Source organism: Chiloscyllium punctatum, chromosome 40 (assembly GCF_047496795.1).
Source record: "Chiloscyllium punctatum isolate Juve2018m chromosome 40, sChiPun1.3, whole genome shotgun sequence".
NCBI classification, from domain to species: Eukaryota; Metazoa; Chordata; class Chondrichthyes; order Orectolobiformes; family Hemiscylliidae; genus Chiloscyllium; species Chiloscyllium punctatum.
In genome coordinates, this window is record NC_092778.1 from 49129782 (window position 1) to 49364082 (window position 234301).

General features: G+C 40.6%; 2 protein-coding genes across 2 annotated transcripts; both read left to right on the forward strand.

Moving 5' to 3' along the window:
- Nucleotides 1–411: 411 nt before the first annotated feature.
- On the forward strand, nucleotides 412–124941 carry LOC140464585 (dynein axonemal assembly factor 5-like). The gene is made up of 13 exons (XM_072559837.1): nucleotides 412–951; nucleotides 13891–14075; nucleotides 24966–25090; nucleotides 26163–26281; nucleotides 65879–66111; nucleotides 72405–72617; nucleotides 78400–78543; nucleotides 92554–92722; nucleotides 106637–106784; nucleotides 113628–113778; nucleotides 117024–117180; nucleotides 117570–117761; nucleotides 123709–124941. The coding sequence occupies exons 1-13, from the start codon at nucleotides 417–419 to the stop codon at nucleotides 123846–123848; spliced, it is 2511 nt and encodes an 836-aa protein (XP_072415938.1). The 5' UTR covers nucleotides 412–416; the 3' UTR covers nucleotides 123849–124941.
- Nucleotides 124942–161284: 36343 nt separating this feature from the next.
- sun1b (Sad1 and UNC84 domain containing 1b) lies at nucleotides 161285–229183 on the forward strand. Its single transcript, XM_072559838.1, has 23 exons — nucleotides 161285–161525; nucleotides 173002–173092; nucleotides 194915–195115; nucleotides 197405–197607; nucleotides 201256–201285; nucleotides 201386–201580; nucleotides 204347–204466; nucleotides 204993–205076; nucleotides 205204–205320; nucleotides 205519–205617; nucleotides 205976–206069; nucleotides 206187–206245; nucleotides 206629–206768; nucleotides 206854–207114; nucleotides 211198–211284; nucleotides 215332–215375; nucleotides 215461–215599; nucleotides 215735–215986; nucleotides 216771–216855; nucleotides 222391–222506; nucleotides 227098–227265; nucleotides 227722–227814; nucleotides 228334–229183. The coding sequence occupies exons 1-23, from the start codon at nucleotides 161522–161524 to the stop codon at nucleotides 228448–228450; spliced, it is 2799 nt and encodes a 932-aa protein (XP_072415939.1). The 5' UTR covers nucleotides 161285–161521; the 3' UTR covers nucleotides 228451–229183.
- The last annotated feature ends 5118 nt before the right edge of the window (nucleotides 229184–234301 follow it).

Below are 234301 nucleotides of genomic sequence, written 5' to 3' on the forward strand. Positions count from 1 at the left end.
TTTGTTTCTCACACAAACAATCCAGGTATTTTTAAATATATAATTTCAGTTACGTCACACTGTTAACTTTTGCTATAAATTCTGTGTCTCATGATCTTATACTTCACAACCACCTGGTGAAGGAGCAGTGTTCCGAGAGCCAGTGCTTCCAACTAAACCTATTGGACTATAACCTGGTGTTGTGTGATTTTTCAGTCTGATTTTTGGGGGCTGCTATGGCGCACTGGTAACATTCCAGCCTCTTCCTCCTGATTCTGGTGTATCAGAAGATACCTGAAAAGCGTGATTTAAAATATTTATATACCCAAAGCAACAACAAGGAATGACAATAAAGTTGGTTTTGTTTAAAGTGCCATCAAGCGAATCCTTAGTAACGGTCGTAAAGTAGCGGCTGGTTGCCATTAGCAACGGAGAAGATGGCGGCGGTGGAAGAGGAGGCGGCGGCAGCAGCCGCGTGTCAGGCGTTGAGCCGCTACATCAACTGCCTGAGCAACGAGAGCAAGAGTTCCCGTCGGCGGGCCTTGGAGTGTATCCGCGCTGGGACGGTGGAGCAGAAGGAGCTGTCGAGTGGGGTCCAGCAGCGGCTGCTGACCTCCCTCCTGCAGCCTCTCCTCCGCTCCCTCTCCGATCCGGCCGAGCGCTGCCGGGAGCTGACCGCGCTCACCCTGAGCGACTTCATACGGGCCGTCCCCCGGCCCCAGGAGGCCCTGCCTCAGCTCATCCCCGCCTTGGTGCAGCGCCTGGGTCAGCAGGAGATCACCGAGCCGGCCGAGGAGCTGCGCCTGATCCTGCTGGAGTTGCTGGTGCTGACCGTCGAAGTGTGCGGACGGCAGCTGGCCCCTTACCTGGAGGACATGGTCAGGATCCTGCAGAGAACCATAGTGGACCCGTTTCCCGAAGTTAAGAAGAAGAGCTGCGAGTGCGCGGCCAAGTATGCGAAATGTACCCCCGGTAAGTGCAGAGTTTGCCCACTTTGACCAAGCTCAGGAAGAGGAACATGGTGAAGTGACCCTGCCGGCGTGGATGCTGGTGAAACTTGAGGAAAAGGCTGCACGTCACAAGACACACAACATTACTGAGAAGGGGAGGACAGCAGATGCTGGAGAGTCAGAGTCAACAAATGTGATTATGGAAAAGCGCAGCAGGTCAGGCAGCATCCGAGGAGCAGGAGAGTCAATGTTTTGAGCATTAGCTCTTCATCAGGAATTGTCGGCGGGAGGGGGTGGAGGAGGATGTCCATCCTGTTCTCCCACCTATCCGCTCCACCCTCTACTGATTTATCATGATCACCCCTGACCTTCATCTACCGATTACATTCCTGGCTAACTCCCCCCTCGCCCACCCACCTCCACCCACCCCCATTTATCTCTCAGAGTCCCCTTGGTCCCTCCCCAACATTCCTGACGAAGAGCTTCTGCTCGAAATGTCGACTTACCTGCTCCTCCGATGCTGCCTCATCAGCTGTCCTTTTCCAGCACCATAATTTTTTACTTTGATCTCCAGCACCTGCAGTCCTCTCTTTCTCCCTATTTTGGGCATCTTCATCAGGAGTGTAGGGAAGTGGGTTGAGAGATAAATAGAGGGGTGAAACTAGGTGGAAGGCAGCTGGGAAGGCGATAGGTGGGTTCAGGTGGGGTAATTGTGATAGATTGGTGGGGAAATTGGAGTGGATGGGTGCGAAGGAAAATGGACAGGTCAAGAGGGTGATGCTGAGTTGGAAGATTGGATCTGGGATGAGTTGGGGGGGGGGAGGGGAGGGGAGGGGAGATTTGGAAACTAGTGATGTTGATGCAGTGTGGTTGAAATATTACTGGAAACTACTTAATTCTATGATATATTCCCCATCACATCTGCAACATGTTGTATTTTTATGTTCACGTTCAATAGAATGAAATGTCCAAATGGTTCACAGGTGAACTATAAAGCAAAACATGACACTAAACCACATGAGATATTAGGACAGATGATTAAAAGTATAGAGAAGTCCCCCCCCCCCCCCCCCCCCCCGTACCCGCAGGGGATACATTCCCCGACCAACCGCTGATAGTCACGAGCACATTCATTTCAATAGGAAATTCACCTTCCCGGAAGTTTACTGGTCCCTGGTTCCAGAAGGTTCCCTGTAGTGAGTTCGGCCGATGGAAAACTGTGGGCAACTAAAGCCGTCAAAAATGATTCCGCAGATATTGTGGTCACCCTGTAGTTGAAAGAAATGAGTTTTAATTTCAGAGGACAGAATTCCTGATTCTTGAAGACATGGTTACCATTGGTGTGTTACAATCTCATAGAGGATAAAACTCCTTTAAGCCTCACTCTGGTCTCTGACTACTATTCATCACAACCTGCGCTTGTGTGGGCTTGCTGATTTCTTTCCTATCTCTGTTATGCTTCTTCTCTTCAAATTGTTAGCCAGTCCTTCCACTCTTCCCATTCCACTGGTGATTTCGTAACCAGTTCCAAAGAATTCTTACTAAGATTTGGAATGTTAGCTGTGTTTTTCTCTCGAAAGGTGCTGCCAGATCTACTGAGTTACTTTTGCATTTTCTTGTGTTTGTGATTGAATTTTGATATGCTAGCATTTCTTTTCTTTGCGGCCTGCTTCTAATACTCTAATAAACCCATCATACACTCTAATCTTCGATTCCTCATTACTCCTTCTCCCCAAACCCCCTCACCAGTTATTTCCTGCATGAAATCAACTTTCTGTTATATCTCTGATTTTGTCATATTGGTAAACTTAATTTCCTAACTTAGTTGGATAACCTCATTAATTGTTTCACTACTTGGAAACTCTCGCAACCTCTTTTCTATAAAAACTTCCAGTCATTTGCCCAAAACTTCTGATCTATCTTTCATGTCACTTATAGCATTAAAAAGACTCTGATTACAATATTTTTTCACTCTCGCACATTTGACATTGTGGACCACACTGTCCTCCTCTACTAAATTCTATTAATCGTTTTTAGAAGCCACTTTTATGTGGTGTCACTCCTTGTCTGAATACATCCGAGCATCTACAACAATGATGTCTTTCCTTTCCCAACACTTGCATTCCAGATCTACCAGATGCCCTTCTTCTCCTTTACCTGCAGCTTCTTGGTGATGTTGTCTCTAGACATGGGTCCAGCTTCCACATGGGTTTAGGAAGACACTGGGCTCTGACATAAATAACAGTTGCATCATCATCTCCCCTTAACCAGAACCACCTCCTCTCCTCAAATGTGCTTCCTTTTTTTTTGTAGAGCCTGGTGATTTTAAACTTAATAGGTGCCACATTCATTCATTCATTTGCGTCAACATTTCTCCTTGGTCTTCCTGCCTGTTCTATTTTCATGTCCTTACACAGGTACATGTGGAAATGACTTCCACATCAAAGGATGTGAATCCATATAGTAGTATTCGTTGATTGTGTGTGAATGTTGGTCCAGTAATTTAAGATCAGACTGAATGGAGAGATAGTGACACCGGTCTGCTATATGACCTTTTTAGGGTGCTAAGGCAGAACATACTGAAGAAAGCTGTTAGCACTAGTGGAGGAACAACGGGGTAGATATTATTGAAACTGTGGGAGGGAAACAATATGCAAAAACGCCATGGGAGTCATTTTCATTGTTGAAATAGCATGAGGAAAGTTGATCATGAGCCATCAGAAGTTAAATCCACAGAATGGAGACATATATTTAAATGTTAACATTTTGTTCCACTATGTCTGGAAGATATTGGCTTGATGGATCTATTACTGGATTAGTGGTGCTGGAAGAGCACAGCAGTTCAAGCAGCATCCAACGAGCAGCGGAATCGCTGCTCATTGGATGCTGCCTGAACTGCTGTGCTCTTCCAGCACCACGAATCCAGTATTTGGTTTTCAGCACCTGCAGTCATTGTTTTTACCTCGATGGATCTATTGCCTACTACCCCTCACTATCTTCAGATACAATGTATATATACTGTTTGGCATCATGGTTTTGCATGCTGTTATTACTTATTGATTGGACTTTTTAAGTGTGGGATCTAATATCTTTACATCTCTTTCAGTTTCATCCCAGTGATTTTAACATTGTTAGTTAGAATACTCATTTGCAATAAGTAAAAGCAGTTGGTGTAGAAAGGTGTTCACATCTATAAAATGCATTCATTTTTAAAACGCTGAATTATTATGGGAAGTGTACCTACATGATGACATTTGAGGATTGCTTACGTGAGGAACGTGGGGCAAAATATTAATGCAGATTAAGTGCCTTTAAACAGCTTCAAAAAATTCTCAATATAGCAACTGATCTCCCAGCAGCTTTGGCAGGGGATATAATGTTAAAAGATTAAATTGTACTATTTCTGTGGACATAAATGTAATGTTAAAGGCTCTACAAAAACAAAAGAAGCACATTTGAGGAGAGGAGGTGGTTGTGGTTAAGGGGAGATGATAATGCAACTGTTATTTATGTCAGTGTTTTTCCAGATACTTTCCAGAAGGGTGAAACAGTACTGTCTTTCTCCAGAAGCTGAACATTCTGGAAGTGGGTTGTGGGGACATGTATGCAGGAATGTGGATGACTCACACTTCATTTGGTCAGCCATTTGCTACTATTCTCCTGCTATTATCAAATTAAGCTCTCAATCAGTCTCTTCCATTGAGAAATGCTTTCATAGCCATCCCCAGGCAATAACAATTGTTTGCGTGATCATCCCCTGATGCTGAAGCATATCACACCTACGTTGTCCTGGGAATCACGGAGTCAGGAAATTGATTGCATAATGATTCCCCAAGATTATGGCATTTACATTTACATGATCTCTGAGGATAACCTCATCCTGCCAATATACCTGGGTAACGTGATTGTGGGGGGTGGGGGGTAGCAAGTGGCCAGGATACCTGTAATCATTACCACCTGACCTGTATAAAGGGAATGTGTTTCCTGTGTTCGGGCCTCTTTTGACTCGACTTTGTACGCCTGTGGGGATTGTCAAAATGGGTTACCTAGTTTGTACAGGCTTTAATAAACTTCAGCTATTTGCAGAAGTTGGTGTGTACAAATTGCATCTCGTGTGTGAAACCTCAGGAAAAGAACCTAACAGGGAAACAGTGAACATATCAGGTTGATGACCATTCAACAGAACTTTGAAAGTTTGCTAAACTGAATATTCAACTTTGAATCTCTCTCCAGGACTACTGTCATACCTGCTATCTATTTGCAACATTTATTTTTATTTGCAGTTTCTGGCATCCAATATATTTTGTTTTTTATTTTTAAAAATCATTCTCATAAGATTGCATTATAATGTGAAATAAATTATGCATCAAACATAGTTCATAAACATGTTGAGAGGCTTTCAAGATTTAATTCATTAGTGCAGACATAAATGCGTTCCCATTTACCTTTGGAAGTAGGCAGTTCACCCAGTCATTGATGTGAAAATTCGAGGGGGTAACTGTTGACAAAGCTGTTAACAACGAGTAGATAAGTCTTTCAGTTCCGCTTGGTGCCAGAACCAATACTATGCTTCCAAGATCTTGGTTTTCTGGCCTCTGAAAGAAGTGTGGCTTGGCACAATGTTGCTTGCCTGCCTGGAGAAACTTAGAAAGCAATTTTTTTTTGTAACTGGGACAAACTGCACACTTTTGCCAGATAAATTTAATTCTAAGCATTAAGCCCAAGACACACATTGTTTTAACCTCATAACTATTGTTGTAATTGTCGTTTCTAGCTTATGGACCTGTGCCAGTAAAATGGCAATGCAATGCAGCTTCTGTGTTGCCTGTTTCTGGATGCCTGCAATAGCATGGCAATGATAAAACATTCTGTCACATCCTTATGAGACTTCTGGCAACAAATTTTGAGAACTTTTAGAATACTTTGATTTAGTTGAACTGCGTCTGTGTCCAAGTTTGTTATTATTGACATTAAAATGTTATCAATATTTTCAAAGCCTATTTTAGAATAAGTGGATTTTAGGTTCACACACAAATGAGTTTTGTTCGTACATCATATTTTATGATGCTATTTGTCCTACGTAGATATTAAATAAATTAGTTTGCTGTTTGTCTTATGCATCCTGTAAGCTTCTCTATTATAGCACAAAAAATCTAATTTACAAATAAATCCTGATAAACTTGCAGTGTCCTTGGCATACATGCATAGGAGATAAGAGACATATGTAAGCATTTTAGTAAGATTTAGAACATAAAACAATACAGCACAGAACAGGCCCTTCGGCCCACGATGTTGTGCCGAACATTTGTCCTAGCTCAAACACCTATCCATGTACCTATCCAATTGCTGCTTAAAGGTCACCAATGATTCTGACTCTGCCATTCCCACAGGCAGCGCATTCCATGCACCCACCACTCTCTAAGTAAAGAACCTACCCCTGACCCCCCCCCCCCCCCCCCCCATACCTTCCACCCTTCTTCACCTTAAATTTATGTCCCCTTGTAACACTCTGTTGTACCTGGGGAAAAAGTTTCTGACTGTCTACTCTATCTATTCCCCTGATCATCTTATAAACCTCTATCAAGTCACCCCTCATCCATCGCCGTTCCAATGAGAAAAGGCCTAGCACTCTCAACCTATCCTCATACGACCTATTCTCCATTCCAGGCAACATCCTGGTAAATCTCCTCTGCACCCTCTCCAAAGCTTCCACATCTTTCCTAAAGTGAGGTGACCAGAACTGCACACAGTACTCCAAATGTGGCCTTACCAAGGTTCTGTACAGCTGCAACATCACCTCACGACTCTTGAATTCAATCCCTCTGCTAATGAACACTAATACACCATAGGCCTCCTTACAAGCTCTATCCACCTGAGTGGCAACTTTCAAAGAGCTATGAACATAGACGCCAAGATCCCTCTGCTCCTCCACCTTACTAAGAACCCTACCGTAAACCCTATATTCCGCATTCTTATTTGTCCTTCCAAAATGGACAACCTCACACTTGACAAGATTGAACTCCATCTGCCACTCCTCTGCATCATATCTAAGTCCCTTTGCAGCCGACAACAGCCCTCCTCACTATCAACAACTCCACCAATCTTCGTGTCGTCTGCAAATTTACTGAGCCACCCTTCGACTCCCTCTTCCAAGTCATTAATAAAAATTACAAACAGCAGAGGACCCAGAACTGATCCCTGCAGAACTCCACTTGTAACTGGGCTCCAGACTGAATATTTACCATCTACCACCACTCTCTAACTTCGACCGGTTAGCCAGTTCTCTATCCAACTGGCCAAATTTCCCACTATCCCATGCCTCCTGACTTTCCGCGTAAGCCTACCATGGGGATCCTTATCAAATGTCTTACTAAAATCCATGTACACTACATCCACTGCTCTACCATCATCCACATGCTTGGTCATCTCCTCAAAGAATTCAATAAGACTTGTAAGGCAAGACCTACCCCTCTCAAATCCGTGCTGGCTGTCCTGAATCAAGCAGTGTCTTTCCAGATACTCATAAATCCTATCCCTTGGGACCCTTTGCATTACTTTGCCTACCACCAAAGTAAGACTAACTGGCCTGTATTCCTGGGGTTATCCCTATTCCCTTTTTTGAACACGGGCACAACATTCACCATTCTCCAGTCCCCTGGTACCACCCCCATTGACAGTCAAGACGAAAAGATCATTGCCAATGGCTCTGCAATTTTCTCTCTTGCTTCCCACATAATCCTAGGATGTATCCCGTCAGGCCCGGGGGACTTGTCTATCCTCAAGTTTTTCAAAATGCCCAACACATCTTCCTTCCTAACAAGTATCTCCTCTAGCTTACCAGTCTGTTTCATACCCTCCTCTTCAACAATACGGTCCCTCTCATTTGTAAATACTGAAGAGAAATACTCATTCAAGACCTCTCCTATCTCTTCCGACTCAATACACAGTGTCCCGCTACTGTCCTTGATCGGACCTACACTCGTTCTCGTCATTCTCATGTTTCTCACATATGCATAAAATGCCTTGGGGTTATCCTTGATCCTACCCGCCAAAGATTTTTCATGCCCTCTCTTAGCTCTCCTAATCCCTTTCTTCAGCTCCCTCCTGTCTATCCTGTATCCCTCCAACGCTCTGTCTGAACCTTGTTTCCTCAACCTTATGTAAGCCTCCTTCTTCTTCTTTACTAGACATTCAACCTCCCTCGTCTACCAAGGTTCCTTCACACGACCATCTCTTTCCTGCCTGACAGGTACATACATAGAAAGAACACGTCGTATCTGTTCCTTGAAAAAGTTCCACATTTCAATGACATCCTTCCCTGACAGTCTATGCTCCCAACTTATGCTCCTCAGATCCTGTTTTGCAGCATCGTATTTACCCTTCCCCCAATTGTAAAACATACCCTGTTGCACACACCTATCTCTCTCCATAACCAAGGTGAAAGTCACAGAATTGTGGTCACCATCACCAAAATGCTCACCCACTAACAAGCCCATCACTTGTCCCGGTTCGTCACCGAGTACCAAATCCAATATGGCCTCCCCTCTGGTCGGACAATCTACATACTGAGTTACAAAAGTTTCCTGGACACACTGCACAAACACCGCCCTGTCCAATCTACTTGATCTAAAGAGCTTCCAATCAATATTTGGAAAGTTGAAATCACCCATGACTACTATCCTGTGGCTTCTGTACCTTTCCAAAATCTGTTTCCCAATCTGTTTCTCCACATCTCTGCTGCTATTGGGGGGCCGAGAGTAAACACCCAACAAGGTGACTGCTCCTTTCCTATTTCTGACTTCAGCCCATACTACCTCCAAAGGCAGATCCCCCTCGAACTGCCTCTCTGCAGCCATTATACCATTTCTAATTAGCAACGCCACACCCCCTCCTTTTTTTTTTACAACCCTTCCTAATCTTACTGAAACACCTGTAACCAGGAACCTCCAACAACCATTCCTGTCCCTCTTCTATCCATGTTTCCTTGATGGCCACAACAGCGTAGTCCCAAGTATTGATCCACGCCTTAAGTTCACCCACCTTATTTCTGATCCTCCTTGCGTTGAAGGATACGCACTTGAACCCATCTCTGTGTCCACAAGTATTCCCTGTCAGTGCTACCTTCTCCACAGCCTCCCTACATTCTTGGACATCCTGAAAAACAGCGAACCTACTTGCTGGACTACAAGTCCGGATCCCATCTCCCTGCCAAATTAGTTTAAAACCCCCTGAAGAGTGCTAGCAAACCTACCTCCCAGGATATTGGTGCCCTTCTGGTTCAGGTGCAACCCGTCCTGCTTGTACAGGTCCCACCTTCCCCAGAATGCAGTCCAATTGTCCAAATACCTGAAGCCCTCCCTCCTACACCATCCTTGCAGCCACGTGTTCAACTGCACTCTCTCCCTATTCCTTGCCTCACTGTCACGTGGCACCGGCAACAACCCAGAGATGACGACTCTGTCCGTCCGAGCTTTTAGCTTCCAGCCTAACTCCCTGAGCTCCTGAATGACCTCCCCACCCCTCTTCCTACCTATGTCGTTGGTGCCAATGTGCACCACGACTTCTGGCTGCACACCCTCCACCTTAAGGATTCTGAAGACACAGTCCGAGACGTCTCGGACCCTGGCACCCGGGAGGCCACAAACCAACTGAGAGTCTCGCCCATGTCCACAGAACCGCCTGTCTGTCCATGTAACTATAGAGTCTCCTATAACTAGCGCTCTCCACCTCTCCCCCTTTCCCTTCTGAGCCTCAGAGCCGGACCTCGTGCCAGAGACCCGGTCACTGCAGCTTATCCCTGCTAGGCCGTCCTCCCCAACAGTATCCAAAGCGGTATACTTATTGTTGAGGGGAACGACCATAGGGGATCCCTGCACTGCCTGCTCCCTCCCCTTCCCACCTGTAACTGTTACCCAGCAACCTCTGTTCTCTGGCGTAACTATGTCCCTGTAGCTTCTATCTATTACCCTCTCAGCCTCACGAATAATTTTCAGTTCATCCAACTCCAGCTCCAGTTCCCTAACGCGGTCCTTCTCCACTCAAATAACAATCACTTACCTTCCCGACTGGCTTTGCACTCCGGCTTCACTTCCGCCCAGCTCCGGCCGCGCTCTGCTGCAAAAAGCAAGCATTATTTGACAGCAATTTTTGCATAGCAACTAAATGATTATTTGCATAGCAATTAAAATGAGGGCCCGGGTGGATCTGAGTGACTGAGATCCTTGATTGGGGAGATTGGGTCTCCTCATTCTTGGAATTGCCTCTGAGATGGCTGGTCAGAGCCCACGTATTATGCACGTATAAATAAAGGGTGACTTGGTGACAGGACACTGGCCTCTGTGCAAGCATTTCAGTGGCAACGAGAGAAAATAGTAATTTCCTGAAGAAAATTGGACCACACCGGTCGTCTTTGAGTTGGCATTGCTGGCATCAGACCTTTATTTGGGAAGTTGGAGTTGTTTGATCCTGCTGCCCAAAGTCTGGGCCCTGTATGTGGAAAGAGTGTGTCATTCTTTCTGGGCAATTGATATTGGGGCAGATGAAAAGCAATGAGTTAACTCTTCTGACCTTTTGTGGACCCACAGCATTTTCAGTTTTGTTTTTGGAGCCTAACTTTCCTTGAGGCACCAGATACTAAAACTTCCAAGAGTTGACAGGTTTAGTGAAGGAATATTATGTCCCCAAGCGTCCCCTAATTCTGAGATGCTGCAGATTTTATTCAGTACTTTACGAACAAGGGGAAACCATATCAGGAGTTTCAACGCGGTTAAGATGACTGGCAGAGGCATGTGATTTTGGGTTAACCCTGAATGAGATGCTGAGAGACTGGTACGTGGGATTAATGACATAACCATGCAAAAACACCTACTGGCTGAAGCCCAACTGAACTTCGAGCATGAGAAAGTGGAGCATGTGAGCTTTAGAGTATCCCAGCCAGAAAGGGCACCCTCACCTGTCCAATTGAGCTGGGGGACTAGCGACTTACAGAGCTTCACACAGGGCATAATACTAATGGGGAGCAAGAGTATTTATCCCGAGTAAAGGTTTCTGCCAGAAGCTGGCTGGACTCGGGTCATCCAGGGGTTTTTAAAATGAAAATGTTGGCAAGAAGTTGTGTTTGGATGCCAGGATTGGATGCTGACATAATTGCCATTGGTTGGGCAGTTCCCAGAGTGCTAACAAGGACAAAAATTACTACCAGTAGTGATTGGAACAAAGGCGAGGTGGATCTCATTAACTGTGAGATCCTTGACTGAGGCTGTTAACCTGGCTGACAGATAAAACAGGGGTTTCAGAGACTCTCCTCATTCTCGGTACTGGCTCTGATCTGGCTAGTCAGACTCCATATACTGCACACATGTAAATAAGGGGTGACTTAGTGATGGGACACAGGCCTCTGTGCAGTTGTTCCAGCTTATAAAAGTGTTATGTGCATTTCTGATTGTGAAACTTAGTCATAGAGATGTACAGCATGGGAACAGATCCTTGGGTCCAACCCGTCCATGCCGACCAGATATCCCAACCCAATCTAGTCCCACGTGCCAGCACCCGGCCCATATCCCTCCAAACCCTTTCTATTCATATACCCATCCAAATGCCTCTTAAATGTTGCAATTGTACCAGCCTCCACACATCCTCTGGCGGCTCATTCCATACACGTACCACCCTCTGCATGAAAAGGTTGCCCCTTAGGTCTCTTTTATATCTTTCCCCTCTCACCCTAAACCTATGCCCTCTAGTTCTGGACTCCCTGACCCCAGGGAAAAGACTTTGCCCATTTTACCCTATCCATGCCCCCTCATAATTTTGTAAACCTCTGTCAGGTCACCCCTCAGCCTCCGCCGCTCCAGAGAAAACAGCCCCAGCCTGTTTAGCCTCTCCCTATAGCTCCAATCCTCCAACCCTGGTAACATCCTTGTAAATCTTTTCTGAACCCTTTCAAGTTTCACAACATCTTTCCGATAGGAAAGAGACCAGAATTGCAGGCAATATTCCAACAGTGGCCTAACTAATGTCCTGTACAGCCGCAGCATGACCTCCCAACTCCTGTACTCAAGACTCTGACCAATAAAGGAAAGCATACCAAACACCTTCTTCACTATCCTATCTACCTGCGACTCCACTTTCAAGGAGTTATGAACCTGCACTCCAAGGTCTCTTTGTTAAGCAACACTCCCTAGGACCTTACCATTAAGTGTATAAGTCCTGCTAAGATTTGCTTTCCCAAAATGCAGCACCTCGCATTTATCTGAATTCAACTCCATCTGCCACTTCTCAGCCCATTGGCCCATTTGGTCCAGATCCTGTTGTAATCTGAGGTAACCCTCTTCGCTGTCCACTGCACCTCCAATTTTGGTGTCTTCTGCAAACTTACTAACTGTACCTCTTATGCTCGCATCCAAATCATTTATGTAAATGACAGAAAGTAGAGGACCCAGCACCGATCCTTGTGGCACTCCACTGGTCGTAGGCCTCCAGTCTGAAAAACAACCCTCCGCCACCACCAACCTCTGTCATCTACCTTTGAGCCAGTTCTGTATCAAAATGGCTAGTTATCCCAATATTCCATGAGATCTAACTTTGCTCATCAGTCTCCCATGGGGAACCTTGTTGAATGCCTTACTGAAGTCCATATCGATCACATCTACTGCTCTGCCCTCATCAATCTTCTTTGTTAGTTCTTCAAAAAACTCAATCAAGTTTGTGAGACATGAGTTTCCATGCACAAAGCCATGTTGACTATCCCCAATCAGTCCTTGCCTTTCCAAATACATGTACATCCTGTCCCTCAGGATTCCCTCCAACAACTTGCCCACCACCGACGTCAGGCTCACCGGTCTATAGTTTCCTGGCTTGTCCTTACCACCCTCCTTAAACAGTGGCACCACGTTTGCCAACCTGCAGTCTTCCGGCACCTCACCTGTGGCTATCGATGATACAAATATCTCAGCAAGAGGCCCAGCAATCACTTCTGTAGCATCCCACAGAGTTCTCGGGTACACCTGATCAGGTCCTGGGGATTTAACCACCTTTATCCGTTTCAAGACATCCAGCACTTCCTCCTTTGTAATCTGGACAATTTGCAAGATGTCACCATCTATTTCCCTGCAGTCTATATCTTCTATATCCTTTTCCACAGTCAATACTGATGCAAAATGCTCATTTAGTACCTCCCCAGTTTTCTGCGGCTCCACACAAAGGCCGCATTGCTGATCTTTGAGGGACCCTATTCTCTCCCTAGTTACCCTTTTGTCCTTAATGTATTTGTAAAAACCCTTTGGATTCTCCTTAATTCTATTTGCCAAATCTATCATGTCCCCTTTTTCCCTCCTGATTTCCCTATTAAGTATACTCCTACTTCCTTTATACTGTTCTAAGGATTCCCTGCTAAGGATTCACCTGATCTATCCTGTCTAGACCTTACATGTGCTTCCTTCTTTTTCTTAACCAAACCCTCAATTTCTTTCGTCATCCAGCATTCCCTATACCTACCAGCCTTTCCTTTCACCCTGACAGGAATATAATCCATAAATTGCAAAAGGATTCTATCTTGAATCCACCAGTTTTTGTCTCAGTACTAATAGTATGGTTTGCCACAGATACTGCTGTTGTATTTTGAAAACTGCCAAGCTCATTATGAGATACTGCAAGTAAAAGTAAGTAGACCATTCATTGGAATTGGACCCATATGTTTGTGAAGAACTTCGCTTTTACTCTTGTAGTAGCTAAAGAAATAATGCTTTTTTTAAAAAAAGAAAATCCATTGCAAGTTAATCTCAGTAAAAATAAACAAGAGTGTTGACAAAATGAAAATTTAATTTCTGGTCAGACATTGAGAAGAATTCTTCCTCTCATCCATCATACTTAGAATGAAGGGAAAAGATGGTAAATAACAATTTTGGTATATAGTGATTTGTGAATAAAATTGGATTAAATTCTCTCAATTTTCACTACTTTTCAGAAACTTTTCATATGCAGTCCGAATCTCTAATAAAACCGCTGATGCAGACCATATCTCACCAGCATTCAAAGGTCCGTGTGGCAGTCATACAGGCAACAGGAACAGTCATTCAACATGGCAATGGAAAATCTGTCGATGATGTTCTCTCTCATTTGACACAACGACTTTTTGATGATGCACCACTGGTGAGGAGAAATTCTACCATATGCCATTTTCAGTATTTAAATGTACATTTAACTGTTATTATGTCAAAAAATAAAATGTCATCTTGCAGACTGTTTAGAAACATTGTTCTCTGCCTCAGAGTGATAGGATACATTTTCTGCTATACACAAAATCAACAGCTTAAGCAAAGTATGTTTCTAAGTTTTCTTTTTAGCTTTGCTTCCAGCCTCATGAAATTCAAGTCCTGTATTTGCTTTTGAGTTTTTAAAACTTATTTATTCGTGGAATGTAGTTGCTGCTAGCTGGGCGAGCATTCATCGCCCATCAAGAAGGTTGTGGTGATGAGTTGCCTTATCGAACAACTGCAGTCTCTGTTCTGTAGGTTCAGTCAGCTTTGTTAAGAAACATGTATCAGGATTTTGACTAGGTAATAGTTTAGCAAGTTGAATATATTTTTAGATCTGGATGGTGTGTGATTTTGGGGAGATGTTGCGGTTGATGGTGTTTGCACATATCTGGCGGCCCGAGTAGTTTTGAGAAGTCATGGATTTGGAAGATGTTTTCTCTGTGAATTGCTGTTGTGCTTGTTGTAGACGGTACACACTGTACTTAGTCTGTATTAGTGGTGGAAGGAATGACTGAGATGGTGGATCTGAATATGAGTGGGCTGCTTGGTCTTGGTCATGTTTAACTTCTTGAAAAATTAATTCAGTTAATGGAACCACAGTTATTCCTCAGTAATAGGTGAACATTGGATATGCACCTGATTGCATTATTGTTTTAACCATATCTCCTCCATTAAATTTCCTTGTCTCCAAGGATTCACCGTTTTCTTCGAAAAGTGCTGATTCATTCTATGATACATTTCCATAAATATTAACCAGCTTTTCAAATGGTTACTTTGAAAAGGTATGATTTTTTTCAAGTTGATTGTCAACTGGGCAATTTTGTGATGGAACAGCACAGATAGCTTAGTGCCCACATTATCATGTTGCAGAAAAAATACTGACTTGGGATGCAAACAGCCAATCTAAAGCTTTTGTTGTTCTTCCTATGCAATAAATGACACTGATATTACTTCTCGAATGTGTTGTGACCATCTGTTTTCTTTATTTTCTCATTTTTGGTTTGGAACTGTGGCTTGAAGTTTAGAATTGAACTTCGAATTTCAGCTTGTTTTTTAAAAAAAACTCATTGTATTGTATTGTATTGTATTGTATAAAACAAACAAGGGTAGAACTTAGACAATTAAAAGTAGTGCCTAGGATAAAACGTAGAGACCCAGGGGTTCCTTGAAGTTTGCATCATGTACAGATAGGGTCATTAAGAAGACATTCAGCACGCTTGCCTACCTTGTTCAGACCTCTCAGTACATCATGTTGAGGTTGTAAAGGACATTGGTGATGCCTCTTGTGATATCCAATTCTCGTCTCCCTGTTGTAGAAAGGATATTATTAAGATCGAGAGGGTTTGAAACACAAGAAAAGGTTAGATAGACTGGGACTTGTTTCACTGGAGTTAAGGAGATTGAGGGGTAACCTTACAGAAGTTTATAAAATCATGAAGGTGAATGGCAGGTGTCTTTTCCTGAGGGTGGGGGATTTCAAGACTGGGGAGCATATTTTTACAGTGCGATGAGAAAGATTTATAAAGGACGGGGGGCAATTTTTGATTTTTAGAGTGGCTCATATGTGGAATTAACTTCCAGAGAAAATGGTGGATGCAGATAAAGTTTAAAAGTCATTTGGATAAATACATGAGTAAGAAATACATGAGTAAGAGATACAGGTCAAGTGAAGGCAGGTGGGACTAGTTTAATTGGGAATTATGGTCTGTGTGGACTGGTTGGACTGAAGGATCTGTTTCTATGTGGTATGATTTAAGGTTGAGAGAAAAAAAACATGTTGACTGGGGGAACTGGCCTGGAAAGACAATGCATGATAATTTCTGCTCTAATAACATTGTAGATGATTTAGCACTGTGATATTGCCATGCTCAGAGACTGACAGCTGGTTGGATGTTGAATTGGTCAATCAAAGGAAGATGAGTGCAGAATGATGAAAGAGCGGATATAGATCGGTTAAGTTAATGAGCAAGGGTCTATCATATGGAGTACAATGTTCCCTGCCCAGTGAAGCAGTTGAGACTGCCTCGTTGAATGAATGTTTTTTCAGGCAAGGTAGATTTTGAACAGTGAAGGAATTAAGGGTTATAGTGAGCAGTGGGAAAGTGAAGCTCAGTCCACAAAAGGAACAGCGGTGATCTTATGGAATGGCGGAGCAAGCAGAAGGGGCCAAATGGCCTTCTCCTGCTCCTATCTTTTAAGTTCTTAGATAAAGCAAAGAGTAAAGTGTTTTTGCTTGAGTGTTGAGGAACGGGCAATTTTGTTTTGGAAGCTTCCTGACTGGAACTATTTTTGATTTTTGCTCTCTTTTAGTTATCAGTGCTGAGAAATGTTAGTACAAAATACGTAAAAGTCTTGAGTTCTGTGCAATTTGTTTGCATTAAGCAAATTTGAGTAAGGTATACAGTTTTACGTGCCTATAATACAAATCCATCATTTGAAGATTTCACCAAAGCCTGGTATTTGTCATTGAAATGAATTATCAAATTGGCAAAATGTATTTCTTTGACTAAATCTATCTTATCTCTGACTGTGTGACAGTTCTGATGTGCAGCTGCCAGTGTTGGACTGGGTTGGACAAAGTTAAAAATCACAAAACGCTAGGTTATAGTCCAACAGGTTTATTTGGAGTCTCTAGCTTTTGGAGCACTGCTCCTTCTTCAGGTAGCTTTGGCAGAAGGCTATAACCCTAATCTCATCCAAAGCTACCTGATGAAGGTGCAGCTCTGAAAACTAGTGCTTTAACCTGGTGTTGTGTGATTTATAACTGAGAGAGCTAGGGATTTAAATCAAAGAAAATTGGGCTTAGATATTAAACAACAAGGCAATCTACAATCTAATTTGTGTTCTTAGTAATAAATTAATTTTGAGTTATAATCTTGATGTTCAACATTACCCCTAATCAGACTTTACAAATAACAAATTAAGCAATTTTGAGGGTTATTGTTTCAATTTCAATGTGTTGCATATGTTCTGATTTAGCTTGTTCTGTTGTCCCTGTGTTGCACCAAATAACACTGGTTTAATTTTAAGTGCGACATCCAACTTTTATAAGCTAGCTAATTGTTGTAAAATGACTATTACAACAAATTACCAGCGTTGAAATAGATCATAAGATTAGATGTCACTTAGGCTCGGTTTTAAGTGCTCTTGCCTGAAAGTCAGAACGTTGTGGGTTTAAGCTGCAGTCCAGAGGAATTAGCATAGGAAGCTTGAGAGCAGTACTGAGCGGTTGTAATACTGGTCTGTGATAAATTAATGAACCTGCTCAGGTCACTGTGAAATATCTCATTGCACTTTTCAAAAAGAATGCAAAGGACTTTCCCAAATGTACTGGCCACTGTTTATTTCTTAGCTTTGCAACATTGCAAAAAATGATAATTTAGTCATCAGCTTATTCCAGCACACTGGCTGCCATATATTTGAGTCATCTCTGAATATTGATGACTTCTAAACATAGTTCACCTTATTAGCCCTGAAACATTCTGTTTCCAGAGTGATTACTCTGAATGCCAAAATGGCTTCCAGTGCACGTGCAGATGTTAACAGTAACGTTAGCCAATTGACTTCACGATCCGGCCACATGTGTCACTGATGTCATCAGTTCACCACTGTACACATTGAGCATGTGCCAGTCATGTGCTGAATGTGATGCAGTTGTTCTGAAGGTGCAGTCGTTTCGATGATTCAATTAATGAGAGAAAGCCAACACAGGAGAGTATTTGAAGTGGGTGAAGTATCTTCATAATCATATGGTGATTGACTTCAAGCCCTGAATAAAAAAATGCTATCTGCCTTGGGTCAAATCCAGATGAGGCAGCTGCATACGAATGTCATTTTCTTTGTTTGTGCACGCATACTCTTTGACAAACATAACACTGCAAATCATATAAATGCAATATGTTTTAACTCCTATTTAGCAAAGAACCTGCAAGTCGACTCTCAATAACAGTAAAAGATAAGATTTATTTATTTAACACAATGGATACTATAACAACAAAATACACAATAAACGAACAATTTACACAATAAATCTAATCAAGTATCTTGTACTTGAACTTAACTCTGGATGATTGTATACCATTACACTAGATCTTGGCCTTGATCCACATGGTGATGATCGTCTGGTTGTCTTCTCCCAGTGGTCCCAGGGATGTCTTTTAACGTTGCTTGGTTTCAGGTTACTGCCACAAGGATCATGTTGTGGCGATTCTTATGCATAGTAGTTGTACCAGTCCTTTTGGGTAGGTCTTGTGTTCTCCAATAAATTGATGAGGGCTCGATCATCCCGATTGATCGGACCCAACCAGGCATTGACATGTCGATGGGCAGTGTGGTCCTTTGGCTTCCATTCTGGGAGGTGTTAGCTGCATGTAAGTCAGGTAACCATCGCCAAATAAGGGTGTGAGGCGCCCCTGTGTCTGGCAAACAACTCAAGGTTCTGATTGTCTTGTGGATTGCATTCAGGTTGATTCTGTTCACTTCGAATTCAAGTGTATATCATATTGTCTGCAGCTGCTGGGTCAATTACGTACTGTTTGTCTGTAGCTACAGCCTGTTTGGATTCTGCAGGATGTTTATTAGCACAGTCACCTTGGTCAAGGTTTGTCTCAATTTCCCAGCATGCCTCATTTATTGTTCATTTTGAGTGGCCCACCTAGCCAGCCTTCTGTCTTATCATATCTAAACAAGGTAGACAAGATTGGGTGTTCATCTTAGTTAAAAGTTAAATACTTGATGTGGAAAAAAGCATTTTTTTTAACTTAACATCTGTCACTGGGAAAATGCTCGAGTCTTTTATTAAGGATCCTAACAAAGCATTTAGAAATGTACATTAGAATCAAGCAGAGGCTTGACCATGCCTTTTTTGAAGTGGAAATCCTGCATAACAAATTTAGTGCAGTTCTGTGTGAAAATAGCAAGCATGGTAGATAAAGGGGAACTAGTAGATGTAATATTTTGGGATTTCGAAATGGTGTTTGATGAAGTACCACACAACGCTACCTGATAAGATAAAAGTTTGTATTATTAGAGGAATGAATTAGCATGGATAAAGGATTGGCTATCTAATAGTTGGAATGGAAAGGGCATTTTCAGATTAAACTTGTAACTAGTGAAGCGCTACCGGGACTAATGATGGGACCACAATTAATCACAATATATATTGATGACTGGGATGAGAAAAGTGAATGTCCTATTGCTAAGTTCGTGGATGATACAGAAATGGGTGGGAAGACAAGTATTGAGGATGACACAAAGGGTCGACAGAGGGCGAGAGACAGGTTAAGCAACTGGGCATAGCTTGACAGATGGAATGTAATGTAGGAAAGTATGAAGTAATGCACTTCTTGGCAGGAAGAATAGAAGAGTCGAATATTCCTTTCATGAGGAAATACTGCAGAAAGGTGCAGAAGGATTTGGGGTCTTCGTCACAAAGTCAGCATCAAACTTCAATGATTAATTGGGAAGGCAAGTGGACCATTGGCATGTATTAAAAAGAGAGTGGAGTATGAAAATATGAAGGCCATGCTAAAACTATAGAAGATGCTGGTTAGACCACAATTGGAATATTGTGGACAGTTTTGGTCACTTTTCTCGAGACAAGATTGATTCTCAGTTTGGAGGGACTTCATGTGGAGAAGTTGAGTAACTGAGGCTTGTATTCATTGGAGTTCAGAAGAATGAGAGGTGACCTATTTGAAACATTGAGTGTTCTTCGGGAGTTTGAAATGGTCGATGTGGAGAGCTTGTTTCTCCTCGTCGGAGAGTTTAGGACCAGAGGGCATAATCTCAGTCAAGGGTCATTCATTTAAGATAAAGATGAAGAGGAATTTGTTATGAGGGTAGTGAACCTGTGGCATTCTTTATTGCAGAGGGCTGTTAAATGTTTCCATGTCTGAGATAAACAGCTTTTTCATCTGTAAAGCAATTATGATTCATGGAGAAAAAGGCAGGAAAGTGGAATTGAGGAATATCAGATCTGCCATGATCTCACTGAATGGAGGAGCCTACTCAATGGGCCAAATGGCCTACTTCTGTTCCTTCATCTTAGAGTATTCTGGAATCTGTCTGTTAAAGAACAGATAATGGCTCACAAAGTCAGCTGAAGTTAGTTTTTTTTTTATTTTAAAATGAAAAAGGGACATGAAGTGACATCCTACTACATATAGTGGGCTCAGGCACTCCTTATTTGTTCTTTAATCTCTATATTTTATTTTTCTATGTCCATATCTCCACTTATAAAGTCAGAGAAATTTACAGCTCAGAAATAGATTCTTCAGACCAACTCGTCCATACCGAACCAATAGTCTAAACTAATCTAGTTTCATTTGCCAGCATTTCGCCCATATCCCTCAACACCCTTCCTATTCATGCACCCATCCAGATACCTCTAAAGTGTAGTACTTGTACCTGCCTCCATCACTTCCTCTGCCAGCTTGTTCCATACGCACACCACTCTGTGTGTGAAGAAGTTGTCCTTAGGTCCCTTTTGTATTTTCCCCTCTCTGCATAAACCTCTGTCCTCTAGCTTTGGACTCCCCTACCCTGGGGAAAAGACTTTGCCTATTCACCCTATCCATGCCCCTCATGATTTCATGAACTTCTGTGAGGTTCCCTTTCAGTCTCTGATGCTCTAGGGAAAACAGCCTCAGCCTATTCAGCCTCTTCCTGTAGCTTAAACCCTCCAACCTTGGCACTATTCTTGTAAATCTTTTCTGAACCCTTTCAAGTTTCCCAATATCCTTGCTGTAGGATGGAGACCAGAACTGAACGCAATATTCTAAAAGTGGCATCATACAGCCACAACATGACTGCTCAACTCCTGTCCTTTATGCACACACAGATGAAGGTTTGTGTGCTAAATGCCTTCTTCACCACCCTGTCTATCTGCAACACCACTTTCAAGGAACTATGCACTTATATCCCTCAGTCTTTTTGTTCGGCAAAACTCCCCAAGGCCCTACCATTAAGTGCCCTCTCCTGATTTGCCCAACGAAATGCAAATAGTTCTCAAATTAAACTCCATCTGCCACTTCTCAGCCCATTCGCCCATCTGATCGAGATCCTGTCATACTCTGAGGTAACCTCCTTTGCTGTCCACTACACCTCCAATTTTGATGTCATCTGTAAACTTACTAACCATACCTCTGATGTTCACATCAAAATCATTTGTATAAATGACAAAAAGCAGTGGACCCAGCACCAATCCTTTTCTTCTCTTAATCAGCTTCTTCCTTTACCATCGTTGTTCTGTGATTGCAGTACATGGAACTTATTAAAATAGTTGGCCAAAAAGGCAGTGTGAGAAGCAAGTGGAAAAGGAAGCCCAAAAGTATAGGAATGAATGGCTGGATTTAGTAAAATGTCAATTTCACATTCCATTGCATCTCCGAGATGGGTCTGTGTATTTTTGAAGTGATCTTGGATACAAAGGTAAGAAATAGTTTGACCAAATTATGCAAATGTAATTCTATTCCTATTTAACATCATCATGTATCCTTTTGTATCTACTCCCATGACAAAGGCATACAGATTCTTACCTGACAAATGCATCTAAATAAACTTGTCGAACTGCAACTAAACCTCTGCATCAATTTATTGCAGCTTGTTTACCTGCAATAATTATTATCGCTACTTGACTTGTCTGTTCTGCTTGTCTGTTGCACTGCACTTAAACAAAGGGCTGAAATCAGGAAGCGTGTGCAGTTTTTCATGTTGGGTGTTTGTGTTAGTACTTATTTTTTCCTTGGTTTGCAATTGTGATAAAGTGATGTCTACTACTGAAAGTGTTGATCAATGTTAGAAGTAACTTTCATTGTGTAGCAAAAGAAACAGTTGTTGACTATCAACAATACCGTTTATCACAGCTTCAAGTTACAAGCCCATGACCAATATAAAACTAATGACAAATAAAAACCGAAGAATTGCTGTTGCTGTAAATCAGAAACAAAAACAGAAATTGCTTGAATAGTTCAGCAGGCCTGGCAGCCTCTGTGAAGAGAAATTTCAGGTCCGATGACCCTCCGAACTGAAAGTAGCTAGGAAGATGTCAGTTTTTATGCCGAAGATTGGATGGAGGGAGGGGGTAAGGAGTAAATAATTGGTGGGGATAGAGTCCAAACAGAGAGAAGGCAAGGGAGTGGATAATGATCTGGTTAGGAAGATGGAGACCGTTAATGCCTGACAGTGGGTTGTGTGTAATGGCAAACTGTGATCAAACAGCTTGGTATGTGGGGATGGGGACTGGGACATAGAAGACTACAAGCCCTAAAGTTCTTCAAACATATCAAGATATTGAGTCCTGAAGGCTGCAGGGTCCCCAGCGGAAAATTAGGTATTGTTCTTCCAGCTTACGCCAAGCTTCACTGGAGCACAGCACCAAATCTGAGACCGAGATGTTGGCCAGGGAACACTGTGGTGTGTTGAAGTGGTAAGCAATTTGTTTGCAGGCAGAATGTAGGTGTTTTGCAAAGCAGTCACCCAGACTACACTTCGTTTCCTTATGTAGAGGAGACTACATTGTGAGCAGCGAATGCAGTAGACTAGATTGTGTGAAGTACAGATAAAGCATTGCTTCACCTGGAAGGTATATTTGGGCCCCTGGATTCTGAGGAGGGAGGAGGTAAATGAGCAAGTGTTAGACCTTCGACGATTGCAGGGGAAGGTGCCATGGGGCTGTGGGGTGTGTTGGGAGTGAAGAAAGAGTGGACCAAGGGGCCCTGGAGGGAATGATCCCTGACAAAAGCAGACAAGGAAGTGGAGGATAATATTTGGTGGCGGCATCTCGCTGGAGGTAGCGGAAATAGCAGCAAATGATTTTCTGGATGTGGATGCTGGTGGGGAGATGGTGGCATGAGGAACCCTATTGCTGTTGCAGGAGAAAAGAGAGGGAATGAGTGCCGAAGTGCATAAGATGAGTCACACCCAGTTGAGGTGCTGAGGAATCCCCAGTTGAGGAAGAAGGTGGATGTTTCGGAGGCTCCCTTGTCAAACTTGGCATCATCAGAACATATGCGATAGAGACGGAGGAACTGGGAGAATGGAATAGACTATTTACAGGAAGCAGGGTGCGAGGATGTCTTGTCCAGGTAATTGTGGGAGTTGGTGGGTTTGTGGTGAACATTGGTGGCCAGTCTAACCCCAGGAATAGAAAGATGTCAAGGAAGGGAGGAGTCAGAGTTTGATTAGGTGTAACTGAGGGTAGGATGGAAATTGGAAGCGAAATTGATAAATCTTTCCAATTCTGGATACGAGAGGGAAGCAGCACCGATATATCAGAGAAAGACTAGTTGGGCTGGAATAGGATTGGAATAAGGAATGTTCCACCTACCCCGCAAAGATAGGGTACTAATGATCTTTGCAACCTTGACAAAGATGCCTAAGACATGATACAAATGATAGGAGATAATTTCTAAATTGAAATCTATTTGGATCTGTGGTCAACATCAGGTTGTCACTCACTGTTCGATTGCAACTCAGTAATAAATACTTTTGCTTTATACAGAGTTGGGAAAACAAATTCGGATTACAAGGTAAAATGTATCAGTGAAGCAGTGTTTTGTGTTTGGAATTGAAACTATTTTTATATGGTTAATATTTGACTTCGTTGTCAAGCCAGCCAATAAATTGCCTGTTAAGTTTGATTATGAGTAGGCCATTCAGCTCCTTGGGACCAGTTTCATTCAGTGACGTTATGGCTGATCTGTGTCTTACTCTATCGAACAGTGTTGATAGAATAGATTCAACAGGTCTGGCAGCATCTCTGGAGGTAAAAGCAGAATTAATGTTTCTGGTGCAGTAACCCTCCTTCAGAACTGTCTTCTCTAATTCTGCGTTAAATACCTGTGTTAATTAAACTGAACACCCAGAAAAGCTCACGTCATCTTGTAATCTGTTAAAATATGAGTGACAAAGAACTTGCAAATTTCACTATTTAAAGAAAATAACATCAATTATTTTTAATGCTAAAAGTGAGCATTAAACAACAACTATTCATAACTCTAAGTCCCCCTTTCTCTTAACTGCTCATTATCTGCCTCCAATTCTATAACAATATGCTGTTCCAAGAAGACACCTATTAAAATTCCATCAACTTAATTTCAAAACCACACAACCACTCTCATCTTCGGTCTTTCTTCTTCCAGCTGAAGATCTCCCAGGGTCATCGTCTGTCTTTTTACTGCAAATAGTTTTCATGTGAAAAGGTACATTTGAAAGAGATGTTTCCTAATTTCTTGGATCTCTGGCAATGGCAATTGCCCTCTCCGCAACTTTCAAAATTGCTACATTTTTTCATTCCAAAATCTGATTATCTCATTGGTTCAATGTTGGCAAAACAATAAATTCAAACTTGATTGGGTTTTAGTTTCCTGGGGCATAATTTAATCTGGTTAAAATCAAACTGCTGTCAAAATAGCAACCAAAACTAGGTATCCAATTCACAGCTAAATGTTACAGATTTTCAATTTTCCAGTACACTCTGGGACTGCCATCCAGCCAAAGACACAGGTGCTTGTAAGCTCTCAGTTCATAACAGCATTCACTCTCATCAAAGTATAGTACATACTTTCAACTTCAAAACAATAGGTTAGATGTTGGGTGTTATCTTGGTGGGCTAAGTGACTGTTCTGTTGGGCAAATTCCTCGGTAGGATGCAGGTCTTATTTTAGTTACATGAATATTTACAGGGAAATAAAATATATGTACTGATACAATTGTATGTTATGAAATTCTCATTAATATGTTGAATTGTTTTAGAAAATTTTGTTTCTTGTAACTCAATCAGGTACGTCAAGCTGTTACAGAGGTAGTGGGGAGATGGCTGCTGGAGCTCAGAGATCGGTACTCTTACTTCTACAAGCTCACCCCACTTCTGTTGAGTAGCTGCAGTGATGAGATTCCTTACATCAGGTAAAAACACAGAATAACTCTTTAAGCAGTTCAGACTTTTGTTCAAATATTCATGAAAATATCTGGAGGCAGATGATTTTATTGATGTATTTTTAACAGACCCTGTACTTTTTCATTTGATTTTTCAATATATTTTGAAATAGTAGCCAATAATTATTTCAAAGTAAGAGTTTCTTATGATAGTGCATTATTTCTCCCAATAAACTAAATAATACCTTAATCTTATCAAGTCTTGGCGTTAGAGATCTGAAATACATTTTGATCTGGACACTTTTAAAAGTGTTTTCTGGGCATTGAAGTAAGATTTTCGTCAAGTGATGTTCATGAAGAATACTTGATACTCCATCTATGTGATCTGTAGTCTGAAAACTTGAAGAATAAAATTGTAGCAGTTGTCAAAATAATTCGTAGATTATGATGCTACTGTATGATACTGTATGCAAAAGTCAAACCAAAATGTTGCTGCTGCTTGAGGGGTACAGTAAGAATGTTCTCACTGCTGAGAAATATTTGAAATAATTGCAATATGTTTGTTTTTCAAAAATTTTGAAAAAAGTTAATGAAATTCTGGGAAGTATTGAGAAATTGAGGATAATTTTGACATTCATCTTTTACAGCTTACTTCCTGTTAATTCTTTACCCTTACGTCTGATGATTTGAAACCTTAGTGGGGAGATAGATTTAGCCAGCGAAAAAAAAAGCACGAGATGACTAAGGAAAAACATTCAAAATCACTATGTATTTTTAGAGAAAGAAGAGAGTGGTGAGAAGTAAACTGTGTATGTAAACACTAGCAGCTTCTAGTGGTGGGAACAAGTAATAGTTGAGATGTCACAGTGTTTCCATTCATTCAGGAGGTCTTTCATTGGCATTTTTGCGTTGGCTCAGATCCAAAGCGTTACTGTTTTCCAGACCTTGATCAGATGGAATTTTCAACCCTAATTGACCTATGAAAGCTGAGTTGTACACTATGTCCTGCCACCTTGCTGAAAGTAAACTTTGTTAATGCACACATATCATTAATAAAAATGTGTTTTGATCTTGTTTATTTCACCTTGTGTTGGCAATGTAGGGAATTAGCCTCTGATTATTGGAAGAAAGTTGGACTCCAGTGGCAAAAGGAGAATGAAGACGATCTTAAAGATAAACTTGACTGGCAAACCCAACTCTCTGTTCGCTATCCTGCAGCTGGTAGGTGCATAATTTGTATTTTCATGTAACTCTTTATTGGTTGGAAAAGCTTTCTTGGTAGTTTGCATCTTGAAATGTTCCACAAAATATTGTGGATACAAAGCTTAGCAGTACTATATCAGTGAAAATGTTTACAAAATGAGGTTGTTGACCAAGGTGAGATTTTTGTCTTAAACATAGAATATATTCTGCATTATTACATGCATCGGACTATGTATCTGTCTGGAAAGTAGCAGCTTAACGTTACCTGATTTCACATTACAGATGTGCCAGCACAGTTCACAAGAGGAAAATAGTTGCATAGTGGTAATGTTGGTGGGCAACTAATCTAGAAGCCTGGACACATGTCCTGGGCACATGAATTTAAATCTCACCATGGCTATTAGGGAAATTGAAATTAAATTAATAAATCCAGAATAAAATCTGAGCTGTATTTTCAATTTTATGATTGCAAATGTCCATCTGGGAAGGAACTATGACATGTTTATCCAACATGGCCCACAGATGAATGTGTGTGACTGACCCATTGCAATGTGGTTGACTTTTCACAGCTGTTGGAAATGTTTGAGCAGACCACTCCGACATTTCAAACTGCAACAGGAGAAAAACACTTGCACTACACTGCAGTAGTTTAAGAAGTTGACTCACTACCAACTTTACAGGGGGAATTGTGTTGGGTGATTACTTATGGCCTTGCCCAAAATGATTTAAATAAACCATTGGTCTGTAGTTGTATGTCTAAGCAATATTAACGCTTAATTGTGAAGTGAAAATTCAAAATTTCTGTTCTACAATCATTTTATCTTTTTCTGTGTATGATTACAGCCCATTAGCTTTAAAGTATTATCCATATAAATGTTTTCACTTTGAATGTTGAAGTAATCAGATTATTAAAATTGAAAAATGTTGCTGTGTATATTCAACTATTGAGCAGTCCTCTACATAATAACCCATCTGTTATGATCAAAGGAGTTTGATATATATTTGAATTGAGAGGATGATTTACTTGAAAACAAGTCTGTTTGTGTCTACCATGTCCAGTCATCGCTGAGAGTATTTGGACTGACAGTTAGCAAAACGCTTTTAAAAATTATCTGTTGCAGTTTATAAATATAATGCCATTTCTCTTGCATCCTTGTTTGCTTTTTTATTGCTTTGTGACCTCTTTCTTTTCCTGACACTTTTTTTGTTCTGAGTTTTCAATGGCTTTCCTATGACTTGAAGTCGTAGAGTCAGAGCACAGAAACAGACCCTTTAGTCCAAACAGTCCATGCCGAACATAATCCCAAACTAAATTAGTCCCACCTGTCTGTCCCTGACCCATTCAAACCTTTCCTATCCAAAAGTGTTTTAAACATTGTTATTGGACCCACATCCACGACTTCCTCAGGAAGTTCATTCCACATGCGAATCACCCTCAGTGTAGAACATTTGCCTTATGTCTTTTTTAAATCGCTCTCCTCTCACCTTGAAATTGTGCCCCCTAGTCTTGAAACCACTCATCCTAAGAAAAAGACCATTCCCATTCTATATACCTCTCATTATTTTATGTAGTTCTATCAGATTGCCTCTCAACCTCCTGTGCTCCAGTGAAAGACTTCCAGCATATCCATCCTTTCTTTATAACTCAAACCTTCCATGTCCTGGTAAAACTCTTCTGAACCCTTTCCAGCTTGGTAATATCCTTCCTATAATTGGGCGACCAGAACTGGACACAGTATTGCAGATGAGGCCTCAGTAATGTCCTATCAAACCTCAATACAACTTTCCAACTCCTATACTCAAAGGACTGAGCAATGAAGCCAAGCAAACCAAACACCTATTTAACCATCCTGTCAATATGTGATGCAAACTTCAAAGAATTATGTACTTGCACCCCTAGCTCCCTTTGTTCTACAAGCTACCCAAGGCTCTACCATTAATTGTATAAGTCCTGTCTTGTTTGTTGTACCAAAATGCAATACCTGGCATTTATCCAGATTATCTTTTTTGCTAGTGTATTTTGTTTGGACGGCACGGTGGCCAGTGGTTAACACTGTTGCCTCACAGTGCCAGGGACCCGGATTTGATCCCTGCCTTGGGTGAATCTGTGTAGAGTTTGCACATTTTCCCTGTGCCTGCGTGGGTTTCCTCCGGGTGCTCCGGTTTCCTCCCACAGTCCAGAGATGTGCAGGTCAGGTGAATTGGCCATGCTAAATTGCCCATAGTGTTAGGTGCATTAGTCAGAGCTAAATATAGGGTGGGTTACGCTTTGGAGGGTCGGTGTGGACTTGTTGGGCTGAAGGGCCTGTTTCCACACTGTAGGGAATCTAATCTCATCTTGACCTCCATTGACCCATTCGATCAAGATTCCTCTGTAATCTTCGAATACCTCCGTCACTGTCTCCTGTGCCACCAATTTTGGTGTTGTCTGCAAACTTAGTAACCAAGCCTTCTATATTGTCATCCAAATGATTTACATAAATCACAAACAAAAGAAGACCCAGAAATGATCCCTGTGGAACACTTCTGGTCACAGGCCTCCAGTCCAAAAAGTAACCTGCCACCATTACTCTTTGTCTCCTACTATTAAGACAATTATGTATCCAATGAGCAAATTCACCCTGAATTCGATGTGACCTAACTTTAGTCTACCATGCAGAACCTTGTCAAAGGTTTTGCTAAAATCTAAATAAACATCATCGGCTGCTCTGCCATTTGGTGTAACATCCTCAGAAAACTCAATCATTTTTGTGCGACACTATTTTCCTTGCACAAAACCATGCTGACTAACCCTAATCAATTTTTGCCTCTAAAATGTCCATAATCCAATCTTTTATGATCACCTCCAACAATTTAACCACAACCAAAGTCAGACTCTCAGGTCTGTAGTTCCCTGGCTTATTCTTACAAACTTCCTTAAACAAAGGTACAACATTTGCCACCCTCCAGTCATCAGGCACCTCATCTGTAGTTATAGATGATTCAAATAATTCTGCAAAGGGTCTCGTAATTTCCACCCTTACTTCCCACAGCATTGTGATGCATTAGGTCACTTCTGTGAAGTGCAGCCTTGATATCGAGGTGGGAAGCAAAGAACTAATTGAGCAGGCCCATATTTAGACCAGAATCTCCAGGCAAGACAGGCACAAAATGTAATTTTGCTGTGCCTAAGCGCTTTGTTTGTAGATTTTTCTCAAATCATCATGGTGATTACTTAAAGTATAGTTCTGAAACACACTCTGATTCAACGACTGTTGTGCATATAATTCAGCTGAAATATTCGACGATTAAATTGCAAAATCTGTTTCAGCCCGCATGCTACTATCGAACATTGACACCCATGATAGCAGGAGCCCAAGATGTCAATGGATAAGACAAGGCAGAACTATTTGCAGCTGACTTCAGCTAGAAACAATGGATGATCTGTCTCTGCTTCCCCATCAGCACTGATGCCAGATTTCAGTCAATTTGTTTCCTGACCTGTGATATCAATGTATAGCTGAAGGCACTGTTTTCATCAAAAGCTGGAGGCTGTGATAGCAGTTGATTGTAGTGAGGCTACCTGTGCTCCTACACCAGTCAGATCTTGAGCCTGTTGGTTCCACTATGTCTAAAGCACTGGCATCCACGCAAAAAGTGGAATGTTGACCAGGCATGGGCTGTCCACAAAATGACAAAAAATCCAATCCATCCAGTTACCATCTCATTTCCATTTTCAGTAAAATGATACACTGTAAGTTCGATTTCCTGTAACTTTTCCTGCCACTGCATAGGCGATACAAGGTGACTTCCCTGAACTCTTTGATTGAAATGTGTCGATCTTCCCAACAGTTGCACAGCTTAGACATAACCTTGATTGCAAGTCATATCAAGATGATCTTATGCAACAATAACCTGCTAAATGATGCTCTGTTTGAATTTCCCTGAGGCAAATGTTCTAGACCTCATTGTAGCCTTGGTAGAAACATAGTTAATAAAGCTGAAATCCAGAGGGGAGGTGAAAGTGACTGTGCTTAATATACAAGCAACATTTAACTGAAAATGGTATCAGAGCTCGATCAAAATTGAAGCCAATGTAAATCAGGGGAATAACTAAACTACCCTGGCTGAGGGCAGAGTGAGGATAAAAGAAGATGGCTGTGATTGTGGAACTACATCACTATTGGAGTTCCTCAGGGCTATGTCTTGTACTCAACCATTTTCAAGTGCTTCATCAATTGTCTTTGCCCTGACATTAAATTCTAAATGGGAATACTTGCTGATGATTGCACAGTTTTCATTCACAAGTACTCTGATAATGAAGCAGCCCTTGCCTCCTTGCAAATTTTGTATAAAAATGTGAATCTGTGGTGATAAGTGACAAGATACATTAATGTTGCACAACCACCATGCAGTGACCATATGCAACTAGACAAAATGCATCCATTTCAGTTGAAATTCAAAAGCTTCACCATTGCTGTGCTGCACCCCCATTTATCCATTCTCCACTTTCGACATTTTGGATTGTCAGAGAAATTTAACTTGGCCAGCCAAATGTTCTGTGGCTGTGAAAAGAGAGCCAGTCCGACTGTAGTAACGACAGGGGAATCTCCCTGCTGTTGACCATTGAAAAGTCATCAACAAAGTTCTCCTCCCTGTGCCGGAGGAACTCCTTCCAGAATCAGTGTGGTATTTGGCCACTGATGGACACAACAGACATGATTTTCGCAATGTGACAGATGTAGAAGAAATATCGGAAAAAGAGACTACCACTATCGATGGTCTTCTTTGAATTTACAGAGGCCTTTGACACTGTCAAACCTTGTGGAGCGTCCTTCTCCACTTTGGTTGCACCATGAAGTTTGTCACCATTCTTCGCCTGCTCCATGATGACATGAAAGTTGTGTTCATGACAAATGGCTCCACCACCATTCCCATTCGGACCAGTGTCCAGCAGGATGGCACCATCGCCCCACCACTGTTGTCTATCTACCTCGCTGCAGTGCTTCACCTCACTATCCATACGGTCCTTGCTGGAGGGGAGCTAACTTACAGAACCAGTGGGAAATTATTCAACCTCCAGAACCTTCAAGCCAGAACCCAAGTCACCGCAACCAGTGTCATTGAGCTGCCATGCGCAGATGTTGCTTGCGTATGTGCAATCTCAGGGGGTGAACTCCAGGCGATCATTACAGAGGCATATAAGAGCATGGGTCTCACCCTGAACATCCACAAGACAAAGGTCCTCCAGCAACCTGGCCCAACATTGTGGACCAAACCCCCAATTATGAAGGTCATGGAGCAGCCTTAGAAAACTTTGACCACTTTGAATACTTCAGGACTGTCTTCAGCAGCTGTTGATGAAGAGATTCAGCACTACCTCCATGTGCTAGAATAGCCTTTGGCGGCCTGAACAGAAGGGTGTTTCAGGACAACAATACCAGGATCTGACACCGAGTTTATGGTGTATTGAGCTGTAATGATTCCAGGCCTGCAATTTGCCTGCCTATAACAGACACCTCAAAGAGCTAGACCAGTACCACCAATGCTGCCTATGCAAGTTCCTGCAAGTCTTCTGGGACTTGTACCAACACCAACTTCCTTGACCAAACCAACAGTGCCAGCATCGGGTCACTGACCACCCTTGATCGGCTGCGAAGGGCTGGGCACATTGTCCACATGACTGACATGACTCCTGAAGCAGATGGTCTGCCCCCAGCTTCGAAACAGGCGAGTCCCATATGGACAGAGGAAGTGCTTCAGTGATACTCTCAGGGCCTCACTGGTGAAATGCGCCATTCCCACAGACCCCTGAAAATCATTGGCTCAAGACTGTCCAAAATGGAGGTGGAGCATCCTGTAAGGTGTTGAGCACCTTGAGATTTGTGGAAGCCATGTAAACACGGTATAATGAGCTCGCTGCCACACCAGAAGCTGCATTGATCTATACAGTCGCCTATGGACTCAGCCTGAGAATGAAAGAGAGTTATTGTTGTCTGCGAGAGACCGCCAGTAACTTTTCAGATTCAGACTAGATTCCCTACAGTGTGGAAACAGGCCCTTCGGCCCAACAAGTTATCACTGACCCTCCGAAGAGAAACCCATCCTCCTCTGTACTTAGTCCGACTAATACACCGAACACTATGGGCAATTTAGTATGGCCAGTTCACCTGACCTGCACATCTTTGGACTGAGAGAGGAAATCTGAGCACCCAGAGGAAACCCATGCAGACACTGGGAGAATGTGTGGAGTTTGCACAGACAGTTGCCTGAGGTGGGAATTGAATCCGTGTCTCAGGCGCTGTGAGGAAGCAGTGCTAATCACTGAGCTACCATGCTGCCCTAAAATTCACATGGCACAACAGATGATGCAAGTCAGGTAACTAGTAATGATGATGGTGGCTATGACAGGCTGTTGACTGACTGTTTCTCTTCATTCCTCAAGGATTGTCCATCACCTAATAGGCACATGTTGGGACTGTGATGGAACCTCTGCGCTTTCAAGGACAGTTGTAAGCTCAGTCATTAAAGGCAACAGTCTTCAAGATGTATTGCAGCAACTCTTCAAGGCTTTTTTTGATAGGCTTTCTAACCTCCACAACCTAATCAAACAAGTCGAGTGGATACAAGGGAACAACGCTTCCTGCAAGGTCCCTCAAGTCTAGCACCATTCTGACATCCAAGTATAGTATGTCACCACTTCTTTACTGTTGCACGGTCAAGAGCCTGGAACTGCGTTTCTCACAACATTGCATGTATACCTATTAGTGATGGACTGCAGCTGTTGAAGAAGGTGGATTTATATTCTATGTTTTGGCTAATTTTTGTGTTTTAAGATGATGCCAGAAAGTAGCGACACCATAACACTTTTCACTAGTTTGTAACAAAATGCACATGACAATAAATGACTCAAATAATAAATCACCAGTGCCTTCTTGACGGCATGATGTGGAGGTGCTGGTGTTGGACTGAAGTGGACAAAGTTAAAAATCACACAACACCAGGTTATCGTGCAAAAGGTTTGTTTGGAAGTACAAGGTTTTTGAGCTCTGCTCCTTCAGGTAGCTAGTGGGGCAGAATCAACGACACAGAATTTGTACTAAAACTTGGTGTTGTGATTTTTTTTAACTTGAGGGCAATTAAGGTGAGCAATAGGGTGTTGGCTTTGTCAGTGACTTCAACATCCCACAATTTTGAGAAAGAGCATTAAATTTATTTAAACTTAATAACTTTCTTTCACTTGTAGAGAAAATGGATATCGAGTTTTTGGAATGCTTGACTCAGGCCACATTCTGGCGTCAGCTTGATAATGTTAGAAACTTCGGTTTTTGTGGTGACAAGGTATATCTGGTGAGCAAGCACTGGGTTCACTGATATCCTTTTGGGAAAGAAACTGCCATCTTTATTCAGTCTGGTCGAAATGTTACTCCAGACTCTCAACAATGTGGTTAACACTTCACTGCCCTCTGGGCAATTAGGGATGGGTAATAAATGCTGGTCTGGTCAGTGATATGCACATTCTGTGACTGAATGAAAAACACTGGAACAGCTAAGCACTAGGCGACAGGTCTGAAGAGTTTTGCTCAAATTTAGTTTGATGGCTGTGAGAGATTTTGTTGGAGAATTCCTAGTTTTAAACTTGTTGTGAATCTTGGATTCTAAATCATTGAGTTTTCTTTTATTTAACCCCCTTCAACAAGCTGTCAAAGCACAGGAGGAGGGTGGGGAAGGTGGTAAAGTACTCCCAAGCCAAAATGGTTTTGAGCAGATGAGTGGCTGGGTTTGATGGAGTGGGGTAGAGAGACGTTCTTGTGCAGCAGAAATATCATTTGATGTGGATCATTACTGGCTGAGCCTGCGTTTCCTGTCCATCCTTAATTGCATGTGCCAGTTAGGCCAAGTGGCCTTTTTCTGTGCTGCACATGAAGATAAAGTGTATAGTTCCAACTTCTCGACTAATCTACTTCATTTCTGCACTATTGTGCTGTGGAGATCAACACCAACAAACATGAGTATCTTGATTTTGCGGAACGAATTCTTGTAGATCAATCTGCTGGAGCACCAGGGAACTGAAAGTGTGCGATTGAGGGAGTGAAAATTTTAAAATGAAAGGAGGACAAACAACTTTCTTCAAGAAATGTTTATCTTGCATCACTTTTCAGTCGTCCACTCTGGATAAGGAAATATGCTTGCCTTCATCAAGTATAAGAAATTGTTGTCTTTTTCTTTTCTGGAATTTGAAATCAAAACTCTCAAAGCTAACCATGCAAAAAAAATGCTTAGGCCTCATGGTCATTGAGACTAAACAGGTGCAAGCTAATTACTCTCAAATCAGAGACCAAGATTTATACCATTCCAGGTCAAACCTCTTTGTTTTGAAATGGAAGATGAGCCGGGCAGCTTGTTCATTCATCAAGGGTAATAAATAGAAATTGGCATCTTGAGTATTTAATTCCCTGACTGAAGAATTTATAGGCGATTGTTAGAAATGTTAGCCTTTTGGGAAAGCTTGACATTTAGAAATTGCAGCTTTTTATGAACAAGAGGCAGCATTACACTGTTTGTTTTCTTATTCAGTTCATTTGGTTACTTGCCTAAAATCACTTTTTATACCAATTGTTGAAGAGAACAGGAAGCGAATTGATTAATTGTTGATCAGCAAAGCTCTGGGAGTTCTGTACCCCTCTGTGGGCAAGGAGCAAGGATAAGTGACCCAGTGTCATCCTAGAAGGTTGGGATTGTATAATGTTCCATAGTTGTCTTCATGGATGTTCCATATTCACACAGCTGTTGTGGAAAATCATTGGGCTGACTGCTAATCTCCAACAACTTAACAATTGAACTACATTTATCTGAGATATATAGCTTAAGACTGTCTTGTTTAGCAGTTTGCAGCATTTGAGGGATAACTGGCTGTATAGAAATCATGTTGTTATAATTATTGATAGTCTTTGTTTTGGAAGGTTAATAGTACAATGATAACCAGTTCATATATTCGCTAATATCTCCGTGGTGGGATTTCTGCACTTGAGACAAAAGAATGGACAAAGAAAAAATTTTGACTGAGAGGAATTATCCCACAGGTTATGTGTATATGTAATGCAAGTGATATTCAATAAACACTTTTGCTGGTAGGAGAATTGATAGCTGGTAAGAATTTATGATTGTTGTCAAGATATAGAAGAATTTAATTTTACACCGTTAATTGTTGTGATCTGGAATGGACTAGGTCTGAAAAGGTGGTCTAAGCAGATTCAAAACTACTTTTCAAAACTGAGTTGGATATGTAATGCTAGAGAGTGGGGTGAGCTGAGCACCTCTTCAAGGCCTGGCACTGACGCATAGACCAAATAACCTCTCTATGCTTCAACCGTTATGATTTAGTGCTTCTCACTACTTAAAAGTGAAAACTGCCATGCTATGGGGGAGAAAGTAGGACTGGGGCATACTTAATGGTCTTGTTAAAAAGCTAGCACAATGGGCTAAGTGGTCTTCAGTGCAATATAAATCCATGGTCGTAATGGCCAAATATTTGCATTCCACCCAGTTGAAATAGCATGTGTAAATATTTGGTATGTACATTGAAAAAAAATTAATGGTTCAACACTTCAGAAATTGAGGCTGCAGAGTTATCTTTCCTGCATGAATACTGGAGCATGGTGGTCATGTTACTGGACCATTCACCTTGCAGTGAATTCAAATTGTACATGCAAGAATTTTACTTCAATGCGTTGCAAAAGATCTGAGAACCAAAAGCTGGTAAAGTTGCTCTCCTTACCCAGTTTAACCACTAACTGTCTGATTTATCAAACACTTGGTTCAAGAAGAAAATTCACCATCACCATGAAAAGTCAACCAGATTTGCAAAATAAATGCCAACCTGTTAAATATCATCCATATCCTGAAAATAACTTATTTTAAAAAGCAGCTGTAACGTTCATAAGGTTTTTATAACCATTCTTTTACAAATAGGATCAAAAAAACACACCTGTTTCTCTGTGCAAAACCTGTTTTAACAGGGAGTAGCTACTTGTACATCTGCTTTACCTTGAAATGATTTTGGAGATCGCAAATTTAGCGGTGGAATTCTATAAATGACCTGACTGTTCTCTGTAATCCTGAAAGTTGGCAAATGTGCCTTTGACTACAATGTTGAAGATTTATTTGGTGCAGCTATGTCAGGATGTTCTGTGCAGTATGTTGGCTGGTTTACACACAATACCTGTCACTCCATCTCAAAAATAATTTGGTGAAATGCTTTTTTCTTAATGACATCCGTTTTCAGAAGTGATTTGCAAAACTGGAAGAACCCATTTTATGCTGGCTGCGTGATAGTACCTTTGGATGCTGTGAATACACTATTACATTTCAGAAATCAATTGTCACTCAAATTATGAGAAGAAACTCATTGTTGTGCCCATGTTTCAAGAGTTTTTAAACAGTTAATGAGTTGAATGTAGCCCAGTGTAAGAGACAAATAAAAATGGTGTGCAAGTTCGTCTGTTGCACCTGTGATGTGTGTGTCTGCTCTAATCATGAGATCTCCAAGCATTGGAGTAGTGCGGTGAGTAGAGTCATCAAGCCATGGTGAAGCAAGACAGTGACCTAAACAGGCGATGAGTAGCATGACAGGGATCACAATGATGTCAGTAGTTTAGGCCAATTAGCATTATGGGTACTGACACCTGTTCCAGTTGTGTCTCAGTCACACCATAGCCACAAACTTGATGTGATATTGGGTTTTAAGAGATAGTTAGATCCAGAAATGGTTTCAGTTACAATCAGCAAATATGAGTATACTTTTCGGTTCTAAAAGCAGCAACCAAGGGGGAAGATTCATGAAATCTTGACTTTTTAAAGCTTAATTGTGTATCTAAATAGTAGAAAAAAGATTGAAGAAAGCCTATTCAGCTGATCTGGAGCTATAAAATCCTTGACTTGTTCTAGCCATCAACACATGAGAAACATGTTCACAGCTGGGAAGAGCTAGAAAAAGCAGTTAATAGCACTCGACTAAGTAAATTCAATGAGAGGATTCTACTGTTGGTACTCCATCTCCCCCATGATGACACTTAAATTCCCAAATATTTGATAAGGTAAGGAGAGAAAAATGGTTCGATAACTTCCGGCATTTTTGAACTGTGAGAATTGTCTTTTGGTTTTACAGTATGTAGGACACTTTGTGGCCTTGATTTCACAGCCTCCATGTTTTATATTGTTGTTGGACAAGTCCCAACACCCCATAACCAGTGTATCTTTCCCAAATCTGAAATCTGAATAGGCCTTTGTTGAAGTGCCCAAGATAAACAGAAAGCTCTTCTGTAATTCTTCGCTACTGGGATTACTCTGGGCCTTTGCAGATTTCCTAGGTTGACAACTGATAGAACATTGTAATATCACATGCAACTTTTAATTTAAATCAAATAAATTTGTTGAACAAAAGATAAACCAACAAATAACGTTAATAGCTTTAAAGTTAAATGCTTGATTTTTCTTTAAAGGAAATAAAGTTAACATCACATTTGTTCTTTCGAAATTCGATAGGTAGGCCAGATCTAAAAGTTGAAATTCTAAATTGGAGAAAGGCCAATTTTGATGGTATTAGGCAAGAACTTTCAAAAGCTGATTGGCGGCTGATGTTCGCAGGTAAAGGGACGGCTGGAAAATGAGAAGCCTTCAGAAATGAGATAAGAATCTAGAGAAAGTATGTTCCTGTCAGGGTGAAAGGGAAGGCTGGTAGGTATAGGGAATGCTGGATGACTAAAGAAATTGAGGGTTTGGTTAAGAAAAAGAAGGAAGCATATGTTAGGTACAGACAGGATAGATTGAATGAATCCTTAGAGCAGTATAAAGAAATTAGTATACTTAAGAAGGAAATCAGGAGGGCAAAAGGGGGACATGAGATAGCTTTGGCAAATAGAATTAAGGAGAATCCAAAGGGTTTTTACGAATTATATTAAGGACAAAAGGGTAACTAGGGAGAGAATAGGGCCCCTCAAAGATCAGCAAAGTGGCCTTTGTGTGGAGCCACAGAAAATGGGGGATATACTAAATGAATATTTTGCATCAGTATTTACTGTGGAAAAAGATATGGAAGATATAGACTGTAGGGAAATAGATGGTGACATCTTGCAAATTGTCCAGATTACAGAGGAGGAAGTGCTGGATGTCTTGAAACGGATAAAGGTGGATAAATCCCCAGGACCTGATCAGGTGTACCCGAGAACTCTGTGGGAAGCTAGAGAAGTGATTGCTGGGCCTCTTGCTGAGATATTTGTATCATCGATAGTCACAGATGAGGTGCTGGAAGACTAGAGGTTAGCAAACGTGGTGCCACTGTTTAAGAAGGGCAGTAAAGACAACCCAGGGAACTATAGACCAGTGAGCCTGACGTCGGTGGTGGGCAAGTTGTTGGAGGGAATCCTGAGGGACAGGATATACATGTATTTGGAAAGGCAGGGACTGATTCTGGATAGTCAACATGGCTTTGTGCATGGAAACTCATGTCTCACAAACTTGATTGAGTTTTTTGAAGAAGTAACAAAGAAGATTGATGAGGGCAGAGCAGTAGATGTGATCAATATGGACTTCAGTAAGGCGTTCGACAAGGTTCCCCATGGGAGACTGATTAACAAGGTTAGATCTCACGGAATACAAGGAGACCTAGCCATTTGGATACAGAACTAGCTCAGAGGTCGAAGACAGAGGGTGGTGGTGGAGGGTTGTTTTTCAGACTAGAGGCCTGTGACCAGTGGAGTGCCACAAGGATCGGTGCTGGGCCCTCTACTTTCAGTCATTTACATAAATGATTTGGATGCCAGCATAAGAGGTACAGTTAGTAAGTTTGCAGATGACACCAAAATTGGAGGTGTAGTGGACAGCGAAGAGGGTTACCTCCGATTACAACAGGATCTGGACCAGATGGGCCAATGGGCTGAGACGTGGCAGATGGAGTTGAATTCAGATAAATGTGAGGTGCTGCATTTTGGGAAAGCAAATCTTAGCAGGACTTTTACACTTAATGGTAAGGTCCTAAGGAGTGTTGCTGAACAAATAGACCTTGAAGTGCAGGTTCATAGCTCCTTGAAAGTGGAGTCGCAGGTAGATAGGATAGTGAAGAAGGTGTTTTGTATGCTTTCCTTTATTGGTCAGAGTCTTGAGTACAGGAGTTGGGAGGTCATGTTGCAGCTGTATAGGACATTGGTTAGGCCACAGTTGGAATATTGCATGCAATTCTGGTCTCCTTCCTATCGGAAAGACGTTGTGAAACTTGAAAGGGTTCAGAAAAGAATTACAAGGATTTTGCCAGGGTTGGAGGATCTGAGCTACTGGGAGAGGCTGAACAGGTGGGGGCTGTTTTCCCTGGAGCGTCAGAGGCTGAGGAGTGACCTTATGGAGGTTTACAAAATTATGAGGGGCATGGATAGGATAAATAGGCAAAGTCTTTTCCCTGGTGTCGGGGAGTCCAGAACTAGAGGGCATAGGTTTGCGGTGAGCGGGGAAAGATATAAAAGAGACCAAAGGGGCAACCTTTTCATGCAGATGGTGGTACGTATGTGGAATGAGCTGCCAGAGGATGTGGTGGAGGTTGGTACAATTGCAACATTTATGAGGCATTTGGATGGGTATATAAATAGGAAGGGTTTGGAGGGATATGGGCCGGGTGCTGGCAGGTGGGACTAGATTGTGTTGGGATATCTGGTCGGCATGGACGGGTTGGACCGAAGGGTCTGTTTCCATGCTGTACATCTATATGACTCTATGACTTCACATGAAGTGTTTCATCCATATATTTCTTTATGCCCATTGCCAAAGCTGAACCAACTTGCTTTAACTTAATTTCCTGATTTTATCTCAAATGCAAAATGGTTAACAATTAAGTGTTTTAGAAGCTTCCTGAAATCTTATTTTGTACTATCCAGTTTTATTACATGAGCAAATTTGGTCCTGTTCTGATTGGTCCCTATATTAAAACTGTGGATCGAGCAATGATCTTTGGAGTATTCCATAATAATAGCATGCCATCCTGAGAATGATCCATTTATTGTTATTGACTGTTAACCCTTTTGAAATCCATACCAGTGCAATCCCATGCACTCTAATTTTTTTGACTAACCACTGATGTGATACTTTTGTAAAAACACTTCTGAAATCCAATTTCATAACATCCACTGGGAGTTCTTTATCTGTGCTACAAATAACATTCTGAAAACTGTTTGCCAAATGTTCCCATCCTTTTTCATATTCTTGAAAATAAATTCTAACATTTTCTCCACCACTGATGTGATATACTAGGAAGTCTATAGTTATCCAATCTCCCTTTCCCTTTTTAAAGAGTGAGGTTACATTTGTAACATTTTGAAATCTGTAGCATTTTGAGAGGGAGCCACAACGCATCCATTATCTCTTTAGCCACCTTGAGGGGATTTATCACGTGCTGTCTCATTACAAATATAAATTTATTTCACTTCCTCGATTTCACAAGTCTTTTGGTCGCCTTATATTTTTGGACGCATTCTGTATCTTTTTCTGTGAAGACATATTCAAATTTAATTATTTAATTTCTGCATCACTTCCAAGTTCTCTACCTTTAAGTTCTCCTGCCCCCACCTGACAGGATCCACATTTGTCCCAGCCAGTCTTTCGCATCCATGTGCAAGCTTTTCGAATCCACCATTGTTGCTTGTTAGTGAGCTTTGGCATTTTTTTCTTCTCTTAATCAGTTTCTTGATTGATTCTAGATTGGCTCTTATCCTATGATATACTTTTTTTTTCTGGTACCCTTATAAACCACTTTCTTTTGATCTACTGCAGGCTTTAAATTTATTTTGTAAACCATGGTGAATTCATCTTTGCTTTTGGGTGTTTAACCTTAATCTGCAATTAATTCTTCTCTATAGTATTTGTTTAAAGACAAGTGAATACCTGTCTGCTGTCAAACAAAGGAGCAGTGGTCCAAAAGCTTGTGATTTCAAATAAACCTATTGGACTATAACCTGGTGTGGTGTTATTTTTGACCTTGTAAATTGAAGTTGTCTCTATGTCTGTATTATCCATATAATATGCATCTTTAATTTCCTTTTTTTTAATGCTATGTCCAACCTTACAACGAGAATTTGGTGGTTACACCAATGTTTGCTGCACCTGTTTCTTAACACCACCCAAACTGATTTCACATCTTGATCCTTCAAGCTAAGATCCTCTGTCACTATTGTACCCCAGATCATTTTCTTTTTCTTTTCCTCCTTATTACCAAACATCATTGGATATTCAGTTTCCAGTCTTGGTCACCTGTAGCTGTACTTCTGTAATGAGACATTAATGATCCTCATTCATCTCCATTCATGTCTTCAAATCATCAACCTTTTCGCAAATGCTCTGTGCATTCAGATAGAGCGCCTCTAATTCTGCCATTTTAACATTGTTGTCCAAGCTGATCCCATTTGATGCTCAAAATGGTGAAAAGCTGCATTGTGATTTGCATCTAATCAATTCAATGACGGAATAAATTGAAAGTGGATAAGGCAAGTAAAAGAAGAAAATGCTGTAGTTGAGACCCCATAATAATGGGGACATCCTGCCTTTCATACTCTGCAAACTTAGAATTGGACTGTATAGTTGCTTGAAAACCCATGGTAAGAAATTCATGATCCTGAATAGACATTGTCCTCAAATTGAAGGACAGCTAATAATGACAGAAGCAGCAACATAATTTGAGTGAATAATGATTTCACTACTCAATATCCCACATTATGTTTGACTGTGTAAAGGAGCCTGGAGATGAGCTATTAAAGACGTGGATAGCCACTGGAATGTGAGGAATTTTGTGGGACAGTGGTTCTATCCCTACTTCTGGCGATGGAGGCCTGGGTTCAAGTTCCACCTGCTCTTGGAGCAGGTTGCTTAGGAAGCATTTAGTTGCTGGAATGTTCATAAAGAAAACTGAAATAAGTCGTACCTCTTTTGATCTCAGCAAGTGCCAGATTTACAGGAAAATCTTACTAAATAAAAATTTTACTTGTTTTCAATGGAATGTTCCTTTCACAGTAAAATACTTATCAATTTTTGGCCACACAGTTGAATGACCCTGAATTGTTGCATTCAACTAACTCTCAAAATTTCTGTGACTATTACTGACAAAAAATACATGCTGCAGTTCATCAAACCTTGGTTCCTATCTAAAATTCTGCATACTTCAGAATTTTCAGTGACTTGGCCAATGTTTTACTTTTTGTAGTTGGTTAGTGATAACGTGTGTTTTGGGCTGGTATTTTCCCTGGAGATTTAGAAGCATATTCTGTTTTCTACAAACTGGTGTATTTCAAGAAAGCCAAGGGATTTTGCAGAAGATTCAGTTTGGGTTTGCAGTATCGTAAAGAATATCTTAAATTGAAAAATGTTTAAATTCTATCTGTATCAGATAGCTTTACAGCTAAAAATCTCAAATCTTTTAATCATTTCCCCACTCTGCAATTTTGAATGTGTCATTTATAATTTTTTCACTTGAAGGAATGCATTCTTTGTGTTAGCAAATGAGTCAGCTGACCACTTTGCAAAATTCTGGAGATTGACAATATTCCCGTATGAATGATCTCAAAAGTGAATGTTCTACTTTACCTTTTTTACCTGTATTAGTACAAGGAGGTTTTTTTTAACCACTGTAGAGAAGCCCAGTGATAACTTTGTTTAAATTTCAATGTGTATTTGCTGCCTTTCATAAAATCCTCCCCTTTTTCCAGAACAAAAGATTGCTTGCTCAATTCATAAATTACACCAAAAAGTGTAGATTTAATCAGAAATGAACGTAAAACATTTTAACATGGCCCATTCTTTATAACTGATTATTAGAAAGCTTCAATGACATCCTTGGAGTTGTAATTAAAGTAGTAATGGGAAGAATTGTTTTGCTTTTTATGCGTGGTATGTTATTTTTGTCTGCTAAAATTCTGTTTTGAGATGCTGTGTTGCATTTATAAAAGTATATTTCCATTTTACACCAGAACACACTTTATAGATTTTCTTATAACTCGCATCTTTTCCACCAAATGAGAGGGTGAATACTAATCTTTCCAGTCCTGTACTGAGTAAGCGCACAACTTTTTCTTTTTTTTTTTGCTTCCTGTTAGAGAAATAGATCTTTCAAGACCCATGCGTATGAAGTCACTTGCTGCATTTCTTTTCCTTTCTGCAGTCACAGTGGGCACCCATTTCTGATTTTGTTCATCCAGTTTATAATGCAGTGATAGTCCATCTCGTTTCTTGTTCTGAAGTACCATGAGCCAGGACTTTATCACATTTTTTTTGGTTCTTTTATTCTTCCACTTTGCCCTACCCTCCAACCAGAAGAAAATCTCGAAATTGTGTTCAGCTAGTGCAATGTCATTAGATGGCTACTCTACAAACAAGTTGGTAATTTTTGAAGAGATTTTGTTAGAACAGGCCTTTAAAGGTAATTGTTTGAACTTTTATGATCTGAAGATATTCCTGTGGAAGAAGGAGATGAGACTCAAAGCGGTTTGAAATTTCTTGGATCTGCAGCTGACAATACACACTACCAGTGTTGAAATTAACAAGTTCACTCATGATTTCTGTATCAATGATCAGTAGAGAAACTCGAAAGAGCAAGATAATTCTGGATTATGAACTCTTTTGTGAACTCTATACCTTAATGTGAGAGCAATTTAGTTTTTTTTAGTTCTGACACTAAAGACTTCAAGTTTTTAAATGTTAGGTGATATGTTTTGTGGCTAATTAGCTTCGTTTTGTTTTTGATTGGTCTAAGGAGGAAATTTCCTGCTTTTTTTTCTTTACCCTGCAATTACCCTACTGTAATTTTTAAAATTAGTTCCCTTCATAGGTTATATAAATATTGGTAGTTGGAAAATATTGAGAATTCATTGTAGGCTTGCAGCACAATTAAGTGGACAATTGATGGATCAACTTTCTTGTACAATCATTTGTTGGACTTATTGATCTCTGAAGAATTTGACCAGGCATCAAAAAGATTTCCACCCAGCTCCAACAGATTGTGTCTTTGAAGGAAGAGTGTCCAGATAGAAGATTGATTTTTTTTTTCAGATAGATGTCATGTCTTTTCAAAAGCTTCTTTTCAGAGCTCATGTTGCATGAACTATTTATTAAATGTTAAACCCTGCCAAGCGTGCGTTTATTACTTGTTGTTTAATTGCCCGAAGAAGATGGTGATGGGTTGCCTCCTTGAACCACTGCAGTCTTTGTAGTGCTTGTGTTTTTGCAATGATGGAAATGGGTTTATAGCACAGGTGGCCGCCGATGTGCAGCTGCATGCTGATGAGCTACAAATGGTAGGATTAATAGATTTAATAGATTCTTATTCTGTGCTAGTTTAATCGATTCCTACTGGAAATATTAAAAATTCTGTTGGCAACAACACCAATGAAAGTATGCCATTCCTTTTAAATCTGAACTCCTCCAAATGCAAACTTGACGGTTGTAATAATATATGCTGAAAATGTTAAATTCTAATGCATATACTTCTTAAACAAAGCCAGTGGGTATCCGATAGCAGTTTTGCTTATAGTCTATCATTTTAGTGTCTCATCTAGCCATGGGGAATATACCATATTTTGCAGTGGACATTAGTCAAAAACAAAATTTTTTTTTTGACTGTAAGTAGTAACGTTCCTATTCTTTGCTTATTTGACAGTTTAGCTTCAGCTGTTAGCCCTCAACAAAAAGTTAATTTGGTCTCTAAGCACTTGGATCTTAGAAATGTATATGTTTATGAGGAGGAAAATATTGCAGCCAAACATTTTTATGAACGTTACAGGTTGCTGTGAATTAACGAGATGGTAGCAGCTGGATGAGAAACTTTAGGCACCGAGTCAAAAATGTAGGCAAGTTGGCAATGAAAATCTGTTGCTAAATTGAGACGCAAGTGAGCTTCAGAAGCAGTTTGTTTCATATGAAATCTGCTTTTCAATTTTTTTTGTGCTGTCTTCTGATAAAGGAAATGAACGATCTTTGTGGAAGTCTCAAATTGACATTTACTTAATGGATCAAACCAGGAAAACGCAGGACGAAGTGCAGTTGTGAAACTTTCAAGGAATATTCTTCGCAGACCCCTCCAACAGCAAATAAGTCATCACTATTTCACTGTGGCTGAAATAGTTGCAGAGCATCTCTATGCAATTGTCTTGCACCCCCACTTCTATGCTGTACTGAGGACTCCTGACACCGTTATGGGAAACCTCATGCAACCTTCACACCTTTCTGTGACCTTGGGTTCAATCAAAACTCAGGAGTAATGAATTAAATTACAAAAAAAAAGTCCCGACTGCTGCTTGTATCTTCTTTGCAGTGGCCATGTTTCAAAATCTACAAAGAGATGGTGCTATCTCCAACAGTATAGACACCCACAGCAGCTCCTGAGATTATAGTCACCCCCTTTTCACACACACACTCGCACAATTTTTGGCTTGAAGTTAAGAAGTCATCTTGTGGTAAATAGGCTAACCCGGCTTTTTTTTTTGGTTAAACATTTGCCGGTGAGGTAGTAAGGCTGCTAATTACACCTTTGAAACGTATTGGCTTTTTAAAGCTAGTGCATGATCACTTGGTTCTCTTACAGTGGATATTCTGTAAAAAATGTGCGAACCTGCTTTGAATGGCATGAGATACTGAATAATCATTCTGTAATACAGAAACCTGCGTATTGCTAAGAAAAACATGTTTTGTCAAGATTTTTTCACCTTGTGCTCATAAGGACAATTCAAAGAATGCTACTTTCATACTAATTTACCAAATCTATACTGTATGAGAAGAGAATGCTGAGTAGTTGGCAAGTGGGCTCTTACGGAGGTGTTAACATGGGTAACCCACCTGTTTTAATGTTTGACAGTTAACTGACCAGTTTTGTCTTAAGTTTTAAACAAGGCAGGTTGGCTCTGGTCAGTGCATTGTCCTGAGAAATTATCCATGAATGGCTGTCGTCTATTTTCTTGAGTTCAGCAGATGCAATGGGTGTCGATGTTCTTTGCAAACAGTAAAAACAGCCTGTGTAATAACAGATGTAGCTTCCTGTACACACAGCTCTAACACGAGATGTGCTTCTGCATTTTAACGTCATTTACTGGCTAATCCCAAGTGTGTGAGAATTGTATAACCAATTTAGAATTTTGAGTTGGGCGCATAGTGTGGTACATTTGAGAATATTGGAAGCTGTACATGTTAATCAACAGGCCCATGTTCTTTGCAGGCAAAAATAAATGTACAAGCACTGCACCTGTTTCAACGTAACAAACTAAATGATAAACATTTGATGGTCCATTTCTTTGGGTAATACCTTGATCAATAAGTCAACCTGTCCAATTTAACTTTTTGGCAAAGCTGACATTTCTCTTGTGAAACAGCATAAACTGATAAAACTTCCGTGGCAATGTCTCTACCAGCCAAATTCCGCATGCCAACCAGTCAGCTCCTCTCAAAGAATAAAAATCTTGCTTTATCCTTAAATTAGTATCCTTGTGAATTGTCCTGATGAATGCAAGGAAAGCTTGGGTTACATGTGCCTTTTCCACCAAAGCACAAGAAGAATAACTATGTGACGGGGCAGTGCGATGGCTCAGCGCTTGGATCTGCTGCCTCACAGCACCAGGGAACCAGGTTTGATTCCAGCCTCCGGCAACTGTTTGGAGTTTGCACATTCTTCCCACGTCTGCGTGGGTTTCCTCTGGGTGCACCGGTTTCCTCCCACAACCCAAAGATGTGCAGGTCAGATGAATTGGCCATGCTAAATTGCCCATAGCGTTATGTGCATTAGTCAGAGGTAAATGTAGGGTCAGGGAATGGGTCTGGGTGGGTTACTCTTTGGAGTTTGGTGTGGACTTGTTGGGCCGAAGGGCTTATTTCCATACTGTAGGGAATCTAATCTAATTTAAATAACAAGTGCCATTTTGTGTTGGCTTGTTATTATGTTGCTCTTCAGGTGTAAGCAGAATTTAATCTGTATTATAGAACAAAAAGGTTTGTTTTGTGTTGTCATAGGCAGTTTGATCCCTTTAAAGAAATAATAGACACGCGTTTGAAGATTAGCAGGCCTCTCATCAGTCTGGTTGAATCGAGCCATGAGTGTTCCTTCCATGACCACATTCTGGAGTTGGACTTGAACTGTAGAGGTTCTGATTGAGTAGCTGGGGTGCCATCTACAGAGCGACAAGATGTGCACACAAAAAAAAGTATCTATGCAAGTGCTCGTGACTTCCAGAATTGAAAGCTGATGGGGTACCATTTGCTATTTTTTTTTCAGCTTTTCAAAGCGAAGGACGGCTTTGCGGAGAATGAAGTTAGTTCAGGAATCAAGTGTGAACATCAGATGTTCCCTTATGACCTCTTTGAGCAAAATTATTGAATTAGGATCAGATTTATGCTGTAGATCCCTGATGAGTAAGAACTAGTTTAAAAATTGACCTCTGTTATTTCACTTGGGAAGTTTTTACCAACTGGACAATGGAATCTTTCATCTTAACATGTTGGGCCAGATTTGTACTTATGTCCCAGAGGTGAATATATTGTTTTTTATTATTGTCAGCAGTCACTTGGGTTGAGTATGATTGTCCTCCATGTGGTGTTCACGTGGCTGAAGAGGCCAATCCGGGATCCACAGATTCTTTTGCAGTATGGGTATTGGTGGATGGGCCACCTTGATGTTCTATACCTTCTTGTACGAGAGTTGCTTCTATTCAGTGTTATGGCGGAGATTGTTTTTGTGGCATTTGGTTCCATGTGGGATAATGTTCTCAAGTGATTCTGATTTGTAGCCATGTCCTCCTAGTGTTTGATGTTGGTATGGAATTTGTTTTGGTTGATCCAAATGTTATCACTGAAGTGTTTCTTTTGGTGACCAGGGGCATGCTGATTTTCCTTCAGCAAGAAGTACGTCATCTGTTTTGGGAGGCATGAGTTGCACAGTCGGATGACATGGCCACTCCATCGCAGTTGTTGTTGAATTATGCTGGTGGTGCTGCTAGGTAAAAACAATGACTGCAGATGCTGGAAACCAGATTCTGGATTAGTGGTGCTGGAAGAGCACAGCAGTTCAGGCAGCATCCAAGTAGCTTCGAAATCGACGTTTCGGGCAAAAGCCCTTCATCAGGCGGTGCTGCCAGCTATGTTGGCCTTGTCCAAGATGCTGGTGTTCGTCGCTTGTCTTCCCAGGTGATTGGCAGGATTTTTCACAGGGATCTCTGGTAATGTTGTTCCAGTGCATTAAGGTGTCTGCTGAATGTAGTGCACGTTTCAGCACCACATAGCAATTTGGGAAGGACAATGGCTTTGTAGACCAGAAGTTTAGTCCAGGCCTGCAGGTTATTGTCTTCAAATACCCTTCTTCTGAATCAGGCACAGGCTCCACTGACACAGGTCAGACGGTGTTGTATTTCTGCATTGACATTGGCCTTGATCGTTGTTGATCCTTATTGTCGGAGGGGAGTAAGGACTGTTGGGTGGTAGTTCATGGAGTACTCCAGTCTTTTTAATTTTAAGAGTAAGGTCTAGGAACTTCTATCCCCTTGAGAAAGCCATCCAACATGGAGCGTTGTTGTCTGCATATTGATGATCCAACATGGAGCCACTGGAGACCTTTCCCTTGAACCTTTTAAGGTTAAACAGCCTGCCATCCATACAGTAAGTGATGTGAATCTTCATGGGCAGGTTTTTGCCAGCAAGATTGTGGATGGCGGCAATGAAAATGGTGAACAGATTTGGTGTGATGATGCAGCCCTGAGTGACCCCACCCCATCTTCACTCCAGTCAGCAGTTGCAAAGCACTGGCGTAGATATGTCATGATGAAACAGCCTCAGCATCCTGATGAACTTACCAGAGCAGCCACTTCGTGACAGGATCCACCAGAGAATCTGATGGTGAACTGTGTCAAAGGCCTTAGTTACATCTATAAAGGCCATGAAAAGCAGTTGTTGCTGTTCCTGGCATTTTTTCTTGTAATTGACATGCTGTGAAGGTCTTATTTATTGTTTCTCTGAATGGTCAGAAGCCACACTGCAATTCAGGGAATATTTCCTCAGATAAGAGCACAAGTTTATTGGTAAGGACATGGGCAAGTACTTGGTTGGTGCTTGACAAAGGGAGATGCCTCTCTAATTCCCACAGTTGGCCTTGTCACCTTTTCTGAATGTGGTCTCAATCAGTGCACCCCTGAGCTCCGAGATGAGTTCTTCTTTGAGCTACATCTTCAAGCATGTATGTCTTCATGGAGCTGTGGGACACCATCCTTTAGGATCTCTGCAGGAATTCCATCAGAACTAGCTACTTTGTTGCTTCTTCAGCTCCTTATGGCATCTTGTACTTCACTCGCATGGGGAGGTTCTCCAACGTCATCTTGCATGGATCTCTGGGAGATTTGTTTGATCTCCAATTTAACATTGGTATTAAGGACGAGGAGTTCTTGGAAATGCTTTCTCCAGTGAGTGTCTATTACCTCATCCATAAGTAATTTTTGTTTCTTTCGAGCGCAGGAAGTTTAAGACCATACTGGTTGGGATCTATACTGCCTTGGTGGCACTGAAGCAGCCTCTTGTGTTACTGGCATCTGCCAACTGCAGAGTTTCAAGGGCCTCCTCAGTCCATCATTTATTTTTGTGCTCCTTTATCCTGTTCTGGGCATCAACCTTAACTTTGGCAGAGGCCTTCCTTTTGGCCTTGCAGTTGATGTCATTTTGCTAGTTCTGAGTCATTCTCATTGAACCAGTCCTGATGGTTTCATTGCGGGTACTGAGAATTGTTGATTTCAGCAGACTCCAGTGTCCTCCTTTGTTCTCCAGGTATTCTAGAGGTAGGTTTTTAGCAGCTGAGGCCAGTAGATGTTACGTAACTACTGTGTCATTACCCAGGCTTTTGATGTTGAATCTTGGCTGGGTCTGCTTCTTCTGAACCCTCCTCTTCCTGTGTAGTCTGATGGACATGGTGTATCAGAAAAGGTGGTGATCAGTCCTGTAGGCATCTGAGCCAATCAAAGCCCTGTTGACATTCTCAGCCTGATGGTCCCCCCCTCCCCCGAGCAGATCCTAAACAGGGTGCAGCTGCCAAAATGCTCTGTCTGCTTCTTCAAGGAGCAAGATGACTGAATTTGATACCCAGCATCTAATGTGTCAGTTTGAGATTAGGATCTTTCAGATATGTCATGATCCTGTCTCCTTGGCCGCCAGCTGGTTGCTGTAGGAATTTGTTGGGGATGTAAGTACATCTGGTGCTTCTTGAGAGGATTTCTGTGCATGACATCTTAATATGGAGAGGCTGGTGCACAGACAGCCACACACAGATCTTGACAGATGGGGGCCGAAGCCCAGTGGCATGGAGACCAAGATGACTGGCGGCCCTTCTCTGTTGCAGCCTTTGATCACCTTCGCAGACGTTATGATGCTCCAATTAAAGTTCAGCTATCATTCTCCATCTGCTCCGCCTTTGAAGTTCTCCTATATCACGCTTGATCTGGAACTTCTCCCTTGACCTTACCATCATGGGTGACCCTGTCAGGAGCTGTGTTCCTGACTGCTTAGCTCATGGATTCCGAGGTAAGCACAAGCCTCTCCACCACCACATAGTAGTGATCCTCGAAGAGGATGTTCTTTAATTAACCACTGACCCATATCTCGAAATTTGTGTATTTTCAAAGTGCATGAGTGACTAAATCAAACTTTCAAGCTGTAATGAACTTGTCCATTGCTAATCATGGGTGTTTTAAAGTTGTTTTAAAGTGACTTGGGTGTATTTTTCTGAGCGAGTATCAGAAACAAACTCATGCTGTGGCCTCTTTTTTTTCGAATCATTTGTTCTGGGTTCAGGCCATTCAATAACCTTGATAAATAATTTAGGCTGGCACATCTGTACAGTATTGAGAGCCTGTTGTCAGTGCATTATCTGAGGTTCTCTTTTTCAGAGACTATCTCATTTGTTTTGGATAACTGGTAGATCGCAAGGTAAAATTCCACAAATAGTGCTGGAATTCACTTAGTGTCTTGGTCACCAATTGTTTTCCACAAAAGAACTACCCCATAGATTATGGAGCACATTGGAACGAGGTCTTTAATGATTTTAATTCTTTTGTTGCATTTTAAAGGAATAAAATTAATTTGGGACATTGCAAGCTTTTCGATGAACAAAGACATTAAGAAGTACTGAGCATATATTGCATTCACATGGTAACACTTTGTGATATTAAGAAATGAAATTATTCACACACATTTGAAATTTTTGTTCCAGAATTATCTCACCTCGCCTCCTATGATAACGTTTGAAGTATCTCCCAAGTTTCAGCCACGCAGCTTTACCAGTCAGTACTTTTGTGGCATCCAAGATATCCAAACCTTTCAATGTTTTGTACCAAATCCTAATCTGACCGTTTAAAAATGTCTTGTGTTACAAATTTCACATGCCTTACATATTAGAAATATCATAGGTGTTTTATCGAAATGGTCCTGGAACATAGCTTGTTGTTATCTCTTGTTCCACGTATGTTGAATATTAGAAGTTTGAGTGAGCAAGCTAGGTATCATCAAATAATTATTCATTAGCTAAGAGTGCAATTATTACCTTCCTCTAATGAGGATTCTACTGAAAAAAAAGAATTTGGGAAAAAGAATTTTGTGCTAATTAAGTTCCCTTTGAGATTACCTCTCTTGTGCAAAAATATGTTTTTCCATAGTCATTTTGTCTGTGCTAATGCCTCTTGGCTAATTTATAATCTGATTTCTAAGTTTAGAGAAATGGAAACCCCAAAAAAAGTCAGTGAATGTGCAGAAGAATTTGCTGTTACAACTGATGAAGACAAACTTGAAGAAGAGCAAAAAGGTTAAATCATGTTGAATTTTGTTGGCAAACAACTCAACCCACTGGGTTGACAACCTGTCATCAATGATTGGCATGTCTTTACCTCATCTACAAGTGTTTCTGAACCTTGATACCACTTTATTTTGCCTCACCTATAGGGCAAGTATTATACTCATACCCTATTTGGATTAATCAGATCAGAGGCAATATAAACCTCTATTGAACATAGATTTGTATTTCTGTTCGTACACCAGTTTGGAAATCCATTATTGTCAATTTCCTCATCCCAGTTGCTGCACTCGTCTTGTTTTATTGTCTGGCATTCATCCTTTCTGTTGTTTGCTCAAAAGTAAGCTTATACATATCATGCTTTAAATATTTAATTATTGACTGATATTTGTGTGCAAATCACAAATGGCTACCTAACTGGTAAGAGCCATGTAGCCCTTTGCAGATTTGATTATTTACCTTGAATTATGATTGTGCCTGAACATATTTTCCAGGATAACCAAGGCAGTGGACTGAGGATTGACTGGTACAAATAATTAAAAGAAAACTTGCATCCAGTTCACAGAGGATATTGTTCTCCCCCGTACGATAGAAAGTTTCTTTTCCTGCCATGCGTGGGGTAATAGCTTTACACTCTACACTGTTAACAATAGTTGGCAGTTGTAGTCTTTTAAGCTGTTGATTAAAGCTGTATGCAATTTTTTAGCCATTTAACTTCGAGTTAATTTTTTTCTTCATTCATACCTCTTCCAATCTAATCGATCATTCAATCCAATTAATCACTTCAATACCAGGCTAATGTATATTAGCGATGTATCGACATTACTATGTTTGCTGTAAAACCTTGCATGTTAGGCTGTGTATGAAGTGTTAACAGCAATAGTATAACATTGCTGTTGGCTTTATTTTTAATTAACTGAACAGATGTGCCTGTCTATGCTGTCACTGATAGCTCCCACCTACAAGATAGTCATTTTCTCACACACACATGAATAACAACTTAAAAGTTTTCAGAGTGGGCAACAAAGTTGAGAGATGGGGCGTATAGAGAGAACCATTCCACGTGCTGAAGAATTAAAATGTCTGTTTTTATATATTCTCAACTTCCAATAATAGCAAAAAATGTGCTTCGCTTTAAATGATGGAACTTTTTATTTGGCAGAGGTAGTTAATGATACTAGAAGCAGGCTTGCACCGACTAGCTTGTCAATTTCTGGTTCAGTGGTTCTGATTGAACTGACTTATTCATGTGCTGCAGATGTTAGCAATCTGCCTACATGTTTCTCAAGGATACATTTGTGCAGTTAGTTCACTTAAGTTGAGTTATTCCTACTTTGTACTCCAGGTTACAAAGACCACTTAATTTGTGATCTTGGGAATCAGGTGCCAAGAAACCTGGAGGTCTGTGTTGTTTATGTGTACTTTAACAAGGTTTTAAATCTTTGAGGTGAACAGTTCAATTCTTTTTTTTAAAAGAAAATGTAGAGGAAAAACTGTGCTGCCTGTTGGTAAGGCTCCAGTGACACAGAGAAAGGTGGAACAATCCAGCAAGTCAATCGTTGTGGAGTGCAGTATAGAGGGAAGGACCAATGGACACTAGGTTGAGGGAACTTGTACAGTTATTCTAAAATTCAAATAATGACAAGTTTAGTTTGCAGTTTGTTTAAGGTATCTGAAGGAGAAATCCTTGCTAAAATTAAATAGCATTGAGTGAATGGACAGCAATTCGTTGAAAGAAACTGGTTGCAGCAGTACCAACCGGAGTTTGAGCAAGGAACATGAAGAAATTCAAGTTTGAAGTTCAATCCTTGTCTGATATCTTTAATTAAATCCTCCCAATGTTTTGTTTTGTCTAGTGTGGTATTTTCTATGGTTTCCTTGTTTAATAAACATTTTAATTTTGGCTGTGTTTATGGGTGATGCTAAACTGAGTGGAGCTTTGCAATCTGAGAGTGCAAAAGGTGAGAGCTGCACGTGACTGAGGCAAATACAACTGTTTGTTGTGCCACAATTCTTGCCAAACAGGAAACAAATCAGACCACAACAATTTCTTACATTAAATGTTCAACTAGTTACAAGATCCAGAAAAAAAGCAACAATTATGTCTGTAAATTTCTTTGCAAATGAGCACCTCTGCTTGCTGTTAATTAGTCTGGTCTCCATTCAGGTGTAGCATGATGTTAGCTGACGATCAATCATCCTCCTTTTCCTTGAAATCAGGACCCTCCTACCAAAGAAATTTACAGTCTGTTTATAATTGTCCCTGTGTTTTCCAGATCTTCCAACTAGTTTAAGCTTTAATGTTATGCTGGTGTGATGTCATGGGCAACTGTGCATTCTCAGATCACAGCAGCTGTGTTGGGAATAACTTTTTGTTAAAAGTACACCCGTAGCCTCTTGTCAATGTGCTCATTAACTGACCTGCGTGGTTAAAAGTAAAACAAAGCCAGGATCTGATGAGCCATGTTTCATTCTGCAATGTCCCGTCTTGTATTAACATCAGTGGAATCATTACAATAGCCAACCTGGAATGTAAATTCAGTATTACATCAAATGCCTTTGGAAGGTTCAATTGAATACCAGAGCACTCTTAAATTGTACTTGCTGAACGTTTTCAGAGCATAGATTGTCACGCAGACATACACACCATCATTCTGTGCCAAATATTAGTGAGGAAAGGACCTCTGCACATGGCATTATAGTAATTCTATCTGAGCAAGAAAGAAGCAGCATAAAAGTCCTGGCTTGAATATGAACTGCACTCCGCTACCAATTGTGTAATATAGCTGATGAATACAGATGATTGCACTCCTATTGATATAATCTTCCATACTGCTTCAAGTTTTTGATTTTTGCAGTAGAAGTACATCGCCAACATAATGAAAAGATTTTTGTTGTAAACCTCTACTCATTAGTTTGAAAACAAGTATTGAAAATATTGTTATTTATGCTACACTTCCCAGACTCTTTAAATTGATCCATTAATGAAATTAACAAACCAGTAGCTAAAGATTTCTCATGCATGGAGTAACATATTTTGGTGCAACAAAGATGGATTTTTTTTGGCAATGGTTTGCATCAGTTTCCCAGAAAAATAATTTGAGGCATGGAACTTCTGAGGAAAATGATCATTTAATTTCCAGAAGAGTGCTTTGCAATGTGCAAATAGCTTTCAAAGTAAATAAGTTAAGGGTGTGTGTATGTAATGTTCATAACCCAGATGTTTTTCAAATTCTTTGGAAAGTTGCAAAGTATTGGCTGAGCCCGCAGACATTTGACTGAATTAATTTATTTTCTCAACTTTGAAGTGGTGACCAGATCCACTCATTTTCTGTAGGCCATTTAAATCAATTTCAAAGTTCTCTGTATGGTTGCAACATGTGTTGAAGTATGTTATGAATATTGAGTTATTAGAGTATCAAAATTTGGCTAGTTTGAGGGAGTGCATGAGAACCACACTGATTGAGCAATTAAAGAATTAGGCATCCATCCAGAGAACCAGTCTGATGGGAAGTTACAATGTAGTTGTTCATATTTGAGGCTTGGGGATCATTTGAGATGCATTGTAAACTGAGAATTTGTTTCACAGCTGTGTGTGGTAACTTAAGCTCTTGTTTGTATGAGCATATTTGAAGATTAATTAACTCTGAGTGCTTAAAGACTTTTCAAACTTTAAGAATGTGTAAGCAATCTTGGCAAAGCAGATTTGCTGTAAATTAATAAAGATGAATGCTGTTACATATAATTAAATGCAATTGTGAAAAAAAGAACACTTCCAAGTTCTAAAAATTATTGTGTTTTTGATGAGAGTGCAGTGATCGTGCTGATGATTTCTGGCGCATTTTATATTTTTCTCTGGATTTTCTCTGACACTGGGGCGGTGGAAGAAAAAAACCATTGACTGCATGATAGTAAAAAATGATAAACAAATCTGCATATTGTCATTTGAAGTTCAAACAAAAGTCTGCTTTATTTCTATTTAAATTCATGAAAAAAGAATCTGCATCTAGATAATGCTATACACAGACTTTTATTGTCCCAAACACTTCACAGCCAGTTAATTAATTTTAAAGAACAGTCATTAAGAAAGACAGCAATTAATGTGAATACGGAAATGTCCCATGCATACAAATAACCAGATTACCTGTTCAGTGACATCAGTTAAATTGTTGCCCCATGTGATGAACATCTCAGTCTGTGCTTTATGCTTTACTGTAGCTTCCTGTCACAAATGGGTTAAGTGAAGGACATCATTCTAATTTCAGAGCATAACCAGAAATCAGAACATGAGTAAACCATTTGGCCCCTCGAGTCTGTTCAGCCATTCACTAAGATCATATGACTATAATTCTATTTTCCTGCCTGTCCCCTTTAATTAGTTAACTCCCATTAATTCCCTTGTCAATCAAAAATCTGACTAAGTTAGCTTTGGATATATTCAATAAATTAGCTTCCTCTGCTTGCTGCGGAAGAGAGTTCCGGATACTATTGGCTGTCAGAAAAGAAATTGCCGCTGATAAAAATCTAAAATGGGACAGCCCTCAGTTTTATTTTCCTCCACAAAGGAAAAGCATTTTCTGGGTTCCTACCCTGTCAAGACCCTTCAGGATCTTTCACATTTCAATTAGGTCCACCTCATTCATTCAAAGTTAGAAGTATATTGGCTCAACTTGCTCAACCTTTCCACATGAGATATCCCCAAGAATCTGCTTGATGCATCTGCAGAATCCTCCACAGTTGAGCTCCAAAAGGCTTTTTGAGATCATTTAGCAAGCAGAAAGACACTCTGCAAGGATGAAGACCCAGCCATGCTGCTCAAGCATAACATGTTACCTCTTGCTGCACCTTTATGGTTTCTTTTTCTCTGCTGAAAAATGGGTTGCATCCTGCAGGAGGTACAAATGTACACAAATCACTCAATATATCAAAGCAAAGACAACAGAAGAGACTGCGACAACTTAGCATTATGGGGAAGGCCTTGACAAGGGTCATACTTAAAGGACCCCATATACTTGCAGACCAAGTTTACCCAGAAGCACAGTATAGGTTCTGTCATACTTTTGTTGGCAGATCTGTTGTGGATATGATGTTTTCCATCTGTCAGCTACAGAGAAGTATGGAGAACAGACCAGGCATCTTTGCTTCTGTAGATCTCACCAAAACGCTCAATGTTATCACTAGAGCAGGCAGGGCTTTAGAAGATCTTGACTGCTGAAGCTGCTTGGTTTCATCCATTCCTTCCACGACAGCATGCAATGCACAGTATAGTTTTCAGGACTTCCAACAGTTTGAGGCATGGAATGGAAAGGATAGACCGAGCCCCCACAAAAGGAAAATATTTGACATTATTTCCATACTCTTGACCTTCCTGTAGATGTGAAAGGAGACTTCTTTTACAATCAGTCATATGGTATGCTTTGTAATCTATTAAAACTGCGTTTTTAACTTTGCATCTCATCAGAGAGCTCATCTCGGCTGCTGATGCTGCACTCATCACCCAAACAGGAATCCAACTGCCAAGAGGCAATGTGTCTCCCATGCCTTTTAATTAGGTCTTCTTGATTATGAGCAACAAGGAGAAGAGGTTTGTAATGCAATAAGGTTTTGTGATTCTGCCCCAAATACATTCAGGAACACCCTCCTGGAAGTGGTTAGCTAATTCTGCCACCTCTGATCCAAGGTGACAGTCTGTCCCTTGACACAGAACTTGGTGCAAGCTTAGCAAAAAACAACCTTTAGTTGACTAACAACATACATGAATTACATTATGCTGACCTTTGGGACCAAGCTGACAGTTAATTTGGCCTTTGTACTCCATGTGTATGGTTGTCAAACATGGCTGAATTACAACTATTAAGAAATGAGGCTCCACAATTTCTATCTTTGCTGTCAGTGGTGAATTATGGGCAGATGCCGGCCAGACCAAATTATATGCAATAGGGTTTTGAAAAGCAAATAATTGAAGTTGTTAGCATTCAGAAGACACATGGCTATGTTGGTTTGGGGCTGACTGAGAATGGAAGATGGTCACATACTGAAGGCTATTTGTGGTGTTGCAACTGGAGTCAGAAGATCACTTGTAGTTCAAGATTACTAGCAAACATGACTCAAAGGCTGAAGCATTGACTATTACATTTGGAAGTCACTGTCTAAAGGAAGAGGAATATGGTGATACTTTCTGTCGGCTGGCATGCACGGTTGTGATAGTTTGTACCTATGTTAACTTGTTAATCCTGCAAATAAAAAGACAAAATGGCAGCTCCATGTGCAGCACTTGTGCCAGAACCTTCTCCTCAAGGACTTTGATCATGAGCCATCAGCAAAGGCGTGCCATAGAAAGACTATTGATTCTTGCCCATTCTCCTTTGTAGATGGGAGGATGCAAACAATGGTTAAAGGGTAGACGTGGCCATTTTTGAAGGAGTGCCATGACACCTTTGTAAATGGCTGTAATATGTGTTGCTGGAAAAGCGCAGCAGGTCAGGCAGCATCAAATGAGCAGGAGAAGGGCATGAGCCCTTCTTCAGGAATGAGGAAAGTGTGCCAAGCGGGCTAAGATAAAAGGTAGGTAGGAGGGACTTGGGGGTGGGGCGTTGGAAATGTGATAGGTGGAAGGAGGTTAAGGTGAGGGTGATAGCTGTTTCTGAAAATCAAACCGTCCTGTTGAGTTCAGGATGAAACGTGTTTTTTCTTTCGAAGGAAGTGAATGGACAAAATTCTCTATGTTGTATGTCCTGAGCAAGTTGTATGTGAAAAAGTCCAAGAGATAATTGAGTGAAGTTAATGACTTGACCACATCTGTGAGTACATCAGAGAGTCAGACTTTCGGACACCATTGGCCAAGTCTTTCTTTTAGAAAGACAACCTCTGCAAAAAAAAAATATTTTTTTCCCTTAAAAGCTTGTGCCTCTGTGTGTAGCAATGTGTGTTTCAAGGATCTGTAGAGGAAGACATATTTATTATTCTATATTATTGAATGATATCTTTATTGAATAAGTATTTTGTTTTGATCATAAACCAATAATTGTGTTTATTAGTGAAAATGTTGTGGCCATTTTGAAAATTTGGCTAAGTATTTTTATTTCACAATATTGATCCATGGCATAGAGGGACCATAAAGAGGTGAGCAGAATTAGGCCATTCAGGTCATTGAGTCTGCTCCACCATTCAATCATGGTTGGTGTGTTTCTCAACCCCATTCTCCTGCCTTCTCCCTGTAATCCCATATCTCCTTACTAATCAAAATCTATCTTGTTGTGTCTTAAGTGCCCTCAATAACTTGGCATCCACAACCCTTTACAGCAATGAATTTCACAGATTGACACTTAAGAGCTGCAGAAGTTCCACCTCACTTCAGTTCTAAAGGGTCGACCCTTCACTCTGAAGCTGTGCCCTTGGGTCCTAGTCTCTCCTACTACGGAAATATTCTCTCCACGTCCACTCTATCTATGCATCTCAGTATTCTATAAGTTTTAATAAAATCCACTTATCTTATAAACTCCCATGACTACAAACCCAGAGTCCTCAACTGCTCCTTATATGATAAGCCCTTCATCCTCAGGATCATTTTTGTGAACCTCCTCTGGAACTCTTCCATACTGGCACATCCTATCTTGGCCCAAAACTACCCACAATATTGCAAATGCGGTCTGACCAGAGCCTTGTCCTCAGCATTGCTCTTGTATTTTCGCCATCTCAAAATGAATGTTAACATTACTTCCTAACAGCTAAATTCACCTGCATGTCAACCTTAAGAGAATCCTGAGTTAGAACTTCGGACTTACGTTGTGTTTTATAATTCTAAAACCTGTCCACCATTAGAAAATAGTCCACATCTCTAATTTTCATACAAAATACAGTAGCTCACATTTGTCTACATTATATTCTATTTGACATTTCTTTGCCCACTCTCTTTGTCTGTACAAGTTTGTAGCCTCTCTGCTCCCTTAGCACTGCCTGGCCCCCACCATTTTGTGTTGTCAACTTCCAAGTGACAGCATGCTGCTCCATCCTCTGTTGTAACACATGTCATTGCCATGTTGGAATATTGTAGCAATTTCTCCGGGACAATTTTAGTTAATAAGCAGATTCAAACATTGGATTCCAGCTTTGTGTAAGATCTTTAGAATCAACTGTGACATGATCCCCTGAGAGCAGGCAAAAATGGCAGCTGTTATATTTTCACATCTTTGTTTTAAATTGATAGTGTTTATAGTCCTTTTAACGAATTGCTCTAGAAGTTGTTTAAATCTTCTAAATCTAAGTTTATTCAACTTTTTGACAATTGTTTTCTTTTGAGGCACAATTAGGATGAAGGTTTTTGTGAAGAATGTTGTAATTACCCTTGATATTTAATGTACATTTGGATTTGGATGTGGTGTGCTAGTTTAACTGTGGGTTTCGAGTGTGGATATAATGTTCGATAAATAACAAGGAATATAGGTGTGTGACCTAGTAGTTTTACATTATTCTCCAAATGAAAGAATTTTTTTTTACCTTGAGGCACCTGTTGGCTTTTAATAATTCTTCATTGACCACTGTGGCCTGCTTTTAAGTTAATGAACCTGGCACTCTAGCCTTCCCATTCTTTGATCAGGGTGACAGCTGTAGAAGGTCAGAGGAAAAGTGAAGTCAGCTCTAGTCCTTAGTTGTAGCCAGGCAATGGAATGATTTTTCTCTAGCACAGCAGTTATCGCCTTGAGATACAGGTGCAGACAATTAATAGGTGCAGTCTTTGACAACAGGTAGCTGCGAGGCAAATGGCTAAACAAGTGGACTGAAGTGAAGAAAATGTTTAAAAGAATGGTCAGAATCTAAAAATCCTGCCTTAGGACAAAAGAGGTGTGCCTCTCCATATTTTTCTTTCAAGCACTGGTTATTACCCAACCTTTTACCATCTATTGGCGTGTAATTATACAGTACAATTGTTTTTGTTAGAATTCTTCTCAACCGCCAACCACCTCTCTTCTCTTCTTTCCCCCCCCCCCCCCCCAATTTCATTCTTTCCCATACTCATTCTTGTTGTCAGCATTTATTACGTCTCCCCAGTCTTAGACACCTTCCAACATTTTGTATCAATTTGCAATCAAAAAATGATATCCTTAACTTTTTGGCTCTAATCAGCTGCCAGGCAGCATACTACAGAAACTGAGGTTTAGTTTCTCACAAGACAATCTCTTCTGCCCAACTCTTTCTCTCTCTCTCCCCAGACCATCCTGTTACCTCACTGGTGAAATTTATCACTTTTACCTCTTTGTACATGCAGATTTTTGTCCTGGCTGGACTGAGGAGTTTTAAAATAATCTTTTAGATTGTTTCTGAATTGCAGCATTCCATCAATAAATCTTGAATCCTGAATTATCTGTGCACTTAACAGGAACTAAGTTTCAACAGCAGCTTGGATTAATGGTACAATGTAAATACAATAAAACAACCTAAAATACTTCAGGGGAGCATTATACAATAAACTACAATGCAAGTCACTGAAAGAGGTGTTTGGATAGGTGACAAAAAGCTTGTTCAAATCATTGGTTTTGAAGGAGGAAAGAAATAGAGAATTTTAGGAAATTCCAGAGCTTTGGGTCTCCACAATTGAAGGCAATGCCATCAACAGTGGAATGATTAAGATTCCAGAATTGGAGAACCTCTATGTTAGGAGGGTTGTGGGGCAGGTGGTGGTTAAATACAGGGGTGAAGAAGTGGAAGAATTTAACAACAAGGAGGAAAATTTTTAAATTAAGATGTTGCTTGATTTGGAGTTAGTGTAGATCAAATGAGCACAGAAATGATGAACGAACTTGGCACGTCGTAGGAAACTGTCAGCCATGTTTTTGATGAGCTTATGGGATGGTAGAACATAGGAACCATACAAAGTGCATGGAAACAGTTAAGTAGAGAGGTAACAAAGATATGATGAAGGCTATCAGTAGCAGAGAAGGACAAGACGGAGATGAGGTTTGATGATATTGCAGAGCAGTATTTAGACAGTCTGGGTGTGGATGTGAGGCTGGAAGCTCAGCTTGTCGTCATATGTTCACTTCTTCACCTAGAAGCTGTTATTTCCTACAAACGAAATAAAATGTGCATTTATATAGTGTCTTTCACAACTCAGGACATCTGAAAACACTTTACAATGCTTTGAATATTTTTTGGAGTGTAATCACTGATGTAATGTCGGGAAAACTTAATATGGTCAGATCTGTTTTTGTAATGTGAATAAAGTGACAAAGATTGGCTGGGGCACCAAGTATAAATCCCCTGCCTTCGTGCCAAATAGCTATGGGATATTTTAAGTCCTGTGAAAGGGTTTTTATCATTTTAATGTGAACTGCGAAAGCTTTGGGCGTTGCTATGCTTCCTGACCACTTGACTGGAATGTTGGCCTTGATTTTGACTCCGTCCTGTGAAATGGAGTTCAGCTTACTACTTTGTGATTCTGAGGCAAGACTGCCACCAGTGAGCTGCAGCTGACAAATTCTTGGACTCAAATGGTTATACTGCTGAATTGAAGTAGGCTGCTGTAGACCATTTCACATTATCTGTGGGGTGCTAAATGGTCATCCTCAGAACTTTGCTCAATGATTTGCAGACTGTTAGTAATTAGCAATTATAATTGCAACTTGGAAAATCATTGACATCACCACTTGCAAACTGATTGTGATTTCTGAATGATTTTGCTGTCTTACGTGAGCAATTGATTGGAATTGCTGGGATAGCTAAGGAGAACTTGTGGGCGGCATGGTGGCACAGTGGTTAGCACTGTTGCCTCACAGCGCCAGAGACCCGGGTTCAATTCCCGCCTCAGGTGACTGACTGTGTGGAGTTTGCACATTCTCCTCGTGTCTGCGTGGGTTTCCTCCGGGTGCTCCGGTTTCCTCCCCCAATCCAAAAAATGTGCAGGTTAGGCGAATTGGCCATGCTAAATTGCCCGTAGTGTTAGGTGAAGGGGTACATGTAGGGAATGGGTCTGGGTGGGTTATGCTTCGGTGGGTCGGTGTGGACTTGTTGGGCCGAAGGGCCTGTTTCCACACTGTAAGTAATCTAATCTAAACTTTTTGACTTGTGCAAGGAAGATTATAGGCAATCTTCATTTAACATGTCCTGTTGTTTAACTTTCTAAAGTCATTGTTATTTTGGCCTGAAAACTTGTTCAGCATTGTAAAATTTATTTAAATGTCATTTATGGTATCTGATATGATTGGTGACACTTTGGCACAAGCTGTCTGACTTGAGGCTGCTATCAATGCCTGGCCTCGTGACTTGCGACCATGCCACACTGCTGGTCAACCTGCCAGTAATCACCAACCATGCTGCAGTTGGCACCAGTAGCATGATGCCAGGATTCCATGATCCCACCCCAAAGACTGTCACTGCTGCCTGAATCCACCTGGACAGACCAGAGTACACCATTCCCCTAACCTAGCCTTATGATAGTGGCCAGAACTGCTGGGTCGCAGCATCCAAAGCCAATGAATAAAGAAGGGGAGCTACTGTACTCCATTCTGAATGAGAGTGGCCATCCCACTTCAACCATCCGTGAGACTAGACAAAATCCAGTGGTCCATTTGACAATGCTATCTATCCTACTGGCTGTGAAACATGACCTGCCACAGGAGTTAGGCATTTGAGCGTCCATGCCAGAAAGAGAGGAAGAAAATGGCACCAAGCCCATCCACAGCAAAGCCTTACCACCAGCCAAAAGGAATAGCCCCTCTGAATGGGGCCCAAGCACACTGCAAAAGTGGTGGCATCCAACAGGGAGAGATGCCACAATTCCCCAAAATGACGACACCAGGCAATGTCTGTGCCATGACCAGTAATGAACAATGACCTCAGTAGGCAGCCTGGAACCTGTTGAGCAAAGGCCTTCCAGTGCAGATCTCAGGAAGCAATGCCTTATGCTCCACTCTCAGGATATATTAAGGGAGATATTATACACAGAAGGTTATATTTGCATACAATATTTTAATATTTGTTTCAACTTAGTTTATTTACTAGTGTAGGAATTTTACCATTTAAAGTATAATATTTGAACATGCAGGGCACAAGTAAAAAATTGTAATGCTTTTGTTTCAGCTAAGGCAGGTTGTACAGAACCTAACTCCAGTTTTAATCATTGCACTTAATGTTAAGATTTTCAAGAACACTGCCACAACTTTGAGTGAAGATTTGATGGGATCTTAAATCTAGTGTATTCAGGTGAGCAATTAGGAGACACCTAATTAAAGGGTAATGGAAGTGTGGAATATACTCGAAGGAAAAATCAGTAGATGCTACCTTGATTATAAATTGGGTATTTTTGCAAAGTAAGAGGATAAATGATTTTGGAGGCAATTCAGGTAGCTGGGGTTGAAATATGGATCAGTCATGATTTCATCAAATGGTGGAAGAGGCTCAAGGATCTGAATGAACTTTTCACTCAAGTTTTCAAAAGTATTTCTGTTCTGATTTTATTTGCTGCAGGAACTGCTGCCTCCTGGTGTTTAACAACTGGGATACTTTGAAACTTTTCATCGTGAAGAAAATATTAAATTGCATTTCAATGATTGTTGCATATGGTATAAAAGGACTAGAACTTTCTGGCTCACTGAAAATCATACCACAGTTTTACTTGTAATTGGTCAACCTTTGTACCAGCCTTTATGTCTTTTGTGTGTCACGTCTCCATTGAATTTTTTTGTTAACTTATTTGTTCGGGTAAAAGGGACAGTATTACAGATGGCCTTGTAATGAATTGCCCCTAAACAACAGGAGGTCAGTAAACAGTAATGGTGTGGTTGGAACTTAGTGAATTGAGTTTTGATGTGAATTTGTCTGTGTATTAAAGCCATGAATGGTGCTAGGAAAGCTTTCATTGTGTTGATGTAACTTATAATTATAGAGCCGCAAAACATTAAACAGAAGATCCTGCCCTGTCTGAGTGCTGTAGTCTGTTATTTGTCATTGAAGGATATGAAGTTAAAACCCATTATTGGGTTTGTGGGTGCATGTGCTCCACAATTCTAAACCTCAAAAAATTGCAGGGTTGGTATGCATCTGAGATTAATCAAATATATTTAATCCAGGTGTGTGCTCTGAAGCTTTTGATTGTAAATTCATTTATTGCAATAAAGGAACTACTATTCGGCAGATCTTTTATTGCAATGATCGGGTCTGTATCTCTGCCGGAAGGTTCAGGTTCAAGTTTCACTTTGAGATACGATGACCGCTGAGGTGTGTCATCACATGCCCAAACAGTTAGATTTCAAAATTAATTTGCCTTTATATGCGGTAACTTTAGCATCTACCACAGCCCCCATACCGACCCTTTCCCACAATGTTCTCAACAGCCGAGTAGAACTAATGCAATGTAGGAAACGTGGCAACCAAATGACATACAGCAATACCTTTTCAAACAGCAATGAAATAATTTGCTTTAGTAATGTTGGTTGATAGACCAGTGTTGGCTCGGGCATGTGGAAATAATGCGTCTCTTTAAATAGTGTCTTTTTCATAAACTTGAGGCAGTCAGGGCTTCTGTTCAATAGCTTACGTTGAAGACTGCACAGTACTACTTCAAAACTGTAGGATACTGTGGACTGTATCACTGTTGTATTTGTTAATTTCTGCAGCTTCCTAATGAAAACCTCAGGTCTGCCAATTATATTGCATTGATTTCTTGCCTTAGTTAGAAAGGGGAACTATTATTGTCATTTTCGGACACACACGCATCCATGCTTTATGTATAAAAGTTGACCATTATTTGACCCCTGCAGTTTGTATCCTAATGGTGTCACTTAGACTGGACTTTTGTTCTTTTTTTTTAGCGGAACGACCTTGTCTTGGATGCCGAGAACTGGTGTTTCGGAACTTGTCCAAAATTTTGCCGGCCGTTAGTCGCGACATGACTGATTGGGTTCCTGCAACACGCGTTAAAGCATCACAGCTCCTGATTGTGTTGCTGCTCCATGCTGAAGATCACCTCACACAGCACATGGAGCTGCTTCTCAGTACCATGTATCGATCATGTTCTGATGAAGAGATGCTTGTGGTTCAGAACGTATGTAGCTGTTGTCTTTTGCTTTCCTATATGAACAATATTTCACTAATATTTATATCACAGATTTAACATGAATAGCCACATGATTAACATGATTAGATGGGGTAGGAGGAAAAACAGTTTTACATCAATGGTTAGGTCTCCTGATGCACTGCTTAAGAGGATTATGGATATACATTCAATTAAAGGCTTTTAATGGAAAATTGGACAAATATTTTGAAGAAAATAAAGCATGTACATCGTAAAAGAAAGAGGAGGATATTGGGATGAAATGAGTTATTGTTTTGAAACAGTCAGTACAAGTTTAATGTGGTTAAGCTGCCTGTGGGCATATTATTCTATACAATTAATCAGCATAAAGGTAAAGTTGTCATAGTCCCATTGGACCATAGGATTGCTTTCTCTCTTTAGAGAGAGACAGTTGGTGGTGACTTTAACCTGAGGATCATGACACCTCAGTTGAGGGGTGAGGTTGAGAAAGCAGGACCTTCATGGTGACTTGAAGCTGGTGTGGAAGTTGGACCATGCTGTTGGTAACACTCAGCATCACAAATCAGCAATCCAGTCAATTGAACTAATCAACAAAAGTACCTTGAAAATATCTTACATACAATGTCTCAGAGGAAAGTGTTTTTAACAAAATTTGGCATTGAATCAAGTTTTGAAGTGTATCATAATTTAAGCGGTGGAAAAGTTTAGGAATGGAATTCCACAGCTCAGAGCCAAGAGCATAACTGCCAATGGTAGAACAAAGAAAATCAGGGGTACAGTTCTCAAACCTTGTTTTCAATGTATGATATCAGTTGAGGCATTAACATGACAATTTAATTGCAGTTTATGTTTGACTGTTCCTTTTATTTTGAAAACTGTTGTCTTTTATTAGCATTTGCAACTTAATGTTTTCTGCCTTCTTAAAGGGTAATTTTTAGTACTGCAGAGTTTGTTTTCTCTAGGATGACAAACAAACACGATACACAGTAACTGTCAAGCTTTAATTTGACACTACATTTTAAAATGCTTCTACTGGGCTTTTTAAAAGTAATCAATGTTGGTAATAAATGCTAGTCTAACCCAGTAGCCATAAGTGATACCAGATGTAAACATTTTGTTTTCCAAGAGCAGTTTCCCAATCACAAAATAATAGAGTCGTAGAGATGTACAGCACTGAAACAGACCCTTCGATCCAACACATCCATGCCAACCAGATATCCCAACCCAATCTAGTCCCATCTGCCAGCACCCGGTCCATATCCCTCTAAGCCCTTCCTGTTCATATACCCGTCCAACTGCCTTTTAAATGTTGCAATTGTTCCAGCATCCACCATTTCCACTGGCAGCTCATTCCATACACACACCACCCTTTGCGTGAAAAGTTGCTCCTTAGGCCTCTTTTTTTATATCTTTCCCCTCTCACCCTATACCTATGCCCTCTAGTTCTGGACTTCCCCACCCCAGGGAAAAGACTTTGTCTATTTATCCTATCCATGCCCCTCATAATTTTGTAAACCTCTACAAGGTCACCCCACAGCCTCTTGCGCTCCGGGAAAACAGCCCCAGCCTGTTCAGCCTCTGCCTATAACTGAAATCCCAAAGACGATGTCGCATCAAATGCGTGGTTCATTTCCTACTTGTTACTGATAGAGCGACAGAGGAGGATAATTCTTCAAATTTAACCAGGAAAGGTTTTTGTATAGAAATGCTTCTGACATAAAGAGGGAATCGTTGTAACCTCATTCATGACAGGCCTTTAGTTTGATGTCTTTTTTTTTACACACACAGACCGTTTTGCATTGCCATGTTTGCAATCTGTTACCTGCTGAACTAATCTGCATTATATTGTTCGTTCTTCTCTGTTATTGTAAATTTGGTTCTTCCGGTAGTTTTCAAGGGGATGAACCCACCTAAATTCATGGTTAAGCATTTTTGCAAGGACTTAAAGCATGTTATTGAAAAGTTTTTTTTTGCTAAATACTTCATTTTAAGGGGCATTTATTCTCACATTGCTACGGTTTCAAAGTAGATGCATTAACAGAGGTAGGGCTGTTGAAAACTTATATGAATATTGTTACAAAGAAGTGGGAAGGAACTATGTTCACACATTCAAAATAATGTCACTTGAAGGAGTAGCATCTCTTTTCTGTGCTGGCCATTTTGAATAACAGAACAGATGTTGAATAGATAGTTAGATTGATTAAAGGTTTTGTTCTGTTTTAATTTTTAAAGCAGTAAAATATTGTTTGTTTTTTTGGAACATAAGTAACTGTGGCTTTCATCTCCTTAAGGATAACTTTTTTATGTTTCTGAAAATTGTGCAATTCACTGTGAATCACAAATGTAATAACATCTGTACACACACTGGAAAAGATGTTTTGATTTGAAGGAGTGATGACCATATTAGAAATAAATTTTTATTTATTTCTTGGGTGAAATTGATTTTTTTGGCCTGCTCAAAGCAAAATAGAGGAAATTCTACACTACTGTCAGCAGCCTCGACAATTAACAATAGTTGATTAACTATGTAGATGTGTTTTTGGACTGCAGTCTACTATTCCCAACATCTTGCATTATATACTGTTATCAATTTGTAATCTAATTTTTTTGAAATATTAAAGATAAATAGGATATTTTTAAATTCATTGATGAGATGTGGGTATGCTGGCTGAGCCACCATTTATTGTTCATCACTAGTTGTCTTTCAGAACGTGGTAAGGCTGCCTTCTATAACTCCTGAAGTCTATTTTGAGTAGATAGCCCCACAGTGCTGATGGGGAAAGAGTTCCAGGATTTTGGTCCAGCAACCGTGAAAGAAGGACTACATATTTCCAAGTCAAGATAGTGAAGTATTTGGAGAGGAACTTGCAAGTGGTGGTGTTCCCATGTATGTGCTGCCCTCATCCTTCTAGATGGTAGTTTTGTAATGATACTGTCACTTAAGAGGTTATTATCCTTTTTTATTTTTTAAAGAGAGGTTGTAAGGCAGAGGTGACAAACTGGCCACTGACTTAATAAACAACTTATGAGGCCTTAGGTTTTTTTAAAGTTGGAACAATGGAAGCAGCCTGAATGCGTGTGACCAGCTCTCTCAGATCCAGATTTTTGGATTTTTTTTTCAGTAACAATAGTAGCTATTGGGGTCTCAAAAGAGTTGGAAGCTTTAGCGAATGATTCCTAGCTGCTACTTGCTCTGAAATTTCTCTTGATTTTTCTTCCTCCTGGATTTGAGAAATGCACGTAATAATCTGTGTCAGAATTTGCCTTCTTGCCAAGGGGTGTCTTCTTGGAATGTTACGATGTAGGAACAGTTAATTTGTAATAGGTACCGTTGCTATTTTCAGTTAGGTTTTTTTTTCCCCAAAAATTCAGTTATTCTAAATTCCTCTTTTGTTTGTATTATAACTATAGTGTTTAAATTACCTGTGTTTTGCTTAACGTCAAGTAGTTTGACCAGTCGCAGTGCATCTGGCACACGACACTTCACAGCTAACTTTAAATTAAGAAAATAAGCTACTTTCTTAAAATATTTGTAGGGGGTCTGGTCTGGTCCATAACAGTGTTCATAAGTTTTGAATTGCTGCAGTGCATATTGTAAATGGTATACACTGCTGCTCCTGAGAGTATGTAACCCCATGGAATATTGATTAGTGCAGGATTGAGCAATGGTAATGACGCTGAATGTCAAGGGGTAGTAATTGAATTCTATCTTGTTGGAGATGGCCATGAACTAGCAGTTGTATGGTGTAATTGTTATTTGTCACTTGATAGCACAAGTTGGATATTGTCCAGGTCTTGCTGCATTAGAACAAAGACATCATCAGTATTTGAGGAGTTGTGAATAAAGTCATCGTCATACAGCATGGAAGCAGACCCTTCAGTCCAACGGATCAATACCAACCAGATCTCCCAATCCTACCTAGTCCCATTTGCCAGCATTTGGCCCATATCCCTCTCAACCCTTCCTATTCAAGTACCCATCCAGGTGTCTTTTATATATTGTAATTGTACCTACCTCCATCACTTCGTCTGGCATCTCGTACCATATATGCTCAATCCTTTATGTGATGGTCCTTTAGAAATCTTTTCCCTCTCTCTCCTTAAACCTATGCTGTCTAGTTTTGATCCCTACCCTTGACTATTCACCACCCTGTCCATACCCCTCATGATTTTATAAACCTTTGTAAGGTCATCCCTAAGCCTGTGACACTCCAGGAATAAAGCCCCAGTCTATTCAGCCTCTCCGTAGAATTCAAACTCCCCAATCCTGGCAACATTCTTGTAAATCTTTTCTGCAACCTCTTAAGTTTAATGACATCCTTCCTATAGAAGGCCGACCAGAATTGTATGTGATATTCCAAAAGTGGCTGCTATCGAAGGAACAAAAGAGAAATATAGTAGAGGAACAGACCCTTTGGCCTTCCAAGCCTGTGCCGATCATCATGCTCTTACTAAACTAAAAAAAAAATCAAATCTTCTGCCCTTATTTGGCCCATATCCCTCATTTTCCTCCCAAATCACGTAACCGTCCCGATGCCTCTTAAATGTCGCCAACCTATCTGCTTCCAAAGCATTTTCTGGTAGTGCGTTCCAGGCTTCTTCCACTGTCTACATGAAAAACTTCTCTTGCCCATCTCCCTTAAACTTTCTTCTTCTCACCTTGAACCTGTGCCCCCTTGAAATTGAAATTTCAAACCTGGGAAAAGGCCTCTGACTATCTACACTACCTTTGTCTCTCATAATTTTGTAGACCTCTATCAGATCCCCCCTCAGTCACAGTCTTTCCAGTGAAAACAATCCTAATCTTTTTAACCTTTGCTCATAGCCAATGCCCTGAAGACCAGGCAACATCCTGGTGAACCTTCTCAGCACTCTTTCCAAAGCTTCCACATCCTTCTGATAGTGTAGTGACCAATATTGCATACAGTACTTCAGGTGCAACCGGACAAGAGTTTCATACCACTGCAACATGGTTTGCCAACTCTCGGACTCCATACCCCAGCCGATGAAGGCAAGCATGCCATTTGCCTTCTTAATCACCTTGGCGAACTGTGGACCTGCATTACCAGATCCATCTGGAAGTTAATGTTCCTCAGGATCCTGCCATTTACAGTGTAATGCATACCTAAATTTGATCCTCCAAAACGCATCATCTCACATTTGTCTAAATTAACCTTCATTTCTGTGCCCAAGTTGCCAATCTATCCATATCCTGTTGTATTCTTTCGCAATCGCCAGCACTACCAGCAACTCCACCAATCTTTGTGTCATCTGCAAACTTAATAATCAGACCACCTTGATTTTCCTCCAAATACTTTATATATACTACAAACAACAGAGGACCTAATGTGGAACACCACTAGTTACTGGTCTCCATTGTGAAAAGCACCCTGCCACCACTACCCTCTGTCTTCTGTGACCAAGCCAATTATGTATTCATCTAGCTAGCCCACCCCAAATCCCATGTGGTTTTAGTTTTTGTACCCATCTGCCAGATGGGACTTTATCAAATGCCTTACTAAAGTCCATATAAACTACATCCACACACAGCCAGCCCTTCTCTCATCGATTATCTTTGTCACCTCTTCAAAAAATTCAATCAGGTTGGTGAGAAATGACCTCGCCCCTACAAAGCCATGCTGTCTGTCACTAATTAGCCCAGTTTTTTCCAAAAGTACATATATCTTGTCCCTCAGTATCTTCTCCAAGAGCTTCCCCACTACAGACATCAGGCTCACCTTCCTGTAATTTCCTGGATTATCCCTGCTTTCTTTCTTTAAACAAAGGTTCAACACTGGCGAATTTCCAGTCCTGTGGAACCTTGGCTGAGTTAAAGGGGATGCGAAGATATGCCCCAGCTATTATTTCCCTTATATCTTGCAGTAATATCTTGTACAGCTGCAACATAACATCCCAACTCATATACTCAGTGCACTGACCAATGAAGGCAAGCATGCCAAATGCTGCCTTCACCACCCTGTCTACCTGTGACTTCACTTTCAAGGAATAATGTACCTGTGCCCCTCAGTCTTTTTGTTTAGTAACACTTCTCAGGACCGTAACATTAACTGTATAAATCCTGCCCTGATTTGCCTTACCAAAATGCAACACTTCACATTTATCTAAATTAAACTCCATCTGCCACTCACTGGCCATAGGTGTTTGTAAATAATTTTATGACATTTGCAGTTTGTTTTAAGAAAATTTAATACTTTTCAAGAATGTACTTTAAATACATCAGGTGGTTGGATAAAGGTTTCCAGTTCCAAGCTTTTGACTTCTTGATACTTCTGTCATTTCAGTCTGTAAAGGCAGCAGAACTGATTGGAACATTTGTGGATCCCGAGGTCTTTTTGAAATTGATTCTGACAGCACTCAAGAAATCAGCCTGTACTGCTCACCTGATGGTTCTTAGTGCAGTCATTAAAGGTACCTCAAAACAAATGCTGCACCCACATCTGCTGAGAATTGGAGAGACCCTGGCACTTCCTGACATATGCCAAGTGTCCCAAAAGGTAAAGTTTGTTATCTAAAATCTTGCATTGTATTTTTCTTTAGTTTCATTTCTTTTCCAACAGAAGCAAAACCTTGTAGATATTGCAGATCAGAAATGAAAGTGAAAGATACTTTAAATGCCCAGGAGATCAGGGAGCATTTGTTGTGAGAAAAACAGAGCTGACATTTTGGTTCAGTAATCTTGTATCAGAACTGAAAAACTGAAATGTTGTGGTCTTGAAACAAGTATAGAGGGCAAGGGTGAAATATAAAGTCAGCACGTTACTGATTCTGCTGTTTACAGCTCCCCCAGACCTTTTAATTTCTTTTCTAGTCCCATTACCATATGACCATGGAAATGTAACAGCACAAAAAATAGCATTCAGCCCGTCATATGTATACTAACGAATAAACTCGGAACACATCTTTAGCACTTTGCCTGTAGCCTTGCAAGTTAGAATGCTTTAGGTGCAGATCCAAGTTCCTTTTAAAGGAGCTGAGGGTTTCTTGTATTTCACCTTATTGCAGAGCTTTGCTATTTATTCTTCCTTCCTCTGACAGCAACCCTCCCACCCCCACCACCCTACCACCACCACAACTCTCCACCTTCCTGTCTCAATTCTTGTGTATATGTTACACATCTAACTTTTGAATTTTCTCTATCCAAGGGTCTCAATATGTAATGTGATTTCTATCCATGGATCATTTCTGACCCCGAGTATTTGGAATATTTTCTGTTTTTCCTCTTTTTATCTTTTATAACTTAACATTTTTCATATAAGCAAAAGAGAAACTGAGTAAACATGGAAGTGAGACCTTTTGTTGTTCTGTTGTCTGTCATATGATGGAAGCATGTATGATGTGTTTTTGACTTTGACTGGGTGAAGGCAATTATTTTTTGGTTAGGAAACCTGACCAACTTGTATGAGATAACAATGCAATTTTGTCTTGATCACCTTAAACATTACAATAAAGAAGCAGAGTACCGAAACAGGAAATTCTAGAAATACTCAGCTGTAATGGCAGCATTTGTGGAGAGAAAGATAGTTAAGGCTTTGAATCCTTGACATTTGATCAGAACAAAAGAAGGGGGATTGGTGAATAGAAAAGCAGTACAATATTGAAACTGTAATTTAGTTGTTGCATGTTTCTCTGTTTATTTATTGATGCTAGCAGTACCAGATGTGGATTGGATTAGATTAGATTAGATTCCTGACCGTGTGGAAACAGGCCCTTCGGCCCAATTAGTCCACGCCGACCCTCTGAAGAGTAACACGCCCAGACCCATTTCTCTCTGACTAATGCACCTAAAACTATGGGCAATTCAGCATTGCCAATTCACCTGACCTGAATCTCTTGTGGGAGGAAACCGGAGCACCCGGAGGAAACCCACGCAGACACAGGGAGAATGTGTAAACTCCACACAGACAGTCACCCGAGACTGGAATCGAACCTGGGACTCTGGTGCTGTGAGGCAGCACTGCTAACCACTGAATGATGATATATACATGTTAGTGCGATGCACTTATCTGTTGGTTATTAGAAGGTGGAAAGGTAAAGATGAAATAATATTCCAAACAGTAGGCAGTTAGAGTCGTAGAATCTCACTGCATGCAAACAAACCCTTCGGTCCAACTCATCTGCGTCAGCCAAACATCCCAATCTGATTTCGTCCCATTTGCCAGTTTTTGGCCCATATCCCACTAAACCCTTCCAATTTATAGACCCATCCAGATGCCTTTTAAATGTTATAATTGTACCATCTCCACCGTTTCTTCTGGCAGCTTATTCTGTACATGCACCACCCTCTGCGTGAAAATGTTGTACCTTAGATCCCATTTAAATCTTTTCTCACCTTAAATCTATGCCCTCTCTAGTTTTTGACTACCTTGCCTGAGGAAAAAGACATTGGGTATTCACCTAATCTGTGCCCTCATGATTTTATAAATCACGATAAGGTCACCTCTCAGCATCTGACGCTCCAGGGAAAACAGCCCCAGTTTATTCAGTCGATGTAGAGAAGACCAAATCAGGAGCAAAGGGTACAGTAGCTGACATGTGGAAGTACATGGACCTAACAAGTGAACCGCAGATGGAAGGCCTTTACGGAACACTGATCGGGATGGGAAGGGAAATATATCCCTGGTGGTGGGGTCTGTTTGTAGGTGACCGAAATGGCAGAGGATAATGGAATATTTGCGGAGGTTGATGGGGTGGAAGGTGAGGTTCTGTCCTTGTTGTGGTTGGAGGGGTGGGGTTTGAGGGCAGAGATGCAGGAGGTGGAGGAGATGCACTGGAGGGCATCATTGACCACATGGGAGGGGAAACCTGTGCCCGCATCTTCCCCTTTTACCTCCGTCCAAAGCTTCAAAGGAGCCTTCCACATCTGTCAGAGATTTACCTGCACTTTGACACACATCCCTACTATATCTGTTGCTCCCGATGTGGTCTCCTCTACATTGGGGAGACAGGACGCCTTCTTGCGAAACGCTTCAGAGAACATCGCCGGGACATTTGCACAAAACAACCCCACTGCGCAGAAGCCGAACATTTAAACTACACCTCCCACTCCACCAAGGATATGCAGGTCCTGGGCCTCTTCGACCACCACACCCTAACCACCTGATGCCTGAAGGAAGAATGTCTCATCTTCCGCGTTGGGACCCTCCAACCGAATGGAATCAATGTTTCTTCTTTTCCCCTCCTCCAACCTTGTACCAGATCCAACCCTCCAACTCGATGCTGCCCTCTTGACTTGTCCTACCTGTCCATCTTCCTTCCCACTGACCCCCTCCAAATTCCCTCTCCAACTTTTCACCTGCACCCCCTTCTTCATCTACCTATCGCATTCTCAGATACCTCTTTCTCCACCCCCCCCCCCCCCCTCCCTTGGCCAACCCCTCATTCCTAATGAGGGGCTTGTGCTCGAAAAGTCGATTTTCTTAATCCTCAGATGCTGCCTGACTGGCTGTGCTATTCCAGTACTGCACTCTTCAATTCTTGTGCTTTTGTCAATGCTGCAGTAACTATTTTTGTATCTGAAACTTTACATTGATTTTAAAATCTGTAGTGTGAATGTGAAATAGTGTCACCCTGGTAATTCAGCTAAAGCTATCTGCCTAAGATTGTTTGAAAAATTTGTCACAAATGAAAATAATAATGAATCAGACTATTAAAATGCTTAAAGCATGCTGATCTGTAGCTTTTGTAATTCCTGCTTGACCAGCAATTAGTAATAGCAGCCAATTTGAGCAAAAGAATTAAAACAGGAATGTTTTCATGATTTGTCATCTACACATTTAATGACTTGTTTTTCATTAAGCTTGAGAGTCTGGACAACCTAATAGTATTTGAACCTTCAAACATTGAGGGATTTACCTTATTGTATATGTCAGAAACCCGCTTTCCTGTGCTTGAAGTAATCTTTAGAATGGATTGTATTATAATTCATGTAAACTGCTTTGGACTATTAACTAAGTACAGTTTGGTTAACAAGCCGCCGTTTTTCCATTTATTCTCTCAAATGTTGATGTGACATGAATATATTTATTTGGCATCCATAAGCCAAGCAAAGAAATGGATAAACTGGGAAGCTGTTAGTGTTTCTGGAAAACCTATTTGGAAGAAGTTGTCGTCGCAGAGTAACCAGAGACTACTTGTCAGTGAGAAGGTTGTTATGCTTCCGAGAAAGGAAAAAATGAAAGATTTTTATCCAAGGACTACTCCTCACTGAGTAAAATCATTCCTGAAGTACGTTTATAAGTTATACGTCAACTATTTGACTTAATAGTTTCACAGCGGTACAGATTTACTGAAGCAGCCCCAAGCTGTGACGTTGAAAGTAGTAATGCTGTTACTGGTAATGATGCCATTCGGATGTCTCTATTGCTATAATAACTTGTATTACTGATGATTAAAATACATTAAGCGCATTGTTACTTTGCTGAATTCCCATTTTTTGTTTGCTCTTGCAGTTTTTAGTTTGAAATTAGTTTGGATTCCTGCCCTCCTTGCCCCTGCCTTGCCTTTTCTGGATCTACTGTCTTGTAGAGAGATCAGTTTAATAGGTGCTCATCGACTGCATTACTTAGTTCAAGCGGCTGATCCACTTGTTGATTATTAAGGGATAGGTTGACATTTGTGTTGGAGAGCTGCACAAGGCCACTTTACAGTGTTTTAGATTTCGGAAATTCCATTTGAAAAACATGGCATAACTTCCCCTCATGAAAATGAAAGATGTTTTATATCAGAACAAACTTTGTTTCTTATTTGGGTGTAAATCAATCCATTTAATGAATAAAGATCATCTTGTACACTCATATCTTTCGGTTGAGATGTATGTCCCCTTCCTTTCAATAGGGCAATGTAATAGTACCGTACTGAGACGTGGTCAGGTTCCCAGTTTTGACCTCCCATGCAGTCTGGACTACTTTTGGTCTAGGGATACTGATCAAAGTCATTTGGCAAGTGTACACTATTTCTCTTCAACTTAGTATTGACTAGTATCCTTGGTAGACTGTTGTCAACATATGCTCCTTCCACTTGTTAATATTGTGCCTTTGTCAGGATTCACTTGGCACCACTCGCAAGTAGTAACTGGATGCCACCATTAAAGAAAAGATTGTTGCCACTGATTCATTATGTTTACTACTGTGGTTTCTAAAAAATTTTTTCTAGTTCTAGTTTTTTCTTTTTTTCTCTCATTGATAGACCTTCAAATATTTTGCACTTCAGTCACAATTTGATTGCATTTAGAAATACTTGAAGTTGCTAATTTTATGGTTACTGAGTGGAAGTGTAATAGCTGCCTAAGATAAAACATGAATTGCTGCTAAATGTTGATATTTGTTCCACTGCTTCTTTGAGAAGCAAAGGGAATTTTTTCTGTTCTTCCATTAGGTTGTATAGAATTGACCCGGAAACAAATTTCTTTTCCTGATTAGAGCCAGGTGTTAATAGTAGTGGCGAAAGAGAATATATGATGATTAACCCAACAGCAAATTGGGATTCTTTGTTGTGGAAGGAAACTCACTCTTTTCAAAAATTGTTCAGCGTCTTCTCTGGAGGTATTTGCCCTTGTGTTCTCAGCCAAAATTTGCACCTGGCAGTCTAGCTGAATGAAATCTGATCCATGTCTTTGAAATCTGTTGCATTAATGACAACCTGCGAGAAAATGGTATGAGAAAATAGATTTGTGTCTTTTGTCTAAACAAGTTGAGGAGAAAATTTTGTGCTTGTACAAAAGGAGCAGCACTTTAGCACACGTTAAGGTCAATTTTGATCTCATTTTAAATTAGCAGCCAATCTTTGGCAGTTTTCTAACACCAGCAATCAAACAAATGGAGACAAAGAAATCAAAAGTACACAACAAAATAATATGGAGGCAAAAATTACGTTAAATCAGTCCTTGCTAGCCATGATTGAAACTGTACACTAACCAGCAATCTTTTACCAGCAAACTTATTTAACTTTTATCTTGTGCCTGCTTCTGCTTCCAGAAACAAGTTGATCTGGATGAAGTAGCTGATGATTTGTAGGAACTGTGTACGTTCCCAATATTAAACCTCAAGTGCACTTTTTTTCACTTCTATTCCACCAGAGGAGTTGCACCTTATTGAATGGATAAAAACATAATTTGTAAAACATTCAAATATAGCTTTGAAATAAAATTTGCAATATATTTCTATTCAAGACAAATAATCTACTTTTGGGTTCTAGTCATACGTACAAGAATGAAATTAAATGTGCATTTATAGTGCAAAAATGTTAGTTGATTTTTTTTTCTTCTTTATGAAACTGTAGGTTGAGTATTTGGAACAGCTGCTTCTTTGTGTGCAGATCTTAATTACGGTATGTGGAAAGCAATGCAGTGAAATAAATTTGCATCTGCTTAAAGTGCTGGTGACCATCACATCCTTAACGTCTGACCAAGAACTGGAAAACAAGGTATTACCAAGTGCAAACTTACCCAGATCAGCTAGTTGAATAGCCTATCTGTAAATTAGGTTTTGAAATGGTTAGCACTTTCAAACAAAAATTAACTGCTGAGTGCATTCGCTGTCTTTTTAGCTTTAGCTTTAGCTTTAACTTTAAACACGTTATTTTATAACTGAAGTTTCACATTGCAATGTGTTTGATTTTTGTAAGTTGAAATGATTTTAAATGGAAGATACATTGAAGATGTATACATTGAATTAAGCTGAAAATGTGTTGCTGGAAAAGCGCAGCAGGTCAGGCAGCATCCAAGGAACAGGAGAATCGACGTTTCGGGCATCAGCCCTTCTTCAGGAATGAGGAAAGTGTGTCCAGCAGGCTAAGATAAAAGGGAAGAGGGACTTGGGGGAGGGGCATTGGGAATGCGATAGATGGAGGGAGGTCAAGGTGAGGGTGATAGGCCGGAGTGGGGTGGGGGCGGAGAGGTCAGGAAGAAGATTGCAGGTTAGGAAGGCGGTGCTGAGTTTGAGGGATTTGACTGAGACAAGGTGGGGGGAGGGAAAATGAGGAAACTGGAGAAATCTGAGTTCATCCCTTGTGGTTTGAGGGTTCCCAGGCGGTTCCTCCAACCGTCGTGTTGCCATGGTCTGGAGATGGAGGAGTCCAAGGACCTGCATATGTCCTTGGTGGAGTGGGAGGGGGAGTTGAAGTGTTGAGCTACGGGGTGGTTGGTCCGGGTGTCCCAGAGGTGTTCTCTGAAACGTTCCGCAAGTAGGCGGCCTGTCTCCCCGATATAGAGGAGGCCACGTCGGGTGCAGCGGATGCAATATTTGATGTGTGTGGAGGTGCAGGTGAATTTGTGGCGGATATGGAAGTGTCCCTTGGGGCCTTGGAGGGAAGTAAGGGGGGAGGTGTGGGCGCAAGTTTTGCATTTCTTGCGGTTGCAGGGAAAGGTGCCAGGAGTGGAGGTTGGGTTGGTGGGGGGTGTGGACCTGACGAGGGAGTCACGGAGGGAGTGACCTTTTCGGAACGCTGATAGGGGAGGGGAGGGAAATATGTCCCTGGTGGTGGGGCCCGTTTGGAGGTGGCGGAAATGACGGCGGATGATACGCTGGACATGGAGGTTGGTGGGGTGGTAGGTGAGGACCAGTGGGATTCTGTCCTGGTGGCGGTTGGAGGGGTGGGGCTCAAGGGCAGAGGAGTGGGAAGTTCAAAATCCACAAACCTGACTGCCCCGGCCGACCCATTGTCTCAGCCTGCTCCTGCCCCACCGAACTCGTCTCTGCGTACCCCGACGGTCCTGTCCCCCTTAGTCCAAGAACTCCCCACCCATGTTCGGGACACCACCCACGCCCTCCACCTCCTCCATGATTTTCACTTCCCCGGTCCCCAACGCCTTATCTTCACCATGGACATCCAGTCCCTGTACACCTCCATCCCCCATCACGAGGGACTTAAAGCCCTCCGCTTCTTCCTGTCCCATCGTACCAACCAGTACCCTTCCACCGACACTCTCCTTTGACTGACTGAACTGGTCCTCACTCTGAACAACTTCTCTTTCCAATCCTCCCACTTCCTCCAAACCAAACGAGTAGTCATGGGCACCCGCATGGGCCCCAGCTATGCCTGCCTCTTCGTAGGATATGTGGAACAGTCCATCTTCCGCAGCTACACTGGTCCCACCCCCCACCTTTTCCTCCACTTCATCGATGACTGTATCGGCGCTGCCTCGTGCTCCCAACAGGAGGTTGAACAGTTCATCCACTTTACCAACACTTTCCACCCCGACCTCAAATTCACCTGGACCGTCTCAGACTCCTCCCTCCCCTTCCTAGACCTTTCCATTTCCATCTCGGGTGACCGAATCGACACGGACATTTACTATAAACCGACCGACTCCCACAGCTAACTAGACTACACCTCCTCCCACCCTGCCCCCTGTAAAAACGCCATCCCATATTCCCAGTTCCTTCATCTCCGCCGCATCTGCTCCCGGGAGGACCAGTTCCAAAACTTTAAACACGTTATTTTATAACTGAAGTTTCACATTGCAATGTGTTTGATTTTTGTAAGTTGAAATGATTTTAAATGGAAGATACATTGAAGATGTATACATTGAATTAAGCTGAAAATGTGTTGCTGGAAAAGCGCAGCAGGTCAGGCAGCATCCTGTTCCTTGGATGCTGCCTGACCTGCTGCGCTTTTCCAGCAACACATTTTCAGCTTAATTCAATGTATACATCTTCAATGTATCTTCCATTTAAAATCATTTCAACTTACAAAAATCAAACACATTGCAATGTGAAACTTCAGTTATAAAATAACGTGTTTAAAGTTTTGGAACTGGTCCTCCCGGGAGCAGATGCGGCGGAGATGAAGGAACTGGGAATATGGGATGGCGTTTTTACAGGGGGCAGGGTGGGAGGAGGTGTAGTCTAGTTAGCTGTGGGAGTCGGTCGGTTTATAGTAAATGTCCGTGTCGATTCGGTCACCCGAGATGGAAATGGAAAGGTCTAGGAAGGGGAGGGAGGAGTCTGAGACGGTCCAGGTGAATTTGAGGTCGGGGTGGAAAGTGTTGGTAAAGTGGATGAACTGTTCAACCTCCTGTTGGGAGCACGAGGCAGCGCCGATACAGTCATCGATGAAGTGGAGGAAAAGGTGGGGGGTGGGACCAGTGTAGCTGCGGAAGATGGACTGTTCCACATATCCTACGAAGAGGCAGGCATAGCTGGGGCCCATGCGGGTGCCCATGACTACTCGTTTGGTTTGGAGGAAGTGGGAGGATTGGAAAGAGAAGTTGTTCAGAGTGAGGACCAGTTCAGTCAGTCAAAGGAGAGTGTCGGTGGAAGGGTACTGGTTGGTACGATGGGACAGGAAGAAGCGGAGGGCTTTAAGTCCCTCGTGATGGGGGATGGAGGTGTACAGGGACTGGATGTCCATGGTGAAGATAAGGCGTTGGGGACCGGGGAAGTGAAAATCATGGAGGAGGTGGAGGGCGTGGGTGGTGTCCCGAACATGGGTGGGGAGTTCTTGGACTAAGGGGGACAGGACCGTCGGGGTACGCAGAGACGAGTTCGGTGGGGCAGGAGCAGGCTGAGACAATGGGTCGGCCGGGGCAGTCAGGTTTGTGGATTTTGAACTTCCCACTCCTCTGCCCTTGAGCCCCACCCCTCCAACCGCCACCAGGACAGAATCCCACTGGTCCTCACCTACCACCCCACCAACCTCCATGTCCAGCGTATCATCCGCCGTCATTTCCGCCACCTCCAAACGGGCCCCACCACCAGGGACATATTTCCCTCCCCTCCCCTATCAGCGTTCCGAAAAGGTCACTCCCTCCGTGACTCCCTCGTCAGGTCCACACCCCCCACCAACCCAACCTCCACTCCTGGCACCTTTCCCTGCAACCGCAAGAAATGCAAAACTTGCGCCCACACCTCCCCCCTTACTTCCCTCCAAGGCCCCAAGGGACACTTCCATATCCGCCACAAATTCACCTGCACCTCCACACACATCAAATATTGCATCCGCTGCACCCGACGTGGCCTCCTCTATATCGGGGAGACAGGCCGCCTACTTGCGGAACGTTTCAGAGAACACCTCTGGGACACCCGGACCAACCACCCCGTAGCTCAACACTTCAACTCCCCCTCCCACTCCACCAAGGACATATGCAGGTCCTTGGACTCCTCCATCTCCAGACCATGGCAACACGACGGTTGGAGGAACCGCCTGGGAACCCTCAAACCACAAGGGATGAACTCAGATTTCTCCAGTTTCCTCATTTTCCCTCCCCCCACCTTGTCTCAGTCAAATCCCTCAAACTCAGCACCGCCTTCCTAACCTGCAATCTTCTTCCTGACCTCTCCGCCCCCACCCCACTCCGGCCTATCACCCTCACCTTGACCTCCCTCCATCTATCGCATTCCCAATGCCCCTCCCCCAAGTCCCTCTTCCCTTTTATCTTAGCCTGCTGGACACACTTTCCTCATTCCTGAAGAAGGGCTGATGCCCGAAACGTCGATTCTCCTGTTCCTTGGATGCTGCCTGACCTGCTGCGCTTTTCCAGCAACACATTTTCAGCTCTGATCTCCAGTATCTGCAGTCCTCACTTTCTCCTCTACATTGAATAAAGTTCAAGTATTAGGTATAAAACTAAGGTACACTGAATGTTAGCTGTTTCCCAGTAGATTGTGTTCTTGTCTCTTGGTCAGATGTTACGACATCAAGTTCTATTTCTGGACTTGAACCCAAAAATCAGAGGATATTCCAATGCAGAAGTGAAGCTGCACTGTTGAAGGTGCTGCAGTTAGTTGAGAGATTGAATCAAGGTTCCCTTTACCCCCTCAAGTGGATGTAACATATTACATGGCACAATTTCTGAGTAGATTAAGGGAGCTATCCCTGATGTTATCGCCAATATAAATGTCTCAGACAACACCACACAACGATTATCTGGTCATTGTCACATTGTTGTGTATGGGAGTTTGCTGTGCAGAAGTTGACTGTTCGGATTCCTAAATTAAAAACTGTGACTAGACTCAAAATGTTTAATTGACTGTAAAGAACTTTGAGAACGTATTGGTCCTAAAAGGTAAAATCTTTTTAATGTTTTTCAAATGACAAATTCAATGTTGGTCACTCATCCAGAATCAGGTTTGTCTCTGTGCATTTTCTCTTTCACTTGCATCATTATATGTGCTTTAATTCTAACATTGAATTACTTATCTGGCTTGGTTTCTAACTCTATGATTGATTGCCTTGTCATGTCAGCAAAGGTGCAGTCAAGTTGCTGTTGATTGTATTGGGATATTAAAACCCTAGTTTGCTTTTGTCGTCCAGCACTTTGCCATAGTTTTGCTTGAATTTGAACTTCAACTTTAATAGCTAGTTTAACAACACTCGGTCTACACTGAGGGATAAAAGGCCACTTTTGACTCAAGTGCAAAATTTCCAAGAGGTTTCCAGTATGGCCAGTTGGATACATGTGTTAATATGTTGATGGATTTTCAGAATGCCTTTGGCAATATTCAATTAAGTAGTTATGAGCAGGTTATCTCACGGAATGGTCATGGAGATCACATATTTCAATGTACAACTTTTGGTTGAGGACACTGCAAATGAAACTGACAATTTGGCTAATGACAAATTTAAAAGGATTCGTATTTTCTTATTAATGATATCGAGAGAGGATCAGACACTTTGCAGTGAAGTGTGAAGTAGTGTGGAGTCACATGGGAATTAGGTTAACTTCAGTAAGCTTACTGCAAGTTTGGCTCTTTTTGTTGTGAATAGATTTATGAAGTCGCACCAAGCACAGAAGACAAGGTGAAAAACATTAGTTGGTTGGATTAGTAAAGGTTAGAATAGAGATTTCAAGGTAACAAGATTTTGGAATGCTTTGAACGTGATCCCCTGAAAAGCATTGGTCAGGTTTTCTTAACTTATTTGTCTTTGAGAGGTGAGCAGTGAAGATTCTTATGCCGATCTTCAATTGAGGTCAAGTTGGACTGTTTACGTTGGAAAGGAAAATCCTTTTGAGGTGATCTCATTTTGAAGTTTTCAAGATTAGGAGGAGTTGGAAAAATAATTGATCCAAATTCTTTATATTAACAAATAGTTAGCACTCTAAGAAAAGAGATGGAACTTTATATTAAAGAGTAATGAAGCACCTGAATAAGCAAGAAAGTACTTGCACTGTGCAACGCTTTTCACCAGCTCACGATATCCCAAAATACTATTAAAGGTACTTTTGTTGTCATCAGTGTAATGTCGGAGTAAATTCATATGACAATGATATTGAAATGTTTCAAAGTTTAAAAGACTGTTTGAAGACATTTTTGAGAGAGATTTAGGGGACAAGTGAGATAGGTCTTGTCTCTGGCAATTCAGTGGCTGAATTGGGTGGAAGGCATTTCCTGCTTAGAGAAATCTAAAATTTTGTACACTATAAAATTATGTTATGCCTTTTAAATGACGTCAATCTAAGGCAAAATTGTTCTCAGTAACATAGAACATTACAGCGTTGCCTTCAGCCCTTGACGTTGCGCCAGCCTGTGGAACCAATCTGAAGCCTATCTATCGTACACTATTCCATTTTCATCCATATGTTTATCCAATGGCCATTTAAATGCCCTTAAAGTTGGCAAGTCTATTACTGTTGCAGGCAGGCCGTACCTGAGTAAAGAAACTACCTCTGACATCTGTCCTTTATCTCTCACCCCTCAGTTTAAAGCTATGTCCCCTTGTGCTAGCCATCACCATCTGAAGAAAAAAGCTCTCAGCGCCCACCCTATCTAACCCTCTGATTAACTTATTTGTCTCAATTAAGTCACTTCTCAATCGTTTTCTCTCGAATGAAAACAGCCTCAAGTCGCTCAGCCTTTCCTCGTAAGACCTTCCCTCCAACTAGGCAATGTCCTAGTAAATCACCTGTGAACCTTTTCCAAAGCTTCCTCTAATGGGGTGACCAGAACTGTACACAATACTCCGAGTGCGGCCACACCAGAGTTTTGTATAGCTGCAATGTGACCTTGTGGCTCTGAAACTCAGTCCCTCGACCAATAAAAGCTAACACACTGTATGCCTTCTTAACAACCCTATCAACCTGGGTGGCAACTTTCAGGGATTTATGCTCATGGACACAAAGATCTCTCTGCTCATCTATACTGCTAAGAATCTTACCATTAGCCTAGTACTCTCTCTATTCCTGTTGCCCCTTCCAAAATGAATCACTTCACACTTTTCCACATTCAACTCCATTTACCACCTCTCAGCCCAGTTCTGCAGCTTATCTATGTGCCTCTTAACTTGCAACATTCTTCGGCACTGTCCACAATTCCACCTACCTTAGTATCATCCGCAAATTTACTAACCCATCCTTCTATGCCCTCACCCAGGTCATTTATATAAATAACAAACAACAGCGGACCCAAAACAGATCCTTGTGGTTCCCACAACAAACTGAACTCCAGCGTGAACATTTCCCATCAACCATCACCCTCTCTCTTGTTACAACTGGCCAATTTCTGATTCAAACCGCTAAATCACCCTCAATCCTATGCCTCCATATTTTGTGCAATAGCCTACCATGGGCAACCTTATCAAACGCTGTACTGAAATCCATATACACCACATCAACTGCTTCACCCTCATCCGCCTGTTTGGTTACCTTCTCAAAGAACTTAATAAGGTTTGTGCGGCACGACCTAAGCAGTGATCACAAAACAGTGTTGACTGTCCCTAATCAACTTATTCCTTTCTATTCTTATCTATTTTCACCAGAATTCCTGACACCACCTCCTTGTCTCGTCTAGTAGCCTGTATCTCAGTATTCTCCTTGACAACATTGTTTTTTTTCTAATGTAAATATCAATGAAAAATATTCATTTAGCGCTTTTCCTATCCCCTCGAGCTCCATGCACAACTTCCCACTACTGTCCTTGATTAGCCCTAATCTTACTCTAGTTATTCTTTTATTCCTGATATTCGCATAGAAAGATGTAGGGTTTTCCTTTATCCTACCTGCCAACGACTTCTCATATCCCCTCCTGGCTTCTCTTAGTTCTCTCTTTAGGTTTTTCCTGGCTATCTTGTAACTCTTAACTGCCCTACCTGAGCCTTCACATCTCATCCTAACATAAGCCGCCACCTTCTTCTTGACAAGCGATTCAGCCTCCCTAGTAAACCATGGCTCCCTCAATCGACCACTTCCTCCGTGCCTGACAGATATGTACTTATCAAGGACATGCAGTAGTTGTTCCTTGAATAAGCTCCACATTTCAATTGTGCCCATGCCATGCAATTTCTTTCCCCATCTAGTACATCCTAAATTTTGCTTAATCACATCATAACTGCCTTTGCCCCAATTATTACTCTTGTCCTGCACTAAATTAAACATAACTGAATAATGGTCACTCTCACCAAAGTGCTCATCTACCTCCAAATCTTACACCTGGCCTGGTTCATTACACAGTGCAAAACCAATGTGGCCTGTCTCCTTGTTGGCCTGTCTACATGCTGTGTCAGGAAACGCCCCCCCCCGCACAAATTTCACAAAAGCTGACCCATCTAAAGTACTTGAACTTTAGTATTTCCAGTCAGTATTTGAAAAGTTAAGATCCCCATCACAACTGCCCTCGTACTCTCACACCTATCCACAATCATCTTTGCAATCCTTTCCTCTACATCTCTGGAACTATTTGGAGCCCTATAGAAAACTCCCAACAGGGTGACCTCTCCTTTCCTGTTTCTAACCTCAGCCCATACTACCTCAGTAGAAGAGTCCTCAAGTGTCCTTTCTGTCACTGTCATACTGTCCTTGACTAACAATGCCACACCTCCCCCTCTTTTATCATCTTCTCTGTTGTAACTAAAACATCTAAATCCTGGAACTTGCAACAATCATTCCTTTCCCTGCTCTATCCATGTCTTTGAAATGGCCACAACATCAAATCCCATATACCAACCTATGCTGCAATTTCACTCACCTTTTATTCTGGATGTTCCTGGTGTTGAAGTGGACACACTTCAAACCACCTTCCTGCTTACTGGTGCACTCTTGTGACCTTGAAACTATATTTCTGACCTCACCACTCAACCTCTTGGACATTGGAGCTACAAATCAGGTTCCCATCCCCCTGCTGAATTAGTTTAAACCCTCCTGAAGAGCATCAGCAAATTTCATCCCCAGGATATTTGTACCCCTCTGATTCAGGTGTACACCATCTTGTTTGTAGATGTCCCACCTACCCAAAATATAAAGAGAACAATGTCGCTGTTAAGACTTCTCATACAAGAGTAATGCAAAATCAGTGCTAGACACCTAGATCAAATCATCTCAATTGAATGGTTTTGACAAATTAGTACTGGTGGAAATCCTCAAATTAATTCAGAGGGTGGATTATGTGCATTTATGGTTAAGTAAAGTTCCTAAGTTTTCATAAATTTCAACTATTCTGAGGATTGAAATAGAGCAGTGGTAGCTTCTAGAGTTGCAGCTCTTGGTGATTTGGGACTTCAGTGATTATCTTTTGACAGCATGTGCAAAATGTTGTAATAATTAATATTTAGGCACCTTTTACTATTTACGAATGTTTTCTGAATTTCTTTGATTGTGAATGTTACGTTTGATTTCTTGTCCAATGAGTATATTTCAGTAAAAAGATTTATTCACTAATCCCGAGCAATAGTTGTAGCTCCTGATTCTCAATATTAATTTTTTTTAAAAAGTGAAGCAACAGTGCTCAGTTTCTATTTCGCTTTGGGCAAGGGGAGGGGTTGAGAAGAAAGTTATTTTTGACTTGTTCCGTTTCCTGACATGATTGAAGAATGGATGGAATAAATCAGTTTTTCATATTGAATTGAAATGATTTTGTGCACGAGGGGGGCTGACCTCTTTTTGGTCTAGTTGTTTAAAGGAGACACGAGCAGGGACAGAAAAAAAAACGTACAAGGACACTAAGGTTCTTGCCTACTCTTTTCTTGGGTGCTACTGTACCCCATTCATCAAAATACAGTTGACTAGCTTCATTGCCATAGCCAACCATTGATTAGGTGTACAAGATCAACTGTGGCAGTTATGTAGAATTGGACATTTGAACCTTTAACTTGCCACGTTGGTTGTTCTCTAATTATTTAATTTGCGTGGAGAGAATCTTGAAAAATATATTTGGAATAATTTTCATCTCCTTTATCATGAACTAGAGGTCATTTGTCCCACCTGGGTTATATATTAATCTGACTTTTCTCAAATCATTGAAAAAATATGCCCTTATTTTTAAGTGTCACACCAAAGTGTTTATTTATGCAGGAGCTTTAGATTGACTGCTATTCAGGAGGTCAGCGCTGATCTGCCTTAATTGTTAAGATTCAGTATTACCTTTGTAGTCCTCAATGTACCAAACATTCTCAGAAGCAAATTTCTGTGTGTGCCCTTGAGTTAGTGCAAAATCATTTGAACTCTGGAACCTGACTGAATCCAACCCAGATAAGTGGTACAAAAGGCAGTTGGTATCAATGTGAAATGAGTTTGAAGCAATCAAATTTCTAACGAGCAATTGTTCAATGTCACTTCCCATGTTTCTTCCTTCCCACCTTCCTGATTCTGTGTGATTTTAATGCCTCTTTTAATTAGGAAAGCTTACATTTATACAGCATATTCTTAACGTCAGAACTTTCTAAAGTACTTTACAGCCAGATGATACTTTGTAAAGTCTAGTCACTGTTAAAATGGCAGGAAACAAAGCCAATTTGCACAATAATCTCCCACAAATGGCTGAATTAACATCTGTCACAGTACTGGAGTCATCTAAAAGACGTCACCTTTGACAGTGCAGTGGTTGCGTAATACTGGCCTAAATTTTGTGTTCAGGTCCCTGGAGTGGGACTTAAACCTGCATCCTTCTGTCTCACAAACCAGAATCAGTCGGTTCCATAGGCAAGTACTCAGGAGATGTGGCTGTGGTAGTGAGTCTGCTTCAGGACGTGGCTGAAGAGCTTCAGGGCAGAGCAGATGACCTGAGGGTTGCAGTGAGAGAGAAACTCACTGAGATCCTAGTAGAGGGAGGAGGAGAACTTCTTCAAGTATAGGCATCCTTGGAAGAGGCTTCACAGTAGGGTTAAAATCAACGAGGAGAAATTGAAGACTGCAGATGCTGGAGATCAGAGTCAAGAGTTTGGTGCTGAAAGAGCACAGCAGGTCAGGCAACATCCGAGGAACAGGCAAATCAATGTTTTGGGCATATGCCCTTTCTACTAATTCTCCTCATCTCTTTCCCCTAATGTGAGAACAGGATGAAAAGTGCATCCTGGGACAATGTGCTGGTTTGTAATCTCTTACTTGATGGAATATAAGCAATGTGCCTACATCACAGAATGGTTTAATCTTCTGAGAAATCAGAGGCAATTTGAAGTTTTGAAACACTTGAGCATTTGAGGTTTTCGGAAGCACAATTACCACATTCTCACCTAGTCTTTGAATCCAACCCGTAAGGATGAGGTGGAAGCCTGTTTTTTGTACCTGCTGTAAAGAGCTTGGAAGTGAAATAATTTTGGGCAGTCTCCATCCATTTCCTAATGGGAACACAGCCACAGCACAAAATTATGTGTAATTAGGCACAAATTGGCAATCTGTCTCTGAAAAGTTGTGAGGCTGGATGGTGTGGAAAGTAGAAGCATTACATTGGTGTAATAGTTGGTGATCATTATGAGACTTCAAAGTGAAGGCACATGTCAAAAAAAAACTGAGTTTTATGTTTCATGTCACAACATGGTGTCTGAAACAGGAATGTTTCATGTCGACAGAAGAAACGTATTTTGAATGTCAACACTGCACTTAATGAACATAAATTCCTCTTTGCGCAGGTTATAATTTTAAAATCAAGCTTTTTAAAGTACATGTACATACAGTAAAATGTTTCTCGACTGTTCTTAAGCATGTTGTAATTCATTAGCTGACTTTAACCTTGATGCTTTTTCTGCAGCTGGAGCAGACGGCTGTTGAGATAGGCGTAAACAATGCATCCAGCACAAGCATTAATCAATGTGTCTGATAAAATGCACTGCACAGAGGGTCCATTCAACTCATCATGGCTGTACTGGCTCTTTGCAAGAGTCATCCAACTAGTCTAACTTGTCTGTACTTTTCCTGTACTGCAGTTTTTCTTTTAGATGCATTCATCTAATTCCCTTTTTGAAATTTATTAATCTGCTACTACCACCCTTTTGAAGCAGTCCATTCCATATATAAGCCAAATGTATATGTAAAATTCACTTTTTTCTCGCAATGGACTGAGACCATAAGATCCTAAGAAATAGGAACATGAGTAGGCTATTTGACCCCTCAAACCTGCTACACATGTGAAAGGATCATGTCTGATCTAACAATCCTCATGTCCATTTTCCTGCCCTTTTCCCATAACTCTTTATTCCATACTGATAGGGCTTCTTCTATCTCAGCCTTAAATATACAGAATAACTCTGCCCCACAGCTCTCTATGAAAAGAAGTTTCAAAGACCCTCTGAGAGAAGGAATTGCTCCTCACACCACTTAGCATCCCTTTATTCTGAGGTGATGACATCTGGCCCTAGACTGTACCACAAGGGGACACATCTCTGCATTTGCTCTGTTAAGCCCCTGAAAACTTTCATATGTTTTGATGCGATCCTCTCTCATTCTTCTAAATGAGTAGAGTCCCAATATGTTTAGCCTTTGCTGATAAGACAGTCTCCATTCCAGGGCATCCTCGTGAACCTTTTCCAAACAGTCTCCAATGAAATAATATCTTTCCTTAAATAAAGAGGTCAAAACTGCTCATAATATTCCAGATGTGACCTCACCAACACCATGTGCAATTGCAACAAGACTTTCCTACTCCAACCTCCTTGAAATAGGAGCCTGCATTCCATTAGCTTTCCTGATTACCTACTGCACTTATGTACTAGCTTTGTGTTTTGTGCTTCAGTACACCCAAGTCCCTTGCAGTCTGTTGCAGTTTTTCTTCATTTAAGTAATACTCTGTGCTTTTGTTCTCCCTTCCAAAATGAACAATATCACATTTTGCCATATTATATCCTATTTGCCCACTTACTTAACCTATTAGTATCTCTCTGTAATCTGTTTGTATCCCTCTCACAACTTGCCTTTCCATTTCCTTTTGTGTCATCTGCAAATTTGGCTACAGAACATTTGTTTCCTTCCTCCAAGTCACTAATACATATTTTAAACAATCCCTGTGGATTGTTACAGATCATGGACCTGAAGAAGTTCCCATTATCCCCACTCTCTGTTTCTGGCTCATTAACCAGTTCACTGTTCGTGGCAGCGTGCTACCTCCAACACCATCTTATGACTTTTGTAAGATAGCTTATCGAGCGCCTTCTTAAGTCCAAGTACAACATACTTTCTGGTTTCCCCTGAATCTCTTCTGGTTGAGCTCTCAGACATAATTTCCCTTTCATGAAGTCATGCTGACTCTGCTTGATTAGATTATGATTTTCCAAATGTTTCACTGTTACCTGTCCTAATAATTGATTCCACTATTTTTCCAATAATAGATGTGAGACTCATCAGCCTAAAGTTAACAGCTTTTTGCTTCTCCATTTTGAGGGGGTCTATTACAGACAATTTTCCAAATATCCACTGATACTTCTATAGAGTCCAAGGATATCTTGAAAATTACAACCAACGCCTTCACTATGACTGTAGCTACATCTTTTAGGATTCAATTATGTAAGCCTTCAGGCCAGGGGACTTATCTGCCTTTGGCCCTATTAGTTTGTCTATTTTACTTCTCTAGTGATAGTACTTAATTCCTCCCCCGTATTCTTTAGGATTAATGGGATGTTCAAAATATCATCCACCAAAAAAACTGATGCAAGCTATCTGTTTAACTCCTCTGTCATCGCCTTGTTTCCCATAATTGTCTTCCCAGATCCTTTTCTCAGGGGCATATGGTCACTTTGACCCCTCTCTTCCTTTTCATATATTTAAAGAAACCCTTAATGCCAGTTTTCATATTTCTCACTAGTTTGCTGTGGTAGGTTTTTTTTCCCTCTTTTTCTTTTTAGTTGGCCTTTGCTGGATTCTGAATTTATCCCAATCTTCAAGGCTGTCACTGAGTTTTGCATCTGTGAATGCTTTTGCTTTCAGTTTAAGACTGTCCTTAACTTCTATCATGTTTTTGTCTAGGTAAACTGTAGCCCGTGCAGACATAAGTTTGTTTCATTTCTTCATTTTACTCTCTGAAATAATGCATGATTGATTCTTTATTGAAATCCCCTTTTATGCTGATCTGTTGACTCTGCAACTGTCGCAAGGAGGAGGTTTGGCATCATTTCTTCAAATACTGATACTTGACACACCCAGTTTGTTTACTGGCAATAGATATCAGATGTTGTAGGCAAATTGGCTCTGCAGTGAGAAGTCTCCTGTAAAGACTCTACTCTGTTTTTGTGAATTATTTATGCCATTTCAGTGAGCTGTTAACATACTGCAAAATGAAGCCTGTGGACTGGTTGCAGGTAGAAAAGACCTTGGCTTCCTTGGCTGCAGCACAGAACTTCGATAATTTTTTGCATCTGTACAGACAACACATAAGTCAACTGATTGGATGGGTGGCTGACACACAACACCAGTGGAGCAACTACTCTGTGCAGCACTTGCAGTTTGAAACTATTATAACTCAATCAGGTAAGAAATATAAATTGTTCAGTCTTTTACATTTTACATCACTGATATATTACAGAGAGAGATCTTTTATTACATGTGCTGCGTGTGAAGTTTTCTGTGTATTTGAGAAGGCAGAGTATATTTTAGATTGTCAAGCTGTATCCTTATATAAAAATTGTATATGCTTCAATCAGATCATTTCTTGCTCTCCTAAGCTGTATAAAATATGGGCTGAATCTATTTGACCTTTCCTCATCAGATATTTTTCTCATTTCAGGAATTAGTATACTGATCAGAGTACTATATAAGTAAAATGATAATTTTCTTTATTACCTACAACCTAATAGGTAATAAAGTTTTCTTTTCCAAACTATTTGTCAGACCTCTTATGGGGAGTGGGATTTAGATGGGAAAATCTCAATGTTTTAGTCTCTCAACTACAATCTTTTCCTACTTGAAATAAATTAACATCACATCTGTGATAACCTCTTTAAGGCCCAAAGGGAATCACTAATAAATCTCTCTGTGGAGCTCTGTATGTGTTGATTTCCTCGGTAACTGACAATGGCATGCCTAGCTGGAGCTCATCAATTGAGCCCTTTTAGGAAGCAGACTTAGGGCGGTTGTGGCACAGAGATAGAGTCCCTACCCCTAGACCAAAAGGCCTAGGTACAAATCCTACCTGTTGTGTAATTCCCCACATGTCTGAACACATTGAATATAAAAAATAAGTTCAATTTTTTAAAAACTATAAAGCAGATGCAAGGATGGGTCTGCAGAACTGTCTGTTCTGGGCTGGGACTAGTCTATATATGCCACAAATAGAGCCTTTATTTTAGTGTTCAACACTAAGGGATGTTCTTTTCCAGTTGGGCTTTGTCAGTGATTACAGCATCCAACAAAGACTGTTTGGTTTTCAGTTGTCTTTAGTATCTCTGCCCCTGCCTAGATTACTATAATGCCAAAAAAAACCAAGCTTTTGTATGATCACCTGAATATTCTCCTGTTTCCAGTAACCACCAGCAATGTTCCTTTCATATGGTTTGTGATAAGATTTCCCTTTTACTCGTTTCATTTTCCAGAGCCAAAGCAGTTATTTTCAAACAAATCCCGTATCTTGACATTCAGTTTGACTTTATTTTTCGGATCTTTTTATGAGCCAAAAATCGCAACTATTTCATGCCTCTTCAATTCAATCCTAATTGAACAATTGAGTTAATTTTAATTTAATTGAAAAGTTGATTCCATAGGAACAAGTTAGCCTAATTGCACGTAAAACTATTAATAGCAGAAATAAGCAACTTGATCCCACTGAGGCTGCTCTGCCATTCAGTAAGATCATGACTGATCTCTGTTTTGAATTCCACATTCCCACTGACCCTCGATAGCCTTCGCTTCATGTTAGTCAAGGGAATCATTATATCTTCGTCTTAAATAAATTTTCAATGACCTCATTTCCACTGCCTTCTAAAGCAGAATGGTTCAATGCTACATGGTCATGTGAGAGAATTTTGCCTCATTTGTGTTCTAAGGGGCAACCTCTGTATTTTTAAGTAGTGAACCAACCAACACCACCCTCCTCCACACACCCCCCCCCCCCCCCCCTCACTCGACCACAAGAGGAAGCATTCTCCATATTCATCTTGTCCAATCAGGATTTTAGTCTCTTAAATCACACCACTTGCTCTTCTGAAATCCAGCAGAAACAAGCCCAATTTGTCCAATCCTTTGTCATCAGACAACTTGCTTGTTCCAGGTATCAATCTAGTAACCTTCTTCTGCCCCTGCCTAGATTACTATAATGCCAAAAAAACAAAATTTTGTATGATCACCTGATTCCATTGCTTTGATTGCATTTATAAATCCTTCCTTAAATAAAGATACCAAAACGTCAGTGAATATCTGAGATATGATCTTACCAGTGCTGTAGAGTCACACTGCATGGAAACAGACTCTTCTATCCAACAAGTCTATGCTGACCATGTTCCCAAACTAAAGTACTCCCATCTGTCTGCATTGAACCCATATCCCCCCATTCTATTTTTACAAACTCTCTATTCCTCATAACATCCTGGTAAATCTTTTCGTCGCCCTCTTTAATTTAGTAATGTCCTTCCTATATTAGGGTGACCAGAACTGGACAGAATACTCCAAAAGAGGCCTCACCAATATTATGTTTGATGTAGTGTCATTTTCCACAATGAAATGTAATGGTCCTCTGAAGTGACTCCACATTCACTCACAATGAGATGCTGCTGTTCCTTTAGGATGTTTGTTTCTCCACTGCATCAGTCTCATATATTTTCCGTACTCCCTCTTGTGACCTAGCCAACCATGGGAGTAGTCTTTGAGCAGTGTAGTAAAAACTCCAATGTTCAGGAATGCACATTTTGTCCCATCTGTTCAGCGGCAGGATATCAGGCCTGAGACAGTCACACAGTCTGCCCTGCACTGACAAATCATGGAAGTCATGTCAAGGGTTTATAAGAGCCAACATCTTCCCCATTCCTGGGGTCTACATACTCAAGCCAGGGATTCTCAGTATGTGACGCAAGCAAAGTCCTCCTGAGAGGTGTGTCTTGCAGGGCTCATAGGGAGGTGTTTGTATTTGTCCATTTCATGACACTGGCAGATCCCTCACAGAGAAAGTGTCGCCCTTGCAATGATAGTGTCACACTAAAGGGAGAGAGAGAGAGAGAGAGCAGATGGGGCTAATACCATCAGACAAAATGTGACAGACCTGAGGAGCTGCCTCCAGGTTGGGAGCTCTCTGTCTAATATCCTCTTTCATGGAGAGTTGGCCTAGAATATTATAGCACTTCAGGTTTATGGAAGTACCCACTGTCTTACAGCTATAACTGAAGCATAATGTCTTTCCTTTTAATTTCAATTCCTCTCATAATGAAGGATAGCATTCTATTAAACACCCTAATTACTTGCTGTATGTGTACACTATATTTTTTCCTGACATGCTAGAAGCACAGGTGATCCCTCTGTTTGTTCAATTTCTGCTGTGCTTCTCCATTTATTTAATAATGTCCCATGTTTCATTCTTCCTACCAAATCGAGCAATTTATATTTTTCTACCATGTACTCCTTGTGCCAGATTTTGCCTACTTGCTCAATTGAACTATTTACATAACCATCTGCAACCTCTAATACCTTTTCACAATGCAATTTCTACCTAACTTTGTCATCTGCAAAATTATTTACCATACCTTAGCTCCCCAAATCACAGTTAGTAATGAATCGCATAAATTGGAGGCCCCAGTACAGAATCATCCCATCCTGCCAATCTGAAAAAGACCCATTTTACTCTGTTTTCTGCCCGCCAGCTAATCATCTGTCCATGCTGATCTGGTGTGCTTTACTCCACGAAGTTTTGATTTACTCAATGACCTTTTGAAGTGTTATCTCATAAATGCTTTTTGGCAATCCAAGGAGAGTGCAGGTAGAGGTTCCCCTTTATCCAACTGCACTTATTACTCCTTCAAAGAACATCAATAAATTGGATAAACATGATTTCCCTTCCAAAATTGCATACCAACTCTTCCCAATTACGTTGAGTTTTTCCTAAATGCCCTGCTCTTGCCTCTTCAATCAACAATTCTAATCTTTGCCCATGACCAAGCTAAATGGGCCTGGGATTCCTGATTAGTGCATTTCTTCATTGAATAGAGGGTGCTACTTGCTCATTTCTAGTCTTTTGGAACCTTTCCAAAATTTTGGAAAGTGAACACCAAAGCTTGTTATATTAGCCTCATTTTTAAGATCCAAGGATGAGGTCCATCAGCACCTGGTTGGAGAAAGTGAGGACTGCAGTTGCTGGAGGTCAGAGTCGACAGTGTAGTGCTGAAAAAGCAGAGCAGGTCAGGCAGCGTTGGGGGAGCAGAAGAATTGACGTTTTGGGTATAAGCCTGATGAAGGGTTTATGCCCAAAACATCGATTCTCCTGCTCCTCAAATACTGCGTGACCTGTTGTGCTTTTCCAGCTCCACGTTCTTGACATCAGGACCTGGTGCTTATCAGCCTGCAGATCCATCACTTTGCTCATTACCACTTCCCTGGTGATTATAATTTTATAGAGTTCCTCTCTTCCTTCCACCCCTCTCTTGACAGCTATTGCTGAAATGGGAACTTTATATGGGAACTCTAATAAAATCAGAAACTAAATATTTGTTCATTTTGCTTTCCATTCCTTTTTATCTGTTAACTCTCCATTCTCATTCTTGACCCAACAAGCACTAACTTTAATCTCCGCCTTTTCGCATACAGTTAGTTCTGACATAACGCGACAGTCCCATTTTCGTTTGATCTCACGTTATAGGAAAATTACACAATAGCTGCTCCATTTAAATAATGTGGCTGGAATCACATTGTAGCCAATCTAGGTCAGGAAAGGTCATGTTCTACAAATAGCAGTCTAAATTCTTCAGTCACTTTAAAGAAGATTTGTGTTGAAGAAACATGCATCACTGCAGAACCAACTGTACCTATTCTACTCATTTGCTTATGTCTAGCTTGTTTCCTGTCATACTCCTAGTTCCTTTCTCATGTTTGTTTTATCATTGGGCAAACAAAGAATGACAATCATCTGACCTTATACTCACCTGTGCACAGGTATAAGCTTTCTTCTCAAGTTCGATGTTTTCTTCACTCAAGAACCATGGATAGTGAGTCATTCCTTTAGAATTTTTCTTTATGGTAGGAATATGCTTACTGTGAGGACCATGAAATATATGCTTAAATGATTGCTGTTGCTTCTTTGTTGGTCTATGCTGTAGTCCAGTATCCCTGTGCACTTCAGTGAGCTGAGCTTTCATGCCCACATTGGTGTGATTTGTTCAGTTTAAAATGCTAGTCTTCACCTCCTCCTCTTCTCAACTGGATAGAAAATCTAATCATAATTTGGTTGCTGCTTCCTATGGCTGTTTTTACTTAATCCTGTCACATTACACAATGCCACGTCTAGTATAACCTGCTGTCTGACTATTTCCAGAATGTGCTGCTCAAAGAAACTATTCTGAAAGCATTCTACGAACTACAAACACCCAATCTATCTAATTGTATGCTTAGTCTGACACTGTGGACCTGTAGACTACTTGCACAAATGATCTCCTTTCCCTGCTATTCGTCATCTCCATCCAAACCAACTCTATGCCTTAATCTCCTAAACCAAGGTCATCTACTACTACTGGAGGAATGCCACCCTTAAATTAACAGTGTTACTCTTCCACCTTTACCTCACTGCCTATTCTTCTTGAATGTCATTTCCCTCGATATTCAGAACCAAATCCTTGTCATCTAGCTGCATCTTCATATTCTTATCAGGTAAACTATCAATTTGTATACTTTGTTACAAATGCTACACTCACTCAAGGCTTTTCGTTTTGTCTTTTTGTTAATTTTGGAACATCTACTTGTGATTGTTGGTGCATTCTTAGATTTAATTCTTTGTCACTTCCTGCCACTTCTCTGACCTTAATTTCCAATATCACTAACTTGCTCTCCTGCCGTGACTTTACCCTTGGTTTGCCACATCTAATTAAGATTGATCCCTTGCCCTCCTTTAATTCCAAGCTGTCTTGCTTCCCAGTTATACAATTTGATAAAACATTAGTCCTAGCACAGTTCAGATAGAGGCAATCTCCAATAGTGCAGACCCGAGTAGGCACCACAACCTTCTAGATTCATTAACTCCTCAGATCAGTAACTTTCCCCTCTTCCCATTCATCCCTTTTTATTTCCTCCACTTGAAAGTGAATCAATGCTTGAGTTAGGACACTCCTCTTCCCTACAGAGTTTGCTTTCATCCACATGGGCATGTACCTCATACTCGTTCGATAATTGCAAGGGCTGAGACTCCTGCACTGTAATATTCTACAACCTCTTAGATCACTTAGTTGTGAGCATTCCCTCCTGTCCCTTGTTACAGATAGAATCCAACTGCCCTATCATAAGGGATCTGACCCATTATGGAACAAAATGTTGTCAGTACCTTTTTGCCCTCCCTGATCCATCGCAATGTCTTCAACTTAGCCTTCAAACCAATATCTCAGAGTTGGAGCTCTATTTGTAGTTGTAGAAATATGTCACTAATGTGTTTGTGCTGGATCACTTTTGGATCCAGGAGTTCCCATTGTCTGTCTGATCAATTAAAAGCATTTTGTTAATTAGTTACTTAATATTGACATATGAGAGAGACTGGATAGGTTAGGACTGTATTCACTGGAGTTTAGAAGAATGAAGTGGGGGTGGGGGGGGAAATCTCAGAAACCTAAAACAATATAACCAGACTAGACAGGGTAAATGCAGTCAGGACGTTCCTGATGACCAGCGAGTCCAGAACCGGGGTCACAATTTAAAAATGTGCCATTTAAAACTGAGGTGAGGAGAAGTGGTTTTACCAAGAGAGTGGTAAGCCTTTGGAATTCTCTGTCATAGAAAGCGGTTGAGGCCAAAACATTGTTTTCAAGGAGAAGTTAGATATGGTTTTTAGGTATGAAGGGATCAAAAGGTAGGAAGAGAAAGCAGGAGCAGGGTACTGAATTGGATGATCAGTCATGATCATATTCAGGAGCAGAGCCGGCTTGAAGGGCCAAATGGCCTAGTCCTCCAATATTTTATGTTCTTATTTAATTGCTGTTATTTATCAAGTCTATAAAAGAGGTGATGACTTAGTGGTTTCAATGCTAGACTATGAAATCAGAGACTCAGGTAATGTTCTGAGGACAAGGATGAGATAGCAAGTGGTGATATTGAATTCATTTTTAAAAGCTCTGGAAATGAGTCAAATTAAATGTGAAACCTTTGTCGATTGTGGGAAAAATCTATCCAGTTCACTCATGTCCTTTTGGGAAGCAAATCTGCCATCCTGGCCTTGTCTGGCCTACGTGTGAATCCTGACCCACAGCAATGGGGGTTTCTCTTAACTGCCTTCTGGCCATGACTCTCACATCTGTGAGTGATTAAAACAAATACAGTAGTGCTTCGACATACAAACGACCCCGTTCACGAACAAATCGGTTTACGAACAGGATCGTACGTAAAATTTTGCTTCAATGTACGTACGAAATTCAAGGTACGACACGAAAAGCTCGTGATTTCATTGTTCTGCTTTGCTACGCGCTTGTTGAACGCAAAAGCTCTCTGGCCCCACGTGATCTCATTCAGTTCGTCTTTGGTGTGTGCGCTGTGAACAGCGTTCGTTGCGACGTCCAAGCCTTCTTACAGTATCCGAACAATGGGAAACATTGATTCGGTTCGCGAACCAGGTCCCGGAACGGATTAAGTTCGTAAGTCGAGGCACTACTGTACTTACAATTGCAGTGTATATATGCTATTTAATTAAATAGGTAACTAGTTTAGGTACAAACACCTAATTTGCTGGAAAATCTCAGCAGTTTTGGCAGCACCTGTGGAGACAAAGCAAACTTCTCATTTTATGTCAAGTGACCATTCTTCTGAACTAATTTACGTACCTATTTTCAAATTTTTTTTATTTCTAGAAGCAGTCTCACTTGGGTTACCTCAGTGTACTTAGGCAGCGCTTACCAGACGCCTGTTATGTCACTTGTTTTTGCACTCTGATTTTCAAAATTAGTTTGTGCTGGCTCCTAGCAGCTAAGGTGGTGTCCTCCACAACGATTAGGAAAGGAAATACAGGACACTGTCTGTGAATGCTTCCCCCCCCCCACCTTTAAATTCATCGAATTCCCATAGTTAGTGATCTCTTGAGGCTTCCAGTCTGTCAGCTGCACTCGTTGCTGTTTGCATTCTCTCAACCCGACATTTATACTCCAGGTGATTTCAGTGAGTCAGCTCTGCTTTCCTGTTGTTCAAGAAATTAGTTTTAGCTAGCTCTCCAATTAACTAACTGCACTAAACTGCTCTAAGCCTGAAAGAGAGTTTAGATTTTAAATTAAACAAAAACAGAAAATCTTAAATGCTGAAGGCTATAAACAACTAACACTGTTCTGTACTGTAATTAGGCATTTAAAATGGGAAATCATTGTTCTCATGGACTAAAGGTATGGCTTAATGAAGTATGTTTTAACCAGTAACAAGACTGGAATTATTATTGCAGTGCAGTGAAATGCATTGTAGTGCAATTTCTGTGTTAAGAATATTGCGAAGAAGCTTGCCTTAGCATCCCAGTATTAAGTAAAATGTTGCAGATTTTCTTGGGAATAACTTTACCCAGTAGCTACCAAAGAAATGTGTGGAGAAGGAAATGAAACAGGGCTAAGTATCCCATGTAAATTCTAACCACTAGAAAAGTAAACTTTGCAATTATGATATTTGCATGGATTGCAAGGGAGACAAAGTGTTTAATATTCATCTAATTCATGTACAAACTTATTTTTCGTTAAAAAGTCAAGCTAGCAGCACTTTATTTGCTCCTTTAGTTTAGAGACACTGCTGAGAGCCTGAAATGTTTTTCTATTCTTTTACATCTTGGATCAGTACCTATCTGTCCCATGGCAAGTATATAACAGAATTGATGCAGCACAATGATCCTTGTTGCAGTAATGTCCACAGGAAAATCTTAATTCCTGCATCCCAGAAGCTGTATCTTATATACAATCCTTACCAAACTCTGTACCCTAGATAACACTTGTACCAATTGCAGTAACCTGGTTACTGATTTTGACGTAAACTTGTGCTACTGTTAGAATTCTCCCCTCTGTGATGAAGATATGAAGGTGCCCATCACCACTTTACTGATCACAGGAAACACAAACACATGTCTCCCCAAATATAAATGGTGCCTGTGTGTATTTACGAAAGGTCTTTTTTTCTACACTATAAATGCAACTTGATTTTCTGTAGAATGAACTACCAGGGAAGGTGGTGGATGCAGGTACAGTTACATTGTTTAATAAACATTTGGATAGGTTCATGAATAGGAAAGGTTTGAGGGTTATGGGCCAAGTGCAGGCAGGTGGGACTGGTTTAGTTTGGGAACATGGTCAGCATCGACTGGTTGGACTGAAGGGTCTGTTTCTGTGCTGCTGCTTGAAAACCTGTTAACTCACAGATGTGTGTGCTCTTGGGACCTTTTTCTACAGTTTGATCAGCCGCCTTTTGGAAGAGCTGCATCTTTCAACTTCCATTTCATTTAGCACCTTCACAGTTGACATAGACAGAAGGTTTTCATTCCATCGGTCTTAGCCAACTTTGAGCACTGGGTTTTCAGATCTTATCCAGCATGTTAGTGAGTTCCTTTGTGGACTTCTGAAGCAGAGCACTATGAACTGCTGCCTCTTAGTTTTAATAGTTTTGGATTTTGCAGTCAGCAGTGAAGGAATAGTGCGCACCATTCCCTCACTGACAGCTGCCCACAAATATTTTGCAAGCTGTAGAGCACAGACTTAATTTAATCCAGTGTCTGATCCAATATGATGCTGTCCACTGGACATCTGGTAGCATCTGTGAGAAAGGCACAAAACAGCGAGGGCCTTGAGATTCAAGTTTCCTCTTTCAGATATGAAGAATCTCAGCTGAGACATATAAACCATGAATAATAAATTAGATTCTAATCATGGACAGAAAGCAAAATAAAGGTTGTAAAAAATATGTGTTTGAGAAAGATTCATAAGATACGGGCAGGAAAAATAGGGAAGAATTGAATATTTTTACAAATTTCGAACACGAGCTAACTTGGAAAGAAACCAGACTCTGCACTTCTTCTAAAATAAAGTTTTCTGGTTCAGAGAGGTTGTTTGAAGTACGTATCACATCGTCAAAAGCTTATTTACTTGTGAATGCATCAGCTCAAAACTCTTCTGATGTGTTTATTGGGCATGTCCTTCAACTTCATAGGCTCAATATTGAAACCTACACAACATATCAGAGAAGTTTGCAATAACTCGAGCGGTAGGGGGAAGGGTAACTCGGACAACTGCTCCCAAATTTCTGTATTTAATTGCACTATTGCATTTACCTGAAGTTGCAAACCAATTTACTCCACTGACGAGACTAAATGCTGTTTAAGCAAAATGAGGGCTGAAGTGCTGGTGATGTGACCAGTAATTCATAATTTGTTTGTGGCCTGTTGGAAATGCAGTCAAAATGATTTCACAGTTTACAGTAGATATTTCTTATAACCAAGCTTCTGAGACAATGTGTAAATGAAATAAAATAAAACTGTGTTCTCAAATCTAAAATTAGAGCAGATATTTGTGATTCATCTGAAAGGATAAAGGACGTCTGGAGTTCCATATCCTCCTCCAAACCTAGCTCGTATCATATTTGGAATATTTTGCCATCATTATATTAAATTGGTAAATAACAGCAAATGGGGCCAGTTAATCTACTCCCTTGATAGAGGAACGAAGTAACGTTTTATTTTCTTTTGTATTTGAGCAGATGATGATAGCAAGTTTCTTTCTTTTCCTTCATAAAAAATGTAAACGTCAGATTTGAGTTTTATGGTGGTCTTTTGTTTCTTTGTGGTATATTCTACCGTATCTGTTTCTCAGTTTCCATAAGTAACAACATCCGTCTCTCACCTCTCCCAACCATCTCCTTCACCTCTTTCTAGTTTGCACCTTCTATTTGACCATACCCCACCTTTCTCAACTTGTAATTTTGCTACCCCACACTCTGAACCTTGGAATTATTTTGTATTTTGTTAACCTAAAATACATGTTCTTTTAGTTTTATGAAAACTAAAAGAACTGCAGATGCTGTAAATCAGAGACAAAAATAGGAAAAACTCGCAGGTCTGGCCGCATCTGTGAAAAGAAATGAGACTTAACATTTTGGGTCAAATGACTCTTCCTCAGGAATGATGGAAGCTAGGAAAATATTGGTTTATATGCAGAACATAGGGTAGAGGGAGGGGATAAGGTGTAAATGATAGGTGAGGATAGGTTCAGAGCCTCCAAATTGTCTACCTTCGTCCTCAACTGAGGATTCCCCAGCATCATTGTGGATGGCCCTCAGCTAGGTCTAATCCATCTCTTGCACTTCAGCTCTCACCCTCTCTGTTTCTTCCTGCAAAAGTGATAGGGTCTCCCCCCACCCCTTGTCCTCATCTACCATCCCACCAGCATCCACATCCCAGGATCATTGGCCACCATTTCTACCACCTCAAGCGAGGTGCCACCACCAGACATATATTACCCTCCACTCCCTTGTTAGACTTCTGCAGGGACTGTTCCCTCTGGATACCCTGGGCCACTCTTCTTTCACCCCCAATAGCTCTGACAGCCTCTCAGCACGTTCTGCTGCAACTGCAGAAGTTGTAATACCTGTCCGTTTACTTCCTTCCTCCTCAATATCCAAGGGCCCAGACACACCTTCCAGGTGAAGCAGCGTTTTCCCTGCACTTCATGTAATTTAGTCAACTGTATTTGCTGCTTACAATGTGGTCTCTTCTGCATGGGGGAAATAAAGTTCAGACTGGGTGATTGCTTTGCAGAACACCTGTGTTCTGATCACAAAAAAAGGGTATGAGCTTTCAGTTGCTTGCCGCTTTAATATGCTGCCCTGTTCCTTGGCCAACATTTCTGTCTCATGCTTGCTGCAGTGCTTCAGTGTAAGTTGGAAAAACAGCATTTTCCACCTGGGGACCCTGCAAACTTCCAGATTCAACATCGAGTCGATAAATTTAGAGCCTGAGCTCTCCCATGTCCTCACCTGACAACCTGGTCTGCTATTACAGACCACCCATTGTTAGCCATTAACAGTCCCCATTAATAGATATTCACCCTCTTAAGCCAGATTGTTATCTACTCCTTTGTCAGACTGCTCTTCTCTCTCTTTGGGTGCTATCGTCACCTATCGTTTCCTCCTTAACCCCTCCCCCCATCCTATCTTTTCCTAGCTACCATCAGTTCTGACGAAGCGTAATTTAACCAAAACGTTAACTCTGATTTTTCTTCACTGGGAGTGCTGCCAGACATGCTGAGCTTTCCGGAAATTTCTATTTTTTTTTCCTTTTTAGATTTCTTTTCTTCAGCCTTTCCATGATGATAGAAACTCTCTCTTCAATTCACTTAATACAAGGTGGCAAGTTCAACAAGCATTTCCCACCTGGTAAGGTTGTGATGTGATTTCTACTGTCCAATGTACATCGTGTATGTCTACTGTTGATTGAAAAATGTAAGTCGAAGTCTCCTGTTCTGTATGCTACTGTTGAAAGGATATTGTGGAGTTTTGAGCTCAGACCTATGTGTTTGAAATTATTATTTTTTGCTGTCTCAAAGCAAAAGGAATATGTAAATTTCCATTGGGAGCTACTGATGATCAATTTGTGAAGATTCTTAACAAGTAAGTTGAACAGTGTGTTATTGACAGTTGTCCCAGGTGCAGACTTGTAGCTCATGTCACCTATGTCCTGGAATTAGTATTTGCAAAAACTTACCTTTGGGTATTTTGTTACTTGTGATGCAAGATAATAGACAGCAGTAACACTTGACCTGAGATTGTGGTGTCATAATACTGGTTCTTTTTACTAGGTTACTATGCCCTTGATTTTTTTTTTCAGAGAAGTTCTAATGACCCAAAGTTTCAAGGATTTGAAAGTTTTGTTTATCCTAACAGATAATACCTCCGGCCTAAGACTTTCATGTCTTTAAAAAAATGTATAATCAAAGGGGAGCGGCCAGCTAGCTGTGTAGTTAGCTTTCATTTAGATTAGAGTTTTGTTTAATTTAGTTCAGAACTTCAGGGGGTTCAGTGGCAGTTGTGTGTGGAAAAGCTACAGGATCTTCTCTCTCACCTTCTGCCCCTCTGACTTCAAAAACTGTAAGCTGTTAATTCATTTTTACTCTTTGTGCTAAGGGATGTGTGTACTGGAATTGTTGCAAGTATTTTCGGAACAGCGTCATTAAGTTGGTATTGGATAGCATAAATTATCCAGTATTCGGTTTTCTGTTCTTTGTGTTTCATTCCATAATTTTGTAAATAAATTTTCTATGTTTAAAACTTGGCAGTTGAACCAGCTAATTTACTCCGGGAATATCCACTATATACGTACCTAAAACAAATAACAAAGTTACAGTCTGGCCTACCTGCTTAAAAATGTTTTGAGGGGTCTGCCTAGTCTTTAATAGCGGCAATGTGCAGTTGATGAATATTTAATATTGTTAATCTGGATTTATTACTCGACAAGCTCCACCACCATCAAAAAAACATTCAAAGATAGTTTATACTTTGATTCATTTCAAATCATCTTATCAAGTAGCCAGGCCATGCAGATAATGTTGCACTTGTTTCATTGCAGAATCAAATCCGATGCCCTAGCTTTGTAATGATACACTATGTAAAGCATGTTCCAGACAAGTTCTGTGCATGATCTATGCATTGCCACAGGGCTGGAGCTGAGTAGGGGTTTAAATGAAACTGCTTACCTCTAGCCGAATTCATATTCAGTTTCTTTGTAGGCATTTGTTAACCTGCTAAGATGTAGTTGGAAGTTTTTATTTCAAAATAACGAAATTGCCAATTGGCACTGTTTATATTGTAGGTTTATAGTTTGGTCAGAACAATCCAGAATTCACAGTCATTGTGTAAGGTGAGAAACTGATAGGATCTCTGAAAACTGACAGCTTTATCACAGATGTGAGTTTACTCTATTGAGCTTAGCAATGCTCCGAAATGGAACCGGATACTTTCAAAACCACTCAGAATGAAATCTGTGATTATTTGTTCCACAGAAGGTACTTAGTACAGTTGAGCAAATAATGAATTAAGTAAAACGAACATTCTTTTTGTAATGATTTCCATAATTTAAGTTCTCAAGTAGCTTCAAGATACATAAAACTAACTAACATAAAATTGACTTCAGTGTTGTAGACATTTACTTCAAAGTAGCCATTATGCACAAAAAAGTGGTTATCTAGTTTTTCAGTAGACTCAAAATATCTCTGAAAATGCTATTTGTATGGAATCAATTACTGAGATTGTCTGCATTGTGTTTTGTAGGTCCTGTGCTAGGGGAATCATTACACGAAGTTTTTCCAGTTTTGAAAACTTGCCTTCAGCCCAGCAGAGATCCTGAGATGCGTTTAAAAATCTTCACAATGCTATCAAAATTATTGCTCAATGCCAATGAAACCCTGAATTCTCAAGGGTAGGTGTATTGTAAAAACATTTTTAAATTCAAATTTGAAATTTCTGAGTAAGAATTAAGTCAATTAGGAACTTTTGTTGGAGAAGGAAAAATTTAAGTCTGGTTAGTCATTATTAGATTCATCTCTCGAAAATCATTGGATATCGTTCAATGTCATGTCTTCTTTATTGATTAGTTGAAAAAGCAATGAAAATCTTAAGGTGAGTAAACAGCATTCTCATTTTAAGATTTCGAGTAACCTGAAGACCCTTGTTCCTCTGAAGCCAGACACACCACCTCATTCAGACGTATGCACCTCGTCAGAGATTTTGATCATCTCGGGAATTCCAACAAGCTAATTTCTTTCAAGATGATGATATGCCATTAAACAAATGGTTGCATTTCTTGAAAAGAGATAAAAATTGCACAATACCAGGTTATAGTCCAACAATTTATTTGGAAATACTAGCTTTGAGCGCTGCTCCTTATTCGGGTAACTCTCACCTCTCATCTTTAATGCATTGTCTGAACTGAGATGTCACCTTTCATTATAAATCCTGAAGTTATCTTGAGCATGTGATTTGAAAGAAGTTCTGGGATTTACATATTAATGAAACCTGCAACCCATTCTAAAAGATGAAAGACTTAACAGCAATCTAGATTTGTTCAATACTGTATATCATTTTAATTGCATGACACTCTGACCTTTTGTTATAAATTCTGTGTCTTATGATCCTGTCCCACTCGTTACCTGATGAAGGAGCAGAGCCCTGAAAGCTCGTACTTCGAAATAAACCTGTTGGGCTATAACCTGGTGTTCTCTGATTTTTATCTTTGTCTACCCCAGTCCAACATCATGCACCTCCACATCATGGCTTCTTGAAAAGAAACAACCTTCTACACCAAGAATTGTCATTTGAAAGAGCAGTTTTGCAAGCTTTCAATTTACGGTGTGTGACAGTGTGAAGCTAATTCATGAAATGAAAGCAATGAGACACTATTCCACTTTGAAAAGTTTGCTTCTTCCTTGTTGATTTTTATGTATAATTGTTTCATTGTGCCTGTCAGCTTTGGTTGACATGAAAGATAGCAGGTTTCTGATGCTTTCTTTGCAATGACTGTATCAAAATCATTATTGGAGACCAACTATACCGTGGGACAGAATAGACTTGGTCACTGCAGGATGTTTTCAACTTTTCTGTGGAATTTTACAGACTTATGATTCAGATGACAGGTGCACAATTTCTCTGTCATGGCTAAGGGCCACACTGTCTCATTCTTTGTCTCAAATGAATGCTAATGGTGCTGGATATTCCTTAGCCGCGCAGACTGCCAGACTCCAAGTGTTCATCATATGATTTCTGAGTGGCCCACCCACTTGTCCTGTTTTCTCTCTCATTTTGTTTTCTTTTTTCTTGTTTTACATGATTGGCCTTAAATAAAAAGCATTTTTGTTTTTCTTCCTTGTGCAAATCCTGTTGGAAAAATGTTTAAAGCCAAACAAATATTGTGCTTTGATGTGGACATTTTACCTATCAACGGTTTCTCTGAACAATGCAAACACACAGACAAAATTGGAAATGGGTCATTGAATGTAGACCACCTTGTAGAATTGTATTAGTTAGGGTAGCACTATTAACCGGATTAAATTCAACGTTTCCTTCTCTGGATAATCCAACATCAATCACACATGATGTATTTAATTATGTTGTAAGAAATTACTTTTAATTACATGCTATTTTGGATGGAACTTGAGTGAGTTGTAGTTTTGCCAGCAGCTGTGGTCACTTACACAATTGTAATAAGGGAGCGCCATCTTCTGGACAGTGCTGGCCATAACACAGGTAGAAATCATTTTTGTCTTGCTTGCCTTGTCAACCAAGGCTGCTAAAGTTTTAACAGGCATGTTCTGATTATACAGTCCACTAATGGAAAACTCAAGTTGGGCATCCTGAGTGCATCTTTTGATGCAAATGTGTACAACATTGATGAGGTATAGCAAAATACACATTAACATGTTGCATGATATTGCTGACATCTTAATTTCTTCACATTTATAATGTCTGCCTTGTTTCACTAAATAGGCATGGTATGTACAGAGGGAAAAAAAGTGGGAGAATTGAGCTAGGAAACAAGAGATTAAAAAGTACCTTTGGTATCTTATGACCCACTGATCACTTCCACTCTCCTAACCTCTCCGATCTGGTCCATAACATTAATTGATAAGCCCTTCAGTCAATTTATTTTATGTTTTGCAATGATTAGCCATGTTTTGTTGCTTTATATTACCTCACAGGATAGCTGTTACTTTAGCATTGACATTTATATCTAAGCATGGTTTGCATATATTGTACAGGTTCATGTGCTTTAAAATCAGAATCCATCATTTTTTCTAACCTCTTGTTACTATTACTAATTATTGTTATGAATGCTCCTTAACAGAAGGAAATTCTTTTTGTGCAGTATTTAATAATCTTATTTTTAAGTGCGCTTCTGTTCAAATTTGAAGTATTTTGTCTGAAAGTTCGGAAGTTTTCTATTGAACTTCGTTGCATCAACTGCAGCTGTGCCTTCTCGCTTGCCTATGGCTAGAAGTGTGTTCTGCCTTCTTTAAAATGGGCTAGAAGTGTGTTCTACCTTCTTTAAGATGAGCTTGCTTTATACTAAATCTGTACACCTTTCCCATAGAGGAGGCTACAGCTGTTATCTGCCATCCAGGCAGAGTTGGGAAATACCCAAACAAAGGAATCATTCAGGGCAGCCAATAAATCCAGCCCTTTGGACCACAGTCCTCCAAGTAAACATCAAAGACTCAGTCTTCAATGGTACATTGAAATAACAAGAAATTGGGAACAGTTAAGGTAAAGCAACCTAAGTCAACAAGCATGTTTTCAATGACCCAAACCTGGTTTTCTGCACCACGCCTATCTTGTTGAAGGAAGCAGAGCAGCAGATGATTGACAGCTCCTTAATATTAAGGGAACTGTTGTATATGATTTCCTTTATGCTGGAGGTTTATATGATTTTAGTTTACCTGAATGGGAATCCTCCATGGAAACAGCATATCTTGTGACCCTCCCCACAACCTATTTTCCTGAAGAAAATGCCAGCTATCAAAAGAAGAACTATTCTCCTATTGTACATAAAATTGCTTATTATTATATACACAGCAGGATTTATCTTGATGAGTCAGGTGCAGAAATTTGATGTCAGTCAAAACTCGCTTACTTCTGCCCTTTAATTCTTCAGCTCAGGAAATCCTCAGGTGCCCACAGCATTTACAAATGATGCATTGATTATGGGTCAGTTTGCTTCTTATCCGGTTGTCCACTTGGCTTGTCAAATTTCTTGAATGTATTTTCACCTCCCAGGTCTGTTACCGTCTTTCCCAGAACCCCATGTTTGAATCGCTGCCATTGGATTTCCTCCTCTCCCCTGTTGCGGTACTAGACCAACTCTGATCAAAGTAACTGTTTGCCTATGCAACTGTGTGATTCAAGTAAACTTTCCCCTCCTTGTCCTTCTTGAACTCTCTCTACAGCCTTTGACATAATTGACAAAGCCATTCTCTTTCACCATATCTTCTAACTGGATGAAATTGCTCTCATCTGGTTCCGTTTATATTTCAGATTGTACATAAAGAATCATATACACCGTTTCTCTTCCTGCTCTTGCAACCTGACCCCTGATGCCTCCATCCAATTTCTCATCTATATACTGCCCCTTTGCAGCAAAATCTGAAAGCAGAGTTAGTTTCCGATTACTTGGTGGCAACAGCCAGTATTGTGATATCACAATATCACAACCTTTCTTGACTGTTTCATTGTTATGAAATTCTCAGATTGGTTATCTTGACTTCAATGCTGAATAAGCAGACGTTTCCACCAGTTAAATATTGGAAAGACTGAAACCTTTTTTTTGTCCCTATCCAAACTCTGTTCCCTAACCCCAAATCTGTCCCTCTCCCAAATTGCAGTGAGAGATTCAGCAAATCTGTTTACAGTTTGTGTCTTAGTGACTTTGAAATGAATTACAGATCACATTCACACCATAATTATGACCACTAATTTTCACCATCTCAACTACCAAAGAATTCATTCTTGTGTTTGTTGACACTAGAATTTACCATTCCAATGGTTGGCATCTTACATTCTGTTCCCCTATAAACTTAAAGCCACCCTGACCTCTGTTGTCCATGCCATAACTTGCACCAAGTCCAGTTGCAATTACGTTTGCAGAGCATGCATTATCTACCAACAATGTGCAAATTTGTTTGTGCAGTCGGAACTAGTTTTAGATGCCAGAGTTATCAGCATGATAACAGCTCTCTGACTCCTGAATAGGAGAGCAGCTTGTGTGTTCACAGAGAGAGTAGAATCGAGATCGCAGACAATACTGGACGATCTTTGTCAGCAGTGGTTAGTTGCTGTGCGCTGTTGCCTCAAACTTGAGCTGCAATTGGTGTGCCATCCACTCTGTGTCTTCCTCAAAGAATTGAGAGAATCTGGAAATAAGGAGTTCGGACAACTGATGCCATGGGAATCCAAGTGGCTACTGCGTTGAGTTTTGACAACTGGTGCTATTGAACTGATTCTTCAGCACTTCTCCTCTTTCCATAATGTCCATGTTTGTTTATCTTTAACTGCCTGTTTGTGTGTGCAGGAGATTAAGAAGGATGTTAGAGTTTCAACTGATACAATAATATGTTGATAGTTCCTGTTTTATTTCCTGCAGTTAGAACTGGTTTATTTGTAATAAATAGTATTTCTTGTTCAGTACAGAAACCTGGTGATTGTTTTCTCTTAACCTGAAACTTTCAAAGAGGTAAGTTGGAGACATCAAGCACTTAGACCATATCTTTAACATTTTTGAGAAGCCTGGGAGTGTTCAGACTCTAGTATCAGGGCATTTAACAAAATGATGTCAACAACATTTGATAATTTTTGCCTGTAATTATTCCTATAACTATATAATGTGCCCATAAATCGTCTATTGGGTGAGAGGAAAGACATGCAATTGTTGCAAGTAATGTTCAAAATGTAATCACAGCTAGCATACTCTGGTCTGCAGATGCATAGTTCTGTGGACCTTTGAATGTGTTTATAAATAGCTTGCGAGACAGTAGATTGCAATTGAGGACGGCCCTGAGTTGAGTACATAACCTTTGCTCACACTGCTAACTCAATTATTATAGTTGCATAGCACTTCCCTGAGGTTTTTCCCTGACTTTTTGATATTCTGCAGCTACAAAGCTGAAAAAATTAATGAAGAACTTACATTTCAACTGAGGAGACTTCAGGCCAGTCGGAATTCGATAACCTCTTCTGAAAACTCTGCTAATTTTGACAGCTATGATAAATTTACAGTAGCTAAGATAATCTGCAACATTATTTTAACAAGTCAGTTCATCCCATTTCCCCTTTCCAATAGATAATTTTTTTTTAAATAAAAGGATCCTGATCAACATCTTCAACTAAAATGAAGCAGTTTGAAGGCCGCAGTCCATCTGTACTACTTGTTGTTAAACTTTGCCCATTAGTTTTAGAAATGTCACAGATTTTTAAAAAGATCAAAGCATGACCTTTGCTCACCTTCTACAGCAGAGATAATTAGGAAATGTGGAAGTAAAGCAATTATGCTTTGGTTTTTAATTATTGGCTAAAATTTACTGTTTCACATAGGTGCCCAGGCTACCACTTGATGCCCATTCTTAATTGTCCTTGAACTAAATTGCTTTCTTGGCCATTTCAGAGGCCCACTGAGTTCTCACATTGCTGTGGGTCTGGAGTCACTTGGAAGCTGGACCACACAAGGATGGCACATTTCCTTCCCTAAACGACATTAGTGAATCAGGTGGCTGTTTTAAACAATTGATGATAGTTGGATGGCCACAATCACTGCAGTGGTGTGATTTTTACTCCATGTCTTCAGACTACTCATCTGCATAACTAGCCCAAAGTGGCATTGCTGCAATGCTATCATCTCCTGTTATCCTCATCACAGAAATTAAACATAGCATATCTACTTTCAAATTGGCAAGCTCTTTTCCTTTGTCTAGATTCAGAAATAAACAGTAGGTGCTTCACAAGACATTAAATTACAATTGGTTCAAAACAGAGTACCTGTATTCAGGAGTGGTCAAATATTGGGAGGGAAAGCGAAGGAGAAAAAATAAACCTTTGCCCTGAAATTCCGAGTGCTGCAAGGTTTGCCTTAGTGTTGACAATTGTATGAAATTTTCTGTGTAAAGGTGGAAGAAATAATTCTTGATAATGATGGCTTAAAAAGGCAATTTGCAGTTAATGGGTAATTGTGATTAGAACTTGTGAACACCAAGTAATATTCTCCACAAGGCTATACATGTCAGCCATTCTAGTGATTATTCTCTACAGTCACCTTTTGTTCAGTTGATTCTTTTGTGAACTTGAAGCATTTTATTAATACTACAATGGTAATCTTTCAGAGTTGTGGGCAACCTCTTCTCCCCCACACCCCTCCACCCCAGCCTGCTGTTTTTGTTAATGCAAGCTGCTCGCAGCATGTGGTGTGTTTTAGAAAAAAAATAAATTACAAAGAAAAATACAGAACTCACAATTGCAAGCCATAATTTGATTAATATTCCATCTTTAGCAGGTCAATTTGTTTGGTAAGATTAATCTGTTTCTTAATGAGCAAAGCCAGTCAGCTGAGCAAAACAAAAACATTGTTCACATCCTACCAGACCTTGACTACAGAATTATTTGTTCGGAAATTCAGTGACTTCCCACCCACAGCATTTTAAAATTAAAAAATTCCACATGTACAAGTTAATAATCCTGCCTCTGTTTTCCAATGCTAACTGCAGTGTCTTCTGTTTTGCTTCAGGCATTTCAGTAGCTACCTGGAGATGCTTGTAAGAGATATTTTGGTGCCTAATCTGCTATGGCATGCTGGGAGGACAGCAGCTGCAATCCGCACGACTGCTGTATCCTGTCTGTGGGCTCTGCTGCATAGCAAGATGATTACGTTGGAACAGGTATGTCCCAGAAGGGTCAAAGATTCAAAGACGAGCCATCTCCAATCCAGACTACTGTTAACTAATCTTGTCAGGAAAATAGTAGACAGGCCACCTATTCATTTCAGAATGTTCATATTGCATTAATTTCAAATATGTTAACATTTTTGGATCAGATAATGATTCCAGTGGAGCTTGTATGTCAAATCTTCCTACACATTCCTTCATTCTTTAATGACTGTCTCATTAAGTATTACCAGTGTGTGCTTGTTGTCATTTTATTTTTATATTGCTGTTTTCTGTTTCTCTTGCTCTCTTCCCTTCTGCTCTTCTGGAACAACTTGTCATTTTTCAGTTTTTGATGCCTGTATTTTTCTATTTGTTCCCTCCAGACACCATCTTACGAGGAATAATTTAGCAATTCAATATGTCAAAAATAAATCGGCTGCTCCAAACATTTGACACTTGCATCTAAAATAGTAAATAAAAGAATCTCTCTCCTTTTTCCTATTAACTTTTGCAGCTGAAGAACTATGAATACAAATATTAATATAGGCCAGCTTTTAAGGCATTACTTGAAAATTTAAAGCATATTCTCTCATATACTAGTGAAGGGAAGACAGTGTAGTTCTTTTGTGTATGGCATTTATTTTCTCATTCGCATTTGTGAATTCAGATACTGTTTCCTTAAAAGGAAGATCTCTTGTAACTGATTTCTTCTGACTGGAGGACATTTTGGCAACAACCTTTCCGTTACTCTCCATCTGCTCCAATCTCCTTTTAGTTTCAATCCCTTCCGATTAAAACTTGTGCATACATTGCACACTGTGCAAAATTAGGTGTGTGGTAAATTCCTTTTCTGAGTCATTCTAAGAGCACCCTGGCCGCCTGTAAAATGGACATGAATTGCCACTCTCCCTCAAGAACGCAGCTCAAGTAAACTCTCCATGAGGGATAGGGATCATCTGAAAAAGGTTGTAAATAAATGTGACTGTACAAAAAAAAGTCTTAATTTTCCTGTCTTTGCTTTGCCTTAAGGGTCCCCATAGATGTTCCATTCACGAAGCAGCCAAGGGGCATGCCACAGTACCAGATCTCATTTCCAGTACTGGATTTAGTTTTCATTCCTGCATGTAATCTGTGCCTACTGAAGGCAGGTTTAGATTCATCCCATCAGGAAAGTCCTGGACTTTGTTGGGTAATATAAAATGAGAATTCCCAGGGTAAGAATCAGGCAAATAGGCTTTCTGAACTTGAATACAGTGATATCTGAAAAATCTGATTGTGAGGCAAAAATCTGTATAAATTCCTAATCAAACATTTCGACCATAAATGTCCATCTGAAACAGCATCTTCCTGCTGCCAGTGTTCCTAGCTTGAAGTTTAAGCAGCTGGGGCTTTCTAATATGCATGTAAATAATGGTTTTTGAATATGGATCAAACCATTTGGCATAAGAAGAAAATTCCCATTGCAAAGTTGCATTTTAAAATGGGCCAACATCAGACCGTACAACCACTTCACAAGAATTTGGTCAAATTCCTGGCATAAGTTCAGACTTCATTTTTATTACCTGAAGCCATATGATTCCTGTTTCAACTCCTGATGCAAATGTGCACCACATATACTTCACAGATGAATTTCTACTTCACATGTATCCTGGAAGAGTTTTTGCTTTTATTCAAGTATGTAACTGTATCAGCTGAAGAAGGAGCTTCTAGTGTTTCTGCTAATTTCTTTCGTGTCACCAAGTAATTTCCTTATCAGTCCTACAAAGTCAAAAATGAAGCAGAAAATCTTATGTGTGATGAGCACAGATGGTATATACCAACCTTAATAGTGGTTGTGCAAGAGTACAGAGTAGCAATTAATTGTTCTTCAGTTCATCAACTAGTTTAACAACACAATTATCATGTGTAAAATAACTGTAGCATTGCAGGCAAATGCAAATTATAGCTTTCTTTCACTTGAATATGTGTGAAGTGTTTCCCAGGCAGAACAAACCCTTGGTTAGTATGTTAAAGTATTTGGGGATTATGTGTAGTTAACACAGTATAAAATATCGATGGATGAGAAAAGCCATTCAACCTGTCAGAGTGCAGTATAACCAGTTTAAAGATCATTGATTTCCTCATTATGTGTTGCTCTTTAGCTTCCACTATATTACTGAGAAAACCTTTCTTTTACATATTGATCACAGTGTGTTAGGTATCTGAAATAACTCCAAAAGTTGACATTGGCACCTTTGAACCTATGTCAGTACCACTGCTGAATTTAATCATTCACGATCTTGAGTACTTTACTCCCCATTGTCTTCCTATTTCAGTCTCACTCTGAGATTAGATGCATTGTAATTGATGTACTTCCTTTTTACCTATTTCTGCAAAATATTCAAAGTCACAAAATGATAGAATATATCAGAACACTATTTGGCCCCTGTGTCTGTGCCTTTAGTCCCACTTCTCTGCTGTTTTTAATTGTCCATCACTTGTTTTTCCTTCTTGATCATAACTTTCTAAAAGAATGTCAGTTAAATATTAGTCAAAGAATATTAATTAAATGTTAATTTTACTTTCACATCTGAGTTGTATGTCAAAACAAATTGTGGGATGATTTTACTTTCCTCATTTCACATCTGGTTGTATTGCTTATGAGTGTAAATCTGTTTCCACTGGACACTGACACACTTAATGTAAGCAGAGTTATTAAGCTGAAACTATCAAGACTGCTTATGATTTGGTACAACCTTCATGAAATCGCCTCTGAGCCTTCTCTGCTCTCCTTTATACATTTCTCTTCAAATTTGAATATTTCAACTTAATGTTAAACTCATTAGTGATTCTTCTGTAGTTTTTAACTCAGTGCAGCACCTGGATAACCTCATATACAATCGAGGAGAAGGGATCAGTGAGACGGGATTTCAGAATCTGCTTTTCCCCTGAAGGGCATTTAGAGCTGTGCACAGTTTGAGAGTTTTAAATGAAAAAGCTGAACCCTGTTTCCAATTCCATGTTACATATTTCTGATCAAGTAAGGTAGCAATGACTAACTTATGATTGTATTTTGCTCTTTGAAAAGTTAAAATTTTAGAACTAGACAACTTTAATTGTGCTTTGCAAGAGGTTACTTTTATAGATAACTCTGCCATGCTACAATATTGAATTCATGTGGGCCTGCTGTATAATACCTTCAGTATTGTAACTTTGTTTCTGTTTAGTTTTGATGATTGTGTGAAAAGTCAGACATGTTTTCTGTAATTATTTGTTAGGGTCTTGCAGTATATGAAGACTTGATGCCAAAAGTGATTGCTTTATTGGATGAAGATTCAAAAATGACTCGGTTACTGGCCTGTCAAATTATCAGTGCTGTTTTAAACGTTTGCGGGAATCAGTTGGATCATGACAAGCTTAATAAATTGTATCCAGGTAATATATGTACCAGGATAGTTGTTTTCTTTTGAAATGCTGTAGACGTATCACTGTGAAGTGCTTTCTTCCTTAACTTTCATTAATGCTTGCATTTTCAGATATTTTGTTAATCCTTTTCAACAGGTTTGATGTTTGCAATCTCTTTGACAATGAGCATTACAAATGGCAAAAGAAAAGTTAATTGGAAATTTTGTAGATATGAGTGCTTCCTGAATCCTACTGAATTCAAAAAACCGTTTGTTTGGGCCTAAGGTTTAGTTGCTCTTCGAATCACATTCCAGGTTATTACTGCTGGAGGTTTTAGAGATGTTCAGTTTGTTTGGTCTTTAATCATTAATGCAGATTGTGTGCATCACTAATGAGCATTTTCTGTCTTTTTAAATAAGAACTTCTAAAACGTCTGGACGATGGTTTGGATGAAGTGCGTATAGCAGCTGCCAAAGCTTTAAGTGTTTGGTTCCAGTGCGCTGGGGATAATTATGATCAGTTACTATTCAAGAGCCACCTTGAGTTCATTTATCATGGACTTTTGGTTCACCTAGATGATCCAGAGAGTAATATCCAAAAACAGCTTCTTGGTAAGAGTGCAGTACATTTCCTTGATTTTCTAATATCCTTTTTCTTTAAACTGGAGCATCAGTTGCTATTCGATCCATCAATTGTCATAGACTCATACGGCATGGAAACAGTCCCTTCAGTCCAACTAGTCCATGCCCACCATGTTCCCAAACTGAACTAGTGCCACTTGCCTGTATTTTCCCATATCTCTCTAGACCTTTCTTATTCATGATCTTATCTAAATGTCTTTTAAATGTAACTGTATCTACATCCACCACTTCCTCTGGCAATTCATTCCACACACGAACCACTCTCTGTAAAAAGAAAAAAGTTGCCCTTCATATCCTAAATAAATCTTTCTCTTCTCTCATTAAAAATATGCTCCTAGTTTTGAATTCTGCCACCTTAGGGAAAAGACGCTAACTATTCACCTCTCTATGTCCCTCCAGATTTAATAAACCTCTGTAAGGTCACCCCTCAACCTCCTACACTCCAGTGAAACAAGTCCCCAGCCTATCCTTGTGACTCAAACTCACCAATCCCAGCAACATCTTGGTTCATCTTTTCTGAACCATCTACAATTTAATAATATCCTTCCTATAGTGGGCAGCCAGAACCACAGACTGTACTCTGGAAGAAGCCTCACCAAAGTCCTTTACAATCTCAGCATGACACCCCAAATCATATACTCAAAGATCTGAGCAATGGAGGCAAACATGTTTAATGTCTTCTTAACCACACTGTCTACCTGTGACACAAACTTCAAACTGTAAAGAACTATGTACTTGAACCCCGAGGTGTCTCTGTTCTACAACACCACCCAGGGCCTACCTTTAATTGTTTCAGTCCTGCCTTTGTTTGTTTTACCAAAATGCAACATGTTACATTTATCAAAATTAAGCTCCATTTGCCACTCATCTGCCCATTGGCCAACTGATAACATCCCTTTGTTATCTTAGATTACCTTTTTTCAAGTTCTAATGCCTATAATGTTTGCATTAAGATACACCAGCATTGTGTTAAGTTTCATTTGTGTGGATATTTTCCTGGTTTTAAGTGTATCCAATGATTAACACTTAAAAGTTAGTAAAGAATATTATAAGCCAAGTTGACCAGCCCAGTTTTAGAAAACCCAGCTTTTGTGGCTAGTCATACATGTTTACAACATAAGTTGAGCTGTTCTAAAGAACCTGATTTGAATCTCTCTGCTCTTTGGTGCTCATTGCTTGAGTGCTGAAATTAGATTTCTCCAAGTAAATAGTATCAAATAATGTTGAAGCAGAAAAGCTTGAGCTTATAAGTAAAATTTGTGTTGCATTTGAGAATGGACATGTCAAGTACTGAACTGTCACCCTCGTCATTTCATGCCTATTTTATCTGCTTCTTCATCATACTGTGAGTGACTTCCTGCCCCCAGGAAGTAATTGGATTTGGCTCTCTTGACAGCAGTTTAATCCCTTGTCAAGCTGTAAAGGTTCAGTAGGTATTTGGTAACAGAGTTTCTTTTCATATAGAGAGTGCTTGTCTGGTTTCACATTTTCTCTTGTTCAGTATTGAAACCCCCATATGGAGTTTATTTCAAGACATTTTGTTAGTACCATTGGTTGGAGCAAAATAAGTACCAATGAAAGCCCAAAACAAAGGGGAGGGAAAAGAAACTTCGGTAATGCACAGTACCAAAGACAAGACGATGAATCTTTGACAATTAACTTCATTGTGGGAGCTGTGTGAGTTATCCTTTTTGAGAAAGCATCGAGTGAACCCCAGGTATTTCCTCATTTTGAGGTAGTGATGATCTATATGTGCTAATAGCATGGTGACTGTTTAATATCAGGAGTAATATTGTCCTGTGGAGCAGGCTGACCCTTTCCCCATGTCCCAAGGGAAAACGATGTTACCCAAAACTATGTCCTGCAGAATGGCTTGTCTACCTTGACCCATGTCCTGGGCTATGGGCTAGCCCAGATTTGTTTTTCTGCCCTTGATTGATTGATTGATTTCCACTGGTCTGGCAATAAAGAGTGCTGCTGTGCCCTAGAATGAGGAAAGAAATTCAATGACAGTTGCAGTTCCAGCAGCCTTTGGAAGATGCTAATCATTAGATGAAGTAAGCAATTTCTACATTGGTGACTCGCCTAATCAATAATCTGCCAAATTTAATATTGGACATGAGAACAGTCAGCTTGGTGAAGGTGGTGGAAAAACCATCATTGACTTGAGAAACAGAACGTAGCTCTTCCAGAAACTTGCATTCTGCTCCATGCTAGAATATTTGAAATTCTGGTGGCAGTCCTGATGCTGTGCAAGGGCATTCATCCCAACATGGTTGACACTTATGTAAAAAATCCATTCATTATAGATTTGTTCAATGTGCTCATTGAGTGCATTTGCATAAATAAAATAACATGAATTATTTTATAGTGCTTGATGGTGTTTTTCTTCATGGAGAACTAGTTCACAGTTAAGGAACTTTAAAATGAAAACTGGTGGATCTATTGAAGAATCCTTTCATAAATTCTTTGCTTTCACAATTGATATTTACACTTTGCTGAAATGTCTCCACATGAGTACTTGTTCCAATAAAAATATAAAAGTTTTGAATGAAGGGTTTTTAAAAAATATTTTTCATGCAGCATGATTAGCTGTAAGTTGGGTTTGCCAGGTTTCACTTAAGCAAACTGTAAAACGTAGCTTTGGCCAAAGTGGCAGTAAATGAACAGCAACAGTATTGACTGCAGTTTTTGGTGGTAAGCTGGGTTTCCTTTCTTCCTTTTTTTTTATATTTAGCATTTACATAACTCAATACAATGTGAATATACACATTTTACTGTGTATGTGTGTGTCCCCAAAAATGTGTGTAATGTCTTCTGATATCTACATGGCATTGTGTTACTCGTGGGTGGCATGATAAGAAGGCTGAGGCTACCTAGCAGACAAATACATCTATCACTTCATCTGAACTTCTGCTTCATTTGTTCATTATAAACCTGCCATTTAAAACTAAGATGTTTGACGTAACGCTTTGCTCAAGAAATTGTGTTTGAGTTACTCGTCTCTGACATTGTCGGGTAAGCTTTGAAACATTTTGAGTAACAAGTTCAGTTTTAATTTGACTAAAACTACAGAAGACATTGATTTATTTTTTTCCTTCCGTCCCCTGACTGTGTGCCAGCTCTTCAGTTCTCTTGTTTTGAGTTTTTGCCAGCAATGAGTAGCAGTACTGTCAGGGAAATGGATCGTCTCTTTCTTCTTGATGGTTTGCTGCAGACAACTCTGGGCATGTTCATGCAAGGTTTCCATTGAATTTGAATGTGACTGGGTCAATGTTTCAGGAGCACGGCAGTCAAAGTGTTATCCTGTATTACACTTGTGAAAGCAGATACACGCTAACACCAGTCTTTATTATGGTTAGCTGCTTGGAACAAATCAAAACTTCTGTAGCATTGCCAAGTGACCCAGCATGAAAAGCATCTAAGATCGTAAAGATTTATGGACTTTTGGATCTATTTTCAAGGAACGTTGTGGTTTATAGAAAACATGCTTTCAGATAAAATAAACTTATTAATGCATTTTAACTGATACGTGTGTTTTCTGTACTACCAGTTTGAGACCGAGCAATATGAGTGTCAGCAGTGCAATATTGACCACAGTTTTTGCCTTTCCTATTTGCTGCCTTCAATCTCAACATCCCTTTTCAAACTGGAAACAAATGGTTAGCCCTCAATAGGTTCTGATTCTCATACCAGTTTGATAATTGATTGGTAACAAAACATTTTGTTTTGCTTTTAGTATTGACCTAGTTTCTAATCGACCCATTCGAAGATGTTATTACACACCCTCTGGAGCAGGTGGGTCTTGAACCTACACCTTCCGGTCTCGGGGACTCTGCCACAAGAGGGCTTCAAACATGTTGGTTGGAAAGAGAATTGCTTCCACATGCTCATGGATTAATGATTTATTAGCTACAATCACACACAAGTCACAACATTTCTAACATTTTTGTAGCAAGAAATCATCATCCAAATATTCATCTTGTGTTTTCTATCAATTAGTTAAGACCTAATATGGACAGCTCCTGTGCAAAATGCTATAGATTATTGGATCAGAATGATCAAAGAGAGCTTTTGGAATAAAAAAGGGGAGTAATGATCAGATTTAAAGGAGCTTACTCAGCTACAACTTCTGTGGTCTGATGAGAAAGAGGTGCAGCAAAATGATATTTTATATTCTGGTTAGAGATAGGCTACGAGGCTGTCGTAGATTAGAGCATATTGGAACGCTGAGCTCTTTGTATGTTTACTTAAAGTTGCAGAGAATTTGAATTGTGCATGTGATCTTGAAAGCATCTCCAGCACCATCTAGTGGAAAGCTTGATAATACAAACACAGTTAGAAATTGGCTATTCATAGACTTGGAATGTGAATGTCACTCACAAGATCAGCGTCCATGCTGACCAGATATCCCAACCCAGTCTAGTCCTGGGCCTATAGGAAGCACAATCCTCCAGGGCCTTCCCTTTTTTTAAGGATAATTTCCCATCACTAATTGCAGTTAGATTCCTGATACACTCTTGGTTAACAATATCCATGTAAGATATAAGTCACCTGGTATTTATTTGCCAGATCTGAAATGAAAGCAGGAAGAACTGGAAAAGCTCAGTTGGTCTGGCAGCATCTACAGAGAGGGAAAAGTAAGGGGTCACCCATTTAACACAGATGAGGAATTTATTTTCCAAATAGTGAATCTATGGAATTCTTTACCAACTGAAGGCTGAGAGATTTTTTAATCAGTAAAGGACCAAGGGTTATGGGGAAAGACAAAAAAAATGTGGAGTTGAGGATTATCAGATCAGCAGTGATCTCATCGAATGACAAAGTAGACTTGACTGGCTGAATGGCCTACTTCTGCTATTGTAGACTTTCCCAGAGAAGAGTCTCAGCCATGACTTAGTCATTAACACCCACCTCTGACTCACAAGATTCTGGGTTCAAATCCCATTCCAGGGTGTGAAACATGAAAGCTGACTTGCTCGTGCAGTACTTAAGGGGCTGCTGCAGTGTTTGATGTGCTGTTGTTTGAAATGAGATGTTAAACCAAGGTCCCAACTGCCCATTTATATGAGATACCTTCAGCAGCAATGCCTAGTTTGGAAAGTTGACCTTTATTCCAGTTAATTATTCAAGATTCAAATTGGATATTTTTCTGTCATATATTTTGCGTAGCTGATTTTTTTGGAAATAATCTCTAACTGTAAAACTTTCTTTTAAATAAAAGACTCATCATTGTAATGCCAACTCTACAAAATAGGGTTTCATTATCTCCTGATGTTCATCCAAATGTTAGTTCAGCACAGATATAATGTCATAAATGAAAATTGTTTAGCTATGGCTGATTTGAATCTTGTTGGTTTATAACTAATTACATTGTCTGTTTAAACGTTGTTTACATACTAATTTACCAATGGTCTTCTCCTAGTCAGTATTGGTTTAACTTGGTTAAAATGCACAAATTGAATACAGCTTTAGCTGAAGAGTGGTTCTAATCTCAAAAGACTTCCAATGTAATCTACTGAGAAATGATCGTGCCTAATACGACCTACTAAACAGTTCACAGTAGGCATTCTTCTGAAGAGGAGCAGGGTATTTTCTCTTGCGTTCCATTCAATATTTATCCATGAACTAAAATTACTGAAACAGCTTATCTGGTCATTGTTACATTGCTGTTTGTAGGAGCTTGCTATGTACAAATTGGCAGCTGTATTCCTGATGCATCAAAAGGGTCTACATTTCAAAAGTAATTCAATGGCTATAAAGCAAATTTGAATGTCTTGTGGGAATCATGAGATATGTGATATAAATGCAAGTGTCATTTTGTAAAGGCTATCTTAATGACTTCTGGATTGACTTCGACAAGACGTTTATATATTTTCATGTTAAAAATGATGTTCTCCTGATTTCTTCTCCACAGATGTCCTAAAAGTAGGAAGTTTTCTTTCTCCATCATTACTGATACAAGAGATCGAAGCAGTGAAGCACAAACATCGCAGCCCTTATTACTGTGAACAGCTGCTACAACATATTCAGGCAGTCAGTAGAGACGCCAGCTAAGCCTGGAACCTGACTCTTCAATTGGAGATGTAATACAGATGCCATGTTGAATCATAGTGGAAAAAATATTCACATGATATTTATAGGATATGGATGAAAGGGGAAAAAACTTAATGTTGAACATGATATTTAATGGTGGATATTTTAGTATCAAAAACTGATGATAGAATGGCATTGACAACTATCAGAAGTTAGCTGAGAAATATTGGGTTGTAATCTTTCATCTTGCTAAAGCTCTCAGACTTTTCAGAAAGAAGGTTCAGGGATATCTGCAGAACATCTGTCAAATTGCTGGTGGCTAATAAAAATGCAGTCCTAATCTCTGAGCAATTTGAAATCACGTAATAGTTTTCAAACTTTGTTTTCCGTTTGTTTAAAAGAACATGTGAAGCACAGGAATATACTGTTGGTACTGTTTTGGAGCCAAGAATGTTGCATTCTAAAATACACAGCAACCCAGTTGGCATTTTATGAAGATACGAGAGCTGTTTCGACCATGTTTCCAAATGCATCTTTTCTCCCTTGTTAATTGGGCTGCTGTATAATTCTTACCCTTGACTATTTTATTTATAATACCTGGCAATTTCTCTCATTTCCCTGTTTGTAAACATGTTGCCTTTTTTGGAGGGATGAGGGTTTGCTTAAATGCAGAGTAAATGTATTCATTTTTGTTCAGTATTTTTGTTTTTTGGAGATTATTGTTATTGATTTTGTTTATTGGAGATTGTTTGAATGCTGCTCCATTTTTAGTGTCTACATTTTTGAAACAATTGTAGTTTCCTTGGCATATTTTCTGGGATTTGATTTTTAATTTCTGATTATTTTATTCTGCAATGAAGATCAATCAGCAAATATGGTATTTGCTGTTCCTGAATTATAGTTTTCCTCATTTTGTGATCTTTGTCATACATGGCTTTTGGCTTGAATGTATTTATGTTTACTGCTATATCATAACAGTTTGCAGTGTTAATATTAAGTGAGATTTACATTTTTACATTGAATTTTATAATTTACATTAACAGATATTTCAGTATCTTTAGAATACACAAAAAATTGATTGAAGGTTTCAACTAAGGGTTGAGTTTTTTGAGTACCTTTTCAATAAAACTAAAATAACTTTTGTATTTTGTGCAATACATTTTCTATTGTTGAATTAATAGTTGGTTGGGTGAAATTCTGTTGTGGAATGACAGCACATGGAGCAAAAATGAGCATCAAAGAAATTATTCACCTCGTATAAAATTTGTTACACCAAATTGTAGTTCTAAGCTGCTCACATGCATATGAGCTTGAGCACCTTTTTATATTTGGATTTGCTCTGGAAAAAAACCTCTTGGCACAAAAGCTGAGGTTGTTAACAGAAAGAATTCTGTTAGTAATGTGCACCTGCATTCAAAGTGTGGATAATGCCAAGTAAGGGAATTTGGGCAGTAAGTATTCCTCACTCATTTGGTGTGAGTTTCCTTACTCATTTGACATAACCCACACAAATCAGAACGAAATGCAATAATTTGAGAAAATCGAAAGAAAGCTCCATTCTTGAAAATTTCCAGCTGGAACCCAAGGACCCTGTTTACAACTACACCATTCACTGAACTGTTATTTCCTTCTTTTCCTGTCCTACCATTAGTATTGGGTACTTCTGCATTCTGTCAGGGTACCCAAGTCAGTTCTTGCAACCAGTATTAAACGACAGTTTGTAAAGTGAAAATATTTCCTTCAATTAATACATGATTTTAAAAAAAAGTTCTCTGACACTTGTGTTAAAAATCTTGTTCACAAATTTTACTTTGAAGGTAGGAGTGCTGTTTGTTGATGGTCTCTGGTGATTTTGGTGCTTTCCCTACCATGACTCCCTTTCCTTCACCTATGATTTGATGTTTCCTTCAAATTCTACAAATGGTTGCAGAAAAGAGTGGAAATTGCAATATCTCATATATTCTGAAGCCTCAGGCATGTGGCTGTGCCAGGAATCAATCAGAAATCACCTGATGAAGGAGCGTCGCTCCGAAAGCTAGTGTGCTTCCAATTAAGCCTGTTGGACTATAACCTGGTGTTGTGTGATTTTTAACTTTGTACACCCCAATCCAACACCGGCATCTCGAAATCATGTCTATCAACGTAGCGGATAATAATTCTGTTCTCTGTTAACTAAATGGGCTAAATAGCCATTTCTTCTTTTGACCTGCATATTGCTTTTCAAATGTTTTATACTCCGAGTCGAGAACAATCTGTGCAAGTTACACAGATGGAGTTAGTTTTGTGCTGTATTGAGAAATGGTGAAAATAATCTGTGAAAATCTGAACGGGAAGCAGAATTGAAAGAAAACAAAATTATTTCACAACCATTTCAAAGCAATACTCGGTCACGTGTCTCTGTCCCTACCCCTCTTTCTGCTGCTGGAACCCACTTGTGTTGCACATAAAAAATACAGTAGAAGTGATCATCCAACTCATTCCCTGTTCCCACTTTCTCTTCATAACTTTTGATCACTTTAGCCCAAGAATTATATCCAACCCCTCTTGAAAACATTCAATGTTTTAGCCTCAATCACTTTCTGTAGCAGAGAATTTCACAGATCTATTCCTCTCTGGGTAAAGGCATTTCTCTTCAGCTGAGTCATAAATAGCCTCCCCCTTGTCTTTTAACTGTGACCATTGAAGAGGTTTTTGTACAAAAGGTTTTGACACCCCTTAAATTGACTATTTCAGTCTCTTGGCAGAAATCCCATCCTCCTCCTGCAATAAATTTTAGCTCATCCAAAACTCTTGTTAGTGTTCTGTCCATGCTGGGTGCCTTAATACTTCACTGTTAGTTCTTCATCATGCTGTTATCCCTCTCCACCTTGGTTTCTCCTCTCGCCCAAGAAGGTACCATGTAACTGGATATTCCCTTTACCAAATGCCCATGGTACACATCTTAAAGGCTGAGGAGTGACCTTATAGAGATTTATAAAATCATGAAGGGCATGGATAGGGTAAATAGACAAAGTCTTTTCCCTGCCGTGGGAGAGTCCAGAACTAGAGGGCATGGGTTTAGGGTGAGAGGGGAAAGATATAAAAGAGATCTACGGGGCAACTTTTTCACATAGAGTGTGGTATAATTATGGAATGAGCCGCCAGAGGAAATGGTGGAGGCTAGTACAAGTGCAACATTTAAAAGTCATCTGGATGGGTATAAGGTTAAAAATCATCAGGAAGGAGTAGCGCTCCAAAAGCTAGTGCTTCCAATTAAATAAGTTGGACTATAACCTGGTGTTGTGTGATTTTTCATTTTGTACACCCCAGTCCAACACTGGCATCTCCAAATTGGATTGGTATATGAATGGAGGAAGGGTTTAGACGGATATTGGCCAGGTGCTGGCAGGTGGGACGAGATTGGGTTGGGATGTCTGGTCGAATTGGACCAAAGGGTCTGTTTTCGTGCTGAACATCTCTGACTATGACATTGCTTAAAAATCAACATTTTATCAAGGATGGTGAGACTTAAGTCTGAAATTAAGTACATTCAAGGCTGAGACAAACAGATTTTAATCAGAGAGGTAGTAGGGGTTATGGACAGTGGAGTTAAAGATTATCAGATGAGCAATGATGTCATTGCTGAGTAGATTTGTCAACATTGAATACCTAACAATCTTGTTAGTCTGCGTCATTAATTCCAGCAGTCACCCAAACTATTCACTTGTAATACTGATGTTTATCACTGGGTGTCACTAAAGAGTTGAATTTCTGCAAAGTACTAATATAGTGCATTTATCTGATTTACATTAAAGGTTCTTTTCATTTGACCTCGATCTTCAGCCCTGCTCCCCACCAACATAGATTGACAGTTAGGTTCTTTGATTTGTGTAGAGTGTTATTTGCTGTTCCTGTAGCTTTTCCTCTTATCAAGCTTCTGATATCAGTTTTAGATGAAAAGGAATAAGGGAAGACAAGCATTTGTTTATTATTTCAAACAACAACTGGACATTTAACAGCTGTTTCCAGCCAATAGAGTACGTTTTCAAGTGTAGGAAGTGGTGTACTTCAGGAAAAGCAGCAGTCAACTTGCACACAACAGATACTGTCAACAGAACTGATTACGTCAATTTGATTGAGTGATAAATATTGGTCCAACAGCCAAAGCTTCATAGAGTCCTACAGCACGGAGAGAGGCCAAACTGATCCATGCTGTTGAAAAAGACCACCACACAACATCTATTTCTCTCTATTTGTCCCATTTCCTTCTAAATCTGTCCTATCCATATATTTGTCCAAATGCCTTTTAAATGTCATTAACGTACCCACTTCAACTACTTCCACTGGCTGGTCATTCCATATGCATATCACCTTCTGATTTAAAAAAAAGTTGTCCCTCTGATTCTCTTTTATTCTTTCCCCTCCATCTTTAAACTGATGCCCCCTCGTCCTCAATTCCCCAAAACTGGGAAAAAGACAGTCCATTCACTGCTGCCTCACAGCGCCGGAGACCCGGGTTCAATTCCTGCCTCAGGCGACTGACTGTGTGGAGTTTGCACGTTCTCCCCGTGTCTGCGTGGGTTTCCTCCGGGTGCTACGGTTTCCTCCCACAGTCCAAAGATGTGCAGGTCAGGTGAATTGGCCATGCTAAATTGCCCGTAGTGTTAGGTAAGGGGTAGATGTAGATGTAGGGGTATGGGTGGGTTACGCTTCGGCGGGGCGGTGTTTCCGAAGGGCCTGTTTCCGCACTGTAAGTAATCTAATCTAATCTAATCTAAATCTAATCTAATCACCCTACCAATGCCTCTCATGATCTTAAACACCTCTATAAGGTCCCCCCTCAGTTTCCTATGCTCTAAAGGAAAAGAAGTCCTAGCTTATCCAACATCCCCTTTGAGTCCTGGCAACACCCTTGTAAATTTCTTCTGCACTCTTTCCAGTTTAATAACCTCCTTCCAATAGCAAGGTGACCAAAACTGAACAGAATTCTCCAAGAGTGGCCTCACCAATGTCCTGTACAATTGCAAAATAACTTCCCAACTTTTATCTTCAATGCCCTGACTGATGAAGGCCAGTGTGCCAAAAGCATCCTTCACTGCCCTGTCTACCTGTGACTCCACGTTCAGAGAACTGTGCACCTGAACTCTAAGGTGTTTCTCTGTTCCATTATAGTCTTTAAGGCTCTACCATTCACCATGAAACTTCTACCTTGATTTGACTTGACAATTTCAGTTTAACATATTTTTCAATGACCATCACCTCCACCAGCACAGCACTGCACTGTCATTTTGAAGCCTTTGTTATTTTGTTTGAGTAATGGAGTGAGATTTAAACAAAGGATTAAGGAGTAGGCTATTCGGCTCATTGAGCACGTTCCACCTATTCAGTGATTCCTATTCCAATTTCCTGTCTCAACTCGAACCCAGGTGATTTGCACTATGAGGCAGCAATACTAACCAATGAGCCATTGTGCCATTCCTGTTCCAGAAAGGAAGTGTCACCATCTTCCTTCTGGTACTTCATACTCACAGGCCACCATTCTGAGAACCGTGAGACATGTCTGCATAGACTAAAGCTCTCATTACAACTGAGGCATGCATCGTGTCTACTCAACTGTTCTTACCTAACTCATTCTCACAAATTAGAAAACCTTCCTGCTCTCTGTGTTCACTACTCACTCAGAGAGCATTTTATGATTTTTCCATCTCATGCATCCTCACTAACTAGGAGGAAGTGCGGGCTGGAGATCAGAGTCGAGAGTGGGGTGCTGGAAAAGCACAGCAGGTCAGGCAGCATCCGGGGAGTAGGAGAATCAATGTTTTGGGCAAGAGACTATCAGGATGGTTGGCTCTTGCCCGAAATGTCAATTCTTCTGCTCTTCAGATGCTGACTGACCTGCTATGCATCCCCACTAACTGCTGTTTGATCCATTGGTCATACTCAGTCCTTCTGTTTGTCTCATTGCAGGAAGAATTGCCACCTACACATTTGTACCTGACCTGCAGAACTGAGTGGCCAAGCCTAGACTGGAATTAGACAAGCCCCCTGATTGATTGTGGTGGTACTCCATGACGGCCCATCACCCCCCCTTGACCTCTGGAGGTCAAATGAAGGGCTGGAGAAGCAAGGGACAAGCAGCTGCCTCCAGGTTACTGCTCTGACTTCCATGTTGGTCATTGGTGCTGTCTAGTTCCTTTGTGAAACAAGGGAGAATTGGCAGTTTCACAGAAGTAAGATCAAATTAGCCAATAGCTAGCCAATAATAAGATGTAAATGTACAGAAAGAAAATATTTGCCACTCATGATGAGATTCTGAATTCAGTCTTTAAACCATAGGGTAACAGTAGACTTTGTTTTTCTTGATATGGACAATCAGATTTTTCCAGTTTTGCTGTACTTTCCCAATGTTCTCACTATTGCTATCACAGCTCTTTGCAGTGGAAAAGTATACCCAAAGTCAGTGAACACATGAGCTGTTTTGAGTGAGGTCCAATTAAATTGGCACGGTGAGCACTTTTGTGTATTGACTCCAATCTTCTGTGGGAATGGGCACTGATTTAGGTCTGGTCACAGTTGGCTGAATCTGGTTGAATCATTGGTTGAATTTAGAGCTATCTAAACTGGCTCCAGCTCAATTAAAAGGTTAATACAGGCAGAACTGTCCAGCATCTCTCACCCACAGCTGACATAATTACTCTAAGTTGGCACTCAGTCCCACCACGCAGGGCTAAGGCCAGAAATCCCTGGTCCCCTTGCTGCTTGATGTGATGATGTGTTGTCATATACGGATTTCATTGTAACAAAGTAAAAGGGTTTATTCATTATTAAGGGAATACTGAATAACCAAGGAATAGTTTGTAAATCACACACGGTTCTTACTCTCCACAACTTCTCAGACATGGGTTGACACCAAGTCTGCACTGATGACTGGCTTCAGTTCCTCTCATTTCCTTTAATATCTTCTGTGAGCTCTGCAACTGTTTGCTAACAGAGAACTATTTTTAAAATCCCTGTCTAGTGCTCGTATCCAGGAATTTGCCAACCATATTCGATTATGAATGTCCAGGAGGCGTTCAATAAAATCCTTGAAGTTATTGAAATAAAATGCAAAGAACTGTCCTGATGAGCAAATAGGAGATGGAGGTGGAGATTACAGATTGTGGGCACACAGTTCAATTGATGGAATGAGGCTAGTGATATCCTGCAGTGTTGGGAATCTCAGCTATTCACTATTTGTTAACAATTTGGATTTTCAGATCTAAAGCCACATAACCTAATTTGCCAATCACAGAAGATGGGTAGCATTGTAAGTATAACTTTCACAAGTTATATTGAGAGATAACCCAAACCCAACTGAGTGGGAAAAGCTGGCAAAAAGGAAATTACATGTTGGTCAATTTGAGGTTGACCACTTTAGACCTGAAAAGGACAAAACAAACTCTCTACCTAAATGATGAAACACTAACAATGGTGAAGATTCAAAGAAATTGAGGGAATCGGAGACAGAGACAGTTAACATTCTTTGTGCTTGTATAGAAAATAGTCAAAAGCCATGCCTTTACATAATTTGAACATACATAGTCCTGGACAGACAGCATCTTGATACTGTGAGAAATTCTGAGCATCGCACCTGAGGAGTATATATTGTCCTTGAAAATATAACAGTGGAAATTTAACAAAATGGAACCTGGGCCCAATGGATTAAATTACAGTGAGTGATTACACAAACAAAAGTCAAAGGGGTGATTTTAATGAAGTTTTCAAGATGTTCAGGAGGACAGAGAAAAACTATTTCTACTGGTTAGGGAATCTAGGATGAGGGAATACAGTCAAAACATTAGGACTAAATGTTCCAGGGGTGACATTAGGTACTAGTTCTTCACATCAAGATTGGTAGAAGCTTGGAATTGTCTAACAGAAATCTCATGTAATTTTGAATTAATTGTTGTTTTAAACTGAACTTTTGCTAACTACCATTCAAATAGCCTCTTCTCTCAATCTGCTATTGGCTATTTTTCATCTTTCATATTCCTTGACATTGTCCTTTGCCAAACTGCACATTTCATGAAACTTTTTAATGTTTGCAGGATGTGGAGAGTTCCTCAAAATCTTTATTTGTGACATATTAGTACAATCTTTACTTTTGCTCTCATCTTTGTCTCTGCAATTTCAACAGTGGTTCCCTCAACTCCAGTGCTATAAAATGCTTGAAATAAATCGAAACTGCAATTTAAAATTAGTTCATTACTGTGGTTTTCATCTTCTGAATATGTAACACATCTTTTACTGATACGAGCCATAAGGAGCTGTCTGAATTTGGCAAAACAATGCCAAATTGCTGAATTATTCCTAATTTGAAGGATATTAACAAAAGGTAATTTCTCTTTACTGGCTGGATCAGGGACAGCTTTAACAGCATTGAATTTAACAGCAGGGGACTTCTCTACTGCAAAGCTTTTTTCAAGTGTTTATTGTGCAGAGCGGTTGCTAATTATTAAACAAAAGTTTTGACCTTACTCTATCTGATTGGATTTCTCTATAATTCATTCTAAGATTGAAGAGGATTCACATGAATGAAAAATTACAAGATCTTCATATTAAATAAATAAACTTTTATAAAATAAACTTGGCACATGCTTCATCATGTATTCCCCTGATCGAGTAGCCTTGGAACCAGACCTTTGTTGAACCCAGAGAATTTTGCAGACCTTACGAAATCAAAATGAAGTTAATTAGTTAAAATCGCAATCTGGGATGTCATAGGCTACAACATGGTCATGGGCATAGATTGCGCAGACGCAGTCTTGTGGCTCAGTGGTCGTATCTGGCCCAGAACTTCCAGCTTTAATTATTACCTGCACCAGAGTGTGTCACCCATGATGTATGTCAGCACATATCTATATTCTAAGAACAATGTTGTAAGGAGCTATCCTTTTGGGATGATCTGTGTTTACTCATATACATGAGCAATTTACATCTGGAGCAAGAACGACTTGGAAATGGGAGGATAGAGAAATCTGCCAAGATTTAAAGTTGGATCCTGGGAGTACTCTGAAGAAGCAGAGAGTGTATTTGCCAAAAACAAAAAGACCTATGGGAACCAAAGGGTGTTGTACACTTTAGGAATCACTGAGTCAGAAAGAGATGGGCCCATGTTTGGCCTGGACTATCCACAGTTGTTAGATGCTTAAAAGGAGTTGGAGGGTGACCCAGCCAGATATAGTTGGAACAACCCCAAAATATCTGGAATACTGCTGCAAGCTTAGAACACAAATATTAGCAAAGGAGCAAGATGGTGTATTGAAATAACAAGCAACTGAAAGGTGGGGGTCATTCTTACTTACAAAGTGGAGGTATTCCACAAAGTGACCGCCACAAACAGACCATGTTGGAAGCAGCGAATGGAGTAGACTAGATTCAAAGAAGTACAAGCAAATCACTACTTCACCTTTGAGATTACATGGAACAGTCTTCAGAAGGGGTGGGTATGGTGGATGAGGGCAGTGAGAAAGTGTTAGAAGTGACAGAGAAGTGGACCAAGCTATTTCAAAAAGAACGTTCCCTGCAAAATTCTGATGTGGGAGTGGAGGACGCAAAGGGCAAGTATTGCACCTTCTGTGATTGCTCAGTAAGGTGCCATGAAGGAGTGAGGAAGTGTGAGGAGTGATCGAGGAGTTACATGGAGGGAACTGTCTCTGCAAATGCTGACACAGGAGGGGAGAATGTGGGTTGTGATGGCATCCTGCTGGAGGAATGATGGAAGAAGACTCTTTGAAATTGAAACTCGTAAGCGGCATGTGAGAATAAGTAGAATATAGAACATTCCTGTACAGTAAAGGCCCTACGGCCCTCGATGTTGTGCTGACTTGTGATATTAATTTGCTGCCCCTCTAACCTACACTATTCCATTCTTATTCATATGAAGAACTTGATTGTTGTTCTGAGCGGAAGGGAAAGATGTGAGGACCAAAGTGTGGGAGGTGGGTTAGACACCACCCTCGGCTCTGTTAGCCATGGCGATGGGGCAGGGTTTTCAATTGAAGAAAAAGGAGAACATGTCAGAGACAACTCTGTGGAACGCTGGGACAGAAGTGACAGAAATGGAGAAACTCAGGGAATAGAATGGAGTACCTGCAGGAAGCGGGGTATGAGGTATCAGTGGGCTTGTGATGGATACTGGTGGCCAATCTATTCTCAGAAATGGAAGCAATGAAGTCAAGGAAGGGAAAGGAAGTGTCAGAGGTGGATCAGGTCTTTACATTAAAATTAACAAGTAAAAAAATACAATCACATTACTCCAGAACATGGTGTGCTGATCAGCTGGTGCTCGGAGAATTCAAATTGTTTCATGGATATGGCAGAGAGAGATTGCCACTCTTGTTTGTACATGTAACTCATACCAATTGTGTATAATGCTTCAGTGAGAGAAAGATGGAAATTGAAAGTAAAAGTCAATCATTCTTCCAATTCCACATGAAAGCAGGAAGAAAACATTGATGGCATCATTGATGTGTCAGAAAAAGAGTTGTGGTTATGGCCCAACTAGGACTGGAACAAGAAATGTTCCACAGACCCCACAAAGAGACAGGCATAGCTGGAACCTGTGTGGGTGCCTATGGCCACACCTTTGCCCTGGAGAAAGTGAAATGAGTTCAACGAGAAGTTGTGCCAAGTGAGAACTGGCTCAGCCAGGCAAAGGAGGCTGGTGGTGAACAGAGACGACTCAGGCCTCCTTTCAAGGAAGAAATGGAGAACCTTCAGACCATGTTGATGATGAAATAACTCTACAGAGGCTGATATATATCACCAAGTAACCCTTTATTTACACATGAACAGTCCTTGCCTCATTCAGAGTCAGCTACCATAGTGCCAGCCTCTTTGACATCCTTTGTATAACCCCCCTTTGTATATATCAGCCGGTGCTCCCGGTTGGCATGCTTCTAATCTGGTCCAATTAAGGAACTCATCATCTGTCATATCTAGCTGGCTGACCTTGTTTCAATCACGAGAAATGGGACATCGTTCAGTAGAGAGATTGCGTGTCACACTGAAGGAGAGGCTGGGGTCAGGAAACTGGAAAGAATAGAGCTGGTGAAAAGCATCACCCATATAAATGGGAAGAAACTGAATATTGGAAGGAAAATAGAGTCAAGATAGAAAGAAGTAAGTCCAGTGGACTAGGAGGGAAGGTTTTAGAGGAGATGAGGTCAATGCCAGTTCTGGAAATTTCAACCTGATGTTCAGTGGTGGCCTTATGATCCAAAGGGAGGTAGGACAAGGTTTTTAGAATAGATTTCCCACAGTTTAGAAACAGGCCATTTGGCCCAACAAGTCCACACTGACCCTCAAAAGAGTAACCCACCCAGACCCATTTCCCCCTGACTAATGCACCTAACACTATGGACAATTTAGCATGGCCAATCCACCTCACCTGCACACCTTTGGAGTGTGGGAGGAAACCAGAGCACCCAGAAGAAACCCACACAGACATGGGGCGATTGTGCAAACTCAACACAGACAGTTGCCCCAGGCAGGAATCGATCCCGGGTCCCTGGCGCTGTGAAGCAGCAGTGCTAACCACTGAACCACCATGCTACCCCTCTGGTGCCAAAGAGTATTCAATCATCCTCTGCCAGGTAGAGACCAGAACACCAGATGACAACTGTACTGTCCTTAACAATAGGTTTGATAATAAGATTGGGATGAGGGAATTGATTGCAGCAAGTTCAGAGGGAGGTAGCTTAGAGTGGATGAGGGAACAGACAACTCGAGTGGTTTATGTCATGTCAACATTTCTTGATGAAGAGATCAAATGCAGGTAGGAGGCCAGAGACAGGAGTCCAGGTTGGGGAAAAGTACTGGAGATGGGTGAAAGGGTCTGTGTAATGGAAAGAATTATGTGTGAAAAAAAAGGTGATGTAAGAAGAGTTTGACATCATGCACCCAAAATTCATTGAGGTGGAGCCATAAAGGGATAAAGCTGACTCCTTTGCTGAGCATAGATTGGTCAGAGAGGGGAAAATCAGGGCTACAGTTAAATACACAATAAAAAGTGGGGTTGGGAGAAGGGATAGAATCAGACGGAAATGAAGAGGAGAAGGAATCTAGAGGGACATCAGTACCTGACAGTTTTTGAAGCTTTTTCCTTGAAACAAAGAGAAAATGTTTCTCTTCTCAGAAGCATTGAATAAGACAAAGTGTGAAATGAAACTGAGGATCGCTAATAAGTGACCTCATCAAGGTTTATAAAGTCATGAGGGGGAGAGATAGGGATAATGGTAGGTGTCTTTTCCCTAGGGTGGGGAATGTCAAGACTAGGGGCCATATTTTTAAGGTGAGAGGAGACACATGAGGGGCAAACTTTTTATATGGGGGGTGGTTCAGGTGTGAGATGAATTTCCTGAGGAAGTGGTGGATGTGGGCACAGTTACAATGTTTAAAAGACACTTAGATAAGTACATGAATAGGAAAAGTTTGGAGGGATATAAGCCAGGAGCAGGCAGGTGGGACTATTTCGTTTGGTATTATGGTCAGCATGGACTGGTTGAACCGAAGGATCTGTTTTCATGCTGTCTGACTCTGGCCGAACTGGTCCTCACCCTTAACAATTTCTCCTTTGAATCCTCCCACTTCCTCTAGACCAAAGGCGTAGCCATGGGCACACGTATGGGCCCCAGCTATGCCTATCTCTTTGTTTGCTACGTAGAGCAGTTGATCTTCCATAATTACACCGGCACCACTCCCCACCTCTTCCTCTGCTACATTGATGACTGCATTGGCGCCACCTTGTGCTCCCGCGAGGAGGTTGAGCAATTCATCAACTTCACCAACACATTCCACCCTGACCTGAAATTTACCTGGACCATCTCTGACACCTCCCTCCCCTTCCTGGACCTCTCCACCTCCATTAGTGACGACCGACTTGACACTGACATTTTTTACAAATCCACTGACTCCCACAGCTACCTGGATTACACCTCTTCCCACCCTACCTCTTGCAAAAATGCCATCCCTTATTCCCAATTCCTCCGCCTCCGCCGGATCTGCTCCCAGGAGGACCAGTTCCACCACAGAACACACCAGATGGCCTCCTTCTTTAGAGACCGCAATTTCCCTTCCCACCTGGTTAAAGATGCCCTCCAACACATCTCGTCCACATCCCGCACCTCCGCCCTCAGACCCCACCCCTCCAACTGTAACAAGGACAGAACGCCCCTGGTGCTCACCTTCCAACCTACCAACCTTCGCATAAACCAAATCATCCACCGACATTTCCGCCACCTCCAAAAAGACCCCACCACCAGGGATATATTTCCCTCCCCACCCCTTTCCGCCTTCCGCAAAGACCGTTCCCTCCGCGACTACCTGGTCAGGTCCACACCCCCAAACAACCCACCCTCCAATCCTGGCACTTTCCCCTGCCACCGCAGGAACTGTAAACCATGCACCCACACCTCCTCCCTCACCTCTATCCAAGGCCCTAAAGGAGCTTTCCACATCCATCAAAGTTTTACTTGCACATCCACTAATATCATTTATTGTATCCGTTGCTCCTGATGCGGTCTCCTCTACATTGGGGAGACTGGGTGCATCCTAGCAGAGTGCTTTAGGGAACATCTCCGGGACACCCGCACCAATCAATCACACCGCCCAGTGGCCCAACATTTCAACTCCCCCTCCCACTCTGCCGAGGACATGGAGGTCCTGGGCCTCCTTCACCGCCGCTCCCTCACCACCAGACGCCTGGAGGAAGAACGCCTCATCTTCCGCCTCGGAACACTTCAACCCCAGGGCATCAATGTGGACTTCAACAGTTTCCTCATTTCCCTTTCCCCCACCTCACCCTAGTTCTCAACTTCCAGCTCAGTAACTGTCCCCATAACTTGTCCGGACTTATCCTACCTGCCTATCTTCTTTTCCACCTATCCACTCCACCCTCTCCTCCTTGACCTATCACCTTCATCCCCTCCCCTACTCACCCATTGTACTCTCTGCTACTTTCTCCCCACCCCCACCCTCCTCTAGCTTTTCTCTCTCACGCTTCAGGCTCACTGCCTTTATTCCTGATGAAGGGCTTTTGCCCGAAACGTCGATTTCGAAGCTACTTGGATGCTGCCTGAACTGCTGTGCTCTTCCAGCACTACTAATCCAGAATCTGGTTTCCAGCATCTGCAGTCATTGTTTTAACGTCTCTGACTTAATGACCAGCACAGCTTTGAGACAGCAGGTGGCGGTGTTGGCAGAGTGTGCATGTGCTGGCACATGGCACTGAAGTTACTCCTCAGAATGTGGCGGGAACAGTTGTGTGAGGCGCATTGTACCTCACTGAGCTATTTTCTCCCATTCACATCGACCAATGAAACTCACTTTACATCTCAAACTTTCCCTTCCCACCATTAGCATTCAATTTGTCTTTAGTTCTAGACCCCCTCTAATTATTCCACCTATTTCACCTTCACCTTTGTTAAAAACACAAAAGACATATTTTATCAACCATCTTCAGTTCCAAAGAAAAGTCTTTTGACTTATCATTAACTCTATCTTTCCCTGTATATGCTGCCAGACCTGCTGAATTTCTCCAACGTTTCTGTTTGTATTTCAAACTTTCAACATCCATAGTATTTTATTTTTATTGCTCAGCTCAGAACTTTGTATAGCAGAACATTCCCAAGAGAAACACTGTAAGAATATCCCTAAGGTATCATGAAGAGGTAAAATATTACAGCTGACGAATCAGAGTCCCTGACTTGTGACTGATCCAAAAGGAGAATGTTAATTCAGGGAGGCATCAAACACAGTGAGTCTTCATTGGGAACAGGATGAAGCTTATGTGTTAGAGAGAGCACACAAATCTCTAATTTATCAAAGTGACCCTTCAAGCAACACTTCCCTGCATTTGGCTGTGACTGTAGTTCGCTCTTTGGACTTAACCATTGCAAAACTAGGCAGAAGTGGGTACTGCAGATGCTGGAAATCAGAGTCTAGATTAGAGTGGTGCTGGAAAAGCACAGCAGGTCAGGCAGCATCCGAGGAGCAGGAAAATCGACATTTCGGGCAAAAGCCCTTCATCAGGAATGAATCATTTCTGATGAAGGGCTTTTGCCCGAAACATCAATTTTCCTGCTCCTCGGATGCTGCCTGACCTGCTGTGCTTTTCCAGCACCACTCTAATAGAGATCCCCATTGGAAAACCAGTCAAACTGCAGTGGAACTAAGACATCCTCAATCCTGATGATCTGCTTAAGAAGGAGACATGAGTATCCAAAAGTTGGAAAGTGATCTACATTAATCAGAAGTATGTGCAATTTATGAAGTAGCTGTAGTTTAATTTTATCACATATGATTTCCACTGTATATCTAATGAAAGAAAGAGTCCATAATTAGTCCATTTGTAAAAAGTGCTGGAAGATAGTCCAAATCATGTCTGAAGGACATTGTAACACTTTATTCAATTTTTGGAAAATCTCTCTTTCCTGCCAGTTGCAGGTTCCAGTACAAATGTCCTTGAAGAAATCTGCCATCCTTACCTGGTCTGGTCTACCTGTGACTCCAGAGTCACAGCAATGGGGTTGACTCTTAACTGCCCTCTGAGGCAACTAGGGATGAGTAATAAATGTGGCTTGGCGTGAAACACCCATAACCCGTGAATGAATTTAAGATAATATTATTTGACTGATTGATTTGACTTGAAATGTTACTTTTCTGTATAATTTGAACACTGCTGTCTATTGTTCCATGGCATGTCACAGGAATAATGTTACACATGGAAAAGGCAGGAAAGCATTCAGAAATTCAAAGAATGAGAACTGCCAGCTATATGTAATTATCTTGCTTTGATCTGTCTGCAGTCACACCCCTGACAAGCTGCTTCTTTGTCTCAGGATGAGATATCTGAGAACAGCCCAGGATGAGTCAACCTTTAATGGAGTTGCAGGGTTTGTTTTGGCAATTTCTTCTGATGGTACAGGAACTCAGTGTGTACACTTGTCTAGCTAAACCCAACCCACTAGCAGCAACCCAATTAACACTGCATGGTCTGGGTTTGGTCACACTGTAAGCCTTCACTATATCTCTGTGGTATGTGATCCTTTCACCGAATGGCTGAAGCTCAATTTCCCTCGACTAAAAGTAGCCTTTCTTCTAACTTTGGAAGCGAAGAGAGAAAGCTACAGCTTTTAAATTTCAGGTTATTAGTTATTGTGATTTTCTATTTATTATTCATTTGTGGGATGAAGACATCACTGGCTGGGCCATCATTTATTGCCCATCACTAGTTACCCTTGAGAAGGTGGTGGTGGGATGCCTTCTCGTACCGCTACAGTCCACACGCTAAAGGTTGACCCAGAATGCTATTGGGGAGGGAATTCCAGGATTTTAACCCAGTGACAGTGAAGGAATGGAGATATATTTCCCAGTCAGGATGGTGAGTGGCTTGGAGGGGTGCTTGCAGATAGTGGCGTTCCAAGTATCCGTTTTAATATTCACTTGCAGTTCATGAATTTGGCCAGCCTTTAATTTCCCAACTCTATCTGTCCTTGAGATGGTGGTCGTGAGCTGCTTTCTTGAGCCACAGATAAAAATCACACCAACACCAGTTTATAGTCCAACAGGTTTACTTGGAAGCACTAGCTTTTGCAGCACTTCTCCTTCATCAGAAAGATCATGTTTCCAAATAAACCTGTTGGACTATAACCTGGTGTTGTGTGATTTTTAAACTTGTCCACCCCAGTCCAACACCCGGCTCCTCCATAACATGGCTTTTTGAGCGACTGCTGTCCACATGCTGTAGGTTGACCCACAATGCCCTTAGGGAGAGAATTCTTGGACAGGAAAATCTGCTGATGTTGTTTTTCTGAATGGAAGTGGTCACGAGTTTGGAAGGTGCTTTCTGAAGATCTTTGCTGAGTTTCTGCAGTGCATCTTTTAGACAGTACACACTGCTGCTGCTGAGTGTAAAGGGAGTGGATGCTTGTGGATATGATGCCAATCAAGTGGGCTTCTTTGTCGTGGATGGTGTCAACCTTTTTGAGTTTTATTGGAGCCGTACCCATCCAGGCAAGTGGGGAGTGTTCCATCACACGCCTGACTTGTGCCTTGTAGATGGTGGACAGGCTTTGCTGAGTTGCTCACTGCAATATCTCTAGCCTCTGGCCTGGTCTTGTAGTCACTGTCTTGATGTAGTAAGTTCTGATGAATTTCTGGTCAATGGTAACCTCCAGGATGCTAAGAGTGGGTTGGGGGGGTGGTGGTGGGGCGTGTGGGGGGAGAGAGATTCACTGATGTTGAATGTCAAGGGGTAGTGTTTAAATTGTCTCTTATTTGAGATGGTCATTGCTTAGCATTTGTCTGACATGAATGTCACTTGTCAGTCAAAGCCTGGATATTGTCCACATCTTTTTAACAGGAACTGTTTTAGTATCTAAGGAGTCGCAAATGCTGTTGAATATTGTGCAATCATCAGCGAACATCCCCACGTCTGTCCTTATGATGGAGGGAAGGTCATTGATGAAGTTGTTAAAGATGGTTCAGTCTAGGACAGTATCCTGAGGAACTCCTGAAGTGATATCCTGAAGCTGAGATGAGTGATCTCCAACAGCCACAACCATCTTCCTGTGTTCCAGGATGACTCCAACCAGTGAAGAGTTTGTCTCCAATATCAATTTATTCCAGTTTTGCTCAGACTCCTTGATGCTGCACTTGGTTGAACGCAGCCTTGATGCAGCACTGTCACCTCCCCTCTGGAATTCAGCTCTTTCGTCCATGTTTGAAATGAGGCTGTAATGAGGTGAAGAGCTGAATGGTCCTGGAGGAACCCAAGCAGGTTGTTGCTGAGCAGCTGCTGTTTGATAGCACTGTCGATGACCCTTTCCATCACTTTACTGATGATCAAGAGTAAACTGATGGAGCGGTAATTGGCTTTGGATTTGTCCTGCTTTTTGTGTACAGGACATACATGTGTAATTTTCCACATTGTTGGGTAGAAGCCAATGTTGTAACTGCATGGGAAGAACTTGGCTCAGGGAGCAGCACATTTCAGAACACAAGTCCTCAGTACTATTGACAGAATGGTGTCAGTTCCAAAGTCTTTGCAGTATCCAGTGCATCCAAACATTACTTGATATCATGAGGATTGAATCCAATTGGCTGAAGACTAGTATCTGTAATGCTGGGAAACACTGGAGGAGGCCGAGATGGGATTGTCTACTTAGTATTCTGGCTGAAGATTGTCCATTTCTGCTTTATCTACTGTAGTGTTTACTGTAGTGTTGTCTCTTTTTGCTGCCAATGTAATTGTATAATCAAAAGCACTATACCTTTTTCCTATGTTCTTTAGCTATGTAGATAATTATACTTTTCTTTCTTTCCAATTTATCTACTTATGTCTTTGCCACCAATATCTAACCCAGGCTGACATGCCCAGTGCAGGACTGAGGGAACACATCCGTCAGATTAAATGTCAAAGTGAACGTAAATGATTCCCTGTCACAATTTCAAAGAGCACAGGGGCATTCTCCCTGGTACCTGGCTGCCATTTGTCTCAACCAATATCACAAAATCAGATTATCTGGTCATCAAATGGCTCTGTTCAGACTGCATTTGTAATACTATGAGCAGTTTTTGGCCTCACATCGAAGGAAGGATGTGCTGGCATTGGAGACAGTCCAGAAGAAGTTTACAAGAATGCTCCTGGAGATGAAGGGCTTGTCATATGAGGCACGGTTGAGGACTCTGGGTCTGTGGAATTTAGAAGGATAAGGAGGGATCTCAATGAAACTGGATAGAGTGATTATGGAGAAAATGTTTCCACTTGTAGGAGAGACTAGGATAAGGGAAGATGACGGCCTCGTGGTATTATTGCTGGACTGTTAAGCCAGAGACCCAAGTAAGGTTCTGGGGATATGGGTTCAAATCCTGTCACAGCAGATGGTGGAATTTGAATTAAATTCTTAAAAAATGAGGAATTAACAATCTAATGATGACTATGAATCCGTTATCAATATCTGGTTCATTAATATCCTTTAAGGAAACTGTTATCCTCACCTGGTTTGGTCAACACATGCCTCCAGACAAAAACAAGGTGGTTGACTCTTACCTGCCCTCTGGGAAATTAGAAAGAGTAATAAATGCTACCCTAGTCAGTGATACCCTTACGCCATGAACAATTTTTTCAAAAACTGTGTCCCGAGGGTATAGCCTCTGAATGAAGGAACTGAGATGAGGAGGAATTTCTTCAGCCAGAGGGTGGTGGACCCATGAAATTCATTGCTGCTGAAAGCTGTGAAGGCCAAGTCATTGAGTGTAATTAAGACAGAGGTAGATAGGTTCTTGATTAGTAGGGGGGTGAAAGGTTACAGTGAGAATGCAGGGCAATGGAGTTGAGAAAGAAATTAATCAGGATCAAGTGGCAGAGCAGACTATTGATGGGCCGAATATTCTAGTTCTGCTCCTGTATCTTATGGTCTTTTAGGACAATTAGCTTAATGCCTATTATTGGGAAAATGTTACAGTCTATTATAAAGGATGTAACAGCAGAGCATTTAGAAATACATAATATGATTAAGCAGGTAATCATGGCTCTAATATCTTGAAGTCTTATTATTTGCAATAATTGATTGCTGCATTTCCTATGTTATGATTTGAAGTATTTTGTGGGCTGAAAAGCACTTTAGTGCAGCCTGAGGTTTGTCAAAGGAGATGTACATCAGCAAGGAGATGAAGACTTAACTGATATCAAGCTAAGGTTCCACCTAGACCTTCCAGTTCCTGACCTCATTGTAGTCTTTGTCCAAAGAAGGACAGAAGAGTTACACCTCAGAGCTGAGCTGATTACCCTTGACATCAAGGCAGCAAATGACTAAATGTGGCATCAGGGAGCAAAACTGAAGTATTTGAAGATTACAGGGAAAACTCTCCACTGTTTGGGGTCATAACTATTGTGGTTGTTGAAGGTCAGTCATCTCAGTCCCAGAACCTCTCTGCAGGAGTTCCTCAGGGTAGTTCAACTGCTTTGTCAAAAATCTTTCCTCTGTCATAAGCTAAAATTTGACTTTTTTTGTCGATTGGACAGTTTTGGTTCCATTTGCCACTCTTCAGGAACTGAAGCAGTCCATGTGCAATTATACTAAATCCTGGGCAAGTTTCAGGCTTGAGTTGAAAATTGGTAAGTAACATTGCCCTACATTGATGTGGTATTAATGACCTTCCACAACAATTGTGGGCGAGGATGTGGACGAGATCCAAAATGTCTATTTGGCATCAGTAGTCACTCAGGAGAAGGATATGGAAGATAGTGAGATTTATATGGAGCATGCTGGGGCATTTTGAGATCATGGAAAAAGTGATCTTGGATCTCTTGAAGAGCATTAAGGTGGGTAAGTCCCCAGGTACTGATGGTATTTACCCCACGTTATTGAAAGAGGCAAGAGACGACATTGCTGGGGCCTTGATCAAGAACTTTGTATCTTTGCTAGCCACTGGAGAGGTCCCAGAGCACTGGCAAGTAGCTAAAGTTGTTCCTCTATTCAAGAAGGGAAATAGGGATAATCCAGGAAACTATAGACTGGTGAGTCTCACATCAGTGGTTGGGAAGCTATTGGAGAGAATTCTTAGGGATAGGACATTTGGAAAAGTATAGCCTAATTAGGGGTGATTAAGATGCATGGCATCAGCAGTGACTTGGTCGTTCGGATTCAGAATTGGCTTGCCCATAGAAAGCAGACGGTATTGGTGGAAGGGTGTTTTTCAGACTGAGGTCCATGACTAGTGGGGTTCTGCAGGGTTCCGTACTGGGACCTCTGCTACTTGTGATTTATTTAAGTGACTTGGATGAAAATGTAGATGGGTGGGTAGTAAGTTTGCAGATGGTACAAAGATCAGTCGTGCTGTAGATAGTGTAGAAGGTTGTCAAAGGATACAGCAGGATATGGAGCAGTTGCAGATATCGGCAGAAAAATGGCAGCTGAAGTTTTATCTGATTATGCATCAGGCGCTTCACTTTGGGAGATTAAATGTTAAGAAAAAGTACACAGTTAATGTGTACATTGATGTATCATGGGATCTTGGGGTTCAAGTCCATAGCTCCCTGAAAGTGGCCACACAAGTAGATAGGGTGGTAAAGAAGGTGTATGGCATGCTTGCCTCTATTCCCTACAGTGTGGAAACAGGCCCTTCGGCCTAACAAGTCCACACCGACTCTCCGAAGCGAAACCCACCCCCCCATACTTACCCCTGACTATACACTTAACACTATGGACAATTTAGCGTGGCCAATTCACCTGACCTGCGGACTATGGGAGGAAACCAGAGCACCCAGAGGAAACCCACGCAGACATGGAGAGAATGTGCAAACTCCACACAGACAGTTGCCTGAGGCAGGATTTGAACCCTGGTCCCTGGCACTGTGAGGCAGCAGTGCTAACCACTGCACCACCATGCCGCCCACAGTATTGGTTGGGGATTTAAGTACAAGAGTCGAGATTTCATGTTGCAACTTTGTAAGACTTTGGTTAGGCCACACTTAGAGTGCTGCTTTCAATTCCATTTGCCAAGAAGAATGCGGAGGCTTTGCAGAGGGTGCAGAAGAGGTTTACTGGGATATTGCCTGCATTACAGGGTATGAGCTACAAGGAGAGGCTAGAACAACTCAGGTTGTTTTCTCTTGAGCGGCGGAGGCTGAAGGGAGACTTGATAGAAGTCTACAAAGTTATGAGGTGCATAGCTAAGGCTGATGGTCAGAATCTTTTTCCCAAGAGTTGAAATATCTGATCCTAGGGACATGTATTTAAGGTGAGAAGGGGCAATTTCAAACAAGAAACGCAGGGCAAGGTTTTTACACAGCAAGTGTTAGGAGTCTGGAATGTACTGTCAGGAGTGTGGTGGAGGCAGATATGAAAAGGAGATTTAAGGGACTTTTAGAAAAGCACATGAATATGCAAGGAATGGAGGGATGTGGACCATGGGCAGGCAGAAGGGATTAGTTTAATTTGGCATCATGTTTGGCACAACATCATGGGCTGAAGACCACATTCCTGTGCTGTATTGTTCTATGTTCTTAATGTCTAAACACTTCCCTTTAATATTCACTGGCATTATTATCTGCCAGCACCAGAGTCCTGACAGTCACCAGTGAACAAACACTTAACTGAATGAGTCACATAAATACTGTAGTTCCAAGACCATTTCACGGCCTGAGAAAATTGCAATGAGTAACTCATTTCCTGTCTCTTTAAAGCCTGCCCACTATCTACAAGCTAAAACCAGGACTGTGAACAAATACTTGGCTAGGTAAGTGCAGCTCAAACAATATTCAAGAAGCTCAACACCATCCACAACAAATCAGCTTGATTGATCAATACCACATCCTTCACTGGTGCATAACAGTTGCAGTGTGTACCATCTATAACATCCATTGGAGAAACTCACTTCTTTGACAGCATCTTCTAACTTGCAACCCTTCTCATATAGCAAAATAAAGGCAGCCAGAACATGGGAACATCATCAATGTCAGTCCAAGCTTCATATACATCGTTGGTCCAATACTGTTACTGGGTCAAAATCCTGAAAAAGCCTCCATCATTATCATTGTGGGTGTATGCATGTCACAGGGACTGCAGCAGTTCCAGAAGGTAGTTGAAGGGAATTAGGAATGGGTAATAATGCTGGGTTTGCTACACCACATGAATAAATATGAAATACATACATACAAGTAGTTTCTTTCTATGACTAGGGAGCATAAGTTTAGGGTGAGAGGGGAAAGATATAAAATAGACCTAAGGGGCAGCTTTTTCACACAGAGGGTGGTACGAGTATGGAATGAGCTGCCAGAGGAAGTGGTGGAGGCTGGTACAGGGTTTGGAGGGATATGGGTCAGATGCTGGCAGGTGGGACTAGATTGGGTTGGGATATCTGGTCGGTATGGACATGTTGGACCGAACGGCCTGTTTCCGTGCTGTACATATCTATGACTCTATTGTGTTATCAGTCCTTTCCTAAAACTGGTGCTTTCATTGGTGGCATGTGATTCCACAGGAGGACAGTATTTCACACAAGTCCTGCATGATGTATAGCAGTGGCAGATACAACAAACTGATTTTGCTGTTATCAGTAGTGCTACCTTCCAGATGAATTGTTGAATTAAGTGTCCATGTGCTTTCTATGTAAGATCCCAATTTTCTGATCAAAGAAGAGCAAGCAAGTATCCTTCCTTTTCATTTTGGAACCTAAACATTTGGTGTGGGACATGCTATTTGACTGTGGAGGACATCATTGTTAAGCTCAATTTTTCCATTGGTTAATGTCCACACACACAGTCATTTGTTGGAAGTGATCAGCAGCAAGAGCTTTAGATGTTTCTCATTGAGTAGCTTTCTCGCCATGGAATCAGTAGATTGAGGTATCAAGTCTCACTCCAGAGGCTGGATTAGTGGTGCTGGAAGAGCACAGCAGTTCAGGCAGCATCCAAGTAGCTTCGAAATCGACGTTTCGGGCAAAAGCCCTTCATCAGGAATAAAGGCAGTGAGCCTGAAGCGTGGAGAGATAAGCTAGAGGAGGGTGGGGTGGGGAGAAAGTAGCATAGAGTACATGGGTGAGTGGGGGAGGAGATGAAGGTGATAGGTCAAGGAGGAGAGGGTGGAGTGGATAGGTGGAAAAGAAGGTAGGCAGGTAGGACAAGTCCGGACAAGTTATGGGGACAGTTACTGAGCTGGAAGTTTAGAACTAGGGTGAGGTGGGGGAAGGGGAAATGAGGAAACTGTTGAAGTCCACATTGATGCCCTGGGGTTGAAGTGTTCCGAGGCGGAAGATGAGGCGTTCTTCCTCCAGGCGTCTGGTGGTGAGGGAGCGGCGGTGAAGGAGGCCCAGGACCTCCATGTCCTCGGCAGAGTGGGAGGGGGAGTTGAAATGTTGGGCCACGGGGCGGTGTAGTTGATTGGTGCGGGTGTCCCGGAGATGTTCCCTAAAGCGCTCTGCTAGGAGGCGCCCAGTCTCCCCAATGTAGAGGAGACCGCATCAGGAGCAACGGATGCAATAAATGATATTAGTGGATGTGCAAGTAAAACTTTGATGGATGTGGGTTTCCAGCATCTGCAGTCATTGTTTTTAATCCAGAATCTGGTTTCCAGCATCTGCAGTCATTGTTTTTACCTTCTCACTCCAGAGGCCTGAGTGCAAACCTTCCAGGCTCAGACTCCACGACAGTACTCAGGGAGTGCTGCACTGTCAGAGGTGCTAACTGGGGCACTGTGTTTTGTGTTATGTCTCACAGTTAGTACACTGTATGGGACATTCTTATGATATCATCACTGTAACACAGCAATAAGACCTGAGGGTATATAGATCACACATTCCATTTTACATTGGACCACATGACATTCTAATGAGAGCGTGGTGTTCTGAGTAAAGTAATAGCTTGTGGTTAGTCCAGACACTTAGATCTCTGCTAGGTATAAAATATAGAATAGTCAAAAAGTGTAGGATAAGCACAGCACGTAAGGCAGCATCCCAGGAGCAGGAGAATCGACGTTTTGGTCATAAACCCCTTCATCTGTTTCCATCCCTCTCTCTTTCCACTCTCTCTCTCCATCCCTCCAACCCCGTTACTATCCCTCTCTCTCTCTCTGTCTCCTTGTTACTAACCCTCCCAGTTTTCCATCATTCCCTCTCTCTATCCCTGTTCCTATCTGAAGGTCTAATACTTGAAGCATCGATTCTCCTGTTCCTCTGTACTTTTCCAGCGCCACGCGTTTCGACTCTGACTCGCCAGCATCTGCAGTCGTCACTTTATCCGTAAAACACATAATAGCTAGCTGTAATAAATGTCTGTTGGATCCTTCAACACCGTCATAGTTTCTAATATTAGGAGAGATAAGCATTTGTTGGAGGCAAAATCACATCTCTGCCCACACCCAGGTGGATGAAGATTCCATGGTCCCATTTCATGTGTGTCCTGACCAATATTTATCCTTCACAAGTCCCAAGTATGATTGTATGAGCTTTCTATGTGCAGGCTGCCTGTCATTGTTTCCGACATTACAACTGCTTTATTTCAGAATAAAACTGGACGTGCTGGCGTTTAAGGCCCCTCCTTTGGATACATTCTCAGACCGTGCACTGATGCATCCGGCTTGTGTGGAATAAATACTCAAACCGTACGGGCAAAATAACCTCTCGCACATCGACTCGAATTCAATTGCTTGACCATTCTATTTTAGGCTTGAGAATCTCAGGACTGCCGGCCACAAAACAAAATCCCTTACGAAATATTGTAGTTTTTTTTCACACAAGGGAAACACTCTAACCGCAGCCAATGACTTCAAGGTTCAAAAATAAACCATTTTGAAACAGCAACCACTGAATTAGTTTCTGCTAGTTGCTAGGCAACCCAATACTTCGTCAACAACATTCAAGCTGTGCTCGCTGACATGATGCAGTTGACAGTGATTTAAGATTTGGGGGTCTCTTTGCCTGTTGCCTCTAATTGGTAACATTTTATTGGGCTGTTTGTGGGGGCGGGGTTGCTGTCACTCAGCAGTCAGCGTTTCCACAATTTTCAATTGAACTTTGTTCTGCATGAGAAAGGTAAATATATTTGCAGACCATTGTGTAGTGTAAATCAGCTCCCCAAATATTATGGCAAACTTTCTCACTTCACCTGAAGAATTATGCTTTATTTTAAAGAAAATGTACTGCACAAAAATGGAACACCAAACATTAGTCCAAAAGGGATGAACGTTGTTAAATTCTCTATTTAGCTCTCCATTTAACTTGCCCACCCCAGAACAACGCCGGCACTACCACATTAACGTTTTATATAATTATAACCGTTATAACTGTCAGTGAAGATAGTAGCACGTTTTATGACTTTTTTTGTCTAATCTTTTCTGTTGACAGTCTTGTGAATAGATTTTAAAATATTATATGCTTCCGCCCTTCACTTTTGTTATTAGATTCCCTATAGTGTGGAAATAGGCCCTTCGGCCCAACAAGTCCACACCGACCCATTCCCCTCTGACTAATGTACCTAACACTACGGGCAATTTAGCATGGCCAATTCACCCAATATGATTGTGGGAGGAAACTGGAGCAAACCCACTCAGACACGGGGAGAATGTGCACACTCCACACAGACAGTAGCCCGAAGCGGGAATTGAACTCGGAACCTAGCCTCCGTGCTGCCCTATTTAATCCCCAAGATTTTGGTGAGAGCAGTATTTATTGATGATATTGGTCCGCTGCAGTGTATGTGGCAATTCATGTAAGATTGCGAATTTCAGCCCAATAATAAGGATACAAGAATATATATGATCGGGGGGTGATTGGGATATCTACATAACGTTGCCATAATATTGCCGTTCTTGTTAATGAAGCTGGCGATGGGCTGATTGATTGGGAGGGATTTGCTGCAATGCATCCTATCGTCAGCTGAACTCAGATCATTTATTGGGGCGCTGATTAAACTTCGCTCCCTTGTAGGCCCACGCGATGGCCGAGCGAATTTATCGCTGGGCCATTTATCCACAGACCCAGGTTCAAATCCTGCATGGGCATGAACCCATGGTCGATTGTTGGAAAGTTCACCTACTCTGACCTCCAGGTTTATCACACCCTGCCTTTTACACGTGGTGTCGCAGGGCGCTTCAGTTCATGTTAATAGGATTGCTCCAGATTCTGATATTTACACATGTTGCTCTAAATGTCTACAGAATCTGTCACCCACTGGTGTTCGCAGATTTTTTCGCAGGGCAGTTGCAGAAACTTCATGGCCCCCGATCCTTAAGGTTTGCAGAGGCTGCGGATGCTGCAATTTCTAGTGTTTACAATTGATACCGAGAGGAAGCTGCGGAAACCACTTGCTTTCCTTTGGGTGGTTTGCGGATGTTTTCACAGGGGGCCGCGTGACCTCCCTGCGTCAATTTCCGTATACGGCCTGCCTCCCAGATTATTCCAACACTTTCCTCTTGTTTATGGTTCGTCATCGACAAAAATCAATGTTCACAAGGAAGATATTTTCTGATCAACCTGTTCAGAGACGTCTGGAACATGAACTCATCGTATGTGTCTCAGAGATAGGACACTGCCATTGCACAACACAATAACCTGCTCCCGGTTATTCTACAGCTGCTGGATTCTCGGTGATGAACAGCTGTAGGGTTTCCGGGCAGCGATGATTGACAGCTGCAGGGTTCCCGGGCAGCGATGATTGATAGCTGCAGGGTTCCCGGGCAGCAATGATTGACAGCTGCAGGGTTCCCGGGCAGCAATGATTGACAGCTGCAGGGTTCCTGGGCAGCAATGATTGACAGCTGCAGCGTTCCTGGGCAGCAATGATTGACAGCTGCAGCGTTCCTGGGCTGCGATGATTGATAGCTGCAGGGTTCCCGGGCAGCGATGATTGACAGCTGCAGGGTTCCTGGGCTGCGATGATTGACAGCTGTAGGGTTCCCAGGCAGCGAAAATTGACAGCTGCAGGGTTCCCGGGCCGCAATGATTGACAGCTGCAGGGTCCCCGGGCCGCGGTGATTGACAGCTGCAGGGTCCCCGGGCCGCGGTGATTGACAGCTACAGGGTGCCCGGGCCGCAATGATTGACAGCTGCAGTGTCACCGGGCCGCAATGATTGACAGTTTCAGGGTCCCTGGGCCGCGGTGATTGACAGCTGCAGGGGTCCCCGGGCCGCGATGACTGACAGCCGCAGGGCCCGCCCTCGGCACGTGCTGTCCGCGCGACCACGTGAACAACGTGAGGGCTCGAGCGGGAAGTTTTCAAACGGGGTGGCCGAGGCGGCGGGACGAGGGCGCTGAAGGAGGGAAGAAGGACAGTTGTTATCTCTCTGCGGGTAGGCGCTGTGAGCGGCTTCACACCAATCCTCCTTTTCCCCCATCGTCCCGGATCGGGTCTCAGGGGGCCGACACGATGCGGTTAGGCTGTCAACAAATGACGGATTCTCAGTGATTGTGAAGGAGGAGGAGGAGGAAGGGGTAGTGTCAGTGACTCCGGCCTTGGGGCCTCTGCTTGTCCGCCCTTCTTCCTCTCACTCCGAGTTCCCGAGGAGGGAAAGCAGAACTACGTCTCCCCCCCCCCCCCCCCCCCCCCCCCAGCTCTGGGTATTGGCATTCGGCTCCTGTTAACCGTCGTTGTTACAGTGTGTTTAATTTCTCATTTGCTCTTCCCCTCTCAGAATTTAGGCCGTTGCCTTGTTTTTAATACGTTATTTTCCATCACGAATTTGCTTCCAAGTGTTCGTTTTGAGCTGTTCACTTTTTAACTCTTTCTTTTGCAACCCTGATCAGTGGAAAATTGCAGGCAGGCAATTGCACCTGTGGCCTAGTGAGGATGAAAAGTAGTTTTTTTTCAGTTACGTTTCTACAGAGTGTCCTTCATAATCTCTGGACTTCCTAAGAATTTCGCAACTAGGCAAATGGCTTTGAAGTTGATGTATTGTTGTAGTTTAAAATTTGGCTTTAAAGAGTTCTTCTTAAATTTTCCCAGCCCAATCTTGTAATTCAGTTGAAAATTGCTACCTGCGTCATGTTTCTTTTCATGATCTTGCTATACTTAGTACTTAGCATACAGACTAGACTGTGACAGTGCAAAGTTTTCTCTGTCATTGCATTTCTATTATACCTGTATTTGCTAAAATGATTAGTGAGTAGCTGCACTTTATTTTGGAAAATGAGTCTGAATGGAAATGTGAAATGTTTCTGAATTGGGCTGCAAAGATCAGTATAACATTGGTGGTGTTTGATCAAACTTAGAATTTTGAAGGAATACCTTGGCACAATTATTTTTGAACATTTATTTAAGATTCATTTTGAAAGTACAGGAGACCACCATGATTATAAAAGCTAAGCATAAAATGCTGGGGAAATGAAATAAACGCAGTAAGTGCTGGACAAATCTCAGCAGATGTGGCAGCATCTGGAGAGAAATGGAGTTAACATATCAAGGTCAATATTACTTTTCTTTGGAGCTCATCTTTGGGAACCAGCACTGATAAATTGGAAAATGGAAGATTTTGAAAACAGAGCGATTACACATTTGTTTTACATTTGCGATTATCATTTGGAATAACTTGGGTAAAGCCACTTAAACTGAGAAGTGTACCTAGTGCTCTCTAGCGTAGTCCTCTAATCTAAATGTGTTCTCTCTCTGGAAGCTGGTGGCATTTAGGATTACGAATGTATGTTTTGTTTTTGCTTTAAATGAAATTAAATGATTATGCAATGCACAAGTCAAACAAATGCTTTAATGTGAAGTGAAGTGGGTATCATAATATCATTAGGTATATATGTATATAATAAGGGTTAAATCCCTATACTTGAGAACATGACAATACACCCCGTTTCTAATTCTAATGGTTTAGAATGCTTTAACCATGATTCCAGGCCAGAGTTTTCTTCCAGCCTGGTTTGCAAGCCCCAGCTTGCTCTGCCAGCTGTTCATATATGTCAAGAAATAATTTTGGAGGTTCTATGACTCTAAGCTGGCAACCTTTCTTTTAATAAAGATACTGAGTGGATAGTGGTATATTTTCTGCTGGGATGTTTGGATTAGCAAATATTGCAGCATAGGTGTGTAAAGAAATTTGGATTGTAGTTCAGAGACTCCAGAAGCAATAACCAAAACCTTGGCCAAAAAGGTTGGTTTTGAGCTCAAAAGAGGAGTCAAAGATTTAAGGAGGACATTTCAAAGCATGGAATTTGTTTGGACACTCGTTTCCACTTAGCTATAGCTGAAATCCTTATCCTCTATCTTCTAGACTTGATTATTCTAATACTCCCTTACCTGGTCTCTTTCTTGCACCCTCAATAAAAATTGTAAGTTTGAAGCTGACACCAAAATTAGAGATGTAGTGGACAGTGAAGGAGGTTACCTCAGTACAGTTGGACCTTGATCAGATGGGCCAACGCCCTGAGGAGTGGCAGATGGAATTTAATTTAGTTAAATGTGAGGTGCTGCATTTTGGAAAAGCAAATCAGAGCAGGACTTCAACATTTAATGGGTTCATAGCTCTTTGAAAGTAGAGTCATACGTAGATAGGATAGTGAAGAAGGCCTTGGTATGCTTTCCTTTATTGGTCAGAGTATTGGGTACAGAAGTTGGGACGTCATGTTGTGGCTGTACAGGGCATTGGTTAGACCACTGTTGGAATACTGCGTGCAGTTCTGGTCTCCTTCCTACCGGAAGAATGTTGTGAAATTTGAAAGGGTTCAGAAGAGATTTTCAAGGATGTTGCAGGGTTGGAGGATTTGAGCTATAGGGAGAGGTTGAATAGGCTGGGGCTGTTTTCCCTGGAGTGTCGGAGGCTGAGGGGTGACCTTATAGAGGTTTGCAAAATAATGAGGGGTATCGATAGGGTAAACAGACAAGTCTTTTCCCTGGGGTGGGTGGGGGAGTCCAGAATTAGAGGGCCTAGGTATGGATGAGAGGGGAAAGATATAAAAGGGACCTAAGGGGTAACTTTTTTTATGCAGAGGGTGGTACATGTCAGAGGAAGTAGTGAAGGCTGGTACAATTGCAACATTTAAAAGGCATCTGATCGGGTATATGAATAGGAGGGGTAGAGAGGGATATAGGTCAAGTGCTGGCAAATGGGACTAGGTTAGGTTAGGGTATCTGATCAGCATGGACAAGTTGGACTGAAGGGTCTGTTTCCGTGCTGTACATCTGACGCTTGCCCCTATTATAACTTGTCATAAATCCCATCACCCACTGGTCCCAATCCATTGACTCCCAATCCTGGCAGTTGTTAGTCTTAAAGTTTTCATTCTTGTTTTCAGATTTCTCATCCCTTTTTGTCTATGTAACCTCTAGCCCTGAAACCCTTCAAGATCTGTTGCATGCTTTTAGTTCTGGTCTTTTGTACGCTTCTGATTGCAACCCAGTCCTTGATAACCTTCCCGTCTCATGTCTAGTCTCCGACTATGCAATCCTCTTATGTTTTTCCCAAGTTAAAAATCGTGCAACACCAGGCTACAGTCCAACAGGTTTATTAAGAAGTGCTAGCTTTTGGAGCGCTCCTTCAGCAACCTGATGAAGGTGCAGCACTACGAAAGCTAGTACTTCCAAATAAAACTGTTGGACTAAACCTGGTGTTGTGATTTTTAACTTTGCCCACTCTATTCCAAAACCGGCACCTCATCTTATATTTTCCAACAGTCTTGAAGATGTAATGTAAATTGATTTAGTTACCAAGTTTTTAGTGATCTTTTCTGATGAATTATTGTGGGGCTTGGTATCAAATTTCATTTATGCTTGTAAAGTGCTGCAGAATGTCTTAAGTGTAATAAGGCACCCTAAATATCTGGAAAGTGAAGTGGTTAAATCTGTGGGTGGTGCTTTTCCTGTACATCTCAGAGTTGGTCACTTTTGGGTGTGTCTGCACTGAATCATGCCTTTGCTGTTGTGACAGCTTTAGGAGTGAGTTCTGCACCCCCACCCCCATGCCCCGTAAGTCTGAAATTTTGAGAGCAGGCTGGGTTATTCATTGCGCAAACCATTTTGAGAAAAAAAACCTCTTGAACTGTTCTGATCCTTCTGATTTTAGTTTGACATGGGGTCTTGATGTGTCAACTTGAAACTGTCCAGATATGTATTTAGTATATTAGTTTGGATGATTTCTGAACTGATGTATTCTAGTAACAGTTTGAAAAATAATTTAAGTTGCTTGACTTGCCTATTTGGTGGAAACAGACAATCGTTGAGCAAACGTAGTTTAGCTGGAGAGTCAGATGATAACTGGAAATTGCAGATATGTATTGAAGCTGTTGACGTGTAACAGAACCAATTGGCTTATTTGCAACTGGCCTCTGAATATCAACAACTCTTGTGCTAAATGTCATTTTAATTATTTTATTCATGCTTTTAAAATTTTTCAAATATTATTTCTGGGATAAACCGGGAAAAAAAACGATACTCTTCATATCCAAAGCACTTTTTAGTGGGTGTAGCCATTCTCACAACTTAACAATGTGGGAGCTAGCTACTCTTATGATTCATCCTGGTGCAACTGGGGAGAAAAATATTTCAAGTGCTCCAAGGTTGTGGGAGGCATACTGTCCCTCCTAGGATATAATCATTAAATTGGGAGCAGTACAACTTTTAGTAGCTGAAGGACTTATGAGATGCACTCGCTCCTCTATGAATTTGAGAACTGTGTTCTTCTCAATGCAGATTGTGAATATTTTTAGTAGTTGAATTGTTGAGGATTTCTATGATTTTAAGTTATGAAACTTTTTGTTGGTTGGTGAATTTGCTACCTTTTTCTTCCCTTACATGTAGAAGCCACAGTTAGGGATATGCGACTCTTGTTTAGTTGAATTAATTTTTTAGCTGCTTGACTAGTTTACTTGCAAATTTCACAAATCAAGGAAATTTTTTTTTTGCTAGGTCCTGAATGTTGATACTATTTTTGGTCTGTGTGTTGTGCTTAGCAGTTGTCAACTTTTTTGTAACATGCAGTATGCCTTTGCTAAATTGGAGTTCAGGATTTTTCCAGTTTTTGAACTTTCCTTTTGTTTCTAGTTTTGCAGAAGGGAACAGAAGTTGGAACATGTGGCTGAAATGTTTTCCATGTATTTAGCAAAAAGGAGGACTAATTCAAATAACGTTAACTGTTACCGCTAGTGAATGAGAGTATTTATTAACTAGATGTTTGTTTGAAAGCAAGAAACAATATATGAGCTGTCTTAGTGACAGCTGTTACAACTGGAAGTTTTTGGTTGTGTGGCAGGTCATGTGTACTTTTGGCTGCTGCACACTGGGTCTAGTTTTACAACACTAGAATGAAAGCTAGTATGCTGCCAAACAGTGAATCTGGGCTATAATAAGAATTTCATTTTAGTGTGTGCACACTGTTTGGAATAAAATAAAAAATATCGACTAACTTTGTCAGTCATAAATTTATGACATATGCAGTTGTTGACATTTTATTTCCAGTTTCCTGAAGGTTGCGCAGTACTAGCGAATTCAGTTGAAACAAAGTTCGTATTGGCAGAAAACTTTTAAAACTATTTTGTAGGATGTGGCATAATGATTTGGCTGTTGGCGTTTGTACATTGTCTAAGTGGCAAACTTGAGGTTGGGTGGAGAATGCAATGGAAATTATATTGATAATCTGGCTGAAAGAAATACATCTTGACACTTGTAAATGTTCACCTTGATGACAGATGAAAGGTTAAAATTACGAAAATCCAATTTGTCTCCTAATGACACAGGTGTATTGAGAACAATGCCAAAGCAGTTCTGTAAGAAGTCACAGGACTTGAAATGTGATGTTGACCTCTCTCCAGGGATGTTGCCAGACCTGACCAGCTTTAGCAATTTCTATTTGTTTTCTGTTCTGTAAGTGTCTGCATGGGAAAGTAGGGGTGATAACGCCCATGTTCTATGAACAAATCAAAAATTTGGAAATCAATCGTCTGAAGATGAATACAAAGCAACGAACCACTGCCCCCTCAAACTGGATTTGTTACTGGCCTCGTGCATTGATGAAACTTCAACTCTGACCATCACAGCCAGACATACTAACTTGCCAATTGTTTTCATTTTAAAAAAAATCATTCACAGGATGATGGCATTGCTGGCTAACTCAGAATGTATTGCCCATCCAAGAGAGCAGTTCAGATTCAAGCAAATTGCTGTGGGTCTGGAATCACGTGGTCCAGACCAGGGAAGAATGGCAGGTTCATTCCCTCCAAGACAGTAGTGAACCAGACAGGCTTTCCCAACAATAGGCAATGGTTCATGAGGGCAGGGCGCCTGGAAGGACCCTGGTTATTTACCCTATCTCGACTGTTCAGAACAAAAAACTGGTAAGTTTCTGACAGCAGCGAAGAAAATTAAGCTATGTGAACCTGTTATCGGGAAAACAAGTCGTAATGCTTTGAACCACTTGACGATCGTTTTGTCACTGCTGAGTATATAGTCACCTCAATCAAAATCATGGGTTTTTCTGCAGTTCTCGAAGTCACTTAATTTTGCATACATATCCACTTTCAATCCTAAGTGCCTCTGTTGCCATTAGAAGCGGGTGCGCCAAAGTGAAAATATATGGTGCTTCATTTTTTTGAGCATTGTGACATTGAATTGGCAGATATCCTGATGTTGCGCTCTGTTAGTTTGTGATGCTAGTACCTGGTGAACCACTGTGACCAGCTATTGACTTGCCTAGAGAGTGTATCAAAATTGGCATTGGTTCTACGTGATGATAGCAACAGCTTTGCATGCAGTTGAGGTTCCAAACAGCATGCTTTTTTTCCCAAAACAGCAGCAGAACTTGCTGATTTCCCACTGACTCATACTGGCTGAGTAGTCCTTTGAGCATTTTCTTGAAGTGTTGGCTCTGTTATGGGCAGTATACAAAACTGACCACTGTATGTGGTCATTTTCAACTGCTTGACAATGCTTTTTTTAAAAAAATGCTTTATTCATACATTATTGGAACTTTACAAGACAGTTTACAGAAAGGACAATAAAACTGTCACTTGAATATTTGCATCCTTTAATTTCTTGATTGAAATACAAAAATTGGACCATACGCTTACTATGAAGAACAATTGGTTAGAACTGATGCATATTACAAGGGGTTCTGTAAGCAAACTGAACCATGGTATGTCATGGCAGAAGTTCTCAAAGGTCCCACTCATTATCAATGTTGGTTGGTGCCAGAGTCTGGAGACACCAGATCCATTGCAGCTGAGTATGCCTTGATTTTCACTCAACCAGTAATGAGTTCCTTTCCATGAGAGATGGCTAGATAACAGGGGCCTTAGTTGGCTTTCTTTTAATGTGGGCATTAAGGTTGATTGTAGTGCTTGTACTACAGATTGAGTGAAATCAGCTAAGTTTGGTCATTGAGCTGTGACTGATTTGGCTTGGTTTGGCTCAGCTTGCTTATGGATAAATTGACCCAAACTCCTAAAAGATGGGGAGCCTTGTCATTCTTTGGTGAGAGTCACTCAAGACAGCAAAGCATAAAGCAAGAATGGAAAGTAGCATTAATGTACAATTGAAAAATGCAAAAAAATTTATAGAATATATTTCATTCAAAGCCTTTTTTTGTAATCTGTAGAGATGAATTGAATGATCTTGAATTTTTTCTTAAAACCTGATCTTTACATTTATTTTGAAGTCAGTGATTTAACCTACTAATAAGCAGTCTTTAATGTCGTTACTGCACACACATTATACTTAGAAAATTGAATCTCTTCATTTTGAGATGAGTCTTTATTACTTTTGCTTTTAAATCTGAAAGTTAGGTAGTTGGAGTGTTGTTTTGTTTGTGCCTACATTACTACTGCAGTTTAGTGTTATAAAAATCTGACCTGTGGCAGCGTCAGTTCTTTGTGGGGAAAACAAGGGAAAAGCTATAAACCAAATAAATTTAACCTGCGAGTTAGAATCTAAGTTGAACATCACTGGAAATTTAGAAAATGTTTGATTTTATGCAGAGATCTGCTCAGTTCATGCTTTCCTGGTGGTAGAAGTTTGGTATGTTTAACATTTTCCACTGTCTTTAAACTTCTAAAACTATGCTTTTGATCATGCTATTTCAGTTCTTCTAACTCTGTGGCTTATTGTCCTTAGATTTTTATTCCTGCCTCAACTCCATAAAGCATTTTTGGGATACTTCCAATGTTGAAGATACTATATAAATGCAAGCTAATGTCGGTTTGATTTGGTATTTGCAACTTTTGTACATAGACAAATCCTAAGGGTTATTGATAGCTTCACACTTTTTATTGAACAGTATATATTTTGAAGTTGTAAATGTTGTTGTGACAATGAATATAATGGTACATTTGTTGTATGTTCGTGACAATGCCGCAACCATTTCAAAGTTTAAGGAAAAACAAACTTCATCTTACAAGGCAAAGGAGGAAAGTAGGCCAATCAGTCCATTAAGCCTGTTACGCCATTCAATGAAATTATGGCTCAGCAGATAATCCTCAACTTTCTTTTCCGTATTGATTTAAAAATCTGACTTCCTTGACCCTGAATATTCTTAAAAACCCCAGCCTTGACACGTCCCTGCACCGAGTCATCCACTGTTAGAATAAACTTCACATGTCTGAAATGGGTGAAGCTTTACTCTGAAAATATGCCCTCTGGTCCTACACTCTCCCACAAGGAAGCAACCTCTCATCTAGCTGGTCACTCCTCCAAGATATGTATCAATGAGGTCTCTTTTCATTGTTCTACATTTCAACGAGTACAGGTCTAATGTCTAACTCCTCAAGACAATCCCTTCATACTCTGAATCAGTCTCGTGAGTTATTTGTGGTCTGTCTAATGTCTTCAGGGGATTTAGTAAGATGTCCCAATTTTAATATTCTGTTTCACTTGCTGTCTGATTGGAACCTATGTTTCTTTAAGTACATTGTATATTGTAAACAGACTTTTACTAAGTTAAAAACCACACAACACCAGGTTATAGCCCTACAGGTGTATTTGTAAGGACTAGCTGTTGGAGTGCCACTCCCCCTTCAGGTGGTTGTGGAGTAGGACCATAAGACAAATTACAGCAACAGGTTAATGTCATGCAAGTTAAATGAAAAAATCTCCATTGTTAAGTCTTTCGTCTTTTAGAATGGGTTACAGGTTTCAGTTCATTAATATGTAAGTCCCAGAATTCCTGAATTCCTGAATTTATCTTGTGAATGTGACTTAAAAGGAGTTCTGGGATTTATATATTAATGAACCGAAACCTTTAACCCATTCTAAAAGATGAAAGAGTCAACAATCTAGATTTGTTCAATATATCATTTTGCTTGCATGACAGTGTAATGCTTTGCTATAATTTGTCTCTTATGGTCCTACTCCACAACCACCCAAAGAAGGAGTGACGCTCTGAAAGCTAATGCTTTCAAATAAACCTGTTGGACTATAACCAGGTGTTGTGATTTTTCAGCTTTCTCCACCCCAGTCCAACATTGGCTCCTCCACATCACGGCTACAATATACCAACTTGTGGAATGTCTTGTAGTTACCTGATCCTAACTGCCCCCAAAGTGTCATAACAGGTTGGAGCGAGTTGATTAAAACAAAACATGCAAATTCAGCTATTCAACAAAGTGATATTAATGTAGGAAGTCATTCTGACTAACTTCAGTTAAAATTAAATTACCCCTTGTCCAGCTCTACAGTTCTCGAGCTTTTGAGCTCAGCGCAAATGCATAATCCATAAATGTAATTGGTATGTTTGGCAGAGGGGTATTAATTCTCTCAGCTTTGACTAGTGTATAACAGTTTAAATGGTTAACATTCTCAATGCAGCACGCACGAGACTCCTGCTCCTGCTTTTCCTTCTCTCCCTTTCTTTCCTTTTGATTGAGATCAGTTTACTGCAATAGGTTGGAATCTGGAAGCGTGAGCTGCCTTCATGGTTGGCTGAATTGAAGCTGCAGTGGCCAATAGTTTCAAAGGTTATTCTTGACTGGCAGCATTACTTGTTAGTAGGTGGACCGGATTCGTAATCCTTCATGCTTTGTGGAAACGGGAGGCCATTTTGGAATACTGTTGTTGACTGAGAAATACGTCGGCAAGTTGTAAACTTTGCCTGCCATCAGCCAGCATTAATCGTTTTAAATTGGGGAATGCAGGAGTGTGTTAAATGAAAGGCACTAGTGTGTCTAAAGATGTAAAGTAGAAGAGGGAATGTAGACTGCCTTGATGGATTTACATTAGGGAGATTATACTGACTAATTTCACGAAAGCTGCATGGGCAAGTCATTTTGAAAACTGACCTATCGTTTACGTTGTGTTTAGATAATTTTATACCCAGAAGTCAATAAATTACTAATACGGCTTGTAATTTGCTTGTGCTGTAGGCCTAAACTGTGTGTGCGTAGCGTTTGTCGTAAACAAATTTACTTGCTATACTTTTCTGTTAATGTTTAGCTACAGTATAGTATTTGTTACACATGGTTAGGTTTTTCACTGCCTGTGATTGTACTGTGTTCAGCCTGTTTAACCTGCTTTTATTAAACATAACGATTGACTTCACTAGATGAATTGAATGAAAATGGAGTTAAAACATACGGTTAATTTTGTGTATCTGGCTACAGAAACATTGAAATATTGTTCAACCTATGTAAAACAGGAACTGGAATCTTCAGACAATTCATGGAGCTTGAGAATGTGGTGAACGATGCTGCCTTGGATTACAGCAGTAAAGACCATTTTAAACTTGTGTAATTGCCCGTTTAGTTAGGGTAATTAGATGAATTTTTAAGATGTTTTTGGACTACATGTTAATATCACTTAAGGATAACAGTGCACTTTTTTTTATTGACTTCAACACATTGTTTCTGAAATGAGGCACAATAATGGCTTGTTTATCTCTGTTACAAATCTAAGTTTGTTTTTGCCATTTGCTTCAGCACTAAACATGAGAAGCATTCGAATGAGCTAACATGTCAATTGTTGCAGTCTGTAAATAAGTACCAACAGTTTCAGCTTTCCTGTTCAGTGATTGTAAATAGTGTTGGGATTTGATCATGTGCTGAGACTTTGGTTAAAAATCACACACCAGGTTATAGTCCAACAGGTTTAATTGGAAGCTATAACCTGGTGTTGTGTGATTTTTAACTTTGTACACCCCAGTCCAACACTGGCATCTCCAAATCATGAGACGTTGGTGATAGTGATGGCAGAGAATAGATTTTAGACTGCCATTGAGACAAATTTTGAGGTACTGAAGAGTATTGGTATTATCCATTTGAACATGTTGAAAACATTGACTACTGGAGGTGCTGATGGTCATTTTATTGGTAGGATGAATGTTGTAAATAACTTTAAGTCTTTAAAGGCAATGCAGCTGAACTCTGAAAATTGCCAAACATAAACATCATTCTTTTGAAGTTTGCATTGCATAGATCAGGTCATTAAGAAGGCATTTAACAAGCTTACCTTCATCGTTCAAACCTTTTGAGAATAGGAGTTTGGCTGTTATATTGAGGTTGTGGAGGATGTTAGTGAGGCACCTCTGGAGTACCCAGTTTTGGTCTCACTGCTACAGGAAAGATATTATCCAGCTGGAGAGGGTTCAGAATAGATTTATCAGAATGTTGCCAAAAATGGAGGCTGAGTTACAAGGAGAGGTTTTAGGCTGAGGTGTTTTTTGCTGGAGTGTAGGGGGTTGGGTTTAGAAGTTTATAAAATCATGAGGGCTATAGATAAGGTGAATGGCATGTGACCTTTCCCCAAGGTAGGGGCTTTCAAGACAATGTGACATTTTTAAGGTGAGATGAGAGAAAAAGACGAGGGGTAACTTCTTTTTAGCACAGGTGGGTTAGTGTGTTGAATGAACTTCCAACAGAACTGTTAGACATGTACAGTTACAATGTTTCAAAGACATTTGGATAAGCTGATGAATTAGAAATGTGTGGGGGGATATGGGCCAAGTGCAGGCAGCTGGGATTAATTTAGTTTGGAATTATGGTTGGCATGGACTAGTTGGACAGAGCGGTCCGTTTCTATGCTGTATGACATTCTACAATAATTGTATATCCATGCTGTGCCCAATGAAAGTGGATGAATTTTTGGATTTAATCGATTGCAACTGGGTGTCTGTTTTGATCGTCTACTGAGCTATTAAAAGCACAGGTGGCATATTTAGTACTGACGGTCACTCTCTGAGAAAGAGGTGAGATACCTTGAAAAGTTTCCATACTACAGAAGAGATGATGCTGAATGTCTTAAAACATAAATCCTGATCAGGTGAACCCTAGAACTTTGTGGGAAACTCGGGCAGGGATTGGGCTCCTTGCTGAGGTGTTTGTATCATTGATAGCTGCGGGTTAGGTGCCAGAAGACTGGAGGTTGGCTGACATAGTGCCATGATTTAAGATGGTTAGGAAAAGTCAGGGAACTACACACCAGTGAACTTGACATCAGTGGTGGGCAAGTTGATCAAGGGAATTCTGAGGAACAGGATTTACATGTATTTGGAGAAGCAAGGACTGATGACAGTCATAGCATCATAGAGGTGTACAGGATGGGAACAGACCCTTCAGTCCAACTCTTCCATGCCAACCAGATATCCAAAATAAATCTAGTCCCATTTGGGGCCATAGCCGTCTAAACCCTTCCTACCACCTTGATGCCTTTTTAAATGTTGTAATTGTACCAGCTTTCTCCACTTCCTCTGGCAGCTCATTCCATGTACACAGTATCCTCTGAAAAAGTTACCCCTTAGGTTCCTTTTAAGTCTTCCCCCTCTCACCTTAAACCTATGCCCTTAAGTTTTGGACTCGCCCACCCCAGGGAAAAAGACCTTGTCTATTTACCCTATCCATGTCCATCATGAATCTCACCCCTCAGCCTCAGACGCCCCAACTATGGTGTACCTCTATATTACTCAATCCTTCAAACCCTGGCAATATTCTAGTAAATCTTTTTTGATCTCTTTCCAAGTTGAACAAATCCTTCCTAGAGCAGCAAGACTAGAATTGTGCACAGTATTCCAAACGGATAGTCAGCATGTTTTGTGTGGGGGAAATAGTGTCTCACTAACTTGAATTTTTTTTAAGATGTGATGAAGAGGATTGAAAGCAGAATGGTGGGCGCTATCTACATGGACTTCAGTAAGGCATTTCACAAGGTTCTGCATGGTAGACTGGTTAAAGGTTAATTACATGGAATGCAGGGTCAGCCAGCCACTTGGATACAAAATTGGCTCCAGGGTAGGCAGAGTGTGGAAGTGGAATGTTGCTTGTCGGTCTGGAGACTGTGACCAATGGTGTGCCATGAGGATAGGTGCTGGGTCCACTGCTTTGTCGTTCATATAAATGATTTTGGATGTGAATGTAGGAGGTCTAATTGCTGTAGTGGACAGCCAAGAAAGTTAGCTCAGTAAAACAGTGGGGTGAGGAACAGCACCTGGAGTTTAATCGAAATGAATTTGAGGTGCTATGTTTTGGTAGGGGAACTCAGGATAGGACTTAATGGCAATGTCCTGGGGGTGCGTTAGCATGCAAAGAGACCTTGGAGTGCAACTTCTTTGTTCCTTGGACGTGGAGTCACAGACAAGGTAATGAAGAAGGTGCTCGGTCTGCTTACCTTTATTGGTCAGCGCGTTGATTATCGGAGTTGGGACATTGGTGAGGCCAGTTTTGGAATGCTGCATGCAATTCTGGTCTCCCTGCTATAGGAAGGATAATGTGAAACTTGATAAGATTTATGAGGATGTTACCAGGATTGGAGGGATTGAGCTATAGGGAGAGGCTGAATAGGCTGGAGAATTGGAGAGCGAGGGGTCACCTTGAGGTTTATAAACTTGAGGGGCATGGATAGGGTAAAGAGACGACAAGGTCTTTTCCCCAGGTATGGGGGAATTCAAAACTAGAGGGTATAGGTTTAAGGTGAGAGAAGAAAGATTTGAGGGGCCTAAGGGGCGACTTTTTAACAAAGGATAGTATGTGTATGGAATGAGCTGCCAGAGGAAGTGGTGGAGGCTTGTACAATTGCAACATTTCAAAGACATCTGGATGGGTACATGAATAGGAAGGGTTTGGCCAGCTATGGGCTAAGTGCTAGCAAATGGGGCTAGATTAATTGAGGTTATTTGGGCAGCTTGAATGAGTTGAACCAAAGATTCTGTTTCCATGCTGTACCTCTGTCTGTCTCTGGTCCCTGTTAAAAATGACTCCCTCCGAAGCTCATACTTCATCAAAAAACCATCGGCAGAGGCTGGGACTCTGATTCTGTCTACATACCATTTGTACGATCTGATACTTCATGTTTTACATTGTTCTCGGATTGCCAGACTTTGCAAGTTGTTCTGGAATCAAATCTCTCATATCAGAAATAGGCAACAATTAAACAGATTTTTATTTTCCTTCAAGCTTTTGCTCTGAAAAATATTTTACTGTAGGCTATTTCATAGTCGAGCATCACAGATGAGTGATGACACAAGTATGTCAATTGGAAAGTCAACACAAAGATGCATGAAGTCAGGATGCATATGCCAGTCAACCATAGGCAGGTATTTTGGGGCTGGACACAGATTGGAGGACATGTGATGAAACCACTTGGACTTCATTTCAAGGACTGATGACGCAAAGATGCTGAAAATGGCCCATTTTAAAAACAATTCCTTCCTTCTACTTGTGTAAAACAAATGTGCCTGTTATTAAAAGAAAATAACTGAAAACTGCTGACAAATTGCACAGTTGACAATAAGGTATGGCACTTTTTGGCCACATGACAATTCCTCATCCCATTTGAATTGCTGTACAAGGGCCTTCTCCAACTTGGAAGCAAATTAAAGTAGGAATACAGAATATCGGCAATAACGTTATGGTTGCATGTCGTAATTAATGCCTTTTAATATCCTATTACTTGTAATGATCAATTCTTTACTGTCAATTATTTCAGTTGGACTGGATAATTTGAGTCTGCACCTAAATAGGATTTCTGTGCTCCACTGGTAAATCTGAAATAGGGAGGTAGGAGAAACAAGCACATAGTTCAGGATTCTGAATGTGTTGCTTAGAATTCCTTCATCTCTGAAGGAAAAGGAAAGACTTAATTTTCTGGCCATTTGACACACAGGGAGCATGACATTAAATAAACCAAACACTTCCTCCTAGTTGATTAAACTAAACCTGTCATGTTTATGTACATTTCAGGGAACAGCTTTCAGCACTGATGGTCTGTGCCTGATGTACTTTAAACTGAAGTTTCAACTAATGTTGAAATTTAGCTTGTTGAAGAGGTTTTTGATTTTTTTTTTAGCACTTGGAAAAACTTAATTCTAATTAATCCTTGTTGAGTGGCACATATTGCTTTTCTTGTGGTGAAAGTTGCTTGAAGATGCAAGTTTTGTCTTAGTATTAAGCACAATTTAACATATGAAGTGTTAAACCTGTTCAGCTGTGGACTGGCTGTGATGTTTTCTGTTCAGCCTAATGCATGTAGCTCAAATGATAGTTGGTATTTTTTTTGAATCTGACATTGAAGTAGAAGCAGTAACTGACAGTTGGGTTTTGTTAAAGTAATGGGGAATTGTAATAAATATATAATTTGAGCGTAAGCAATCCTGCCCATTGAAATCACGTGATGCCCTGGAGGCTCGCGTTACAGCAATGTTTTGTTTGGGTGTGTCTGATTTAAAAGCACCTCAGACGGTCGCTTTCTGCCGAAGTTTGTTCTGCAAAATGGATTTGAGTCTTTTGATTTGATGAGAATGATGCATGTAACGTGAAATAGTGCCTTTTAAAATTGCATCCAGGATGGAAAGCAAAATGGTGTATATTATTTGGAGAATTATTTTCTATCAGATGCAGTTGCATTTTATAAAAACTGATAGTTTGACACTGTTGGGGATAGATAGCATGTTGTAAGTTAGACCTAGGACTTAGCTGAAAATGTGTTGCTGGAAAAGCGCAGCAGGTCAGGCAGCATCCAAGAAGCAGGAGAATCGACGTTTCGGGCATAAGCCCTTCAGGAATTCTTCAATTCCTGAAGAAGGGCTAATGCCCGAAATGTTGATTCTCCTGTTCCTTGGATGCTGCCTGACCTGCACTTTTCCAGCAACACATTTTCAGCTCTGATCTCCAGCATCTGCAGTCCTCACTTTCTCCTTGCAGACCTAGGACTTAGTCCTCCAGTTCAGAGGCATGAGAAGATTTTTACTCTTTTGTAATGCATGACTTCAGGAAATGCAGCATCCAAGCCCAAAAGCACGCAAGAGCACAGGCAGAAGGTGGTATTCTATAACAATACAGTTTTTCCACACTCTTTTTGAGTCCAAGGCCATTCCTTTGCATGCTTACCCCAAACACTGAACAGTTCTAATCAGAAATGTAGTTTTGACTTAAGATCACCGCAGTGCAGAAAGAGGCCATTGGGCCTGTCAAGTCAGTACCAACCCTTGAAGATTATCCCACCCAAATGCAGCCCCTTGCCCTATCCCTGTTTTGTGTCCTCAATACATTGAAGTTTTTCCTTATTTCCCTACCAGATTAAACGATTGGGCCTCTTGAGTACTGATGGTATCTTCCCTACATTGACCAAATACAGTCAAAGAGATGTGCAGCACAGAAACAGATACTTCGGTCCAACTCATCCATGCAGACTAGATATCCTAACCTAATCTAGTCCCATTTGCCAGCACCTGGCCCATATCCCTTTAACCCTTCCTATTCATATACTCATCCAGATATCTTTCAAATGTTGTAGTTGTATCAGCCTCCCACTTCCTCTGGCAGCTCATTCCATACATGCACCACCCTCGATGAAAAGGTTGCCCCTTAGATCTCTTAAGTCTTTCCCCAAATCTATGCCCTCTAGTTCAGGGCTCTCCTGGCCCAGGGAAAATACCTTATTTACCCTATCTATGCTCCTCCTGTTATAAACCTCTACAAGGTCCCCCCTCAGCCTCTGACACTCCAGGGAAAACAGCCTCAGCCCATTGAACCTCTCCCAATAACTCAAATCCTCCAACCCTGGTGACACTCTTGTGATTCTTTGCTGAACTCTTTCAAGTTTCGCAACATCCTTCCAATAGGAAGAAGCACGGAATTGTTCAAAGAATGGCCTAACCATTGTCCTGTACAGCTACAACATGACCTCCCAACTCCTGTACCCAATACTCTGACCAACAAAGGAAAGCATACCAAGCACTTTCACTATCCTATCTACCTGTGACTCTATATTTTCAAGGAACTATGAACCTGCACTCCAAGGTCTCTCTCTTCAGCAACACTCCCCAGGACATTTAACATTAACTGTATAATTCCTGCTTTGATTTGCTTTTCCAAAGTGCAGCACCTCGCGTTTAACTAACTTAAAATCCGTCTGTCACTCCTCATCCCATTGACCCATCTGATCAAGGTTCCAATTTACTCTGAGGTAACTTTCTTCACTGTCCCGTACACCACCAATTTTGGTGTCGTCTGCGAACTTAGTAACTATACATCCAGTGTTCACATTCCAAATACTTGTGTAAATGACTATAAGTAGTGGACCCAGCACCGATCTTTGTGGCACGCCACTGGTCACAGGCCTCTAGTCTGAAAAGTGACCCTCCATAATCACCCTCTGTCTTCTCCCTTCAAGCCAGTTCTGTTTCTGAGTGGCTGGTTCTCCCTGTATTCCATGAGATCTAACCGTGCTGCCCAGTTTCCCATGAGGAACCTTGTCGAGCGCCTTACTGAAGTCCATGTAGATCCTGTCTACTGCTCTGCCCTCGTCAATCCTCTTTGTTACTACTTAAAAAACTCAATCAAGTTCATCAGACATGATTTCCGACGCACAGCCATGTTGATTATCCCTAATCAGTCCTTGCTTTTCTAAATACATGTAAATCCTGTCCCTCAGGATTCCCTCCAACAACTTGCCCACCACAGATGTCAGGCTTACTAGTCTATAGTTCCCTGGCTTGTCCTTATCACTGTTCTTAAACAATGGCACCACGTTAGCCAACCTCCAGTCTTCCGACACCCCTCCTGTGACTATCGATGATACAAAGAGGCCCAGCAATCACTCCCCAAGCTTCCCATTGGGTTCTAGGGTACACCTGATCAGGTCCTGGGGATTTATCCACCTTTTACCCGTTTCAAGAAATCCAGCACTTCCTCCTCTGTAATCTGGACATTTTGCAAGCTATCACCATCTATTTCCCTACAGTCTATATTTTCCATGTCCTCCACCCAGTCTGTCTGCAAAGTTAAAATCCCCTATCATAACCACAATTATTCTTACAGATAACTGAAATCTCCTTACAAATTTGTTTCTCAATTTCCCTCTGACTATTAGGGGATCTATAACACAATCCCAATAAGATGATCATCCATTTCTTATTTCTTAGTTTCTCAGTTGGGCAAGTTGTTGGAGGGTATCCTGAGGGACAGGATGTACATGTATTTGGAAGGGCAAGGAGTGATGAGGGATAGTCAGCATGGCTTTGTGCATTGGAAATCATGTCTCTCAAACTTGATTGAGTTTTTTGAAGAAGTAACAAAGAGGATTGAGGGCACAGTGGTGGATGTGATCTATATGGACTTCCCCGTGGGAGACTGGTTAGCAAGGTTGTATTTCATGGAATACAGGGAGAACTAGCCATTTGGATACAGAACTGGCTTAGAGGTAGAAGACAGAGGGTGGTGGTGGAGGGTTGTTTTTCACACTGGAGGCCTGTGACCAGTGGAGTGCTGCAAGGATTGGTGCTGTGTCCCCTACTTTTTGTCATTTACATTAATGATTTGGATGTGAGCATAAGAGGTACAGTTAGTAAGTTTGCAGATGACACCATAATTGGAAGTGTAGTGGACAGTGAAAATGGTTATCACAGATTACAAGGGAATCTTGATCAGATGGGCCAATGGGCTGAGAAGTCGCAAATGGAGTTTAATTTATGTGAAGTGCTGTATTTTGGGAAAGCAAATCTTAGCAGGACTTATACATTTAATGGTAAGGTCTGAGGGAGTGTTGCTGAACAAAGATCTCGGAATGCAGGTTTATAGCTCCTTGAAAGTGGAGTCACAGGTAGATAAGATAGTGAAGAAGGCATTTGGTATGCTTTTCTTTATTGGTCAGAATATGGAGTACAGGAGTTGGGAGGTCATATTGCGGCTGTACAGGACATTGGTTAGGCCACTGTTGGAATATTGCGTGCACTTCTGGTCTCCTGCCTATTGGAAAGATGCTCTGAAACTTGAAAGGGTTCAGAAAAGATTTACAAGGATGTTGCCAGGGTTGGAGGATTTGAGCTATAGGCAGCGTTTGAATAGGCTGGTGCTGTTTTCCCTGGAGTGTCGGATGCTGAGGGGTGACCTTTATAGAGGTTTACAAAATCATGAGGGGCTTGGATCAGATAAATAGACAAAGTCTTTTCCCTGGGGTGGGGGACTCCAGAATTCGAGGGATAGGTTTAGGGTGAGAGAGGAAAGATATGAGACCTAAGGGGCAACATTTACATGCCGAGGGTGGTACGTGGATGGAATGAGCTGCTAGAGGAAGTGGTGGAGGTTGGTACAGTTGCAACATTTAAAAGGCATCTGGAAGGTTATATGAATAGGAGGGGTTTGGAGGAATATGGGCCAGGTGCTGGCAGGTGGAACTAGATTGGATTGGGATATCTGGTCGGCATGAACGAGTTGGATCAAAAGGTCAGTTTTCATGCTGTACATCTCTCTGACTCTAAACATGAAGCTGCCAGTCCTGTCCATCCCTGAGCCAAGTTTCTATAATTGCTTTGATTTCCCAGTCCCATGTTCCTCACCATGGCCGGAGTTTATCTGCCTTTCCTGTTTTGGGCCTCTTGCATTAAAGTAAATGCAGTTTAATTTATCAGTCCGACCTTGTTCCCTGCTTTGTACCTGCCTACCCTGACTGTTTTGATTTGCTGCTTTTCCCGAGTGTACCAGTCTCAGATTGATCTCTTTGCTCACTACTTACCTGCTACTTTGCCCCTCTCCCAGCTCCTCTCCACTTGCCAGTTGAAGTCCTCCTGAGCAAGTTGTGCAAATGTCCCTGCCAGTACATTAATCCCGTTCCAATTCAGATGCAATATATATCCTTTTTGTACAGGTCATTTTTAATCCAGAAGAGATTCCAATGATCTAAAAATGTGAACCCTTCTCCCCTGTCTACAGACCCAGAAAATAAGCTTTTTGTTCTAAAAAGTAGTGCTCCAGGCTAAGTTAGTACATGTGGTTATATTTTTAAAGTTTAATTGAGACCAATCTCACTAAAACATTATCGAGAAAGAACCCGTTTTACTCAAACTGTAGACTTACAGCAAGGTTACACTTAAAAGCTATGCATTTATCTGTTGCCGTGTGAGCTCCTCCACACAAGTTCAGCTGTGAATTTCTTTGTTAATTTTTCCTTGACGCACTGCGATGTTCAGGATTGCATGAATTCTGACAGCAAAGGTAGTAACTGTGCAGATACATTGCTGTATCAGTAAGCAGTCTAGGTTTCTTTTCTCTCCCTTGGTGACCATGTTGTTGCCCTTTGTCTGTTGTCGTCCTTTTAAAAGTGCTATTACTTTGATCTTTTTTCCCCAAAGTTTCAAAACAAAGCAACAGTATAAAACATTAATTACTGCTCCTGGCGTTTGAGGAAATCGCCTCCAACACCTAAAATACCTCCAAAAGGGCCAGCTCTAAGACCCACAATTTTTGCCCATTCTCCATTGTTTCAAAGGTCATTTTAGGAACTGCACTTGAAATACTTCTATCCAGGGCCATGTGCCACTTAAAGTGGGCATATTGTGAAAGATAAATAAACTGCTTCATATAACCTCATGCAAACTGTAGCATAAATTTGTTTGGACCTCCCTGCATACCTCTTTTAAATCCTGATTTTGCTGAAGGAATAGATGCTAGAACTGCAGAAATAATTTTCCTTTTTAAGTAACCATTTCTTTGGGGCTACAGAACCAGAAGGTCTGACATAGCTGTGAGTATAAAAACAATAATGCTATTAACCTGAAAAGGTGTCTGCTGGCCCTTTTTCCGGTAATGGTGATGAGGTGTCTGAGATGCTTTCACCACAAATGAGTTTTAAGGCTGATACGAGATGGGAATCATGAGATTAAGCCACCATTACTGGAGGCTTGATTATAATCTTCCCAGCAATCATCAGTTTTAAATCTACTTCCTTTCAAATCATATTGGTTATCTTAAATTTAGAATTTGAAAGATTCTTGTGAAGCTTTGGGTTCGCAATAACCACTTAAATGATCTTTCGGCTATCTTGTGTCAAAGTTTTTATTTGCATTAGTAAAACCAAATATTACTCAAGTTGAAAGCAGAATTTTGATGGACATAAATCCTGAGTTTGGCATTCCCTACTAGATAGTCTAGCCCATGGGCTTCAATTGAACAAAAGCTGATGCAGGTAAAATGTGGGCTTTACTGATATAGAATATGCTTCACACTACAGGTACTGAGCTGAAGTTGTCAAGATTTCCAGTATCTTAATATTTTAGTTGGTGTTCTTGGATCAAAAGATGTAAAATGCTTTTCAATCTTTGATTCATCCAGACTATTATATCCGCACAGGTACTCCAAGAATATTGGCAAAATGAGTACCTTTAATAATTTTAACCGGAGCATTTTAACCTTGTTTTCTTGTCTCAGGTAAACTGGTTGAACACAGGTGGATTTTTATTCTGTAAAAATGTAAACTGTACTTGGTCTTGTATTGTTTGGAGGTATTGCATCATAATATTATTCACCTTGCAGTAGAACAGTTGAGCATGGATTTTTCCCGACTGCACACATACACTCCTCCTCAACATGTGCCAGAGAATACTGGCTATACCTATGCACTCAGGTGAGATTTTCCCAGCTAAAGTGCATGGTGTTTGCTATAACTAGTTTGGAATAATACTTCATCTGACTTGAGTATTGTTATTACAGTTACCACAGATAATGGAACATAGACAATGAGTGAAACACTGACTTGTTTTTGGTGTTTTCAATTAACAAATGTTCTGAATTCTCAATGATAAATATTTGGCCAATAGAAAATCTTTTGTATAATTCTTGTTTTGCAACCTAAAACCTAATCTTGCTGGTCGTCAAAGGACAGCTTCCTAAATCAAACTTGGGATTGTATAGTATGATTGTGTTGAAAATTGGAATTCATTTGGGTAATTGTAAGGCTATTTATTGAACATCTGTTTAATAAAAAAAGTATCTGAATGTGAATTAAAATGAGTTTGTTTTGGAGTGCACTTTAAGCTTATTGCACCATTAACGCTGGCTTTTTCTGCTGTTTTCCTTGCCTGTAAAATCTACTTGTGTTTAAGCTTCTGAACAAGTGCAAGAAAACCATTAAGTGCTTGATTTAATAACTTGAACTGATCTTGTTCAAACTGGATAAAGTCATTAGTCTTGATTATCTTTGTTTCTTCCTGTTCTCTCGCAAACCTCACTTAGCTCTATCTTACTGATTAAATATTGAACTTGTAATTTTCCCCTTTGTGTAACAAAAGCTTGTATATCATTGAATGTGTTGTTTGGCCAGGTTTCTCTTGATTTTTGTTAATTTTTTTTATATATGTGCAGGCTTCTGCAAATTATATCAGTAGAAGTGTTGATGTGTGATCTACAGTGTCAGCAATTTTCTTTTGAGATTTTGATATTAGTTAGTTTGTTTATTTTCATTATCATACTGTACTGACCTCCTTTAATCCTTTTTCAAGATCACTTGTCAAGAATTTCAGTAATTGGCATTGTATCTGTAAGGATCCTCTACCCTGATTATCGTATCTTAAACCACCAGTTGTTTGTTCAGTCTGTCCGAACTCTGCATTCATTTGACTTGAGCAATGCAAGTTACGGAATTGGGATGGGTAAGCACATTCAGAAACAGATGCCACAAGTCTGTTAACACAAACACTGCTTTATGTTTCTAGTTGTTGCTTTTGGTAAAGATTGAAGAGACCTGGCAAGACTGTCCCAGTTGTCTTGAGTGCTTGTGGTGTGCATGTTTACAAGAAGATTGCAGCTGTCATTTCTTCTTTAGATTTGTGCTAATGTTGCACCTAACACTGTCAATATTTTAGTGTGAGGAGCATGAAGGCTGGCAGATGCACATCACAAGTGCACGGAGAGTTAATGTGGAAAGCACACTGTGTATTCAGAAAAACCTTTGAGCTGATAATTAGCTTTTGAAATACAGTAATCTGACAGGATAAGAGGTTCCAGCTGGTCAAAGATTTAACAAGGGTCACTTTTCTATTGAGAATTTGAACAGTGAATTGCCTTTTTCCAATTTGTATTGCCATAATCTCAAACTTTGCACAAGGCAGACCAAATTTGAATTTCAAACATTACCCTTTATTCCAATGAAACAGTTTGAAATGATATTTTGGTAAAGCAGAAACAAATTTGACTGTGGGAGGCAAACTAATTTGACCACTTGCAAGTTGTTATTGCAGACTAGTATGGTGGAGAAATGTAATCTTGAAACAAATACATTGTTTGTCCCTTCATTTGAGGATTATGTTCACTTCGTGTCATGTTTTTCTGTTGTCTTCATGTGACTGTTGTCTGATTCTAGACATGAAACCTTCGGGACATGGAACACTGTGTCCAAAAAAGGTATTCTGCTCCAAGGTGTAGGATTGTTTTCTTGCCTTCTGTGCCACCACTTTGCCTCAATATGAAGACTTAGAGCATGATGTAGCTTATTGGACTGGCTGTCCCTTTTTCTTTTGATTATAAGAAGGTCCACTCAATTATTAATGCCCATGTTGCTGTATGTCATGTCTGTAGTGTTTTCTTTGTTCTCCCTGGAACATTAACCATTTGAGAATTGAAGCAGGACCTAACTGAAGCGGAAAAGGAATGTCTTTTGGTTGATGACAGTCTTTAGCCTGTTTTGATTTTCCCTGAGTTTTTCATGTGGCCTGAGGAGCTGGCTTCAACAAAGACAACATTTGTGCTGCCTTATGCACCCCAAAATGCTGGGTTTGCCTTGTGTTGGTATTTCCTGTGAATTGTCCTGATGAGTGTAACATGAAAGATTTTTTCCAAGCAAGCATTTGTTTGGTCTTCCTATTGAAGCTTGCAGATATGGTGCAGGGATTCATGGTAGAATTTCTTTTGGTCGTTGGTGCACAATACAGGACTGTGGTGTTGACAGCTGCTTGGTCTTGTGCTGACACATGGAGGTCTTTGCCACTAAACATTCACTTCTGTCATTTGAGGTAGTGCAGCTCATTGGTGTTGCAGCTCCTTTTCAAAAGTGCCTCTTGGAGTTGTAACTACCAGTGTATGGAAAGTGTTCCACATGTTTGAATGTCTCCTTAAGATATGAGAAGTAGAATATTTGATTGAGTTAATACATGCAGTTTGTTTTGGCAGCAATCAATGTCTGTGTTTCTTATATGCAGAATTGATATTTAATGTCCTGCGAATATAGAACAGATTAGACAATGACTGTTGCTGTCATCTGCATGCTTGTGATCATATATGCTTTTTGTTGAGTAGCTAAATTGATAATCCTGATTTGAAGGTGCTGGTGTTGAACTGGGGTGTACAAAGTTAAAAATCTCTCAACACCAGGTTATAGTCCAACAAGTTTACTTAGAAGCACTAGCTTTCGGAGTGCTGTTTCTTCAGGTGGTTGTGGAATATAAGATCGTAGGACACAGAATTTGTAGCAAAGATTTACTGTGTGATGTTACTGAAATTACATATTGAATCAGACCTGGATTGTTTAAGTTTCTTATCTTTTAGAATGACCATGTTGGTTTCAGTTGTTTCTGGGATTTACATATGAACATTTTTACAGTTACTTTCTCAAGTGAACTTTAACAAGTGCCATGTCGGTCAAGATAGTGCATTGAAGGTGTAAGGTGCCCTGTGTGTGGCTGTCTTTGCCCCAATGTTCAGACTGATTCTCTTTCTAAAAAAGGTTTACAGAATCTTACATGGATTCATGCAGTTTTTGAGCAAAATAAAATGAATAATCTAGGTCTTTTTCAATATAATTTCAGTTGTAATGAATTGTAGCAGGTGACAGCATGGACCGAAATGAAGCTTCACTTGGAAGAAAAAAATAGCAAGACTATTGTTGGTCTGATAAACATCAGCATTCTTCATTTAAATTGGATATTTATTGTACTTTTATCCATCAAAACTAGAACAAGAACTGATATTAGTTAATCCTGCCATTGTTCAGGTAGGATAGGGTACTTTTGTACGAATAGGTGACAAACTTTGAATTAGTCGTAGTTTCATAGAGGATGGAACAGTCCCTTTGTTACAACTTGTCCATGCCAACCCAGACAATTCAATCTGACCTAGATCCATTTGCCAGCATTGGACCCCTCCAAACCCTTCGCATTCATATATCCATCCAGATGCCATTTAAATGCCTCCCTCATTTCCACTGGCAGTTTGTTCTGTACACCAGCCTCTGCATGAAAAAGTTATCCCTCAAACTTCAATCTGGCCCTTGGTTTTGGAACCCACTACCCTGGGAAAGAGACCTTGACTATTTACTCTATTTGCACCCCCTCATGATTTTATAAACCTCTATATGGTCAACCCTCAATCTCTGTTCCAGGGGAAAAAAGCCCCAGCCCATTCAGTTTCTCTCTTCAACTCAAGCCTTCCATTTTCAGCAACATCCTTGTAAATAATCTCTGCACCTTCAAATATAACAAATTTCCTATTGAAGAGCAATCAGAATTATATGCAGTATTCTAAAAGTGGTCTCACCTGTATGTACTTACAGCTGCAACATGACATCCCAACTCAGTTGTGTCCAGTAAAGGAAAGCATACCTGCAACTCCACTTTGAGGGAACTATGAACTTGCACTCCAACATCTTCAGCAACACTCCTGAGGACCTTTACAATTAAGTGTACAAGTCCTGATCTGATTCGCACTACCAAAATGCAGCACATCAAATTTATTTAAATTAAACTGTCACTCCTCAGTTGATTGGTCCATCTGATCAAGGTCCTGTTGTACTCTGATATAATCTTCTTTGTCCACTACACCACCTATTTTGGTGTTAATCTGCAAACTTAATAATCATGCCTCCTATATTCATATCCAAATCATTTATATGAGTGAAAAGCAGTTGACTCACCACTGACACAGTGACACACTGGTCGCAGCTCTCCAGTCCAAAAGAACACCCCTGTCCCACCAACTTTACCTCCGAAAGCCTTGATCCCATGTGTTCTAACATTAGTAACCAGTCTACCCAGTGGAACCTTTTCTGAACAGTTTGCAAAGCCCCCAGGTCCACGCGCCCCCCCCCCCCCCAATGACCCACCATTCCATCCTGGCACCTTCCCCTGTCACCACAGGAATTGCAAAAGCTGCGCTCCCTCACCTACATCCAAGGCCCTAAAGGAGCTTTCCACATCCACCAAAGTTTTACCTGCACATCCACCAATATCATTGTATCTGTTGTTCCCGATGCGGTCTCCTCTACATTGGGGAGTCTGGACGCCTCCTAGCAGAATGCTTTAGGGAACATCTCTGGGACACCCGCACCAATCAACCACCCCGCCCTGCGGCCCAACATTTCAACTCCCCCTCCCACTCAGCAGAGGACATGGAGGTCTTGGGCCGCCTCTGCTGCTGCTCCCTCACCACCCAACCCTGGAGGAAGAACACCTCATCTTCCGCCTCTGAACACTTCAACCCCAGGACATCAATGTGGACTTCAGTTTCCTTATTTCCCCCTCACCCCAGCTTCAAACTTCCAGCTCAGCACTGTCCCCATGACTTGTCCTACCTGCCTATCTTCCTTTCCACCAATCCACTCCACCCTCTTCCCCGACCTATCACCTTCATCCCCACCCCCATCCACCCATTGTACTCTAGCTACCTGCCCCCACCGCCACCCTCCCCTCATTTATCTCTACACCCTTCAGACACTCTGCCTGTATTCCTGATGAAGGGCTTTTTCCCGAAACGTTGATTTTCCTGCTCCTCGGATGCTGCCTGAACTGCTGTGCTTTTCCAGCACCACTCTAATCTATAATCTGGTTTCCAGCATCTGCAGTCATTGTTTTTACCGTATGGACAATGCCTACTGCTCTGCCTTCATCAACATTCTATGTCACCTCTTCAGAAGACTCTATCAAATCTATGAGAGGGGATTTCCTAGGTACGTATTGACTCTCTTTAATCAGTCCTTATTTTTCCAAATGTGGATAAATTACATCCCTCAGCCCGTCCAACAGACAGACAGGAATGCATTAATGAATTGGATGATCATCTATAGTGTACTAACTGAGTTCAAATTCAGTCAGTTTCCATGACGAAGTTTGAACCTCTATCCTCTCCGCATTAACCCTAGCATTTGGTTTGCTACTAAAATGCTATTACCACTGTGCCAACTTGCCTGTAAGCTGGTAGGGTCTGTCTGGTACTTATTGTCATGTACCTAATTGTCAATCAGTGTTGTAATGAAGTTAAAAGTCACAACGGTTATCGTCCAGTGGGTTTTGGAGTGTTGCTCCTTCAGATTGTTGTGGAGAATAAAATCATAAGACAGAATAGATAGCAAAAGTTTACTGATGCAACTGAAATGATACATTGAAAAATTATGGATTGTTTAAGTTTCATCTTTTAGAATGACCATGTTGGTTTCAGTTCTTTCATATGTAAATCCCAGAACTTGTTGTAAAATTGCATTCTGAAGTCAACTTTAATAATAAATGCCATGTCAGCTCAAATAATGCATTGAAAGTGAAGTTCTTGCAGAATTACATTCTATTTGGCTCAAAAACTGCATGAATCCATCTAAGATTCTAGAAATACTTTTTTTAGAAAGGTTCCATTGAGAATGTAACTTTAAAAGAAAATGTTCTAGGATTTACATATGGAAGAAATGAGCCCAACATGGTCATTCTAAAGGATGAGAGACTTAACAAACAATCCAGGTCTTTTTCAATAGAGGGGGGGAGCGGGGTGAAGAGAGTGGGGAGCAGACTATCCCTTGAACAGAAAAGTTCAATGAGAAACATATCTGGCCTGAAGTAGTGATATGCTGGCAGTGGGATTTTTAATAACTGTGATATCGTTCACTTTTCAAAAATTGTTCTTGACAGAACTGAAAGGTGTAAAGTTACTTGTGTGACCATAAGTATCTGGTTTTGGGGCTTTATTACTTACTGCCAAGCAACAAACCTGAAATACATATAGATGTTAGACAAGCAAGATCCCACTTTCCATCCTAAAATTAAAAATTGTCCTTGCTCTTGCCACCTGTTGACATCTACAGCATCTTCATTCTTCTCATGATTCAACATTTATTCCTTTGACTTCAGCCTCTTGAGTATCATATGACATCTCTGGAGATTGTTACAATCTCAAATTCAAATCCTGGTTAATGGCATGAGATTTCATGTTTTATTGTAGTAAATATTTTAAAAGGGAGGATATAGCCGAGTGGTCTTATCAATAGACTATTAATCCAGAGATCCTGATCATGTTTTGGGAACCTGTGTTCGAATCCTGCCATGGTAAATGAGGGAATCTGAAATCAAAAAGTATGTGATGACCATGAAACCTTTGTTTGTCAAAGAAAAACACAGCTGATTCACTCCTTCCTTTAGGGAAGGAAACAGTCATCATTACCTGGTTTGGCCGACACGTGATTCCAGGCCCATAGTAATAACAATTGACTCTTAAATGCCTTCTGAGCTGTTACGGATGTGTAATAAATGCTGACCCAATCAGTGAAACCCCCCTCAATAGACAATAGGTGCAGGAGTAGGCCATTCTGCCCTTCGAGCCTGCACCACCATTCAATATGATGGCTGATCATCCTTAATCAGTATTGTGTTCCTGCCTTATCTCCATAACCCTTGATTCCACTTCCTTGAGAGCTCTATCCAACTCTTTCTAAAATGAATCCAGAGACTGGGCCTCCACTGTCCTCTGGGGCAGAGCATTCCACATAGCCACCAAACTCTGGGTGAAGAAGTTTCTCCTCATCTCTGTCCTAAATGGTCTACCCGTATTTTTAAGCTGTGTCCTCTGGTTCGGCACTCACCCATCAGTGGAAACATGTTTCCTGCCTCCAGAGTGTCCAATCCTTTAATAATCTTATGTCTCAATCATGTCCCCTCTCAGTCTTCTAAATTCAAGGGTATACAAGCCCAGTCGCTCCAGTCTTTCAGCGTAAGGTAGTCCTGCCATTCCAGGAATTGACCTTGTGAACCTACGCTGCACTCCCTCAATAGCCAGAATGTCTTTCCTCAAATTTGGAGACCAGAACTGCACACAGTACTCCAGGTGCGGTCTCACCAGGGCCCTGTACAGCTGCAGAAGAACCTCTTTGCTTCTATACTCAATCCCTCTTATTATGAAGGCCAGCATGCTATTAGCCTTCACTACCTGCTGTACCTGCATGCTTACCTTCATTGACTGGTGTACAAGAACACCCAGATCTCTTTGTACTGCCCCTTTACCTAAATTGATTCCATTTAGGTAGTAATCTGCCTTCCTGTTCTTGCCACCAAAGTGGATAACCATACATTTATCCACATTAAACTGCATCTGCCATGCATCTGACCACTCCCCTAACTTGTCCAGGTCACCCTGTAATCTCCTAACATCCTCCTCACATTTCACCCTGCCACCCAGCTTAGTATCATCAGCAAATTTGCTAATGTTATTACTAATACCATCTTCTATATCATTAATATATATTGTAAAAAGCTGTGGTCCCAACACTGATCCCTGCAGTACCCCACTGGTCACTGCCTGCCATTCCGAAATGGAGCCGTTTATCACTACTTTGTTTCCTGTCAGCCAACCAACTTTCAATCCAAGTTAGTACTTTGCCCCCAATACCATGTGCCCTAATTTTGCTCACTAACCTCCTATAAATGTCTTAAAAAGACTTAAAACCATCATACGTTAAGCATGGTGGTTAATCTTTTTGGCAACATGTTCTTGAGCCACAGAAAAGCATACTCTTAGCACAGCTGAGAAAACACACCTCTGTTCTTTTGAAGTATTTGTTCTTTCATTGGGTGTGTATCACTGACGAGGCCATCATTTGTTGTTGATTCCCAATTGAATGGAGTAGCTTTATTAGATTTTTCAGTCTTCATGTTGCAGTTTCTGGAGTCACCTGCAAGTCAAACCAAGTAAGGGTAGTAAATTTCTCATATTAGTTAGCCAGATGGGTTTTTTTATATAGTGAATAACAATAGTTTCACTGTTACTTTTACGGTGATTAGATTGAGGAGGTGGGGAGGAAGGAATTGATGGCTGCCAGTATTCTAGCTAAAATGTTCCTGTTACTAAAGCAACTTTTTTGGTTTTGACACATTGTTACACATTTTTTCAAAAAAGGAACAAGGCAAAGCCCAGTGCTGAAAATAATTCACATGTTGCGAGGAAATTTTCCGAAATTAGTGTGGGGTCAAAATTAAGTCATTTTGCTAAATGTGCTTAATTTAGGAAAGCCAATGTGGAATTATTCAGGACAAATCGTGGGACTTGGATTGGGTTGCATACCTGGTCGGTCTGGACGAGTTGGATCAAAGGTCTGTTTCCGTGCTGTAAATCTGACACTAAGTGTTGGTTAACATGAAGTTTTTGAATGACACAAAAATTGCTTTGGGTGGTAAATAGTGAGGATCGTCATGGACTGGGAGGATGTCAACAGTTTGCTCAAGTGGGCAGATTAGTGGTAAGTAAAATTCAACCCAGAAAATTTGGAGTAATGAATTTGAAAAGGTCTAATGAGGCAAGGAGTTCTCATGAATGGTAGGACAGTGAACTACAGAAGATGAGAGGGTCCTTCATGTATACTTGCACAGATCCTTAAAGATAGGGCATGAAAATATGGTGGTTAAGGCATATGGGATACTTGCATTTATGAGCTGTGGCATAAAGACGAGAGCAAGGAGCTATATAAAACACTAGTTGTGGCCTAACAGCAGTTCTGGTCACCAAATTACAGGAAGAATGTGATTGCACCCAAGGGGGTCCATGGGAAATTCCAATGTGGAACCTGAGCTGAAGGGTCTGAGCTATTAGTAAAAATATTGTAGGATTTGTTCTGTGTAGTCAAAACTCAGTCTAAACATGAAAAAAAAACCTTTTCTGCAACCGTTGCTGTTAGGTGTGACTTAATTGCTAAGTCAGCTTTTTACAACCACCTTGTGTCTCACCAAGCAGTGGAAGCAACCAGAGAAATCTGACTGATACAATGTATTGGCCAGAACAAATTATAACCATCTCAACAAGACTTTGGTGAACTGTCTTTCCAGTACCCTTTCTGTTTGTGTAAGGGAGAGTTTTCAAGGAGATTTAATTAGTATCTCGTGCTTAATAACGGATACCTGTAGCAAGAATCTAATTTGTGTTTAATGTGAGTTGTGCACAGCACTGAAACCTAGTTTGTGTTTTCCAGCAATATCGGTCTGAAAGTCCAGTAAGTTGTGGAATTCTGCATACTTAGAGTAGTAGTCATAGAGCTGTACACCATGGAAGCAAACTCTTCAGTCCAACTTGTCCATGCTGACCAGATATCTTAAAGTAATCTGATGTTCCATTTGGCAGCATTAGGCCCATATCCCTCTGAATCTTTCCTATTCATATACCTATCCAAATGCCTTTTAAAGGTTGTAATTGTAAAAGCCTTCACCATTTCCTTGGACAGCTCATTCCATACCCATACTACCCTCTGTGTGAAAACGTTGTCCCTTAGGTCCCTTTTAAATTTTGCCCCTCACCTTAAACCTATGTCTTCTAGTTTGGGATTTCCCCACTCCAGGAAAGAGACCGTGTCTATTTACCCTATCCATGTATTACTTAGTCTTTACTTTTGTCATGACTGTGGGAACAGCAGGGGTTAATTTCCAGTGCATTGTTCCTGTGAGTCATAACAACATAAAATGCTTATTGTCTTCAACCAGAGTGTTGTCACAATTTCTGGGAATCTCACTTCAGAAAATGGGTGAAATTGTTCAAGAGGGTGCAGAAAGTGTATTTATCCATGAATGAGAAACTTCAGTTGTGTGGATATATTGGAGAAGCTGAGACTATTGAGCACAGAAGAGAAGGGTAAGTGAAGATGCTCAAAATCATGAGGGGGCTTGTCAAAGTAACTGAAAGAAATTATTTCTATTGGTAGAGGATTGAGGACCAGTGCATGTTAATTGAAGAAGTTGTCAACAATGTTAGGTAAATGAAAAGATACTTAAGGATGGGTAGCAATAGTCATAGTCAGTGTCATAGAGCACCCTTCTGTTGTCTTCAACCATGCTGACCAAATATCCTAATCTGATGTCCTTTTTGCCAGCATTTGGCCAATATCCCTCCAAACCCTTCCTATTCATATACCCATCCAGATGCCTTTTAAATGGTGTATTTGAACCAGCCTCCAGTGCTTCCTTTGGGAGCTCATTCCATACAAGCATCACCTCCGATAAAGTTGCCCCTTGGGTCCTTTTTAAATCTTTCCCTTCTCAACTTAAACCTATACCCTCTAGCTATGAACGCTCCCCCCCCCCCCCCCCCCCAGGAAAAAGGTCTTGGCTATTAATTCTATCCCATTCACTTCGGAGCGGCGGGAGCCAGGAGGAGGTGACGTAGGTGAGAGGTGATTGTCGGGAAGGCCAGTAAGTATATTTAAACTTCTTACCCTTCCCAGAAGTCCTTTGCTCGCTCCTTCCTCGCTGGCCTGAAGGTAAGTAGAACAGTTTATATTTGTGTGGTTGAGTTACCCGAGACACGACTAGGGTAGTGTCTCCCACCCCTCCTCCTCATCTAACATATATATTAAAAAAAAGTGGGAGCCAGATTGACAAGGTAAGGTAACTAGTTTATTTCCTAATCCTTTTTTGTAGTCGTCACTTCAGGAGTTAGAATAGTGGAATGTTCCTCCTGCAGAATGTGGGAAGGATCACCACTAGTGTCCCTGCTGACTACATCTGTGGGAAGTGCACCCAACGCAGCTCCTTGAAAACCGCGTTAGGGAGCTGGACTTGGATGAACTTCGGATCATTCGGGAGGCACAGAGGGGGTTATTGACAGGACTTAGAGAGGTAGTCACTCCCCAGATAAAAGAAAAAGACCGATGGGTGACAGTTAGGGGACAGGAAGAGAATCGGCAGGCAGTGCAGGGATCCTTTTTGGCCATTCTCCTCAACAATAAGTATACTGTTTTGGATACTGTTGGGGGGGATGACTTACTGGGGAAAGCAGTGGGGCACCTGCTCAGAAGGGAAGGGGGAAGAGGAGCAGAGCAGTAGTCATTGGGGACTTGATAGTTAGGGGGAACAGATAGGAGGTTCTGTGGGGATGAGAGAGACTCACAGTTGGTGTGTTGCCTCCCGGGTGCCAGGGTCCGTGATGTCCCTGATCGTCTTTTTGGGATCCTTCGGGGGGAGGGAGAGCAGTCCCAAGTCGTGGTCCACATTGGCACCAAAGACATAGGTCGGAAGAGAGATGGAGACTTGAGGCAGAAATTCAGGGAGCTAGGACAAAGAGTTTTCTCTGGTTTGCTGCCCATGCCTTGTGCTAGTGAGGTGAGGAATAGGGAGAGAAAGGAGTTGAACCGTGGCTACAGGGGTGGTGCAGAAGGGAGGGTTTCGGTTTTTTGGATAATTTGGAGCTCTTTCTGGGGTAGATGGAACCTTACAAGCAGAATGGTCTTCATTTAAACCAGAGGGGTACCAATATCCTGGGTGGGAAATTCGCTAAAGCTATTAAGGTGGATTTAAACTAATACAGCAGAGGGATGGAAACCAAAATTGTAGGACCGGTACAGAAGAGGATAAGAGTAGGGAGTTCCAAAATAAAGTATCTGACACTGGCAAGCGAGAACCTGGATTGAAATGTGTGTACTTCAACGCGAGGAGCATCCGAAATAAAGTGGGTGAACCGGCAGTGTGTGTTGGTACCTGGGACTTCGATGTTGTGGCCATTGCAGAGACCTGGATAGAGCAAGGACTGGAATGGCTGTTGCAGGTTCCGGGATTCAGATGTTTCAGTAAGAACAGAGAAGATGGTAAAAGAGGGGGAGGTGTGGCATTGTAGATCAGGGACAATATTACAGTTGTAGAAAGGATGTTTGGGGACTCTTCTACTGAGTTAGTATGGGTTGAGGTTAGAAACAGGAAAGGAAAAGTCACCATGCTGGGAGTTTTCTATAGGCCTCCGAACAGTCCCAGAGATGTAGAGGAAAGGATAGCAAAGATGATTCTCAATAGGAGTGAGAGGCGCAGGGTAGTTGTCATGGGGGACTTCAACTATCCAACTATTGACTGGGATTACTACAGTACGAGTAGCATAGATGGGACAGTTTTTGTCCAGTGTGCGCTTCCTGACACAGTATGTAGACAGGGCCTAGAAGGGGCGAAGCCATGTTAGATTTGGTACTGGGTAATGAGCCTCGCTAGGTGTTAGAATTGGAAGTAGGTGAGCACTTTGGAGACAGCGATCACAATTCTGTTATGTTTACTTTAGTGATGGAAAGGGATAGGTGTACTCCACCAAGCAAGAGTTACAGCTGTTGGAAGGGAAGTTACAATGCAATTAAGAAAGATTTAGGAAGCGTAGAATGGAGAAGGAAATTGTAGGGGATGAGCACATTAAAAATGTGGAGCTTATTCAAGGAAAAACTCCTGTGTGTCCTAGATAAGTATGTACCTGTCAGGCAGGGAGGAGGATATAGAATGCGTGAGCCGTGGTTTACTAAGAAAGTGGAATCCCTTGTCAAGAAGAAGGAGGCTTATGTTAGGACAAAATGTGAAAACTCAGGGCGTTTGAGGGTTACAAGGAAGTCAGGAAAGACCTTAAAAAAGAGCTCAGAAGAGCCAGGCGGAGACATGAGAAGTTGTTGGTGGATAGGATCAGGGTTAACCCTAAGGCTTTCCATAGGTATGTCAGGAATAAAAGAATGACGAGTGTTAAATTAGGGCCAATCAAGGATAATAGTGGGAAGTTGTGTGTGGAGTCAGAGGAGATAGGGGAAGCACTAAATAAATATTTTTCAACAGTGTTCACTGTAGAAAATGAAAATGTTGCTTGCATTTAGACTAGAAGAGATTGAGGCTCACAAGGAAGAGGTATTAGAAATACTGCAGAGTGTGAGAATAGACAAGTCCCCTGGGCCGGATGGGATCTATCCTAGGATCCTCTGGGAAGCAAGGGAAGAGATTGCAGAGCCTTTGGCATTGATCTTCAAATCTTCATTGTCTAAAGGAATAGTGCCTGAGGACTGGAGGATAGCAAATGTGGTTCCCTTGTTCAAAAAGGGTAGTAGAGACAACCCTGGTAATTACAGACCAGCGAGTCTCACTTCAGTTGTTGGTAGTGTTGGAAAAGGTTATGAGAGATAGGATTTACAACCATCTAGAAAAGAATAATCTGATCAGGGACAGTCAGCACGGTTTTGTGAGGGGTAGGTTGTGCCTAACAAATCTCATTGAGTTTTTTGACAGTGACCAAACAGGTAGATGAGAGTAAACCGCTTGATGTGTGTATGGATTTCAGCAAAGCGTTCGATAAGGTTCCCCACAGTAGGCTATTATACAAAATGAGCCGATCTCTCCACGCTTCAGGCTCACTGCCTTTATTCCTGATGAAGGGCTTTTGCCCGAAACGTCAATTTCACTGCTCGTTGGATGCTGCCTGAACTGCTGTGCTCTTCCAGCACCACTAATCCAGTATTTGGTTTTCAGCATCTGCAGTCATTGTTTTTACCTTATTATACAAAATGTGGAGGAATGGGATTGTAGGAGACATGGCAGTTTGGATCAGTTTTCATCAGGCTTGATGAAAGAAAGCAGGGGGTTGTAGTTGATGGAACGTGTTCATCTTGGTGTCCAGTTACTAGCGGCATACCGCAAGGGCTGTGTTGGGTCCACTGCTGTTCGTCATTTTCATAAATGATGAGGGTGGGTTAGTAAATTTGCAGATGACACTAAGGTCAGTGGAGTTGTGGATAGTGACGAAAGATGTAGTCGGTTGCAGAGACATAGATAGGATGCAGGGCTGGGCTGAGAAGTGGCAAATGGAGTTTGATACACTTGGAGGTGATACACTTTGGAAGGAGTAATCAGAATGCAAAGTACTCGGCTAATGGTAAGACTCTTGGGGGTGCAGATGAGCAGAGAGATGTCTGTGTCCATGTACACAGATCCCTGAAAGTTGCCACCCAGATTGACAGGGTTGTTAAGAAGGCATGGTGTTTTGGCCTTTGTTAATAGAGGGATTGAGTTCTGGAACCAGTAGGTTATGCTGCAGCTGTACAAAACTCTGGTACAGCAGCACTTAGAGTATTGTGTACAATTCTGGTCACCGCATTATAAGAAGGATGTGGAAGTTTTGGAAAGGGTGCAGAGGAGGTTTACTAGGATGTTGCCTGGTATGGAAGGAATGTCTTACAAGAAAAGGCTGAGGGCCTCTAGGCTGTTCTCGTTAGAGAGAAGGAGGTTGAGAGGTGACTTAATAGAGACATACAAAATAATCAGAGGGTTAGATAGGGTGGACAGGGAGAGCTTTTTTCCAAGTATGGGGACGGCAAACACGAGGGGGCACAACTTTAAAGTAAGGGGAGGGTAGTTTCTTTACTCAGAGTAGTAAGGGTATGGAATGCTTTACCTGCAACGGTAGTAGATTCGCCAAATTTAAGTCGTCATTGGACAGGCATATGGATGTACATGGAATAGTGTAGGTGGGATGGGCCTCAGATTAGTATGACAGGGGGCACAACATCGAAGGCCGAAGGGCCTGTACTGCGCTGTAATGTTCTATGCCCCTCATGATTTTATAAATCTCTAAGATCATCCCTCACCCTCCAGTTCAGGGAAAAATAGCCCAGCTTATTCACCACCCTCCTATAACTCAAACCCTCTATTCCTGGTAACATCGTGTTAATGTTTTCTGAACTCTTTCAAGTTTTAAGACCTCATTCCACAGAAGGGTGACAAGAATTGTATGTAGTATTCTAAAAGTAAAATATTACCTTCACCACCCTGTCTACCTTCAAATTCACTAATTATCAGTGCTGCTTATCTTTGTTAAAGGCCAGTTAAGTGAAACTTTAGTTACCACTGTTCTCATAACTTTAAAGTTGTTGCTATCTGGGTTCTTGCTTACTCAGTCGTTATAAAAGATTTGCAATTGAATTATGTTCGAAGTGCAGGGAAATCAAACGTTAAATTCTTCCATAATTTTATGTGGAATATGTGGCACTATCTTTCAGACTATAACTTCAGTCTTTGAAGCCAAATGCAATTTGAGTTGCCATTGGTAAAAGCTGTATACAGATGAATGGAAAATTTGAATTTGTTCATGTAGAATTTGGATTAATTTAGAATCATTGCAACAGGCATGTTCTTCAGTCAGTGACTGCTTGTTATTTAGGTCTTCTAATTCAGACTAATGCATATTCGTTAGTGCCATAAATGAAAACATTTTATTCACATTGTTAAAAAAATTGTTGGTATTACCTACATTTGCCAACTTCTCAATTCATTGAGATTCTGTCAGCTGCCACATGTAGAATTTGAAGTGTAAGACTTGGTCGATGGACCAGCAGTTGACTTTTTAGCATAGTTGATGCTGTGAAATGAAGGTTTGATTAACTGATTTGGCTGGATAGTTGGTTTGCAATACAGAATGGTGCCAAATGTCTGTCCCGTTCCTGTACCAGCTGAGATGGTTGTGAATGCTGTTACCTTCTCAACCGTTACCCCTTGCCTAAGGCATGGTGACCCTCCAGTTAACCAGTCGTCTTTGAGAGAGCAGCCCTTTGGTGCTGAGACTACGGAAACTGTACCTTTTTTTACCTAAGTAGGTGAATGTAATGTTTTGTGCTTGTCTGCCATGTTTTGTGGCATTCCTGTATTTTAATTTGTGGCTGAAAGCTACCTAATCTAAATCATCCCTCCCAGTTTGATAAAATACTACTTATTGTTTTGTTTTAGTTTCTGCATTGCTGACTTCTCATTTAGTTTCTTCCAGCATATCCACCAGTGATATGTGTTCCTAAATTTTGTTTCTACACTTCTTCCACTTACAATTAAGAGTATGCTGCACAAAACATTTAGAAAATAGTTTTTTTGTAAACATGAAAATTGGAAAATAAAAATACAAGATGATTGGTAGTAAGTAAGGAAGAGGTAAAAGGTTTGAAGCTGCAGTCTTGTATTGTAGAAGGACAAGGAGATTAACTAGGCATTTACGTTGCTCACAGAAATCATTGACCATGTCTTTTTGCTTGTTAGATTTGAGTTTTACGTATGTAAAATATATTTAAATTATCTGAGTATTCTGTCTCTTCATTTGAGACCTTGAGTGAAACACATTGCATTGACTAATCCTCTGTGGCTCATGAATAGAATTCCTTAGGTGAAGTAATATTTAAATGAAAGCAAGATACTGTGAATGTTGAAGATGAGAACTAAAACCAGAAATAAAAATAACAAGTATTTTTAAAAAAATCAGCAAGTCTGGCAGCATTTAGAAAGTTATCAAAGCATATCTATGTTTAATTGACTTGTGACCACCAAGCTTACACAACTTCTGTATGATATGTGGGAATAGGTCGAACTTTTTTTCATTTATGGGACAACTCCTGTTCAGTTCATTTTTACAATAGTGAAATGTTAAAAATGGGAACAACAATGTGTATAGGGTATAAGCAGGCAGTGAAGGAATTAAGTTGTTTGGAGAAATGAGATTCAGCTGAGCATGACTCATCAGGTAGAACTTAGTTAACAGTGGGGTGCTGGCGGCAAGGGTAATGGGTTAACAAGGTAGAAAAACATTAATTATGTAGAACCAAGATGAGGTGGCATTCAGTATATGAGGTCAGTTTAACAAGGTGAAAAGTATTTATGTGAAGTCAGTTCTTCATTGTGTAACAGCAGATGGCTTAATCTTCAGTATTGATATTAATTTAATTGGGTGACCATTACAATCAAAATTATTTAGATCCTCCCTGTAAAATGACTATATAGTTCATTGAGAAACTGCTATTCCAGAGAAGTCCGAGAACTTGTGTCCTTGTGCATGTGGGTGATCATTCTCTCTCCTCCTAGGGCCAAGAATAAAGATGGAGGTAAAACTAAACTGAGTGTTTTGCTTTGACTGAGGGGAAACGGGACAACAGTAGTCAATTAAACTGTTGAGATATGGCATGTGCAATTTTGTAACAAGAAATTCATTTGGATTTTGCTGGGTTGTATTTGAATTCGAATATGTCAGCACGTGAAACATTTTCAAAAGTTGCAGTTTCTAAAGGCAAACAGATCTGAGGATTGTATTGTTTGTTTATTATTGGTCAAAAGATAATTTTCTGCTCAAAGCTGGCCTGTAGGCATGGTACTATGCCCAGCTAATAACTCATGACTATTTTCAACATGAGCTCACTGCTTTTTCAAAAACGCTATAATAAGTACTGTTCTTGTTATTACCAGGAAAAACTACATTGCACAGAATAAAAGTGGTGTCCAAAGTGGTTTAAAGAAGTATTAAAGGAAATATCTGATTACAGGGATCACTCAGCAGTTAAGGAAATTGGCAACTCTACAAAAGGCTGAGTCTAAGTTAACTGAAGATTTCAAAATTTGGATTGGTAGCCTGGTTTGTCAGTAGTAACAGTTACATATCCAAGGTAGACGGATAAGAAAGCTAATAAGTCATGACCCAACCAAATAGCAGATAAAGTTTGAGAGGATGAATTACATAGTAACTTGACAGCTATTCCTATGTTCCAACTACTTGTGTTCTGGCCAGTCCAGTCTTTACTCTGGGCTTTTGCCATTTTTGTAATAGTGCTGAGTGCAAGTAACTTTCATTGCATAACTACAAAAGTTTGCTTTCTGTAGCACTTCATCAAGGAAGTCTTAGACAACACCAGCTGTTTTAACCAGTTGGTCTTTAGTTTGAATGTCATTAAATACTGCTCTGATAACTTGATTTGGAGCTTTATCAGCTTTGGCAGGAGTACAAATCTTCCCTTCTCTCCACCAATAGTATGCTTTCAATTTTGTACTGCTTTCTATATACGTCAGTATGAAGGGACACATTCAGCCCTTTGTGCTGATTAAGAGGCTAGACTTACAAAATCTGCTATCAATTATCTTCTAGTATGTCTCCTTGTTAACATTGTTTTGTAAAGTATTCATTACCTGTTTTGCATATAAAGAAACTAAATAATTTTAACCAACAGCTCTTCAATCATAAGCTGGTGTGAATTGTTAAATTGAGAATTTTTGATAAATTAAAACAAAATCCAACATGCCCTATTTTTCCATGGAATATATTGCTCCTTTGAACATGAACTGTAAACAAGAATCCCCTGCTTTATATGTACTTGTGTAGTAGAATGCTATGGCAGCTGCTGTTTTGATTACTAATTTTTAACATTTTTTCCTTTGCTTAATTTTCTTTCTCTTGGACTTTCCTGTCCCAGAATGAATTATAAAATCTGACAGAAGCTCAGTGACCTTATGTTTTGGGCATGGAATGGTTTGAAGTTGCTTGCTTTACACTGTGTAGTGTTCAATATGGCTTTGTTTGCCCCTTAGTGAACTGAAGATGTTTCCTTAGAAAGGGGAACAAAAATCACGTGAACTCCCACCTTAAACCCTCTTACTATAGGACTCCCAGCCCTGCTGTATTTTCACCATCCCTCCAGACCTCCCCCTCTCTGAGGATGAAAGATTAGTCCTCAGCAAAGGACTCCCCTTCATCCCCCTACGCTCCCGGATTAACGAATTCAACACACGTGAGGTGGCGAGCATTTTTTCCGCCGCCTTTGCACCTATTTCTTCAACCAGGACTCCTGCCCACCCTCTGACAACCCCTTCTCCTGCCTCCAACACACCCCATCCACCTGGACACCCCGTGCTGGCCTCTTACCCGCCCTCTAACTCTTCAAAGCCAACTGCTGCCATGACATTGACCACCTCAACCTGTCCACCCCTCTCACCCACTCCAACCTCTCACCCTTGCAATGTGCAGCCCTCCGCTTCAATCCCAACCTCACCATCAAACAGGCAGACAAGGGAGGCGTGGTGGTAGTTTGGCCCACCGATCTTTATATTGCTGAGGCTAAACGCCAGCTTGTGGACACCACCTCCTACTGCCCCCTTGACCATGACCCCACCTCCCACCACCAAATCATCATCTCCCAGACCATCCATAACCTCATCACCTCGGGATCTCCCATCCACCGCCTCCAACCTCATAGTCCCACAGCCCCGCACCGCCCGTTTCTACTTCCTGCCCAAAATCCACAAACCTGACCCATTGTCTCAGCCTGCTCCTGCCCCACCAAACTCATTTCTGCATACCTTGACACAGTCCTGACCCTCCTTAGTCCAACAACTCCCCACCTACGTTTGGGACACCACCCACGCCCTCCACCTCCTCCATGATTTTTGCTTCCCTGCCCCCCCCCCCCCAGCGTCTTATCTTCACCATGGACATCCAGTCCCAGCACACCTCCATCCCCCATCACGAAGGCCTCAAAGCCCTCCGCTTCTTCCTTTCCCGCCGAACCAACCAGTACCCTTCCACTGACACCCTCCTTCGACTGACTGAACTGGTCCTCACTCTGAACAACTTCTCTTTCCAATCCTCCCACTTCCTCCAAACCAAAGGAGTAGCCATGGGCCCCAGCTATGCCTGCCTCTTTGGATATGTGAAACAGTCCATTTTCCGCAGCTACACTGGAACCACCCCCCACCTTTTCCTCCACTACATCGATGACTGTGTCGGCGCTACCTCGTGCTCCCACGAGGAGGTTGAACAATTCATCCACTTTACTAACACCTTCCACCCCGACCTCAAATTTACCTGGACCGTCTCAGACTCCTCCCTCCCTTTCCTAGACACCTCCATTTCTATCTTGCACGACCGACTCAACACGGACGTTTACTATAAACCGACTGACTCCCACAGCTACCTAGATTACACCTCCTCCCACCCTGCCCCCTGTAAAAATGCCATCCCATATTCCCAATTCCTTCACCTTTTGCCGCATCTGCTCCCAGGAGGTCCAATTCCAATACCAAACAACCCAGATGGCCGCCTCCTTCAAAGACCGCAATCTCCCCTCCGACGTGGTTGACGATGCTCTCCACCGCAACTCCTCCACTTCCTGCTCCTCCGCCCTTGAGCTCCACCCCTCCAATCGCCACCAGGACAGAACCCTACTGGTCCTCACCTACCACTCCACCAACCTCCAGATACATTCCTCCACCTTCAAACAGACCCCACCACCAAGGATATATTTCCCTCCCCACCCCTATCAGCGTTGCGGAAAGACCATTCCCTCCACGACTCCCTCGTCAGACCCACATCCTCTCCCACCAACCCAACCTCCACTCCTGGCACCTTCCCCTGCAACCACAAGAAATGCAAAACTTGCGCCCACACCTCCCCCCTCACTTCCCTCCAAGGCCCTAAGAGATCCTTCCATATCCGTCAGAAATTCACCTGCACCTCCACACACATTTACTGCATCTGCTGCACCTGATGTGGCCTCCTATACATTGGGGAGACAGGCCGTCTATTTGCGGAATGTTTCAGAGAACATCTCTGAGACACCTGCACCAACCAACCCAACCGCCCCGTGGCTGAACACTTTAACTCCCCCTCCCACTCCGCCAAGGACATGCAGGTCCTTGGCCGCCTCCATCGCCAGACCATGGCAACACGACACCTGGAGAAAGAGTGCCTCATCTTCCGCCTAGGAACTCGAACCACGAGGGATGAATGCAGATTTCTCCATCTTTCTCATTTCCCCCCCGCCCCCCCCACCTTATCTCAGTCCCAACCCTCAGACTCAGCACTGCCTTCTTGACCTGCAATCTTCTTCCTGACCCCTCTGCCCCCACCCCCTCTCCGTCCTATCACACTCCCCTTAACCTCCTTCCACCTATTGTATTCCCAACGCCCCTCCCCCAAGTCCCCCCTCCCTACCTTTTATCTTAGCCTCCTCCTCCTTGGCACACCCTCCTCATTCCTGAAGAAGGGCTTATGCCCAAAATGTTGATGCAACCTGACCTGCTGCGCTTTTCCAGCAACATATTTTTCAGTTACAGAACATTGTTTGGGAATGGCCTGGGACTAGTTGCCTGATTGTCAGTTGAGGTGGAAAGAGCAGGAAAATAAAACTAATTGAAGTAACTTTTGTGCCAAAATGATTTGGAATGATTCTTTTGTGAATGGTATTTCCTGTAATTGCTTGCAAGTTCGTTGTCCTTCTGGATTCTGAAATGATTTTTAAAAGATGGACGTCACAAATTAGGATGGGAAAGTGCATGATTTGATGCAAGTTCAAGTTTTCGTGACTGTTGATGTTGCTAATCTGATCATATTTTTCTAATGGTGATATCGGAATCTTTGCATACTTTTAAAACTGGAATTTGAATCAATTTTTAAAAAGTGTAAGATTCTAGAAAACCTACTTGGGTATTAAATTTGTGATGAAAGATGACATGAAGTTGAAATTTTCTCAACCCTGCATGTACCCATGGCATGTTTTTAATAAAACCTTATTAGTAACTAGTTAACTATTCTGAGAATATTGTGCAGTTCTTTAAATTTGAGCGACTGTGTGGACAAAAGTGTTACCATTTGTTGGTATTAATATTGGAGTGAAATGTTCATCAAGTATATTTTGTTACAGTTCTAGCTATTCTACAGAGGCTGTGGATTTTGAAAGCACGCATCACTTGCATCCAGTATACGACTCACCAAGGATGTCACGACGCAGATTGCGTCCTGTTAGCACTGAGTATTATTCTACAGAGTGTGTGCACAATGAGAGCATTGGTAGCAACCATTCTTTCACTGGAAGCCTCTTATCCTACAAGGAATTGTCATCAAGGTAAGGATTTATTTGGTGTGGAGGGCAACAATTAGGCTTGGGCTGATAACTTGTGCAAATGTTACTTGTGACTTATCTGAAGACCATCTTAACTGTCTACCGGTGACTTTCAATGACTTATTCTTTTTCTCTGCTTTCCCCTTCAACAACCGTCAATGTCTTTTAAATTACCACTGACCAGCACCTTAACTGAACCTGTTAAATACACAAACAAAATAGGCTGGGAGTTCTGGCAAGTAATTCAATGGCTGACTTTCCAAAGCCTGTCCACCATAAGGAACATGTTGGAAAGTTTTAAAATTGCCTGGAACTTTGCAGCTCCAGCAAAACTTGAAGCTTATCACCATTCAAAATGACTTGATACTTAATCCACTGTCTAAAATATTCCCTGCATGCGCGCTGTAATAGCAATGTACAACACCTATTTTTGAAGTGCATTGCAGCAACTTAAGGTTCCTTCAGACTCTGAAATTCTTTTTTCGAGAACCAACAAGGGCAGGAGAACTTGGGAACAAGGCTGCCTGTAAATGCCTCTGAAAGTCTCACAATATTCTGACTGCAAATTATATTGTAGTTTCTTCGCTCACACTAGGTCAAAATCCTGCAATTCCTCCTCTAATAATCATGTGGTGCACCTACATTGACTGCAGCCATCCAAGGTGTTTGCTTGTGCCCCCCCCCAAAATTAAGTGCTGTTGGAGGTGGGCAGTAAATGCAGGACAGCAATGCTTATCAGAGTTGAGAATGTGGTGCTGGAAAAGTATAGCAGGTCAGGCAGCATCAGAGGAGCAAGAGAATCGACGTTTCGGGCATAACCCCTTCATCAAGAATGAATTACTGATGAGGGGCTTATGCCTGAAACGTCGATTCTCTTTCTCCTCTGGTGCTGCCTGACCTGCTATGCTTTTCCAGCACCCCACACTTGCCTCTGATCTCCAGCAATTGCAGTCCTCACTTGCTGCTTGCAATGCTTATCAGCAAAGCAATTTTTTTCAAATTGACAATGCTGATCAGATGTCTCCACAAGTGCTCATCTTGTTGAGCATCAAGAATCCTTTTCTGATAAGTCATTATATTTTTTCTCTTCTCCCCCTAAACCAAAATCAAAGCACTTCTTCACTTGATTTAGGTTGGTAGTCATGGTTCAATCCTTTTTTAATCAAGATTGCAGATACCTGAGATACAAGGCAAGCTCTGAGAATGAAACAATGACAAGTATAAAGTTGTTAGTCATTGAAATTTTTTTTAGTAAATTAAGTAAATGGATTTTTTATACACAGACTTTATCAAAAAGTAAAAGATGTAAGAAATTGCATCTGTCGACACCTGATATTCACTTGCATGATCGTCCAATCTGAGATGGAGAGGTAGGGACAGCATGATTGTGAATATCTGTCATTTGTGCCTACAATTTGAAAGTTTCTGACCAGATCAAAAACTCTATTTTGTGACTATTGAGAGATACTGACCATGAATTATTTCTGTTGCTTAATCGTGCATCTATAATACATATAGTTCGTTCTTCTGTCTACTTAACATCAAATTATATCAATGGACAATGTTTCCTTTTAATTGGATTTCCTCACCATTCTTAGCCTGTGAAACTATGTAAAAGTTAAGAGACACAGGAAATCTGCTTCACGATCTGTCAATCTCAACTATTATGATGCCCACGGAGGCCATTTGTCCCATCACTCCTGCAGTCTCTTCAAATGAGTGTCATTGCCTAGTGTCAATCTTATGCTTTTTACCTGTAGCCTTGCACACTGTTATAATCCAAGTATTTACCAAATGCCCTCTTGAATGCCTCAATTGAATCTGTCTCCACTACATTTCCAAATAGTGCATTTCATATGTTAATGACTTGCTATGTGAAAGTTTTTTTTTCCTCTCTCATCATCCTGGTTTCTTCACGTCACTTCAAATCTGTGCCCTCTAGTTCTTCCTTTTGAGTGGGAAATAGCTTCTCCTAATCTACTGTAAGCAGACCACTTATTTTGAAAATGTCCGTCAAATTTCTCTTAGCCAGCTTCTCGCTTAGGAGACAGTCAGAACTTGTTTAATCTGTCTTCATAACTGAGCTGATTTCTGCTCTTCCTAGTATTGGTTTCCACATTTTGAAGGTAATCTTGAGGTGACCATGCCCCTTTTTGGTTAATGTTTCTCCAAATGTTATGTTTGGGAATTTGTATATGTACTCAAACTCTAACCTACTGCAGTGCACTGTTTTGGTGGAAAGCCTGAACATTTGTCATGGTTCTTTCAACAAAGGTTTTTCTTTTCCCCCAGAAGTGTAAAACAACAACAAGAAAAACACAAAAGTGCAAGCAAACAAACTGTTTCTGTGTCTCATACTCCAAGGAAAGCAAAGGTTGAGTCATCAGTTTCCAGTCAGAGCAGTGTCCTCAGCTATGGGACAGACTCATCAATGGTGTCCACAGTATTGGATGAGTCTTCGATTCAAGAAAGAACAGAGTTGGGCCATTTCTGGGGTAAGCAACCTGTCAAACTAGTAATTAAACAAAATTTTATTATTTCGGGTAAGGTCCTGGGGAGTATTGCTGAAGAAAGAGACCTTGGAATGCAGGTTCATAGTTCCTTGAAAGTGGAGTCGCAGGTAGATAGGATAGTGAAGAAGGCGTTTGGTATGCTTTCCTTTATTGGTCAGAGTATTGAGTACAGGAGTTGGGAGGTCATGTTGCAGCTGTGCAGGACATTGGTTAGGCTGCTGTTGGAATATTGCATGCAGTTCTGGTCTCCTTCCTATCTGAAGGATGTTGTGAAAATTGAAAGGGTTCAGAAAAGATTTACAAGGATGTTGTCAGGGTTTGTAGGGTTTGAGCTATAGAGAAAGGATGAATAGGCTGGGGCTGTTTTCCCTGGAGCATCAGAGGCTGAGGGGGTGACCTTTATAGAGGTTTATAAAATCATGAGGTGCGTGGATAGAATAAATAGACAGTCTTTTCCCTGGGCTGGGCAAGTACAGAACTGGAGGGCATAGGTTTAGGGTGAGAGGGGAAAGATATAAAAGGGTCCTCGGGGTAACCTTTTCATGCAGAGGGTGGTGCGTGTTTAGAATGAGCTGTCCAAGGAAGTGGTGGAGACTGGTATAATTACAGCATTTAAAAGGTATCTTGATGGGTATATCAGGAAGGGTTTAGAGGGATTAGTGTAAATGGGACTAGATTAGGTTAGGATATCTGGTTGACATGGATGAATTGGACCGAAGGGTCTGTTTGTGCTGTATCTTCATGATGATTGTAGGTTGAATTGGAGAATAATAGTCTTTGAAAGCAAATCAGTTCCACTTCTGCTTATTATTGTTTAGATTTACATAATTAGTTTGAATGTTTTGTCAGTGTCAATCCAGAAGAAGGCCATACTGGATTATTTTTCACTGGCTACCTTCTGTGGAAAGAAACTTTCAATGGGTTTCAAACTATTGAGTCCTATTGTTTGAGCCTAGATATTTTGGAATATGTTTTTGAGTATAATCACAGTTCCTTGAAGATTCTTTTTCCACTTCTCTTTATAGTAATACTTTTAAAATGCATGTACAACCCTTCATTTGCTGCATTACTGAATCTAAATTAAACTTTGTGATGTTGATGCACTTTGGGCAGTATTTTTACATTTCATCATGACTCTGCGTCCATGACTTGTCACATTTTTAAGCATTTTGGGCTTGAAAAGTGACTAATGCTTGTAGGTGGCTGATTTCTGAGCCTTATTAGCAGTACTTTGAATTTCTTTCTGGAGCTTGCTGTATTTAAAATCCAGTTAAAGTAAAATTAGTTTTTGCCTTCACTAAGAAACCAGATTTGAGCTGGGGGATTATGTATAGTACCTGATTCTGTCAGAAGTGAAGTAACATCAAGGGTGGCATGGTGCTCAGTGGTTTGATTCCAGCCTCTGGCAACTGTCTGTGTGGAGTTTGCACGTTCTCCCTGTGTCAGTGTGGGTTTCCTCCGGGTGCTCCGGTTTCCTCCCACAATCCAAAGATGTGCAGTTCAGGTGAATTGGCCATGCTAAGTTGTCCATAGTGCTAGGTGCATTAGTTTGGGCGGGGGGGGGTTACTCTTCAGAGGGTCGCTGTGGACTTGTTGGGCCAAAGGGCCTGTTTCCACATTGTAGGGAATCTAATCTAATCATGGAAATCTGTGAATGTTAACTGAAATGTCCCTGCACAAACTTGTCAATTTTTTAAAAAATAAGCTCCACTTTAGATGTTCTAAACAAATGCTTGCTTGATTTTGAAATCCATTTGCATGTGGAGTATCTCAGACTCTAACAAATGAAGCATAATGCTAGAAGATGTTATCTTAAAACCACCAGCAAGATCTTTTAGGAAACCACTTAAACCACACAAAGGGAAGTAAGGGCAAAATAATAATGTTCAAGTTCAGTATTACGTGGCGTGCTGTTCAAACAAGATTATACCTGGCTTAGACATTTTGAATTAATTTCAGCAGATGTGTGCTTCTATCAGTAATGTCCCTACATTTGTCCAGAGAGCCCGGTTTTAAATCCATTTGAACAAATATTTCAAGTGCAGGAACTGTATAGACAGCCAAAACAGGTGCATGTGTACAGCCTTTCAAAAGAGTTCTTCATTTTTGAAGGAAGAGGTGCGAAAGTCTTAAACACTTTTTTTGTTTTTGTTTAGAATTAGAAAATTCTAAAATATGTCATTATACTCTGACATTTTGTTGGTTTCTTTGAATAATGTTTAACCTTTGGTAGTGGAAATGAAATGTAGTCCAACCCTGATAGCTGGGGACCTATTAAATCCTAGCTACAGTAATTATTATATTCTCCCAAATGTAAGCTGATACATTTGAGTTCAGTGTATTTGAGTGTTTATTACACTTGAAGTTTTATCAAATGAAGCTATCAATAGCTATCTATTAAGTATTTATAAAGCTGAAATTTTTTTTATCAGATCATTCCTTTTTAAATAGGTCCAGCGTAGAATTGTTACACAATCTAAGAAAATCGCACTTTTGATTCTGCTAATGGGGACTGAGTTAACAAAGGAGTACCAGAAGTGATTTTAACACATTTTGGTTTAAGGGTGGAAAATACGAATGTTTTTGACTGCTCTGAGCTATTAATTGAACTTTGTTGAAAGATGGGTACAGGTGGCTGAAGTGAGAACTAGTTAAAACTGTGCTGTGATAACTTTTGAATATATAACCTGCTTTCATGTGCTGCCTAAACCTGTGGACAAGACGATTTAGAAAAAGGTGCAAAAACATTCATGTTGCAAGTCTAATTGAAACTTGTATAGGCATAAGAAATGGCTTCCATCTCCAACATTAATTATTGATGTAGGAGCATTGATCTTGGAATCTGTGCTGGAAATGATAGCACATAAGGCAGCATTAATAGAGAGAGAGCAAGTTAATGTTGAGACTAGATGACTTTTCAGAGCTGACATGAGGTGTAGAGGGGCAGTATTCAGGCATATCACAATGTGAGAATGGCAATACAAGTGTGTCACTACCAAATTTGGGGCGGGGGGCATTGAAGAGATAGGCCCACTGGAGTGGGGAGAGGACAGAGAACGCAACAAGTAAAGTTAAAGAAGAGAGAGAATGGGAGAGTGTTCACAATCTGAAGGTGTTGAATTCAATATTTCATCCAGAAGGTTGTAAAACACGTAGTCTGAAGACGTTCAAGTTTGTGCTGTGATTCATTGGAGCATTGCATACGTGATAGATGTTGCTTTGTTGACAAATTCTACTGCAAGAGCAACTGACCACCTGATTTACATTTTTCATGTATTACTTGTATTTGGTGATTTCTTTCTTAATGATGCAATGGAACAGTATAAGTTGCAGTAAAACAAAGAATTTATGTTTATATAGTGTCGTTCATGACCCCTTTACAGAGCTTGTTGAAGTTTTATGACTTTAGAGATATTGTATATTGGTAATGGTTTTGTTCAGCATAAATCAGCATTTAAACTGTTTTTGCTGATATTCAAGTCAACTCTTGTTTGAGAATTAAACCTGAAATATCATAGCTAAGGAGTATCTGCTTTGTTTCAACCCACTGACTAAGGTGGCTTGACACAATTTTGCTAATTGTGAAATGGAACGATATTGAAATTTGTTTTGCTTGCTTTTTACAAACAGGTCTAGATGATGAGGACGGAGATGGCAAAGGTAAAGAAATCCTCAGCTGTTATGACTCATTCACCAAAATTTCTAATAAGTTACATTTGTTTGGTATCGGATGTCAAATCTTGGGTGCTATGTTCTTTAGGAGGGAGTACAACATTTCTGCAAGCAAATGGGGACATCATATCAGGGGACATGCAGACGACCATATTCAATGGCTACACCTGTAATGACTGCAGCATCCTTTCTGACCGAAAAGATGTTCTCACTGCATACTGTGCCTCCCATGCACCCTCTTCAACCGTGTATTCCAGAAGCAGAAACAAGAAAGATATGTCAAGTAAGTGGCTGGCATACAGAAGACTCCATTTGGTAGCAGAATTAGGTGACAACACTACCTGGCTGAAATTTAACCATACAAAGTAGTGGCTGCAAGACCTAAGAGTGATGTTCATTTTGAGAAGCACACTTGTTTGATAGAGTGACTATTGCTGTACCTCGAGAAATCGTATGAAGATGTTAGCTTGTCTGTATTTTGTCGCAAGCGTGGCAGTGACAATGAGTGCTACTTAGATTTGAGGTGCTGCTGAGGTGTTTTCTGATTTTGGGCACCCCACTTGAGTGGCATATGAAGGCTTTCAAGAGGGCATAGAAAAGGTTTACTGCATTGATCATAATGGTAAGGGAGTGTAGTGTGTGGATAGCTTGGAAAAGTTGTGATTTTACTTGCCACATGAGATGGCTAGTTGGAGATTTGATGGAGCTATTTAAATTGACCAAAGATTTAAATAGAAGTGAGTTTACAAAAGAGCACAGACTTGAACATGACCAGAGCTAGGTACAGACCGTTCAGCACCTTGAGCCTACTCTATAATTTAATGCAATCGTGTCTAATCTAATCTCTGCCTCAAACTCCACCTTTTCTGCCCACTCTAGATAATCCTTCAACCTATTATTAAAAATCTGTCAACCTAAATTTATTATTTCCAAATGTCTATCACACATGAAGTAATGGGAAAAATAACCAATGGTAACATTATTAATTTTTTTTTGAAAATGTGTATAATATATTGGTTGGGCTTGGGCTTGTTACCCTGAGCTGTTTGCAATTTACTCTTGGCCGCACGTTAATTTCAAAGCCAAGAAGCTAACTTAAAGAATTGCAAAGTGCATGAAAAGGGGAAATGTGAAATGGAAGGCCAAGGATGAACCTAATTCCTGATTTTATTTGAAGTCAGCAATTCATGGACAACTTCCTTACGAGTGAATTCAGTGAGTCTGACTCATTGGCATATGAGAAATTTGCATGGTACATCTCTCCTTTGATTGTATTGTTGCTTAGAAATATGTCCCAAAGTATGAATTTTAATGTTGCGCAACCTGAACGTGAGTAACTATTTCAACTTGTTGGCTGTTACTTCAAATTAAGATGGGAGTCCTTACTGCTTTTTAGGGAGGTCTTTGAAATTACATAAATTTATAAAGCCTTGATTTAAAAACTGGTATGGTGGATGTGAAAAACTAAAATTATGAATTGTGCAGTACTGTAGAGTTAAAACTTTGAATTATTTTTACTGTTTAATTCAAATAAGTGTATTGTTCGCTTGAATTCAGTTTATCAAAGTTTAATTTTCATAGTTTAATCAGTAAAATTGAATTCCTTAACCACCTGACTTTGCAGCATGATTTTCTCCTAGCTGTAACAGCTTTGTTGTGGTTCTGTTCACTGAGCTGGGAATTTGTTGCAGACGTTTTGTCCCCTGTCTAGGTGACCTCCTCAGTGCTAGGGAGCCTCCTGTGAAGCGCTTCTGTGATCTTTCCTCCGGCATTTGTAGTGGTTTGAATCTACTGCTTCCGGTTGTCAGTTCCAGCTGTCCATTGAAGTGGCCGGTATATTGGGTCCAGGTCAATGTGCTTATTGATTGAATCTGTGGATGAGTGCCATGCCTCTAGGAATTCCTTGGCTGTTCTCTGTTTGGCTTGTCCCAGTCAAATTCATGTTGCTTGTCATCTGCGTGTGTGGCTACTAAGGATAGCTGATCGTGTCGTTTCGTGGCTAGTTGGTGTTCATGGATGCGGCTCATTAGCTGTCTTCCTGTTTGTCCTATGTAGTGTTTTGTGCAGTCCTTGCATGGGATTTTGTTCACTACGTTGGTTTTGCTCTACGAAAGCAACCACCCCAACAAACACAAAGTAGTTGCATCAAGACAATATTCAAAAGGGCCATAACACACTGCAGTACACCAGAACTGCAAAAAGGAAGATCACCTATACAATGTATTCGCCAAAAACGGATACCCGTGCAATTTCATCAACAGATGCCTTAGAGAAAGACAACAGAATGAGGACGTGCCACAATCCAAAGGACTAGCCATGTTACCATACACCAAGAGCATTTCCGAACTGACAGCCAGACTATTGCGACCACTAAGACTCATAACAGCACACAAACCAACAGCCACTCTCAAACAATAACTCATCAGGACAAAGGACCCGATACCCAGCATGTGCAAAACCAACGTAGTGTACAAAATCCCATGCAAGGACTTTACAAAAAACTACATAGGACAAACAGGAAGACAGCTAATGATCTGCATCCATGAACACCAACTAGCCATGAAACGACACGATCAGCTATCCTTAGTATCCACACACGCAGATGACAAGCAACATGAATTCGACTGGGACAACACTACTATTATAGGACAAGCCAAACAGCGAACAGCCAGGGAATTCCTAGAGGCATGGCACTCATTCACAGATTCAATCAATAAGCACATCGACCTGGACCCAATATACCGGCCACTGCAATGGACAGCTGGAACTGACAACCGGAAGCGGCAGATTCAAACCACTACAAATGCCGGAGGAAAGATCACAGAAGCGCTTCACAGGAGGCTCCCAAGCACTGAGGATATCACCTAGACAGGGGATGAAACGTCTGCAACACAAATTCCCAGCTCGGCGAACAGAACCACAAACAACGAGCACCCGAGCTACAAATCTTCTCTCAAACTTTGTAACAGCTCTGCCTAAGTGTGATAGCATAATTCTATTCTGGAATTTTTTATTGTAAATTAGTTGCATCTGATTTTGTATTTTTCAGGAGTGCAGTTATTCATGAATCATACAGTCCACATGACAAAAAATGTTGTGTCAGCTGCAGTCGCATGGTTTTTACAACTTTATCACACAATATTGTTGAAGACTGGGTTTTACTCCAAAGGTACCCAACTAAAGTGGAGTGAACCAAGTGCTTGCATGTTCTTCAATCTATTGCTACGTGATGGAGGCCATTACTTCTATTCCCCTGTTATAGAAAGCTTTACCACTTCACTAATTCTCAGGGGCTTTTCTTAAATGCATACATGAAAAATTCATTTTTTTAAATCATTGCTTTGATCTGTACATGGTGTGGTATATCTTTTTGTTAACATCACACGATTTTGCCTATTGTTCACTTCGTTTGTTTAAATCTAGCAGCATGTCACCACTATTTGCACCTTCTGCTTCAGGGCTGGCCAAAGTCAGCTTCTAATTGGGTAGGAAATGAGTATCAAAGTGTAACTAGCTTTATGCTTGTTTGTTTGGGTAAACTCTTAATAGCTAGCTCATTTGCATGCAAATGAAGTGTAGTCCTGGTTACATGCAAATACAGTGACTTCACTACTCATTGGTTTGAGAAGTCAAGATTTTTCTCTGCAGTGTTTTTTCCTATCTAAGACAGTTAAGGATCAGTTTCTGTGTTGCAGCCCATTCAAGTTACTGTGGAAGAATGAATGTAAAAGAGTTGATTACTGGGGATGGACATCTGAATATAAATGGGGAATCTTTGTGTAAGTATTTTGGTTTGATACCTGATGTTGCCACTAAATTCCACAGTTGCTTGTGGGGGGGAAATGCACTTAACCACAAATTGGGTTCACACAGTTCACTAATGTATTGTACTGCCGCAACCAACAGGTGATGACTGTAAGGGAATGAAACACGATACATATAAATCCACTGAAGTGGGGTCCACAAAGTACATGAAGTTTTCACAAGTCACGCGGACCACCTGGCTGGTCTTTGCTTATGCAGGTTGATTTTCAGATTTCTATTTTGTCTACATACTTTAATAAAACTTTGAACAATGGTGATATTTGATGCTACTAGAACTTGTTTGGGATATTTGGTGCACTGGCATTTATGTACTATATTGAGTAAAGTAAAAATTACAAAAAAAAACTGAACATTTGAAGTTGACATGTTGCAGATTGATCTGTTTTGTATTTGTAGGCTCTTTGTTGCTGCAAGTGGTTCAGGCTGCTGGTGCTGTTGCCTGGTTTGTATCCAGGAAGGTCTTGTCTATTCTGTGGTTGGCCATTGTATCTCCAGGTTATTTAATTTTTATTTTTCATTTTTGTTCTTCATCTATTCCATCTCTCCATTTTTTTTGCATGCTTTGCTCTGTTTGTGCATGTATACTCAGTGGTAGAACAGTGCAAGCTTAGGTTTCAACCCAAACATTTTTGGACGTCAAGCAATGGCATCAGTAATAATACACTCTGGCTTAATTTTTTTCAGTGTAATATATTCTCATTCTGGTTTTATGAATTTGTTGATATTATATCAGTGTTATAGTTGGGCTAGTTTACACATTTTTCAGAGGGTTTCCATCTACATGAACCACTTCCCAGGGTGAGCACTTGAATACTTGATTATGCATCAGTTCTGTGCATTTGTTTTTTCTCAGGAAAGGCTGCTTCTGGAGCTTTCTGGTGGCTTGGGACTGGGTGGTACCAGCTAATCACTTTAATGTCCCTCCTTGATGTATATTTGCTCACAAGGTATATATTACACAATTTCAATTTGTTTAGCAGTAAAAATATAATTGTAAGGTGGCTTTTTTAGAATATCAAATGGATTTCATCTGGTTTGGTGATTTATTGTTTCTTTGCTTTCAGATGTCTACCCAGGTTGTTCAGATGGTTACTCCTGTTAATTCCATTTCTTCTCTTATTTGGTAAGCTTGCGAATTTCAGATCAAATCTTGACCTTGCTTTTGTGCACTTCCTGTAGCAGTCATAATCTTGTATGCTTTGCTGTGTCTAAGCACCACATGATCTTTAAGTCCTTGTTTGCAATGATCTGCCTGTAGTGTTCACAACAAAGCTTTTCACTTTATTAAGGTACATGTAACAACAAATCAAATCCAAACTTATGAATGAAAGCAAAATTTGCAATGATTTAAAAAAAATTTTAATAGTGCTGGACACCTAGACAGAGTATACAGCTGTCAAATTTCTACTTGTAGCAAGGCTTTGATTAGCAACTCTATTGCAAATGAATTTAGAAATTTGCAAAAGTCACTATTTGATGCTAACCTGCCTCTCTTTTCTTTAAAAGTTGGTCTCTGGTACTTGGGTCCAGCAGGCTTGTGGTCACTATTGCCAGCCTTTAATAGGACTTCAGTACAGAGTTCAAAAGAAACTGTACCAACTATCCAGACAAATGGGGAGATTCCTGGTTCACTGCTATTTCCACGGGTAATGTTTCCAGCGTACATGTGTTTGAAAATTGAGATTTTAGGCCTAAAGTGCAACTTTGTCAATGTTTGACTATCTGTTTCAGAGTACTGAGCATCCATTTGATTGGACTCGTGTGACAAAGTTGGAAAAGCAGATTATTGTACTCAATGACCAGTGTTCTCAGAGCTCCCTTGCTTCAAACCAGCGTTATGATCAGCTTGCCAGCTTGTTGCAGCAACTGCAGGAACAGGTCGGGAAGATGAATGACAAAGAAGCACTTGTGGTCCTTATCAGAAACTTAATCAGCCAGCAGTCAAGTTTTTTGCAAAAAGAAGTGAAGCAAGAAGAAACTGATGATCTCCAGGTAACCTGCTGGAATCCAAAACACATGATGAGAGAAAGCAAGTCAGTGATCAGATTTATCATTAACTATGTGGATGTTGGGTATATTAGTATTGCAGCAGCTCTGAAATACTGATTTGATTCATTTGAGTTTGTGATAACCATATTTTAATTTTAAGTTATCTGCATGCTTACAACTTGTTAACATGTACAGTTGATTGTAATCTTTGAGCCCAAACTTGTTGATTTGGGGCCAGTTTTTTTCCTACTGCTAAGTTTAAGCGTGAAATCTAACTTAAAATAACCCACATGGCAAGTTGTTCAGGTGATATGTGAAGCAGTTCAAAATCATATCAGAATCCCACCTGGATATGTGGATCATTGAGCTCATTGCTGTTTTCTTAGAAAACCTGATCATTTGCATTGTGTAACTATATATGTCAGTGTTCGTGTCCAGCCGTAGGTGCAGCTACCTCACTTGTACTTGTATAAGTCTTGGGAGAGCAGCTCCACAATTTGGGTGTTTAGTGCACAAACAAATATCCCTGTCAAAAAATATCCATTGTGCTCCAGGATGAGGAAGGCTTAACTGACTCCTCTTAATTCACTCCCTCTTAGTTGCAGAAAGATGAATTTAAAAAGGATTCCTTCCCTTGTTGATACCTTTTATCCCCAAGCCAAATGTAGTTGTGCTTTCTAGAGTTTTAAAAAACAGGGATGATTCACTAAGTATGAGAAGTGACAATAAAACACGATATATGTGCAGTGACTAGAAATGAGGGTTGAATAAAAAGCCAACTGTTTAAAACAAAAGATATACAAATCCAGTCTCTTGGTTCTGAGGAATCATTGGTGGAACTGAGCAGCAGTTGAGTTGGATTGTTCTAATATCACTGTTTATGAAGCAGTCGATTTCATGTTTCTTGGGTTGTCACTGACCAACTTTCTTTTCCTGTTTCCTTGATGGTGATCCCATTAGATGGGCTAGTTTCTTGTTACTCAATGAATCATAGAGTCCCTATAGTGTGGAACCAGCCTGTTCGACCCATTGGGTCCACACCATCCCTTTCAGCAGCATCTCACCCAGACATGGGACACTAGGCAATTTAGCATGGCTAGTCCACCTAACCTGCACATCTTTGGATTGTGGGAGAAAACCCACGCAGACACTGGGAGAATGTGCAAACTCCACACAGACAGATGCCCAAGCGTAGAATTGAATTCTGATCCCTGGTGCTGTGAGGCAGCAGTACTAACTACTGAGCCATTGTGCTGCTGTGAGACGACATTTTACCGTATATACTTGTGCATAGGTTGAATTTTGAAGATGGTTTTTTTAAAGCTGAAATTCGGGGCTTGACTAATAGGGGGGCACAAGTTTTGAGGGGCTGATATTCATGCTGCAGTTCAAAAATACCATATTAGCAAAAGTCAATTTGATTGCACAACTGATCCTAGTTAAAGAAGAAAAACAATAAATAATGGTAAAGTAATAACCGGATAAAAGCAAGAGACCAGTATGAAAATTTAATGTCAAAGATTCATTGAAATCCTGCCAAATCACTGTTCAACATAGTCAAGGCCTGGTATAATGGTATACTTAAAATGAAACATTTTATTAAATTCTGAATTTGTAAGCATCTTGAATGATCAAACCTCATGCATTTATTCAATCAATGCATCAAACTTGATTCGTTCATTCAAAACGTCAAACTGCACTCGGTCATTCACTTGCTCATTCTTTCCCACCAAATTCTTCAGTTTCCCTCCTATTTATTCTTGTATGTTATGAACCTCAGCACCATTAACACATCTGTCAAAAATTTAAACATATTCCAGTATGTAGCTAATAAATCTGTTTTATTCAGATATAATGGCATAATTAAAATGATTAACTTTTTAACAATATTAACTTTTGGATGTATAGTGAATAAAATGCAATAAATACTGGTCTGAATGAATGAATCAAAACATGCTGTAGTAAACAAAGTGGAGTAATGAATGAATAGAGAAGTGATATAGTAAATAAAGAGCGATGAACAGAGTTACTGGAATGAATGAATGCAATTTAACGTGATATAGGAGGGTTGACTTGTACGCAAGACATATGAAAAATAAATTATTGGCCAAAATATGGGTTAAATTATACACAAAATCGATCTATACACAGGTATATACGGTACTTGAAAACTAAATCAAGTGTTCAATTTTGGACCTCAAGCTTAGACCTTCATTTCACCCAAACAATATAGTGTGTGTCAACTCTGACACACTATATTGTTTGTGGTTTTAACCTTTTTATTTGCCCTTTCCTCAGTGTAAACCTCAAACATGTCTGCAGTTTGGGACATAATCCACAGTGGTTAGCCTTTGACTGAAAGAGTTAGTCAGCCTCTTAGCTGTTCTTTTTAAATCTGTGCTTGAAATTGCCTAGACACACTTTGGTTGTTCCATGGATTTACAGAGGACCTTGCCAGGCGGTCATTGAATTTACATCCTCAGTCACGTTTATGCTTTGCATTTTTTTAAGGAAAAAACAAGTTTTGGGATTTAAGGCTCAATATGCCAATAAGTAATTTGGAAATTCTCATGCATTTTCAAAATATTGCTGCAACTATGAGGAGACCGAACATTGAATTGTCCCATTTATAACAATGGAAATTCATGCAAAGGAACAATATCCTTCATTGAAACCTAGAAACCTTGAAAATGTCCAAGAAGCTAATTTCAAAAATGAGACTAATGTTGCCCATTTTAATGCTTTGGCTTTTTGAAATTCCCAGTTGTTAAATTGGGACTGCACCCATTCCTGGAGGCAAACACAATGTTATGTCTGATAATGTTGAGGGCTGTTTTTCTGCAGTTGCATTTGTCACGGTCATAGAAATTGGTCACAATGTAAACCAGGTCTAATAACATGAAAATTTAGATTTAGATTACTTAGTGTGGAAACAGGCCCTTCGGCCCAACAAGTCCGCACAGACCCACCGCAGCACAACCCACTCAGACCCATCCCCCTCCATTTACCCCTTCACCTAACACTACAGGCAATTTAACATGGCCAATTCACCTAACCTGCACATTTTGAGAGTGTGGGAGGAAACCGGAGCACCTGGAGGAAACCCGCGCAGACACGAAGAATGTGCAAACTCCACACAGTCAGTCGCCTGAGGCAGGAATTGAACCCGGGTCTCTGGCACTGTGAGGCACAGTGCTAACCACTCTGCCACCATGCTGCCGTGGCTACAACGTGACGTGACGTGACTAATCCAACCAAAATTACCTTTTCAGTGTCTGCCAGTTGATCTAGTTCAAAAGTTGCCAGTTCACCTGGGTGACCTCAATGTTCTCACCAAATGAAATACATAACCCCTAGGTTTAAATCTAAATGCGCCTTAAATGTTTGAATAGCAATAATTTCTTATGATAGTAGAAAGTGCTGGAACTACCCACCGTATCAGACAGTACATGTGGAATGATGAAGAAAGATGTTCAAATTTGATCCTTCACTGTATTATCTCTGATCACAGAAGGAGGTTTTGAGGAGGAAAACCACTTGCCTACCTTCTGAATGTTTCTGACCATTTTTACTACTTCCTCACCATATTTGAATACAAATTAAGTAATTTGCTTTCAGTTTGGCAAAAGGAAATTTGTTTTCCACACTAGTCATTTTTCACCTTTTTTTAAAAAAAACTGAATAGCTTAATCAATCTGCATGCTGACAGCTTTTTTTCAAACAGTTACTGATCACAGGATTGACTTTGGATTTGACCCACTTGAATTCACTGGACTCGTTCCTTTAAGTTAGCAACCCTAAATTTTTGTTCTGCAACTGTGAAATAATTTATTATACTCATATTTATAGCTGAGCTGAACAGTTGAAACTTTTCTACTTCATGCTTAAGAAAGCTAACTCATTTAAATAATAGCTTTTACACCTTGCAATGTTTGTTCTGTATCTAGCGTCAGATTGCAGAGTGACTGAAAAGCTTTGACATTGCATGTTTTACATATGTTTACCTTCGCATGTATGTAATCTTGTCAGAACTTATTTTCAAGACAAATTTTGAAAATATTTTTTCCTTTTTTTTTCCCCCCCTAGAATCAGTTTATGGCTTTACAACAAAAGCATGAATTGCGTATCACTGAACTGGAGTTACTGCTACAGAGTTTGTCCAGCAGATCAGAGGTGTGGTAATATCACTATGCATCTGCGAGTTTAATTTTTATTATTACTTATAACTGTAAAGTAGTGACCTGTCATTAGAAAGTCTCAGATGGGGTTGGTGCATAGAACTATTAGAATCTGTGAAAATGTGAAATTCAGCTGATATTACTGTGTATGAGGCAGCACAAAACAAAATCTGAATTAGGCGACCAGATAAATAGCAAATAGAGTTTTAAATATTACTAAAACACTTGGGTTCATTCTGGTGGTTCACGATGTCAAGACCTCTATGTTCCACAATGCAGTGCTGCAACAGCTTAATTGTGGTTTGATGCACTTTGGTTATTTTCAGCTCCATAAACAATTAAGTACCTAGCCATCCATTTGTTGCAGTCCAGACAAGTTGATTAGTTCCAAGCCACTGGTTGCTGTCTGTACAATGGTGACAGTATGGATAAAAGGTTGAACCAAATGAATCTGTCTTGGGGAGCAAAGTAATCAACCCCAGTTCTCATTTATAATTGAAGATTTCTTTAGTAACCTAGTCATGGCTAGGCTAGACTTGGCAGTGATGTGTTGATCAGATTATTAATAAATGCAGAACGTTGAGTTTCACCTGCAAGACAGGACTTGAACAAGGCACAGTACCCATCAAAAGTAAACCATTCAGAGGAGGGGGCTCAAAATTTGAGGCTGTTCACTTACACAGTTATTACTTTAACTATGTAGTTAATCTGCAAGGTGATACCATTTTTGTATTTCGTGACCTATGGTCATTTAGGTGAATGAAATGTGTTGTAAGGTGAGAAGTTAAACTAATGAATGAGATACCAACTACTGGCTGAGGATAGCAGACTATAAATTTGCAATATAGATATGTTTTCTTCCTGACATGGAAATATGAGAGACTTTTTTTCATCTGTCAAACAGACTATTGAGGTGCTAGCAGAGTAGGCATGCTATCAAAGGGAACTGGCTGTAAATGCTTGTTAAAACGATTACTTGGTGCACTGCTTGCTACGCAGTGACAATTGTTAGGTCTGTAGTGGCTTATGACTTGTAAAAGATGATTTATTACTTGGACTGCATTGCTTGTTTCGGGCAACAATTTGTTTACAGTTTTCAAAAACCATATTCATTGAGTTATTGAGAGCTGCATGCTTGTGTTTTTAAAATGGTGGCACAGGTTACTGAACTTGGGTGCCCTTGAGTGTTTAAATGATTTACTAAAGTAAACTTGTTTTATTTTGTCATTTATACTGCAGCATGAGGCATGTTCTGCATGCGTTTGAGAGAGAATGGATGTGTGCAAGCATCCCTTTGGTGGGAAAAAAATCAAATAACTGTGGATGCTGGAAATCCAGTAAAAACAAATATTTGGAAAACTCAGCTCTGAAGAAGGGTCGCTGGACCCAAAATCATCATTCTCTTCTCAAATGCTGCCAGATCTGTTGAATTTTGCAAGCAATTTCTGTTTTTCTTGCATTACTTTGAGTATTTAGTCTGAACATCTTCATCCTGAGGGCTAGGTTTGAGCAAAGGAAGAGAATCTGAAAACTCCAAGTAATTATCAGAAATGATATGCAGTGTTATGTACTTGATTAGTTATGTTAACATTTGTGGTGGAGCTCCAATGAACAAAGTCTAAAAGGCATGTTACTTGCCGATTAAGTGTGTATGAACAGGTGTAAGAATTGCACATTTGATCAATGCACAAGATTAAAGCTGATTGAAATTATGGTGTTCAGTTACCGGTAAATAAAGCCACATAGGGTATAATTATCACTATAATTTCCTATAATGTGATACCTTTTAACTGTTTGAGCAGAGTGGTACTTTAGCTTGCTCACACCCCTGTTCAAAGTCAATCTGAGCTGCAACTGTCAAATGAGTTCTTTTGTTGTGGGTTTCATGAAATCAGCAAAAAGGGATGTTAGGCACAGAAATAAAATGCAGCTTTGAAATTTAACAGAGCTCTCTTGTTACCCAAGTAACATACGATTGTCAAATATAGATATATTGTGTTTTGGGCTTTGGTTTTTTTCCTCTGTATGCATAAATGATTGGAAATACATTTCACTCTTTGAAAACAAAACACTATTTTGCAAAAATAATTATTTCCTATAGGAAATAGGAGCAGGAGTGGCCATTTTACCTGTCCAGTTTGCTCTACAATTCCATAACATAATTACTGATTTGATCTTGACCTCAGTTTGTTCTTTGTTCCTACCACATAACTGCTTATGTTTGAAAAACCTGCCTACTCTGGTAATGAATATATTTAGTGGCTCAGACTCTGTATCATAATGGGGTAGACATTTCCAAAGATTTGTAACCCTAAGAATATTTTCCATCTATCCATCTTAAATAGATGGCCACTTATTGTCAGACTACGCACCTTTGTTTCTCACCAAGGGAAATCAAAGACTCTTTCTCTTTGTATCTACCCTTTAAAACCCTCGTTAGAATCTAGAAGAAGGTCACCACTTTCTAAACACCAGTGGATATCTGCCTGACCTGTTCAGTCTTAAGCCATCTGCTTCATTACAGGAGTCAATTAAACTGCTTCCATTGCAAATCTCCTTGGAAAAAAAGACCAAATCAGTCAGTCCATGTGTATTCTTGGAAACCATTGCTGATACAATGATGTTTTTGAAAACTATAGCCCCAACATTTTATTTCTTTCGTAGCAGTGTCCTGACTTGAATAGGCCATTTACCCCAATATCTTTGTATTACCTCCTTGCTTCAATGTAATTTTTAATTACCTATGCAGAAATTATAGCCATGCACTGAACCTGGAATTTGGAGCCAGTGGGCCATTGAAATGAAGTGCTTACTTTAATCATTGGTCCATTTGTTTAACATTTGGCTACTCCAAAGGTTATCTCTTGCTTTGTCTCTTCTGCCCTCATTTCCACAATTCCCATATGCCAAACAAAATTCAGTAATTGTTCTACAAACTTCTTTGTATTCTAGTGACTCAACTTTGACAATCTGGTGACATCTTATGTGCACTCTAATTGCTTGCTTCACATCTTGGTGAAGCATTACCAAACAACAATGTTATTGTTATGCATGTTGGAAAGCTTGTATGTTTGGCTTGCTGTCTGCTATGATTATGATTTAAACGACATGGCATCAGATTTCACTGTAATTATTCAGGCTAGTGCAGCAGGTTTGTTATAAGATGCTGAAATGTAAGCATTCTTTCTTGTACATCAAAGCCCTGAATAGTGGTTTCATGTGCCTTAAGTTGTAGCTAAAATTGGCAGCTGTGCTTCTGTAATTTGCCAGGTGGAGAATGTAAGCTTGGCCATATGTGATTGAAAAGCTTATGCCATCTAAGTGTGTGAAGCAAGCTATGATTGTACTTGTTTGTGTGAGATAGTAGCTCGCATGCCCAACCTGCCTTAAACAATCTGTTACTTAGTGGAGTTTACAGGAAATGATTTTTCAAAAATGCTTATGTAACAATGATAACAATTGGATAGAATGAATCATTATATGAAGTGTAGCACAGGAAGAGAGATGTACTAGTTTTCTCAAAGCCATTGCATTTGTCTCATCACCCTGCAATTTTGCTGAATTCCCTTTTGAAAGAGCTTTTGAACTAATTCCACTACCGTTTCAGGCATGAATTCTTGATGACCATAATTAACTTCCATTTTAAAAATAACCCCACCTCTTGCCTCTGTTTTGCCCATGAGCTTAAATCTCGCCTGGTTCTTCTGCTTCTCCCACTGGAGTCAGAAAATAAGGAGAAACTGTCAAAGTCATAATTTTGCATCCTTCTAAAATCCCCGTATGATCTCTGATCAAAACATGAATAAACTAAATTCTTCTGCCTTCTCTATCTAACTGAAGTCCCTTGTGACTGTGACCAAGCCAAGAAGTTTGCAACTTCCTCAATCCTAGTTTTAGGAATATTATGTCCAAATACATTTAACAAGTTTGTCTCTACTTTGAAGGTAAATTGCTTTGTTTATATTTATGATAGCAAATGATAATGTTACGGATAATATTCATGACTGAAAGCAGTGTCAAAGTAATGTTTTTCTCTCCACAGGAAGTTTACAAAGAGGTTGAATCTGCCAAGTCAAAGTCTGAGAGGTATGATACACCATTTTGTTCATGCTTTTTGTGAAGTTCATTAATTCCTCATTGGAGTTGACCTTAATTTTTTTTCTTCCCTAAGCAATGAAAATGAACAGTACCGGCACCTTATGGCTGAACTCCAGAGGCTCAATATAGAATTGTCCACAGTCAAATCAGAATTGTCAAGCATGCAGGAGCTAAAGACATCTTGTGCAAAAATAGATGGGTTACAAGGAAATGTAGGCATAATTTTTTGCTCATTGTGAAAATATTGTTGTGATTTGTAGGACAACCTGTTCAAAATTGGTTGACTACTTTGTTCTGGTTACTAGCACAATCAAACCAGCAATTTATTTCCTTTTCTGCTTTTTCAGGTTGACAGTCAGGTCAGAGAATTGGTCAATTTGCTGATTTTTGGAAGCAAGCAAACTTCACACTCCTCTTTCAAGGACTGGCTGTCCTCTCAGTTTGCCAGCCAAACTGAGCTCCAGATCCTATTAAAAGATTTGGAAATGAAAATCCTGAAAAATCTCACTCAACATTGGATTGAAACAAAAAAACTGCCAGATGTGCAGGTAGCTGCATGTGCAGTCACTAATGCTGGGTTAAATGGCATTTCAGAGGAGGTAAGTTCACTTGAAGTTGTTACTCCAGTATGTATTTCCTACACATCATCCTCCTTGTATCGTGTCCCTGCTCTGTTAATGCTATTATCGTCAGAGTTGAAGTAACATTGCATGAGCATTCCCATTATGTTCTCCTTCCATGCATTCTTCCAAGGTCCTTGTGCTGCAGCAACTTGTTGAACTGGAAGTCAATGCTGCAAATGGCATTGGTGCACCAATTGACATGCACGGACCCTTGGACTGACTTACAACGTTCCTTAGCATGGTATTTGATCTGTGGCGATTGAGGTGATCCAAGCCAGTATTTATCTTCCTGATCAATGCAACAGAACTGTCTCTGCAGAAGCACATTTTAGTGCAATTCTGTTTGCTGACATCATCACACCATGCACATGTGCATATGCAAGTTGAATATTGAATACTTTGGAATCCTGGGTGGTTTGACTGTCTCTCAACTATTGCTGAGCTATCATATTTTGTGCAGAATACAGTTCTTAAAACTGTGCTTGTGCTATAACAAATTGTTGAGGAATTTATATTCCTGTGGTATGTAATGACATTCACATGCATGTCCTTGTGTGCTTAGAACCTTTTGACTGCTTCTGGAAGAGTTTCCCTCCAGAGTTTAATGGTGACATGCTGGAGAGAGAAGATGCACTTGTCTCATTTGAATTTCTGCCTCTTATTAGTAGTCATTATTAATATGTCATAAGCAAGTATGACTTCATAAGTCTATAAATATGTTACTTTTGTTTTCTTTGTCCCCGGGTTACTTGCTATGCAGCAAGTGCATGTCATTGTGAATAATGCTTTGAAATTGTACAATGAAGATAAAACTGGAATGGTGGATTTTGCTTTGGAATCTGGAGGTAAGTAATTACAGCATTACTTCAGGGTATGTGGAGGGAGGATTGAACATGAAAATGCACATTTATATGAACAAACATGTATTTTAAAGCATTAAATACTATAAAGAAGCAAGAGTGGGACCTGTGAAAAGTCAGATGTAAGAAATATGTGAATTTTTGTTTGAGTTTTTTTGAAATGGTGCTCTTTAAGTTTCTGCAATGGAAATTTATTTTCTGATTGATTGGAGGAGATTTGTAATATGTTTCATCCACATTGTGTTCTTGCTGAACATTTTAGATTTAGATGTACAGCACAGAAACAGGCCCTTCGTCCAACTTGTCCATGCCAACCAGATATCCCAACCTATTGTAGTCACGTTTGCCAGTGTTTGGGTCTTACCCCTCTAAACCCTTCCTATTCATATACCATCCAAATGCCTTTTAAATGTTGTAATTGTACCAGTCTCCACCACTTCCTCTGGCATCTCATTCCATACACTGACCACTCTCTGCGTGAAAAAGTTGCCCCTTAGGTCCCTTTTTATATCTCTTTCCTCGCTCCCCTGTTGTTCTGGACTTCCCCCATCCCAGGGTAAAATGAAGCTTGATACTATGATCTGGCTGCTATTAGAAACCGCCTTTTGATAGGTTCGTTACTCAAGGGATATTGCTATTTACTGTGTTTGTGATGTACCATGAAGGACTCTACTGCTTAACTTCTCCCACCTTCTGAGGAATCATGACTATCTGGTTAAATCACCAGTCGTCTCTAATGAGACAGCAGCCTTATGGTCTGATAGGGCAATGGCGAGTTTACCATTACAATCTCTAATAAACTTTTAATCTGCAGACTTGCTCTTCAAGCATGTGGATTAGAAAGTTGCAAATCTATTATCGTTGATAACAAAATGGTTTCTGGGAAACTCATCAAATTTCTATATCTGACTGGCAAGTTATGTATGTCTTGTATCGATCTTGAGCAGTGAAATTAAATAATAGTTCCCACAGTTTCATAAAGTATCAAGGCAGGAAGCTTCTTAGTAATTCCAACCTCTAGCTTTTCAGGTCCGATAAATGGAACTTCCCAGTTAAATTCAGTCCCAAATTAAGGATCTGTACTGAAATATTTCTTTATTAAAATCTGTGCAGTTCACATTTCTGGACTTGTACGCACTTGCTTACAATAAACTATTAATTCAATATTCAAAGGTTCTGAGTAATGGCGAAAGTGAAGTCACATGGTGTGCAGGGTGTTCTAGCTAGGTGGATAAAGAACTAGTTGAGCAACAGAAGACGGTAGTAGTTGAAGGGAGTTTCTCGAAATGGAGAAAGGTGACCATTGGTGTTCCGCAAGGGTCAATGTTGGGGCCACTGTTTGTAATATACATGAATGATCTGGAAGAGGGCACTGTTGGTATGATCAGCAAGTTTGCAGGTGACATGAAGATTGGTGGAGTAGCAGTAAGCATAAGGGACTGACAAAGAATACAGGAGGATCTAGATAGACTGGAGAGTTGGGTGGAAAAGTGGCAGATGGATTTCAATCCAGGCAAATGTGAGGTGATGCATTTAGGCAAGACTAATACTAGAGCGAATTGTACAATGAATGGAAGAGCCTTGGGAAAAGTTGATGGGCAGAGAGATCTGGGAGTGCAGGTCCGTTATACCCTGAAGGTTGCTGCATAGGTGGATAAAGTGGTCAAGAAGGCATATAGTATGCTTGCCTTCATTGGATGGGGTATTGAGTATAAGAGCTGCAGGTCATGTTAACATTGTAGAAGAATGTTGGTTTGGCTGCATTTGGAATACTGTGTACAGTTCTGGTTGCCACATTACCAAAGGGATGTGGACGCTTTGGAGAGAGTGCAAAGAACATTTACGAGGATGTTGCCTAGTATGGAAGGTGCTAGCTATGAAGAGAGGTTGAGTAGGTAAGGTCTTTTTTCATTAGAAAAAAGGAGATTAAGGGGGGACCTGATTGACGTTTACAACATCATGAGTATAGACAGGGTATATAGAGACAAGCTTTTTCCCAAGGTGAAGGATTCAATAACGAGAGGTCACACTTTTCAGGTGAGAGGTGGAAAGTTTAAGGGGGATACGCGGCAAGTAATTCACACAGAAGATGGTGGCCGCCTGGACGTGTTACCAGCAGAGGTGGTAGAGGCAGATATGGTAGATTAATTTAAGATGCGTCTGGACAGATGCATAAGTAGGTGGGAAGCAGAGGGATACAGATGCTTAGGAATTGACCGACCGGTTCAGACAGTGCATTTGGATCGGCTCTGGCTTGGAGGGCCGAAGGGCCTGTTCCAGGGCTGTCAATTTTCTTTGCTCTTTGAGTAGCATGATTTCCATGGACAAAATGTGCACAAAGAATTGATCATTTCCTGATGGAAAGAACTAACAACATAAAGCATTTCATGACAATATTGCTCAATAAATATTTATTGGAGTACAAGCTCTTAATTTAGAAATGATGCTAGTAAATCGAAACATTTGTGACCCAACTCCTTAAAACTTGCTTTGACAGTGCCATGATTTAAAATTAGCTAAGACTTCAGTAGTTTTTTATGGCTTGAGATTTTAAGTAATTTAATCAGCAATTTTCTGGCAAGGTGACATTTTTGCAAAAGAAATTGATGCATCACTTTTAACTTTGACTCAAATTTCATTCAGTCCACACAACCATACCAACTTACAAGGAAAACAAATGATTTGTCATCAGTTGTAACTCGATCATTTTAGTAATTTAACCTGTGCAGAGGAAGAGACATGACATTTGGATGACTCCCGATTGCATATATAAAATTTCTTAATCTATTTTGGAGAAGTGTTGATCATAAATAGTCACAACAATGACACTTAATGAATGTTATAGGTACTTCCTGTACTGCTGTTGAACAGGTCTTATTGCCACATGACATCTGTGCAGCAGGTGCCATTTTGCTAAATTGTGTATTTAGTTTTCTTTAAAATTTGGATGTTTTCAATAGGGACACAACAATAGAAAAGGTTATGAATCCTTAATGTGGAAACAGACCCTTTCGCCCAACAAGTCCACACTGATCCTCTGAAGAGTAATCCATCCAGACCCATACCCTTACCCTATATTTACCCCTAACTAATGCACCTAACTACACATCCTGAACACTATGGGCAACTTAGAATGGCCAGTCAACCTAACCTGCACATCTTTGGATTGTGGGAGGAAGCCAGAGGAAACCCACATCAACACAGGGAGAATGTGTAAACTCCATGCAGTCACCCAAGATTGGAATTGAACCCAGGTCCCTGGCGCTGTGAGGCAGCAATGCTAACCACTGAGCTACCGGGCTGCCTTAGTGAGTTCAGCAAGAAATAGAAAGGAGTTGCAAATAAATGCAGCCCAAATATGTTCAACCTGAATGAAAAGTCTGTTTTAGAACATTAGGGATGTTAACGGGGAATGGGTTGATTGAGGATAATTAAATCGTTTGAAGGATTTGGGAATGGAAGCCATTTCTGGAATTGATGTTTACAATGGGATAGTTGAGTGGAACCCAACAGAAGCATTCTAGTTTGAAACAATAGAGAAGGGGTGTTTTGAGAGAATTGATCTAGTGCATAAAGTCAAAAGCTATTTATAATGACGCTGTTGAGGGGGGGTGGTATGCACCTTCGTCTCAGGTTTTTTTGTATGAGTTAATCAAATGTTTTTAGAGCAGATTGTGGAATTGTTATGGTTGACTTATTGAGATAGAAATTCACCTCAACCAGTGTAATTTAAAATGTTCCAGATGGATGGTGGTCAGGTTGTCTATAATCTGGCCACATATGTGTCCATGGTGAGATAGCCAGCACTTTAAAATCATGGTTGTTCAGGCAGATTAGGAAAGATTCATGCGATCACCATTTACTGGCTTGAATAGCATTAGTGGTTGAGCCAATCACTTCTAATCTGGCTGTCTGTAAATAGAATGTAGATTTCAGTCACTTGATCTTTGATGTCATTTAAGACAAGTTCAAAGGTGAACTCCCCCAGGAGGATGTTAGTGCATTAATAATGTCTCTGCACTAATAACCTAAGAACATGACTTTAAATGCCATCATGGCAGTTGGTGGTATTTAAATTTAATTGATAAAATCTGGAATTTAAAGCTGGATTCTAGTAGTGACCATGAAACAAATGATCAATTATCATCCTCTAGTTCACTTCCTTTTTGGAAAGGAAATTTGCTGACCTTACCTGATCTGGCCTCCATGTGTTTCCAGACCCCCACCAACTTGGTTGACTCTAAATGCCCTTTTTAAGTGACCCAGGAAGTGCCTAAGTTCAAGGGTAAGTAGGATGGGCAAGAACTATCACCCCTGCCAGCGACCCTCACATCCCATAAAAGAATAAATGAGTTGAAAGACCGATTGGTAGAATGGCATATGTTAAGTTCAATGTGGAGAAATGTAAAGTGAATAATTATGGTTGGAAGAACATAAACAATGAAATAGGGTACAATTGTAAAGGAACTGTAGGTGTACAGGAACCAGAGTATATCTGTGTCCAGGTTATTGAAGGTGTCTGGACTGGTTGTGTGTGCAAATAATAAAGCTTAAAGAGTTTGATTAATTATGTAAGGTACAAGAGGTTATGTTGAATTTGTACATTCCTCAAATGGAATATTTTATCCAGTTCTGGGTGCACTCCAGGAAACATTTTTGAAGCATTATAGTAAGTGCAAATAAGATTCATGAGTGGTTTCATGAATGAGGATTATTTGTTAGGAAATTAGTTTGGAGTATTGGGAGAAGAAAAGGCAGGGGAAATTTGATAGAAGGATTAACGATCTTAATAGGACTGGACAGAATGGATCAGGAGTAACTGTTCCCACTCGTGAAAAGATTGGAAGGGCATAGATTAAAAGCAATGTGAGGGAAAATATTTTTCACGCAACATGTTCTGGAATTTACCACTAGAAATTGTGGTTGAGGCAGGTTCACTTGAGGCATTCAAAAGGCAATTACCGTTGTCTGAAAGTGAACAGTATGCAGGATTATGGGGAGAAGACAGGGGAATGCTACTAATCAGTTGCTCATTTGGCAAACTGGTGCTGAAACAATGGGCAAACAGCTATCTAATACAATTGTGATTTCAGCCCCTAAGTTTGTGCACTTGCTTCTCCCCAGGCACATTTCGTTAATATTCTCAACATCCATTGTCCTGTTTCACTCAGATCTGACTTTCTAATAATGTTGCCCATCTCCACCTAAACGTTTCCACCTGTTGCTTAAAAAGTACATGTTTATTGTTTCCTTCAGGATTCTCTATTCAGTGGTCTCCCCTACTTTACCTACAGTAAGCTCTGCTCATCTGAAACTCAGTTCCACGAGACAGGATTCTAAGTGTTTCAGGCTACTTTCAATTAGTGCTGGCAGGTTGGATGTGATGACCTAGCAGATGGCTAATCTTGGTTGTCCTATTTGATATCTTTGGTGTTCTGGGGCAAAAGATTGTCAGAATGGGTTAAACTTTGTGTGCTGTTGGATTCTCCACTGAGTACTTCATCTGCCTTCTCTTTCCAGGTGGTAGCATCTTGAGCACTCGTTGTTCTGAAACCTACGAAACTGCAACAGCTGTGATGAGTCTCTTTGGAATTCCACTTTGGTATTTCTCGCAGTCTCCCAGAGTGGTAATTCAGGTTGGTAGATCCTGTTGAGGTGAACAGTTCTGGTGATCTTGAATGGAAAGCTGTATAATGTTTGGTAGAAGATTTGTAGCTCGGTGCTCGTTGTTGTGGTTCTGTTTGCCGAGCTGGGAATTTGTCTTGCAAACGTTTCGTCCCCTGTCTAGGTGACATCCTCAGTGCTTGGGAGCCTCCTGTGAAGCACTTCTGTGATGTTTCCTCCGGCATTTATAGTGGCCTGTCTCTGCCGCTTCCGGTTGTCAGTTTGAGCTGTCCACTGTAGTGGCTGGTATATTGGGTCCAGATCAATGTGTTTGTTGATAGAGTCTGTGGATGAGTCAACAAACTCCCAAGCACTGAGGATGTCACCTAGACAGGGGACGAAACGTTTGCAAGACAAATTCCCAGCTCGGCGAACAGAACCATAACAAGCTGTATAATTGCATAGGGTCAGAAGGGAGTTGGAAAATTCAGTGAGATAGTTTGTGGAAGTGCAGACACCTTCCACTAAGGCCAAATGTCCTATTTGTGTGTTCAGAGTTGTACGAGCTAATAGAAGCTTGACACACAGGTTCATGAAAAGCTTACTCCAGTTGTTGTTAGAATGATGAACTTCAAGTAATACTGATGTTGCTGATTATCTTGCTTAGTGCATTCCCTGCACAATGTAACCTGTATGCCTGTAAGTTTTTTCCATCCTATGATCGTTGCTATGATCTGCCTGTACTAATAAACAAAGCTTTTTACTGTTATGTACATGTGACAATAAATAAATCAAAAAAACCAAATCACTCAAAAGCTTTCTTCATTTGTAAAATTCTTCCAAGTGAACTCTTATCTAAACTCATGAACACATGAAAATTTCTCTTCTCATGAAATGCTTTTCAAAGCGGTTTTGAAAGAATGAAAATCCATCATCCTCATGGAGTTATGATGCTGTTCATCTTGCATATGTTTATTTTTAAGGAGTGTAATTTCTCCGTGCCTTACAAAATACGAAAAATACTCATTAAAACAAAACCATTCCAGCTTTTAATTTCCAATGCCTGTCTGTATTGGATCGAGTAGAACCACAAGTTCTTAGAAAGGAGAACTTGAACTGTAAGCAAATTTATCACAAATAAACTTTTCTGCTCTGAAGAACAGTACCTTTTAAAAAGAAACTTGGAACACAAAACTATTCAGTCTATTGGTCAAAAATTAAGTCCTTTTTGTTTGTATTGAGGTTCATATCCAATTCAGAAGAGTTTACTCCTAAGTTAGTTGTATTAGATACATAATGATGCATTTATTTACTCAACTCTTTTTAAAGTTTTGGTTGAAGTTCCATCATTGTTTGGTAATTGAAAAGGTGTTTTTTTTTTTGAGTTTATTTTCAGATGGAAGCCCATTGCCCATGATAGGAAGCAAATTTTGATTAGAGCAGCAGCATCTGAACTAAGCTCAATCTACAATTTCAACATATTGAAAATAGGTGTTCGTTCTGGGGTTAATTGCTTGCCATTCATAGTATTACATTGAACCTGTACATAAAGCTGGCTATTTGCCAAGCTGTTTCAAATCAGTATCTGCTCTGTAAGAGAAACTTCCCATCGGTCATCTTCTACAGCCAGGACTTGAATATTCATCCTTAAAAGTCTGCTTGAAATTTTGACTGAATCATGGAGCAGGAGTAAATCATGGCACCTTCAACCACCTTTGTTCTGATTTTTTTTCCTTTCTGTACTAAATGATTGATATCTTTAGCCTAACTTGCCCCTATGTCTTGCTTTCGCATTTGAGGGAAATAATCTTCAGTATCTACTCTGTCAAGCCCTTAAAATCTTGTGTTTCAGAGATCACCTCTCATTCTTCCTCAGTCTACTGTTACAGGGCAGTTGTTCTGTGGAAGGAGTTGTAGATGTTGCAAATACACACCCAAACAATCTTGGCTTTATTTTACAGTAAATTATTTGCTAGTCTGATGTTTGATTACTACTTTTACACAGAATCTGTTACTTTATTAATATTATTATTGACCCCTATTAACATTGATCACCAAACCACCCATTGACTCTGTTGACTTCTTCCCCCTGGTGGCAGAACCTGTCTTGTTGGTTTTATTTTCTTCAATGCCTGACTTTTAAGCAATTGTTTTTTACATGCAAGCTCTATAGGATAACTCGGTCTTTCAAAAAAGATGGGTTTGAAAATATTATCGTAATATATATTTTAAAAACATACTGAAAACTTAGCTGAATAATAACCTGGCGTGTGTACATGAGCACAGTGATTCAGGTTTAAGTTTGCTGGATTGTTGGTTTTGTTGTACAATGATGCCAAGAGTGCAGGTTCAATGTCTGCACTGGCTGAGGTCCTGTTTTCTGAACCTCCCCCTCGCTTGAGGTGTGATAACCCTCTGGTTAAGCTCACCACTGGACTAGAGAGAGAGAGAGAGAGAGAGAGCGCAGCCCTGTGTCCCTGTGGGGTCGTGGTTACATTCCTTTTATTACACCACAATAAAGGAACTAATGAGCATGTGTGCTGGATCACCTCCACTTGCTCGCTATTTTAAGCTGGTGCCTTTTGATTTCATTTTTAGATGTTGAATTTCTTATCTACATGTGTTGCTTGCTCTGTCTCATGCAAGCTCAGGTTGGTAGCATTCAGTCCTTTGAGTTACAAGTCCCAAAATCAAGTCTGACACTTGAATACGTGTGCAGTACATATCTCATAGCATATTAAACCAAGACCATCAGCTTGGTCCTGTGGCAGGATTTTGAATAAGTTAACCCTAGTGTCCTGGCTAATTTTTAATCCCTTGATCAGGATCATTAAAAGCATTTATTTGATCATTATCATCACATTACTATCTGTGGAGTTTGCATTGTGAAACTGGCTGATGCATTTCCTATATAGAAACAGTGACTACTAGACCACATGACTTCTGGTGGTTTTCAAATTTAACAAATGCAAATTTTTTGTTTCAATTCTCAGTTCAAGTCTGCTTAAGTTGGGGTAAAAACAACTGGAATTAAGCGTCTGATGACCAATCATCTAGTTCGCAGGCTCCTTTCCTAAAGGAATATTCATCATCCTTGTCTGGCTTCATGTGACCCCAGACCCACAACAATGGTGGTTGATTCTTAACTGCCCTCTGGCAATGAGATACAGGCAATACCTCTATCATGAATGAATTAAAAGAAAATTCACCTTGCATCTTGGCCATGGTTCTCAAATTGCAGCGCAGCAATCCCAAGTGTTTTTACTTCAGCCATCCAGATGTACTCCCAATGTGTAATTAATTGTATCAATCACCAATTAATGCTTCATTATTCATGTGGCAAAGGTTTGAGGCTTCACTGTTTGCAAAAAAATTCTGAAATTCCTGTTTTTGCCCCACACTGCACAAGTCATGACAATTCAATTTAAGTATTTTTTGCTCAAGACAATATCTGAAACTGTGCCATGTTCCTAAATTTCTTTTGTAGTGCAGGTATGAGTGTGACAATTAAATAGTGTGCAGTGACTCATATCTTTTTAAAATATGTGGCTAGCCTCTGTTAGATGTTAAGTCTGAACATTGTTATGATCTCTTTTGTGTTTGTGCTCTGGAATGGCTGGCTTGCATAGGTATTTTGTGAAGTGATCTGCTTGCAAATATTTTTCCCTTCCTGTCCCAATTTTTTTCCCACTTCACCTTTCTCCTTTAGAGGCTTTGACTTGAAGCAATTCCACTGGTGTAAACAGCGTTCTAGTTGAGTGGCCATTCAGTTCTGAATCTCAGCAAAGACTACCAATAGCCGATTTGAATAGTAATTGTAGTCCAGTCTGGCTTAGGCCTATGATGGCCGAAGATAAATAACACTTTCCAGCTGGGGTAGTTGCATAGCAATTGAAAGTGGAATTTTTAGCCAGGCTATCACCACCTGGGCAATGAGCCCATTTGTACAGTTTTTACTGCCATCCCAGCTGAGACCGTCTGACTTGATACAGACCGGGAAAGTTACCCCTCTGTGTCTCATTATTACACATATAATGGTTTAACCTCCTGAGCAATCTGAACATCAGCTATCTCCACTCATAGATGCTACAGGAGTGGAATATTTGTTGAGGCAGAAGGAACATTGTACAATGTATTCCCAGACACTCTTTGTGTAACAAGATTCTTCAGCCTACCACTCCCAAATAAAACTGAGTTTAAAAAATGAGTTACTGAGGCAGTCAATTTTAGGTCTTGTATCTCCCTTGAATCGTTCAGATTATGACTAGTTAAAATATTCCGGTATTAAAAACAAGCGAAACTTCTGTGCAGCAGTTATCAGTTTGATAGAGGTTTGACTTGCTGAGATTTTTGCACGAGTAAAGGGAAAAGCAAGTAGATGGCACTGAATTATTCCTCTAGGGAACATTATGCACATATCGATTGAATGACCATTTACTATGTTATAACTATTCTAAGATTCCATGAGGTGATGTGACCAGACATTGTGAAATCTGTGATTTTGAGTGTCAAAACTTTGGATCTGAAAGCGGAAAATTCAGAAATTCTTAATCTTAAAGTTGTCTTAGTTTAAGAAATATTGTGATATTATTATAATGTTTCTTATTCTTTTTCCTCTTACAGCCAGATGTTTACCCTGGAAATTGCTGGGCATTCAAAGGATCCCAAGGATATCTGGTTATTCGCCTTTCTGTGGAGATTTATCCTTCAGCTTTCACTTTGGAGCATGTACCAAAGTCTCTTTCTCCAGCAGGCAATATCAGCAGTGCGCCAAAGGACTTTGGTGTTTACGTAAGTGTCAGCAGCAGACTGTTGGAGAATAAAGGGATGGACAGTGATGCTCAGCTGAAGTGAGCTGATCTCATTTGCCATGTCCATTCATGAAATGAGAAAAATTAGGTTTACAATTGGAGAGATACGCAAGTCCTTTGGGGACGTGTGTACCTACTGTTAGAACTTTGTGGCTTTTTTGCTGACTGCTTCCACACCATTGAAAAGCAATACCTTTATTGAAAGTGAAAATGAAAAAAAAACTGCATGTTGGTATTCTGAGATAAATAATGTTAGAAATGCTCATCTGGCAGTATGTGTGGACATGGAAACTGCTGCTGAAGTTAGCTCTACACAGACTTTCTCTGCATTTATAAAACCTTTTTAAGAAATCACACTTAAAAATAAACTGAATAATAACATTTTAAGAGGTTTTTGGTAAATTTTCAATAACAATGACTTGCATCTTCCTTTCAGGGTCTTGATGATGAGTACCAAGAAGAAGGCACCAATTTTGGCAAGTACACATACGACCAAGAAGGAGAAGCGATACAGACTTTCCATGTCAGGGTAATTTAGTTTCAAATTAATATTTGTCAATTTAGTTGTTTTAAACTTTTCTGGACATATTTTAGATTGTTCTAATACAATTTTGCTGATTTATTTTATATTCAATTTATAGTTTTATTACAGTTTTTCTGAAAACTGTAGAAGGTATATACAAGTTAATTGGAATGTTATCAATCCCACCCATTGATAAACTGATAGTAACAGTATTGTAATAAAATTCGTTACTTGTAAAATTAAGGTACATGATTTTGATCTGTTAATTCATCAGCTCATTTGGGGTTTTATGCTCTGCAATTTCTTCTACTAAACTGTTCCTTTTGGCCACCTACCCTGATATTTCATTTTATTTGCTTCTGTGAAATAGCCTGAAATAGCCTTCATAACATTCAAGGCTCTGTATAACTACAAGTTAATTCATGAGTGACATGATTCAAGGTAATAATATCAGATAATCATTAGTCTTTTGAGTATGTAATTGTTCCTCTCTTTGTGCTCTACCCTTCCCTATCCAAACTTTAGAATGAAAGCTTGAAAAGCTACCAAATAGTCGAACTCCGGATATTCTCCAACTGGGGTCACCCAGAGTACACTTGTCTCTATCGGTTCAGGGTGCACGGCAACCCTAGAAAACAATGAATCATGGACTGTACTAATATTGTAAAAAATTGTAAATACTGGAAGAACTGGGACTAATTCTGGACACTGGAATTTGTTCTTGGATTGTGGCATGAATAACGTACTGCTGAATCACCTATCGGATGCTTTAAGAACACTGCCTACTGATTGGTTAATGGCTTCCTCGTGTTTTTAGAAAACCTTTTGTCTTGCTTTTATTTTGGTAAATGTCTGGTGTTTGCTTTGCGCAACAGGAACACTGAATGCCTTTCCACTTGGAAAAATGGAAAGAGATTGATGTACAGACTATTTTATTGGACATTTGATAATGTTTATTTGTATATTGCACAACAGTCCTCATTTGTAAAGAGAATACTTCAGAATATAAGCTATATTAACCAATATAATCCATATATTTAAATATTACCATTAGACCTGTGGCCTATGTAGAAAGACTTCGAATATGAAATGCAATCGTATATTTCAAACTATGATATAAAGCAAAACAAGGCATTTTTCCTCCTGTAAAGCAAAATTAGGGATTTTGGGAAGGGACTTTGTGAATAACTATTTATTTTTCAAGAGTAACATAGGACTTTGTGCAATGTATTTTTGTAAATTCTTCACACTGTCTTGAAGTGTTTTTATTTCCTTGGCTGTCGCTGAATTGGACAACGCTATTCAGATGTTTAAATAAAGAATTTAATTTTTTTTGAGGCTGGATGTAATTAGACATAATAAAGGGTAAACTTTCTTTTGTGTATCATTAGTAATTGAATACAAGTTTGCAATATTTGGAGCATCTTAAACATTTCTATGTAAATTGGGATCCAATTTTTTTAGGATAAACTGATCAGTAAACAGCTTGAGTTATGATTTGAAATGCACTGCTTGAAAAGTTAGCAGAAGCAGATTTAATAACTTGCAAAAGGAGCCAACTTGCAAGCCTCCAAGGAGAGAGGAGGGATTGTGGAACTATTTAGCTTTTTTTAGTGGAGGTACAGGCACCATGAACTAAATGACAACCTCCTGTATCAAACTACAGTTGAGCGAGCTTCTGATTTGTCATGCCCAAGAGTTTGAAGATTCAGAACAAAAAGTTTTGTCCAGAAATTCACTATTTCTTGCTATCTGTTGCAGTTGGCATTGCCTTCAATAAAATTTGGTAGGATTCATTCACAATCAGGTAGAATGAAGTACTGGTCTATGGTCATGTAGCACGAATGGGAACGGATACAAAAAGGATGAATGAATAAATGTTCATTGGGAAATAATTCCTAGCTCGTCTTAAATGGGAACTTTTTTTCATACCTTGGGATGATGTACCTTAAGTTGTATATTTGTATATGATGACCAAAATATCTATCTATTGTCTATCGTAACTGGTAAGATATCCACTGCTAATGCACACTGAAATCGTTATTTCAGGGTGGGTCACAGCAGTGGTGACACTGCAGTCAAAACCTTAAGTTGTTATGCTGGCTTTTACAACAGTATCAGCCATAATTTTGAGAAAGTTAATAACCACCTCATACAGCACAATTCAATTCCAGCCTAATGTCATGGGTACTAGCAGTCACCTCATGCTCCAAACATGTGGCTGTTCTTTGTGGAGAGATTAGAGAAACTGGAATTGTTGCTCTTCAGAGAGAAGTTGAGGGGAGATTTGTTTGGAGTTTAAAATTGAGGGGTTTTGACCAGTGAATTGTTTGTGCTAGTAGAACAGTGCATAACCAAAGGCCAGAGATCAAAGATTGGTGAAAATATCTAGGCAGGGCATTTGTTCAACAGTTTGACCTGAATGAAAGGGCGTGAATATGATGTAATATGAAAGACTAGCGCAAGTAGATTTGTTAGTGTTTTGAGAATGATTGGGCATGTCGGAGAGAAATGTTGCATCACTGACTAAGAACGGGCGTAGAAAGTTGAGACTAGTTAGCTCTTTGAAGAGAAGGCACGCTGTGGGTAAATGGCCTCCAATGCTGTAAAATCTTGAACAAATGGGAATAAGGATAAGTACTACAGCAGAAATGGGATAAGATGCACAGTTTAGGATGTTGGTACCATCTTTGTGACTTACAACAGGTCATGCATTTAATCTCAAACTTCAAAGGAACACTAGTCATGGGTTTAAACTTCAATGCTAAAACCAACTAGATGGACAAACAGCTATATTAGCATTTGTACAATCCTATATTCCTGAAACATGACTTCTGAAATTTAATTTTCATAGCAACTCCTGTAAGGAAATTGCTTCATTAAAATGTCCACATCTCCAATTACTACAGACTTCACTGAGACCTTATTAAAGGATTGAGATGAAGGTTTTGACTTTTTAATTGTGATTTTAAGTGTCAACATGAAAAACTTTACTGTCCATTTTATTGTTAGACTTGTAGATACTTGACTGTTGAGGTATACTAATTTCAACAAACATGAGCATTTGTATAAGGTTTGTTCAAGATTATGCACAGTGCTAAATATGCTGTCTACGTTCTAGCTGGTCAGATACATTCAAAAGCCATTTGAAAAGGCTGGCAAAACTTTAAGATTTGGAGGTCAGATGACTTGCATGCCAAGTCATGTAGCACGAGCAGAGTGGTGAAAGGAATTAGGCACTTTTTTTCCTGGGCTTTTGCTGACACTTTTGATGTAATGAAGAGTTGGTGCTCCCACTTCAGATGAAATGAATTTGCTAACTTGACAAACCTTTTCTGTAAGATCTGCTACATTATTGTAAAATCTTCCTGGAAGGGAGAATCAATACATACATCCCAAGTCTTGCTTTCAAGTAAGGGAAAAAGCATTTATGGATTCCCTATTTTGGAGTGCACCGTGATCCTCTTGTTTCTATCTTAAGGATATGCCCCACAAATCAGCAAGTCTTTGTTCATTCAGGTATCTATCCAATCCTCTGGTCAGAACAGTTTTTATTATGAGCATTTAGCAAGAAACAATGCATGGCCTATTACTGAGAGGGAGAGGTATGAGTTGATGAGCAGATGATTCTCCAATTTCAATTCTTGGTGCAACTCTGAGGTCCGTTGTCTATGCAGTCGGTGAAAGTTGACAAAGCCCAAGTAATTCCGGGGGTTTTTGGATGATATGCCTTAAGAAACACAGTGCAATTATATGTCTAGTTAACAGAACTCTTTTTTTTTTTAAAAGAAATCTTTATTGAACTAGCTGTTGTGATCTTGAGTTCCTTTTGTAATGGTTATTGTTTGTCAAGATTCAGAGATGCCACTGTTGGACTGGAGTGGACAAAAGTTTAAAAATCACACAACACCAGGTTATAGTCCAACAGGTTTAGTTGGAAGCACTAGCTTTCGCTATACTCCAACCACCTGATGAAGGAGCAGCACTCCGAAAGCTAGTATTTCCAAATAAGCCTGTTGGACTATAACCTGGTGTTGTGATTTTTAACATGGTTTGTCAAAGTCAGCCTGGAGTGTAATATATATTGCCATCTATTGGAGTGGGAGCATATCTCCCTCAGTGATGAGCAACTTAAAATACCTTGTAAATTTCAACTTGCTCCTTTAGAAACTGCAGGAGGTGAAGAATTGCAGAAAAATAGCTACTATTCATGGATTAGCCTTTGGTCAAGCTAAATTGCAGTGCATTATGTTGAAATATAACCATCAAATTGCAAAATCAAACCTATAAAGCTACAATCTACTTTACATCACCAGTTATGTTTCTGTTATGTGATGTTTTCTATTTTCTAAAGAAAATAAAGAGCAGCTTTAACAGCAAATATCCTTTTTCTTTTCCGATCATAGTCATTTTCTGAAGGTTTCTCTGATCAGTCTGTTAGGTCTGCAAGTGGGATCTTTGAAGAAGCTGGTTCTGTTAAATCTAACAGCTTGAGCCAGCTAGTTTTTATGCAGTTCAGATTACACTAATTAAAAAATTAATTTCTGTTTATCTCTGTTCAGAGTTGAGATGTAACCTGGTGTTTGCGGTCAGCAACGAAACAATGGCATTTTCCATAACTGACCATGAAGTCGACATCCCAGACTTGGCAATCTCTTTAATGGTAGTCTGGTCTTTATTACCATTCAATGGTAATATGACAACAGTCTTTACTTGGTGGGGGGGGGGGGGGGGGGGGGTTCCTCAATAGGCAGCTGGTTTGATCTTTTCAGTCTATTAGGGGTTTCTCTTGCAGATTAACAAGAACCAAAGTAAAATAATTTTAAAATTTATTTTAGAAGGTACTTGAGTAAGAGTGAAGGTACGATATAAAGATTGACTTTTTCTCCTGAAATGAATTTAAATCAAAATTTAACAGTACTTCACAATCTCTTTCCATGGCTAGTTTTATTCATCAACCTTCAGTTGTTGAAAACCCATTTAAATCTGGTTGATTGAACAAAGGGCAAGAGCAGGCAAGCTGTGTTTTTTCTTGCAGAGTCTGACCTTAATATTTTTCTCCCCTCAGATGCTGCCAGATCTGCTGAGTTTCTCCCACACTACTGTTTGTTGAAGCTGGAATTCTTGCTGATTTTTTTAGTTTGGAATGCAGGGTTTACAGACTTGCCTATGTTGCAACCTTATGTGACAGGGTGAGAGATAATGATTGCTTTTCCTTCAGTCCATCAAAATCTGGGCCCATGTGCAGAAAGCAGCCTTGTTGCATGATTGTGCACACTCATCTGAAAGCAACTTTCCAGAGAAATGCTGGTACAATGCTCATGTCACTGGACTCACTCTGCACAGGGGATCAAGTCGTAGCTAGTGAAATTTAAAATCAGTTAAAATCTGGAATTGAAAGCTAGTCTTAGTTTGACAGATGATAGGGGTAGTCATGGGCACATGTATGGGTCCCATCTATGCCTGTCTCTTTGTCGGCTACGTAGAACAGTCCATCTTCTGCAGTTACACCGACACCACTTTTTTTTTCCTCTGCTACATTGACTGCATCAGCGCCACCTTGTGCTCCCACAAGGAGGTTGAGCAGTTCTTCAATTTCACCAACACTTTCCACCTCGACTTTAAATTCACATAGGCCACCTCAGACACCCTTCTCCCCTTCCTGGACCTCTCCATCTCCATCAATGACGACTGACTCAACACTGACATTTTTTACAAACCCACCTATTCCCACAGCTACCTGGATTACACCACCTCCCATAAAAATGCTATTCCCAATTTCTCTGTCTCTACTGCATCTGCTCCCAGGAGGACCTGTTCCACCACAGAACACACCGAATGGCCTCTTTCTTTAAAGTCTGTAATTTCCCCTCCCATGTGGTTGAAGATTCCATCCAAAGCATCTCATCCACATCCTGCCCTCAAACCCCACCCCTCTAAATGCAACAAGGGCAGAACCCCCCCCGGTTCTCACCTTCTATTCTACCAACCTCCACATCATCCAACATTTCTGTCACCTACTAACTGACCCCACCACCAGGGATGTATTTCCTTCTCCACCCCTATCTGCTTTCCGCAAAGACTGTTCCCTCTGTGACTACCTGGTCAGGCCCACACCCCCCCCCCCCCCCCCCCCAAAACACCTACCCTCTCCTGGCACCTTCCCCTGCTACCCCAGGAATTGTAGAACCTGTGCCCACATCTCCCCGTTTACCTTCATCCAAGGCCCCAAAGGAGCCTTCCACATCCATCAAAGTTTCACCTGCACTTCCACAAATGTCATTTATTGCATCCATTGCTCCCAGTGCAGTCTCTTTTATGTTTAGGAGACAGGACACCTTCTCAGAGCGCTTCAGGGAACATCTCCAACACCAACACGAATCAACCCTACCAACCCATAGCCAAACATTTCAACTCCCCCTCCCACTCTGCCGAAGACATGCAGGTCCTGGGCTGCCATCACCACCACTCCCTCACCACCCGATGCCTGGAG

Coding starts and splice junctions, on each gene's coding strand:
- LOC140464585 (XM_072559837.1), top strand. CDS start 417: ATGGCGGCGGTGGAAGAGGAGGCGGCGGCAGCAGCCGCGTGTCAGGCG. Junction 92,723..106,636: donor AACTATTATAACTCAATCAG/GTAAGAAATATA, acceptor TGTGTTTTGTAG/GTCCTGTGCTAGGGGAATCA. Junction 117,762..123,708: donor TATCCAAAAACAGCTTCTTG/GTAAGAGTGCAG, acceptor TCTTCTCCACAG/ATGTCCTAAAAGTAGGAAGT.
- sun1b (XM_072559838.1), top strand. Junction 206,246..206,628: donor TCCATTTCTTCTCTTATTTG/GTAAGCTTGCGA, acceptor TTTCTTTAAAAG/TTGGTCTCTGGTACTTGGGT. Junction 227,815..228,333: donor TACAGACTTTCCATGTCAGG/GTAATTTAGTTT, acceptor TCCAAACTTTAG/AATGAAAGCTTGAAAAGCTA.